We start from the raw sequence: 288358 nt of genomic DNA, 5'->3' as shown, positions 1-288358 counted from the left end.
AGACGTGCCGTGGGATTTTGTGATTGTCAATATTCAACTGGACTGATAGAAAAAGTTATGAATGAATTTTTAATTGAGGCAAACTCTTGCTAAAAATGTAATGTAATGTAATTTAATTTAATTCAAAAAACCTTTACAGGTAACCTATTTGTCGCAGTTCACGCATTTGAATTATAAGTGTGTGACACATCAAAAGCCCTGATTGACAGCCAGTGTGAGGATGATAATTTGTAAAAAGAGAAAGGCATGTGTGGGACAATGGATAATATCTAATCTTAATGAATGTAGTCATCGCTGAAGTTAAATAATCGAGTGCCCTTACTACTAACATTTTAAAGAATATGATAATGGAATTATATGTTTAATATTGTTATTAAAAGTATATAGCAGGAATGTCTGCAGTGCTTTCCTGATGGTCTGACTACGAGCCAAATTGTTGTCAGGCCCTGACACAGTACGGCCTCATATTTCTGAGGATGACAGGGACTGTTCTCTGGCTGGAAGGTCACAGGTTTGTTTCCCTCCACAGACAGCCTTGAACAAGAAATGACTGTCAGTGAGGCAGTGATATGCATAAAGTGCATGTTTTTATGGCTCTGGACAGACATGCTGTTGTACTTTGAAAAATGGATCTTGATAACTTGGTGATAAAGATTTGTCCTAATACACACAGATTATGTTTGACATTCTGTTTTAAATCAATGATTAAAACCAGAAAAAGTATGTATCATTTTGAATCTGGTGGATGAATGATAGACATGAAGATTAGTGTTTCATTGTGGCTGTTGGGTGATTTGCTTCAAGATGACTGATGTGTTGGATTTTCGCAAAGTATCAGTGTAGTCATTTCATACATGTCACTAAAAAGTTTCAAAATTTCTGAGACTGGCATGTAAAAACACTGAGCAGATAAAACCCAAACTATCTTTTGGTGTTCTGGATTTGAACTGATCAACAAACACATAAAATACAAAAAAAAAGAAGTATTTCCCAAGTACGTTACTTTATCTTTACTTCTGCTACTTTGAAGTACATCCTCTTTAAATCATTTGAATTAGACTGCATTTCTATTTTGCTGTTAAGCCTTGTTCAGGCTCTTCAAATTAGTTACTAACCAAGTGTATTTTTAAGGGTTGTCCAAATTATCACAAGTTATAAAGCTTGTTTTTCTTCCAAGTAAGACACGTGGCAGATGACCCTTGTTCCGTCTGTAATCCATGCAAGCAGGTCATGTTTTTTTCTTTTTTCTTTTCAATGAACTGGGGAACAGAAATGGCTCCTAGCCTAACTTTCATCATGCTGTGAAACCAATCCAACTACTGAAGTCTTTCAAAACCCACTGTCTCACCAGAAAGACAGACTTTTCATGCTTTTTCTGTTAAATAACCCATTCCAGATATTATAAATTTAATTGAACTTTTTACTGGGGTATTACTATGAAACTACCATACTGAACTATTTCTGTAAAACACCAAACGCAGACCCTACACAATTTCAACAAAATGCTGAATGAAAGTATCATCCTGTGCAATGAAATTTAATGCAATTACACACAAGCTCTTGGAGAGCTTTGCTTCTTTTGTTTTGTGATTCGATTAAGTTTGCATGTGGAACAAGCCGGCAGAGATGGATTGCTGAGCCTGCGGCAAGTACACAAACAGAAAAATATGTGGAAGACCAGAAATGATAATGCAGTAGGTTTTTCTGTGTTCTCAGGGTCTACTGTTCCCTGGAGTGCTGGTCTTTGGTTTGAAGTCTAACATAAAGGTTCAGTGGACTGTGTGGTAAAGAAAAGCTCTCTTCATGTAACTGAATTTCAAGGTATTTTCAAGTAAGAGAGTTTTCCCATGATATAACTGTTTAAATATTAACTTGCAAATACATGATATGACAAAGTGTAAGACTATAATAAATGCCTTGAAGTGGTTGGGTTCCTGCAGCACCGAGGTGGTCGTAATAGGTACGAGGCAAAGACATATGTAGTGTTTCACTTTTCCACCCTTGTTTGGTGGCAGTTTCCCTGTGGGGTTGGCGTGGTAAGCATGCAGTAACCTCCAATCCTGCCAGCAGTAGTTAAAAAGGTGCGCAGGTGTATCTCTGATGGTTCCAGCGCACAAACGTGCTTTCTCCATGAATAAACAAGGTCAAATGTTTGCATGACTTTTATATCAGATTTTAGCATGCTGAACATAGCTTATATTTAAGACACAGGCAAAGAGATCTCATCCCTTCTCGTCATATTTTGCCGCTTGGGCAGAAGCCCCGGGTGTTACTCACGACAGAGGGCAGACTTTTGCATTGTATCTTGGGGCAGAAGGGGTTAGCAGTTAGGTCAATGTGAAAAACTACTGGGTTATGGTTGGGAGGAGATTGCGGATGTCACTAAGTGGCACAAACTCTGCAGTAAGAAGGGACTGTTGATTAGATTTAGGCAACAAAACTACTTGGTTATGGTTAGGACAAGATTGTGGTTGACCTTAGTCACATGAGGCACCTCGTGTGAGGAGCATACTTGGTTATGGTTAGGAAAACACCAAAACACACAGCTTTGAGGGACACAAACAAGGCCGAAAAGGCAGCAATGTGTTGCCAAAAAACACCCAGCTTTAAGGGCACAAACGCTGCAGCCGTTGTTGGTGTCAAACATCAGTCTTCTGGGTTACAGTTCAGTGTTTGTTGGACCCATTTACCTCCTCTCCGGCCCACCCTGGATTGACGTTTATGCTCTTTAAACTAAGTTCATTGCTCTGAACGTCTAATAATGATATAGATAGGTTTACAGTGGAGTTGTTAAGAGCCTGGTGCCTTTCACATAGACGCTAAACAGTGCTCCTGGCTTTATTCATTTGTTATGATGTAGGGGGCACCGCCCATGCAATGTATTTTAAAGCTTTTTGAGTGAGACCAGGCTGAAACAGGCTTTTCTGATTTTGTCTTAGTGTGAAACTTAGTGAACAGTCCAGAGCGAGCACACGCCAGTCCAAGAAAATTAACACTAGCTGTCAGAGTACTGATAGTATAATCAAATAACGCACACAGTCACAGCAACAGCAACTCAGTCCCCAGAAAAAAATGTTGGGATTGTACGTTATTATGTAGCTGATATGTTGAAACATTATGTCACTTTGTTTTAACAACACTGTGGTTAATGTGTGATTATGTTCAGGCACAAACCACTTTGTTATGGGTAGGAAAAGATAATGTTTGGGTTAAAAGTTCCTGAATTTGGTGGCACAATCCCTGCTGGAAATGCAGCGATGTCTCTGCAAAACAGCAACCACTTTTTGTGTCGCTATCCCTGGTGGGAATAGTGGTCTGCAGTTTGGCAGGTGTCTTGCCAAGGTGATAGGCCATCCACCATCCCCTGCACCTCCAGCTCACTACATCACTTTAGAAACGTTGAATGATGTGTATGAAACGTACACATGTAACATACTCCTGGTTTGCAGAAATGTACAATGCCAACATTTTCTTGGGAGCTGGCAACAGAGTGTCAGTAAAAATGAACAAACTTTATTTTGTGCATTTGTGTAGTCTTTGTGTTTTAGTGGATTGTTTGTTGTCTTTTTTACTGGTGACTGTTTCACAGCGACCATCAAACTCTGAGTAACAGCATCTCCCTCTCCTCCCCTGGTTACAGCACAGTATACTTTCTTAGATTTCTGATGCAAAAGCATATACGCTTGTACATCACAATCACAGGGCTTTTTCTCTGCAGTATTTCATAACTTAGGCTACTTGATGATGCTGACATGCATCTGTCTTTTGTCCATTAAGGCTGCGTTCCTGGAATGCTACTGAATATCACCAATTACTGTTGGTGAGAGACAGGGTGCTAATTGCGCTCTCTGGTGTCATAGCCAGACACTGTGTATACCCAACCAGTCGCCCTGACCTCTTTAACTGTTTGAAGAAATGATGATGTTGTTTTTCTACAATTTCAGTTTTTCCTAACAAAGGAACTGTTTTGTGGTCACAAAGCCTTTTCTTTTCTCCCTAACTAGAAAAACTGAACAGTCAACTGGAAATAAATAACAAAGATGTGTGCTTCACTAAGGAGAGGGAAGACGGCAGTAGATTCCTCAAAAGTTGTGCAGACAGGACTTTTTGAAATGTTTGAAAGTTCTGTCCTTGGCTAAAAACAGCAGTAGCCACCAAATTAGTCACTTTGCTTTTGAAATGTTTGAAAGTTCTGTCCTTGGCTAAAAACAGCAGTAGCCACCAAATTAGTCACTTTGCTTTAACATGAAGTAAATTTTACTTTTCAAAGAGCAATTCTAATCTGTTAATGTTTTGACCCCCTTAAATTTAAATTAAATAATGCCGCTGAATACTTTCCTGTGCTGATTTGTTATGGAAAAGAATTTAAAAAAAGGAAAGGGTAAAACGTGTCCTCGTAACAGACACTGTAGCTGCATATTCCTAATTAGTTTGCTGTTTTGCAGAAAATTCATTCTTTCTTGCACTTTGCTGTTCATTTTAATGTTCATTCTAATGATTGCTTTAGTTTTATATTTTCTTTTTAAAGTTATTTCCATTTTGAAGGTCTTTGATTTATCAGCAATTTGAACCAAGTGATTGGGGAACCACTAAATATAAATTTTTAACCACCAACAAAAGCCTGAAAAAATCATACTGACGCAGGGCTAATATTTGTTCCTTACCTTTACAGCTTGGGTTGGCAGTTTTATTTTGCCGTCTTAGGGCAAAAATCCCATTGTAAACTTTCAGCATATTGTAATTCAAGTAGTCTGAGAGAGAACTAGACTTTTGCACATCTGCTTGACTTTGTTTTCAAACTTTAAAAAATTTAGTCCGTGACCAAAAACTTTGGCCAATCACAGGCCATTTCAGAAAGAGGGCATTTCTACAAATGCAGACGTACGTGCATGTCCCTTCGCTGAAAGCCTGATTCAATGGTGGAGAATCCTGTAGAGAAAGTTCCTATAACAGCACTGGGACCAGCTGTCTACACTGCAAAGCAACCCCAAAAAAGGAAGATGGATTTATCAAAAAGAGTCTAAAGACAGTGTGACAGTAACTGAAAGAAAACATGTGTCAGTATCAATGAAGCATTGCAGAGATGGAGAGAAAACATTGCTAATAGTATTGTCTTCTGCTAACCACTGCTAACATTAATGATAGCCTCAAATCAGGGTTTGTCATCTGCCTCACTCCCCGCCGCCACAGACTACCTTGGTGGAAGGAGAGTGGGCAGCAGCTTCATGGACGTACCTCCAGTCAGCCTCTGCAGCAAGACAGCTCAAACCAGGGGTCCTGGGGACGGGACAGCCTTGACTCCCCATGGGATCAGCAAACTTTCTGTTGCTGCTGTTACAGGTTAAACCCTGCACTGCTGCCATCCACCAGCCTGCTGCGACACCTGGGTTTGCAATGGCAAGATTCAAGCCATGACAGCTGCCAACCAAAGGTTCATCTCTGGAGCTGCTGCCTGCTCTCCTCCTGGGGAAGCAGTCCACAGTGATGGGGAGCGAGGCGGAGGGACCGTGGGGTGGCTAGTAAGCCAATTCTTGTCTCATTTGTGGTCCGATAAACAGAGAGAGAGGTGGGTAAGGAGGGGCTGAGCAAATGTGCTGTTGGCAACTGTACTATGAGATTGAATTAAATAGATTAATGCATAGGAAACGCTGCATTATGTTGTGTTCACACCGTCCGTGATGCAAATTTCCATGTCATGTTACTTGCACGAGTTTGAACACTAGAATATTTTAAGTTGACTCACTTCGTAGGCATGTGAAATTGCTGAATCAATAAATGAACTTCAGTTAGTACATCCTCAACGTCATATGTCCCCATTATTCAACTCATGAATAAGTGTGTGACATGAAATCACTACTCACTTCATTCGCAGTTCTTAATTTATGTATTTTGCATCATTTGCGTCGTGTCCATCGCGACAGCAGCATTACTGTTTAAAGTGCGAGCATATGCTTGTGGTTGTCTGATGGGAACCTAGGACAGAGAGGGGAGAGCTGCAGGAGAAGGGTGTGATTTTAAACTGAAATTTCTGCCTATCCCAGCTTTAAATAAATGTTTTCACACTGAAGGCATTCACTAGAATCACTCTCATTCACTCATTCATTCACTCTCCTCTGAAGAGTTGCATTCCTATTTAGCTGTTTACTTTATTTGCAGAAACATTTCTTGAGGCACTCTCCAGTCTCCAGGAGAGGCTCAAAAAGAGGCTGAAGTTAGCAAATGATGGACTGCACCTTTAAGATCAAGTTTGCATTTCAAGATGGAGCAGTTCTATTCAGATAGTCCTCTTCAGCAAGATACATAAAACGCAGTTATCTTCGGGGGGGATGGAGGGAGCCTTGCGATTCATTTGAGGCAAACCTTTTACTGACACACTTGGTATTTCTCATCTCATTATTGGGGCTGATTATAATTCATAGGCTATATTAAATGTCAGAGAAAGGCCAGGGATTGTTATGCAAATGTTAAGCATAGAATGTGTTCTTTCATTCAGATTTAGTTTTTCTTTTTTTCTGTTTTTTTTCTCCAGTTGGTTAAAAAAAAGAAAGAAAGAAAGAAAATGCCACTAACAATTTAATAGTGTTGAAAACACAAAGATCCACCTCAACATGACAGTCTGTCATTGTTCAGCATAATTATCTTTTAAATAATCAGCTGTAAGAATGGATTAGATAAGAGCAATCAAGTCATAAAATGTGTTTGCTGCTGCACAATCAGCCCTCTGCTGCCAACCCTTACTGCAGACGCTAAAAACGTTTATTGTTTTGTAGCAGTTGGCTTTAAACTAAACAGAATGCAAGATTTATTGTTCCTACTTATGAGCCAAGCGTTGCCCCTAAAGTAGACATTTTAAACACCTTTATCTCAAAGCATCAATGTACAGTAGATCAAAGCAGGACGGGTAGAAGCCTCCAATGGACCAGTGGAGGCGGCGGCAGTAAGGAAAGGGAGGGTGGCTCTTTGCCATCACAATGATGGCTCCACTTCTTCAACTTTACGCCGTGGCTCGCTGTGTGACCATAGCAACCACAGAAACCACAGCAATGGAAATGATACAGGAGGTGATTTTTTTCTGGTGTCTCAGGTCCTTAAATAATGCACCTGTTCACCAGCAGGGAACAGACAGATCAATGACGAGAAATGCTTGGAGCAACATCAGCTTCAAAGTTTGATTATTTGGTAGCTGGAAGCCGCTACCTCCACCTCCGCCTCCACCCTGCTGTGGCAGGGCAACAGCTTGCTGTCAGAAAGCAACTTAATTGTTGGATCATTCTCAGTTACATATAGTGTTGGACAGTTGATCAGAAAACCAACTGTCAAAACAGATTACATAATAAGACGAGAAAAAGAAGAAAGAGGAAATAATGGTTTCTTTCCTTTTTACATTCGGATAAAGAGGGAGGAATATGTGCCACTTGAATGAGTCAAGTTACAATATTTTAAGCTACAACAAGAGAAATAGAGTTATGGACCGTTTCATTGCTATTCTGTTGCTAGGGCAACAACTTTGGTCCCTGTTTACTTACGGTCAGCTTCTGCATTAACATACATTCAAACAGGAAATACAAAGGAGCCCATTTAGAATGTTTATGTTGTCTGGTTTGAAACGGTCTATAGTTAAAGTGCCCTCTCCTTACCATAATTTGTCCAATCTTAGCTTCGTACCCTGAACTGGGCAAAGCAGGTTTGTCGAGCTTTGGATTTTTTCCCACAAGTTGAAGCAATAATTTGCGTTTAAAGAACTGGACATTTCTTTAGCTCTTTCAAATCCCAAAACACTTCAGTAAAAGTTAAAGAATGATAAAAAGGTATATAGATCTGCTCTAACGTAAGGTGCAAGTTTGCATGTTTGAGAATAACTAGCTCACTACTTAAAGTGGTTAGGCTGACCAAACGTCCTCTTTTTCCCGGACATGTCCACTTTTCACGTACCGTCCGGGGCGTCCAGGGTTTTTTTTATAAATTGATGATAATGTACGGTTTTGCGTGTGTGTGTGTGTGTGTGTGTGTGTGTGTGTGTGTTACAGTGTGGCACTAGCCGCAAATTTCTGTCAAACCCCGAACTGAGCCCGACATTATTTAATGACTTAAGCACTGAGTTTGTGTCACACAGTTGTTATGGTTACAGGCTATTTAACAGGCCGGGCGTGCACCGTGGGTGTTCAGCGGAGAGGGAGACCTCCGTGTTTGAGACGGGAGCAAGAAGTCCGACGCTTCTAGCGAGAGGAAAGGGAGAAATAAAACAATAAGATAAAAGAGGAGACACCTGTCTCCCTCTTTTATTTTATTTTCAGCATTTAATCAAGGCAGGCGGCTGGAGGTCCGAGGCTTCCAGAGAGGAGAGAGGTAGAAACAAACAGCCAATGTGTGTCTGTGTGTGTTGTGTTCAGGTGTTGTCACGTAAATAACAGTGCCCAAGCAATAAACAGGACAGACAATAGGATTTGATTTATTTTTACACTACATTTTCACTGAAAGCTGACCGAATCCGACGCGAGTCTATATACAATTCATACATTTTTGACCAAACCCGGAACGACCCGTCGGGACCCGTCGGGCTCGGATTGCCACACTCTAGTGTGTGTATGTGTCCCCTATAGGGGCCCATCTGAATTTCTGTCTTTGAGAGATATTATTTTGTAATATACGTAACTGAATTTTCTATCCATACATCTAAACTTTAAATAGGCTATAGGCTTATTAAAATTATAATGCATCTTTGAGTAAACTGCAAGTATCATTTAAGTAGGCTATGTCATGGCCGGGCCGAGTGTCCTCTTTTTTGGAAATCAAAATATGGTCACCCTAAAAGTGGTAGCCTAACTCAGGATTATTTCAAACGCCAAGGAGCATTTCATTAGTTAGCTGTATTTTATGTGGTTACAAGTTCTGTTAAAAATCCCTGCTGATGATTAGCTAGTCGCCACATGGGAGCTGCTCGTGTATGTTACCATAACAGAGTGTTAGTTAACGTTAGTGGTTCTGTCCTGCCCTTAATTTAATTTGTTAAAGTTCATCAATATATTGCTTAGTACTCGTCTTGTTATGTTAAGAGTAAAATGTGCTGTTTGAAAATTTGAAAGTAAAACAACAATCTCACCTCTGTCTTCAGCTGTTTTTGTCCATGTCTTCTACATGGATCATCAACAAGTGCGGATGCAGCTCTAGCGTAACTCTTTTAGCATGAGCCATTGACTTCATGCTACAGGTGTAAACATTAAAAACGCCATGCCAAAGACAGCATTGTTGGTCATTTTGCAGAGCTAACATTAGTTTAACTATCTGATTTGCTATGTGGGAAAAATCTGCAGTGAAAAAATTTAACGGGTGAGGACTAGAAATGAGGAGCCTCCATTTTCATATGTGTGAAATCAAGGAGTCGTTTTATCACAAGTTAAGAGTTCAGAGGTATGAATTTGCCACTGTTATTTTGCCTGATATCAAACAGATGTGTCAACTCTTTACACCTTGGTCTGACATTGTGTCCACTCTAACTGACTTCTGAGGGGCAGAGGGATTTAATTTCCTCCTAACAAATTGATAAACACCAAGTATCCACCTGAATCTAACATCATTTTAAATCCACACCAATGCCAAGCTATGCCAACGTACATGTTATGCTGGGGTTTTAAGAGTGAAGCATAGGCACTGATTGGCTAATTGTTAGTCTCCCTGTGGCGCTCATCAGACGGTATTATATTTCAACCAAGCAGCCGCTGTTTCGTGCCACAGTAACAATACCAGGGTCTGGACCAGGCAAACTGTTACCACTTTAAACTGCATTATTTGTGCTATTATACAACAAGTAGTTCTGACCGAGCAATCTGATTGGTCAACAAGACACTGAGAATGTGCTCAAATCAGCATCAGCATCAGCAGCAAGGCTACAAAACTTCTACAGAATGGATAGTTTTGTTGTTAGTGTTGATCGACATGGCAGACTCAGTTTGATGAATGGTTTGAAGAAGGTGAGGCTGCTGTTGCTTTGGTTCATACTGGACACACAAATGCCCGATATATGTTCATGTATATATGGGCTAAAATTTAAAGAAAACAAATGATCTAACAAATGCTCACAACAGCCTGTTTCTTGCAACCATTACAGTAACAGTTATAGAATAATTAACTTTAATAAAACAATGTCAAAACTTTAACTTAAGTACTGCATTTGCAGAAATTCTCCAACAAAGTTATAAAGGTGATTCGTCACATTAAATGAGTTAGTCTTATATTTATTAAACCAACTTTATTTAATTCGTATAATTTATGGTGCTGTTTGCTGCTCAACTGCCCCGTCAATGCAGGTGCGTGCCTCCCTGCAGTGCAGCAAGTCTTACCACAGTGAAAAAGTTGTTTTTGAAAGGCTAAATGTCATCAAACTCAACAGTCAAAATGTGCTGAGCTCACATACTCCTGCTTCCTCATTCATTCATGACACTGAGGCTGTATTCAAAGATTGCAAAGATATGGAATATTGTGTTAAGTCTTTGGCCTTGTATCAAATACATCACACAGAAAAAAGTGCAGTTACAATAAAAGAACATATTCAATGATTGACTTAACAGATAAAAAATCTAGGGCTGTACCAAAAGTAATTTTTTTAAACATTTTTAAGCTTGTATTGGGGTTTTTGAGTGCAGCTTCGAATTACCCTATCAAACAAAAAAAATCCTTGAACTAAATGCTCAGTTTGAGTGCTTTATTGACATGAGTTCATCTTTTTAATTAAATTGACTGTTTTCAATGAATTAAATGAAGGCTAATTTGCCTTGCTACGCAGGTGTACGCCTCACTTTGTTTGTGGTCAGCAGAAGAGCGAGACTGCAGTTTTTTGAAAGGCTAAATACCAACAAATATGGATTGAAGCAGAATATTTCATCAGATAAAAACATGATGATAATTTTGACTTTTGGACATCAGAGTGGTCTTGAGTGATTGGAAACGTCTGGCATCCTCTGGCGTCCACCATCAGCTGTGCTAGTGACACCGTGCTACTAGTTTAAAAATACATATGAAGTTTGTGGATGTAGGAGCTAAATCTGTACATGGAAAAAAACCCTTTTTTTTTTCATCTTAGTCGTAACAGGACCGAGCTAGCAAAGAAGTTTTGTGTTTATATGTGGGGTATTTATTTAGATTGGGAAACCCGATGATCTCTAGAAAGTATTAGCTCATGTTGGCTGGCTGACTTAACAGGGACTTGAAAACAGGTCTGTTGCTAGGTTGTTACTGTGGTTCGACCTACTTGCTTGAGTAGCAAACTAGGTTTCATTACATAAAGGAGTCTATTGAAGTGGCTGATTATTTTCCAGTTATTAGTCAGACCATATGTATTTCCATGGAAACAGAAACAACAGTTGCAAAAAACGTTTCACTTTGAGAGCTACTTGCCTCTCAACATAAATCAATTTTGATTATACGTTTTATTTTGTGGTACTCTAGGCTGTGCTTTAAGGTCATTTGTGGCACTTCAGTGATGCGTATGGACCTGACCGCATCATTGTCGTGCCACAATTGCTTAAGTCGAAAACAGAACACTTGGTTGCTGGTGCAGCAACTGCAACTACAAGGGGCGGCACTTAGCGAAAGTTAAGTTGCAATCTATTTAGCTTGTGTTGTATTTCAGTGGATGACTGTTTTGGTGCCTTACAGGTCACTCATAATATACGTCCCTGACTTAAGACACTTAGATCAATTGGTTAAACGAAGGGGATTCCTAGTAAAGCAGGTGTGACGCGACAGTCACAAATGCAGTCTCTTTGTAAATTTGGTATTTCCTTCTCTTTAATTTGTGGCGGTGCAGACTTCATTGGATGAACAAAGTTCTTAATAATTAAGCCTGTAGAAACTGGAGAGGTAGTGATGAGCAATCTGCTGCTGATCTGACGCTTGATTAAAAGCAAGGCCGAGGGCTAATTCATTGGCCTTTAATTTCAATGGCAGGCTCATTACCCTTAAGAAGGCGGAGAGAAGTCACAGAGGTTTACAAGCATTGTTTGGCCTCCTCAGGGAGGCGGCGAAGAATTATAATGCTCTTTTGGTATGTTTCCTTGGTGCTTTCTCTGCATCATTATGCAAGCTTAATAGAGCCCCGATGAGCAATGAGGGCTTTGGTGGATTTCCATTCAGTTTCGCCATGTAAAGGTCTTTCTTTTCGCTGTTATACAACCAGCTGCCTCATATAATGGCTGAGGTGGGGACAAACAGCAAAATAAAGCTCATGGACAAATTTTACGATTTCATCAAAGTGTGATTTAGCTTTGACCGTGGCTGTAAAGGCCTGTTAAATAAATGGGAAGCCTGCAAGTAGCATCTGGCGCATTAAAAGTGACCCCCACATAAGTCTGCCCGGGTCTGGTGCATAAACAGGTATCAGCAAATTGAGCAAACGGATTTAAACATTAATGTTAGGGCTTTTATGAACCTCTATACATGTGGTCATGTAGGTGAGGTGAACTTCTCTTTCCTTTGAATTTATTTCTATCAGACACAATGAGTTGAAGCTGTAAAGTGTATAAACTCTTGCATTTACTGTGAACACGGTGAACTTTACAGACAAAGCACTCTGAAATGTGAAATATTTACATGGTCTTAATGTTGGTAACTGACACAAAAGCCATAGAAAACTATAGCTGATCAGACATCTCATATTTCTGAGATAATTTATCAAACATGCCAAAAAATATCCTCTTATAATTTTTATTCTTTACACCAATGATGCCACATAACACTAATTTTACAGCTGTCTTAGCTTTAAATTACTGTTTGATTTAAGATGATGACGGCAATTAGCAAACAGCACAGATGCTGAAATGTGTACGCAATGCCCAAATTTGAAAGCATTATCCAACTCGTTCTCGACCAGATGTCAGCTCCTCCTAGCTGATGCGTTCATTTAGACCAGAGAGGAGCTTAGTCACCACACTGTGACAAAATATTACATAAATCTACTCAAAAATCTTAATGGATCCAATATGCAATGAGGTGGGTCTTTCAAGGAGACTGTGTACTAATGATATTTTTTAATCAGTAAGTGAATCTGAGAAACAGCTTTCAAGTGCGAGGATCTGTAGCCTCAGGTGAAGACTGTTTAAATGACCTTCTCTCAGTAGATGTGTCTTGTTAGCTCACAGAACGTATTTCTTTGAGCAGTAAATACATATTATGACTAACAAGCTCTTCAGCTTAACTTAAAACTAATCGACTTAATGGCGTTTGACGTCAAAATTGGTAAGTTTTTTAATGAGTTGCTTCAGTATTTAGTCTTGTGCTGGTGCATACTATAAATTGTGCAATAGAAATATCAACTTATAGGCTTGAAATGTGGCTCCTAAAAGTTTCTGTAGCTTAATTCAGCATCAATTGTATGTTTGATATGTTCCATATAGTCATATTTCTAACCATAGTATGGCTTAATGCAGCTTCTTTTTGTCCACTTGCTGCTGGCTTCCTAAGACGTCCTCTTCTGAATTCTCAGAGTAGGCCATCAGGACCAAGTGAAAAAGACAGCACTTGAGTTTATATAATATGGATGATACTACACAACCCGACAGTCAAGGGGTAGGGAAAGAACTGACTTTTTCAGTTCTCTCTGAAAAGATTATGTATAAATGTAGAAAAATCAATAACCTGAAAATTTAAACCCAATTCTCAACATTATGATTGACTCAACAATTTTGTAGGTCCAGGCTGTATGATCCTAATGGATGTAATTTGACTGATCCAAAGCCCCACCCCCTTAAAGGGATAGTGCACCCAAAAATGAAAATTCAGCCATTATCTACTCACCCATATGCCGAGGGAGGCTCAGGTGAAGTTTTAGAGCCATCTTATCATTTGTGGAGATCCCAGGGGAGAGGGGGTAGCAGCACAACTCCACCTAATGGAGGCTGACGGCGCCCCAGATTCAAATGCCCAAAAAACACATAATTGAAAGCACAGAATATCTCCATACTGCTCGTCCTCGTCCTGAAGTGTCCTGAAGCCCTAACATAAAAAGTTGTTTGGAAAAACCTCATTTGAACTCTGTTTTTATGTGTTTTTTGGACGTTTAAATCTGGGGCGTCCAGCCTCCATTAGGTGGAGTTGTGCTGCTACCCCCTCTCCCCTTGGATCTCCGCAAGTGATGTGAGGACTCTAAAACTTCACCTGTGCCTCCCTCGGCATATGGGTGAGTAGATAATGGCTGAATTTTCATTTTTGGGTGCACTATCCCTTTAAGCCTCCTACAGACTGTGAGATTTTAGCAAACTAATATGTTTATTGCAGCTACACTGTGCGGGATGGATCTAATAAGCTTGGGTGTGACATCAGGTTGGATGTATGCAGACTGTACAATGACAGCGCCCACTGAATCGCAGGCTACAACGTACAATGCAATAGCTTACTGTACTGAATGAACAAGGATGCTGCATGGGTATAACATCTCCATCTCCTGTGTGTGTGTGTGTGTGTTGGATAGCTGCTAGGTTGCTCACACGGCAGCTGCAACTCGGTCGCTATTTCCTTTTGTACGTCGTTCTTCTTTAGGTGATCATGGTACGAGCCAGAGGGCACGTCATACAGACAAGGATTCTGCTGCCACAACTCCACAAGGTTTTCCTCTTTGCTGGAATCCCACACATTTCTTTTCGTGCATTTTGCCTCCATGGCGAGCTGCTTTCCGTCTGTTTGTTTGGGTTTAGCGCCAATGCGTCATTTAATGCTGCATTTCTTTTGGTTGGTTAGTAGACGTAGGTTGAAACAGTAGTCACACTGTGAAATGGTTATTCCAAATTTCTGCCATTGTCAGAATTTTATCCCAGACTGTCTTTGATTGCAAGACCATAACAACGGCCATCCTTGAACTTCTCTCACTGTCCAGCATAGGACCAAGATATCACTATGTTTCCTTCGCATTGGTCATCTTTCCACCGGTACAGCCCAAAATTGCTGCATGTTGTCCACCCTCCCTCTTCACACCTTTACTCTCAATCTGTCCTATCTAATAAAGGCAAAATGAAACTGTTTGAAAGTAGCATGTTTGAAATTGAATTGAATTCTCACAATGCTTATTGTTTGCTTTGTTGCAAACAAATAAATGAGGCAGGCTAATTTTAAATACTCCTGCAATTTTTCTGTGCCACAAGTTCATGGTGTGACTTTGACCTAAATTACATTTTGGGCATTACCATCAATGTTAAAACAGACTGTACATAGAACATGTGCTCCTCTTGAGTTAATGTTGCAACCTGGACACCCAGTGGCTATTGTATACGGATGATAAAACCTCAGGGAGCAACAGCCACTATTTCTGATCTAGCTAGCAGACATGTGAGCCAAGACTTCCTCCTCCGTGCGCTGCTCATTGTTTACAATCCAATTAGCAACTTGAGACAGGTCCAGACAATATTGCAGCTAATCTTTATAAACATACATTTGCATATGAATGCAGATAAATTAGGAAAAAAAGCACAAAAAAAAAAGATCCATTTTCATCAGACAACAGCTGATGGGTTCCAAGATTGCATTTCAGCCAATGCATTCCACTTCTTTTGCTCTGTTTACCTTCAGGCAACTAAAGCCCGCTCAAACGTGATTGGTCAATATCACTCAGACTACAAATGGAAACCAGATTGCTTCTGATACCAAAGTCTTGTATCATTGCCTGCAGATTCTGCATAGAGATTAATGTTGTTGTTGTATTGTACTATATGTATATTCAGTATGTGTTCTGCTTTTCCGTGGGACAGAGCGTCACTCCCAAGCTATTTGTTTTTCTATGTTTGGAGAATGTCATGCTTAAATACCACGGTAATGTGGGTCTGTATATATTTCTGTCTCGCAGCTATACCATTAGTGCACGCATTAATGAGTTCCCCCAAGGTCAGTGATGACAATATTAAATGACAGTTTGTTTGTGGATTCTGTATTAACAATCACATACACAGGTACTGGTGGACCCAGGACACCTGCGGCCATTTGTTTTTTTAAGATCGAGAACAAACTGAAAATGGCTAAATATCAAAACACTTGAGTACAGTTTGTGTCGTATGTATTCAGAAATAAAGCTGGAAGTATGGAGTATCAGTATGTTGTTGTGCACCTGTCTACATCCTGAATGAATGAGGTTTTGTAGTATGAATGGAAGACCCCAGAACAGTCTGACATGACATGAGATAAATAAGAGATTACGCAATGTTGTTGCTTAAATCTCATTCTATTACCTATTATCAAAACTTGAATAGAGAGCAGGCACACTGGGTCCTGGCTTGTATCATTGCCATACTCATCATAACCTGGACCCAACTGATTTTAGCAAGTACTCGCTGTATTTTGTACACAGCGGTGGTAATCAGTTGAGCTAACTGGACATGCTGTGCTTTTTACAGGCCGGGGGAAAGAGCGGCAGATGTCATAACTGTGCAGCGGGGAAGCGTATCGCAGCTGGTCAGGGGCCCACAGCCAATGGTGGTCTGTGAAGACCTGGGAGAAAGATCTCCTGACTCTTAAATCTGTCATACTTCAAAATCTTGTCACATTCTGTCTTTGTTTTGACTTTCAAGCCACTCTTCAAAGGGTTAACCCCCCGTTTGCACTTCCCAAGTCTCACTCATACTGTAGTGTATCTATTGAGGGTACTCCACATTAAAGGGGAGGGTGTTAATAAGCAAATAAACTGCAGGATGTTTATAGTAGTCACCACTGTAAACAGGAGACATCTGTCACTGTAGATACTTAATGCAATGCATGCTCAGAGATACAGTATGTGCCTTTTTTTGCTTGTAAATCCAAAACATCCCCAAAGCAATGACAAACAATAGGCGGGATATATGATGGTTTGTGCATGTGGATGACCAAAATATGTTTGATGTAAGGAGCAAGATAGAACTTACATTTTTACGATGTTTTGTCAGTTCTCCACATGTGTTTACATTATGGGCGGTGGAGTATGATAAGTCGCTATTCGTGCAGACACACTGCCGCGGGGTCTTATATTCGATTTACAATCCCCACTATATGGAGAATGGTGAATAGTGTGGTGCTTAATATGGTAAATCCTCGCTGCAAACATGCCAACTAGGCAGAGTGGACAGGGTGAGGGTGTAGTGTCTGGAGTCAGATCCTGTTTTGATCATTTTCATTGTATATTTTAGAGGCAGAGAGAGCGAGAACAAACATGCAATAAAGGTCCCTGAACTAGGGCCACCGCCATTATGTGGACATTTCATGACCAATTTGTGATTTGGGTGAAATAACCCTTTAATACTTTGTTTGCTCACCAGTCCTAGTTCATCATTACACTGTAACACAATGCATTAAAATAACCACTCCATTCACTACTGTCGACGTGTAATGTGTTGAACCCCCACTGAATACTTGACCTCCATCAGTCACTTTCTATACAGCTCATAATTGCAAAGCCATTACTAATTGATTGGGACATGAAGGATTGGGCTATCAGGTGGCACTGTCATTTTTTTTTTCATCTCTTCCTCGTAGCAGCAGGCAAACACCCCGTGGGAGGCTTCACTCATCATGACTGCAGAAATTAGCAGTCTGTTTGCATGTATGCCATGTTTCTCAGCCTCATTCTTTATTTACCCGCAAGCCATGTTGCCTGCATGCAAGAGTCAATACAACATGGGAAAGCAATTTGATGGCAGTTAAAAAACAGCCAATCAAAAAGACGCTGGAGATTGTAACTACTTACTGCTTAAGCCTGTCAACACCTCTCAGATCTCCACATGTTCTGAGACGCAGTAGCTTTTGGGAGCATGGAAGACAGAACAATACATCAGACTGGCAGGACATCATCAAGAGACATCTGACAACAACAGTGTACACATAAGCTGAATCATGTCTTCAGATTTCTACTTTAAATAAATTGGCAACAATAATAACCCCCGTGCTGAAGGGTTGCTGTGTAAAAAAGTAAAAAAAACTAACTCGCCATATTATGAAAAAGATAGGACAGCTTTGACGCCAAGATATAGACCAGACCGGCATTGTGTCTTTGCCAGGAAATGCCAAAAAGCTGTTGCATAGCCAGTGAACCGAGACTTTTCCACTGAGATTTGAGGCTCATAAGTTACGCAAATATTCACTGTCAGCACTGTAAATCACTAAATGATGCTTGTGAGAGTTGCTACTGCTGAGACATCGCTAATGTTGGCTTGAGTGGGAGGTTGCTGAAGTCAAGCAGCATGGCTGCATCTGACTGTTATCTCCAGCCAAATCTCAGCCTAGATCAAACAGCTGGCTGTTAACAGGGTGGTTATTTACAGACAACATTTAGGCCCCATTTTGAAAACGGGTTCCAGAGTGCAATTTTTTGGAAACGGCAGCATCTCTGTTGTCATGTAAACTTGCAATATGCAGTTCCTCTGAAAACGGAGACTTTTCGCACATGCGCATTACGCTTCCAGTCACTAGGCATGCGCAAGAAAGTTGACTGTCACAACAACAACGCCAAGCTCTGTTTGTGCTGCTCACCCTGCTGATTTGAAGTGAAGTGTAGATCTGTTACTGTAGCAACTCCACCTCGTCGTCCATCCACACAAAGTTATCTGTGCATGCTTTCGCCATTGTGTCTTCTTTGTTTTGGGTTGTAATAATGTAGCGTTGTAGAGGATGGCGCTTCAGTGCAGGCGCATGGCATCATGCCGTGGTGTTGCTTTGCAAATTTACACTGCCACCCATTGGCCTGGCGTGCATACTACAGTGTTTCCAGTAGATTTTGTGGCTCCGTGTGAACGGGGATCGTTTCAATAACATCTTCATATAAACGCAGAAGTTTTTTAAAACGCAAAGGACAGACTTTTCCGTTTTTAGAGAAACCGTTGTTGTCTAACCCTGTAAAACCCACTGTTGCAAATTTACAACATCACTTTTAACAATTCTAAAAAAAAGGCCTGCAAATGTTTTTTTTTCTCAAGACCACATTTACATAGTTAATGGGTCCTATTGTTTGTCCTCACAATGCTATTGGATAGAAGAAGTGTTTATAGGTCTGGTCATCTGGCCATGAACTCACTCTACCTGCAAACTTCCCATTGAGCTCATCTCCTTTTTTTGCATGACTGGATTTGTCAGGATTAAAGTAAGTAAAATTCCTTAAATATTTTTTTTGTGTTAATTATGTCTAGAACATGTACATATTTAGTTATTTTGGAAAACATTCATCAAATTTGATTTATAGCTTGTTATGTCTATGTTGTAATTCTACAACGTTGGGTCAGTGTGGTAGTCAAAATAGCCTGTGCTCCTCCTTACACATTACATAAGGTCACTGCACCTCTCACATGGTCACAAATTGAAAGAAAATGTAGTAGAAATTTAAAGTATTAGATGATTCATTGTAACAAAGCTCCAAATGTGCTTTTCTGTTCAAATTTTACTTAGTTTAGCTTAGACCATAAGGTCTTGAATGTGAACCTGTAAGTGCTCTGGGGGAATGCATGTGTTCCTTTAGTGATTCAGTAACATCTAAAGAACTGCTTTGCCCATCGCTACACCAAAGTGTAACAACATCAGCTGGTTCAAACTAACTGATGAACAGAGGCTAATACAAAAGTGGCAAAGTGAGCTCAGCAGTGTGACATCATGTGGTATATAATATATATATATTTAAACAAGAGTTTAAACTGGAGAAGGATCTGTGGCATGAAAACAAAAAAGGCTGTTTGTAACTTTAGAGTAAATAACACCAGAAGTCCTGAAGTCAGTGAAGATGTGACGGGCTGGACAGAAACCAGAGGATCTGTAACCTCTGTGATGATGATGACGATGATGGTGTGGGACATGAGTTTCATATTCAGTTTGAATGTCAGAATGAAGCTTAATGACTTCCAGAGAAAGGTATTAGCCAAAGTATTATTTGAACCGTCCATCTAAAGTCATCTGTTAACTGGGTGTTTTGTCTAAAGAACGTTCTTCCTCTGTTTGAGTAACATTGGTTGTACTTTGGCCACGCCGTGTGCCATCCTTCTGTTATTGTATGTAATGTGATGTGGTCTTGAAAATGAAAATAAGAAACTGAATGTATTTGCCATCATCCAAAGGTTTTTATCACCTTAATTGGGATCAGTGGACCAACAGTATCTCTTTAGCCCTTGAATTTAATGATCCAATGCCTGTTGCATTGTTCAGGGACAGGTGCGAATGGTCTTGAATGTGAACCCGTAAGTGCTCTGGGGGGATGCATGTGTTCCTTTTAGTATGATAAGCAGAGAGCATAATAGGCCAGCCAGACAGTATTGTTTGAATGTAGTAAACCACATTGAAAGTGACGGAGGAAAAAGTTTTGTAAATATATTTTTTTCCAATATTTTTTATTTATAAATGCTTATTCATAAAACTATGATTGTTGTGTGATTATTACTCATGATATACACTGTTATGGGGCTAAGTAAGCAATCAACCCTGCAAATGAATACTTAAATGTTCTGTATATCTGTTCAGACAAAGTGAGTACAAACACAGAAGTTCTGCTCCCAACTATGCCCAACGTTGCAAATTTACAACATTTCCCTAAAACTTACTAAAATGTAAAAAATTTGAAAACCCTTTGATTTCTACATCAGAGGCCTCCTAAAACAATATCTGAGAGGTCAAAACAAAATTTGCTCATTTTTTTCTATATCTGGGTCTTTCAGGGCTAAACAGGGCCTGAGTCTAACAATACCTGGTGATTCAAATATGTATAGATGTCCACATGAGCATCATCTGGCCACTGTGTTTGTTAATGAATCCACTTGGATGGGAGAGACTGAAGGTATGTGACAGTGCTCAATCTTAATGTATTGCTAATTCTCAGGTTCAGGCAAGGTCATAAAACAATTTGACATTTCTATAAAAGAAACATTAGTTTAACAATAAATAAATAAATAAATAAATAAATACATCCAGACATGTTTTAATTATAGTTCAAACACATTTCAAATTGCATCTGTGGGGTCTTTGGCTTTCTGTCCACTCAAATGGGGTGCAGCCTTGACATAGGGATGTAAGACATATATTGGGCTGATAGATTATCGACCGTTAATGGGACAATTTAATTATTATGCATTATTCCGATAATTAAAATTATAGCCGATAAATAGTGCCAATAATACAAGGCCAAACTGCTTTCATTGACTTAACAGAGGCAGCATCTACACACCTGACACAGTGGGTGGTGGTACACGTACCTTTAAACTTGGTTTGCGAGCCGCCGATAAACACAGAGAAGAAGAACAACTGCAGCACGCTGTCTAGAGGGCCAAACATGTCGCAGTGTGGACATCTTTCACAGTTCTAGAGGAAGACATCAGGAATGCACCGAGGGTCTGATCTCCGACTGCCCAACATCCCACCAGACAAACTTTCTGTAGCTATGAAACAGGTTGAACACAGCGCTGAGGGATTGTTTCCAAAGTGTTAGCACAAGGTAATTAGCAGCAGCTGCTTCAGTCTAACAACAAGCTTTTAAAAGGCTCGACTCTTTTGTTAAACTTGTTAAGATCTGCTAGCCATGTGATGCTACGGTTAGCGATTATTTGTACTGTCTGGCAACCCAGCCTGGGGCATGTTTCTCTCTCTGGCTGTGTGTGTGTGAGTCATAGCAACTTGTTTGTCCGAGTTGAGTGTTAATTTGTGAGGTGAACCAATTGCGCATTGCTGTTCTACTTGGTAGTTTTAGGCCATGCTGTTGTGGGAAGGTAAGACGGCACCTGGGTGTGTTCCTAGAAATGCAGCGTAACGATTTGACTTTTCATACACAAGATGTAATGCCGACCTGCCGATGTTCATATGAGTCAGCTGTCAGTTGTCTCTGTTTGTAGAGACTCCACTCCTGCAGTGAAGTTTATACACTTTACTGATACACCACAGAATTACATAGTCACACTGTACTTCATTATCTCCCTCTCTCTTACCATTAACTATACATTTAATACTGATAAAAAAAAGTCACAACAGTTTAGATTTTCTTTCCCTCATGTGTGTATAAAGTACAGGTTATACACTTCTTTTTGAAATACAAAAATATGAAATTATCAGTGCATCCCTAATGTTCATGTGTTTGGTTGTTTCATAATTCCAGTGTAGGGTTGTATGATGAAATGGCATATATAAATTTAACTGCAATATCGCTTTCTAAATTAAAATTTCTTGGCATCAAGATTTCAAACTGTTTGCCAGTGGAAACTTACACTCAACTTAGAATAAGTTTGCACTGGCAATCAGGTTGTGGTGGCCAGTTTGTGTTTTAATGCAGTGATAAAGAATGGACTATTGCGTGCCAGAGCCAGAGGAATAACAAGCAAAAGGAAAATGCTGAAAAATGATTATTTAGACACTCACATTTTCTGCGGCACATTATTTATCTTGACTTTCACTCCCTTTCCATTATGTGTTACTGAGGTGGAGCAAATCCTTAACATAGTGAACTCAGAGCAGTAACTAAAGCCCCGTTCCCTCTGAGAGACCATGGTAAGGATGCACTAACTGCTAACTTGCTTACAATGTCATTGCTGGCATAATGAGCCCTGACATTCAACACTTCTCTCTCAGCTGACATGATTGCTGTGTCACTGTGATTAGCCCTGACCTTCCATCACCGGGACCAGAGTGGTTGTGACCCCTTGTTGCAACTGGTAATGAGTACCAGGACCTCAACTGTGACAGCCTTGTGTAAGGGTCTGATTGGAGACAACCCCAACAGAGCAACAGTGGTGACAGTCAGACACACAAGTTCAGGATAAATGATGGCATGTCTTCACCTGGATGCACTCACAATCAGCTTTATGGAAAAAAAATGATACAAGTCAATTATTAATAAGGGACTTTGTCTCTACTATGGCTTTTTTAAAAATAGGATTAATTAATAACAAGACTTTAAGTAATGATTTAATTAGCCCTGCTCTTGAGTGCACGCTATGTACTGTAAATTACAGTACAGGTGTGGCACAGCTGGAGTGGAACTGATGTCATTAAGTGTTCACATGTCCACATGCATTGAACCAGTTTGGCCTTTATCACACAGAAAGCGTTTTACAGGTTGAGACGCACCGCACTGCCTTTTTTTTTTTTTAATTGAATGTCACCAATAAAAAAAAAAAGAGTAAAAGGCCTACTGCGCTTTACGTTCATTTATTTTCTCACAGTATTTAGTACCTAGTTACTAAAATGTTGAGGCAGAGGGTACTTGCTGTAGCTCTGGTTGAGGCTGAGAGGCTGTCAATAAATAGTTTGTTGGTCACAGGGAAACAGAGATCTGTGTGGGTACATGAGACCCTAAAAAAGAAGGTGGATCACGGGGAGCACCACCAGTTGGTCCAGGAGCTTCTCCTCCATGATGGCTGTTTCCAGACATGTTTAAGGATGACTCAGGGGCAGTTTGACAACCTGCTGTCTATCGTCGGGCTGTATAGCTCTGGGTATCTGCTACCACCAGTTTCTCCTTCATTGTTTACCAGCTGTAAACTTGTTGTGGGGGCGTCGGTGGCTTAGTGGTAGAGCAGGCGCCCCATGTACAAGGCTGCTGCCGCAGCGGCCCGGGTTCGACTCCAGCCTGTGGCCCTTTGCTGCATGTCATCCCCTCTCTCTCTCCCCCTTTCACACTTAACTGTCCTGTCCATTAAAGGCAAAAAATGCCCCCAAAAAATATCTTTAAAAAAAAACTTATTGTTTTGACCACCACAGAAGGCCCGCCTCTCAAATCATCCGATTGGACAGTGGGAAAAGAGATGACATGGGACGTTTTTCTGCTCTGAGTTGAAGTTTTTTCAACTCAAGGAGTTCAGAGCGCTCCAGCAAAAACGCCAGGTGCCTAGAGCACAGAAACGCCAGGCACATAGCAGCACAAAAAGCGCAAGCAATAAGCTTCATTCTTCAGTACATCCAAAACTTCAGCACTTCAGTACATCCAAAACTCTGCCGCCCGCCTCCTCACCCACACCAGCTCCCGTGAACATATAACCCCTGTCCTGCAAAACCTTCACTGGCCCCCTGTCACGTACAGAATCAATTTCAAGATCCTCCTCCTCACCCACAAAGCCCTCCACAGCCAGGCCTCCTCCTACCTCACGGACACGCTCCACCACCACGCTCCCTCCCGCAACCTTCGATCATCCGACAAAACCCTCCTTTCGCCTCCACACAGGACCAAGCACAGAACCTGGGGCGACAGAGCCTTCTCCATAGCCGCCCCCTCCCTCTGGAACACTCTCCCTATACACATCCGTGACTGTCCAAATCCATCCACCTTCAAATCACTCCTCAAAACCCACCTTTTCAAATCCGCCTTTAACCTTTAACATTAGCTTTTCGTTCTCGGTTCCTCATGTGCCCTCCTTTTCTTTGTTTTGCACTATGCTTTTGCACCTTGTTGTTTTATATTGTCCTTGTCTTCTGTTTATGTCTTTGCACTTACATGTATGTACTTCTTTTCTTTGTTTTTAAATGTAAAGCGTCTTTGAGAGCTGTAAAAGCGCTGTATAAATAAAATGTATTACTATTATTATTATTATTATTAAAAACAATTACAAAAAGCTGCTTCCTGCTTCTAAAATGCTTTCTGTGTGATCGGGGCCTTAGATGTGAATCAGTAGTTGTAAATCTGGCTCATCCAATAGATTTAAACCTGGGACTGCACTGGGTGAGCCCTGGATCAGAGGCTATTGGGGGTTTTACGACCACTAATATTTCCTAGTCTCAAAGTTTTGCAAAACAGTTGTCAACAAGTCGCAGTGCATCGCAATGTTATTAACCTAATGCCTTCCTGTTCGACTTTTTTAGTCCATGTAACAGGGATAGTTTCATCATATGGGATTACACATTTTGAGCTGTGGTGTGCAGCTGTGATCAGAGTCCTGCTGCAGGCATGCTGCCCTCTGTATGTCCACAAGACAAGTACATGAGGAGGAGGTTTTGCACATTTTCATTACATTACCTTACCAGCTTGATGTCTGCCCGGACTGTAAAATGTTTCTTCCCTACATCTAATTTATTCATATGTGTGGATCCATCCCTTGCTTCTTTCTGCTCACAGAATGTGCCCAACAACACAGAGACTGAGAGTGTTGTATTTTTTTTCCAGTAATGAGTTCATTCCCGAAAATCAGTTCTACTAAGTGACATGTCAAGTGTTTCCTTAAGTTACAAGCACCACTACCATTAGCCCTACTGCTACGTTACAGGGGATCTTTGCCCACTTTCTTCATGTAGTCGTATAGTCTCAAAAATATTAGTGTAATAGTGTTGTAGCTCAGTCAGCAGGTAGAGCACGGGGATCTGTACTGAACAACGTTAAACAATAAGGCAATCTAGGATTTCTTGCTTATACACAACTCTATAATTCATGCGTGTGTCCTGTGTCTGACTATGCCTCTGGTGTTTGGGGTTTGTAAGAGTATACAAGTTGTAACAGTGCATTATAGAGCGATTCGAACTTTCCTGGCTCTCCAAAATCAGTTTCGGCCATAAGTGGAGATATGGGATGGGAACCTCCAAACATCAGGCATAAATGTCAAATGCTTTGGCTTTGGAATAGATTTGTAAGGATGTCTGATCAGGCACTCACTAAAAAGATACTTCATTGGGACACCTCCCACTGTCACCCCTGGGCTAAGGAGCTGAAATCGTTGATTTATTCGAGCAATTTGTCATTTATTCTCCAGAACAGGTCACTTTGTGATATTCAGGAGATTAGGAGTGAAATGTTTCGAATGTTTAGAGAAAAATGGTCTGTTGACATATGGTACAAAAAAAAATACCGAACTTATTGTCTCACGAACAGCTACAGTGTGGAACCTAAACAAAAGACAGAGATCACGATGTGCACAGCTGCGCTCAGGAACGTTACCATTAGCCTTAGAGACTGGAAGGTTTGACGCCACCCCAGAGGAGGACAGAATTTGTTTGTTGTGTAATTTAGGTGAAGCTGAGAATGAGGTACATTTCTAGTTTTACTGTCTTGGATATGAAGGCATAAGGAATGTACTTCTCAGTGAGATGACCTCTATCAGTGTTGATGTCTTTTGGTTAGATGATCATGAAAAAATTGAGTTTTGTTTTAGAAAAGGAACCTTTTTTATAAATTTCTTTGCCAGGCACAGTATTTTGTTTCTGGACTGAGTAGTTCAATAACATTTACTTTTGATTAATACTGCAACTTCATTGTAATGGTGTCTTGTAAACCCATGACGGTTGGGTACATGTCAGTGTGCATGACACAAATAAAAAATCAATCGATCATCTGTTATAGTAAATATGAACAACTTTCTCCCAAATACAGAAATGAGAATACTAAAACTCAAATCTTGAGCTGCTCCAAAGCCATTGGAATTGGAAAAGATGTTATAGATGACACTGAGAGCACCCAGGGGAATGTTCTGAGTATAGGGCAACATTTTCTGGTTCAGATCTGAGAGCACTACAGTAGAAAAAAGCTTGTTTATGTAAAAAAAAAGAAAGAAAAGAAAACAGTCTGTAGGTCCACAAAATCAGGCTCCCATTAACTGTCTATGGAGCAGCGCCACACTGTATGACATCACAAATTTGAGACCTACTTCTCTGGTTTCAGGTTTTGAGAGAAAGCAGGTCATGTTCACAAATATTGAACTTTCCTCTGTCTTGGAAATAGCATAACGTAATTCTTTATTTCAGTGGTGTTCACCTTTAACATTAAAAGACATTTATTTTGAAACATGTAAAGGAAGTGTCGTGTTTGTAGCTACATCATTAGCTCACTACAGTGAATGAACAGCGCAGAATAAAATAAACGGGGTCCCTGCTGTGACAGTGCGCTGGTAAATCACCATAAATAAGGCAATATTATGCACAGCGGATCGTAGTGGTGCCACACCAGGATGAATGAAGCAGAAAGCATGTAAATATGCACAGGCATGGAAGTTTTACACATTATCATCTGTAAGGAGGCTTTCACATGAGGGACCCAGGCCTGGATCTGAGTAGGCTTGACCCTAAAGTCCATTCCGATTGATTAGTGCGATTATTGTGCACCATACCTGAGCAGGGTACACTGATCTTGCCTGTGTCCACTTGAAAATGTGGTCTTGAGTACCATTCATGTGTACTCTGGTATGGTACATATCAGGTGTGAACACCTACCGAACCAAAACACAAAAGTTGACTGCGACTACAAAGAGTTTTTTTTTTTTACTGGTTATTAAACAGTCTCAGTTTAATACTGATGACTGTATATTAGATGGCAGAGCAGCCTGCCGCGGACAAACTCATATCTGGCTTTGTTGCCACCTTCAACATGCAGTCAGAGTTCATCAGTCGTACCTGGTATGAAAATGCCCTAAATCTGATAGTGTTGGCTGAAATGGGCACAGTAGCTCAGTCCATACAGACTTTGGTTCGGAACTGGATGGTCGCTGGCTCAAGTCCCCAGACCAAATGACGAGTGGGGACTAGTAGCTGGAGCTGCCAGCACATGTTCTGGGCACTGTCAAGGTGTCCTTGAGCATGGCACTGAACCCCCAACTGCTCAGGGTTCCTGTCCATGGGCAGCCCCCTCACTCTGACATTTAATGCATGTTGACTAGTTGGTGAAAGCCCAAGCAGCTACAGAGTCACTTGTAGACCCATGGACTGGGCAGGGATCATCCACACTATGGTGGGTTTGCACACAACACCTTCTAAGCCCACTGCTACTCTGATATCCCCAACAGTTTAGTCTAGAGTTTATGCAATGCACACCTTTGAATAGTGCTGGAGAGGAGCTAGTGGCAGCAGCTGAGGGCAGAAAGTATGAGCACTAAATAGACTCCACTCCTGCACTAAACACATAACAAAGCCGCCAACACAACGACAGAAGGACATCAGGACCTAATGATGCCACCTGATAGTACGTGATCATTTGAAGAATTCAAAATGCAAAAATTTCAATTATCACAGCTCTTAGGACAAGCGCAGCATGGAGATGAGAGCTGTCATAATGTACGTCATATCCCACCTGACAGTGTGTTCCAAAGCTAGTGCCATCAATGACCAGCCATTAGTGCTTGGCAGCCGTGCCTCCAGCATTTCAATGTAAAACTGACATTTAGGAGAGAGCAGAAGACGCTATTGACACTTGGATAGGCAGTAATTAGTTCCCCTTTTAGCATTCATTGTGTGAGGCATTTCATCACTAAATGTCAATTATCATGGCAGCTCCATTGAGCGGGTAACCTTCAGTTATCACTGTAAGCATTAAAGGGAAGGGTGCCTTTAAGAATAAGCTGACTTTATCCCCACTCTGACAGGTCTCTTTGACTGTACTAAGTGATAGGGAATAATGTAACATTCAGATATCCATGGGGAGTGTTACCTGTGAAATGGTCTTTTCATGCTCCTGAAAGCAATATACCTCAAACATGCAAACGTAATAGTTAGTCATTCCTGCCATAATCCATTGATAAGAGTTCCACATGTATTTCTGGCTCTCGGTTTTAATATATTTTGGTACTGTTTATAGTGCCTTCAAAACTATTTACCCCACTTGGTATTTTTGCTATCATTTTAAAAGATTTTTGGTGAAATGAAAAAAAACTTGAACATCCCACTGAGCACCATTAAATCCATTACTACAAAATGGAAAAAAAATACAGCACCACAACAGACCTGCCAAAAGAGTGCCACCCACCAAAACTCAAGGACCAGGCAAGAAGGGCAGTAATGAGAGAGACATCAAAGAGAGCAAAGATAACCCTGAAGGAGCTGGAAAGCTCCAAAGCAGAGATAGAAGGATCTGTCTGTAGGACCACTTTAAGCTGTACACTCTACTGAGCTGGGCTTTATGTAAGAGTGGCCAGAAAAAAGAAGCCATTGCTTAAAGAAAGAAACAAAAGGCGTGTGGAAGACTCCCCAAACATATCGAAGAAGGTATTCTGGTCATATTGAGACGAATATTGAACGTTCTCGTCCATAAAGCCTAGCTCAGTGGAGTGTATGGCTTAGAGAGGTCCTACAGACAGATACTCCAGTCTCCTTCTGGGTTATCTTTGGTCTGTCTGATTAAAGCCCTTCTTGCCTAACCTCGCGTCACCAGGCTCTTCACATACGGGGAAGAGCCTGGTTTCCATTCACTCTGAATTTTGTCTGGATTCTGGTTTCGGTCTAGAGAGCGGATCCAGAATTCACCACATTCACCAGTAAAAGTGTTCACCAAAGTAAAACTTTAAATTCTGGCGCACCATTGATTTACATTAAGGTTAACTTAATGGCTTGGGGCTTTTCTTGTAAATTGTATTCTTTAAATTAAAAAGTTTCACCGCATTTTTATTAGCTTGGTGCTTTTATTTTGACAGAAAGGCGCATCCATCGAATTCCGGATCCTGTCTATCTCGCCCTGGTTCCGGTTCCTTACCAAAACGGCCACTAAACGGCCCCAGACTACTTCGTGCCTGGTCCTTGAGTTTTGGGGGGCGGGCCTTTCTTGGCAGGTTTGTTGTGGTGCCATATTTTTTTGTAATAATGGATTTAATGGTGCTCGGTAGGATGTTCAAAGTTTCAGATATTTTTGCAACACAACTCTGATCTGTACTTCTCCAGGACTTTATTCCTAACCTGTTTGGAGAGCTTGTTCATCATCATGGTGTCGCTTGCTTTGTGTTGTTGCAGACTCTGGGGCTTTTCACAACAGGTATGTAAATTCTAAGATCATGTGACACTTGACTTTTGAAGGCATATGGTAGCACCAGGTATTATTTATGGCAGTGATTCTCAACTGGTGGGTCGAGTGACTTGGGAACATATCAACTTTGTAAAAAAACATACTTTTTTATAGTATAGTTAATTTCTAGCACAGACGTTTTATTTTGAAGTGCCATTTCCTGCTACGGAGTGAGTGAATAATGAGCAACTACTTGACAGAGACAGCAAACTAGCTCAACGACATGGCCAAACGCAAGTATGATGCTGAGTATATTAAACTGTGTGGCCCTTGAACTAATGACTAAGAAGAAATCTGGACCCCACAGCTGGACCAGTTGGGAACCACTGGTTAAGGGGCCTATAGCAAAGGGATCAAATATATATGCACACACCACTTTTCAGTTTTTAATTTTTCAGAATTTTTTAAACAAAGTTGTTTTGTTTGTTTTCTTATTTTAATTTTAGTCTACCAACTTTGTGTAGGTCCATTACAAAACAATCCAGATAAAAATCCATTTAAATTACAGGATGTAACAAAAAATGTCAAGCAGGTAAATACTTTTACAAAGCACTGGAACTATGTAATAATCTTCTGATGTACATTTCTGCGTCAACTCATGGTTATTATTACAAAATTATATCATATAACACTTAATCCCCAAATCCACTTTCTCACAACCTGTTGCTTTGACAGGTAAGGTTTACTATGTAATAACTATGTAATAACTATGGATAAAGTGTGTGTGCTTGTGTATTATACTGCGTGATTATAATGTAATGTAATTTAATTTAGTAATAAGATGCAGAAGTTTTATTTGACCCAACAAATTTCATAACAGACAACAAGAGAGCTTATGAACCCAGAAGAGGATCAGTCAGAACCATTCATTTGGATCCATTCATGTTGGGTGCTGTTGTGTGTCTGTCTGTGGGTGTGTGTTTGCACATGTGCCACACACACACACAGGGGTATTGAAGCTCAGAGAGGGATAATCTGGAATGGCTCCAGGTTGCGGCTCAGTGCATCCCTTTTGAAACACACACACACACACACACACACTCATGTAGTCCCCCAGAGGCTGACATCCTCTGGCTCTAGTGCGGTAGAATGAACACTGGCGCCACATTAACCAGCCCTCTTCAAAAAGCTCTCTGAATAACGCTGCTACTCCAGTAAAAATATCTAATCCAGGTCTCTCAGACTTTCTGCTGTGCTCAATCTGATATTTGTATTCCACTGCAGCCGAGGACTGAAGTCTGATTCCAGCACCTTGTTATGGGAAGTGAACTCCTTATAACTGTGGGAGAATTCAGACTTCAAACTGTGGTGCAAAATTTCAGTACGTAAAAGGGCTGCTGCACCCAAAGTACACAAAACATATTTTCCGCGCCCGGTGTCGAGCCTAGTTTGGGATTTAGTTGCGCAGGTTTAGAAATATCCAATCCATTAGGTGTCTCCCTCTACCCCAGAACACCGGAGGTGATTGGAAGTTTATTTTTGGTTGCTCAAATCATCCAGAAGTGACATTTAAGAGTTCAACAGCAACATCATTTTCCAGAATCAATTTCCCCATTATTGCGGATAACCCACAGGTACTTCCTGCCTAAAAACGGTCCTTATTTCCACAACAACTGACAGCAAGGTCTGACAAAGCAATGAGTCACCAGGAGGACCGAGGAGACTTTTAACTGCTCTGTGGTTTTCATTTGTCTTCACAGTTACCAAAGACAAACAGGAGTGTGTCAGCTTTTTTAGAGTCCCTCTCCAGACAGGTTTTAAAGTACGTAAAAATACAAATTAATTTAAAGGTAATCTGTTTGAAATGGGTTTCCCACATAAAAGGTAAACTTAGACTTGCGGCTGTATGTCTTTCCGAACCTGTCAAGTCGGAAGTTACAGTTTACATCCATGTCTGTAACTCGTATGTAACCATAACAGAAGACAATGCTTCAAATATGGATGTTACTGCAAAGAACCTACACATTCTAAAATGTAGATGCTTCACACACAGTTTCCACCAGGCAGCAATGAAGATCTATACAATCAGAACAGTTTCAAGGTGGACACTGTAGATTAGCATCACCACTTAAGTATTTGACCAAATGTCTCCCTAGGGTTGGGTCGGTTCACGGTAATACCAGTTCGGTCCGGTACTCCGTCTTGGACCGGGTTTTATTTTTTGAGACTGACCGGAACGCATACTCGGGCAGAACGTACGCAGAGCGGATGCCGATACCCGGTAAAAGTGGACGTCCGCAAGCCCTGTGCGCGCAAAGCACGACCGCGCAGACTTCGCTCCGCACACCAGTGTCACACAAAAGACTGATCGGCATGTATTTTTCACATCGCAGGGATTTTTCACGGACATTTTTACACGTAGTCCGCTCCGCTTATAGTACGCCCGAGTCTGTGAGCACCTGTGTCTGCCTCTTCACCAAGTGCACAGCAGGCAGGAGAGAGAGGGGGGTGGGGCGGGGACTGAGGTGCGAGTGCGCGTGCGCCTCTACTGTAGCCTGGAGTTTGTTTAATAGCGACAGGGAGTTGATAATGGCGGACAATTTAGTCTTGACGAAATCAAGGAATGCGCCACTATGGCAACACTTTGGCTTTGAGCCAGACGAAGGAGGCAACCCTTGTTTGCACTGATTGAGTAAGCTGCAAAATTTATTTGTAAGGAATAAAAGAAACAACTTGTTACTGTCACTCTGTTGTCCTAAGGTCGTTTTTTATTTTAAATGAATCAATTGCGCCCCCAAGTGGCGAAAATCCAGTATTACCGACTTAATGCAGTTTTTTACAAAAACCAGACCGTTTTTTTTTTTTCTCATACCGACCCAACCCTATGTCTCCCCTTCTGTTCCGAGTTACAACGTTGAATAATAGCCAGAAAACATTATCGTGTTAAAGTGAAGCTGACATTTGACTTTGTGTAAATAAAATGTCATCACTTCATCATTTTATCCTGTTCGACATTTGTGTGGAATTTTGTCATAATTAGTGAATGAATTCTTAGTTATGGCAAGAAAAATATTTTTTGGAGTTACCTTGGCGTTTGATCACAAAATTCTAACAATTTGTGATAAATTTGAGGAAATTCCTTCAAAGCCTTCTTGAGATATTGCCTTCACAAAAATGGGAAGTATGGATGGCTGAATGTATGGACAACCTGAGAAAAATATTGACCACTGCTATCACCAGCATAAAAACCCTTGTGGGGCTAGGAGCAGACCTACTCTTTCTCTCTCATTGAGAAATTCTGGATCTGGCCTCCACCATAGGTCGGTCTGGCTATGCAAGACTAGTGAAAGAAAAGTGCACATCGAGATGACATGCGTTAGCAACAGAGGAAACATCAAAGAGATTCAGACAGATTCAGAGTCAGACCCAGACTCAGGTGGGTCCATGTCATTGGTTCGACAGCCCATTGGTTTGACATCCCATTAGTCCGACTGTCCGCGGTGCTGAACGGCTCGCGGCGGGCATATGGTGCGCCGCAACCGGCTTGAGGCGGAGCAGGCTCACAGCTTATGTGTTTGTCACTTTCTTTTTCATTTTAACCCACACCATGATCTTTTCCTGACCCTAACCAAGTGGTTTTTGTGCCTAAACCTAACCAGACCTTAACCACAGGGCATCATGATGATTTCGGAACGGACTTTGGAACAATGAGTTTAATATGGTCGGAACAATGGGATGTCGAACCAATGGGCAGTTCCCACTCAGGTGAGGAGTCTCTTGTGCACCAAAATCAGCGAATAGCAGACATATCAGAATAGTAAATGTAGTTAGCATCTTTTATTTGTTTATATAGTTTTTTAGCTTGTTAGTAGTGCTGCACAATCTGATAAAAATGTGCAATTGCGATTACAATATAATACATGAATGGTATCATTAGTCTTCTTGCTTGATTCAGTGTTTCCCCTACATTATATCAGGGGGGCACTGACCTGACCTGACATAGTTATTGTTATGGACAGTGTGTAAATGACCATCAACTGACTGAGGACAGTCAAACATGCTGCTCACACAACACAGTCACGTAAATGACAAATTCCATCACGCCATAGCACAACACAACAGCATGTCAAGCGGGCCGAAACCGAGCAAAATTGCTCAGTTTTTCATTTGTTTTTATATAGTTTGTTAAGGAGTCCGTGATTTCCCCGTGACACTTACAAATGTTTGCGTAACTGTGCTTGATGTTGTTTTATGAGGCTCTGGTGTCTTTCAGTTGTCTCTTTGTCTTTAACGTTACACGGCTCGGCTTTCTCACGCATGCATACCTCGTACTTTTCTCTGTGCTGTCTCAAGTGCTGATATAGATTGGTCCGGTTGCTGCGGGACGTGGCAGCTTTAACTTTTAAACTTTTACACAGCACGTCTTTCTGTTCAATGTCGCCATACCTGAATCCAAAGTATCGCCATGTGATAGACGTTGCGTTTTTTTTGCCACCAACTCAGCCTGTTCATGGTCGTGCTCATGCTCTTCTTCAGTGTCTATAGTATGTTGGTCATTGCTGCACGCCGGCTGGTCACCTGACCGTACGTGCTGCACGCACCAGGATAGCTTGTGGGCGTGGTATCAACAAACTCCACACACTACAGCAGAGCTAGTCACGTTCACAGGCATTTACGGGAAATTCACTGACGTCGCCCCCCTCAGTAGACAAATATGAAAACACCTCTCTAGTGACAAACTTTGCAGTGCGGGGGCTATGACCTTACAGCGAGTTCAATTCAGGCTCGCGGCCCTTTTGCTGTGTGTTACCCCCCCCCCCCTTCATGCTGGAGAGACTGTCCTGTCAATCAAAGGTAAAAAGCCCTAAAAATATCTTAAAAAACAAAACAAAATCTTTGCACTGATACAAGTCCTGATAGTCAAGGTCATTCGTTTTAGGGGACATTATCAGAAAAAAACATGTTTGAGTACATTAGAATACAAGGCAGGAGTAAGAATGTAGAAACATGCATGTTCACATTTACTTTTGTCCAACTTGGAGGCACAATATGAATATTAATAATTAGTAAAACAAGCATCTTTATACAAAGACGTATATATATGGTTAAACGTTTGAGCCAAAGCAGCTGAATCAAACCATGACATAAAGGGCAATGCAAGGCAAAACAGAAAAATGGGCGAGAAAAGTGTAATTGAAAGTGGAAGGGCTGATAAATAATAAACAGTTCAAGAACAAAGTTGGCAAATAATATCTAATAACCATGGCAACACACATGGATGTTGACGTGTCCCAGATACATCTTATTATACTTTATTTACAGTAGATATAAATGTAGAAAGCTACCCAGATGCAGAGGAAGTAAAATCATGTGTGGAAGCATCTGGAAGTCTCATTATTGAAGAACTGCTACTCCCCCCTTGAGAACTGATGGCATTAAAAAAAAAAAAATCAGGGTATTGCCATCGTGCCTACAATCATCATTATGGAAATATTACCACCACTTTCCTATCACAAGCTGATAGCATACAGACAACCGAAAATGAAAGAGGATCAGGGAGTTGCCATGGTGACGGTCACATCATCATCTTGGCCCAGCCAAAATTCCATAGTCATAAAGAGAGGGTGAGTTAAATTAGAGCGAAGGTAAAGGACCCTGTGTTCAGACATTTATAGACAGGGACCAGACAGCCAAGGGCGCATCATGTATCTGCATGGAGCAAAACCTGTTAGTCATCTTTTGAGTGTAATCAAATGATTCCACTACTTCCATGATGATTCACAAAGATGAAATACTTGTCAAGTACCTGCAATGTCCTGAATTCAAATTCAGCCTCAAATTTGAATTTCAGCTTTTGTCACTTGTAGCCTCATCTCTCACCCGCCGTCTGTTTCCACTCTACTGTGAGGCATCAAATGAAGCAGTATGTATACGCATATCCAGATTGCACACATTTATTCTGTCAAACATATTTGGCGTTGCATGTCGATGCTTAGGGTTAGAGTCTAATCTAATTTGGAGTACAGAGACCACAATGCAAAGAATTAATGAGACAAAGAAGCAACAAACTACACATCCTAAATAATGCAGAGGTTGTTCTTCATGCAGATACACAGTTAAACTTTTGAGCCAGTAACAGTGGGATGGTGTCCTAACTTTTTCATAATCTCTTCAACATTTATGCCTTTTCATTTAAAATATTCATGGGAGGGCACGGTAGGTCACATATTGCAACATTCTTGGCAGCAAAATTGAAGAGTTGGAGGAAGTTCCCACTGCAGGTAGCCCAGAGTTATGAGCATCACACTGCCAAACAAATTGCTGGACAATGATAGCTGGCTGACAGGGTGAAAATGACTTCGCAAGCTGTATGACACCTTGATATCTTCTCTTTTTTTTCCTCTCCCTCTGAGGTACAGACTTCTTTGTAACAGATACAAACAGTTGCTTTTTGTCTTTTTGCTGGATTCATGTTCATGGAAATCTAAAGTATAACAGGATTTCTGACATTGTGGTAATGCACCAAAAACAAAAGTTTTACCTACAGTATAACTTTTTGCTTTCAATAGTCCCGCACTTGTTTACCTGTAACTAACCAGTTGAGTTTTAAGAAGAAGAAAAAGCAGGATGACCTGAATTACAAGAGGCCTTTCCTTTGAGTCCGGCACTCCACTGACTCACTGAGATTTAGCGCCACATTTTAAAGCGCTGTCCGTGAAGGGTGGTGAAATGTTAATGCTTTGTGGTGGAAATGTTTTCCTTTTAAGTAATTTTCTGTTAGCTTTGCAGACATACAGCCCACTAGCTGCATTAACGTGCAGAAACACAACGCACATTGCCACCCTCCTGTCTCCAATGGTTAGCTAACATTAGCCTTGGCAGCTCTGCCCTGCTCACCACATAAGTCAGGTGGAAGCTGGCTAATGGCCCTGTTCATTCCCAATATCCGCTGGTACCACCAGCAGGACAGTGTTGTTGCAGAAACGTGGTGACCACCCTTCGGACTCCCCCAGGGGCAGACTGGCCATCTGGAGAATCACAGAATGGCCGGTACTCCAGGATGGCCGGCAGCCGCCACGCAGTCATCACTGTTTTTTTTTTTTTCCTTTTTCTCCCTGATAATCTACTGTTCCATGTCCAGTCCGCTGGGTGGCAGGCTTTAAATTGGATGCCAGCCGGCCCATAGATATCTATGAGCCGGCCGGCCGCCAATCAAATTGAAGAAGAAGGAAGCGCATACGTCACGTAAATCGAGCAGCCGTGTGCAGCAGGTGCAGATGGAGGGGCGTCAGTGGCTTAGTGGTAGAGCAGGCGTCCCATGTACAAGGCCCTCGCCGCAGCGGCCCGGGCTTGAGTCTAGCCTGTGGCCCCCTGCTGCATGTCATCCCCCCTCTCTCCCCCCCCCCCCTCACACCCAACTGTCATGTCCATTAAAGGCAAAAAATGCCCTAAAAATATCTTTAAAAGAAAAAAAAAAATCAGGTGCAGATGGGAGAGATATTACAGCCTCATTGTGATTCATCATAACACATACCATGTCTTGTTGTGTGTTTCAGGCAGTCCCCTGCATTGTATTGTTCAGCAGAGAGACATCTGGACTCTGTCCTTTATTTCTCAGTGAGTATTCTACACTATGCTCTTAACACAACATCTAGTCAACATCGGTGCTATTGCTATAATTTGGAAGGTATAGTATCATGTGTTAAGATTTAAGTATTTTGACACCCGTGTCTGGGGCTGATGAGTTTCTGCGCACTGGTTGTTGTGGGCTGGGCCGAGTCAAAGTCCAGGGCTGTTTTTTAGTCCCAGTCCGCCCCTGGACTCCCCCCAGGTAGACCGGTGAAAAAGCGGCTTTATTTTACCATAATATGCCATAATAACCCTTTAGCATCGTTAACCATTCCCTCCAGGATTTCGCAGGCTGTTTTTGGGATTGTTGCGTCATGAAATGCCTGATTTCACAGCAGCTTTTCTAAAAAATTGTGATGCATATGGCAAGGTTTATAGGCGTTTTTGCAATGGCTAATTGCAAAAATAGTTGTGATGCTGTCTCAAATTAGGAGCATTAACAGCTGATTGCCTGAACAGCTGTTTATGCCATTTGACGCAGCACTGAGTCAACATGCTGCACAGTTGTGTTGATTTGACAAAATAGCAAGGTTGTGTAGAATTCATGGGGATTGACTGAATTGTTGCAGTTGCCACATCGAGAAATCCTAGAGGGACTAGTTATCTAACTTATGGTAGCAACCCTTAGTGCGCTGACACTGCTAACAGTGTTAACAGAGCTAACGGCGGTAACATGGGCCTTGTTAACAGTGGTAAAGGGGGGTTTGCAGCTCAAAAGTTGTTTACTCGCCAGTGTTTCCACAGCTATGCTGTTGGTTAGAATGCCATTACTGTGATGGTTATCCCAGAATAAGTGGCACAACTGGCTAGCTCCTACCAGACCCAGGTGGTGTGCAGTGCAGCTAGTTGAAGGGTAGCAACATTAACCTAAAGACTGACATGTGTAACCTGTCAAAAATATTGCCGACAACCAGTTAATTGCTTAAATGTTAACCGTTTACACCCCTAAGTATAATACATATAGTTGTTTCAAGGATTTACATGCATAGATTCACAGGACCTGCCGAAAATATACAACAAAGCAAAAAGATATTTTCATAGATGTTAAAAAGATATCTCCAGACCATAATTCTCAAGGGACCTGTTTGATGTTTCTGTGTAGTGCGGTGTCTAAAATCTGGCAGCAAAGATGAAACTAATAATCTCTCTGTTTTCTGACTAGAAAATGAGCCCAAAGATAAAAGCAAAACCAAAACACAAAATCATAATCATGGAAAAATAGTTGAGATGTTTGACCACTATTCATCGGAGCGCATTATAATTCAGCCATACTGGCCAGGCTTTGTCCCACTTCACTGTACTAGATGAGCAGTACAACCTTGGTTCTGCAGACTGAAGGTTATATCTCCAAAATAGCCATAATACCTCCGCTGTGTCACTGAATGCACAATGTACTATTGTGTGTGACACTGCCACTTTTCATTTAATCAGCCACTCTATTGTGAAGCAGGTAATACCCTCAAGAGCTTTCCTGACAAAACCTTCATATTTCTGAGTAAATTAATGAAAAATTGAATCCCTACTCAGACGGCACTTGTTTTGGTTTATCAGCCACCTTAGCAGTGCATTTCAGCCGGCAACTGCAAGGAAGTTGTTTTCTATATTTTTTGTTTTTTTCTGAGAAGTATCTGTTAGTGGAGCTGTTATGAGAGGAGGGATTTGCAAAGTAAAGTCAACTGCATCTTACATTTTAACATAGTTAATCCTGTTCTATCCTCTATTGGCAAAAGTGTACCCAGCTGTAGTTACATCTAATCATTATGCATGTAAAACACGACAGGAATGTTGAGAAGGCTGTATGTGCATACCACTAAATGTCATACATATGATATCAAATAATGGCTGTTAGAAATAAGACAGTCACAGTGGCAAATATCTGATGATCTTTTTTATGTGTTCCTTTTACAGTATTTGACTGGTGAGCTAAAATGTGCTGGATTGACATAAGGTCAACCCGGTCTCACAGACATTACCACTCTGAATTTCGCACTTTGTGATGGCGACACATATTGTGTTGAAATTATGAGCTGGCACCACGGAAATAGTGCAGTAGAAAGTCAGTTAGGATCCTTTGTAACTGACTCCTTGGACACACAAATTTTCTTGTTCAAGGACATTGATGGTGTCCCATGTGAACGTAAAAGTCAATGTGAATGTCTTCAAACCTAATGTACTTAGGTCTTTTATATAACTTGACATACTTAACATCACTTTACCATGTACTTATGTCCCATACATAATAGGCATAGTAATTTTAACTGAAAACACAAATTTTTTTGCCTTCGCGCTGGCAGTAGCCATGGCTGGAAGCATTATGGTTTCAGGATGTCTGTCTGTATGTACATTGATCCACCCAAGAGTATACCCTTATGTCCCACTCTCATGAACCCGATATCTCCAGATCCCCTCAAGGGAATTTTCACATTTGAACTCAACAATGAACTGATTAAATTTTGGTGGTCAAAGGTCAAGGTCACTGTGACCTTGTCTGTCTTATTCTTGTGAATAGAATATCTCAAGAACACCTTGAGGGAATTTCTTCAAATTTAGTACAAACATCTGCAGACGCATGGATGAACTGATTCGACTCAACGGTCAACGTCACTGTGACCTTGCATCCATCTCATTCTTGTTAATGTAATATCTTAAGATCACGTTGACGGAATATCTTCAAATTCAGCACAAACGTCCAATGATAAACGGATTAGATTGAGATGCTTAAAGGTCTAGGTCATTGTGACTTCAGAAGACATGTTTTTGGCTGTAACTCAAGAATTCATACACTTATTATAAAAAAAATCCTCACTAATGTCAAATAGAATAAAATAATGAAGTGATGACATTTTATATCCAAAAGGACAAAGGTCACCTTCACTGTGACATCATAATGTTCTGCAAAAACACTTCTCTGGCCGTTATTCAATGCCATAACTCAGGAACGGAAGGAAAAGATGTGATCGGATACTGAATTGGTGATGCCATTCTTGGTTGCCCACCTTGAAACTTTGGCGACTACATAGGTCTTATTACCTGCAGTTTTGAAGATGGGTGGGAAGCATCCACATTTCAGAATTTATAACATCTTGCTGCAACATCCTTACTTGAACTTGAATTTAACTGGTTTGCAGAGGCGCACATTAGCTAACCAAATACTTTTGATGCCTAAACCCAGCTGTGCCGCCATCAAGTAATTTCAACACATTACCACCACATAATGCAGTGCTCAGAGGTCATCGTCATGTCACATATTTCTTTGAGAGCTTGCTGCATGAGGGACATTTTGTCAGAAATCAATCACTTTCTGACCTCGCCCCATCTGATTTGAACACATCTTTTTCCTCTTTGTTAACCTACATAAGAAAGTGTGAGAACTTGGTTTGATTAACAAGAATGACCAACCATTCAGTGGACAGGGGCTCTCATAGTTGACCCATATTGGATGACAACCCTTCATAAAGAAACAGATACCTTCTTCAAAAATAAGAAGATAATTGAAATTTATAATTGGAAAGCTAACAAACAAGGTTATCCAAAATGATAGTACTTTTGGTTGAAAATAAATAAATATGCAAATGAGGTGATTTTTTTGTCCTTAAATCATAACTTTTAAAAGTGCATAGGAATTAGGAAGGGTCGTCCTTCCAGAATGGGTTGACTTTGAGGGTCCCTGTCCCCTGAATGGTCGGTCTGTCATTCTGTCAAACACTCTCTCATCTAGTTTAACATGACAGAAAAAATGTGTTCAAATTGAAAGGGGGTGAGATCAGAAAGCAATGGATTTTCAACAGCAAAGGTAAAAAGACAGAGCCATACACAAAACAGTGAAATGACTCTCATTAACATGAGAAATAGAAATAGAAAGCCCTTATTGTCATAGTGCAAGTACAATGACATTCGGAGTGCTAGTCCTGGTCAGTGCAATTAATGCAAGTAATAATGCAAATGAAAGAAAATGGCAAATTGAAACTAAGATAAATACTACAAAAGAATATGCATAAAAGGGATGGATTAAGTGGTATTATAGTTGAATGACCACAAACATGCTTACATACTTTGTATTTGTACAGTGCCTACTGTAGCAAGGAGTGTGACATTAGCTTTAGAAATAAAATAAATAATGCACGTAATAATAAGAAAAATTGGATTGATTACCTAATATCACATGAATATAATCGTTGTGATGTTGACTATGGTTTCAGTAGGGTGGTTTGGTTATCTTTAAATATCATTGGGGCCTGTTATCATTTTCAAAATTTAACAAAATCTACAACTTTAACACTGCCCTAAAACCCTGCCCTGAACCAAACAAAAAGGAAAAAGCTGTTCCTGTTATTTCTAAATCTTACTGAAATATTTGTTGGGAAAATATTTTGTTCAGTATAAACAGATAAAAAAAGGTTTTATCACTTAAAGTAATTTGACAAGTCACATCAGACATCTGTCACATCTGGTTTGAGCAGCTGATTTGAATGTGGCTTCACCCATTGGAGAAATTACAAATTCTGTAGAGGCAGTTGGGGTGGTCAGGGTTTGAAAGCAAGGGTGAACATCTGGGGCCGTATTCACAAACATTTTGAGAATACTCTCAGACAGCTCCTAGCTTACCCCAACATTTCTTTAGCTTAGGAGTGATTTAGGAAAGTTCTCAGAGCAGCTCTGAGTAAGGAAGGGACAGAAACGTTTACTAGTGAGGAGGTGTGGTTGACCTGCTGCAAGGTATTGTGCATTCTTTTAACAGATGTGATTGGTTGCCACAGACATGTCTTTTTGTAAGCCTTCAAGGTGTGGACGTCAAATTGAAATGAAATGAACTGCATCACAATATAAGACATTGAAAGTGTTGTCATTGTTAGTGTGATCACTCTGCTGATGGAAGGTTGAGACAGACTCAGGTCATCACTGCTGCACTGTTGTGTTTTTCCAGTTTTCAATATATCTTAGTGTTGCGATCATTTTGTTTCTGGGGTTATAGCGTTATTGTGTTGGGTCGGGAATGTGTGCGTATCCCTCATGAGATCGACCACGCACATTTTTCCTGCAGGATCTTATCTGTAGCTTTTCATTTACTCACTGTCATTCATTGTTTGAAGAATGTTTCTCCTACATCTTTGTCTTTCTGCCATTTTCTCCTCTCCTTAAGAAACATTAAGCCTCTTAAAAGTCCTCCTCCCTGCTCCTAACAGTTTTTCCCATTAGGAGCTCTTTTAAGGGCTACGTTGCTTTGAGAATAACTTTTATCTTTACCAGGATCTAGTCTTGAGTTTAAGGGGAAATTATTGGAAAATGTTATAATTATAAGATTTTTCTTAGGATTTTCACTAGGAGCAACTCTTTGTATCAGGAAGCTTTGTGAATACGACCCCTGGATTCAAGAATTGTACAGTAATCAAACACAGGTTTGTTCAAGTCAGCATGTTATGAAACAGGGGTGGTGGGTGTCCCCAAAGTAAAAGATGAAGTAGCACTCAACTTTGAAAGCCAGTACTTTAGAACAAACAAAGAAAACAAGGTACAACCACACGGCAGAGGAGGCAGAGGCAGTAACAGCAGGCCAACAGTAGAACAGCTTCAAGCAGCACAGCAGAACAGATTCAAACGAGGGGCATAATCGGACAGCACACACTGATACAAATACAAACAATATGAGCACCAGGATAGATCTTGGGAACAACAATAGACATTGTATCTCTGACTTACAGACAACAGTAGGAACAGGAGCAATCAATACACAGCTAAAAGCAAATAAAACAAACATAAAAGCAGCGCAGAGAGAGGGGATTGTTAGTGTAGTTATTGAGCTGGAAAGTATGCGAAAGACTCACAGATAAAGTCCTTGAAGGCAGGGAGAGATGAAATTGCTCAGGTTTATAGCCAAGCCTCTCCTTTCTGTTTTGAGTCATTCCGGCAGGCTACATGATTTTATCCCCTTTGCTCTTTTGGCCAGATGATTTCAATATAATGTGTTGCTTGTTTATGTAAAGCAATATATGCAAGGTTTATACTCTGTCACTCTTCAATGCCACCTGTGATCCCCGTGATCCCCCAAGGTGTAAAAGTCTGCCAAGCACACTCGTTTGTGCTGTGTCTATTGAAAAACAGTCCCGCGGTGGATAGTGCCAAAAATCTGCTATAATGGGCCCCAGGATCATGATTACTTTGAGTGATGGCATAATGAGGGCTTTATAAATATGCATGGGTCACATGGGGTAGTAATATTGTGGATTATTAAAACTGCAGGGTAAGAGGTCAAGCTAATTAGAGCAAGCTGAGGGGGGTGGGGGGGGGGGCACAGCCACTGACACAGGAATTAGCCAGGCCAGATGTCTCAAACATGGGTTGTTTTCACACCAGGCTACTGTAAACCAATGCATGTCTAAATGAACTGGGCTGAGGTGAAAACAAAGTATTTGCTCCCAGTATTTCTATAATTGATGAAAATACATTTTCCTCAGCAAATCCCAGTCGAGAAGAGTGTTTGAAATTAAGATGGGATTCAACAGGAACATTTGTGAGCTGTCCACAATATAAACAGCCAGTGAAGATGAGCAGGACTTAAAACATTTAGTAAAGCTAATAGGGGTGATAGGACTTGAGATTCTGTCACTTCCATGCTTACTGTTTCAAAAAGCTGTTGTAACCAGAATGAAAATGTATTTTGACCCATAAGCAAGAGGACAGAACAGCTTCTTATTGCACATTAGCCACTGGTGGAAGTGCTTAATCTAAGTCTTGGAAGTGTTTTCTGACAGTAAGCTGCTACTACTGTGTTCCACACAGCAAAGCTTCTCTTCTGTATTTGACTCTGCTGTCATGGCTACCTGCTACTTCAGATTATAGCGGTACAAGCTGTACCATATGCTATAGGTGACTGTATGACAGCTCTAAAGCTTAAAATAGAGAAAATAGGTGGCAACATGACATGATCCACACTACAAGTTTAATAACTAACATGATTATTGGCCCAGAGTAGATAGCTGAACTAATGTTTGTTTGCTGCTGTTGAAGAGGTGGATAATTTACTGATACTCATTTACCAGTAAACTATGGATGTCAGCAGTTAACCATTGATTGGTTAACCCATGGGGATGTGCTACTCTTCTGTTTATTGCACTGAGTACCGTCTGAGTCTGGTGGGGACTCGCCAGTGGCTCAGCTCATTCAGCAGTTAGCGCCAGTAGCGCAGTCCTGACCCAACAGTGTTGCTGTGGAAACACTTGGTACTAACATAGTTAACAATGCTAGTGGTTTTGCGGCTCAAAATGAGTCCGCTTACTCACAGGGGAGACCTGGGGGGAGACCCGGTGGTGGCCACCATGTTTCCAGAGCAGTTACCAGCTGTAATCGCTGAAAGAGCAGGGCCAGTAGGTAGCTTCCTAGTCTCTATATACAGGCTCTACATTCAGTGAATGTAGAGTGTGTAGGCAAACCCCGGAGATCTTGCCTCCGGAAGAAGAGTGGAAGAGCCCTGGTTTCCGGTTGTAGGCTGTTTGTAGTTCGCGAGATATTGACCAATCACGTTTGAGCCGGCTGCAGTTGTTAACAGGTTAAACGGTCCGTGCGGTGAACTAACGAGGTGGAACATAATTGGCGTCACTGCAAATTCTGAATCCATCGCAATGGTTCAGCATATTTACTTACATATAAACTGAAGTCGGAAACGGAAATTCGCCTCCTCCGCCCAAATCAAACCGGAATGCCAAAAAATCGGGGGTCTGCCCCCAGAGGCTGTATCGCCGTCTGCCGGAAGTCAGACACCGAATACAGCCGATGGGTTTCCCGAGAATGGTAGCTTCCACCCGACCTGGGTGGTGCACAGTGCAAAGTGGCCAAGACTAGCTAACCAGGAGAGACTGGAAAGTGGGCAGTTGGCACTATGCATGTTAATGCACCTAGTTGCTTGTTAATGCAACTAGTTGGCTGTTTCTTAACAAAGCAATATATTTACATCACACCATCAAACAATAACATTTCACCACGTCAAGATAAATAGCACTTTGGAATGTGGCTACAGCTCACTGAATCAGTGGAGCACAGGACTAAGAGAAAAGGCTTTTGTAGGCCTGTTTAATGTATTCTTGTGACATGAAGGTGGTTAGCACAGGGGTCGGCAACCTTTACCATCACAAGAGCCATTTTTGTTCAAAAAAGAAAAGAAAATTCTGTCTGGAGCTGCAAAACATATTTGAGCCTCATAATAAAGGTAACACAGTCTTTTAAGTCTAATTCAGCCTATCAACGTTACTAAAAGATCTGGATGAGCATTCATTAATATGTTTAAGCACAACGTGGCTATACTTCTGTGGACTATTTCTGAGTATTTGGTACTTTAACTCTGCAGCATTGCAGATGAAACCAAACAAATTTGTCCAAGCACTTATAAATTCTCTATTTTCCTCCGAGACTTTCCCCTTTTTGAATTTGGCATTCACAGATAGCTCAGCTAGAAAGACTTAAGACTACTGTGGCCATTGGTAGTGATGTTTTTAGAGGAAAAGGCACCAGGCCACAGACGTACGACCCACAGTTTGGTTGACGAAATGTTAAAACATCTTTTTAAATTGGTGTAAAGGCTACAGATTTTTACAGTTGAAGAATGTAAGAATCACTTTAGGCTTACAACAGGAAATGAAAATTAAAATGATAAAAACAAACAAAAAAAAAAACATATTCATTTCCATATAATTTTCTGTCAAAGGCACAGGGAGCCATTGGAGAGGGGCTAAAGAGGCTCTGGAGCCACAGGTTGCCTACCCCTGGGTTAGCAGTTAGTTACTGATTAATGGGTGTCGGGTTATTAATAGCAAAATTAACCAAGACTGACATCCCTACAGTAAACCAATACATTTGCTTTTGTGGCATGGTTTCTTTGGTTGCTATGCACAAGGCGGGCTGTGGAAGCAAGTTGAAGACAGTCAACCATTGTCAAGTCATTCGGCTGCTGCCAGTCGCCTCAGTGGAAGGGTTGTCATCATGTTTACACTGCAAATAATAGAAGCAGCTGTGTACTGTTGTCTGAGAGTGTGTTTAGTTTTGATGTTAATTAAATAAATAATCCAAATATTGGCAAAACATTACACAGCAGCAGAATTTATTATTATTTATTATTTTTACAAAAAGTCTAGGTTTTGAGTTGCTCCATTGGACCTTGTTTGAGGTGATCAATCTTTGCTCCTCTCTGCAGATGCTCGTCATTCACATGGAGAATGACGTTAATATGTTTTAGACATCGGCTCATTTGTGGCTCAAAAACTGCTGCTCCATTAGTGTTCACTGCAAGTTCATTACCATCAGTCTTGGCGGCTTATTACTGTCTGCCTAATTTCGTGCTGCTAAATTTAGCTGACACCTGAATGACCCACAGTATAATTTTATTATTACAACTCTTGTCACCTTTTAATTGCTTTTTCATAACGTGTATTGAGTGGTTAGATTTTTTTTTTTTCCTACAAGGACTGATTGAACAAGCAGACATTAGTTTTGTATGTATTTATGAGGTGAGAACTGGCATGTTGATGTTGCTCTACCCCTTTAGCGGTGATGCAAAGTAAATAAATCAAGTTCTCCCTAATAAGTTTGACTTGTAATTACAGACAGTGCAACAGCTAGCTGGCCAGTTTGACTGTATAGCACACTGCTAACACCAACTGCCAACTTGAGCATGTAATTAACCACTCAGTTGCTTGGTGGGATTTTTGCTCTTTTGCTGGATTACACACACACAGTTCCTATTGTCTGTGGATCTCATGCTCATTATGGGATAGGAAGGGCTGTTCCTGGCTCTTACTTAAATCTCTTTTTTCTATTTTACCTAGGAAACAATACCATTGCTCATAGCACAAAAACAGTTTACAAAGGTAATAAGGCCAAAGATATGTGCTGGATAATTATATTTCCTGGAGGAGTTGCTGTGTAAGCACGAAGGAATATAACCACTGCAAGTGCATTAGGTAATGGAAAATATTGTCCTTTTATTTTTATTGTACATAAGAGCCTGAAAGAAATATTTTATATTTAAAAAATATTCTGCTGATGCTTCATTTTTTGTGCCTATACTTTAATTAATTGTATCCAGTCTCAAAAGAAACTAAAGAGAAAATAAATGCTTCCATTGGTTTTCCAGTGTGCAGGATTTAGGGGGATGCCTTGGCAGAAATTAAATATAATGTGATAACTATTTTTTTTTTATTAGTCTATAATCGCCCGGGTCATTGGGTTTTTCTTTATCTTAGAATAAGCCATTTATATCTACATAGGGAGCAGGTCCTTGTCTGCAGAGATTGCCATGTTGCACCGCCATGTTTCTACGATAGTTTAGAGCAGACAAACTAAAGACTAACTCTAGATGGGGTCATCTAGGTTTCGCAAAGGCCACCCTAGTCAGCAGCCCATCCTCAACGAGAACATCGAGAAAAAAACCTTCTGTTATAGAAGGTTGCAGGAAAAAGTTGCAGCGATGTGAACAGTCTGTCAAAGCTTCACTCAAGCCGGCTGATGGTGATTAGAACGTCAAGTACATCACCTGTTTCCACAGCCAATCAGCTTGTAGTGAAGTCCGCTGGTCAAGTCAAAATGACTGTGTGTTCACTTGCTGCAGCAGGAGCTCTGTCCTTATGGACCTCTCTCTGTATGGTGTGCTGGTGTCGCCCCAGTGCACATACACATTTGTCACTACTAGAAATACAACTGTTGCCAGTATCTTACTATTACTATCCTTATTTATATTTTAAGAAACTACAAATTATATTCAGCAACAAAATAAGCCTGAAAAGCTGCAAGTCAGAACGGAGCTACAGAGAGTTGTTGCATAGAGATGATGCTCCATCTCATCTAGTTGCATTGGTGTGAACCGGCAGGTTTTTAGAACGTTGCAGAATGGCACATTGCAAATAGTTGCCTGTTTCAACTCATCTCGTAGCGAGTCTTTGGTCTGAACTGGGCTTAAGAGAGTTCTGTGGATAATTCGGCTGCCCTTAAAAACCTCCTGAACAATCATTGGTGAAGGAATTCTAACGAGGAGAAGTTTCAGCTGCTCCTCACTGGTGCCACTAAATCCACCTCAATCTTTCTCACTGCTCCTTTAACTAATGACTACATTTAAAATGTTTAAAATAACAATTATTTGAATTGTTCTGTATTTTGTAATAAATTAAACATACATAAATATTGGAGTCTTTTGATCTACAGAATTTATTTAGGAATAAAACATTAATTTTAAAGGAGCTATATGTAAGAAATCTAAAGCAAATAGTCGTAAAATCCTCCTAATATGTCACAGAGACTAAGGAATAATGTTCATATAACATACTGATCTCACGGACAACAATAGTAGAACCAGAATATTCGCATTTAAAAAACATTTTTACAGTCCGCAAATCATGTTTATGTTTTGAATTTGTGTTTTGGCCTGTTGCGCCACCCACCGCCGTCTACCAGTCAAACAGTCATTAGAGTCTCAGCATCAGTTACAGTTCCTACTGAGCTACAGCAGCATGGCAAGCAGCATTAGCAGTGTCAAGGTACATAGCATTAGCAGCCGGCTCCTCCTCAGCTGTATCCCGGCAGCAGTGCTAGCAGTGTCCCGGTACATAGCATTAGCAGCCGGCTCCTCCTCCGCTGTATCCCGGCAGCAGCGTTAGCAGCAGAGAAGCCGGACTTGCTCGAAGGGTCCGCTGGAAAACCGAAGATCAAGAATGCGGCGACACGGCCCTGCCACGGCAGCCGCTCGTGGGCAAACAAATCAGTCTCCAGCGTGCCGCTGTCCAGCAACCTCAAATCTGTAGGGGGCGGGGGGCGGACACGACTCGCGGCAGTATTTTGAATTTGAGTGCAGTAACCGTTTTGGCCACATTCTTACATACAGCGTCTTTAACTTATTTGATTGATTGTATATTAGTTAATTGTAAATTATTTCAAATCCCCTGCTACAGTACCTGCAAAGACATGAGCGTTTATTAGGAGAAACAGTATAAAATCGTAGCATCCCAGATTCAGTGTGGTTTACGTGTGGATGTGTGCATATTATGGTCATGACCTATAGTTCCAAATGTCATATCGAAGTAAATTTGCTGGAAATTCACAGTAGTAGGCCTCCCTTTATTGTCTGCCGAAGGGTACACAACAGATTGCTTGAGCACAGGCAATTTAGAGCAATGTTGAGGCAATCACACACACACACACACACACACACACACATCAATCTGACCATTTTCCTTGACGCAGGCATGCATATGCTACACTGGCTGGGTGATCCATTGGGAAATTCGGGTGCTGAACACTTCTTGGGGTCACAATGGTGTTGAGAGGGGAGAAATGCTGTCATGCACAAAGCCACGATTTTGCGCCTGCATTACCCCAGGGACCGTACTGCGAATGCTAAACAATGACAAGAGCAAACGCCTGGATTGCAGCAAGAGCTGGGACTGTCTTCTGTGTGGATGGACAAAAAGTCCAGGCTTTGCTGGAGGTACTGTTTAATAATTCATGGTTGTGTATGATTGGCTGTGAACACCAAGCCTTTTCCATAACCCTGCAGAAGCATCTGTTTGCCTTGCACAAAGAAACTGCAGGTGCAACATTTCTGCATTGTGGGTATTTACTGTAACTTCTGGGAAGAAAGGAAAATAGACAGGGGAAAAAACTGCCATAATTCACTGCCACTTGTGTGGGTCTCTGGGTGACATTATGCATGCAGACATTGCCCTGAAACAAGAGCTAACCATCAATCCAATATCCAAGCTTAGGACTATCAGTAAATATTGACTTCACACACAGATAGGCGATCACTGTTTGTTTTGTTTACCATAACAATGATCACAAAATCTAGTGATCTAGTGATAGTACTTCAGATGTGAGCAAAACAAGTATCATCCCCTTGATAATGACTATTCCTGTACGGAATTCAAAGGATTCAGAGTTAAGTAGTATTTGGTTACTTTCCACTTTGAACAACTGTCTCTCAACCGAACATGATGTTTCACACCCCGACTGATATTTATACTTAAGCAACAGCAATAAAGGCAGAGAAGCAATTAAAAGGAGTAAACACATCGGTAACCTTTTCCATTCTGCACTGCATGTTGCTGCCATGTCATAGAAAATTAACTTGTTCTCTTACTAGACATTGTAGTATGAACACAAATCATTATCGTGCATATACAAAATAAAAACAAAACACCTTTCTTTTTATTCCATCAGCCTTATTCAAAGGTTCAGTGTGTGGGATTTAGCTGCATCTAGTGGTGAGATTGCAAATTGCAACCAACTGAAACTTCTCCCATTTGTAGAAAAACGGCCAGTGGCTGACACGATAACGTTGATGGCCTTATCTAAAGCCAGTGTTTGTTATGTGCGTTTTGCACTAATGTAGAAACAACATGGTGAACTCTGGGAAGAGGACCCACTCCGTATGTAGATATAAAACGGTTCATTCTAACATAACAAAAACACAATGATTCTTATTTGTAGGCGCTTATACACTAATAAAAACATAGTGATAAATATTATGTCATACATTCATTCAGGAAGGACCCAAATTCAGAGCAGCAGGCAGGTTGTAGGTTTAACAAAAAGCAAGCTTTAATAAAGCTGATAAAAAAACATCCAGTACAGCCTTGTAACTGAAAGTCTGAAGAACCAGAACCAAACTGAAAATCAATTGGGATAACATGATGAACTCAGGGAGGAAATCCAAACAGAACACAGACACCAGACAGGAAACATAGCAGGGAATGACACTTGGTACACGGGGATGAACACAGATGAAGTGACAAAGAACAAAGGGAAACTCACAGGTACATACATACAGAAAATGTATCACAAGAACGAGACACAGCTGGAGGAGGTGGACATGGGCAAAAGGTAGGAAACAGGGATTGGCTTAAAACAACGCGGGGAACACTAGGGTGGAGCAAACAAGACTAATACAGAACAGGTGTGAAGGAGAGACTCTGTGAACAGGGTAGGACTTACGAGACAGGTGTGACAGAAAACAAACTGGTAAACACAAAGACAGGGATAAAAACCAGACATGACACGTGTGGAGAGAATCTACAAAATAAAACAGGAAACAGATTTAACATGAATGAACATGAAACAAGGAAGAACACAAGGAGAAAACCCCAAAATAAAGTCAACAAGACAACAGAATATAAACAAAAACACGGACAATTATATTCCATTTTTGTCAATATACCCCCTCAATCCTACACACTGGACCTCTTAACACATAAATAAATAAATAGGTCAATAACAGATTGAAATTCGTTTTCTGGCCAAGATTTAGATAAAAAGATTGATGCTACTCTCATGTCTGTGTGCAAGTCTGTAGCTGAAGCCAACTGCCGGCTATTTAAACAGGAAAACAGCTAGCCTGGCTTCTGTATTCCCCAAAGTAAAATCCACAAAACACTATATCTCTACGTATAATCCGTACAAATACTGAAGTGCAAAATTGTCAAGTTGCGGTTTTATTCTAATTATATTTCCATTAGACTATTGCTGGGCCAGGTGCAGTCGGCCAGGCAACAAGTAGAGGCACCTCCGCTCTCATGAACTATATGAACCATTTCAATCCGGATTCTGCCCTCAACACAGTACCGAAACCCCTCTCCTCAAAATCACTAACGACCTCCTCTCTGCCGACTCTGGCCACCTCAGCATCCTCCTTGACCTCACTGCTGCCTTTGACACCATCAACCACACCACTCTGCTATCCCGCCTACAAATTTCCCTCAACATCACTGGCTCTGATCATACCTCACCGACAGACATCAGTTCATCCACGTCAACAACTGCACCTCCTCTACCGTTCCCCTGCTTCAAGGTGTCCCTCAGGGCTTGGTGCTTGGTCCTCTTCTCTTCATCATCTACTTACTCCCCCTTGGTTCTATCATTCGTCGTCATGGTCTCCATTTCCACTGCTACGCTGATGACATCCAAATCTACATCTCCACAAAATCCATCACCCCGGCCCAAACTACCTTCTTTCACCTCAGAAATATTGCCCGTCTCCGTCCATTACTCTCCTTCTCTGCCACTGAAACCCTCATCCATGCTTTCATCACCTCAAAACCTGACTACTGCAACAGCATCCTCTATGGCTCATCATCCAAAGTCCTCAACAAACTTCAGCACATCCAGAACTCCCCCTCCCTCTGGAACACTCTCCCTATACACATCCGTGACTGTCCAAATCCATCCACCTTCAAATCACTCCTCAAAACCCACCTTTTCAAATCCGCTTTTAACCTTTAACATTAGCTTTTCGTTCTCTGTTTCTTATGTGCCCTCCTTTTCTTTGTTTTCTTTGTTTTGCACCTTGTTGTTTTATATTGTCCTTGTCTTTTGTTTATCTCTTTGCACTTAAATGTATTCTTTTCTTTGGTTTTAAATGTAAAGCGCCTTTGAGAGCTGTAAAAGCGCTATATAAATAAAATGTATTACTATTATTATTATTAATAAAGGAAATAACTTACTCGCCCAAGAAATGGTTTGTAACATAACTCTATAAAAAGAAAAACAATGTCTTTATACTTCGGGTTTTACGCCCTGTTGTCATTTTATTAAGCATACCAAGCTAAAACAAAGGCAGTTCAATGCAACAGCTCTGCAAGTAACTGTTGGTACTTCAACACTGTGGTTGTTCTGGAGGCTGTACTTGTTGTGTAATTGTTTCTCATATTTTGTCCACCCTCTTCATATCAGTAGGTAGAGTAGAAGAAATATTCCAAACATCTGTAGCTGAAACACTTCCGTTATAAGTTTGGCACTTATGAAAAGACACTTGAGTAATTTATCTTTAGTTTGACAAAATAATTGGACTCCCTGTGTGTTTGAGGTGCTGAATGGTGACTCTCAGATATTTTTCCCCATTTTGGATGCGTGGTGTTTGGAAATAAACTCATCCTGGCTTTGTCAGTTTTGGCAACTGGCAAACAGGACTCAAATGCAGACACCAAACATGGCAGATTAGGCTGAAAAGCAGTTAACTTAATTGAGCTTCAAAGTCAAGCTAACAGACAACTGGCAGGCGTGCTGGGTGAAGCAAGCTTCTCAGGTAACAGTCAGTCAGGGAGGAAACAAGATTCGGATATGGCTGAAAGCTGTGACAAAAAAAAAAAAAAAAAAGACAAAATCTGGCAAATAAACAGAATAAACCTGTGCTGGGTCTGAAATCTCTCCTTCATGCATTCATTCAGTATTCCTTAGACAATAAAGAATCTATAAAGTGTTTTGTGAGCGGTAAATTCATTAACACCACTGACAGATATTGTGACACTTAACTGTAATTTACATGTTCTTCATGTCAGGAACAAAAAGGAAGCATTGCATTTTGGGATACATTGCAAAAGTAGTGTATATGCAGTGCTATAGTTTTATTTTTTATGATGAAAAGTTTGCTTTCTATAGGAGGGCAGATTTAATATATCAGGACACTCTGTATACTTATGCAAATTATATGACTGCGTGCAGTAGTACTGAACATATATTTTTTTTACTTCAATAGATATAACAAAGCAGGAAAAAAGTCATAATGGAGGGGGAGTGGATTTCTCATAAAGTGCTGGTTGTCGTGACCTTTGAACATCATCTTGACATAAACATCCATCGGAGGCTGCTCTCTGCAGCTATCTATAGGACACAATCATCTGCTGTTCCACCTGGTGACAAAGACAGTACTTTCATAACAAGGTTAGAGGCTAACTGCTTCATCAACCCTTGAAATATTTTCACTCACATTTAGTCAGTTCTGTGATCATCTCTAAAAACAATCTGTATGCAGAATTTGCTGGCAGTGGGACAAGATTTTGATATTGCGCTCTGGTTTCCATTTGTAGTCTTCAGGGGGGCACTGCCACCCTGATACAATCACTGGCCCCTCTCATGAAATAATAAAAAAATGACAGATGGAAGCAGCAATGAACGGGCTCCAATAGACTTTTTCTATGTTTTAAGCTGTTACACATGTCTAACAATTTATGTACATGTAGGTTAAACGTACTGGGAGGGCTGTTTCATTGAAAGTTCGTAGGGGGTGCTGCCGAGCCATTTTTTTTTAAATCAAAGTGGGAGACCTATAAAATATCAAATTTCCCAGCACTTCTGATAAGTGTGCGAACTTTCATGGGTTTTGGAGCATGTTAAGCCCCTCAAAGGAGCAGTTTATTTCAAGGAAGAAGAAGAAGAAGAAGAAGAAGAAGAAGAAGAAGAATTCCTTCAGGTTAAGAAGGTCCTCGCACTGCATGGTGCTCGGGCCCTTATTATATGGGTCTGGGCCGGGCAGAAGAACAATGGCTAATTGTGATCTAGTTGAGCTATCTGTGCTGGGAAATCCCTATGGATAAATAAACTGTGTGTAAAGCCTAAAGCTAAGCTAAACATACCTATGGAGAAGTGTAAAGAAAGGGAGGAAGAAGCACAAAAAGCGAAGCAGAAAAAGGGGAGGATGAGGAAAGGAAGAAGAGGAGGAAGACAACGACATAAATATCATTAATCCCGACAATACCTTTAAAATCATGTGTTTCTGACCCACACAACACAACATCTGAAGAGGCAAAAGCATGTTTAATCTGGACCACCAGGGACTTGAGCTCACAAACGTTACGCACCAGTGGTGGATTGTTATCAAATTGAACTACTGCAGCAGTGTAGAACGTAGAGCTGACTTCACACTATGATACAGCCAACCACCAGGGTGCAGCGTAACAGCTGTACATGTATGTATGAAAAATTCAGTTACCAGGATAAAATTCTGAGAGTTTGCATACTTCATCTAGACAACATAGAAAACATCTGAAATGTCTTTTTACAAAGATTGATTGATCCATTAGTGAGAAAAAAAATGATGTTTAAAGATGCTCTTTTTCCATTGACCACTAAAGGCTGCATGATGGCTGAATTCAAAATACTGAATACTCTGAAGATGCTGTGTAGCAAGTTTGGTGTGAATTGAGCCAACAATGTGGTGGGATAGGCGGATAGGTTTAATTAGTTTTGCAGTTTTTGATAAAAATAGAGTGACAGACTTTGCAATTTGCACTAGGTTGGATTTCACAAAAGTGTCTCCACAGTTGGGCCTACAATTAGATTAAAGTTGCAAAGCCGTAGGCCATACATTTGTTGATTTGTTAGGAATATTTAAAGCTTTGAATGTTAAACAGTTGCACCACCATCAGGACTATTGGCCCCCAATTCTGATTGAGGAAGTTTAGCATGAGACTTGACTTATGTGCCAAGTTTGGTTTATTTTCATGCATGGGAAGTTAGATTTCCTCAGAAGGAGAAGAAGAAAGAGGAGAAGAAGGATACTGGCAAATACAAGGACTGCCAGGAGAGCTGCCTGGCCCCTAATAATTTGAGGCCTCTGTGTGAGCCTTTTAAAGTTGAGTCAGCCTATTTCCCAGTTATTGTGTTGTTCCTTACAATCAACGTACTCCTTCAAATTAAAGCTCTATATTTGTCTTTTTTAGGTAAAGTACAACCAACATATTTGAAGCGCATTAACATGTATACAGGTACATAACACAGTAAAACAGGATCGTTATGGAACTCAATATGTTACCTGGACTGTGCACATCAGATAATCCTTAACTGCAAGATAAGAAGTTAAAATATATCAGTCCACGATTCAATAACTCTCTTATCGACATAGTTTTCAACAGGCACAGGACTTTGACCCAGGAGACGGGTGTTTGAGACCAACAAACAACAACATCAGTAGCAACGTTTGTGTCTTGTAGTGACACACCACTGCCTTTTTTGCCGCATTCGTGCCACACAAAGTCGAGTGTTCTTTTTAGTAACATGCCCAATCTTTTCCCAACCATAACCAAGTAGTTTTGTTGCCAAAACCTAACTGCCGACCCCCTCTGCATCAAGACACAACACAAAAGGCTGCCTCCAGAATTGTCATAGAAACATGGGGCTTCTGACCAAGTGACAAAAAGTGATGGATAGGAATGAGGTCGCGTTAAGAGGAGGAACGCATCAACCAAAGGGCATCTGCAATGTCTGATGACAATTTAGCCTCATGTTGGCGCTTTAAAAAATGTATCTGCATTCATATACAAATATGTGTTTATAGACTATTGTACTCAGCTGGATTGATACCACTGGAGGGTATTTAGAAAATAGTCATCTTCGTCGTGCGTTGGGGGAATGGGCCCTTTAAAAAGCCAGGGAGAGAAGCTGTCGTGTATCTGAGGGGTAAAGAAAGTTAATCTCTGTGAAGCATTAAGTCCCACAACACAGTAAAACTCCAAATAATTAATATGCATCTCCCCAAATACTTTGTTTATATTGTTGACAAAATGCATGTGCACAAAAATGCCACTACAGCAAATGCTGTGAGACTTTGAATCTAAGCAGCCAAACTGAAAAAATAAAAAGCTGTAATAACAAACACATTTTTCCTGCTGCTGTGTGCTGACTACAAATATTTAATAAAGTACAAGAAAAAGAAAGCAGTTGAAAGCAATGAACAAAACTTCATTTTACTGATTAACATTTTGGCAAAACTCATAATCAGTGAAACAAGAAAACATTAGTGAGCCTCATTAATTAAACCTGTCTTAACTGTGTTTGAAGTTGTGGCTTTATTGACAATTCAGTTTATAATAGATGAGACATTGTAGAGCATGAAAAAGGCAAAACTCAACATACGTGAAATGTGTTTTGTAATGTTGAAGGGGTCTGTGTGCACGTCTCTGTTAACACTTTCCTTGTCAGATTATTAATTTCAAGTTGCCAGCCACCGCCAGCATTTTTGATCATAATCTTTCAAGACTCACAGAATAATTTGTTCTATGAATATGTAAACAGTATATTCATCACACTAAAGAAGAGACCTTCTGTATTTAAACACAAAAAATATTTAATTCTATTTTATTAATTTCCTTTTTATCAACACTTTAATTTGTGCATTTTCAAAAAAAAAAAACCAGACAAAAAGCTGAGAAAAATGCACTTTTGTCAAAGACTCATTTTCAAGTACAAAATCTATTTCACATTTACATTTTTTTAGTCATTTCTTTACATCAGTTTGAATTGTGTAAATGAAAATACTAATAACTAGTCCATACCCATTGGCAGCTTTGTCACCTTCTACCTATGCCAATCCTCAATGCCTATGTGCAGTTTCATATAGATTGACCACGTCAGTAAGTAGAAAAACGTGGGACAGACAGAATGACACACTGACAGTTTCCGTCATTATGTACAGCATACCATACCATGACTTAGTCATACCAAAAATTAGAAAAAACCCCCAAAATATTCGGCCACAGGGGGAGCCACAGCGATCGGTCGCATTTTAGCCATTTTTAAGCATTTTTCTGTTGTTATAGCGCCACCCAGTTGCCAATTAGAGTTAAATTTCTCCAGTCACCTTGAGGCGTCCTGTTCTACATATCTACCAAGTTTAGTAAAAATCAATATGGCGGTTAGGCCTAGATAAGAAATTAGCTCTCTAGCGCCCCCATTTTGTTTGATGGGGTCAATAATGGAGGGGTCCCCTCAGATTATGTGTGGCCATATGCCTACAAAGTTGCGCAGTGATCAGTGAAACCCTTGAGATGTTATACACCTTTATGTGATGAGCCACACCCTCCGCAATATTCATTGCCTTATAGAAGCTCAGTTTTAGTAAGTTTTCCAACTTTTGCCAAGAGGGAGCTTTAGATATTGGTCCCTAGATTATGTTCACCCAGTTTCATGCAGATCGGTCAAACTTCCTAGGAAAAGATCGATTTGAAGTGTTTTTCAAAAAATTCAAAATGGCAGAAAATCTATATAACCGGAAGTTATGGGTTCTTGAGGCAAATTTGTTCCTCATGAGGAGAGGCATCTCTGTGCAAAGTGTCATGTCTCTACGACATACGGGGCATGAGATATGCCCATTCAAAGTTTGTGATTTCAGTTGGTTGCTATAGCACCCCCCTTTGGCCAACTGATGTAATACTGGTTCATTTGCATCCTCCCATGACCCTCTACCACTGTGCCAAATTTCACATGGATTGACCAAGTCAGTGAGGAGAAAAATGTGGAACAGACACACAGACAGAGTTTTTGTCATTATGTAGTAAGATAATAATAGTGGAAATAATATTATGTTTCAGCTATAGCAGAATACGTTGTCATGTGGTCGTCTTGTCCGTATGTCACTGCCACCATCATAGAGATTCTATTTCGTCCCACAAAACTTTTGCTTCTTCGTCCAAATTGGATTTTGAATGTTAATCAAAACAGGAAATGTCAGAGTCTGAGTCCATCAATATCTTCACGGCTTGCGCAACCGTAAACTTTTCCGTTGGTGCTGGCATTTTCGTGTGGTTTAGAAGCTGTTATGTCTCCTCTGTAAACAACATCTTCCTGTTTCCAGCAGATCTTCTTCTTCATAAGTTTTTGGACACTGCGGTGCTGTTCTATTTCACAAAATGTGTAACAGCGCCCCCTATCTTATAACAGTGAAAACAGGGATTCCCAGAATATCTCGTCAATGTCAGGGATTGTGTTAATTTGTGCAGTACCTTTTGTTTATAACCAAATACCTGCAATACTAACTCCCATAGACAGCCATAGCCATAGACATTCTCATTAGCCTCCGCTGCATCTTGTATTTAAAACTTATTAGCAAATATTCGCATGATATCATTCTGAAATGGTGAACATTGTTATAATATAATTATACCTGCTAAAAATGAGCCTATTAACTTTGTCATAGTTTAAATGTTGCCATGCTGATGTTGGCAGTGAGCTAAAAGTAGCACTATGCCTAAGTTTAGCCTGACTGTCGATTGTTTTACAGGCTCTAAGAATAAGAGCTTTTATTGATGCAACAGTGAGGCCAACATCAATGAGATCAAACCAGTCGATTTCAAAGTGTTGCATCGTATGTTAAAAGGAAAAAATAACAATATTCTGGAGAAATCTTTGTGCAGTGTATTAATCCATATCTGTCATCTTGCACACTTGAAGTGGTAACAAGCCAGCTGTGTAAAGGACAGTTGTCTTCATCCTCTAAGACCAACCAAGAGCCTCAACCACTGAAGGGCATCCGCTGACAAGCATGGCTCCACTGAGGAGAGAGATATCCTCGGAGTCCTACACACCAGCCTCCCATCCATCCACCACTGATTCTTAATCCTGTCTGTAAACTGAACGCAGTGGGGTGTCCTGACCGCTTATGCCACCCATACTCTTAACCCCTCGCCTCGAAGTGTACGCTGATTTAGAGCATGAATCATCAGTGTAGGATTATATGGAGTGAGTCATGTCAGCCAAGGGATGCCCGCTGTGCTTTTCAAAGGATGTGTTGGCGGAAATATTTTGTAATGTGCGTGGTTGGTTGGACATTTATTGGAGGATACATAGTTGTTAGGGCAGAGACCCAAGGATAAATATAGCAGGTCCAGTTTCACTTCAACAAAAGTTGCTTCAGGAAATGCTAAAATAAGGAAAACTGAACTTGCTTTTTTTGTTTGTTTGATGTTCAAGACAAATTTACAGTTGCCTTTGACTCTGCACATTAAACAAAACACATTTCTGAGCCAGTCATATTGTACATACAGAGAGAGCACAGCAAACTCTCTTGGTGCTTTTGCTGTGATTTTCAAAGATTCCTTGTTCTGTATAGGGTGTATTATGCTTCCTTTGAGTCGAGAGCTCATGGTCACAACACTGAAAGTCGTGTACATGATATTAGAGTCAGGAATGCCTCCGCTTCTGCCTATAATGATGGACTGGGTATCTGCAGGTATGCGTGTCAGTGCACCAATCTGAATACGGGAAATGTATTAATTACCTCTAAAGTTATTTCACAACCGGGTAAAATAGCAGTTAGGGTTAAGATCAGTTCTTCAACACAGCTCTTAAACAGTAGTCTGCACAGCAAGTTCCGCCATTGGTAACTACTGTTTTAAAGCTGTCAAGAATAATTGATTTCCAGCAGCCATCAGCAGAATGTCAAATCAAATATTAAAAGAAAGTCCTATGGTGTTTGTTTTTGTTCATGTTTTACACATGGTTTAACTTGAGCCATGCCATACAACAATGATAGCAATCATTTCATATCCATACAGAGTTAGTGGTATAATTGCATGGGTCAAGACATTTGAATCCGCCCACGCCACTATTCGAGTCGTCTGACGCAGACTGGCCAATCATAAGGTAGCAGTGGGTCGCCTCAGACCAGCGTCCGACAACAACACAGCTGTGCTCCATTGACTCTAATGCAATCATTTCAGTTTTCCTTCATTTTCAGGCTGGTTTTGTGGATTTGGAGCTAAATGTTGTGCCTGGGGCACGTTGTGTATTAATGATACTCGTTACCTGGAGAGGTTGGAAAAAGATAGACGTTTCTTCCCTGTTCCAAAACACAAATTAAACCCTGAAAAGTGTAGGGTTAGCTAGCTAGCTACTGAAGATATAGCCTACTGAATGTATACACATGCTGCTTTTGCTTTTTAATGATTATAACAGTGAAAAAAAGACCGACCCTGCTGTACAGGAACCAGTGAAGGGAAGCAGGGAATCTTTGCTGATATTGAACCAGCTGTGTGTCATCGCAGTGTGTACAGATGAATGATATGCAAGTTTAGGTATCAGAATCGGTATTGGGAAAGAAAAAAGTTAACGGAACATCTTTGAACAATATGCACAGCGTTCAACTGGTTAATTCATAGAAAACCACTGCTAGGCAACGGCAACATGGACACTGCTGCTGGCGTCTAGAAGCCACCAAGATTAACAATTTAGCAGAGATGGGGACTTGTGTCATTGTGACTTGGACTCGAGTCAACTCGAGTCGCTGTTTTGATGACTTGAGACTTGACTCGGACTTGGAAGATAAAGACTCGGGACTTGACTTGACTTGAGACACGATGACTTGAATGACTTGAGTGTCACATCATGTTTTCGGTTAGAATATAAAATTAATAAATCAATTTAAAAAATAATGTCGATTACCCGGTAGGAGCGCAGGCTGAGAATGGCGTTGTCATGATTGGATCACTACCCTGTCAATCAGTCATGCCCTCTCTACGTACCTTACGTGTTTATTGGAGAAACAGGCCCTCTTATATCAGATAGGTATCAACATGTCAGCGGGAGGGGTACCGAGAGTCATTGTCTTCGGCTTTCAGAATTACCATTATTACGGCAAAAGAGGAACAGCACAGTGCAAGACATGCGGCATAAACATCTCGGACAGCCAGGCAACAACTTCAAACTTTGTTCGTCATTTGAAGAGCCATTCTGCCCAGTAAGTGCTTGTCAATTAGCTAATATTATCTGGTTAGTCGGTAGTTAGCTAACGTTAGCTTATACGATACGGGGGTGGGGTGGGCGGGTGGGTCGGTTTGGTGGAACTTGTTTTTAATTTATTTTCTAACATTAACCCCAGAAAACGTGAGCGAACATTCCGACCGGTTCATCACAAGACCGGCTGTACATTTTATGAACGAGCAACACAGGGTTAAATGAGCTAAATGGGTGATTTTGGCCGCTGCCTTGGTTAGTGTGTGCGTGTGTGTGTGTGTGTGTGTGTGTGTGCACACGCATGGGGGTTGTCCCTGCAAAGTAAACATTGCAGCGATGAAGTCAATGTTTACTGACAGTTACTTATATATTGTCTTTTTAATTTATTAAGATCAGATTCTGCAGGTAAAATTACAATAATAAGGTGACTTGACTTAGACTTGACTTGACCTATTACAGGACTTGACTTGACTTGACTTGACTTGACTTGACATAACCTGCGACTTGACTTGACTTGACTTGCCCCAGAAAAAATGACTTGGGACTTACTTGAGACTTGAAGGTTAAGACTTGAGACTTAGTTGAGACTTGCACATGTGTGACTTGGTCCCATCTCTGCAATTTAGCAAGCTACAGTAATGCAGGAAATGAAAAGGCATAATGACAAGGAAAAAGATGAGGGTGTTGGGAATGTCAACATTTTTCTCAGACCTAAAAAAGTTAGGAAGAAAAATCCTTTGTTACTAAAATGAATGAATATATTAACTTATCATACAGCAAAAAATAAACTTCCACGGCCACCGGCATTTCTGAAAACATTAGCAAAATCAACACTTTGTGTGAGCTCGCAGCTTTCAGAAAATTTCCACGTTCATATGAATTCATCTCGTTGACAAAGAAACCACGACCTCATTTAGAGGCAGCATTAGCATATATCAGATTGTGATGATGACTCGCAATTAAGTTTATGTCTGTTTAAATGTGATAACAGGGAGATGCTGATGAGAGCTAGCGGTTGCCACAGTTAGATGAGGTGCTTTGATAGTTGTTTGCAAAGTTAGTTGCTATGCACCAAGTTGATATACTATCCTACCCAGGGTGTGTTTAGATCTTGGCTTTCTGCCCAGCGCATCAACCTCCTCCCTCTCTCATCTTTCTCAGCCATCTTCCCATCTTATTTATCTGTTCGGCTTTGTGCACAATGAAGGGGCATTACTCAGCGTTCAGATACACAAACACATCTGATTGTAACGGCGTTCGTGTTGTTCGCTTTCATCCCCTGCGTTTAGCTGCTCAACATCACCCGCAGTCTTTTCAGATGGAGATATGGTAAAAAATAATTTCATTAACTCCCACTGTTATGTTTGTACCGATCGCACCGCAGTTCAAATTGAGGGAGACGTGGGGAGGGATGGAGAGACTCTCTCCTCCCCTCTTCCTCCTCCCTCCCCTCTCTCAATCTCTCATCACATACTGCGGCTCCTCCCTCCAACTTGCCCTTCTCCGGATCCCCTCCCTTCCGCTGTGCCTCTCTTTCTCCCTGTCTCCATCCCTCCTTCATTCTCCCTCAATCTTTCAGCCTAGCTGAGACTAACAGAAGATACACCCTCCCCATGTGTGTGTGTGTGTATGTGTGTGGCTTGCTGTGTGAACCGCATGTGTCAGTGTGTATACACGTGTGGCTTCGCAGCTGACGGGAAGGACTCATGAAGTGCTCTGGACTTGGATATCAGATCCTTCTCCTTATGCATATTTACCACATTTTCTTCATTCTCAACACCCTCAAATCCTCCTATTAAAGAATCTCATTTTCCTCCTCTCGGGGCAGCATCTCGATGGAATCTTCAATCCTTTCCCCAGTATCTTGGATTTAATGAGCAGCCACCGTGGAATGAAGCAAGCAATTTCTGGATTCCCTTCGTTACAGCTCTGGTAAGGATATCTCTCTCCTGTCTCCTCCTCTCCCTCACACTCTCTTTCTGTATATCTGTCCCCTTTTCTTGCACTTCGTACCTGATTTACTTTTCATAACCTATTGACAGGTGCAAGCAGTACACATTATGGGATAGGGGGGCAGTTAAATGAAGCACAGCAAGCTATTTAGGACATGGAGAGGGGGAGAAATGAGGATGGGCTGGCTGGGGAGTGTGTGAGAGTGAAGGGACAGAAGCAGGGAACAGAAATGTGTGCAGACACCAGCAGTGTTGCTCATGCTCTCAGAGGCTGGAGGGAAAAATGCTCCACTTGCTACTTGCTATTGATCTGCTGTTATTTTCAGCTCCCATCCCTTAGAGACAACTTTGCATGGTCTACCTGACAGTGACAGTATCGGATTTTGAAAGAAGGGTGCTCTGTCATAATAAGGAGATAGATTCTGATTCTGTAAGTGAAATGGCTGCGTTTAACATTGTCATGTGTGTGCTGACTTCTGTTCACAGCATGAGAATGTGTGAATTTGTACAGAGTGTGTGTGTGTGTGTGTGTGTGTGTGTGTGTTCGATGTGCCTATGTAGGTGTGATGCGACAAGGTGCGACTTCCTTCTTTGGATGCTTGTCTGCATACCTACACATATTCTTGTAGAGACCTCCTCCTCAGCTGAAGTGGGGGTGAGAAATTGCAGCTTCCCGCCATGTTGATTTGTCTGATTACCTGATAGGGCCTTTTGACAACAGCTCTGACTTGTAAAGAGATCACCTGACGCTGATTTGAGATGGCTGACTTGCAGATCACAGGCATGTGTGCAGAGGAAGGCATTTAGTTTTACTGTGCTCGTTATCATTCTTATCTTTAGGAATACATAATGCTAATCACATATACCTTCCGTGTTTGCTTCACTTTCTTTTTCACTTTGTCAGTTGGAGGCATGAGGTAAAGTTGATGTTGCTATTTTGGTCCCCTCTGCATGCTGGATGAGCTTCTTTCCTTTAATCTTTACTGCTGTCTTGTTATTAATTCTCTGTTCATCTCTCTCTCTTGTCTCTATGAACTCGAAAGGGGGCGAAAGATGCTGGAACACAAGAAAGAGAAAGGGGAAGCTGGTAGTACCACTGAAAGCAGTGAAGAGAATAGGAGAGAGGTGCTAGTCGAAGGTGAAGTGGGTAGAGAGCAAAGGCGAGAGGATATAGCAATGGAAGATTGACAGGAAGCCCGAGACAAGAGGACGAAAGGGACAGCGAAGGAGAGAGTGTTGCGCTAACAAGCTTCAGAAAGAGCTTTTAGGCAGGCAAACCTCTTCCGAGGGTTCAGGTTTTGGGAAGGGGGGTCATTTTACACACGCTTCCACGGTCTTCAAAGGAAAACATGATAGATAAGCCACGGGCCTGCACCTCACACATGCCTGGCTGCATTTCCTGTAAAGGACATCAATATTTATCACATTTCCTATTTCAGAGAAGAAACCATGATAACACCAAAGGATGGAACAATAATAAAAGATAAATCAAATTACCCCACCTTGGGTAGACCTTCTCCTTCTGTTTCATTTGTAATTCCTTTCCAGCACTTAGGCAAGGTCGGCTGACGCTCTGATGCATATTGAAATACAGGTGCAGCCACAGTGGTTGCATTGCAGGGCTTCTGGCACTTTGGCAATGATAATAGTGAAACATATATTTAAGCAGATTGGACTTAATGCAGAGAGTTGAAAGGTTTTGTATCATTAACGTATCACATATCTGGCCGCTGCTTATTTTGTCTTAATTCTTGATTAATTTCTACAGCCAAGCTGAAAATGAGTAATGCAATATCAGCTTGGATTTAAGGGTTTTGAATAAACAACAAGGATCTGATTTTGCATAGTGAAGCTTTCATGAGGGTTTTAGTGCGGATGAAAGATGGAATCAAGAAGATATCCCAGGATGCATCACTATTAAATTCAGAGCTGATCCCTCGTATTTTTGAACCAGAGGTATTCTGCTAATTGATTGGTTTATTTGGTAATTATTAAGTGATGTCTCCCTCTTTCCCTCTTCCTCTCCCTGAGGCATACACACACATACATACACACAGGATGTGCCTTACTGTGGCTAGCAGGAGTCATTTTTATCCTGCTCGGCTGCAGTAAAAGCTTGCCATGCAGTGGGTGACTTGCATCCGAGAGTGACTCACAGTGCCCATGAATGCTCCTCCACCCACAGCCAGGCACCATTGATACTGCCCATCACCAAATGAGAAGTTAACAACTCATTTTTCCTCAACCTCCGAGGCAATTATTCTCAAGGCCGTTATAGCAAATGATGGTTATTACCGATGTGGTCTCATGATTTACCATGATGCATGAAATGAAGTTGGCAAATTTGTCACAGCAATTCAGGGCTAATGGTGTCCGTAGTGGTGGCTAGCATTGTTAAGTTTTGTGCAGATGAGCTTCTCATACCCATGTCGTCTCTTGCAGACACAATTTAACACATAGCTGATGTAAAAAATGTTTTCAGAGCTGTTTTGATCCTTTTGCTAATACCCAGTCAAAACGCTATATAACCAGGGTTTTATCCCTTAACGTAAAACTCAATAGTGCTCACTATGATGGTTAAAAGTAAATTCAATTAAACAAGCTTTAATGCACCCCTCGATAATGACCATCTGCAACCTAAACAGGATGAAAGATTAGCTAATCGCTGCTAATTAATTCAAAATCCAGATGAAATTTATCACAACTAACAGCTAATAAGCCTTAGATACAGGAAGGAGGACAATTATTTTTTTAATGAATTATACTGAGGTCCTATTAGTATAAAAATGTAAACTGGGTTAACAACTCATTAATAAACACATTTCACTGTAATGTAGTCCACCTAGAACGACTGCCTCACAAAAGGACTATACAGGTGAATCAGCTTCTCTTTTCTAACAGTGTTAACAAAAACTTCACATACAAAGCTTGTCAAAGAGAGGGTCTTTGAATGAGGAATGAGCATGTGGGATCAGGTTAGGGTTGAAGGCAGTGTTGTAGCAAGGACCACCTACACCGAGACCAAGTCATGACCAAGTCCAGAGTGTATCGAGTCCAAGACAAGACTAATACTTTGGGAGGTTGAGATCAGGTCAATATTAAGACCAGATCAGTTTTTATTCCCACACTGCGTGATCAACTTACAATAAAACACGTAAAGCAGAGTATTCAAATTGATTTAAAGATCCACATTCCCAACGCCCACAGAAAGTAACTTGTGTGTATTTACAAGTGTACCATGAGAGATGTCTTGATAAAATTATCAAAAGGCATTTTATGAATGGGAATTTTCCTTTGTTTTCTATGAGCAAACAAATGCAAGCAACATAAAGACACTAAAATCAACTTAACCATAGTTATTCAGCACTCCTTTTTTGCACAGGTAATTTAGTAATATCCTCACAGTTTAGGTCTTGACCGGTCTTGAAATCAAGATTCCAAGACAAGACAGAATAAAAATGTGGTTAAGTTTGACACAAGGCTAAGACTAACCAAAGTGATCTTGACTGGAGATCAAGCACTGGAGTACTAAAACACTGGTTGAAGATGGGGTAGACAGGAGTACAAAATATCCAAACAAAGCCAGTGCAGTGTCTTTTACTGTAATTATCTCAAATATAGATCTTATAGTTTGTGTGTTGGACATGAATTATTAACAGTCGTGGGCTTCTGGTTTTGTGTATTTTATGAACAAGCATCACAATTCCATAACAGTGCATCTGTCATGGGCTTTAATGGATCCCTTTTATTAACAGCATGCAGGGAACAGAATAGTCTCATTTTGACCAACGCAGTTAATATGATGGAGGACCAAGAACAAAACCCTGAGGAACTCCACACAGATTGTTCTCACACAAAATACAAGCAGCCTGAATAACCTGAGTCTTTGCTTGGTTGTTCAAAAATCAACCAGGACAATAAATGAATATATTTTAAAGTTGTTTAAATAAAAATACCATGATCTACTGTATTACAGATTGTAAAACAAATAATTGACTAATGTAAAAGAAAAGACTGGATTATGCGTATTAATTACAGCTGGGACATTGTATGTTGTTTTTTTTTCCCCAAATTGATTGGTAGAAATAAAGGTGTACATTTATATGACTTAATCCAAATGGGATTATAGTTGGATGATACTGATAAGATCCATCTCTAATCATTCTGCAGTGCACTATCTTCTCCTTTTATTAGACATAAAATAAAAGCAGCCATCCAAATCACAGAAGTCTATTTTATCTAATACTAAAAAAGATGAGTCAGAGTTTATTATTACATCTGCCACAAATATTAACATGCGTTATCTTTTCCAGAATCAGCAACTTGCTTCACACTCACACATTCACATGCACTTACATTTGGGATTAGTGAAATGCAGCTGTAGTCTGCAGCAGTTGGGGGTTAAGGACATTACTCAGCAGTTGTTGATGTTGGATGAGAGAGCAACATTTGTTCACTTCCCCTGCCTAGTTTTTTCCGGCCGGCTGAGCGAATCTAAATGGTATAAATTGGAAATTGTATAAATAATTCAGGAACAGCTTTTATCTTCTGTATTTGGAGGCATTACTAGGCCAACACAATAGTGATTCTTGTATGTTACAGTCTCAGGAAAGAATTCAACCCTCCCTGACCTTTTGTGCATTCTGTTGTTCTACAGAATCATATCAAATGCCTCCACTGGTGCCCTAGTTTTCATTTGGGATACACTGCCTCTATGGAAATTCTTTCAAAGAGCAAATCAAATGTTATTCAGACTTTTGTTCTTGTTCATGATGAAATAGGGCAAAGGATTATGAATCTGCATTAATTTACTCATCTATTCATTAATGAAAATAAACCAGTGGCTAAACTTCAGGATGGTTTGTTTGGTTATCCATGTGACATGTGCAAAATCTCTGACGCCACTGATTAGATTAGAGGGAATTTAGGGAAATGAAGGCTTTTGCAACTGCACTGCAGCATTTCAGAATTACAATGAGTGGCCCAGGAGGAGTGCTACAGTTACAAGGGAACATATTAGTTACTGATTGGCCAATATGGGCCCTACATTATTTATGAAGGAAGACATATTTAATGTTATCACTGACTCAGAGAAACAAATTCACTAATTCCACAATCATCAGACTTTTTTTCTGTTTTTTTTATGATGCCTGACATGAGAGACAAAAAGTTGCACACTTTGCCAACTCATCCATCCACTCTAAGTATTAGAGGATATACAATGACTGTTGGCTGTGAAAGCGTATACAGACAAATAAAAAAAAAAAGTAGCTCATCACCATTTGTATTATTTGTTTGCAGTGAATAATCAGAGAGCTAGAACATGGACAAGCCTGTTTACAAATATGGCATGATGACTAGGTCTCGTCTAAAGCAGGATTTATACTTGTGTGTTGACTCTATGCAGAGGCTACGCATGTCTCCTTCGCCATCGTGAACATTTATACTTGTGCGGTTGTGTCCGTGTCACTCTGCAGTTACACCTCCAAACCACTAGTCAGCTTAAGGGTTTCTGTGAAGTGCTGTAAAGTTGAGTTGATTCAAAACACACATTAAACACACATTAAACACACATTAAACATGACTTGATAGCAACAACTTCAAACACAAAGTGGCGTCACTATAATTTGCAACATTTACAGACAACGCAATTGTCTTTATCTGGACACATTTTACCTGCAAATACAGCATGCTAATGTTTTTAGCACAAGTCTATGGCATTTTACATTGTATAAATGGCTGGGGGACTTTTCCTCTACTCATATGAAGCCAGGGACAACAGCAACATTTAACAAAGGTAACGTTACAAAATTTGGCTCCTTTACAACTCACAAGGTTCACTAATAAACAACAGTCTTATACTAAACACATTTTCCAAACAAATACACTATGCTAATGTTATTAGCACAAGCCTATGGCATTTTACATTGTATAAATTAGCCTAGCGACTAGTGCAGATTTCCTCTGCTCATATGAAGCCAGGATAAATCACACACAAGACTTAAAATGCTATTTTTGTGGAGGCTTTATTGTATTCACAAATTATTGTTTCTTATCTGTGAAATTAAAGTAATTAAAAGCTTTGTTTCCACTGAGGGAAATGGTTTTAGCTTACAAAAATAGACAGGAGGTCTGTGTCATCGCGATGTGTAGTTCTGAGAAAGCTGCAGCGTAGGGTATGGCGTCAATTTGACACAGAATAATAAATCCAGCATAAATCTGAATTATCTCATTTAATTTCCCTCTAATAAAGCCTGGCCTTTGATTTATTGATTTTTGTGTAGAGATCATTTCTCTTAAATGCACTTTGATGCACTTGGATAATATCAATGTGATCTCATTCCTACTTGTCAAATTTTGCTGCTTGGGTAGAAGCACAGGGCATTACTGAGATGACATGGGGTTGGCGATAAGAAGGGGTCAGCGGTTAGGTTAAGGCAGCAAACCTACCTGGTCATAGTTAGGAAAAGATTGCGGATGTCACCAAAAAACATCCGGCTTTGAGTGCCACAAACGTGGCTGTGAAGGCAGCGGTGTGTTGCTTAGAAATACTCAGCTGTGGGTGCAACCAGTTTTGCTGTTTGTTGGTCTCTAACACTGATTTCCTGGGTCAAAGTGCAGTGTTCTTTGGACCTGTCCATGTCCCCTCCCGCCCTCCCTGAGCAGACTTTCACGTTTCAAACTACATCAGTTGCTCTTAGTTTCAAATAATGACGCAGATGGGTTTATGTAAGAGTTGGTGGAAAGCCCAGTGCATCTCACACAGATGCTAAACGGCACTTTGCCCAAGTGGCGTATTTTAAGCCCTGGAAGTGAGACCAGGCTGATAATGTATGTCTGTACTTCCTGTACTCTATTTATACCTCCAAAACGGAGTCACATGACCCAATGCTGCTTGTGTTTATTAGAATAGTACAGGCAGAGAAAGCACCAGCTTTTTCACTTCAGTTTTTGACACTAAAACACAGCCAAGTGAAACTGCTTACAGCAGATAGTGTTGCTAAGGAGTGAGTGAAGTACGTACACAGTGAGGAGGGAGACACCTGAAGAGAAGCCCTGAATTTTACTACAGCTCTGCTCAGAATTATATGCATTTCTTTCTGCCTTATCCCGAGGAGTTGGCCTCACGGTGTTAAATCACCCTTCAATCTCAATTGACAAAGTCACTGGCATTTCGTCCCACCTGTTAGTTTTGTCGAAATTGTTTGTGCCAGTCCGTTACTGACAGCCGAATGAAAGGACAAACAATACTGCTGGGTTGAAGCTCAATAGATTCTCTTTGATTGCTGGCACACATAGCGAGCCGCCTACTGAAATTGAGGGGGAGGTCAGATTGGAGGAATCCCAAATGTTCATCCAGATGCTCCTGGGTTGTTTTTTTTTCGACGGATGTGAGTGAAGAGATTGTGTGGGGTTTTTAACTGCTAGCTTCCACATGCAAAGCCATAGCCCAATATTAATAGAAGTGCTGCTTGATATTTATGGTAAATATGTATTTTCCTCTGGGTGTCTGAAAACAACAAACTGCAAACAAACCTTTTACTATGCTGGGGTGAACCTCCCGCTCAGTTGCAAGTATTATAATGAAAGAGCTTTGTCCAACAGTTGACAGTTAACACACATTTTATCTTAATTTAATTCCTCCACTATGGTGCTCAGCTCAGCCCGCCTTGAATTTGAATTAGTCAGAAAGCGTGGGACAAAACAGCAGAGGCAATTTCTTTTTTCGCACAATCTATGAGGTGTGCGTGTGAGTGCCGATGATTTTCACACCTGTTAGACAATTCAGTGTGCCACTTGATTCCGTATCAATATGTGGTTCAGGACATTTTTCACACTCCCCAAAGGTTATCTATTTTAGACAATATGTGGGCCTTAATGTGTGAAGAAAACTGAGACCATCTGTATGCAGGCTTCATGAGTATACAGCCTTTGAAAATGGTAAATGTCAGTGAGTCAGCATGGTGATGACTTACAAACGGGCGTTATTAAAATATTGCATTCTTGGCCAGCTGACATCACTTTTCAATCTTGAAATTGGTCCTACCCCCTCCACCCATGCACAAACAAACACACACTCACAGTTGGAGGTAAATTAAAAATAATAATACATTTAGCGGAGACCTCTCCCTCGGCCCCCAGCGTGTGTGTTACTCTGATGCCCCAGAACACACGCTCCTTACAAATCCCGCTTTGTGACTAATATTTCCAAAGCTGTAACACACAGCTTGCTTGGAAACATGCTAAAACAAGATATAATTAAACCATGAAAATAGTATTTATTTGTTTTAGATTAATTTCAGGCTCAAAAGAGCTAGTCTATTACATAAGCACAGCTGGGTGAGAGGTGCCTCTTCCACGAACATTGCTCCTGGATCATTTCCCAGTCCTGACTGTACTGAAGTCTCCACTATGATCAGCGTCAGTTGAGAGTGAAAACACAGGCTGAAACAGGCTGCCAGTATTTCTAATTATCATGGATGATGCACCCAGAGCTCTATTTTTGGACGAACGCAGCAGGAGAAAGCAAGGGACGTTACTCTCATCTATGAAATATAAAATCAAAGCATGTTTATTTTTTTTCAACTGATATTACATGTCAAGGCCAGGTCATAATCAAAATTAGCAGTAGGTATAAAATGAGATGTCGAAAATTAGAATTGATATCACTCCGGCCAACGAGGGCCCAAGGAAATTACATGGTTAATTGGATGGCTTTTAAAATGACACATAAGAGTGCGATTGTTGTATCTAACAGGAGGATGGTTGTGTGTTTCCATTTTCACGGTCAAATAAGTGTGTGTATTAGCTTGTTAGTAAGCAGCTGAGCTTGTAGAATGAGACATACTGTAAAAACAGAAAGTAAACAAGGTTGCTGACAAGGGAGGCCTGATCATCACCTACAAGCACAAGCCTCTGCAAAAGTTTGATTTTCAAAATAGGCAACAGGGATAGACACTAATCATTTTAAGCACTGGCCCCACGGGCCACCAAGCACCTAAATTTGCTTGCCAGAGTACATCTTTGATGGCCCAGATGTAAACTTAGGCAAATACAATAGCTTACAGAGGAGGAAATTTAACACAAAGGACTGAAAATATCTTTGTGAATATGATAAATTCTCTCACAGTCCTTCCATCCTGAGAGTAGTCAACACATAATGTGTTCAGAAAAAGGAACGAAAAAAATCTGACCTCTGTGGCAGCTGCAGGCCTGTAAAAACTGTGACCAATCCTTGCCATTCAGTGTGAATGGAAAGAACCAATCAGATGCCTTCATGTCTCATACTGCCCGAGCCCCCCTCCGTCCCTCCCTCCCTCCTCCCTGCGTGCACTCATCACGTGTCACCGTTGCCGGAAATATTCAGCACACTCCTCAGCAGAAATACCGAGTTAGCAGGAGTTTGCTGAACAATGGCAGAGAAAATGCAGCCAAAAGTATCACTTCCAGCGTTACTTGTAACGGCTCACCCCACTAAACAGGCTGAGAAAAGAAAGTCGGAGGCAGAAAATGCTGCGACGAAAAAGGCTTTGGATAAAGCGAGAGGACAAACCAGATATCAACATCGGTGCAGCTTTTGAACAGTGGAGACAACTGAGGGAGCTGAAGAGCCTGAAAAGTGATGCAGAGGTTGCTGTCTTTCTGTTGGACAGGTATTTATTTGTTTGCTTCGGGGGGATTTGTTATTTTACTCGGCTCTCCTCTGCCCTGCTGAATCCTACTGCAGGATGCGCATTCAAGTTTGTGTGGGGCCGTGGCTTTGGACGGAGCACTGACAGGAAGGGGAGGAGGGGGTGGAGCTTAGAGGAGATGCTGCTTTCAAATCTTGCTAGCTCTCCAACATTACCAACTATAGCTTTAAATGCTTCATGTTTCTCTGAACAGAAACTCTCAGTCCTGCTGTGTTTAGCTCGGCTAGCTGTTAGCTCTATTAGCTCAGATAACTGTTAGCTCTGTCTGCCACACACTGCAGAACTCTGCAGCCCACCAACTGCTAGCAGCTAACAGCTACTAGGCTCCTCTCCTAGTGATATTAGTACAAAGAGGTGCTCCTAATTCAGTTTGTCATTTGCTGTGTGCCAGTAATACATACATACAAACCCTGATCATCACAAACACATTTTCTGTCGTCACCATGATGACGGGACACAAGTAGTCTCAAGCCCCGGCTACCCGGCGAAGAGTTTTGTGGAATGTTGAACTAAAATGAGCAGATGAATGAGGATGTTTGTAGAAGTGTAACATTGTCTTGGCGAAGGGTGCAGTATGGGGATTTTTATTTATTTAACTTTTGTTTAGACAGGTAATCTTATTGAGATTCATTTTCAAAGAGTGCTGACAAAAAGAGCTGACAAAACTTAGCAGCCATAGGGGGCCAAAAGCCAAAGTTAATGTTGAAACCTGGGTAATATAATTAAGATATGAACACTGAACACTGTTAGTCTTGATGGACATACAACAGATGTAACTCAGACTCAAAAGCTCAGTGGGAAAATCTAGCTGGGGTCATGAAGTGGGGTAGACAAGTCTATAATGGTGCAAACTATAAACTAACACACAAATGACAATAACTAGCAAAAACCATCATGTCCTGAACAGACACACCATCGACACTAACAACAAAAATGACAGTTAGTTGTGGAACAAAAATCAGTGAATTTTACAGCAAACAACAAATTACTCAGTCCAGCATGATGGGAAATGTGAGCATCGCTACATTATCTTTTGTGGTGCCATGAAAATGATCAAAACATCCCTGGGTTCACTGAAACAGAAGATGAAAACGCAGACATGGTTGATCTTGATGGTTTGAAAATTACTCTGCAGTGCTGTAATAAGAGTGAAAATAAAAAGACCTGACCAGCCCTACAGAAACACACTGTAGCTGTAAAACAACTCAAGTTGATATGAAGCAAAAAATGCATATATAGCAGATGTAAAAAGGTGAGCTGGCCTGAATAACTGTCACTGTGTTTGTGCATTTTAGACAGCAGGTTTCAGACAGTCCAGGGTTTTTATGTGATAGAAAAAGCTTCTAGTCTTTTCCTGACCAGGTCTCTGTCATCATTAGTATTCTGGTCAGTGCTGTGCACTCTCATCTTGGTGGCCATTTCCCATCTGAAATTATTTTGTGCCTTTTTGTACATGGCAGTCTCTTTCAGTGAAATACTGTCCAGGTTTAAATAAATAAACAAAAATCCTTTAATGCTAATAAATGCTAATGAGCACATTCTAAGAGGGCACTCTTTAAGAGTCAAGGAAAAAGAACAGGGGCTCTGGGCCTGTGCCTTTCAGTTGGTTCATTTGCTGAATGCTGCTGATTATTCAGCTACATTTATCATCCTTTTGCATATAATTATACTGGAGCAAGCCAGTGGACACCGTGCCTCTTTGAAATATGGTAAAATGTTCTTCAAAAAATTACAGACAAAAGAGATTCAGAGTACATTGTATGTACTGTGCATGTTTGTGTTGCATCTAGGTCCTCAACATTGCATCTGTGAACCCATGTGGGGTCACTTCATATGCAGACAGTGTCCTCAGAGATGCGTGACACTGATGTATGATTGTTCTGCTGGATAAGGCACAGGCAATATATCAGCTTTGTATAATGCCACTTGTGATCTTCCTCATGTTCCTGAACATAGAATACAACAATATGCCATAGTCTAATTGATATGATGACAGGAAAAGTCTCCATTTGCTGACATTATGAGAATGTTGGCACCTAAATGTGGGGACATTGGACTGACCACAAAAGACTGGAAAAACCATCTATGACAGCTCTTGTCTGCTAATTTGGCCTCCTGTGTGTTCAATTCACCTCATATGTTGTACAGTGAAGCATTATGGCCAGCTACTGTAGTGCCGCTGACTAAAGGAGTACATCACACACTCTAGTTTCGCAGACCGGGCAAGGCGGAGGTGCAGCGCACCTGCGCTTCACCAACTGGGTGTGGCCAGGCGGATTTTGCAAGTTTGGCACACCGTGCATGCTGGCGCAGCTACTCCTCTTTCCCACCTCCGTCCCTCCTACCTGCGCAAGTCGGAAAGAGGGAGGAGAGAAGGCGTGGAGTGGGTTTTACACACATCACACCAATCAAATGAGCCCCTCTCCTCGCCCTTAAATGTGCCACGCAAAGGCGTAATGAGAGTTTACTCAATTCGCCATGGCAGAAGAGAGCAGCAGCGTCGGACAGCCAAACTTCTCCCTGGAGGAAACTGATGTTTTGATCCGGGAGGTCCAAGCTCCGAATATACGGAACTGTGAGCAGACCTCCACGGGCTGATGATGCAAAGGTAGCCTGGGAGGAGGTCACCACAATTGTAAATCAAGTTGCGTTTCTCTTGTGCGCGCGTGCGCTCTCTCTTTCTCTCTCGCAGTCTCACTCTGTTTCTTTTCTTTTGACTTTTCTAAGATGACAGATGCTGAATATATACTCCCTATCTGATGCTGTGGCTGTTTGTGGCTGGCTGAGAGGGATGTGAACTCATTTGTGTTAATCAAATCAGGTTGGGTTTCCATTAAGCGTGCCAAATGTGCCAAACGGTGCCAATCCCCTTTGATCTGACATCAGATGTGACGGGACAGTCGATATAGAGATACATTTATGTGCTGATTGCAGATAGTTGCATTGAATAGTGTTTTTTTGGGTATTTATTGCATCGTTAATGTGCCTGATATTCTGGAAACTTGCCTGTGAGGTTTTGGTGACGTGTGCGCACTGTCCGCCGGTCAGCCAAACTTTGACTTACACCGGCTGTGCTCCGCCTGCGCTGACAGTAGACCTGGTTTCAGATGGCGAGCTTTTAGCGCACCTTTGGCGAAGCCTTTTGGCACGAAACTGTCACTTCGCCAAACTGGATCTGTCGACACCTCCCCCTGCTGCGCCGACACACCCATCTCAGCGCACCTTGGTCTGCCAAACTGCCAAATCGAGTGCGCCTCGGGTTGCACTGCTCGAAACTAGCTCTACGCGGGGTTCGCCACCCTGCGCCACCCTGCGCCGCGCCAGTAAACTAGAGGCCTGTGTCTTTTACTGACACAAATCAGGTTCATCTCCCTTTGTAATGTGCATTGCTCTCGTACACTGGGGCCTCATTTATAACTGTTGTGTACACACATAAAAAGGCTTTAAATGTGCATACGCCACTTTCTAAGCATGATTGAGATTTATTTTAAAAATGTGCATACGTTTACAGATAATCTGACCCATGTGCAGGCACATTTTGGAGACAGGGACAACTGGCGATGCAGAGGGTGAGGTGCTGGAATGAAGCAAGACTGTAGAAGAGATGTGAGAGCATTCATTAATGATGCAATCGCACATTTAATTTCACTTAATATCATGCAATACTTATAGATCCGCTTCATCAAAAACATATAAACCAGCAGTGTTATCTGTTCTTGCCTAACTTTTGTAAAAACAAGTAATGGCTTAAAGTGTCTAAGTGGCACTGGTGAGCTTGTAAATTGTAAAAAAAAATAAATAAAAAAAATAAAAAAATAAATATATACAAGCCAACACACATCTCAATTCAAATACCACTCAATATTTCATCAGTGCTGTCTCACCATCATATTGCCCAGCCCTGGAGCGCAGAGGAGGGCCGGACTGTTGAAATGCTAGATGATGCCAGGATGTGGCAGGTGGCAGGATTCAGAGAGGTCTGTCTTGCCTTTCCTTGCTATTAAGCGCGAATACATGGAATCCCTTTTTACGTAAAACCATGTTAAGGAATGAAATTATCGTCATCGGTTGTAGAAAACCAAGATAACATCAGATAGCATTAAAGACTTTCAGAACACAGCATCAGCTGTTTTGATAAATGGTAAATGGACTGGACTTGTATAGTGCTTTTCTCGTCTTCCAACCACTCAAAACGCTTTTACACTACATGTCACATTCACCCATTCACACATGATGGTGGCTGAGGCTACCATAAAAGGTGCCACCTGCTACTCAGTTACAATTTACCCATAGGTGGAAAACAGCAGTGCTTGTTTGCCAGACACTCTAAATTGCCATGATGAGCCCATTCTTTGGCTTCCTCATGAGTATACCCTCAAATGTCCAATTTTGTGTTTTGAGTCTCTTTATTCCACAACAGATCCTCTGCAGAGTTTTATAAATGAGGCTCCAGGTGTTTTAAATTTGAGTCATTTGTACTTGTTTGTCATTCAAACAACTCATGACAAAGTTTTCTACTGTGAGTTGTGTCTCCTTTTCTCTTTCAAATGGTTTCTTTTTCATCCGTGACCAGATACCAAAATGGTTTAGGAAAAGTTTCAGTTGTTTGAAGCTTCTACACGCCAGTGGTCCTCCCACGCAGGTGTTTTCACTCACTGTGCCCGATTAGATCTCTTTACAGGACTGTGTGGGTGTGCAAAGACATGCATCTCCTTTACTCTCCCATTAGTTTTGTTGCACCTGTTGGGTCAGGACAGTGTTCACTTTTCATCAGTGTTGTTATTACACAGACTTTTTGTTGATGTTATTTAATTTCAATCACAGCTCAGCTTTAACCTGAGCAGAAGGCTAATTACCCGTGGTGAAATAAAACACCTGTGTCCATCGTGCAGAGCTTTGAACCTTAACCTTTTTTTTCACTTGGTCAGCCTCCACCTCGTAGCAGTCGTGCTCGTCCGTCTCAGCCTTTTTCAACAATACTGGCTTTCACTGTGTTCAGAGATGTTTCAACAGTATACATCACATTTGCCTTATTCACTTGATAATAATTTCTCATTCCAGATACCCTACGGGAGACTGCAAGAGACATTTCATGACAGACAGTCTAGACTAGTCTGTCATATCCTCCTCTCCTGGCTGAGATTTCACAACTCTGTTTTTTTTTCCTTTGGAGGAGGCTCTGGAGAGATTTGCCTGATAGTTTATGCAGTCTGTAGTTGGTACTAAAATTAGGTTATATGTATGCAGTTTGTAGTTGCTGAGCACCAACTAAAAGTAGGCTATTTCATCTTGTTTACATGCAGTACATATACGTGTGCATGCACTTGACTGCTCTGAATATTTAATATGATTTACTTTGAAATATGTATACATGCAAACAGCTAATTTTATTGGTAACTGCACACAAAGCTGTGTGCTTGCGCATAATGACACATGTTGGTAGCATGTGTTTGCGAATGAATTTCATCCCCACCTGGGACGAGCAATCTACATAGCATTACATTAATACTGTGTCGCTACTCATCACCTGCTCCATCAGGAGAGTAAGCACTGTCAGAGGCTGAGGGAGAAGATTATGATGGAGGAGGTTCAGGTACTGTAGGAGAAGGCTCCCTGTAGCTGCAGTCCTCAGCTATAACGACCTTAAGTGGGCCAGGCTCAGGTGAGCTTTCCACACTTAAGCCAAATTGGAAAAGACCGTCAGAGCAGAGGTCTAAGTGGCACTGGTGAGCTCGTGATCTGTCTGTAAAGGGGTTTGGGAAAGTTTTATACTGAGCTGAGCTGCTTTTAGTTCAGGGAAGCATTATGATTCTCATGAGAATTTAAAAAAAGTACACAGGTGATGGGCTTTAGAACGAAAGGGTGATAACTCTTGTGACATTGTGTTGTTCTCTAAGAAGCAGTGTTTGGCTCATTGCTCACAAATTGTAATTTATGACTCATTTCTTGTTTGTTGTTCTTGACTTTTGAAAAGTCATATTATCTCTTTACATATTACTCCCTTCTAGGGCTGTCCCAATACCAGCTATTGGGCATCGATGCTTCTGGCTATGTGTGTGTATCAGTTTTCTGTCAATGCACCTAAAAAAATGTGACAATTAGCCATTTTGTTTGCATGCAGGTCGCATTAACATCAGCCATAATAGCTCAAAAAAACTGCTGTTTTCAGGTGATTTTCAGAACTCTTTGTAGATTTGTGGTATGCCAGGGTCCTTTTTTAATATCTGGCACTGACTTTTTGGGGATCATTTTAGAAAATTTTGAAATTATTCCAGACGATTGACTTTTAGGACGTCTCGGTAGTGTATCTGTAATCTGGTCATATTTCGTTAAGCTGTCCCGGATTCAGTGGTGCTGCAGCTGAGGAGGGCTCACCCTTGGTGGGATGTTTCAGGAGGTTTTAGTGTATGTTTTCTGCATTGGAAAGAGTCTAAGGCTGCTTTCAGACCTAGAGTTGTCTTGCTTTGGACCACATCAGGGACCAGTTTTGTTGCAGAGCTGCATAATTGCCTAGAGTTGGTTCGTGTTCTCACGGCAGCATTTACAAGCGGACCAGATCAAATGCCTTGTGTGAGAAAGCTGCTCTTGATCGGTCAGAATTTCCATGTGGGAAAAATCCAGGAAGTAAACAAAAGGTTGAAGAAGAGTACACTTGCAAGATAAATGTGACACTTTCTAATGTCACAATGGAGGGACAACTACGCAGGTTGATTTTAGCGCTGCTCATCGTGGACTATATTGCTGTCATTGTTCATTTTAGTCAAACCATACAGTTTGAAAACGGGGCGCGGCTCCAACTAGAAAACAATGTTTTGATGCATTGGATGTGCTGAATGTGCATATTAAGGCAGTACAGGAGGAGGTGCACGTTAATAATCCTCCAGGACTGTAACATGCTCATGTTTAACCCAAACAATGTGTCATGTGACTGCAGTTGGTTCAGATCCAGGTCGGAACACGGTCGGTTTTTTGATGCGCGCCCAAATGCGATTGCTGTGTTCACATCTGCCCAAACAGACAGCACTTAGGAGGCAACAGAACTTGAGATCAATCAAACCGAACCAAACAGGGCAGGTGTGAAAGCACTTTTAGTACCACTACCTGGAACAACACTGGTCTTGCCATCTTGTCGAGGGAATGTTTTCAGCTGCTGCTTAATGTTAGCATTTTCATCTTCCATGCTAGCTTGCTGCTACGTGATGTGCATGCGTGGGGACTATGAAAATCATCCAAGGATGTGACTGATTGTTGTATTTTAAATCAGTAGATGGTTTGACTAAACAGGTTGTAGGTTGTGACAAGTTATTTGTTTTTGGGCTAACTGTAATATTACTGGTGAAAGTTGATGAGTAATTCGTTACACTACTGGCCCATCACTGCCAAGAAGAGTGTGATGCTGTCATAGTTACACTGTCAGGTTTAGGGATTTAATTCACCCAGAAGCTACCTACAGTAGATTAAACATGTATTTACCCACACTCTAATATGCGTTGGAAAGAAGCACCGACCATGTTGCTTAAATGGCGTACAGTATGCTGTGATTACACCGGAGGTCAAGCCACTAATGATGATGATGTAGTGTTAATATGATTGAGGCCACAGTCTAATTGAAGCTGATGAGATGGGAATGTGTCGTCCTGCTGTGAGAATTTAAATTGTTCAGCACTTACAGTTCTTTCTCTTTATGATCACACTGTCTGTTTGATTGAAATGAATATATACTGAAAGTTAAAACTTCCATCGAATTGATTTCATTAAACAACCCTATAGGGTTAGAAAGTTGATGCAGAGGAATGGCCGCAGCATATTGGTATTCTGCGAGGCTACCTGCTCAGCACTCTAAACCAAAGCCGACATTTAATTTGCAACCAAAATGAGGTGAACTTTGTGTGAAGCGGGTCATTTTACTGCTGTAATCGAAGTGCCCCCTCTTTGCTCTTAATCTGGCTCTCACTGTATGGGAGGACACAGCCATGGATTGGTGTGTGTGTGTGTGTGTGTGTGTGCAGGAGAGAGTGTGAGAGAAAGAGTAGGTATAACCTTTTATAATTTCAACAGTATCATAAAATATGCATAACATATTCCATTTTTTTTTGGGTCACTTTTATCCAAAGTGTCTCACAGTAATGTAAGTGAATACTTCAAATAAGGTATCAATGCGAATCCGAGCCTTTAAAGACAGCTTGAAGCCACATTTGGAGAGTGTCTTGCTTCAGTACTATGCTTCCAGTTCAAAGTGAATGTTGTGGCGGGACATAATGTGTGGAAAAATTGTTACAACACGAGCAGACAGTGGACGAAACCCTCAAGGAGTAGACAGAAGAGGAGGTGAAGGAGGAGAAAGGAAGGAGTGAATTTCTGTCCCTTGATGTGACAGCTTGTGTCACTTTGAAAGTGTCAGAGCTGCAGTGTTTATGTGACTGTGGATGTTACCTTTAAGTGATTGGCGTGAAAAAATGTGAAATGTGGAAAAATGCTTTGGTGTGGATAATGGATCTTTCATGCCTGACACACATTGACTTAGCTGCTTCTCGCCTTTGTTTAAAAGGCACTTCTGCAGTTACCTGCAAGAGTCTATAAAAAAGATTATCTGAGATTCCTCAAATTGTGATATCATCGTCTTCAAAAACCAACTATGTACTCCAATACTGTTTTCAGTTTGCAGCCAGGAACTGGTTGGAAATTGATTTCCAGAGATTCCCCCTGGGTATTATTTTTTTTTCTTTGTGGCCAGTTCCTGCCAACTGCTGACTTCTTCCAGGCCAGGCTAATAAATTAATCTTTGTCACACATTTCCACTGAGCATACTGGCTTTAGTTTCATGGCTTTATTAAAAAGGATAGAAAGAATAAACACATAGAAATACATAAGGCATGACGGATATTCCTAAATAATGCCAGAGAATGGCTTTCAGCCCTGTCTCCCAGGGGTTTATATATAACTAATATAGAATAGCAAATCCATTGAGGGAAACATAATGAAGAGAGAAATTCATTTTCTATTAACATCATGAATTCATATTTGTAACTAACATATCCGCCAAGTACGGTCGGGCCGGATGTAAAAATCATCAAACCGGTTTGATATTAAAAGCTGGACTGGATTGGTGTACCAAATTTTACCACTGGGTGTCGAATTTGACTTAGGGGGCGATCACACAGAAATGAGACGCTAGAGACGCAGACGCTTCAAAGACACTTGAAACGCTGGAAGCGCTTATTCAATGCACGCTAGACAAAAAAAAAAACAAAAAAAAAAAACAGAAAGGAGCGCCTGTGGAGTGGGCATGCGTACGCAACACACACACCTCCTGTCATCTCCCTATGTCTCCCCTTGAATATAGTGTTTCCCTCAAAGACAGTAGAGACAGTACTAGCTTACATGAAACTATCACGAGCTATCAAATCAAATCCAACTTTGTTTATATAGCACTTTTCATACATAAAAATGCAGCACAAAAACTGTGAACTACGAAATAAGGTCACCAGCCCTCTCACATATCCCACTTCTGAAAGTTAACTAGCTGCTACGATGATATCATCGTCGTCAATTACATTGTACTCACCAGACAAATTCATTGCGCTGCTCGCACAGCTCCATGCGTGTTTCCTCCTGTGTTTGTTTGAGTACTGAGGTGTGCGTGTGTTGTATAATTCTTAAAAATCAAATATTGTCAGGATAAATTTCTCGTCTTCGGATTGCATTGTTTTGTCTGTCGCTTGTAACTGCCGTAAACTGCTGTAACTGACCAAACTGCCGTAACTGCCACAACAAAACAGGAAGGAGGATTTGATTGGCTGCCTGGGCCAATGACGACAATGACGAATGGTGCTACTGGAGTCTGATGCTGAAAAACTTGAAAATATTTTAACTTTTCAGCGTCTACAAAAACGTGCGTCTAAAAAGACGCCAGAAAAACGCCCGTCTAAAAAGATGCTTGAACGCCGGTCAGACGCGTCGTATCATAGGAAAACAATTGTTTTACTGGCGTTGTGCTTCTAGTGTTTCATCTCTGTGTGATCGCCCCCTTAGAGGTCACCCCCGAGTGGAACATAATGACACTGTGTCCTAATATCAAACATGGATCAGACTATCACGTTGCATTACGTAACTTAAGAACCCTCTGTCCACACTGAATCCATTGAATATGCACTTACGTACACTTTTGTTCGGCTTAGTTTATGTGAACAAACCCCTCCTACCAATTGGCTGTGTGCTTTAGATCAAACTGAAGATGTAACCACTTACAAGATGGTTGAATAGCCTATTTGCTGTCTTCTAATATTTGTAGGCCTACTTTTTATCTGTCCACCTCCATCTTATTTTGCTTCTTGTTGTGAAATAAGGAGATTTGGTACAATCAATTCCTCGCTCCTTGTCCATTGTGGTGCTTTCAAAGCATGCAACAGGGATAATAGAAACAGGGCATCTGATGAAAGTTCCCCTCAGAACGGAGCGTCATGTTGCACTTGGCCAGTTAGGACACCACTTAAGTTGGCTTCATATCCAAAATGTTGCCATATTGGTGCAGTTTTGTTTGCTTGAGAAAATAACTCCTGCCAGGTCACCCCAAAAAACACATGCACTTTCTCGTAAACAAGAGCAATGTGTGCCGCTCTATCCCCCCAAACCTCTACTGAAATTAAATGTACTGTATGTATGTTGCCGTGCTTGGCTTATGGGAGTAAACCAGGAAGCAGTCCAGAGCGGTCTCGTAAGGCAGCAGGTCAGGATGATGGAAGGGTCACAAAAACGCAGACTTTCAGATCTGTGTGAACTTTGAGTCATTTTGAGGTACATCCTCATCATTTTCTTTTCCTAGATCTAACCACAGTAACGGGCGAAAATCCCATTTCATAGTTGGGGGGGACAATAAACAGTAAAATTTTAGAGAATAATTCCAGGGGGAGACAAGGAAAAAAAGTTGTAGCCTGTCTTTTATACGGCATCTTTTACCGCAATTTGATGCTTTAATCTTCTCTCTATCTCTCCAACAGGCAGAGTGAATGTCTATACTAACTAAACTAAAACTAAAACTAAACATTTCCTGCAAGTAAACTGGTAAACTGGTTTATAAACAGTGTGCTGTGAGATCTGCTGCTGCGCACCTCACAACCGTGCGTAATAGTCGCGCGTAATGACCGCTCCTTGTCTGCACGTCTTTCATGTTTGTCTCACTGACAGGAGGAGAGCCTACAGACGCCACTGACTGCTCTTGTCCTGTCCTCTCCCTCTTCTTTCTCTCCTGTCCTCTCTATCACTAAACTCTGAGCTTAATCATTAGCCTTTAGCTTAGCAGCACTCGTAATTGAGTAGGCTTTTGAACAATGCAGGAGGAATGTTGCAGACAGTTTATATTATCAGCCTGGGCCTGGGGCTTGTTGTAACAGTAAATGGGATGTGTTGTAACTTGTATAAGTTAAACTGTGTCTGTGTGAGTGAACATCTTACCCTGCGATGCGCAATGTGGGCAGCGGTTCCAGTCACACGCTGCTACTGCTGCCAAGCAGCCCCGCCCGTTGGAAAGAGTGTGGGATATACCACTACTAGGAATGGGAGGGGGGGACTAAATCTTTTAAGATTTAAATAGCACATTATTGCACGATTATAATGAGCACCGCTTACATTGTGCTTTCAATAAATACTACTGCATTGTTCAAAAATTATTAATTGTGTCTCAAAAGAGTCTAGGGGGGTACAGCTTTACTGAAGGGGGAGTCATGTCCCCCCTGCCCCCCCCCCGGGATTTCCGCCCCTGCACAGTAACTTATCTCGCCTAAATCTAACCTCCATAACTTAACGTTAATTACTTAACTGCACGTTATGGACGTAGCATTATTCATGGGGTGCTGCTTTCTAGGATATCATACGAAGTGTTGAGAATACGTTATGCCATGACACTATCGGTACAAATGGCAGACTTTTGAATTAGCCTGAACATGTCATAATGACAATGCTGGGTCAGACAGTTTGCATTAAATCAAACTGGTTTAAGCTCATACACCTGCAAAACCGGAAATCGCCCCAGGTGTGTGGGCAAGTTGCAAACATGTTGACAATGAAAGTATCAGCAAAATGTTCACTATCAACATTTTTGTTAACATTTGACTGAAATCACTATCTTATCTTAACCTAATCAAAGTGCTTTTGTTGCCTAAACCGAACCACAGACACTAGTCTGGTCACAAACCTTGATTGTACACCATTCACTCCAACCACCTCTCTTTAATTCCAGCGCAGTGCATGAATGTAGTGTTTTATCAACTAAAAGAAACATCTCTGAATATGTTCCAGGCAATGATTATGTTGTCACCACAACATAGTTATGAATACAGTTTAGTGAAATAGACACATAACTAGGAGACAGGGCTGTGACCTTGGGTCCTTTGTTAATTGGTATGATGAAGAACAGTTTTAATGTGATAATAATTATGATTCCTAGAAGCCTAAAAACACACTGCGGGCTGGTGAAGCCAAACAGCCCTGTAACTGAGAGGTGTGGTTATCTGCCTCTGCCAGAAATCAGTAATCACGGCATAATTCACTTACGCAAAACTCTTGGCACATGTTTTGCATCTGAACTCCGCGGCAGTAGCTCATGACCTTTAGGTTAGATCATGTCTTATAAATGTAGCTACAGATGAGTGTACATGCCGACAGCTGTTTTGTTAAAGCAGCGGTGTACAATCTCTCCTGGGCAGCTGCGGCCGTCTTTTCCAAAGACACACATATATATATGCATCAGTTTCATGTGTCTGAAACCTTTGATCTTTTTGTGTAGTACCTACTTGTGTCTATAAATAGAGACTGATTATCGCTGCAGTATGAGGCGCAAAGACAATAATACACATGTGCTTGATACGCTGTCATGTTCCTGTGCATATTGTACTTCCATCTGGAGTTTCTGATAAGATAGAGAGCTAGCAACACACACACACATGAACACACACACTTAAATCAGCCTCTTTGTATAGCCTACTTGAATATGTGTAAAGCCTTGACACATTGTGTGAGCATGTTTTCTAGGCCCAATGCAGGCCTGTAAAAAAAAAATCAATATTCATTCAATGTGTAATTTCTTATATTGTTCTCTCTATGTTTCAAATGCCTTAACCCTTTGAAACCTGGAACAACATCACTATTCTTGTGCTGCTTTCAGATGCCTTTTTTTTTTAAGTATTTAAACATTTGATCGCTGAGCAAATTGGAGCAATTTAAGAAAAAAAAAAAGGGGGGGGGGGGGGGAAGGCAACGAGCAACTTGGTAAGAAATGTCCCAGAAATTGCCAAAAAAAAAAAAAAAGATTTCTCAAATTATTAAAAAAGAAGAAAGCCAGGGACCAAATATATTTATAATGATAAATATTATTATTACATTCAAAAAAATGTTTTGTTTCTTTTTACAAAGTTTTTTTTGGATCATAGCTAATTGCCCTCTTCTCATGTTTTTTTTAAAAAAAAGAAATCAATTCAATTTGCTTCCAAGAGTTAAATTATTCCTAATTGTCTATACTCAGTTATAAACTACAGTTGTGTTTTCTCACTGTCAGCTGAACACATTTTGTTATCTTAATTTTTGAGATTTACACACTTTATCTTCTCCTTCTCTCTACTGCATGCGTCCTTAAAACTATGCATCCTTATAAGTTAGGAATGAATGCTTTCGTGACAAAAGACAAGGCTGTTCATTCTTAGTTGCTGATAAACTGACTTTTCTCGAAGCTCATTTCTCTTAAGCTAAAATGTTGTGTTAAAGTTGTTTATGACCAGATGTCCTCATGGGGCTCAATAAACTGCTATCCTATCTCGTTGTACATTTGTCAGTATAACCCTCTACATCATTATACTCACTGCCTCACCAGGCTGTCTCTAGCCACTGTTTGCAGCTGCAGTGGCCCAATTTCCAGGCACAAATCATAAAAGTTTCATGTCATGCCATTGGTGCTGCAAACAGATGGACTGTCCTCGACCATGGGGAACCAGTTTAGCACATCACCAGTGTTTCCCCTGCTCAGTGTACAGTTTGTTGCTTAAGACAATGGCCTTTTCAGGACCTGTCTCAAACATGTCTCGCTCATCCCGTTCATTTTTTTTGTCAGTTTTTCCTGGTTTCAACATATATTTGACAAAAATAGGTTTCAGTTGTGAGCTGTTCACTACATTTGAAAAATGTTTCCAGCTTAATGTGTTGCTACCACTGGCATTTGGAACATACATCCCATTAAAAAATAGTCTCTAAAAGAGTCTGTCATCTCACAAGTGTCTTCAATAAGAGCCGTTTGCACGAACAAATGTTTAAGCACAATTAAAATATTTCACGATTCAGTCTGAAATTAGTTTGCCTGTCTCTTAGTCACTCTTAATTTAATTAAACACCACAAAATCCCGTTCCTGTGAAGTCTCAGACTTTTAATTAGATATGCCATCAAATGTAACTTATTTATGTAGAATTCTTTTCACAAGGATTTTAATTATATTGACGTTTGCATCTGCTTCTGGATGTAAATCATTACAGTAACAGTTAGGGCTGTCTAATGGCTTTCTGGGGCCTAAAGGAAGCATTTGAGACACAATATGGCAGCCACAAATCATGAAATATCAGTTGTGATGACAATCAGGCGGAGAATTATGAAGTAAAGCTGCTGTATCACAACCATGAGATTTATTCACTGCACATTTGAGTGACATGCATAACAAGTCTGACAAGTGCCACAACTTAACTGTCACATTGTGATAATGATCAATCATGTGCAGGTTTATGCAGTAAGACTCCACCACTGCATTTATTTAAGATTGTTCTCATGGCAACGAGGCTGGTAAACCCACGGGTAACTAAATACATAGGTGTGATTCAAACACAGAGAATAGATATTAATGTGGATGACTAAGATGCTGAGTCATCAAATGCCAGTGGTCATGCATTACATATGCATTGCCAAATCAATGACATGCTCATACAGGGCGAAGTGGGATGCATCAAATTTACTTAAAAGCCTGACATACATTCATATGTAATTGCATACAGCTTCTTGAATGGCTGATTAAGCATATGTTGTTTTAGCTTTAATTGTACTTTATGTCAGGGCTGTCTCCATCTTACTTATTCGTCTTAGTCATTCCTCCACCTGCCATTTAGTGTCAGAATGACTTAGTTAATACTTAGCTTTACATAGCGGTTAAAACTCTGATCTTTAAAACTACTTACACAGCTGTACGTGGGGCTGTCCCATAAATTTGAGGACATTCTGGGTTTAGTCTGAACAGTGACAGACCGAACACATTTGGTGTCTTTTGCTGCAGGTCAACAGTTATTACCAAAATGCAAATAAACAACCAGCTAACAAGACAAAATAATAAAAAATTATGTCCTAGTTTGCTTTCAGTAACATGTTATAATAATTATATAAATCCATTATCATTAAAAAATAATTACAAATTGACTAGTTAAGAAGAATAAATAATAAAATAATATATGACATTGTAAAATATAAATAAAATGTACAAATTAACTTTTTAATTGAACTAGGGATATACCAGAAATTCCGGGTCTAATCTGATACTAATGTTTAAATTCAGTTAACAGTTTTGCCAGTAGACAATACCAATGTGTTTATATTGGAGTTTCTTTTGTTTTTGTTGTGATGTAATCTTTTTTTTTTTGTTTCAGGGAGACACAGAAATCTACATTATAAAAAAATAAATAAATGAACAGTCTTAAAGTCATTCAGTCTGTTACTACACGACCTTAGAATGAGCACAAATCCAACTAGAAAAGCACTCAGAGAGTGCAGACCTCCACCAAGTAGGTGATATTCCCTCCCCCCCTGCATCAGATTTTGCAGCCTGCATCACAGTTGGGTTATTTGCATCACTATCATTATTAGGTTATATATGCCTTCACCATGGAGACACTGTGGTGTATTTATTTTGTTTTTATTTTGTACCATCACAGAATATAATATGTTTTTTTGTATTTTTCACTTTCTTTTTTCCAACACAGAACATTAATTTAAACTTAAGAATTACAACAATATTTAGCAAGTAGAACAAGATGTGCTTTCCGGCCACCGGATGGCGCTGTTTTCAATGTCTTTAGAAATTGGAATTGCTGCTGAGGCTGTCAGACGATAGACTTTATTTATTATTTTATCCACTTTGCTTCAACCGATCACCACCAACATTGTATCATCTGTTCCTTGTCCCATTATCCACCTTTCTTGAAAATTTCATCAAAATCCATTCATAACTTTTTGAGTTATTATGCAGACAAACAAACAGACAAACAAACAAACAGACCAACGCCAGTGAAACATAACCTCCTTGGTGGAGGTAATAATACACATTCATGAAACAACCTTTAACATAACTTTCTTTTAAATTAAAAACATCTTCAAAAAATAAGCAAAAAGCCCTTTTACTATATGTTATACGTCATAACTCCCTCTCTAGTATTTGTTTTATGGTGCTGTGAAAATAAACAAATTTCTTTGTCAAACAGCTGGATTTATTCAGGTATCTTGTTATAAGCTACCTATTAAAAGGTTACGTTGAACACATCATAAGAACATTATAATTTACCTTTGCTCAATACGCATCTTCTGAATAGAGCCTGGACGCTTCACAGTGTAAATCAATGCAACCTTCATGAGCTGTTCATTGTGGCCACCGACTGCTCATAGGTAATGATAACTAGCTCTCCTCCTGCTGATGTCAACACAGATTTTTTGTTGTCGTTTTCATGTTTTTTCTCTACACATCCACTCCTCTCAGTGGTGTAGTGGTAGCTGAGTGGGCACCAGAGACCTTTTGTTGTTTTTGACATAACCATACGCTGCTTCAGAGTTCACGTGATGTCAGACAACTCGCCCATCTCCCCAAGAGAGCAGGTAAAGTGTAAGGAGCTGGGGCGGAGGGCGGAGGCAGTAGGAACTCTATTATTTAGTAGTCTTTGCTGTTGTTGTGGCTTTATGTAATATTTCAAAATAATACTAGTAATAGTATTGGTGAAAAATAGTAAAGGTAATTATTTTCTTCTCTTTTTGTCTTCCTCCATTTTTGGCGCCCCCTACGGATGACGGCACCCTTAGCATTCGCCTATACTGCCTATGCCACAGGCCGGCACTGAGGCTGAGCCTCTGTCAGGGCCTCTGTTTTTGACAAACAACCCCTATTTTGATGCTCTTTTATGCACGTCGGCATCTTATTACATTTAAAGCATAATAAATAAATGAATAGGTACATAAATTCCCAGCGTGACTCCATTTATTTTCATTGTGAATTAGAAAATGGACAGTTGGCCACCCTGCACCACGAGCCACAAGCAGTGGTATATGTAATTTTTTATAGTTTATTTATTTATTTAGTTATTTTCTGTTGAGCTCTTGGCCTTTTTTATGGTGTTAACTTGGAAATTTGTGTATTATATCATTCTAATTTATCATTTAATTGAACTTTTACTATAATTAACCCTAGTGCTAGAGTGTTTTTTTGGTGTTTGAGTACATTGTGAGGTCAGTAACGCAGGTTTGGTTTGGTTTTGATGCTTTGGGTCACATAGCTCTCCAATTCTTGTACTTTATCCTTGATCGACAACCTCAGAGCTGATGTGTAACATCCTGGTCATGCAGTTGTTTTGTCTGTAAGACGATGGGAAAGTAAAAAGTTGAACTGACATTTCTGAAGCCAACAAGAACTAATGCATAACGAGAGCACAGCAGTGTCTCTTGTTCCTCTTGCCCCAGATGTTAGAGTCGAGCACATGCAACATTTAATTGCAAAACAGCTTGTACACAGCTTGTGGTAGCTGGTAAAGTGGCAAAAAGTCACATTTGAACAGTGTAGCAACTGAAATAAAAAAGTTGTACCATGATGTAAACTACTGCAAGAACAATAGTTCTTTGTCACTGGTGCTGTTGTAACATCATCATCATCGTCACATAGTACCGCTCTCCTGTCTGTTGTGGGGAGTCTTATAGTGAAACTCGTTCAGGATCTTTCTCCTAAAAGTTTTGAGAGCAGGATACTCCAGTGTCAAAATACTCACTGATTAAAAGCCTTACTGACAGCTTTAAAACAAAGTTATATTTCGCTCTTTGTGGGACACAGTATGGTGGAGGCTCCTCTGTGTCCCACTGGGATGTTTGCCCTGCTCCCTTCTGACGCTCCTCCTCAGGTTTTGTGTCTGCCTGTGTGCCACAGGGAGTTGTTAAGTCTGTCACTGTAGACACAGCACTGAGCGAGGCTATTTATTTTCAGTACTTATTAATTGTAGCCCTGTTGTTTGTGGGGAATTAGCACAGTATGCCATAATTAAGGAGTAGCAGGTTTAGACATGAGGAGAAAACAATGCGCAGGTCACTGTAAACATCCAGGAGTTTTTTTTCCTTTTGTTTTAGTTTTCTATTCTTTTCTCACATTAAGCCTCAGACACTGTCTACTTATACAATAACCTATTATTTAATGTACATACATTTGCATTTATTTGCCTGTTGTGCTTTGGAAAAATATTTCCTATAAAATCTGACAACACTTTAAAATAAGCATCATTGATAAATGGCAAATAGATAATCAGTTCATAGATTTATTTTACTGTTAAAAAACAATGAAATAATAATATTGTTCACTAATCATTTGTAATGCTTTAATTTGTGGCATTTTAACAATTTATGTTGCACAAATTGTAACAGTTTATATCAAAAATTAAGTATTTGTTAATGTTTAAAAAGGCGTTTTTTAACCCTATTTAAACATTGTTGGATGGCTTTTATAAATTTTGAACTAAAGATCATAAAATGTGGTTAAATGGTGAATAAATACCATAAAACTTAATTTAAATGCCCAGTCTCGTGTATTAGCCCAGTGTGGCTACTCATATTTATGAATAAAGGCTTGTCTCAATTAGAGGCCTGGTGTCGTTGCCAAGAAGTTCTACGGATGTATAAAACTTGATTGGTGGCAACCTCAAATTATGTGTCCACTCCTCAATTACCCTGTAAGTTATTCTTATTGCTTTAGTCCGTAAAGGTCCTCAGATCAAAAGAATCAAAAAGGTTTTATATAAAAAATCAGTTCAAGTTGTGAGTATTGTTTTAACAGGATAAAGTGGTGTCGAGTGCCATAACTCACTCTCATTCTGATGTGCTGTCTCTCGGAGCTAGATCAAATGAATGATTCATAATTGATTTATTATCTGAAGCGTAATTTTTATACAAGTGATTTTCATACTGATTTAATTGAACAGTTGATTGTATTCCCCTATCTTTGTTGCACAACAGTTTTGTGTGAAAGGAATCAAAGGCCTGTCCCAAATATAGACCTGTTGATTTCAGTGATTTAAGCAAATAATAGCCCAGGCTATTAATTGTTCTACAGTACATCTATGAATATTATTTGGGTGTCCAAGACAAAGTTACAATGTTTCTAGAAGCACTACATGGTATTAATTAACCATTTACCAAGGTATTGCAATCATTACTTGCATTTTTTTAATGGCCATCCAAATAATTACAAACTAATTATTAAACATGACAAATATTTAATATAGTACATAACACGTTATAATGTGTGCAACAGCAAAGTGATTCAGAATACCATCAATTAGTGGTTCCCAAACTTTTTCCCTCAGGGACCCCTTTTCTGTCATTGAGTAAAGAGACAAGCCCTGACTAAGTGACATATTTAATTGTTATTTCATATTATATTCAATGATATGTTATATTATATTCAACAGAACGTTTGGATGTATTTTGGGGCAGATTATTTCCTGTGAATGTTACATCACAGATGGATTTTTCTGATATTTTAAGGAACTTTTTTAACACAATTCTGTCTGTATTATGTGTCATTTTTTTAACAATCATACATACTTAATAGTCTTTATTTCTGGACAAATTTAGTGTTTTTTTCTCCCTTTTGTTCGGCCATTGTGTTGTTAAGCTCTTTGGTTGTTGGGTAACTGCCCACTTTTCTACTATTGCACAAGGCTGTTATGCAGAGAGTGAAGACTGTGAGTGTAGCTTGTGTTTGTGTTTTTACCATGCTCTTGTCCTGTGAGATTTTATTTAAACCTATGGTCTACGTTTAGAAAGACGATGAGAACACACACACACAAACACACAGCCCTCCCTCTGTGCTCCATGATCCCACCCTTTCGAGCTCGTGTCCCCTTCCCCTCGGAGCCTTTTCAGAGGCAGACTTATGCTTCCTTTCGGCCTTTGCCAGTGGGGCAAGCAGAGGCCGCTTGTTGCTGTCGCTCTCTTTATTTTCTATATCGAAACTCATGTAGCTGAATTGCTCAGGGCCTTACAAACCGCTCGTACTTTCAAATGCGGAGGGGGGTTGGGACGAGGCGGGACGAGGAGCAGAGGAGTGTCATAATGGAGCGAGGGGATTGGACGGAGGGTAAGAGAGAGAGAGTGCAAATCTGAGCAAGGAGTAACTCCAATGTGATTGGTCAATTTCTTTGCAGGCCTACAGCCGCCAGAGAGAATGGATTTTTTTGGTTCCTTCACATTGTGTAGCTAGCACTATTGGGCCATAACCACCATCTAAATGATGTTAATAATAATGATCAAGCTTTCTAAACGTAGACAATAGCTTTAAAGTTATTGTCTTGAATAACAATCTAAACTTAAGAAATAACAGTTTCATTTAGCTGTCCTCACAAATATGAATGAATATATATATAAGTATTAGGAAGCATTAATTATCATGTCAGTGTTTGTTAGCAATAAAATCACTATTTACTAAAGTCCAAATTACCAGCAATTAAGAATTTATTAATGAAGCTTATTATAAAGTTTTACCTGTTATTTACATTTGTGGCTAAGACATTTGATTACTTCTTCAGGCTGTGTTGTCTGGTATGTTATCTGTAGATACACTGTCTCTGCTTTGGCATTTCCTGGAGTGAACTTCACAGAGTTGGAATTTCTGGTGTTTGTCGATATACGTTCTTCAAAGCTTTGAACTCGTGTGGTTGACATTAAAATTTCATTTACATTAGCCGAGGTTAATAAGGAAGCGTCCAGATAATACAGATGATGCAACTTCTTTCGCCTTAACATCTTCTCTGAAAGCAATTTTGTCTTTGTATTTATTTGCACTTGTTGATGGAACATAAGACCGAAATGGCTGTTGCTGCTCCCGCCTGCAATCCTCACAGCTTGAAGTAGCACTTAACAATCTGTTACCTGAAAATACATGATGGGACTAAAATAGCTGCGAGCGTCGGCTAAACTGGAGATGAGTTTCGGATGTTTTTAGGTGGTGATAGTGCTCTTCACATGTGTAATTAGGTATATGAATCTCCGCTGGTGTGTGGCAGAGAACACTCTCTCTCTGTTAGTATCGCCTGATTTCAAAAATTAAAGTGAGAGAAGTCTATTCTGGCAGGACACACAGATTCACTGAGAGTCTTTTGCAGCTGCGCCTCTCCAATTAGATCACACATTTGTATCCAAAAAATCACTGTTTGTCTGCTCCACATAACAAAAAAAAAAAAAAAAGACAAAAATATCTTCACAGCATGTCAAAGGCAGACATCAGGCCCAATTCAAGTTTGAGTCATCTTGCGCAGCAGAGACTTCATGAATGCACCCATGATCTTACTGCTTCTGCTGTATCCCTAAATGTATCTGTCTTTGGTGCTACTGTCACTTCCGCAGTTTCTCCTTTTGTCTTTGATCTGGAAATGGTTTACAATATCAATTTACCTGCTGTCCCAGTTTTGCAGGAGTTGTTAACAGCTGCTTAAAACACTCACCAAAGCTGTTTTTATTGATGGTGGCACAGGTGCGTGCTAGTCATTGGGTGGAAGGGAGGCGTTTTACAAGCAATAAAAGAGTTGAAAGAATGGGTACCTCTGACAGTCTGACAAAGGCAATATTTTTCTCATCAAAACAGTTGCATTCCGCTCGACCCCGACGTGTTTAATGTTGGAACGGTGACACTGGGGTTTAAATTATCAGTTTACAAATTCAAAATATTTCAGTAAAATGAATTTAAATGTTAAAATCTGAGCCAAAGCTACACCTGAGGACACTGTCATGTACTCAGTAATATTTCTTTGGATTTGGGGTGTTAAGGATGAATAAAGTGGAGTTTACATAATGCAAACACATACTTATTTTTAAAGGCTGATTCTGATATTTTCACTACACTGACAGTCTCGCTTTAGGGATGTCAATGGGCCTCATTCACCAACCATTCATGAGACGAACTTTCCTCTTCAAACCCACTGAGGTGGTTTTCACAAAGATTTTGAAATGTTTTCTTATCTAGGATTTGTTCATGTAAGAGCAGAATCTGCGCACATTCAAAGGCACACTTATGCATATTTGAGTGGGCTCCATGTCATTAGTCCGACGTCCCATTGTTCCGATATGTGATTATACTAGGCTATACTGTATTTGTGTACCATAGAGGATCAGCAAACGCAACAAAAGTAGGCTACTGCTCGAGATACAAGTGTCATAGAGAAGAGAGAATGAAACACCATAACCTCCTGTTATTAACTCTGGGGTCCAGGTTGTGTGGGTAGCTCTCCGCGGTGCTGGACGGCTTCCGGCGGGCGTATTTCTGCCTTGATGGTGCGCCGCGACCGGCTCTGGGTCAGCTGGGAAAGGCTTGAGGTGGAGCAGGCTCACGGCTTATGTGTCTGCCACTTTCTTTTTCATTTTAACTCACACCATGATCTTTTCCTAAAACCAAGTGGTTTTTGTGCCTAAACCTAACCAGACCTTAACCACAGGGCATCATGATGATTTCGGAACAACGGGACTTCAGAACAATGGGTTTAATACGGTCGGAACAATAGGATGTCAGAATAATGGGCTGTCGGACCAATGGGCAGACCCCATTTGAGTGATGACTTGATTGTCCAAAAATAGTCTCTATATACAGATTCTACATTCAGAAAATGTAGAGTCTGTAGGCAAACCCCAGAGATCTTGCCTCTGGAAGAAGAGCAGAAGAGCCCTGGTTTCCGGTTGTAGGCTGTTTGTAGTCCGTGTGATATTGACCAATCACGTTTGAGCCGGCTGCAGTTGTTGCCAGGTTAAACTGTCCATGCGGTGAACTAACGAAGCGGAACATAATTGGCGTCACTGCAAACTCTGAATCCATCGCAATGGTTCAGCATATTTACTTATATATAAACGGAAGTCGGAAACGGAAATTCGCCTCCTCCACCCAAATCAAACCGGAATGCCAAAAAATCGGGGGTCTGCCCCCAGAGGCTGTATCACCGTCTGCCGGAAGTCAGACGCCGAATACAGCCGATGGGTTCCGAGAATGGTCCAAAAATAATTGGTCATTGTGTATTTGTCTAGTCTTGATCAGTGGTTCCCAACTAGTCCAGATTTCACCTTAGTCATTAGTTCAAGGTCCACACAGTTTAATACATTCAGTGTCATACTTGAGTTTGGCTAGTTGTCTGTGCAGGAAATTCACTGTACTCAAAAATAAAGCATGTTTATTACAAACCTGACCATTTGGGGTCCAGTCAGAATGAACCTGCAACCCACCAGTTGGGAACCACTGCTCCAGAGTTGTATTTTATTATAGGACTTCAAATGCAATATTTTTTTTATGATTTTTTTTAATAATTATTTTCAGTCTCTTACAAAGTATTATGTTCTTGAAACTAAACCATACCATCCAATAATTAGTGATTGATCACGTTATTTATAGGCTTAGAGACCTAGACCCCCTAGACCCATTTCTGCATCCCTGGGTCTACTTGCTCATCGACATTTTTACTGCTGTTGCAAGATATTACTGTGCCCTCAGGAGGGAATGTATCTTCCCGAACCATGTAGATCTACTTGAAGAGGTGTTATTAAATACCCATTACTGATGCTACAAAATATGACAGCTTGTTTGGTGTTCAACTCCTGCAGAAGTACCTCCCACTTCACTACTAATGAAGGTGCTAACAATTCTTTGGTCTCAGAACACATCATTAATCTGACGTACACTTTTCTTAGAAGCTTTCTCGAGAACAAATTTAAGAACAAGCTCAGAAAGATCTTGATTTATGAGGCCATTTGGTCCTGACTGAAACATCTCAGCAGTTATGGGATGGGACATTTACCTGTGGTATGGTTGAAAATTGACAAATTCAGTTATCAACTATTCATTTTAATGAAATGAAATTAGGCACGGATATCCACGGTTGTCTTCAAGTTCCATCATTGCACCAAAGGAGTCTGGTTTATGACCAAATCCCTGCAAAACCAACATCATTCCCATCAGCCTCAGATGTACTCTAGCATGCGCACACACAAAATGTTACACCAGCTAAACATTAGCCTTTTAAAATTGTCGTGTGAGCATAAAAACATACTGAGCTTTTACCTTAAAGAACAGCAGCGTCTCAGAGTGTGTACTTTTAGCTTTGTTTAGACTACATATCTTAAAATGATTGCTTTTCATGTATTTATTTTGCCTAAAAAAATACAGGGCTTGACACTAACTTTTTTCCCAAGGAGCACATGTGCTCCTAAGTTGAAATAGTAAGGAGCGCACAAAGAACTTTAGGGGCACAATGTAAATTGATCAAATAATGTGTTTTCTGTAATAAACGTGATGCAAATAGACATTTACAAGCAAAATTATTTAATGAATTTGTATACAAAATGTACAGAAAGGTAAAATCATCAAGTTTTGAAAAAGTATTGCAATTTAATTTTGTCTTTAATGTTATTATCTTATATTATCTTTGCAATATGATTATCTTATATGATGTTATTACTATCCTAAAACATTCTCTCTGCAGGACTTATTTCCACCCTGCCCAGCAGCGGTACCGTGGCGAACGGTCCCTAACTGCGGGGAGAACGGAGCAGGCTTCCCCGGAGGTCCGCCGCTTAACCCGGTCTGTCTCCTCCACACTTTAACTTATTTCCACGCTGCCGACAGTGGGACTTATATTCATTGTGCCGACAGTGGCTTGGAAAACCGCCCATAAATGTGTCACACGGGGAAGAGGGAAGAGGGAAGATCATATTTTTTTATTGACAAAAATATAGGCTGCTTCAGCTGATTTTTTTCATGCGCACATGTGCCCCCAGATATTTTTTACAGTTCGCACACACCTATTTTAAGTCGCAAATGCAAGTGAAACGCTCGCACTGTCGAGCCCTGAAATAGTTTTATTTTTCTATATCAGAATTCCATCCCTGCCATTGAAGAGAATAAAATATTTTGACCACAATGTACAGAGATAAGACCTAGAAAATATGAATTGCAGTTAGTGGAACAGATCAATAATTGAAGGTTAAAGTGGCTCTTGTTTTCATGCATCTGTTATAATAGATAATTACATGATCTACTGTATATTTGTTTAACATTTAAACTACATCTCTTGACTTGTTTGGGTCATTAATACAGTGAGCAATGAGAGAAAACTAGTGTTGGACTGACGGGTTGCAGATTATATTGACTGGAAGAGACGAACCACTACAACTGCAGTGTAATGACGAGCGATGCTGCTTCTCACCACCACTATGACCAACAGTCAGCTTCTGCTTGCTTTGGTTTCACTCACTCTGCACCCGCGGTGGGTTTCATAGTACTTGCTGCTTATTTATTTATGTATTTCTACTACGCTCATCTCCTACAGTGCGCTCGACCATTCAGGAGCAGAGCTACTTTTACCTAGGCTAAATTGATTACTTTCTTATGCAGTAAGTGCTTATCAGTGACCCCTGTCTGATTATTGATTTATTGTGTGTGACCACCACTCTCCAGTATTTCCTCTTGTTATGCTCACAGGTGAGTTCATGGGTGAACGCTAAATTCTTATTAGGTGTGTAGGAGGTGGTGTCGTTGAGAAGATCTCATTGGAATTCATGGCTGTTCTGTTGGTTTGTTTATAGTGAGGTCCACGCCTCAGGCTGTAGCTACTTTGCTGACGGCAAAGCATAAGTGATTACACAGAGCGCAGATATCAGATAGCTTCTGATCTATACCTTGACCAAAGCCCTTGACCTTAGAAAGAAAAGAAAATATGCTGAATAGATGGAGATTAATCAATCAAAACCAAGAGTTCTAGAGGTCTTTCTAATTGACGTTATTGTTTGATAATAATTAAACATGAGGGAAAACAGTCTCGATGCAGACTGCATTTCCTGCAAACTTAAATAAAAACCTTGGTAATATGTACACGTGTGATGGTAATGCAAGATAAAAATATAGACACATAAAGGCAAAGGGAATCTGTAAACACTTTTTATTCATTTATCCATGCATGCATGTCACAATGAATGTATGAATGGAACATCTTTTGCAATCAAACCCCAGTTCCTTTATTCACACGTTGAGTGTTGTGTAACTACCATGGAAATCTGATGAACATGATGCTATGGGATGCATATCAATGTAGAACTTAGCAGCAACTGATGACACTGGTTAGATCAAGTTTATGCACAGTGCTGTTACTTTAACACATATAATTACAACCCAGCCGCCAAAATTAATATTGGCATTGTATGTCTCTGCAAAACACAGGTACATTACATTTGTCAGTATTATGTAGCAGATATGGTGAAACTTGAAGTATCTTTATGTGTGGCTGATGCTATGGTTAACGTGTGGTTATGTTTAGGCACAAAAACCACTGGGTTATATGCAGTGATGACTCGCTAAACACTCCCACGTTCTGTGGCACAATCTCTGCTGTAAACACTATGAAAACTTGCTAAATGACACCCATGTTTGGTGGCAAAATCCCCACTGGAAAAACAATGATGACTTGCTAAAAATCACCCACCGTCTGTTGGCACATATGCTGCTAGAAATACAGTGATGACTCACTAAAAATACCCACATTTTGGCACTACAAAAGCCAGCGATGGCCTGCTAAAAACACCCATGTTCCATGGCATAGTCTCTGCTATAAACACAGCAATGACTCGCTAAATGACACCCATGTTTAGTGGCAAAATCTCCACTGGAAATGCAGTGATGACTTGCTAAAAATCACCCACCCTTTGTGGCACTTCTGCAGGTGGAAATTCAGCGATAACTCACTAAAACATCTGTATTTGGTGGCACAATCACTGCTGTAAATGGGGTGATGACTTGCTAAAAATCACCCACCCTCCAAGGCACAAGTGCCACTGGAAACACAGCAATGGCTCACTTTAAACACCCTCGTTCTGTGACACAATCTCCACTGTAAAGACAATGACGACTCACGAAGTAACACCCATGTTTGGTGGCACAGTTGCCACTGGAAACACAGTGATGACTTGCTAAAAATTACCCACTCTCTGTGGCACAAATGATGCTGGGAATGCAGGGACGACTCACTGAATCAGTGCTGGAAACACACTGGTGATTGCTAAAAAACATCTGTGTTTAGTGGCACAAACACTGCCGGAAGTGAATCAGAATCAGAATGCCTTTTATTGTAACGGAATTAGGAGTGCTTCTCCTGTAAGATGCTGACAGTCAAAACCACATCCTCCATACATTCAACCATCCAATCCTCACACTGATAAATAATAGACATAAGTGTAATAGGTAAAAAAAACTACACATAGCACATCTGTGAATATTGCATATATAGTGTAGTGGATTGATTATAAATATTGCACGTAAAGTGCAGTGATGACTCGCTAAAAAACAACCGTCTTCATTGTTTGTTGGTTTTGAACAGTGGTCTGCAGTGTTCTGCTGCTTGGCAGGTGTCACACCACCCACCATCCCCTCCACTTCCTGATGACAGAGTTAACTCATGCACATGTAATCAGAACTACTTCACTTTAGTTTTGTTGAAGTATGGTGACTAAGCTGATACGTCTGGAGGTTTAGTTTTTCTTCTGTATGGCATGGAATTATTAGTACAAGCTTTACTGTTGCCTGCGGTGGAAGTTGCAGCTGAAAGGCTATCCGTGTGTAATTAGTTTTCGTGGGGCTAAATTAATCAGAATATTCAAATCATAAATGCAAAACCTAAATACTCTCCTGAGGGGAAACACCCCTCAGAGAGCCCTTTGACATGTGGACCAAGAATTCTAATTACACAAAGCTGCACTGTAACAACAACCTCTGGAATTTCATCACTTAAGCTGTGGCAGCATGAATCACTCTCGTAATTGCCTGGCTGTCTGGTTACAGTGCATGTTTATATTATTTGTAATTAGGTAAACATGTTGGCTGCATGCTGTTATAGTGTAGTTATGTCTGTAGTTTTGTTTTATTTACTGTCTAAAAGATCAGCTGCATCAAAACTTTTACCTCCTATATATCACATTGCATTATGGACTGCCAGTATTTTCATGTGATGTTGCATCCAGCCATCATATCAATGGAGACACAGAGGCCTCAGTCAAAACCACCCAACATCACTGTTAAAAGTTCCACATTCACTTTTGATTGAGTATTCCGATGAGACATTTCTAAAGTGTTTGAACAACAACATTTGTAGTCAGTTTCAGAAAGTTACCCATTTTGTAGTCACTTTTTATTTGGGCTTGATATTGATTGGTATCCTTCACTAAACAACCGGTCTAACCCCTCCAATCAGCTAGATACGCAGTAATTGCTTTGTCATTTCTCTCCAGAATGTTTACACTCAGCAGGTTTCCTTCATTTCAATCAGGAGCGGCTGGCATGGTAATGCCTGCAAATCAGCGTCCACCATTTTGATCGTTTCCCTCATTATATCTGATTCAGAAATACTGTTGATAAGGGACATGAAACACATTATTCACCACTTGACATTATTGTAGGAAAAATGGCTTCAGAAAAACTGAATACAAGCATGATATAAGAACAAAATCACACATTCAGTTGGCAGTGTCCTCCTGTTAGCCTCGCTCCTTGTTTGATGTCAGTCCAAATTGATTTTTTCTTCTTCTCTGCTCATGTGTGACACAGTTAGAATAAAATCTGCATTTATTTTATATGTTTCCTTTTGCTTAACTTGTGCTTCTTATACAAACGGATAAGAAGTAGAATAATGTATGACCTCATGTCCTTTTTTTAAATTCTTGAATTACATCTCCCTGCACGGACAAAGATGGTAAAAGTCACCATGGGCTATCGCTCTGCACATGTAATCGTAACTTCATCATAAACTTACTGCTTCAAGTATCTGATGAGGAGTTTTATGGCTCTAAAGTCTGGACGTATTTCTGTGCTCCCAGCATTCCACCGGCCCGGGCTGAAGGTTTGAGCATAAACTGCACAGTTAATTAGTCACACCTCATTCAACTGGCCGACTCAAGGTTATTTGACTAATTATGTGCAGGTAGGAATAGTTATGCAAATACAACTGTGTGAATGGTGTTTTTTTTTTCTTCTCAGAGCTACAGAAAGGTCGTCGTGTCTTGTCCTTGCCTTACGACTTGCCAGGAGAAGACGGTCCAAGGCGAAGGCGGTTGAATTATTGTGGCGTGGTGGCACAAAGTCACGTAGTTGACAGTTCTCATATCTTGCTTCAAATACAGAGGTCAGTGTCAGTTTGTGTGGGAGGATGAAAGCTAATGGACACTTATGCTACAGATTTATGAGCAGTATCTTTTAATAGGATCCAATTAATGATTCTGAGGTGCCAATTCAATGCAGCTTACTTTGTATGATAAATACAAAAACTAACTTAGTCTTCTAATCTTTCTTCATAGTATTTGATATGTGAGACATCTGAAGTGAAAAATGTGTTACTTCCCTCTTATACACTGAATATGAGGTAACAATCAGTTGGCATTCCCTTTCTGTAAATAAAGAGGGACAGCATCAGTATAACATAAGCATAATGAGTCAGTGTTTTAAATGGTATCTCTTCACAGTGGTTTATCCCCAGCCGTAATTTTAGCCTTGACATATAGCACAACCACAACGCACATCAATAGCAATTTCAATTTATGACTAAATCCATACCTTACTTTGCAGACATGATATGGTGGATGCTCAAGGCATTTAAGGGCAGAGTAACCCAAAATGAAATGGACAAGTGAAATATTGTGAGAGAGAGGTGTAATAACACCTCTTGTTTGTCTTGCAGTTTGCTTTAGCAAGGAAGGCAGCTTACTTCACATTTACTGTGGAAAAAATGCCAAAGAAAATCATTTTTGAAAGCAGTGTTTTGGAAACACATAAAATTGTTCTCCTGGCATATAGGTATGAAGTAAGATTCAGTCTTTCTTCCTCACTGGTCAGGACTGTACAACTTTAGACAGTAAACTATAATATGGGAATAGCACATTTACAGCCAGGAATTTTTCTACGACTGTGCTTTATTTTTTTATCTAGTTATATATTTTTTGCCTTCTCTCCATGTAGAAATAATCAAGATTATTTATATGTACATTGTGAATATAGTTGCAATCTACAGGGCCCTCGATGCACTGTCTAACACCTGCCAATAAGGGTGCTTTCGGACCTAGAGTTGTCTTACTTTAGTCTGAATCAGGGACTAATTTTGTTACAAAGTTGCATAATAGCCTAGAGTTGGTTCGTGTTCTCATGGCAGCATTCACAAGCGGACCAGATCAAACGCCTTGTGTGAGAAAGCTGGGGGTATTCCATCAATGTAGCTAAGAATATCCAGACTAAGGTGTAATCTTGAAGTTTGACTAACCAACCCGTTCCATCAAGTGAAATCAGCTGGCTCCAACTGACGCTAATTCAAGCCTCACCTATTAAGCCTCAACTCATGCACGCGCCCAGGGAAAATAAAAAGCCCAAACTAGTCAAGTGCCGAAAATGTTGCAAAATGTCAAAAAGCAAAGGAAAGGAGCGAGAGGAGGCTTTTTCTGCGGCAGAGCAAACGCTCCTTATGGAAGTGTATGAGGACTATAAGGACATAATTACAAAAACAGGCAATACAGCAGTGATTAATAAAGCAAGGGAGGTGGCGTGGCAGAATATTGCTGACAGGCTAAATGCGTAAGTGACAAAGAAAATTAAGCATTTCAGCATAATATCATGTTCTATAAATCCCGCATCAAAGGGACAAAATATATGTAGATAACAACACCTATTAAATCTAACAATTCAAGTATTCCTAATGAAATTCACCAAATGTGTAAATTAATATTAGTGATAGACTATTTATCTACTGATTCCTATTAATGAAACCATTTTATGTGAATCATCGCATTTATCACATAATTGATTGTAGATTATGACATTTCCAAAATGATCAGTTTATAGGAAATCATCACAAGACATTTATCTATTGACTGTAGAAAATGACATTTAGTAAATCCATCAGTTCAGTGGAGATGAGGAAACCTATTTCCTGTTATTTAACCTATTTCCTAATGTACTGTCTCTTGCTCTGTCTCTGCGTCTCTCTGTGTGTGTCCCTCTCCTTCTCTGGCTGTTGTCAGTTGACCTTAACTGGCTGTGAATTTGCAAGCCAATTGGAAACAGAGTGGGTGGGGATGGGAGGGCAATCACATATTCATGTGATGTGGTGTACATATTAAAAAAAAAAAAAAAAAAGCCTCAGTTTCATTTTATTATAGTTTTGTTTTTATTAGTTTGATTTTGGCTTTATTGTTGTAAGTGTTTTTTTTAATTATCCTATTTTTATTACATTTTAATTTGTTTTTTAATAGTTAATGTTTTTTTATTAATTATGTTATATATTTTATGATCTACATATTATTTTATCATCACATGACAGTTGCGAGTGTGTAAAGCACTGGCAGAACTGTCTTTTAGGTGTCTTGTCTATTGAACATTGTTTGATCATAGATGGAGCTAATCCTCACATTAATCCTGCTACAGACCAGGATTACCTGGCAGCATAAGTTACCATGGTTACTAGGCTGGGATTCAGGTTAACCACCTTGATGGTTGAGTTGTGGCTCAGGTTGATGGAATGGAAACCAGAGTTTAGCTCGATGTATCAGGCTTAGCGAGAACTGTGGTTTCCATGGTTACCGATGTGAGGCTAATCTTAGCCACTTTGATGGAACAGAACACAGCTCTCATTAAGTCCGGATTTGCCTTTAGTCTGCTTGAAAAAAAAAGTTTTATTGATAAAAGAATCCAACCACTTAGGTCCAGATCAGACAGAGTGTGTTTTGCATGTTGCTGCACCTTTTTTAATTGTAGCTAGGCAACCATAGAGTCAACCATACTGACCTAAGCCATTATTTTGCTGTTAGTAACCTCACAAATCTGTACCTTAAAATCTGCTTACAAAAATGGCCAGGTGGAGAGCATCTGGTGACTTGACACAGTGACATGAAGATCCACGTGGTTACATGAGGCCTTCAGAAAGAGGACCGACCACAGGGAGTACCAAAGCTGGTTCAGAAGCTTTACCTGGCTGATGGTTGGTTCAGCCTGTATAGGATGAGTCAGTTAGACAATCTGCTGTCAATCGCCTGACCTAATTACAGTTTGTAGAACATTAGAAGGAAGTTGAGGCTACATTTTTGATCAGATATGTTTTGCAGCTTTCCCAGGGCAACACTTGAATCTACACTTGTCAGCATCACACATCATCATCACAGAAGGCCCGCCTCTCAATACATCTGACTGGAAAATGAAAAGAATAAAAAAAATAAACGCCACTGACGTTGTGATTTTCCACTCTGAGTTCAAGTTTTGCAACTTGAGGCGTTCAGGGTGCTCCTGCAAAAACATGAGGGCTGTAGAGTGGAAAAACACAAGGCTTTCAGCAATGCAAAAAAAAAAGCAAGCAAACATTTCACTCTCATTAAAAACTGTTACCAAAAGCCTTGCCAGCCTGCAAAAACACACTCTGTCTGATCAGGGCCTTAGAGGTAGAATTTGATTGACAAGTTGCAATCACAAGACTAACTGGTCAATTGTTGTAACACTGTCTATCAGAAAGCCACTTGCAATAACTCACTAATGCAAGATCCTGATGGGATGGGATGCAGGTTAAAAAAATAGATTTTGTGTAGCACAGAAAGTGACAAAAGTCACAGAGGACAGGAAATGTTTTTTGTGTGTTTGTTTTGTTTTGTTTTGTTTTTGTAGGAAGTGGACTGTGACAGCGCGCCATCATTGGATCTCTCTTTTAATCACTCCACTTCCGTTGAAGTTGCACCTGTTTGTGCTCCTTGATTGCTAAAGTTTGATTGTATCTCACGTTGTCCTGTGTGACTTTGGTCTTCCTGACACAGAGCTTCTGGATTAGCGGGTCCATAACCTCTTAATTAAAGACTAAAGCAGACAGAGGAAAAACTGTGGAACAAGAGCAGCTTTTCAATTATTTATTGACTTGTGACTCTGAAAGTCCACCTCCCCCTCCCAACACACACACACACACACACACACACACACACACACACACAATTCCCCTGTGTATACTGTAGCTTAGTGCTGTAGTTGAGATGAGTGTATTATTTCTTGTCACAAACAATTCAGAATGCAAGGCCTTCTCTCGGTCAGGCTGATTTGTAAAAACTTCATTCACACGCTGTCCAAATCAAACAGTGAGTAGTTATCGTCACGTATTAGTAACAGCACTCCTGAAGGAAAACCTCTGTGGTTCATGTGATGATTTTCATGAACACAGTTCAACCTGTGTTGAATAACAGGACAGAGTTGGCCTGTGGAACTGTGGGCCATCACTCACAGGGAGAGCCTTTTGTAACGCAATCACATATGACCTGGTCCTCTCTCCACTGAGAATGATTCCACTGGGACGCCTTCGGGCACCGTCTTATTATTTTAAGTCAATATATGTCTTGTGTTTCACTCAATTCTGTGTGATATGTTGTGACTAGAGTATACAGGACGGGAGTGCATGCAAACCAAACAAAATGGTGCAAGGACCTGGACTCAGAAACACACCGGCACCGCCGCGGTGCGTCATGTGATGCGCGTCAAGGGTTGCGCTGCAGCTCATCAACAGACAACCACACAAAGTTATTGCTACTTTTACTGAAAGATCTGTGCTTCCTCCACATCTGCATTAGCTTAAAATCACGTGTGGACAGCCCTTACTAGAGCCGATCTCCAGAGCCATGACTTGCCAGGCAATGTCTCTTCGGATGTTGTCTTTATATGTTACGTTACGTTACGTTACGTTACGTTACGTTATGTTTGTGGGTCGTTTAGCTTGGGATATTTCTCGACCTCAACAAGACAGCAACAGCAACAGAGTTCTCTCTATGCATCCATGGTGAGGAGAGGAGTCAAGATGCCATAGGAGCAGAGAGGAAGACCTGCTATGAGAGCTGGTATGTACAAGCAGAGAGCGATGGGGAAATATGCATTTAATTCTGGGGGTGGCGAGGCTGGAAATAGGACATTGGCATGAAGTACCACAGGTTGATGTGTTCAGAAGCGCAGATGCATGTCTAGCCACAGTGGGGATGAATATTGAAAATAATAGGGCCGTATTTATTGATGCGCAGCGTTGGCCCCTGGTGTGTTTTGGCCTTAAGGCTCGAGGTACCCCTCTAACATCAGTTCTGGAATTGTCAGTTTGTGTCAATTTCTGCTCGTTACATGCTACAGACTCTTTCAAAATAAATTTCTGTCTTCACAGGAAACGTAGGTTTCACCACCAGAACTACATCAGGTTTAGGCAACAAAACTACTTGTTTTGGTTTTGGTTAAAATACCTACGTTTGTTACAGTAGCTTAATGAGAGTTACTTGACAACTGTGTTTGTATGCCAGCAACTAAATTACATTGTTAAACTCAAGTTTACTTGTAGTTTTACACAGGAAATGAACTCTGGTCCCCTGGGTGACAGTCCTGTGTGCGTTTGACCCGTTCACCACACCACCTTCCCACCCTACTTGGACTTCCTCGCTCTTTTAACTATGTTAATGCCAAAGACAGATTTCAGAAATTTATAACCACTCCATGATTAGGAAAGCCTCCCTGATCACTGAGGACCCTTCTCACTCCCTCCACCACTTCTATCAGGCAGATGCTACAGAGCCCCACTGGCCTGGAGTAACATCAACAAGAAATCCTTCATAACCACCCTGAACAATCTAAAATAGACACTGCACTTTGACCTGCTTTTATCAGCTGCTGTTTTGACAGTGCTTTTTTATATTTATTTTAAATGTGTTTTGAATGTCAATCATTTGTTTTATTGAGCCTTGTCAAAGGAGAATTTCTGTCACTGTTGGTACAGAAAATGAAGTCTGTCTGTCTGTCTATCTACATACCTATCTATCCATCCAATCATCTATCTATCCATCCATCCATCCATCCATCCATCCACCTACTATCTATCTATCTATCTATCCATCCATCCATCCATTAATCCATCCACCTAGCTATCTAGCTACCTATCTATCTACCTACATACCTGTCGGTCTGTCTGTCTGTCTGCATCCATCCATCCATCCATCCAGCTATCTAGCTACCTATCTATCTACCTACATACCTGTCTGTCTGTCTGTCTGTCTGTCTGCATCCATCCATCCATCCATCCATCCATCCACCTATCTAGCTACCTATCTTTCTACCTACATACCTGTCTGTCTGTCTGTCTATCCATCCATCCATCCATCCATGTGCAGTTGAAACAGCTTTCTCCCTCTGTACACAGTCAGTCAGTGTCATTGACTGGCGTCTTTACTTTAACCTTAACCAGACATTTTTAAACTTTTTTTTCTTTGGCTGTAGTCCAATCATAATTTTGAGTTGGAATAATGTCTCTTCTTTAAGTAATCTAGATTTAATAGTTTTAGTTAGTAGTCATTCTTCTAATTGTAAAATGACATGGACCTGTTAGATGAAATTCTTAGTGGTGATACTGCAGATGACAATGGCATTTAATCTATGCTGCACAATGATTTAAAAATGATCTACAGCTCAGTATTAAGGGAGGCGGATATAACAGTTTTTAATCTGCCTTACTCATGCTCTAATGTTCAGAACTGCTAAAGAAGGTATAATGGGGGGATTTGTTTGTTGTTTTATTACTTGGCTGGCCATCTTGAACTCACATTGCCCATGAAATTATAAGTCTAATAAGGCCTTTATAAGTGTGACTACAGGATAAACACGGACGGCTTTACAGCAGTAACAAGAGAAATATGTAAAGCAATCAGGTGGGAGGTCTGTCTGCATCGGTCCAGGCTGTAACAGGATGTTTTACGAGAAAAGGAAGACGGAGCTGTGTTATAAAAACTTGCAGTCGCTGAGAATTTGTCCTCATCTTGATCTCTTTGCAGATTGTAATCAAACTCCGAAAATATGTGCGATAAGCCATGTGCAGCATCAGCACCCACTCAAAGATAGCAGATGATCCCAGAATGATCCACCATCCCTGATGTCCATATTGTGTTAATATTCAAGAAGCTGCGAGCATCATGTGCCTGCAACATAAATCATCGGATAATGACACCATGATATTATTTTTATCATGGTGTCATGATACATTTCCTCTTGCGCTGAATTTATGCAGTGCTATGAGGTAGATTATATGTACGCACATACAGCCCACCACTAACGCGGTACTGAGAGATACTACACACCAAATGGTAATTGATAATGAATGTCACATTAGATCATACAAGATTCCAGACATCTTTTTGCTGTTTACACAACTGTTTGAATTTACAGTTCATATTTGTGTTATTTATTCATTTCCCTGATTACTTCCTTTTATTGCTTGCGCAGGCTATTTGTTTCTTTTTCTCTCTATAAAATTACAGCACACAATTAGCCAACCTGAGGACTTGACGAGTCCTTGTACTCTGAGAAAATATAAATTTATTTCCTGCGTTCCCTACTTCTCCTCTTGTTTCCATGGCAACATGACAGGGAATGAAGGACAGGCTATTGGCTCTGAAGTTTCTAACTGCACTAATGAAAATGCTCCAGGAAGTACACAGCCCTCTGTGTTGTAAATTATAAGTATAGTTACAGGAATCCTTTGCCCAGAATAGCAGTCATCCAAAGATTATTTGCTGTGTGTGTTTTTCTTTTCTTATGTGGTGCTGGATGGTGTTTACTCTGCAGTATTAATGCAGAGTGGGACTGCTTTTAGGATACTGCTTCATTCGTGCTTTTACATCTGCATGTTATATCCTCCTTTGCCCTGTTGCAGTGTCCTCCATGAAGCATCATCAATCTAAAGTGGTTAGAGAGGTTTACTTGGCCATTTGGAGGCTGATAGGCCTTTCCTCTCTGATGCTCTTTGGGTATTTAGAGTAGCCACTCTATCCTCAGAGCCTCATCACAGATCTTTTGCATAAAATTGTCAAGTATTTTTTCTAAAAATCTTCCTGAACCAAGGTGAGAAAAGAACGATATATATCTTACCTCTACTTTCACACATACTTTAAGTCATAATGACTCCTTAACAAATGACTGCTGATAAGGTTAACTGTCATTGCCAGGATGAAGCCACTACTTAAGCCCCATTTCCACCAAGCAGTACGGTACGGTACACTTTAGTTTGGTACGTTTTTTTCCATTTCCACTGTGAAAAGGTGTGGATGGTACCAATGGAACTGTTCCGTACCGTCCCCAGTTTTGGTCCCCCCTCTGTTGGGGTACCTAGCACACAGATCTGGTACTGAAAGGTGGAGCTGTGAACACTGCAGTCTGATTGGTCAGTAGAGGACGGTCACTCTGCTCAGGGCTGAGTTGTGGCTGGTTTTGAGGCTCATGTAACCACTGTTCATACCGTGCAGAGTTTTATTAGTAAACTGTAACTATGAAATGAAAGGATGTTTTGCTGCCTCTAGTAGTCGGCAACTTTCAAGGTGGAACGTTTATTTGTAATGTTATTCAATGCATGACATGACGATGTGAATCCATCAGCACACCTTAAATTTCAATATGACAACTTTGACCATTCCATTAGTTTCATATGACATACACTTTTAGTGATGAGTGGATCTTCAAGCATTTAAAAATATACATTAATTTCAGCTGGGTTATATGAACTGCCGATATTCTAATCCTCACTTGGAGACAAAAAAGCGTTGCGGAGCTCGTTCCTGTGGGCTATCACTAAACCCCTGAGCTTGCCTGAGAAGGACTAAATGCACAAACCGCTATTTTCAAATATCCCATGGAGAGAGACTCTCACTGCAGTTCTATTTTGTTCTGAATGGTTGGTGTGCAGCCTCGTTCTGTGGACGATAAACAAGGTGCAGACTTACACTTATGTCACTGGTAATGAAAAAATACAGTGAGTACTGGACGGAGCAGTGAGTGACAACAACCCTGCCCACATTTAAGGGTACCGTTTGCGGTGGAAACGCTAGGGTCTAGGTACCATGTCTGAAGGGTAACTCTTGGTTCCAATGGTACCATATTGAAAGTGGTTGTAGACAAGGGGCATTAGAGATGTGCCTTTGCTGGCACCGCTGGGTCAGGTGCAGATGTTTGGGCCACCTGTATCGACATGAAAAACGATCTGTTTTAATGCCCTGCTTTGCCACAGTCAGCACAGGCAGTGGGAGGAAACCACGGAGGAGGATGTGGACCCAGTTTAATGAATAATCAACCAAATTGGTAATTAGGCTTTGTGCTTTAAAAACTGAATTCCCTCACAAAAATTCAAGAGAGGCCCTGCAGTTATATTTCTTAACTCAGTAATTACCAAAGCTGACAGAAATTTCTCTCTCAAGTTGATTTGATGGATTATCTTTTTCTTCATAGTCACAGTCTGTCAAAAGCAACTAGTGTAAACGATGAATACCAGCTGGACCATCATACTTATAAAAGCAAACATCTACCCTCGCGAACAGGTTCTCATAGGTGTGCTGATTCAGTTTCAGATACAAATGTTACAGACCTGCAACTGAAAAAGCCATAGCAGGCATTTTACTCCTCATGTTATGCTGTGCCTTACATTTTTATTGCTGCATCGCTCTTACAGATATCCAACATGAGTTGTATAACTGTGCCTACAAGAACTATAAGAGGGATTCTATGTATATTTAAAGCAGCATCAATTAATGTTGTAAATTGTAAACACAACATTGACATATTATCAGAATATAAAGCTGTCACGACTAACTTGTTGGAGAATAGACATCCAGCAGACACAAAACAACATTAGCAGTCATGTGGAGTCATGTTTCTCACCAGCTGGTGAACCTTAAATCAATATTAAAGGATAGCTTTAGTACTTTTAAACCTGGAGGCTAGATTCTCATGTTTTTGTGTCTAAGTGACTAATGGGAAAAACAATTCCTGAAACTGGTCCAGTACTGAGTGAGACTGCTGCAGCCGGCAGGGTAGAAACTGGCTGCAGTGTAATCTCTGTGGGCAACTGAGCGCTGTCAATTAACATCCACTAAAAGTGCTTGGTTTTACCACCGACAGGCTCAGATTGTTTTTATAAGTGTCTGACAACTTGTGGAAAGGATCACTACGACGGTCAACCTCTTTGATAAAGAGCAAGATCCTTTTTGTTTAACCAGAAAGACATCACCAGACTCCATTTTAATAAACATTCATTTTAGTTTGTATAGTGACAGCATATTTTCCATGCCTAACTGGGTGAATAAGGGTTCATTTCAACTAAAACGGAGTTGCTGACTGTTGGAACAGTGGAAAGACTAACCGTGACGGCTTTTGTGAGTTTTATTTTGCATATGTCGACTTTGAATTATGTGTTTTTACAGTGATAAAATTACTGTTTTTTTGAATGGAGCCCGGTGGGTTTGACGATAGTGATTTCGGGGCTGTTTCTGGTTAAACAAAAAGGATCTTACTCTTTAACAAAGAGCTCCACCTGTGTGGGGATCCTTTCATAATGTTGAAAGACACACACAATACAAATCTGAGCATGTCAAAGACAAAAACAAGCACATTTAGTGGATGGAAATTGATGGTGTAAGCATGCCCCAAGTGGTTACAATGCCTGTTTTGCTACAGCTGACTGCAGCGGTCTCACTGAAAACTGGACAAATTTTAAAAACTGTTGTTCCCATCAGTCACTTTGACACAAAAACATGGGAAAGTGGGTCTAGATTAAAGAATACCAAATTTCCTACTAACTCTGTTTTGGTCTCCACCAACTTCTGAGGCAAAAATACAGCTCTTAAGCTGCTAAATGCTCCACGAGCTAGTCACTGTTTCTGTCTACTGTTTGGCGCTAGGCAGGTAGCTTACAGTGAGTGTTTTTGCCTGCTGTGGGTGGTAACAAGACTGCGGGGTGATGAACCTAAACAAATACCAAAATTGAAACATTGGGGACTGTAAAACTAAAACAACGAGCTGAAATATGCTTTGTAGCTAAGGGGAACTGCAGTGTGGGTGGTAATGCCTTGAGGGTTTGTCACTATGAGTGACTTCTTTCGTATTTGACCCAGTAATTTGAACCATTGTTCATATAAAAATATTGATTAGTGGAGCTTAAAGATTTTGCTTAATAAATGTACGTACCGTTTGATGTATGCCCAGTGTAACAATAAGCACAGTTAAATGAACATCTTATGAAAGCTGTCATGAGGAGGCTGCAATGAATGTGACAAAGAGCCGTAATTAAGTAATTTTTTATGTGTTAATGTGTTAAAATGATTTTTTTAAGTAGTGTACAGACAGAGTGTTGCCCTTATTGCCGGTTAAAGATCAGAAGAGGCTGTCATAAATCAATAGCATTAATGTAAATGACACTAGTGTGCGGTATGGTATTGCTTCCATATGTCTCTACTTGACATTCCCTGTCATTAATTTGAGATAACGACAGCTGTAAACTCCAGTTAATGTTACTAACCTGACCCAAGGACACCGCCGAGTCGTATCAGGTCAGAGAGGAGCGAAAATGTTGATACAGCACTTGTTACTCCCGCGAATCGCAATCACACGCTGACATGCCATGAAATCAATATGAAGCCGAGTAATAAGAGCCAGCAATCAGCAGCCTTATAAAGAGCAGGTTGGGTGCCGTCCTTATACATCACTCTGTTGACGCACAGCAACACCCATAGCTAAAGGCCATGCTAGATTTAGCACAGCAATTTTATGCTGTGAGGAAGGCAATTTGGCATAAGAGATGATTTTGGCGCAGTGTAAAGTTTTCAGCGAGAAGCATAGCAGTATCTGTTGTAATGACTTCGTACACAAGAACCTGCTGAAATGCATTAATTCACACCAGTGTGTGAATATGCAAACACAGACAATAATTCATCTTATTTATGAGACATAGGAGAAAAAGGAGCACACAGGTTAATGTGTGAGGCAATTTGAAATGTGCTGCTGCATTAAAAGAGTGAAACAGAAAAACAAACTATCAAAAAAAAAAGGTGATTCAACCTGAGAGAACTCCCTCATCACACTGAAGCTAATGAATAAATCCAGCTATTAACAAAGAGAAAATCAATAAATTAAAGGATATTAAATGCTTTAAAGCAAACCTGTGTCTTGAGAGATTTAAAAGATTATAATTGTTGGGCCTAATATGGGCTTTAACTAAAGGTTGGGGAGTCAAGCGGGGGCACCACACACACAAAGCTTGTGTTTTGTAATTGAAAATGAGTCATTCACTCCGCCGTGTTTATACCAGCTACTTTAAAAGACTTCCCATCCCCACCTTCACCTCCCTCTCGCTTCTCTGTTTGAGTGCACAGCATTTCATGCTTTCAAAACACATTCATTGTTTTTCAAATTGTTTTCTTCCATCAGTGAAAAAAAGGTGAGATATAATCCGGGATTCAAGGACTGACTTTCAATTGAGTTTTAATGGCTTCTTTGGTTTTCTTCTTTATCAACTTAATTGGAAAGCAGTATGAAGAGACACTGGATTGACTTGATTAGGGCTTACAGTGCTTAAAAAACATCAGTTAATTCACATATTTTTGGGTGAGTAAGTTGTGTAATTATTTATGGATTTACTACTCACAATTGCTGTCAGGAAACGCAGCATGTGGAAACAAAGGTGGTTATTATTGTTTTATGAGATGAGACTTTACCAATTGTTGACACCTTGCTGTTAGACACTGGAGGTAGCAGTTGTCTTTACAGAAACAAATACAAAACTGTCCACTTGTGGATGCATTATTAAATCATCATACTGACATTTAGAGCCAAGCAAAGTGTTGTTCAGTGTTGAAGGTAACTCAGGATTTCATTATCAAGGTCAGAAATCTGTTTGTCAGTCAAATCCATAGACTGTATAAAAATAATGGACATAGTCAATGTGACGATGGCTAATACAGAAGTACAAAAAACTGCAGTTCCTCAAATGGCCACTTGAGGCTGGCTCCAGCATGAGTCAATCCCCATAGACCCCCATGTTAAAATGTCCAACTTTACAGCAGAAATACACATTTACAGCCTAGTACAAAAACGGTTTTGCTCTCCATAGAACATTTGTGACAACTGTCGAGGGGGTGAAGTTAGAATACAAGTTTAGTTTTTATTAGTTACTATAAGTCATTCCTCCTGTCCTCTGTCCTCCTGTCCTCCCGTCCTCTGTCCTGCTCCCCCTCTGCTGATGTGAATCACTGTGTGCAGGTAACATTAGTGCTGGTAGAGGGAGGAGTGGCTGTTTGTCTCAACATGCAGACAGCTGTCATTCAGCTCATTCGTTACAATTTGCTATTAGCTGAACTAGCGTGCTGTCCAAATCAGCATGTAAGACATAACCTTAATGACGGTCGATGAGAGACTGTGGACGGAGCATATTGAATATCGCTGTCTACATATTTACATGTTCATGCTTACTGAACACATGCATTGATAAATTATTGGCTTCTTATTCGCTAAAGTTTTATTGCACTTACAGTAATGAGTGTAGCTCATTTTTGAGTCATCTTCACTTCGCTTCCACCACGTCCGCTCGTCTCATCAACTCCTGAGAAATAATATGTGGCTCCTTAGCTGTTTGTCCGGCTTGCTTCACTATGCAGTTGATAGTTTTGTCTCTCGTTTTGTGCTGGACCAGTGGAGTACAGTGAAGCAGAACTTTTTTTCCCAAAAGGTTTATTTGCTACGGTAGGAATAAGGTTAAAGGGATAGTGCACCCAAAAATGAAAATTCAGCCATTATCTACTCACCCATATGCCGATGGAGGCTCAGGTGAAGTTTTAGAGTCCTCACATCACTTGTGGAGATCCCAGGGGAGAGGGGGTAGCAACACAACTCCACCTAATAGAGGCTGACGGCGCCCCAGATTAAAATGTCCAAAAAACACATAATTGAAACCACAAAATATCTCCATACTGCTCGTCCGTAGTGATCCAAGTGTCCTGAAGCCCCGACATAAAAAGTTGTTTGGAAAAACGTCATTTGAACTCTGTTTTTAGCCTCATTGTAGCCTGTAGCTCTGACTGCCTCTCTGTGTACACTGCGCTGACGTGTGCGCTTGCACGAGACCGTGAGACATGGGCACCGCCTTCATGTGTGTTCACGTGCTTTCGCTGGTCTTGCGTGCAAGCGTGCACACGTGAGCTTGGTGTACACAGAAGCAGTTAGAGCTACAGGCTACAATGAGGCTGAAAACAGAGTTCAAATGACGTTTTTCTAAACAACTTTTTATGTCGGGGCTTCAGGACACTTGGATCACTACGGACGAGCAGTATGGAGATATTTTGTGGTTTCAATTATGTGTTTTTTGGACGTTTTAATCTGGGGCGCCGTCAGCCTCCATTAGGTGGAGTTGTGTTGCTACCCCCTCTCCCCTTGGATCTCCGCAAGTGATGTGAGGACTTTAAAACTTCACCTGAGCCTCCCTCGGCATATGGGTGAGTAGATAATGGCTGAATTTTCATTTCTGGGTGCACTATCCTTTTAAGAGTGTGGGCCAGAAAACCAAAACAATTAGCTAAAAAAGGCTAAATTTGTCAACACATCCGAGAAACACTGCATAATTGGGTGATAATCCCCAACGTGAGCTGCACTATGGTGGCGCCTCACAGCAATTCAATTCAATCCAATTCAAAAACACTTTATTTGTCCCCGGAGGGCAATTTAAAAGGAGCATGAAGGTAGTTTTACAGGCAGCACATGTCACAGACATTCATTCAAACACAGATAAAAACACAAAATTAAAAAAAACAACACACACAAGAGGGTTCCTGATTCAAACCCAGGATGGGGGGTTGGAACCCAAGGTTGGGGAGCCCTTCTTTGCAGAGTTTGCATGTTCTCCCCATGTCATTTTTCTCTCTGTTCTCCGGCTTCCTCGCATAATCCAAAGACATTACTCTAGGTGACTCTAAATTGCCCATTGGTGTGAATGTGAGTGTGAATGGTTGTCCGTCTCTATGTGTCAGCCCTGTGATAGTCTGGTGACCTGTCGCCCAGTGTCAGTTGGGATAGGCTAAACTGTCCCTGTGACCCCCAACAAGATAAGCGGTTACAGAAAATGAATGAATGTGTGGTCACCCCATCAGTTGCATACATTAATTTGACCCATTGTCAACATAATATTGATTATTGCAGCTTTAACTAGAGGGAAGGTGGATCACAATGTGCTCATTAGAAGTGGTGGTGGTGGTGGTGGGGGGTTCCTTGGCTCTCATTTCTCTTGTTTACTGTTCAAACCACCTGGAATCATTAAGTAAACATTGGATATCCACCAAGTTCTCACTAGCTTTGTGCTCATTTTCACTGAAGCGCTACCTTTTCCACCTTCACCGGCAAACTGATTGACAGATGCTTGTTTTCTGCCTGCATGCGACAGGAGTGAAGACACCCACATTCCTCTAACTGTGCCTTACATGCACAAATAATCTCGACAACAAAAACAGCGACATCCTGTCTTGAGCCTGACACTTTGAGAGAAGCTGGCTAGAACACAGTGATAATGAGAGGGAGTGGGAGGGAAGGAGGGACAGTGAGAATTGCTTCTCGTCTTAGATGTTGTGCCATCTCTTTATCATCCTTCCATTTTTTTCCCTCCCTCCCTCATGCACTTCATAACCAGTCTCTCCTGTCTCTCCTACTCCTGTCTCTCTCCTGCTCCTGTCTCTCTCCCTCAGTCTTGTGTTTTTTTTTCAAGGAGTATTCCGTGTTTTTCATTTCCCTTACACTTCTGTATCTCCCACTCGGTCTTTCATCCCGTTCCCTTGCATCCTTCACTAGGCCAATATTCAGCATTCTGTCTCCTTTTCTTCCATTTCCTTTCTCTCTCCGGCTTATATAATTATTAATTTCCCTTTTTTAGATGCTGTCACATGTAGGCACAGTAAAAGTCTGTGGAACTCTGGAGCATTGTCTTCTTGTTTGAGAATTTATCCCTGAATCACCCAGCCTGAAAAGTAAAAGACCTGTGTTCTTGGAAGGACCTTTGTTATTGCCACAGATCTCTCTTTGAGGGTTTAGTGTCAGCAGAATTATACCTGCTGTGGCTTTTTATTTGAAAGGTTTCACTAATAGCTCAGGAGCTGCTGGTGAAAAAACATCTAAGAGAAGCTTGGATGTGTAAAAAGCCACAGCGTGTATGAGACTAAACCCTTGAAGTGATACTCCACCCAAAATCTATCTTTTGTGTATCAAAAGCTCATCCTCTGAAGGCTTGAAAGGTGGCTGCAGAAAAGTTTGTAGTTACTGCTTCAGAGAGCCGCAGCTAACAATACCCAACTCTGTGCTGACAGGTGAAAATAGCACAGGCGTGTTGAATTTTTAAGGTGGTGAAGCAGTTAGTATGATGTGAATCTTAATATCTATTTTTAAACATTTAAAATCTAGCTGATGGTTCCAGGTCTTACATTTAATGTTTTTCATATAGTATGAACAGCAGAGCTCTCACGAGAACTGATACTTCAGTACCAAGTCAATGCCAAAATTCTGAAAATGTGAAGATAATTGTTCCTCTTGCAAACCAATATTGCAGTATACACTGGCCACTTTATTAGGTACACCTTGCTAGTACCAGGTTGGACCCCTTTTGCCTTCAGAACTGCCTTAATTCTTGGTGTCATAGATTCAACAAGGTGCTGGAAACATTATTTGCAGACTCTGGTCCATATTGACATGATAGCATCACACAGTTGCTGCAGATTTGTCGGCTGCACATCAATGATGTGAATCTCTCGTTCCACCACATCCCAAAGGTGCTCTTTTGGACTGAGATCTGGTGACTGTGGAGGCCATTGGAGTACAGTGAACTCATTGCCATGTTCAAGAAACCAGTTTGAGATGATCTGAGCTTTGTGACATGGTGCGTTATCCTGCTGGAAGTAGCCATCAGAAGATGGGTACACTGTGGTCATAAAGGGATGGACACGGTCAGCAACAATACTCAGGTAGGCTGTGGTGTTTAAACCATGCTCAGTTGGTACTAAGGGGCCCAAAGTGTGCCAAGAAAATATCCCCCACACCATTACACCACCAGCACCAGCCTGAACCGTTGATACAAGGCAGGATGGATCCATGCTTTCATGTTGTTTACACCAAATTCTGACCCTACCATCTGAATGTGGCAGCAGAAATCCAGACTCATCAGACCAGGCAACGTTTTTCCAATCTTCTATTGTCCAGTTTTGGTGAGCCTGTGTGAAGTGTAGCCTCAGTTTCCTGTTGTTAGCTGACAGGAGTGGCACCTGGTGTGGTCTTCTGCTGCTGTAGCCCATCTGCTTCAAGGTTGGACGTGTTGTTGGTTCAGAGATGGTCTTCTGCAGACCTTGGTTGTAACCAGTGGTTATTTGAGTTACTGTTGCCTTTCTATCATCTTGAACCAGTCTGGCCATTCTCCTCTGACCTCTGGCATCAACAAGGCATTTTGGCTCACTGGATATTTTCTCTTTCTGGGACCATCCTCTGTAAACTCTAGAGACGGTTGTGTGTTAAAATCCCAGTAGATCAGCCCGTCTGGCACCAACAACCATGCCATGTTCAAAGTCACTTAAATCACCTTTCCTCCTCATTCTGATGCTCAGTTTGAACTTCAGCAGGTTGCTTTGACCATGTCTACATCCCTAAATGCATTGAGTTGCTGCCACGTGATTGGCTGATTAACTATTGCATCAACAAGCAGTTGAACAGGTGTACCTAATAAAGTGGCTGTTAAGTGTATATAAATATGTTTCTTTGCCCACAACATGTCATGACCCCACACAGACTAGTTCTTTGCATTTCACGTAGATCATCAGGGATAGATAATGAATTAAATTAAACTTAAATGTTTGCTTTTAATATAATATTAGTCAATTTGAAAAAAAAGTAAATTTGTATTTAAGTGCAGGTCAGTGATGTCCCTGTGCTGTTAGGTGTTTGAGTGAGTGACGCACATTCAAAACAAAGTAAGCATTGCTTTTATTTACTCCCGTCAATGGACTTTGATCAAGTTTTTCAAGGTTTGCCAAACACAAAGTAGCTAAAGGTAAATGAATACAGACTATGAAGATATGATATATAATTTCTCTCTCTGTCTTTAAAACTGAACAGTGTGATTCAGTGACAAATAGCACTGAAGAAGGTGCTTTTGTTTTAGGTTTAACTCAGTCTTGCTGTAGACGTCAGGGGCTTGAATCTAAAGGCCTTCACTGAGAAACTTGTTGGAAAATCATATGTCATTACTGTCCATTTAAAAAAGAAAAACAGACTTCAGTTTCTTTCACCCTAGCACAAATGTACCGTATTAAAGTCAGGCTGGAATTCAGTTTTGATTGTGGTGTTCACAGCAAAAGGTGTGATATTACAATAAATCTAATAAAATCATATCATAGCTTTTTTCCTAACAGTCGTTTTGTTTGGCACAGACATTATTGATCCTCAGAAGTCCTAAACTACTTTGGTGCGATCCTTTAATGTTGACTTTACTGACTGAATCCCAGGTGATAAAGATATTGCTGTATATCAAAGGCAGTGACAGACAATCCATATTGTGCGACATGAAAAGAGGGGAAACACATTTTGTGATGACTAACTAAGACTCGGGATTTTGTGAACATCATTACAGCAAAATTGTTTATGTTGTGAGTAATAATGCACTGCTTGTTTTGATTCATCTCTGACTCTAAAGTCCCAAAGAGGCGTATGTGTTGTACATCATCACAGTGTGCGCCAGAGACATCAATAGCTTAACAGAGTCATTAAATTACAGCTTTGTAATATGAATATAATGAACACTGTATCAGTATGTATACAAGCACCTGGGTTTGGAATAAATGAGGTGGTGCGTATATTTGGCGTGTGGGAGTTGTGTCGGTTTAAAAGACTTTATCTTATAGTAAGTAGAGATGAGGCAGCGCTGTCGACAAGTATTATTGGTTGTTTAGACTGCACACAGAGACCTCACATATTGTGCTCTTCATAGATCACTTTGTAGTGGTGAACTAAAACTAGAGAAACACATGTTCATTCATGCAAATATTCTCAATTGACCTTTTGCTAAGCCCCGCCCCTTTGTGATGGTGCAACAAGCTGTCACAGTAAGCATGGAGCCCACACTGTAACTAACTGCACTCCCTGAAGACATATTATCATATTTTTGGAAAAATGAAAGAGTGATTCCAGAGAGAAGCAGACAGAGGGGTCTACAGTCTGTGTTTGAAGGATATATCCAGGATGTCAAACTGACTCAGCAGCAACAACAGGTTAAAAAGACAAAGATAGTTAGAAGCTAAAGCCTAACTATAGGCTACAGATCACAGTGTAAAAGTGAACCACCACATCACTGCTGATCTCCACACAAGACAATGAATATAAAGGGAAACTTTGCTGATATTGAACCAGCTGTGTGGCATCGCAGTGTGTGCAGATGAATGGTGTTTGGCTTCACCCCTATGCTGCTGCCAACACCCCTACCTCATCTGCTGGATGGGCAGGGATCTCTGGAGGAAGTCAAACAAATTCATCTGCGCACACTGTGATGACACACAGCTGGTTGAATATCAGCAAAGTTTCCCTGCTTCCCTTCACTGGTTCCTGTACAGCAGGGTCGGTCTTTGTTTCACTGCTATAATCATTAAAAATAAAAAGCAGCATGTGTATACATTCAGTAGGCTATATCTTCAGTAGCTAGCTAGCTAACCCTACACTTTTCAGGGTTTGATTTTGGTTTTGGAACAGGGAAGAAACGTATATCTTTTTCCAACCTCTCCAGGTAACGAGTATCATTAATACACGACGTGCCCCAGGCACAACATTTAGCTCCTAGTCTGAGTGGGCGGAAGTTCGCTGCAGAGATCAGCCTCTCATTGGGCGGAACGAGCTACCCGCTGAAGTCCCGCCCTACCACCTCCGGTTGTGTAGCAGTTTTCAACACGTCCTTTACTAACTTTTGCGATGTTTGATCTTGCGGGGATGTAGCCATTTTTCTGCCATGGTTCGCATCCTGTAGGCGATATTTTTGTGGCCGTGTTACACCAAAACCTGTTTCCCCCCGGCAATATTTTTGCAAGCGCACCGTTGCTGTGGCACCGCCAAGAACGATTGTGATTGGTTGAAAGAAATATAAAAAGCCAGGGCGTTTTTTTCTCCAATCTTAAAGTGAGAGTCGGCGCAGCCAGACCTTTCTTTTCTTGAGAAAGGTCTGGTGAGCGAGACAGTTTAGCTCCAAATCCATGTTTAACATAAACATAAAGCATTATATCGTTATATGACAGAAGGGTGGTTGGTTGAACGGTGTATACTGTATACTGTTATCATGTGACCAACACTGATATGATGGCCTCTTAGCCGACTCCTTTCACTGATGAAGACCATGAGATGCAGATGAAAGCCCTGTTAAAAGCTAACAAGTTAACCTTTGGATTTGTAGTATAGTCAAACTCCAAGATTCTTTGTTCCCCCTCTAATCCATACTAAAAGTCACTCAAGTCAGTTATTGTGCACAGTGTTGTTTGCTGAGCACATCAGTTACCTGTTACATGAACTACGTATTGTTGACATTTTTTTTTTCTTTTACAAAACACCTCCATATCTCAGCATCTTTATAAGACACATACTCTGTGAAAATGGCCAAGACAGATCTTCAGCACACACTGTTCACTCACTGCAGAACAACACTCACACACAAGACATCCAACAGAGGTATCTATATTGTTCCACTGCATCTTCAGGTCGTCCCAGCAGGCTCGCCATTTGCAAGTCAAAAAACGCCCTATCTCACTTTCTATTCTGCTCCTGTACAACAAGCCCCAAAAAGGGGGGAAAGTATTGAAGTTTTGTAAAGGACCTTCTGCCGAGAGCTGTGAGTGCTATTTGTTAAGGTGAATTTGTTGTTTGGCAGAAGCACAAAGGCTCACACCAGCGCCTCAGAGGACCCTATCAGCCAGGAGGCAAGAGGGCAGCCAATCAGCATGATGCATGTGGAGTTCTTTTAGAGCAATAATGCCCTTTCATTTACTTATAATGCACTGGGAATGGTGCTCACCTGAACATCATATGGTTATCACAAACAAGGTTTCACAGGCTTGGGAAAGACTAAATATTGCACAAGGTCAAAACCACTGTGTGTAAAAGGTAACAAAGGCATATGTCTACTTTAGGTGCTGTAAGTGTGTTGATGGCTATGAGCATTCCATTCGCTCATTTATTATTAAGATGAACCATCACTTGAAGAATATACAGTATTCCCAAGATGAAAATACTGTGGAATAACATTTCATGCTTTATATTTTATCATCATATCTATCGTCTTGTGCAGATTGATTTTGATGATTCATGGAGTGGGATTTCATACTTACGGTTGTTTTTGTTTTCCAGCAACAAGACAGTTATCCCCAAGAAACTCCCTTGAGACAAACAGTCACATTCTGTCATGTAGCTATAGAAATGTCTCGTTTAGAAAGAGCAGACCTCCACTGTGATACAAAAAAACTGTTCAACAGTCCAAAATGCACAACGAGAAGACTAAAAATGTCCACTGCGACATTCCACAGGAGGAGGTGTGACAAAAACAAAGCTAATAAGAGAAATAGTTTAGCATGGGCTCATAAAGTAGGTGACCTTTTGTGTATCTGTGTTAGTCCTCTAATCCCTAACTCACTTTACGTTATGCTTGACTGTCCTCCTAAACTGTGTGATTTCAAGTGCTTTAATTTAATTAAATGTCCACATTAACCTTCAACCTGCAAGCCAAACTTCATCAAAGTGAAATCCGCTCAGGAAGTTGAGAGTAAACGAGGGCAAAGTGCATATTTTATTTCTTTCTTTATAGTCTAACACTTTGAGAGACTAGCTGTGGGGGTGTGTGCCTGGCACTGAGTAGTGCTACTTTCTATTTTATGCTCCGTTTGTTTCAATCTAGCTCCTAAAATGTACCACAGGAAAAAGTCTCTCTATTCTGAAAATGGACAAAAACAAAAGCAAATAACAAAATTATGAACAGCAACATGCTGCATATATCATCTCAATCACTGTACTGCAACTGATGATGGCATGAAGTGGCCATGATTTAGTTCTTTAAACATTTAAAGGTTAAGTGTGTAGGATTTAGTGGCATCTAGTGGTGAGGTTAAAGATTGCAATCATCTGAAACCAACCAGTGGCTGATACAAAAACGCAAATGGCCCTCTGTAGAGCCAGTGTTTGGTTTGTCTGTTCTGGGTTACCGTAGAAACAACATAACAGACTTTGAGGAGGAGCACCCACTGTGTAAATGGCTCATTCAAACTAATGAAACACAATGATTATTAATTTCAGATGATGGTATACTAATACAATTATGATTATTATATTTCTGTTTCTATTTCTGCCAATATACAGTCCCTCCAGGATTTTAAAGGCTTTTCTGGGGGATAGTTGCGGCCTAAAATGCCTGAATTTGCAGCAGCTTTCAGAAAATATTGCGATGCAAGTTGCAGTATTTTAAGCATATTTGTTGTGATGAAATTGTGGGAAACAGTAAGAATTGCAAAAAAAGTTGCAGTTTTTTTTTTTTTTTTTTGTTCCCCGCAATATTGCACAGGGTGCAAAACAGTTTACTTCCGCTTTACATCAGGGAATTGTTTTGCACGGTCTTTAGCAGTAATTTTTGTTGGTAAATGTAAATGTGAGACATTTGCACAGGGGACTGCTATGATTGGTGGAACTCATGGGAGGCTGGTCAAAATTGCGGAGCAGTTGAGTTGATTGGACAAAATTGTACTGAATATAGTCCTCTATATCCTACACACTGGACCTTTAAAAGGATACTTTGCCAATTTTCAACCAGCTCCGCATCATAACAATGTGGGCAGTAGGTGTAAATTAACTATGTTAAACTTCCCTCCATCTTAACAGTGCCCAGATCTCCTTTCTCATTTTCCTTGTGCTGTTGTTCGAAACACAGATTAAACGCATTTTCATATACCCGCCTCCATAGACACAGAGAGTATAGAAGTTGATCGAGAAACTCAGACCAAACTGTTAAACTAGACAGTGCTGTTTAAATATAAACCAAAATTCTGTTACTGTATCACCTATTTCTTGCCAAAAATGTCTCCAGAAACTTATTTTAGTGCACAGTTTGGCTGTAATACAAGAGTTTGTGAACTGTTCTGAAAACTAAGGCTTAAAAAAAATCACCAGCTTACTGTTTAATTGCAATACAAGATTGTTTTTTACCAGCCAGCCGCCAAATTGCTTTCTGACAAGCTTGCATGAGGTCACCCACCACTGGGAGCATTTATTGGTCTGGTGCAGCGCAGTGCATTCTGGTAGTTGTAGGTTTTCTACCTCTTGAGCTAAAGCAAACACCACAGCCCTTTTCCTCTTTTTTCCTTGGTCATATAGCATTACTTTAAAAAAATCCTTGCGTTGTTTTCCTGCATAGCCAGCATAGTTATATAACTTTCCACCAGTGACATTCTTTTTTAATCTTGTTTCATCCCAGTATTCAGTCCCACATTTGAAGAACTCAGTAGGGCTTTAAACAGAACACAGTTTGGTTAATGCAATTAACAGACAAATGATCCAGAAACCATTTGCAGCCATAAACTTAATTCCAAGTGTGATGACACTACCATGCAAAGCTTTTCTGTGCTTCATTAGGATATATGAAAATTGAAAGAGGTGAAAAAGGGGTGAGTTGTTGTTGATAATAATGTGAGCTGGTGCTTGTATCACCCTTTTTCAATCCATAAATAATGCGTTCATACAAATATGAATATGTTATTAAGAGGCAACATAATTTTTGTTTCATGATGTCTATCCAGTCTTAAAAGTTAATAACTGCACTGGAATCAGAACAAATTTTAGATTACATCTATCTGTCAATAGACCCTCCCAGATCACACATTCACTCCACTCGGTGCTCTGCTACTCTGAGTGCCCAGAGTCCGCTCTGCCATTTTAAGAGTGCTATGCTCTGGATAACCGAACATTACATTCAAACAGCTCTCCGAATTTACGAACGGTCCAGTTTGTGCCAGTGCTCTGGCATTCAGAATTAGTATTTCTGAATACACCACTTGCATAATCTTCTCCCATTGTCTCAAACAAGCCAACAGAAGTTGCGAGCTAGTGCTAGCTCATGTCTCTGGAAATTGTTTTGCCTTCAGCTAAGCCCCCCGTAAACATCACACCGTTTACTAACAGTAAAAGGGTCTATACAGTGTATTGTGTTGTGTGAGTTTGCTGGAGTTGTATGAATCTTTACTAAGCAATACAAACCAATAGAAAATGGACATTATCCTAAACTGACTGAAGCAAAAAGCTTACACCATCACCTCATTTTAAAGATATGGGATATGTTTTGTTTAAAGTGTAAATTTTAGTCACACCTTGCACTGATATCACACAGTAGATGTTTCATGTTAATAACTGTATCTTAAATGTTGGTGATTTACTCAAATACGATGTACAGTCAGATTATGAGATGCAATGTTTGTCTCCAAGGAATTCCTTGCAGTTACCTCACAGAAATACCACAAGAATGTTTCTTTGTGCGCAGCAAAAATGGATTGTGTCAAGGCTTATAGAGTAAGGCTTTGATTTGGGAAGGTTTAGACAGACAGCTGAGAAAATTCTCTCGGACATGTATTTGGCAGCTGGTATTGAAAGTCAATGACTGATGTTACTCCTCTCATAATTGATCTGATCTAGCAGGTTCACGGTTGGTACATGTCACTGGAGGATTTGACATTGTTTGGCCAAATTAGGTTTCTTTTATGCAGACCCAGAGGATATGTAAAAAACCAACGCACTGCCTTCCACACAAAGACATCAGGCAGGCTCCAGATAGAAAGAAATGAGGCAGCTATGCAGCAGTTACTGCTAAGGCAGTAAAGCCGAAAAAAGATGAAAGCCAGATAGTTAACATCAGTGACATCACAGCAGAGGGGGAATTGCGTCAGCGTCTTCAAACAGTCCTAATAAATTACCAAAGGAGGGCTGACTGCCTATTCTCCTCAGAAAAGAGTGGGCCCCTGAGAATCTGTTGACAGTGCGTTTGTAATCACAGTCCATCACTTTTTGGCCCCGAAAAGCCTTTCAGTTCAAGTCTGAGCAGCTATAAAGCTTATCAGGGAGAAGCAGTGCTTCGTCAAAGAATATTTTTTCTTCAGATTCATAATCAGAAACTGTCCATTGCACTTTACCACAATTTGTCTTTGATACGGATCAGTAGATCAATATATTCTTAGACAAGAGAGTTAGATGAGAAGATTGATACTCCTCTCATGTCTGTCTGTTAAATATAAGGCAGCAGCCAGCAGCAGCTTGCTTTGTTAGCTTAACTTAATTTAGCACAAAGACTGCAAACAGAGAGAAACAGCTAGCCTGTCTCTGTTGGTAGGTAACAAAATCCACCGACCTGCAACCCTAAAGCTGACTAATGAACATGTAATATATGGTTGGTTTATTCATACAGAGGCTGAAGTGTTAAAACAGGGCTGGTCTTAGACTTTTGGGGGCCCTAAGTGGATTTGGTTTGGGGGGCCCCCTCATTTTAAAGTGTTGCCACTTCACATGGCACTGAACCGACTTGGTTTCCTATATATTAGTTTAAACACACATAATATAAATAATAATAAAAACAGATAAGCATGTAAAGACTAAAGTGGGACCTATTTGCAGCCTTACTATCTTTAAAGGGACAACAGTGCAGACAGTATTTTTCTATTGCCCCCTGAGGGAAGCTTATACACAAGGACAACTCAAAGTACTTTACAGAGCATTAAAATATAAAACATAATAAATGATGCAGAAAAGACTGAAGAAAAAAAAATATAAAAGGTGAAATTAAATATTAAATGATTTAAATTGAATTAAACAAAATATGAATGGTCCCTCTCAGGGCCTTTTGCTTGATCAAAATAAAATGTGATACTGTTTAGTGTCTAATTGGAAAGGGCTGGATCTCACCTGTCATCATGTGCAGAAGGCAACCATATGGTGACACACATCTTTAGAGGTAACTAATGATATTATGTAAAGTCTGGTCGTGATCAAATGAGAACAAAAGACAAAAGGAGCACTGTTTAAATTAAATATTACGTACATTTGCAAATATTTGTTTAGAGCACTAGTTTACTATTTATTTTTTCTTAATGAATAAATAAAACAGTGACCCTTTATATACCAGGGTTTAAAGAAGTCTATGGGCTTTCCCTTATGATTTGTTATGATGAACTACGAAATATATACATTTGTAGTGACACAGTAAATTCATGCAGGCAGGTAAGGACATAACATATGACTGTCCCAACACGAAAATAATTTCACCAGTTTCTTAAACCTACCTTCAAATGTAATTTCTTTTTAACTTAAAGGAGAACTCCGCCCATTTTCAAAATTCATACATGTTATTCCTATGGTCTAACTAAGTCCAAATATATTAGTTCATGAACAACTCTACCTAATCCAAAAACTAGTGCTTAACCTCAAATTTGTGATGTCATAGGGTATAAAGCCTGAAACTGCTCCATAGAGAATAAATTGGGAAAGATGTTATAGATGAGCCTGAGAGCACCCAGGGGAATGTTCTGAATAATATGGGTACATTTGCACTACAATAGAAAACAAGCTAATTTAGGTACAGAAAAGAAAACAAACCTTCGATGGGTCCAAAAATTCAGGCTCCTATTCGCTGTCAATAGAGCAGCGCCATTCTTTATACCCTATGACATCACCAGTTTGAGACTTACTTCTCTGGTTTCTTGGTTTGGTAGAGAGTAGCTCATGTTCACAAATATTGATTGAACTTTCCCGGGCCATGGACATAACATATTGGAATTCTTGATTTAGGTGGTGCTCCCCTTTAAATTGGGCTGCAGTGCTTGCAAACTGTTGAAGGTTAGCTTGTAAAGATTGTAACAGTCGAATATATGAAATGTGCCTTTAACATGATGTATACTGTGTCGCTTAACAGCAACGTCATCAAGCAGCGCTTGTTAAGTTTTCTGTCTGTTGAGAGCGCACCCAAACGCTGGTCGGACTACACCTATGTGCTCCCGCTTTCCTTTATGTCTCTCAACACAACAGTAATGGTTGTAAGTATGTGTGGCAACTATTGTGTTCATGTGTGGAATTGTAGTAGCCGTACAACCGGGCTTGGTAAGGTTGGAGTGTTTTAAGTGGACGTAAAAATAAACGACAAGCATTTGTGAAATCCCACACGTGTGTGAAAGTGAGTTTCTGCCTGTCCTCTAACTCCAGAGAGTTACACGGACCCAAAACCATTACAAGATACTGATCTGAATTTGTGTTGACTCTCGTTCTTGTCTTGTGCATTAATTTTGTTTAATTTCTCATATCTAACACAACCCCAAAATGTTATTTTTTTTAAACCACAGAATCCTGGAAGTACTCATTTTTTAGGAGACAGTAAATGACCTACTTAGCATACCTACTTTGTCCATTTCACCCATTTCTCTTCATTAAGAAAAATATTATGGGGCCCCCAAAGACCGGACCGGTATGTTGAAATGAAAGTTCACCAGATTAAGGGCAGCTATGTGCTAGACATTTTTCACTCATGTCTGCCACATGTCTACATTAAAAATAGTTAATTTAAAGGGGTGCAAAATATGCAGAATGTGTACAGACCCTTATACTTGAGAGTGCCATTGATCTTGGTGTAACTGTTAACCCAAAAACAAAAAAGTGGGTGAGCCGTTGAACAGCTTGCGTAGTGGCTCTGTTTGAACTCTGAGGAAACCAGTAGTTTTACAGCAGAACATGCAGTACTAACACTAAAGGACACCACTGTCCCTACCTAAATTGACCCAGCGTTATCATTATTAATGCTTAGCATTGTATGTGTGTCCCAGTGAAGCAGACAAGACGAGAAAACAGCAAACTTTAGTTGACCTTCTTGTTGGAGTTTCTTCTCTTTCATCCTTATTTAACCAGGCAAACTTGGCTAAGAGCATATTCTTGTTTACAGCAATGGCCTAGGGGAGTAGTTGCAAGAATAGGGAGGGCTACACAGATAAACACTCACATTTGGGAACTACCCGGTACAACTGCAGTCGACTGTTGGCCACCAGGCAGTTCCATTACAGCAGTTGGGGGTGTTAAAATATCAATTTAATGCAATGGGTTATCTCGCGCTTTATGTTCATCTTTACACATTTACCTCTAGTCAACAGCTCCCTAAGCAGATTGGTGCAGTAGCTGAACTTCCCATTCCCATATTTCATCCCCTTTCTTCTTACCCATTGCATTTAAAATGTGCTGGCTCACGTCCCCCCCCCCCCCATTCCATCCCTCCAGTGTTCCCATTACACTCTGGCGTGAGGCGAGTATCCTTGGTCCCTCATCACCAAGAGGCCTGTAGATGTGATGTCCCCAACCCAGTTTGCTTTATTTTGACGTTTGACGCTGCGCGCTCATCCAATCCGATGAGCTGGCAGCTTCAACGGCAACGAGGGTAATTATTTACAGGAGGGATTGTGGAACCTGCTAAAAATATCCCTTTTCCCTCCCTACAAGAGCTCCCTCGAGCTTTGAGAACAAGACAGGAGGAAAAAGTAGGGAAGTATGGCTGTGAAGGGGTTTAACTCATTCCATTATTTTACATCCTGTTCTTCTCCTTTAAACGCCCAGAATTAACAAAGATTAACTGACATGAGACTGTGTGAAAATTTGTAAGGTCTATTCAGAAGCAAGATAATGCTTATCATCTGAAATTCTTAAATGATAGCTTAGCTGCATTATTTAAAAGAAGCTACAGATACTCTCTTACTCATTGTAGATAAGCTTTGTCTTTGTTTACCCTCCTGCACAGGAAGGTCAGAGTATCAGGTCAGCCGCACAACAGCATCCTGCTGCTGATAGCAACTGGGTGTTTTGTTTAAAGACACTCGAGCAAGGTTTATATATCCACTAAAAACCATTCACAAAGCCACCCCACTGCCATACAGTTGCGAAATGGGTGGATTTATTTTGGGCAGGCAGGGTTCCAGAAGTTAGAGTCCCATCCATTTTCTCTTGCGATTGACAGTTCTATAGCTGAATGAACATGAAACTCTTATAATGTAAACAAGTCCTCCAGCTCACACGGCACTGAGTCATATAGGGCTGGGCAAGATACGGACATTATATTGATATCGTGATATGATAGTAGATATCAGATTTTGTATGTCGTAATATTGTTGTCTTTTCCTGGTTTTAAAGGCTGCATTACAGTAAAGTGATGTTATTTTCTGAACTTACACAACTACTCTGGCTGTTCTTTTTTTTGCCTTTACCCACTTTGACTTTGATTTTGAGATATTTGGTCAAAAATATTGTGATATTTGATTTTTTCCATATCCCCCAGCCTAAGGTTGTATGTTCCTACCTCAGGAGCGTCCCCCCAGTGGTGGACAACATAATAGCTGGTGTTTGGTATGCATTTTCAATTTCTCCAAGCTATCTGGGATCAGCAGGACCTGATAAGTATAAAAAAATAAGAGTCCCAGTGTCCTCAAACGAGACGACAATAAAGTCCCAGTGTCCTCAAACGAGACGATAATAAAGCCCCAGTGTCCTCAAACGAGACAACAATAAAGTCCCAGTGTCCTCAAACGAGACGACGATAAAGTCCCAGTGTCCTCAAACGAGACGATAATAAAGCCCCAGTGTCCTCAAACAAAACGAGACGATAATAAAGTCCCAGTGTCCTCAAACGAGACGATAATAAAGCCCCAGTGTGCTCAAACAAGACAACAATAAAGTCCCAGTGTCCTCAAACGAGACGATAATAAAGCCCCAGTGTGCTCAAACAAGACAACAATAAAGTCCCAGTGTCCTCAAACGAGACGACAATAAAGTCCTAGTGTCCTCAAACGAGACGACAATCAAGTCCCAGTGTCCTCAAACGAGACGATAATAAAGCCCCAGTGTCCTCAAACGAGACGACAATCAAGTCCCAGTGTCCTCAAATGAGACGATAATAAAGTCCCAGTGTCCTCAAACGAGACGACAATCAAGTCCCTGTGTCCTCAAACGAGACGACAATAAAGTCCCAGTGTCCTCAAACGAGACGACAATAAAGTCCCAGTGTCCTCAAACGAGACGATAATAAAGTCCCTGTGTCCTCAAACGAGACGCTAATAAAGTCCCAGTGTCCTCAAACGAGACGCTAATAAAGTCCCAGTGTCCTCAAACGAGACGATAATAAAGTCCCAGTGTCCTCAAACGATACGATAATAAAGTCCCTGTGTCCTCAAACGAGACGATAATAAAGTCCCTGTGTCCTCAAACAAGACGATAATAAAGCCCGTGTCCTCAAACGATACGATAATAAAGTTCCAGTGTCCTCAAACGAGATGACAATAAAGTCCCAGTGTCCTCAAACGAGACGATAATAAAGCCCGTGTCCTCAAACGATACGATAATAAAGTCCCAGTGTCCTCAAACGAGACGCTAATAAAGTCCCAGTGTCCTCAAACGAGACGATAATAAAGTCCCAGTGTCCTCAAACGAGATGACAATAAAGTCCCAGTGTCCTCAAACGAGACGATAATAAAGTCCCAGTGTCCTCAAACGAGATGACAATAAAGTCCCTGTGTCCTCAAACGAGACGATAATAAAGTCCCAGTGTCCTCAAACGAGACGATAATAAAGTCCCAGTGTCCTCAAACGAGATGACAATAAAGTCCCTGTGTCCTCAAACGAGACGCTAATAAAGTCCCAGTGTCCTCAAACGAGACGATAATAAAGTCCCAGTGTCCTCAAACGAGACGACAATAAAGTCCCTGTGTCCTCAAACGAGACGATAATAAAGTCCCTGTGTCCTCAAACAAGACGATAATAAAGTCCCAGTGTCCTCAAACGATACGATAATAAAGTCCCTGTGTCCTCAAACGAGACGATAATAAAGTCCCTGTGTCCTCAAACAAGACGATAATAAAGCCCGTGTCCTCAAACGATACGATAATAAAGTTCCAGTGTCCTCAAACGAGATGACAATAAAGTCCCAGTGTCCTCAAATGATACGATAATAAAGTCCCAGTGTCCTCAAACGAGACGCTAATAAAGTCCCAGTGTCCTCAAACGAGACGCTAATAAAGTCCCTGTGTCCTCAAACGAGACGATAATAAAGTCCCAGTGTCCTCAAACGAGACGCTAATAAAGTCCCAGTGTCCTCAAACGATAATAAAGTCCCTGTGTCCTCAAACGAGACGATAATAAAGTCCCTGTGTCCTCAAACGAGACGATAATAAAGTCCCAGTGTCCTCAAACGATACGATAATAAAGTCCCTGTGTCCTCAAACGAGACGACAATAAAGTCCCAGTGTCCTCAAACGATACGATAATAAAGTCCCTGTGTCCTCAAACAAGACGATAATAAAGTCCCAGTGTCCTCAAACGATACGATAATAAAGTCCCAGTGTCCTCAAACGATACGATAATAAAGTCCCAGTGTCCTCAAACGAGACGACAATAAAGTCCCAGTGTCCTCAAACGATACGATAATAAAGTTCCAGTGTTCTCAAACGAGACGACAATAAAGTCCCAGTGTCCTCAAATTAAATGATAATAAAGTCCCAGCGTCCACAAACGAGACAACAATAAAGTCCCAGTGTCCTCAAACAAGACGATAATAAAGTCCCAGTGTCCTCAAACGGGGCGATAATAAAGTCCCATTGTCCTCAAACGAGACGACAATAAAGTCCCAGTGTCCTCAAATGAGACGATAATAAAATCCCAGTGTCCTCAAACGAGACGACAATAAAGTCCCAGTGTCCACAAACAAGACGACAATAAAGTCCCAGTGTCCTCAAACGAGACGATAATAAAGTCCAGTGTCCACAAACAAGACGAAAATAAAGCCCCAGTGTCCATAAACGAGACGATAATAAAGTCCCAGTGTCCTCAAACAAGACGACAGTAAAGTCCCAGTGTCCACAAACAAGACGATAATAAAGTCCCAGTGTCCTCAAACGAGACAATAATAAAGCCCCAGTGTCCTCAAATGAGACGACAATAAAGTCCCAGTGTCCACAAACAAGACGATAATAAAGTCCCAGTGTCCTCAAACGAGACGACAATAAAGTCCCAGTGTCCTCAAACGAGACGACAATAAACCAGGGAGCAAGAGCCGCTGCGCAGCTGTAGTCTCTCTTTCAGCAGCTAACAGCAGCTAGCGTTAGGAAAGGCCAGCAGGCCAAGTAGCTGAAAGACTAAAAAGTACGTAAGTGATGGCTATTTTGGTTGTGTTTATGAGATTGTGGTGTGTAACAAAGTTGTTTATTCATGTATTTATTAAACTGAAAGAGCTAAGACAGCCCATGGGACGTAGCACTGATCACACATAGCGGGCACTAGGAACAACACTATGCGCTCTAATGTCAGTCGTGACATCATTTTTTTATAGAAGGGAAGTTGTTACGTCAAGGATGGCTCCAGTACGTTTAACAGTCTGGCTCCACAGTTCAGTACTACACAGTTCCCAGTCTTTTTACAACAAGTACCTCAACAAGTATTTTAGCCCGTGCACTCATTACTTTGGCTGTGAAACAGAACAGTGTGAAGAGCTTGATGAGTGTACCATCATACCTTTTGTAGAACAACGAGACTCTTGCTATTGTAAGTGTGTTTCCTGTCTGTGTTTCAGAACATCAAAATAACATGTTAGGAGAAGACTATCTGGAACAGAATGAAAAACACTACATGCACTCTTTGCAAGGGAATAGCTTATCTACAGATTCATCTAAATGACATTTTGGTTGGGAGACATGTTTATCACTGCAGCTTGTTGAGGTGCACGACGTATAGCTGCCATCATATCTGTTACACAATAATGACATTAAAACTATGGGTCTCATAAATTTAGTAAGCGAGAATGATTACTCGCAACATTTGAATAAATTAAGTGGCCCTTGACTCTATCACAGGAATTTATTTAAGGTACATTCTGATTTGCACAGCTCCTTCCATTTAGTCTTTTTTAGACTCTGCAGATTTACATAATCCAGAATGATCTTGACTGAGGGGATTGGGGAAAGAAGTGTTCTCATATCTTCCTTGCTACTTAGACCTACTTCATTTTATGCTGCTGGTATGGGATTCTTCAGTCGCCTCAAAAACTAGTGACCCATAGGATATCGTGCATATTGTCCAAAAAAGAAATTCCGAAATTGTTAAATTATAAGCCGTAATTTGCAAATGCAGGTTTTGCCTTGTGCGAGTCTCCCCCTGACAGGCCCCAATAATAGCTTTTACAGATATAACATCTTTTCAAAATTGTGGAAAACTAACTGCTAATTAAAACTGCAGAATGTTAGATTATTTCATCTCGGGAAAATTAACATTTTGATGCAGTGCTGTGAAAAGTCTGCTGCCATTAGTATGCATGATAATCTAACATAAGCATCTGGTGCAGTCTTTTGGCTAAACGACTTGAGTGACAACTGTGTTTATGTTCTTGAAAGTGAAGCTGAATGTAAAGTGAAGATTAGGTTGATTGAGAGGGTTTTGCATTCAGGGGAAGAGTGAGATAATTAGGTATTTTCTTAAATGTTGAGTAGTCTACACACTTGATTTTGTTTGGGGCCATACACTCAGTTTCACGGCCTGAGGAATTCACATTTCTGTTTAACGAGTTGTTCAGACACACTGCACAGTGACGACTGAGCAACATACTATAATTACCAATTAAATGATATCACTTATTCAGCTTCATGGCTGATGTCTTCATATGTCATGTGCACAGTACAGTTAAATTAAACTACTTGGCTTTACATCTATACTACCACAATTAGAACGTATTACATGAACTCAAAGAAATAATGTCTGAGGCTTATTATAAGCTGTACATGTGCTGTTAATGGTCTGCTATAACCATATCACACTGTAGCACTAGATAGCATGACACAATTTGTGGCAATCACACTAATGTGTTCATTTGAACTTCTATTTTAAATATATTTGAAATTTTGCGGTTTAAAAAATACCAGCAAAACGCAAAGTGGATAGAGAATGACGATCTGACAACAGTGTTCCATATTTCCACAATTTAAAACATATATGCACCACCGCATGAGAGCCATCTGAGTCATTTTTTGAGGTAGCATCAGATCAGGGATTTCTGTGGCTCACCATGCTCACCATGATAAAATGAAAACAAGTAATGGAGGGAACACTGATTTTTATAATGACACACAAATGTATAATGTGGATTGGTTAGGTCATGGCCGGTACTTGATCAGTTTAATAGGGTCACTGTCAGTGCTGATCTGACTCATTGGTACATGATGAATAAAAACACAAAAACCATGCTTTTCAATATCAAATCCTCAAATCCATACAACCACATGGGTCGTATTTTCCTGCCCTCTAGTACGACCCTCAGGAGTGTTTCCTAAATATGCACCCCTACTAGTGGATGACAGCATAGCTCATATACGAATGGCTGCAGTTTTAAACATGTGGTTAACATTGTGAACTGGTCACAGTTACACCCATGTGTGGTTTGGTTTAGGCAATAAAACTTGGTATAGAAAAAGATCACTGCTGCTTGGTCAGTGATTTCAGTGTCAGACTCCATCAAAAAAGGCATCCTTTTCAGACAGTAGCTATGTTTCCTTCCAAAAGTGATTTGAATCATTGGGAAATGCGCATTAAAAGAAATACGAATCCTGTGTGTTTTCATTAAATGTACGGACTTTGGTGAAAACTACGAACTCGCGCGAGTTTTCTGCAGAACTGGAAACAAAACAAGTCTCGCATTCTTCTTCTTCTTCTACGTTTTCTGGCAGTTGGCAACCAGCTTGTAAATGCATTACAGCCTTTCTGACCTGGAGTGTGGATATCACCATGGAGAGAGGTGCACTACATCAGACTTAATTCAAACATAACTGTTTCCAGAGTTGGGTACTTTGATTAGTTTTTTGCAGTAACGAGTAACCTAACGCGTCAGTTTGCTGTTTGAGTAATCAAATACTGAAGTACCTTTTCAAACAAGACATCAGTTACTTTTAGAACGCTGGTTCTTCAGCTCCGAAACAGCAACGGCTGTCGTTTGGTTCTATTAACGGAGACAACGTTAAACCTATCAGTCTGAAAGAAGCCACGGAGCTTGTGGCTCGCTACGTGGTCGGAGAAATGCTGCCGTTGTCTGTGGTGGAGTCTAAATAAGTGGAGTAGGACTCGCTGACAGACATATTTCAGACTCAGGACTTGCATTATGACTGGGACATGCTACACGCTGGTACTCACCAATTATCCCCAGTCGTCTTTCACGGCGTGTGTGATGTCATCGGGTTATTCTTGTCCTATTTTTATTACTTTGACTATTATTTGAGTCACTGCCAGAACTGTGTCTGTCCATGTGCCAGCCGACATGTTGTTGTAGTCACCTAAAAGCGTCAGCAGATGGCAGGAGCTACATTTGAAGCGCCACACGTAAACTGTCAAGCTACTCTATCTTCCACAGGAAGTTCTGACAAATGTTTCAGAATAAAAGCCTATTTAGAAAATAGAGGGATTCTCTCAGCTGAAGTTATAAGGGGCTTTTAATTTGAAACAAGTTGTTGAGTTTGAAATGACGGTGCGATATGTTAACTTTACAAAGACAACAGAGCGGATAAAAAGTAAATATATAAACACACAGAGGGATTAATGAATAACGGACCGTCTATAAAGTAGTTTGTTTCAAATGAAGCTGGGAGCCTCTGCAGTTGTGGTGAGTAAAAGCCTCGCCGCTATTTGTTAATGTTATTACTTTATGTCCGACCGTGAGGATGTACCATTGTTTGCTAGCTTGATGACAGTAACTTTAACTCAGCGGGTTGACAAAGTGCCTCTGCTGTTTCACACCATCATTTCCCCCTTTTACTCTGTGTGGTAACATCCCTAGAGGAAATATTAAAAATGCTGGGGTGTTGTTGTCATACAGTTGTCTACGGCAGCAGATCATGAAGGGCAAGTGGTCCATAACTTTAATCTTGGAGACAAAAAAATGTAGGCTTAGTGCCCTGTGGTCCATTGCCCAATAGGAAATGTAGAATACTCAAAAGTACTTTAAAAGTGCTTGAGTTACTTTTCTCAGGGAGTAACGTTGGAAGTACTTACTAACTGGTTACTTCTTTAGAAAGTAACGCAGTAACATACTTTGATTACCCAACACTGACCATTTCCATCCCCCGTTTTGCGAATCAACATTTTTTCGAATCAACCAAAACCCGGCTAAAGCAAGTGTATTTTAGTTTGTGCGATTTTAATTTGAATTTTGGCATTTCCATCATAATTTTTCGATGCGATACTTCTAGATGCGCATCTAAACAGGCTGATGGAAACATGGCTAGTGTCAGTATAAAACAGCATCAGATATTAACATAATTTAAGCAGCTGGAAGTTCCTACAGGGTGGGGGGGAGTGGCGGTAGATCGGTCCAACAAACCCAGATCTTCACCCAGGAGCAAGGTGTTTGCCTACTGTATGAATGTTCTGCCAAACCATGATGTTTTTTTTCTAAACCTAACCATGTTCTTTTGAACAAGGAAACAAATGTAAAGACGAGGTGTTTTACAAATGTAAGTTTATTTTGAAAAAGTGGATCTTGAAAAGACAATACATTTAGTAGGCATAAATTGACATGATGTCCAAGATCATCATCAACAAACGCACCCAGGATACCTAGCACATCATAGGTCGATGTGACAGTTCACTGACCAAATGGCAATATTTGACTAGTTGGGAGTGAAAATATGTTAGTTCTGAACACCTACCCATCCACCACCCCAACCTGCCTCCTTATGGGGACTACTTCCTTCTTTACTCTTCCTGATTATGTGAATCATATACAAATTACTGGCTCTTGACTATGTTGGATGCACAAAATTCGGTACATGACTTTCCTTAGGTATATGTACAAACAGTGCATGAGAACAGCCTGAAAAACTTACAGTTGACTTTTGGTTTTAATCAAAACACCTGTCTCGTGTGTGAAAGTCCTGTTTGTTTGACCAATCTACGTCCTCTAAGCGAACTTTTTTGCTCTTGCTGCCTGATGTCCTATTTGCTCACAAAATTATTACTACGTCCACTAGAGGTCTCCACTAAACAATAAATGTATATATAGACTGTATTGCTGCCTGTGAAAACAACATACGTGGCTGTATTTTGGGGGAGGACAGTCTCATTTTTTTGTTTCTGTGTTTTTTTTCCCATCACAGGAAAAACATAGAGCAACATTCTTGCTTAATCAGGTAGGTCCTTTTTATGAGGGGGGATTTTATTGTAAGAGGTTTTTAAATCTGGCACCAGAAGAAATATGGTATGTGCATTAAACCATCAAAAGATGACGTCTACAAAAAACGTCTGTGTCAAGATACAATATCCCAGTAACTCGGGATAGTCCCCAGACCTTGCTGTCCTCAGTTTCATGAAGAAAAATGGTGGTGGTACTTTGGTGGAAAATAGTTTTCAATAGTTCTTGGTTATAGTGACCTTTCCATGTGGTGCCACTGCGGGTATTATATGACTTTTGTGAAATATCAGTGTCTTTCTGTGGAGATCTGCAGTCAGTAATCAGACAATACTGTACACTGTTGTTGAAAGAACATTTCATTGTGCAGTTCATTGTTATGTACATCATACTCTCATACTACAGTGACTGCAGTGTGCTACTGTTTAGGATTTTAAGTGTTTCTGCTCTCCATCTGTCCCACTACCAAGCCTGCATGTTGAGTGTTCACAAGTTGCACATCATGTGAAAACTAGCCCCTTATGTTCAGTTACTTTGGCAATAATAAACATGACTCCCAAGGTAATCATAATGTTTGGCAGTTAGCATATGAAGTAATTACCAGCTGCACTTGATTTATTACATAATGCTCTCACAGAAAAGACAAATAAATATCCGTCTTAGTCACTTGGAACGGTATTGATCCAGGTGGTTTGACTCAGCTGCGTGTGTTATTGGACTCTATTGGATTTGAGTGCGATCAATCAAATTTTCGACACCTCTCCTGTCACCTTGAAATCTGTCTTGACAATAAAAAAGTGTCTCCTCTGTTTTCACTCAATCATGCCTCTCCCTGCATGCCAGCGGGGTGTCAGTCTGTGGATTTTAATGGTAATGGCTCACAGATGGCATATGCTCTATCAGTAAACAGGAAATAAGGGTAGACTTTAGACAGGAAGTAAAGGAGACAGAAAATTTAGGTCAGCGTTTCTATTTGGTAAACAAACTAGGAAAAAAACACTTTCTTTTTCAGTTCTGGCAAAACAAACTTGTTTTAACAGTTTTTGAGGTGAAGTGAAATAACTTATACTCATGTGTCCTGTAAAAGACTATTTTAAACTAACCTAATTAGGCGCAGAGACACATGAAAGAACTGTATCATGTAATTTTTAGAAGCTGTTTACTTTTATAGAGACCTCAAGGCTACTTTACCGTTATTCACTGCTTTAAAGGACCAATGTGTAGGATTTAGTGGCATCTAGTGGTGAGATTGCAGATTGCAGCCAAGTGAATACCCCTTCTATCACCACTGTCTTTCCAAGCTTGTAGAGAATCCATGGTGGCCTTTCGATAACATGGAAATGCAAAGGGCTCCTTTAGAGGCACTGTTTGATTTGTCCATACTGTAGAAACATGGCGATACAACATGGTGGCCTCCTTGAAGAAAGGACCCCTCCCAATGTGGATATGAAGGGCTTATTCTAAGCCAACAAAACAAGATTATTGGTTTCTGATAGAGATAGCATTAACGGAATATTTTCTGTTATTGGCTGATTTTTCTTTCATTTTTAACAATGACAGAAAAATCTGAATGTCGTCCGTCATTTTGACAGATCAAAACAGTGATGGATCTACTAAAACTCAAAATAATTCACGCCCATGTCCAGTTGGTGTGGTGTGCATTTTAATTAGCTATTGTCTGGTCTTGTTTTTGATCTCACGTACATGACATGCTTTCTAGGTCAGAGCTGGCTTCAGCCTATACCTCTTTGCCTTAGCCATCACATTGGTAAGTTATACTGCTACATAAAATGTCACGGCAGCTGAGTGTAGAAGTTTCTTTAAAAAAAAACAGTAATAGTGATGGCGCTGATTAGATTCACAAGTCAGCCTTTAGACGCTTTGCTTAACTAAAGACTGATGTCTTTCTCCCTGATTTTGTGTTTAGATGGGCAGATCCAATTTCAGAGTTTAAAAAAGCTCCCTACATTGCAGAACCAATAGTAAATCCGCAGGGCGGTCCTTCGGTGGCTCGCTGAACTCTTGTGCTCATAAACATAGTCCGACTGCGTTAAAAGTTTTAAACAAAGTCGCTGTAAGTCCTCCATTTCCACAATCTTGTGGACTGAGCACACGTTCGATAAAACGGAGTTAAATCTCTCGGCATCCATTTTCAAGCTCTCTGTGTGTTTGTTTCCTTGCGGACGAGAAAAGGGGGAGTGCACATTTCCGGGAGGGCGTGTCTTCTCCGGTGTGTTAAACACACTTTAGAAAGGAGTGTCCAGACTATCAGAAGGCGGAGATCTCTGATTGTCTGGTGGCGAGACTGGGCGCTGATAAATTAGGTAAAAAAAGTAGGGCTGGTCAACACCAAAAAGGCTTGACTCTGTCATAAAAACCCATTCATAACTATTAAGTTCCATTAGCCTTGTGTTGCTAACAGAAAATGTTAGCCTTGTGTTGCTAACTTGCATGCGGGCCGACTCTCACAAACTGTCGCAGGCGTGGAGCTCACACTCCTGTAGCGAGAGCAGGTGAATGACGGGCCAACTGTACATAGTTCTATAGAGCGGTCACATTCAGAAAAACCTCCACGCCGAAATTGTTCAACACTTGCTGTGATTGCTGACGTTATCAAAGCTCAAGAGCCCAAAAAAAGAGGGATTGATGAGGTAGAGTGTGAACAACAAATGGGTAATACTCGTCAAATTAATCAGCCAACAGCAATTACATTACGACCCTGTTCGTCAAAGTGATGGAAAACGGGAAAAGTCTAACACAACCTCTAGTTTCAGGCTGACAAAAACATAGTTATGAATATTATATTCCATTTCACTTAATAGATCCACTCAATCCTCCACACTGTTCCTTTAAAATCAAACAAGGAATTAAATAAAAATCAAATTTTTGATAACAATGACAAGCATTAGTCAACCTTTAAAGGGTAACAGTGCTGTAATTAAGAACAGTGGCATAGCTCTTAATTTAGCAGGCAATTATTGCAATGTGCAGATCATATGTAATTAGATTTTTTAGATGAGATTCGTTCACACCAGTTTTTTTTTTTTCATACATAATGTCAGACAAAAAAGAACTAAATTGCCGGCGCTGCGAACAAAGACTCCCTTATAATAAGACATGGATCTAAGAATGAAGCTTGGAAGGTGACAAACAGCATTTTAGAGGAATATTTATAAAAGAAGGCAAAAGGTAACATAATACAAAACGGTCAGGGGAGAGAAGATCATTTTATCTGACAAAACCAAAATGGGGTTTCACGTTTATTGTCATGAATTGTTACTCTGTCAAGTTTTTCGTACTGCACCGTACTGTAATCAGAGCTGGATGCATAAGTCAGTAAATCGATAGGCAAATTAGAGCTGATATCTCAAACTATACTGCATGTGTCTAACAATTTGAATACCTCAACCTCAAAAAGTGGCGAGAACAAACAAACAAAAGATGACTAACATACGTCTTGTTGGAGCCTGAATGGGCCCAAAATTGTCCTAAGCATCCACAATGTACAATAAAGTGTAGAGGAGTACTGATTTGGGAGGGAACCAGGGTGAAGCCCTGAGCAGGCTGTCACTCCATCACAGGGTTAATACAGACACTCACATCCATAACTTCAGGCAATTTGAAGTCTCCAAACCTCCTGACCTGGCTGCCTGGTGACAAACTCTGACATAGATGAAGAGAGTAAGTACGTGCACACAGAAGGAGCTGTGGCAGTCGTTAAAGCGTACTCGCTCTGCAGTGACAGCACTTCCTACTCTCTGCTTTCATTCTTTTTTTTTAATTGGTGAGTTTCAGTTTATTTATGGAAGATAATGACTCAATTACACACCTAAACACACTAACTAAATACATAAAACGGTAGTGTGCATACTTAGCGTTTTGCCTAGATTGTTTATTATTGTTTACTGTCTATTTATAATTTTAATTCAATGCACTTTGTACTTTATTTTAATTGTATCTATACACTCAGCAGCCACCTTATTAGGTACATCTTGCTAGTACCAGGTTGGACCCCTTTTGCCTTCAGAACTGCCTTAATTCTTCCTTGCATTGATTCAACAAGGTGCTGGAAACAGTCCTCAGAGATTTTGGTCCATATTGACATGACATCCATGATGAGAATCTCTCGTTCCACCACATCGCAAAGGTGCTCTATTGGATTGAGATCTGGTGACTGTGGAGGCCATTGGAGTACAGTGAACTCATTGTCATGTTCAAGAAACCAGTTTGTGATGATTTGAGCTTTGTGACATGGTGCGTTATCCTGCTGGAAGTAGCCATCAGAAGATGGGTACACTGTGGTCATAAAGGGATGGACACGGTCAGCAACAATACTCAGGTAGGCTGTGGTGTTTAAACCATGCTCAGTTGGTACTAAGGGGCCCAAAGTGTGCCAAGAAAATCTTCCCCACACCATTACACCACCACCACCAGCAGCCTGAACCGTTGATACGAGGCAGGATGGATCCATGCTTTCATGTTGTTTACACCAAATTCTGACCCTACCATCTGAATGTGGCAGCAGAAATCCAGACTCATCAGACCAGTCAACGTTTTTCCAATCTTCTATTGTCCAGTTTTGGTGAGCCTGTGTGAACTGTAGCCTCAGTTTCCTGTTGTTAGCTGACAGGAGTGGCACCTGGTGTGGTCTTCTGCTGCTGTAGCCCATCTGCTTCAAGGTTGGACGTGTTGTTGGTTCAGAGATGGTCTTCTGCAGACCTTGGTTGTAACCAGTGGTTATTTGAGTTACTGTTGCCTTTCTATCATCTTGAACCAGTCTGGCCACTCTCCTCTGACCTCTGGTATCAACAAGGCATTTTGGCTCACTGGATATTTTCTCTTTTTGGGACCATCCTCTGTAAACTCTAGAGATGGTTGTGTGTGAAAATCCCAGTAGATCAGCCCGTCTGGCACCAACAACCATGCCATGTTCAAAGTCACTTAAATCACCTTTCCTCCCCATTCTGATGCTTGTTTTGAACTTCAGCAGGTCATTTTGACCATGTCTAAATGCACTTAGTTGCTGCCATGTAATTGGCTGATTAGCTGTTTGCGTTAATGAGCAGTTAAACAAATAGAACAGGAGTTTTGGGGGTCCTGTGCAAGAAGATTTTGAGCATCAGTCACTTCATTTCCTGACAAATTTTAATGCACCAATTTGTGAGTATTTGCAATTTTATTGGGGGAACAAGTTCATATGTCCTAAATACTGAAGCAAAATATCCCTTGCACAGACACCCCCCCAGAAATCATCTAAATTAAATGTAGACCTTTGGACTTGTGCATGAGTGGAGCCGCAGAAATAAATTTGCCAGTGCTGTTGCTATTCTGCTTCAAGCAATCAGATAATACTCACCATAGCACCAGCTGAATAAAAGCAATGACTGCCCAAACATGAAAATGCTTTGTCTGCCCGGCTGCATCACAAGACTCATCTATAACAAACCACCTGAGAAAAAACTATCAAAAGTAGTTGGGTAAAATGCTACTGTACCTATCACTGCCTGATGAATGGTGGCTCCTTGTGTGGGGCTGAATTTCCAATTACTTTTCTGTGGCTTCTCCAGTCGGGCTGCTAACTGTACAGCTTTTGAAGGACGGAGAGGTGAATGCAAAACAGCCTCTGTGATTTTCGGCAGCCTGTTCCTCCCAGCCTTTGATGTATGAAGCCCCTGTGTGAGCCCACGGCTGCAATATGTATGGGTTGTTTTCCCCACACCTTTTTGTTGTGCTTGTTGTAATGTTATGTATTGTCAAACAGGAACAGACCAGGAAGTCAATGCAGGTTTGAAACACTTATTGTCAAACTTCAGTCGGGCACACCTCCTTGGCAAGAGGTGTGATGTGAATGTGCTTTAATGCGACGACCTGCTGCAGAATTCAAATATTTGGAAATCCATCAGGTGTTTAGAAGTCCATGGAAAAGTCAGAGAAATGTATCACAGAGTCCTGTTAGGACTAAAATGTGCACAAGGTCTTCTTATGATTTCTCGCTGGTCTCTGGCTAAATAATTGAAGCCTCATTTGAGCAGTGGTGAACTGAGGATAAGGGTGTTTTGGCGAACTGCCTGCTGCTGTATCAAAGGAGAAAGCAGCTCTTGGTCTTTCATTGTGAAACTCTCCCGCTCTGCCTCACTGTGTGACAGTTAGCCTCTCGGTCAGTATTTACAGTCTTTTATTTACTTGCGATGCCTTGAAGTCAACAAGCCTCTGCAGATAAACATCTCTCCCAAATGATGCCTTAGATTAATACTGATAACTCAAGAGCTCCTCAAAGCTTTATACTCGACTTATTTGTTCAGCTGGTTAAGCAGCAGTTAGTGGCTGCTGCATCTCTCAGTGTCACTTTTTTTATTCACTTTGAGCGTGACACAAAGCAAATGATGCCAGTGAGTTATAGAATAAAAGGCCTATAACAAAGATTACTGAAATTGTTGAGGCTTTTTTTTTTTCCTCTGAAAACCCATACACTGCATATGCCTGCACTCCAATCAGTAATTCCAGACATGTAACCTGGATCCTGAATTCACTGTTGTCCATTCTCAAGCCTCACTGTCCCCTCCTGCTTTTGCTGAAGTCTGCTATTCAATTCTCAGGTCTTATTGTACTAAAAATCCTGCAGCATCATAATACCTCTTTATGGCCGCAAACAAAGCAGCCGTGTCCGTCTGGCTGGCTTGTTTATATTAGAAACTAGTCCGGCGAATGGCTGAGAAAGCCTATCTAGAAGTCAAGTCGCCCCACAATGGCAGAGGCTGCCCTTCTTTGATACGTCAATCAAGCTGACAGACAGCGCTTATCTCGCAGGGAGAGCGAAATGGACCGAGCCCCCCGTCCCTCTGTCAGTTGATCCATGCGGGCGAGACCAAGGGAGTCTTTCAGGAGTTCATCAGTTGCACATCACAGATAAGGCCACTGAGATGGGGGAGGGGGTTCTCAGGGGGGCTTCACATGCAGTCCACAGTGCTCAGATTTATCTTAGATGTGACTACATTTTGTTTATTATTGATTTGGAAATGCAAATGCAATTTTTTGATATGGTTTAATGGCACTTTTGAGACTGTGATTGACCGATGAACTGTACTGTTGCCAAGAGCAAACTGATTTGTAGCATGACAGAAAAAAACTAAATAAAATTGGAGATCAGAGGCATCTGGAGACGTACCGATAGTCTAAAGCAGTGGTGCCTAATTGGTCCAGCCATAGGCTCCAGATTTGTCTTTAGTCATTAGTTCAAGGCCCACACAGTTTAAAATATTTAGCGTCATACTTGCGTTTGGCAATGTCGTCGAGCTAGATTGCTGTCTTTGTTAAGTAGCTGTCTGCTGTTCACTCACTCTATAGCAGGAAACCACCTCAAAATTAAAGCTCTGTGCCGAAAATTCAGTGTACTTCAAAATAAAGTGTGTTTTTACGAACTTGACACATTCACGAGTCACTTGCGGTCCATCCTGAATGGACCTGTGACCAGCTTTTGGACTGTGACCCACCAGTTGGGAACCACTGGTCTAAAGCAAGTGTTGAAAGTAACAATTTACTGAGGTACTGTACTTTATAGGCCCGTTTCCACTGAAGAAGTTCCTGGTACTATTTGGGGGGCAGGAACTACTACAGGAACGTCCTCTCGCTCGGCCCTCTCAACCGCTGTGTCTCCACTGAGAGAGCGGAGTACGAGGAAGGTTCCTGTAAAGTTACGGGCTCTGGATGTTACGTAATCGTTGCGCAACCATTTACCAGGGCAACGTAGGGACGCCGTTAGCTGTTAGCCGATAGCGGTGTCTGTAATAACTCACTAATAGGCCCGTGAAAAAAAAAAAAATTTCCAGCAGATGTCTTAATTACAACATGATTGAGCTAACTGGAGTAGTTTCATGTCGTATCCGACAACGGGAGGCTTTTAACAGATGACGTCCTGATGTTAGCTTTGCTGCTGCTGTTAGCTGATGCTTTCTAGACATCGTGACTTCCCATAACTGAATAAATACCACACATATCAACACAAAACTGCTTTGCTAGCTCAATCATGTTGTAACTAAGATATCCGCTGGAAAAAATATTTTTTCACGGGCCATTTAGTGAGTATTTTTTTAGATGGCGGCAGAAGCTATATGAACGAGCTAACCCCCGTCTGCTGAGTTTTAAAAATGCCGGCTATTTTGTTGCTTTCTGTTGTTGTCACATCCCTCCTTGAGTATATCCAATCAGCACCAAGTAATCCCCAAGCCCCAGCCAGGAGTCTTTCGGGGCCGTTCTGAGTACCTACCCCGAGGCAGGGACTTGTTTAGCCCCTGTAAAAGTTCCAGAACTCTGTCCTTCGGGGGTGGTTCCTGCGGTGGAGACACGCACCAACGGCCCCGGCCCCGTAAAATTACCCTGAAGTTCCTGCTGTGGAAACGGGCCTTATTCTACTAATTTCGAGGAACTTATATTTCACAAGAGTATTTCCATTTTATATTTCTACTTGGGGTGGGATGACTGCCAAGCAGCCAAGTAGCAAACTGCTGTTCAAGACCAACAGTGTTTAACGACATGCTGATACATTTCCAGCAGTGTTTGTGGCAATTACAGCCAGGTATTTTTAAGGCGATGTTGGCACATTTCCAGTGGTTGTTGTGGCAACAGTAACATGTACTTAAAGCCAAAACATGATCTTTTACCAGCCTTAAAACCAAGTGTTTTTGTGCCTGAACCTCACCACATGTTAAAGCTACCATGGTAACTTTTATAGAAATTAACTAATACTCCCCTGCCTACTCTGTTGCTGTGTAATGGCCTTACTGCATGTGAATGAAAGCAACCAGTCAGAGCTGAGGAGTCTCTAACGCAGCTGTCAGTCATGTCAAACTAGGCGGCGCTGATCAAATATGAAGATTCTGAAACTACATCGCCTTATTTTTGCCTCAAATGTTCTCAAAAACATATTTTGGTGTACTGTTTGACTGTAAATTGGGAAACTTTGTCACCCGCCTGCCATGTTTGAGACAGTTAAATGGGGTACTAAGCACCAACCACCAGCCGGACCAACTTTCTTATTTTACACCTAAACAGTGCACTACAATATGTCTAGTTGGACAGTTGGACCACAGTTCACAGAGCAGTTGACATAACTGACAGCTGCCAAATGCCATTAGAGGCAGTTGGAGGAAAGGAGGGACATGATAATTTATTTTCACAGACCATCTGTCTCATATACCTCTTTCAGAATATAGTGACAGTTTCAGCAAATATGACACAGTTGTTTTCAGAAAAGCTACCAACTGTAGCTTTTACCAAAGCGCTGTCACAACAGAAAATTGAAAGACAAAGAAATGTAACATGAAGACATATTCGCTACATATGAAAAATGTACAAACAAATCCGTGGTTTACAGAAACATATAATATAATATAAACATTTATTTTGGCGATCAGGTCAGGGGTCCCTGGGGTTATGAATCTGTTCTATCAAAGACAAATTTCCCCTCTGAACTTCTCATGTGGTTTCATTTAAATTAAGCCTAGTTCACACTACATGATTTTCACCGCGATTTTGACGTCGCAGAGGATCTTGAGAGCCACCTTGGGTCGGAGGTGAGTCGGCAGGTAGTCTGCCACGACGAGTCCTCATGTATGAACAAGCCTACGAGCAAGTCGCCCCCTCGTCTGTGACTGGGACTGGATATCTGGTAGAAAACTGGAGAAGTCTGACACGACTGACAAAGAGCATCATTACAAATATTGGTCGTTGCGGCTTGCGTTTTTTTGGGCTTGTTTCTAAAGCAGAGTTGCTTATTTGGGCTTGCTCTCTAAACGTCGCCTTTCTCTATATATATCCGTTGCTTCTTTTGGGCTTGTTTCCATAGCCCTGGTTGCTTGTTTCTCTCCCAAGATCCGGCAACACTGACAAGCTGGCAAGCAACAACAACAAAGGCTGCGTCCACAGGATCACGGGGAGCACGTTGTGTTTGGACCCAGGCCCTGGAGGCAGATCTGATTCAACACTGGGAAGAATATCCATGCCTTTACGATGTGTCGTCTCCAAGTTAAAAACCTTTATTTGGTGACATCACCGTGTTATCTGGGGCTCTGGTGGCGAGGGCTCGGTGCAGAAATCTTGTGGTGTGCACACACAGGTCGTTACGCAGTTGGCAAGACTCCCAATGACAGAAACACACGTCGCCAGGTGTGAACACTGAAAAGATTACGATAGCCGTGAAATCAGGGTGAAAATCGTGTAATGTGAACTAGCCTTTCGTCTTTTAGGTCCAAATAGACAGAACTGTCCAATATTTAACAAAATAAGCAAAGGTTAGAAAAAAATACATAAACAAATATATAGAAGAGCTGTTTTAGCTCTTTTCCCTGCAGCATTAATCATGTCAGCAGCCTACAGATTTATCTTGTGAACATTTGGAGAGGACTGGACCCCAGGTTGGAAACACAGCAATACTAACCAACTGTATATGAAGAAGGTTAAACCAGCTCCACCTCCACCAGCTACAACACTAAAATTGTGCTTACACATTGAAGCATGCTATAAAAGCCATACATATTGACTGAAGTGCTCTCTTTACAGTCTGCAGCATTTAGCCCAGGAAGGCACCAGTACTTTTGGCCAAACATAAGGTTTTCCTCACTCAACTCAAACTGAAAACACAAAACTAAATCCATAATCAAGATTCCAGCCACTGTGAGACGCTGACTGTATGAAAATGTGTCAGCATCTTATTATCTCACTATCCAAATTATTCAGACTGTTTGTACTTCTGAGCCCCAGCCAGTCAGGAGTTGGACATCTTACAGAATCACAAATTTACATTCGCCATTAATCTCAAGACCCTAAAATGCCACTCCATTGCACTTTATCTCATTTATGCTTATGAAATAACCTCAAGTGCTTTTGGCAGCATTTTTTTGTTAGTCATGCACTAAATCTCAAGTTGTTTCACACCAAAATCTCAAGTCATTTCACACCATCTGCTGCTCTAGAATTTGCCTCTTTTTTCCTTTCTTTTCTTTGGACCACTCCTCAATCCATTTGTGAATTAAGTGTCTCTGAGTATAAATTTGACTGTTTTGCCTGTAGCGCCATGTGGTGAATATGGTATCAGGTTTCAGCGCTGATATAAATCATTTCCTAAGCATCAGTGAGGGAATACTAACAGTGAGTGTGTCTCGGGACTTGGTGTCACCATAAAATCATTATTAAAGGAGAAGGGAGGGCTTAATGTGCCACTGCATTATTAGTGATTGTTTACACAGTAGAGGAAGATTGTGCTGCTGATTTCTTTTACGACATAATGGACTGGTAATCAGTCTGGCGGGAGGGGAAGCAGAAGCTAAGACGACAGTGGCATTGGTGATGGAGTGATGGCAGTAGTGATACTGAGTCAGCACATAGAGGTGTATGCTGCTGACCTGTTTGATGAGGATGGTTCAAGGTGAGGACCTGTGTATATTCTGAGACTATAACGTCACAGCAACATCTGGCCATCAGATACGGTGCGGCAGCGCTTATGGTGATATTTTTTGCTGCAGTCAGGGCATGTGCTGTACATAGAAGCAGCTGTTGAGATGCTGCAAATGAATCATGATACAGTCACATGTATGCAGAGAAACGCGCCCAAGGTGAAGTGCATTTGTTAATCGTGAATGCTGTTTTGTGTGCTATTTAATTTAAATCTCTGCCTGCAACTAAATCAAGTCTAATACAGCGTTTTTGTCCGTTTGGTTTGTTAGCTGCCACGTGAAAAGCTTTTTTACATGTTCAAGGTTGTAAATGTATGCTCATTGTTATCATGACATTAATGCCATAGAAATCCAATTCTACTTACTCCTACTTTGGTTGTTGTATGTGGATCTTTATGCAATATCAAGATGGTGTCGCACTATAGTGGCATCAGCTCCTGAGCTTGACCTTTTTCTCTTATAGTGTTCTTAATCTAATATTTTAATTAAATACTTTTCGTGTAAATAGTTTCTTTTAATTGTCTGTGCACTATAGACACCAAACTTTGGAGTTTGTGTTCACTTGTTTACTGTTTATTTACTTTGCATGTTGATATATTGCTTTGTATTTTATTTTTTTCTACTGATGCTTCCTGTTTGGACTATGCCTTTGCTGCTGGACAAATAAAGTATTATCTAATCTTACTTGGAGCGGGGGCAATCATGGCAGGAAACGCAGTGATATCTTAGTAAAAAACAACTGATTTTTGGCCACTATCCCAGCAGGAAAAGCAGGGATATCTGGGTAAGAACAACTGCTTTTCAGGCCACTATTGTGGCAGAAAGAGCAGCTTTGTCTTAGTAAAAAACGACTGCTGTTAGTGCCCAAAAAGCCGCTGGACAAACAGCAAAAGGTCGCTTAAAAACCCACTGGCAAAAAAGTGATTGGTCACCACAAAACACTCACATTTTGTGTCCTGAAAGCTGCTGGAAACATAGATGTCTTGCCAAGAACCACCCACATTCTGTGGCACTCTGCTGTAAATGCAGCGATGACTCGCTAAGTCACAGCTGGTTTTGTTCCCTGTTGGTCTTAAACATCAGTGGTCTGTAGCTTGGTAGGCGTTTTGCCTATGTAACACACCATCTACCATTCCCTTCATCTCTAGATGATGAAGTCACTGTAGAAATGTTTATATGATACATACAGTATGAAATGTACAAATGTAAGTCATTCGTGTTTGCAAATGTACAATGCCAACATATTCTTTTGGCGACTGGGTTAGCAATGAAAGATGAAGCGCATATTTTCTTCGTGATTGCTGTTTTGTTTGCTATTGAAATTATATCTCTGTTTGAAACATAAATCTAATACATTTTTGTTTGTACATTAGGTTTGTCATGTTGTCGTGTGAATCAGTCTTTAGATGTTCAAGATTAAAATGCTCAATATTATCATGAAATTAATACCGTGAAAATCTACTTCTGCTCCTCTTTGGGTGTTGAATGTTGGCCTGTCTGTAATGTAAAGTGGCCAAATTCAGTATTAAGTAGATGATTTTTTTTATCTCAAGGTTGCAAACCAGCTTTTAAAGTTGGGGAAACTAAGAGTTACAGCCCTAACTTCTGTAGGTCTGCAATTATGGCCCAGTGTAATAATGGGTCTCCTTGGTCTCATGGTATTGTCTATAATATTCATGTCTGGGCTGCAGGCCCACAGGTTGACATGAACTATGCATTGGTCTTCTGTCAAGACAGTCATCAGAGTGTGCATCTAGTGGATATGCATTAATTTAATGACTAGATATATCATGTACTTTAAAGTGTGCAGTCATGTTCCTCTAAGTTGTACATTTTCCCAGTGCTATTCCTCTTAGCTCATTTCCTCTGCCTCCCTGTTGATTAATCAAATGGGTAACTGCCAGAGTCAATCAGGGAGAATATAGTCGGCTGCATGGGGTATGTTTATCTGCTGTGTCTCCTCTGGAGAAGTTAGAATCCTCTGATTTTTGGTTCATCTCATTCATTTTGATGTGAGAGCAGAGACTGACCCCATGTCAGTTCTTTCCCAAAATGTACGATGAATACAAAACTTTGCCCCAGTTGTTGTCATTCAGGTGTTGACTCGACCCTAACGCGAGCGCTGAGTCTGTAAACTGCTTACCTTATTAAAGTTAAGTCACTGTCCTAATAGCCCCTTGCTACTTTATCAGACATTTGCTTCCCTCATGTAGTAAAATGATTCGGTCTTCAAAGAGATGCTGGTGCTTTTATATTGCCACTGAAAGGATGATATGCCCTTAGAAATTTGCTTCGGAGGGAAAAAAGTTCAGCAACTTGATCCCGTCAGTAAACTTTCTTAATATTGTAATTGCGCCTCTACAGAAATAAGCCACCCAAGACTGCAATTACAGTAAGTGAGAGCAGTATTTCAGAATTTTATTATGAGACAGACGCCCATTAGGAGAATTAAAAATTAAAAAAGAAAAAGTTGCATCTGCTTACTGAACTTTCTACTGATATGTCTCACTGAAGTTCTGCACTTATGAGACCGTCTGCAGTACTCAGTCATTGTATGTACATTAAATATGAATTTACAGAAGGGATTATTTGACAAATTTGTCATATTTGGAGAGTCGTTGAATTCCTACTCATGTTTGATGTGACTGTTTTATTGGCCTTGACAATTTAAGTAATTCATTAGGCATTGAACAAAGGCAAATCATGCTCAAGGATGTCTCTTCTTCACTGCTAAAAGGAGAATAAAATAAGAATAAACTATATGTGCCAATTATAACATTCACAGAAACATGACGTGTATAATAAAGTATCTGATTAAATTTTAAGGTGAATTTGTTGTTCATTATCAAAACCCGTTGGGTATAAATTAAAAGTCGTTACTGCTGATGGGTATAAGATACCGTGAGACATTGTGTCTAATATGATCACATTTATTTTCTGCTTAATCATATGGAAAAAAAGATCTTGAGTTAATTCAGTATGATGGCTCATGACCCCAAAAAATGTGTGTGCTAATGTGTTATGTGACAAAACTAACAACGCAGAACTTCTCTTTAGTGAGAAACGCAGTGGATTCTGTATTCTAGCTAATTTTTCTTTTTTTGTAACACCTTGGACGGAATGATTCATGAAATCATTTAGGCATCATTTTCAGGGATACACAGCCTCTTAATGATATTATAATTATACATTGAAGATTAATTTGCTCATGAGAAGCAAATTATTTGATGGATTACTTAGAAATTGGCATGGAGCGGTGCAAATGGTGAATCATGACAGTGCTCAGATTCCTCATGCGGCACTGAAATGACCCAAACGCATGGTGATATATTTAAGCACCGCTGGACCTTCCACAGCGGCTGCAGGGTGAAACCTGCAAAGGCACGGTGCGTACTTAAAGCAAATAACAACACAATTAAGATCAGACTTACAATTTTTTTTGTTAATTGCCCCTCACAAATGAGTAATTGATTAATTGCTTATCTGTTAATTAAAGTGGACCTGCGGAGCTCTCCGGACACCTCGTTCGTCTGCCCCAGTTAAACTGCTGCCCTAGCTCCAATTAGAGCTGTGATGGCGGACGCTGGCAGCATCTTTCCCCTCGTTGACACAGACTTAAAACCTGACAGTCACCTAAACTTTGCTAGGTTCACCTAATTACCTTGATTGTGTTGTACTTTTAAATTAAGTCATTAAAATGAATTCAGATTCCTTTCGGAGGCGAAGGGTGGAGGGCGGGGGGGACAGGAGTCATGAACCATGAAAACAAGGGCGCAGGAGCATGATTACTTTTGCATGTCAAGGCGTTTTTTTGTTGCCTCTTGGGAGTTTGATTGTGGTTATTTGGATTTTGTTTTTGAGCTTGACTAGTGCTACATAAATAGCCAATCTCCTCAAGTTGTTATGCCGAGAATAAATTGGGGATTGTTAGGGAGTGAAATGTGAAGGTAAAAGAAAAGAAGACTTCTTGGTCACAGTTTTATAATATACTTGGAAGACCATAAGTATATTTCTCTTAGAGTAGATGTCAGTTTTAATTAATTTTGCTTTTGATAGCCCAACACCCATTAAACTGTATCTGACCATTTAATTTTTGAAGGGAAAAAAAATGCAAAAAGACGTGAAATACAAGAGGCTTTTCATTTTAGTCTGGCGCTCCACCGACTCAGTGAGCTTTAGCGCTGCATTTTAAAGCACAATCCGTATAGAGGTGGTGATTGTCATGTTTTGTGTTGTCAGTTTCTTCCTTTTCATTTTATTTTCTGTCGGTTTAGCTGACAGGCAGCCTCCGAGCTGCATTAACATGTAGAAGCAGCTAATGTAGCTAATGTTAGCCTTGGCTGCTCTGCACTACGCTAGCTAGCTTTGCTCTTGCTTTTGGAATATGTTACTGCCGGTATTAACTGCTGCAGAAACATGGTAGTCTTCCTCTGGTCACCCCCTATGTAGCTCGTGTCAGTAAGCGGCTTAATTTTGAGCCGTAAACCCCCTATGTTAGCACCACTAGCTGTGCTGAACTGCTAACAGTGCTAGCAGAGCTAACAACATGCTAATGGGGGCTTTGTGGCTCAAAATTGAGCCGCTTACTTATCAGAGCAACCTGGGGGGAGAATGGAGGGTGGGCACAATGTTTCCACAGGTCAGGATCAAGGCCGGTTCTTCGCAGGGGCAAGAGGGGCCAATGCCCCTTTAAACAAATGTCTTGCCCCCTCAAATCAAATCCGCCAAAAAAGGCACAAAACTGAAAAGTTTTCTCATCTGTCTCCACTCCGTGCTGTGTGCCGGCTGTGTGTGATCTAACGTTACTGTCTGCAGTCGGCAGAGACCCTCCCCCCAGTAAACACCCAATCACTATTTAGTATGCAAATGAGCCAAGATGCATCGGCGTCAGGTTTCTCAGTCTCAGTGAGGCAGAATGCAACAGTGAAGTGAAGCTCCGTTAAACTCGTCGTAGCGTCTCGTGTCGTGAGATACTTAATATATAGTTAACAACAAAGTGTGAGCATAGAGAGTGAGCCTGTCAGTGCGAACGTTTCTTCAATCACACAAGCACAGCGAGAGATGAGTGCCTGCTGCATGTCGCATACTGAGGACAAAGGCCCTGTGTGTGCCAGACCCCTACATAAAGCCCCGCCCAGCCTCTAGTTCTGCACGCTGTTTTTTGATAATCACAGCTTTTTTTTAAAAAAAGCTTTTATTAACTTTTCACTCCTGCAGCTTTCAGCAGCTCAAAGGAGAGTGGAGTGAAGAGAAATCTGTTAAATTGCTAGCAAAATAAACAAAAAATGACAAAAAACAAAACAAAACAAAAAAGCCTTCTCTAGCCTATATCTGTTGTGTTTGTTAGTTCTGTTAGTTTGATAAGTTTTTCTTTATAAGACTAGCTTTGGTAAATACTGGCTATAGTGGCCAGGGGGGTTGTGTGCCTCAGTGACCCTAAGAGCTATACCAGCAGGAGCTTAGTCTTCAGGTGGGACACCCAAGTTGGACAGGTCTTAGGGTAGAGGCCTGACAAAGTGCAATCTATTTCTTTAGGTTGGGGGTTGGACACACAGCTAACAACAACCCAATTCCATGTAGAAAACACTGTTATCAACAACAAAACAAGCGGCGAGCACATTTGAGACCACCGTGCTTTGACACCCTCTACAGGGCACTCACACAGCGTCCCCACATCCTGCGAGTGAGTGAGTGAGCGAGTGACCTTTATTTGTCAGCTCTACCTATGGCAAAAATATGCTGGAGCATGATGCCCCCTTCACATTTATGACTGCCCCCTCATATGTACCTGCCTAGAACCGGGCTTGGTCAGGATAATTAGCTCCCACTAGACCCAGTTGGGGGGCAGTGCAGCAAACTGGAGAGTAGCGAAATAACCTATGGACGGTCAACGGTTAACAGTTAACTGCCCTACCTTACCTGTTTCCTTTATACCTGTAGTTCATGCCATTTGCTGTTTCTGCTTAGTTTTGTGTTTTTATATTCTGGCCTGAAGCTGTAAACATGACATCATGTGGACTGAGAAGTAACTCATTGACTGGACAGTGGTGACTGTCACTCTGCATCAACAGCACCACACAAACCCTCTTGCCAAAATCAGATTCTATGACTGACAGCAGATCATGAAGCATTTTACTTATTCTTTGTTAATTTATCTTCTGGGGTGTCACAAAGGCTCCCTAACAGAAATGATTTATTATGAGCATTATAAATCGAGACTGCAGCTGGACCTCGTGTTATGAATAATGACAGACAGGTAGAAACAGGATAAACAAGTGCTTCTGTTTATCATATTACCTACTGCTTAAGTCCAGGGAGTAGGACACAAAACAACACACCTGCACTCACATGACGACATGCTACCATGGTTACCAAATGATGTTGCATTAATATATACCTTGCTCATCCAGATTGCCTTTAAGCTTGCTTCCTTTACACTTCACCATCAGCAGATGGATTAAATCGTAGTTTAGCTTTTGAGTTCTTGCTAATGTGACGTAACTACTACCATATATCATGCACTTCGTCCGCTTTGCTTTCACACCATAAATGATCGATGCTAACCGGCAAACGTACCAGATTTTGTTTAAAGCGGTGGTGTGAGCAACCTTAGCTTCATCCTTTTTTAAATGTTACATTTCATACTTTTAATGTTTTAACTTTTCACCTTCCCGCCTGTCACCTTAACTGTACATCCAAGAATAAACTCTCTAGGATTGTAACTATGGCAAGTAAAATAGTTGGCAAACCACAAAAGCCGTTGACCTAACTCTTTACAGAAAGGACGAGGAAAAAGTATCTTGGTGCACAGCTCCCACCTTCTCTTTAGCTAGTTTGAGCTCTTGAGCTCCGGGAGGCACGATAGAGTCCCTCTGGCACCTTAAAATGTATTTGAGAAGTCCTTCATCTTAACTGCCATCAGATCTGCTTTTTATAATGTTTGTCTTTTATGTTTGGTGAGCTGAAAATTTCTACCCATGATGGACAATAAAGATAAAATCTGCTCTCTTGTGTAGTTTCAAGTTCACTGACAGGGACCTTTTGACAGTTTGTGCCAAATAATATGCCTGTACCTCGTGAGCAAATGTTTGGGGCCCCAAAATAAATTTGGGAAAAGGGGCCCTTGTTGGCAACTCATAGTGAAACATTTTGCAATGACAACTATAAGCCACCTTAAACCTCCCATAAAGGCACTATACAGCACACCAAAAAACTCCTTCTATCTACCATATGACAGCTGGATACCATTAGTTAGCTCAGGGCCTCAATGGGGTTCTTTGCTTCTTTGCTTTGCAGCCGGCTTCATTTCTTGCTTCTTTTCATTTTAAATCTAATGTGCTGGAGTGAAGAGCCAAAACAATAAACTTCCTGCTGTCCTCACACTCTTAACTTCACTATTAAAAAACAGGCATACATGGGGAAAATGGGTTATACTGAATTTGTCACCACTAACTGCTCTGAAGTCATGTCGGTTCCCATCATCCTATCCGGTTCTGAACACTATATCATGTGGGTTAGGGTGCTCGAATTATCTGTGGGTTTCAAAAATGATTGCTAACGATGCTAAAATGCTATTTTCAGCTCACAGTAATGGCACTCTAGAAACTTTTCACTGCATCGTGACAGAGCTGGCTGAATAACAGGCCAAAATACAGAATGTCAAGGTTGAAGACATTCCTTTAATGATCTGAGCTGCTGGCCCTGTCTGAGAGGTTCACGTGACCCTGCAGCCTTCAGCTTTTTTCTCCCTCCTTTCATGCTTTTAAGAAAAATTTGGACACGCAAGGCCATTAAGATGGCAGAAATTGGAAGTGAGATTATTTGAAATCACATCAAATTACAGGTATTTCCTCTGAGTAATGTTATTGGAGTATAAATTGAAACAAAGAATTGTCCTGCTTTCATAGAAGTGCAGTGGGGATTTGCTTTATTTGCTGTCGTGACCTCCAGGACACAAAGCTTGCTTGGGATTTGAGATTTTCTTTCTTTGAGGAGGAGTAGGAGGAGGAAGTAAGCAGAGCATGTAATATTCATTGGTTTAAGAGACACTCTGCTTCCTCCTAGTCATTGTGGCACAGAGGAGAGGCAGTTGGCTTTAAAATTATAGCACACTGAAAAAGATCTGTCATTCTCATTTGCCCTGATGCCATGACCATAAATGTGCTATATTTAATGCTGCGTTGTTTAGTACAGACAATTAACTAACCACACTGGAAGAAGATGAGACAATAAGTTCCTCTCTCATATTCGTTTCAGGCTGCAGCCAAGGGAAGTTAGCTTAGCTTAGCAAAGAAATCTTGTCATCACCTCGATGTTGCCAAGCAACCAGCAGAGACTCTTGCAGCAGCACGTGTACTAACAGGAACTAAGAAACGAGATCATATTTCTCCTGTTTTAGCTTCTCTGCACTGGCTCCCTGTAAAATCCAGAATTGAATTTAAAATCCTACTGTTAACTTATAAAGCTCTAAATGGTCAAGCTCTGTCATATCTTAGTGAGCTCATAGTGCCATATTATCCCACCAGAACTCTGCGCTCTGAGAACGCAGGGTTACTCGTGGTCCCTAAAGTCTCCAAAAGTAGATCAGGAGCCAGAGCCTTCAGCTATCAGGCTCCTCTCCTGTGGAATCATCTTCCTGTTACGGTCCAGGAGGCAGACACCGTCTCCACATTTAAGACTAGACTTAAGACTTTCCTCTTTGATAAAGCTTATAGTTAGGGCTGGCTCAGGCTTGCCCTGTACCAGCCCCTAGTTAGGCTGACTTAGGCCTAGTCTGCCGGAGGACCCCCTATAATACACCGGGCTCCCTCTCTCTCCCTCTCTCTCTCTCTCTCTCTCTCTCTCTCTCTCTCTCTCTCGTATTCTATTACTGCATCTTGCTAACTCGGCCATTCTGGATGTCACTAACTCGGCTTCTTCTCCGGAGCCTTTGTGCTCCACTGTCTCTCAGATTAACTCATATCACAGCGGTGCCTGGACAGCGTGACGTGTGTGGTTGTGCTGCTGCCGTGGTCCTGCCAGATGCCTCCTGCTGCTGCTGCCATCATTAGTCATTAGTCATACTTCTACTGTTATTATACACATATGACTATTGTCACACATGTATACTGTCAGATATTAATACATACTTTCAACATATTGTACCACAGTAGCCAGAACTATAACTATAATATTATTACTTTCAATAATGTTGTTGTAAGCTACTGTCATTACCTGCATCTCTCTCTCTCTCTCTCTCTCTCTCTCTCTCTCTCTCTCTCTGTCTGTCTCTCTGTCTCATTGTGTCATACGGATTACTGTTAATTTATTATGCTGGTCTGTTCTGTACGACATCTATTGCACGTCTGTCCGTCCTGGAAGAGGGATCCCTCCTCAGTTGCTCTTCCTGAGGTTTCTACCGTTTTTTTCCCCGTTAAAGGTTTTTTTTGGGGGAGTTTTTCCTTATCCGCTGCGAGGGTCATAAGGACAGAGGGATGTCGTATGCTGTAAAGCCCTGTGAGGCAAATTGTGATTTGTGATATTGGGCTTTATAAATAAAATTGATTGATTGATTGATTGACTCCAGGAAGTCGCTGCCCCTATAACTTATTAATCGACTATTTCCTAAGTCCTGCCCCTTGAACGCAGACTGGCCAATCACAGCGTATCATTGGCTAGCTCCAACAAGTGTCCAACAACAACATGAATGTGCTCTGTAGACTTTCATGCGAACCATTTAGAATCCCTTGATTTTCAGGCTGGTTTTGTGGTTTGGAGCTACATGTTGTGCTTTGGGCATGTGTAATAACAATAGCCGTTACGTCAGTATGTCTTCCCCGTTCCAAAACTAAACTCAAACCCTGAAAAACGTAGGGTCAGCTCGCTAGCTAGCTACTTAAGATGTAGCCTACAGAATGTAAACACATGCTGCATTTGCTTTTTAAGGAACATAACAGTGAATAAACACCCACCCCTCTCTACAGGAGCTGATGAGGGGAAACAGGGACATTTCGCCAATATTCAATCAGGTGTGTGTCATCACAGTGTGTGCAGATGAAAGTTTTTTGGCTTCCTCGGAGCTCCCCGCCTGTCTGCCAGGGTTTACACTGGACTTTTATTTTGATAGCCAGTATGGCCATTAATATTCCAGAATTCCAGCTATATAGAACATCTATGGACATACGTTTTAGTTATAGTTATATAGTTATATAACAGCCTACATTTAAACAACAATACAACACCACAAATGAAATAACTTGAAAATAAGCTTGACTAACTGAAGAAGCGGTCCATTGAACAGAGTGACTAATCAGAGGTGCTGAGGCAAAGGAGGAAAAGAACTCGGGGGTCACCATAACCATCAAGCCCGCTATCCACCGTCTGACCTGCCATGGTAAATGGTGAAGTGAAACGTATTTCTGGTCTAATCTAAGAGACCCGCAGTGTGCTGGAAGTCTTCCTGGAGAACACGATCCTGCACTGTGTACGGCTTTGGTGGATAAATATGTTCATCTGGAATTAAAATCCTAAAGTCTGGTCTGCATTATATATGTTTATCTTTAAGGAAGCAACAGACAGCATTTTTGCCTAAATATATCATTATGAAAATAATGTGGGTTGCACAGGGTATTATACACAGTAAAATCAGACTATCAGCGTTTACATAGGTTACTTAGTGGCTTTGCAGTATTTGCAATAAGCTTCTGCCACCGGGGGCGAATTTTCGCGGAAAAAATCTGCTTTACGACAGGAAACGCGTCATGTATTGCCAAACTGGGCGGTCAGCCAATCAGGGACTGGAGCTGGTCCTTATGAGGAACTGGCCAGGGCATGAGATAATTGAATCAGGAGCACAATGGCAGACGGACAAAGTCTGGAGATAAGTGAAAAACGGCCTCCAAAAAGAAAACAAGCTCCTTTTGTCTGAGGAGGTGAGGATGCACAAAAAGGAGAGTGATAACAGAAGAGGAAAAACATTCAAGAGATGGAGGGAGCTCCGTGACCAAAGAGGCTTCAAAACCGGTGTCCAGCTAGCTTTCTTTCTAATGGATCAGTAAGTGACACGGCTAAATGTTAGCTAGATGAGAGAGGACTGTACTGTACTGGCTGCTAGTTCATTCCTAGCTGGCCAGCATCGCAAATCGCCGCAACCAGGGACCGGGTAGCGAGTGTTGGTCGGCTGACATCCTCGTTGCCATTCTACTGCAGCCCTCGGACAGTGATTACTGATACTGTACATATTGGTATAATTTACTGTGAACTGTTTGTACTGGTACTGTGCATTCTGCTATAATTATTTGCATTACTATTTGTTTTTTCTTCAGATAAATCTGATAATTGTTGCTCGGTCTCTTTACTCATTTATTTAGTAGAGTGTCCACACACCTTCTCATTCTACATATACATAGAGGTATACTGGTGGCTTTACAGCCTACATTTTATTGATTATCTCTGATCCCCACGGTCAATTTGGTCTTTGCAACAGTGCGAGCAATACTGCTGACGCTAGGTGGTGCCAAGCTAAAAAAACCTGAATCCTATTTGTTGCCTCTTTAAGTTGTGTTGCAACATATCTTAAAGGCCTTTGATATTTTTACGGGCTGGACAGCTCCTCCTGATACCAGCAAAAAGCCAGCATATCCAGGCTAATGTTAGTCTCTATATACAGACTCTACATTCAGTGAATGTAGAGTCTGTAGGCAAACCCAGGAGATCTTGCCTCCGGAAGAAGAGTGGAAGAGCCCTGGTTTCCGGTTGTAGGCTGTTTGTAGTCCACGTGATATTGACCAATCACGTCTGCAGTTGTTGCCAGGTTAATTGGTCCGTGCGGTGAACTAACGAGGCGGAACATAATTGGCGTCTCTGCAAACTCTGAATCCATCGCAATGGTTCAGCATATTTACTTATATATAAACGGAAGTCGGAAACGGAAATTCGCCTCCTCCGCCCAAATCAACCCGGAATGCCAAAAAATCGGGGGTCTGCCCCCAGAGGCTGTATCGCCATCTGCCGGAAGTCAGACGCCGAACACAGCCGATGGGTTCCGAGAATGGACTAATGTAAACCCTGACTGCTATAACACACACCTGATTAAAACCCTTGGACAGAACCAGGCTAGCTGTTTCCCCTTGCCTCCAGTCTTTATGCTAAGCTAGGCTAAGCTATCTCTCTTTATATTTTATGGACAGATGAGTGAGTGGTGTCAATTTTCTTATCTAACTGTCGTCAAGAAACCAAGCGAGTATATTTTCCAAAGTACCTCGCTATTTATCTACAAATCCATTATAAACTCATATTCACAGGATGGTTTTACATGGATTTATTGGAGTTGTGACGCTGTTTCTAGCTCTTGTACGGTGATAGCAAACACAGATAATTGGAATCTGTGTACCCACTGAACACTGGAACACTTTTTTGAATTGGAAAATAATCAGAGAAATGTGTCTCCTGAACAAAATGACTAAATATGGAGCAGCACCCTTTCTTCATGTACAATTCACATACTTATAATATTAAGATTTAGCAGATTATCCTGGTACTGCTGATCTTCCTCTTGCCTCCATTGGTGTTAGTGAAGGTTTATCATTCACACACCAACTTTCTCATCAATGACACCGCTTCCTGCCTCGAAGCCCGTGAGTGTAATAGCAGTTTTCTGCTCCACGTCAGTGAACACTCCCAACAATGCAGTTTGGGGTTAGGTGTCTTGCTCAGAGGCACCTCGAAGCTGTTGTTAAATCTGTTAATTGTTGCGAGAGAGGTGAATCACACTTTTCAAACTGGCACAGACAATCTGATACTTGCTGCATTGTTAATCAGGCTATATTTCAAAAATATAAAAATACATCTTTAAGTCTTCTTTTTTTTGTATCATCCCTTGTTTGAGGAATTTTTGGTGAAGGATTACAGAGGCCAGATTAGGGAAAAGTATTGGTTTAATACAGAGCACACTGACAGAAAGTTTATCCCCAAATGACGATAAGAGGAACTGGAACAGGGATTACTACTGAAATCATGAGCAACACAATGACAGTGTTTTTCTTGCAACGTGATGCACCAAATACCTTGGCAAGCACTAATAGCTGTCATCTTAACTACTTTTTTAAAATATGTTTGTGTATTTTTTTTTTATTTTGCTGCCGGAGGATGAGTCTGCAATTTTATAACACGGGATATTGAACCAATCCATCCTTTTAAGTTAATGATAAGTGTGTTTATTAACTCCACCGAGGGACTGTGTGCTCTCTTCTCTTCCAGCCACAGATTATTTACTGCTTGAAAGACAGGTCTCGGAACTCTTGTGTTGTTAATGTGCGAGACAGGGGCAGTTAATAGATGTCTTACAGAGGCTGGACTGTGTAACCCACTGTGCATGCCACTGTAACGTAAACTCCCCAGGATCCCTGTTAGTCACTGAGGCCATGATATGTTCTGCTGGGTGCCTTGGGGGCGTGTGCCGTGCGGGTGATGCTTTTGCCTGTCAGGTGGCTTGTGGTGAGAGCTAATCCTGTTTAAAATAGAAATGTTTTCTGCCTTGGGATGGAGGGACGGGGGTGCAAGAGAGATGCGGCCGGCCCCAAGGAGTCAGTCATCCATGTGCACAAGGAAAGATAGTCTAATCTTGTCACAGACACGGAGGGGAAGGGAAAAAAAAGAGAAATCCCAAGCTATCAGTGCAAAGACTTCTGCTCACGGAGATGATTTGTAAAATCATGCTAGCACATGATAGAAACTGAGAAAAGTTTTTTTTTTTTTTTTTTTTTTTATCCCCAGAGGCTTTGCTGCTGTAGATCCGTAATTTATTTATGCATACATTTATGTTATTTATTATATACTCTTACCCTTGAAATTATTTTCCTGCCGAGCTTACTGGTAGGTCTTTTACACAAGGTGCCCATCGTCTATCACGCTCTTGTTTCCATTTTGTTTGAATCCCTGTTCTCCATTTTAAATGTTTGAATGTAACATGCCGTGCAGATGGTGTTTATCAATGACTCATCTTCTCTCTCCCCCACTCCCCTTGTTTTCTATATGGTGCTCAGTTTCTATTTAGACTCGGTATGTGTGCTTTTGTCTTTTAGCTGCCATTATCCCAAGGTTGTCGAAAGAGAAGTTGCTTGTGTTCAGGTTATCGTCTGAATCCTGTTATCCCGTCTGACTCTGTCTTCATAATATGTCAGTGAAGCATCCTCGCTGCCTTTGAGTATCAGCTATACTTCACACAGGAACATGAAGTAGCTACTCACTGCTCTGCATGCTGTGGTAGTTGTAGGGCGCAGAAGAGGCAGCGGCAGTAAGAGTGATATCCTCGGAGGTCCCGTCAATGTGACGGAGTGGCAGGAATAATTTTTGCATGCCCAAGCTGACGGCTTTCAAGTGGGGAAACAATGGGCCAATTCCCTTATCAGGCTTCGCTTCACTCTTAGAATACCCAGCAGCAGTTTTGATGGCAAGCTGACTTCCAGGTTTCCCTCAAGCAGCTCCTTGTGCATTATCAGAGGGAAGCCAAGCATAATATGTTTGCTGCTTCAGCAAGTAATGCCATTAATACCTAAATTCAGCTGCGTGGACTCTATAGGGATAATAACACAGTACATCACATACCATCACATAGTCTGTAATCACACATGGTCTGTTAGAAAAGGGAATTATGGTTCTGACGGCATCAGTACACAGTCCATGACTTGATTTTCCCTGACCTCAGGATTTGACCTCAAAAACTGGCCTCTATTGTCAATTCAGTCCACTTCTGCACAATACGGGTACGGGTTATAAATAAAGCAGGACCTCTTTTAAAGGTTTGGATCTTTTTATTCATGTATTCACAGCTTTTGGAAGGCTAACAGACAGAAATCAAACTAATGTTTTTCTGTGAGTTTTTCTTCTCCCATCATTCTGTAGCTGGTTTATGTCCTAAAAGTATTAACCCTGCCGACCAACCACACAAGCCACTAAAAGGCTATTTAGCTATGATAGCGTCCCCTACATGGAGAGCAGTTGACACAGAGGAATTGATGTGATGGCACTTCCTATATGCTCATCCCTTGAAAAGCAGAGGTGTCTGGTTGTCAAGGTGCATTCTTAGAGCAAGTTATACTATAGCTACACTATTGAGGGGCCTCATTACAGAAAATTATCCTAACTACTTGTCCTATCTTAACTTAAATTTCAAGGACAGGAAAAGTCCTATCTTTCTGTAATAGAAGTAATTCCTCAACTCATGGCTGCGACCTATCCTACCTCAGACCTCCAATTTGATACTTCAATTGGCATTCATCTTGCCATACCTATATCTATGTTTAGACTGTACACAAGACTGTCTCTGCTTTTTTATAGGTAACTGGAGATGGACAGGCCATAATATCGACGGCTTACACTTGTCACTGGCTAGCTAGCTCTCAATCATGGACAAATAAAAGACATGCATTCAATTTTAGCTTCAAGGAGGAATAAGCACTTCTTATGTCAGTGGAGGACCTTCACATTCAACATTAATTATCATTGATTAATTATTATTATTTTGATTATTGATTATTATTAAAAAAAAAAAAGATAAGTTGTTGTTGCCTATCTTTACTGTCATTGCCATATAGACTTTGGTAGTTATTTTAAATTTAGGACAGGGTCTATGCCACCCTAACTCAGGATTCTTAACTTTGGAAATCCCCAAGTTAGGATGGTTTTGTAATAGCTGAATAGCTAAATCCATAAATGCAGTTAGGAAACATATTTCTTTAATACCAGCAATCCTAAATGTCACCTTAAACTGACATAAGATAGGATTTTCAGGCAAGTTCCTGTGATGAGGCTCCAGATCACACCTTAAATTTTGCCAGTAGAGAATGTCTGGGTAAATTAATAATTCAATGCACTACATTAGAAAATGACGGTCTCAGGCTTTATAAATCTGCAACCTGGACCCAGTGAGTCAATATTCAATTAATGACTGTTGCAAATGCCAAATGTTTAGTTTGTAAATATGCCACCACTAAAGTTCAAGTGCTGACATGACATGGCATTAACATGTAAGTTCAGAATTTGCATGTGTATCTTTACAGCTGCTCCCAAACTACAGTATGTCACTAATAATGTGACATGAAAACTGTACAACAGATGCTAGTAAATAATCTGGAACCAAAAACCATGCATTGAAATTAATTGTTTTGCCAGTAATGAGGCAGATGAGATGTAGAACATCTTGCCGAGGAAGAACAAGGTGTCTCTATTACTGCCAACAACTCTGCAGACACGTTACACCAGCACAGATGCTCCAACACTTTACTTTGGATCCAATGTCTTATTTCCCCCAGCCAGGAAATCAAAGGGAGGTTCATCCCTTCTGATTTAAATGCATCAGCTAGTTCTGTGTGTACCAATCAAAATGTGGAAGATCAAATGTTTGCGAAGCCATTTGATGGTCGTTGCCTTTTGCACTGTTTGCTGATAAATGTAGCTCAGCTAGTGTAATGATATTACAGGAATGTGTGGTTGTAAAAGTCATTAGCAATGGCTGCTGAATTTTGGGTCTAAGTGTCAGATGCTTTCATTACCGTCGGCAAAACCTGTCATTGGGTGGTCCTAGCAGCCCCTAGAGTGAGATACTGTAGCACGAAATCAATTATTGGAATGTGAATATTAATAATTTTATCAGAAGCTCTTTGTTATTTATTTTCTGTAATGAAGGAGCAAATTAACTGTGGCATCCACAACCTCTGCACACTGAAGATCTCTTTGGCATTTCCAAAGTCTGATCGTATCTCACCCACAGTGAGGGAAATGGAGCATGTGGTTATTACTGGCAGCGAGTAGAGATGTGAAATCCAAAAGCTGAAATACTGTTGTGCTCTTTTGCAAAAAGCTTCTTCAGTAGGAAGTTTCTGAGTGTCTAAATATATTCTTATTGTGACTGGTGGGCGACATCTATAATAGTGTCGGATGTTTTTTTTTTTTGTAATGCTTAATTAATTTAGTTATTTAATTGTGCCTGACGTATCCAAACCTCACTCTGTTAGAATGCATTGCAGTGCAGGAGGTTTTAAAGCTGTGAATTTGAATTGATGTTGATTGTTTAAATCAGAAATGACTTAGCCCATAATATTTTAGGTTGACTGAAGTCAGGCTTTTCATGATATATTGTCCTCCTTTCTGGAATATCACCGAGATTTTTGTAAAGATGCTTTTATCGGCACTTTTTGAGCAATGAATCAAAAAGGTGAATGTGGTTACTTGTAGTGAGGCAAATGCTCTGAAATTTCACATTTCTGTGCAGCATTTTAGGATCTTCCAGCTCATTGTTTTGGTTCACTTCCACTGCTCTCATCAGCATCAGTTTCGGCCACAGCAGGCAGCTGTATTCAGTGAAGAGCAGCGGAAAGACACAAAGTGACTAGCAGGGGGATACAGTGAATGACTGAGCAGCTAATGTTCCAAATATTTCACTTAGGAAGTGGTGGGGACCAAAACAGAGTTAAACACAGTTTGGCTGGACGTGTATAAGCAACTGTTTGCTACCAAGTCAAAGGTTCAGGAGTTAATTTATGTATTTGAGTAAATGGTTAGTTATGTTTACACAGTTAATTATTGACATATTAACATGTTTAAATATTTCAAACAGTTACAACGATCTGCTGAATCGAGCTCTTTGGGTTTCCTCAAGGCCTCCTAGCTTCTGATTGGTTAGTTTACTGACATTAGTGATGGCTTTAAGCTTGAGAGCTACAGTGATGCTATCTTGGTTTTTTGGAGCCAGAAGTGACCCTATTTGGGCAAGAGGCTGATGCTGTGAAGGAGTGAGGGCTGACTGAGAAGCCAAGGACGCTATCATCAGACAGCCTGTCACTCAAAACGGCCCGCCCTTAATTATGTGCAACTATAGGCCTTCGTAAAATGTCAACCAGTTAGTTATATAAATATTCACACTCCGTAATGTTGTCATGAAGGTGGAAATTAGCTTTAGAGACTAAAACCATTTTTTGTACAAGGCTGTAAACATGTTTGTTTCTACTGTGAAGTTTTGCATTTTAACATGGGCGTCTATTACCCTGGAAATCCAGAGTTCTCGCGAGAGCACAATTTGAATTTGCTCAGCGAGTCACTCTGACAATCAGTAATGATGCTCATTACCCATGCCCTTGTAGCCGAGCTGCACCAATCACATCGGTGTATCTGATATAGGCGGGCCAGAGGCGAGCTAAACAGAAGACGACAGTGCTGCGACAACGAAGTCCAGAATCAGTCAGTAAACACTGCAAGATGGCTACGGATGAACACCAGTTGTTTGAAACGGCTTTGGCCGCTACAATGAACGAGTTAGACTTGGCTTTTTCTCTAAAAGAGGAACAGAAGACGGCGCTCGAGTCTTTCCTTTGCAAGAAGGACGTTTTTGCTGTTTAGCCGACCGGATACGGCAAGAGTCTAATCTACCAGTTAGCTCTGCTGGTAGCTAAGCGCTAAGTATTGTTCTGATTGGTCGTAGTGTTATCCAATTGCGTGCAGTGGTATTTTCAAATGCATGCTTGGTGCCGCCCCTCGAGTTGGGCCATTTGCGTTACTCATAGCCAGACCCTAAATCTTTCTAGATTGCATGACTCATATTCACCCTGGGTCTGGGTCCAATGCTGCCTGTACCGAAGAGCAGTGTGAAAATGAAGATAGTTCACTCTGCAGCTAAACATGGGGAGCCAAATGTCCCCAGAATTACTCTTCACACTGACCAAAAAAAAGGCTGCTCAACTTGAAGGAATCTCAATCGACTGAGGGGTCTCCGATTCAAATCTCCGACTTTCAGGGGGCAGCCCTATTAAATACCAATTTACTCAAGCAAATAAGTTCTATTTTAAATCAACAGAAGCCACATGCACCACATGCACGTACAATGTAATGACAAAGTGATTAAAATGTGTTTCTTTAATAGAGCAAAATAGATAGTAACTGCTGTCTGAACAACAAGATTCTCTACATGCTGTTATACTTCCTCAAATGTTTCACTCTCAGAACTGAAGCTCATTTATACATGTTGAGAAAAGTATTACGAAAATTACCTGACTGTCTGATTTATGAGTTTGAGAGTAAGGTTTTCACTGTTGCTTGGTTCTTGCAGGTGGCTGATCAAGTGAAGAGGGAATGCTGCGAGGGTATGTGGATTAAGGGGAGACTTTGCCCACCTCGCACGTCCAGCCTCCCGCCTTTTGCACAGTAAGCAGCTCCAGCAGTCTTTGGAATCAGCAGGACAGCAATTACTGCCTGTGAGTATTATTGCACTGCCCGAATTATGAGACGTTCCCGCTGATCCGCACGCAGCGCACAGAATTTGAGTTTAGTTGGAGAATCTTACTTCGTCTCTAACTTCAGTGCACTGTTATGCTCTGGATTTTCCAGCACATCTTAAAACCAGCCAACAATTAGCACAGTAAAGAGGAGTAATGAGAAAACAACATGACACCACTTGGCATGCGATAATGTGAAGGTGCTATCAACAGAGTCTTAACAACACCGACTGAACAAGGTTGAAACATCTGGTCTACTCATCTCATCTGAGTTAATTAGTGACAATCAACATCACTGCACCGTACATGTCATCCTCCAGAATGCATGAACTCTCAGATGGACTTTAGGGGCTTCTCAAACAGGTGGTTTCAAAACAGTACTTCATGAGGGTTTTACAGGGTTTGCATTCTGAGCTCTGCGTGTGGTTAGGTGTAGGCAACAGAAGCACTTAGGGTAAAGTCAGTGGAAAAACTTAAGTGCATTGCAGCTGGATTCGCACTAGAATCATGGGATCATGAGATGACACAAATATCAATCAGCTACTGGCAGTTACAGGCATGGTTTCAGTGTGTGTAACAAGGAGAGGCGACTGTTAGTTCAAAATAACAATGGTGGCTCCTGAGGACATTAGCGTAGACGCTGCAATAGCATCAGTTATATCAGAACTGAAAAATATTTCCTGATTGAAAGAAGCAAAGAACAGAACAAGAAGGCTTTTCTTGAGGGAAAGAAGCTTTCACTCTTCTCCCAGCTGGCTTCAACAAGTGTCTTATTTACCAACTGGCTCTGCTGGTAGGTTCGTTGACCTTATTGGTTGAAATTAGCCTGTGACAGACAGACGGTTCATCCAATCAACTGCCTCGTGTTTTTTGCCCTTTTCCAAACAGTTTCAAATGAGGGCTTCTCAGATGTCTCTGTTTAACAGACCATCTGGAGCATAAGGTTATGGGAAAAAATTGGTTTTGGTTGAATGTCAGTACAGTTAACTGAGACTACGATCTTTCCTGAAACTTAAAGGGACACTTTACCAATTGAAAATATTTGATTTTCCTTTTACCTGAAGTGCTATGTATCAGTCTGGACTGTTTTAGTGTGAGTTGCAGAGTGTTGGAGATACTGGCCATAGAGATGTCTGCCTTCTCTTGAATATAATGGAACTAGATGGAACTCAGCTTGAGGTGCTAAAAGCACCACAGAATACATCTGAAAAACTCAACAGCAATGTCTCTTTCCAGAAATCACAACCCAGCCTCCCAAGGTAATCCATGGACCTTGTGGTGAGCAGTTTCATGTAGGAACATCACCTACCAACCATATCACAGCTAGAAGAAAACGTGCATCTACTCAAGGACGAGAGGCTTGTGCTCATGTAGCGAGATGTAAACATTAATGGTGTCCTTTTTGGCTGAGCTTTAACGTTAGCTAGCTCAGAGGTGCTAGGTAAGCTAGCAGTAGATGCACGCTTACTTCTGCGCGGTGACACGGTTGGTGGGTGTAGTTGGAGAGAAAATAGTTCCTACATGAAACTGCTCACAACAAGGTCTGTGGATTATCTTGAGTAACCTGGTCATGATTTCTGGAAAGAGACATTGATGTTGAGTTTTTCAAATGTATTTATTTGGGCCCTTTGAGCACCACAAGTCGAGTGCTATCTAGTTACATGATACTGGAGAGATATCCGATATCTCCAACACTCGGCAATGCATTTTTGATTTTGGGGTGAACTGTCCCTTTTAATGCTGTGAGTGCCCAGACCAAACCATAACTACATTTTTTCTTCTTTTAATAATAGTTTAATAATAATAGTTTAATAATGCTTTAGTTGCTATAAGCCGATATTGTATTGCACAAGTGGAAATTGTTGTTTGTGAATATTTTACTGAGATGTTCAGAATTGACACTTTTACAACGGCCAGATGCATTAATTTAAGTTTCGTCATTACAGTTCCTTTAAAACTTATTTACTCTTGTAGGTAACTCGTATATAAATGTAATTTCTGGGACAAGAGGTTGATTTGACCGCAATTCTCCACCACTGTAGTCATTGTGTTGTGGCAAAAGAGTGTTTTAATTTATCTCTGTGGGCCCCCGCATTTAAAGTGCACCTTTCATTTGGCTTTATTTGATTTATTAAATGTGCTAAACATGACACGAATTAACTTGTTTTTCCTGTGATTGCTGCAGCACCACAAATTCTCCTCCATTTGTGCCTTTTAAGTTGCTTTGCTTAATCAACAGCAGAAAATTGTATTTATGGCTGGTCAATAAGAAAATCATCCCCTGCAATGCGATCCTCTGGTCTCAGAGGTAATGCAATTTGATAAGCATTAGACGAGTAACACTTTCTGACAACACACAGATGAATTATTAATCAGCACTGAAGTGATTTTCACACCCACATGTATACAAACTGCTGGCTTTAACTAGGAGTGATTGAAATGTTACTATGTGATCAAGGTTTTTTTCAGTGATAACTAATATTGGTTGGAGATCCATTTCACACACTTCTGCACTGATAAATAGTCTTTTTGAGTTCAAGGTATGATTGCCAATATTCATATCGGATTATATAGAGATGCTACGTAACTCCTTGATTGCACTCCATAAGAAATGTTAAACTGCTGACCTAGATAATGTGCTTACAACCCTGGAAGAGCAGCTGTAGTATCATCACCATTATCATCAATCACTTCAATTCACTGTTTTGCATGTGGTGCATAGAAGAAGAAGATAAAGGATGAAAAGACAAGATATGAGGTTGAGAATAAAAACAGATATTTGCAGATTCAGATATCATCATTTTCTCCGATAATGACCAACACTGTGAAGTACAGCTGAGTCGCATCATAATTTCATACGGCTGCCTGCCTCTTTCGATATTCCACTCTCCATTAAGCCCCAGCGATCCATTTTCATAGGTATTCACTTTTCCTCATTGCCCTAGTTTTACCAGGCCATTGTTTAATTCCTCCTCTGATGGCTCTACCTCACATGACCTCTAACTTGTTTCAATTGATTTTTTTGTGCCGCAGATGACCAGGATATTGACTGAAACTTTTTTTCATGACACCTGATCTTAGCTTTGACTCTATGATGGCTGAAACACATGGAAAAAAAAAAAAAAACTAAAGGGCCCCAAAAAAAATTAATTGAGATCTCTCGGGTTAGTGCACCTCAGTAATATGTCCACTGGACTGTAGCTATCTTCCAGCGGACACCCAGACATCTCCGCTTTTCAAGGGATGAGCATTACAGGAAGTGCCATCACTTCAGCCCCTCTGTGTCAATTGCTCCAAAATGGCCAATTTCCTGTCTAGGATGTGTGTTTTCACATTTTTATCATCCCCTGCCGTAGTTATCTAGTTGCACTTAGGGCCATCAGTCATCGATGCTGCGTTGAGAGGAAGCCGATGTGCAGTAAAACTGACGGACGGCCTTCCGCATGACTGAAGATGTATGAGACACGCAGGCGAGCTAGTGGGGCTTTTCTTTATTGTATTTTCAGCGCCGCCATAAGGTGCCAACAGGGGAAATAGTGACGCTTACCATACCTCTCACTGAACAGATTTTGGATGTGGTGTCTCAATCTTTGGAGGATACAGTGAGCTAAAAGCTTCCTGGCCTTTTTATTTTTCTTTTGTTTGTTTGTCTCCATGAGGCTTGCTGATACTGAAACACACTGTGATTTTACAGCTAAAAAACAATCAAATAAGTGGAAGTTATTTAAACAGCAGTCTAAAATGGTAACAGACAGTTACATGTATTCATCGGCAGACTGTTTTGTCTAAAGTGGCACACGAATGAGATGCAACAGGAGGTTTCTGATGGAGGAGATTCACCAGAGCAACGCCTCTGAGATCCAGATGTATAGCTGCATGTGTAAGGCAGGCTACTATCTAGTCAGCTCATTATATGTGAGAGAGACTCTGAGACACATTTCTGCAGTCTCACTGTCGACTCTGTCCTTTTTGTAGTGTATCTTTAGGGTGTCTTGTGTTCAGATTCTACTTCCATACAGTACACTTATACTACTTATACCATAGTATACTTAAGTGCCACTATAGAATCAACCTCAGAATGAACACAACATTCATGTCAAGAGGAAAAGTGGTGGTTTTCACATGCTGTGAAGAAAAAGTCTCTTATATAGTCATCAGTCTCTCTTAGTATCTTTCTGTCTGCATGTTTCACCCTTCTATGTTTAGCCAGTTCTTCGTCATTCTAGGGCGTAGTCAGACATGCCTGAAATTACCATTTGCAAATACTTGCCTCCCGTTTACTTCCATTCAATGCAAGTGAATGGGTGAGTAAAACATTCTTTTCTGGGGGTTTGACTTTGGTGAGCTTTGACCAGCGAAGCTACTGCCTCAAATAGCAAAAAAAAAAACGTGTGGAGGAGACTATTATATGATATTCCATCCATCCATTTTGATCACTTTATCCGAGGCTACGTAACAGGGCTGCACGCTTAGCAAAGGACTCCAGATGTCCGTCTCCCCAGCAATGCTTTCCAACTCCTCCTGAGGGATCCAAAGGCGTTCCCAGACCAGATGAGATATGTAATCCCTTCACTGTGCTCTGGGTCTACCCAAGGCCTCCTACCAGTGGGACGTGTCCGGAACACCTCTAAACGGAGGCACACATGACGCATCCTGATCAGACGCCCAAACCATCTCAACTGGCCTCTTTTCGATGTGAAGGTGCAGCGGCTCTACTCCGAGCTCCTTCCAAATGTCTGAGCTCCTCACCCTCTCTAAGGCTGAGCCCTGCCACCCTAAAACTCATTTCAGCTACTTGTATCTGTGATCTTACTCTTTCTGTCTCTACCCAAAGCTCATGACCATAGGTGAGGGTTGGGACGTAGATGGACCAGTAAATCAAAAGTTTCATCTTCCAGCTCCATTGAAGAGGGAGGTGAAAAACATTATATTTTGTAGTATTTAATCTTAATGACCTTTTTACCTTTACTGGATTATGGAGATCTTTTTATGAATGCACCTGACCAGTCTCTAAAGAAATTGGACATAGTTTATCACTCCGCTTTGCGGTTCATGACTGGTAGTAATCACCGTGTTCATCATTGTTCTTTGTATGCTGCCGCAAGGTGCCCCTCTTTATCTGTTTGCAGGTTCTCCCACTGGTTGACTTTTATATATAAATATATCTATACTTGGGCTTCTCCCCCCATATTTGTGCCTGTACATATGCAGAATCTCCAGCCATTACAGCCTGCGATCCCAGAACATCATACAGATGCAGGTCCCAAGAGTCAGGACTGAGTTGGGGAAAAAAGCGTTTAAATTTTGTGCCCCCTCAAGCTGGAACGACTTGCAAAAGGATTTAGGACTGACTGAACTTATTGGCCTGGGGGAATTCAGATCAGTTTTGAAGGATCGAGAAAGGAGATCTTTCGGCTCTTGTGTTTGCCTAATGTAATCTGTAATTTGTACACTTTTATGCTATTTGTATAATTCTATGTGGTGTTGTTTGTGCACTGCTTTCTTAGCCAGGTCGCTCTTGTAAAAGAGGTTTTTAAATCTCAATTTCTCAATTTTCTCAACTCAGTTTTACCTGGTTAAATAAAGGATGAAAAAAAAAATATATATATATGTATATATATATATATATATATATATATATATAGATGTTAGCAAGCTAGCAGACATTAGCTGGCATGCTAGCTTTCTGTGTACATTGCATCCATCACTGCCCACAATCAGTACAAGTACAAGCTCAGCAGCCTATTGTCACTCGTCTGCACTTGCTCATGTGCGACCCTGCCCATATAGTTCGTTTAGTACCATAGTTCGTACCAAAGGTATTCCTCAAAAGGGATAAAATTCTGGTATCATCACTCATGTACACACCCTTCTGCATCTAAAATGCAATTAAACAATGAAATAGAGTGATAAAATAAATATGTATACATGGGAAAAAAGTGCATAGAACCACTCAACATGCTCACTCATTTTAATATTTGAGGCTGAGCTCCTCTTCTCTTATGTCCCCCAACTGTTCTGTTCTGTATCTGTGACAATAACTTGGAAGATATAATTGGCTTTGAATTATTACGGCCAATTAGAATTCAGTGTTTTTAAAATCACCACAAACATCTTGGAGCACCAGAAACTCTTCTCAAACCCTCACTCAAATCAACATAATCCTCTTAATTTCTACACGGACACACTCACCACTCAACAGTCCACCACACTATCTGGTTTAAATAACAATGGATGCATAATTAATTACCAAAAATGCCAATTATTCATCTCCTAATGTTTAATAGGAACTCACAGAGGCCTCAGCTCAGCTGTTGTCAGCTCTATTCTTCTACATCTGGATAAAACTTATTAAAAAGCCCTTGTACTCTGCCTTTAAAGTGGAGATTATACATTCTGCTGCACAGGATAACTGCCATGTACAGCATCAGGAAATGATTCATCATTTGCATAAGAACAATGAAGGGACACCTCTCAGTGAGCTCTAATGAGAAACGTTCTTGCTCGATGACTTGCACTCCACCTTGCATACAAAACCCCCACGACTTGACCTTTGAATTATGAACATTCTCCACTGCATGAAACTGCATCCATGTCGACACGACAGGAGAAATGGAAAGTAAAACAATCTGAGATGCACTGAAATGCCATTACTGGCTGTGAGTCATGGTGCTCTTAATTTTTCTCTGTTATAAGCTGAGAAAGTATCCCTGGCTTCACTTTACTTTATTAAATCTGTGCGGCAGATTCTTAAAGGAATGCTAACACTTCCAAGCTGTGCTGGGAAAGTTAGCTTCAGCCTCTTCTTATATTCATCTTAGTGACTGCATTTCAAACATGTTGCCCTGTCAATTCTCTAATGCAAGATTTATCTGTACACATCATTAGACATCTTGACTGTATGTGATTGATCTGGAATTCATGAATTTCTCCTCAAAGAACGGTTGACTGAAGCTGCCTGTTTATTTTCAGTACCTGCAGCATAATTGGTTTCTCGTGCTTTAGGGCAGCGCATGGTTCTTTATCCAATTAGGGACAATTTCCCTTCAGTTGGACCCTTTAGTTTTCAATGCGTGTTGTCAAAAGTAGATAATTATATTCTGATTTCACCAAAGGATGTCTTCACGCCAATCGTTTAGAATCAAAAAAGCTACACTGGAATCTGGGTTGGTATTTTTTGAGAATCCATGTAAGCTCTGTCTGAGCTCTGAGAACAAAATACCTTACAAGATATTCCTGCCTGGACTGACATTCAAAGCTGTTTTGACAAATAGCAATTTTGACAGCAATACTCTCAAAATGTTCTCGCACAGTCGATGCTGAAGCACTTTGATGAGGAAACAAAGACAGAGGCGGAAGTGTTGTACCTTTTTATCCAACATTGTTTCCTAATCTGATCAGATATGTGCTCTGGTTAAAACTAAAGATTAAAGCAAATTGCCAATACGAAACATTTATCACTGTTAAAAACAGCTTTGGGTGATCTACCTTGAATCCCACTGGCCTATTTTGTTGTGTGGGGGTGTATCTTTAGACTAGTCTTTTTGACATCACATTGAGGTACTGCATTTCCTGTGGCATTTTATGAGAAACTTTTTTTTGTTTTTTCCCCAGTGCTGAGTCAACATCAGTCCCAGCTTTCTATGTTTCTTCCTAGCCTCACTATTTTTCACATACATTGCAAGCAGGAAAAACAGAATAGGCCAGTATGTCAGTGACTTCATTGACTTTGTTGAGCCTCGATTAGACCCCAGTGCAATGAAGACATGAGACACAGCTCTTAGTCTTACAATGTAAGACTTATTTTAGCATGAGTTGTCCTCTTTTGTATCTTGTTTTTGGGGCAGCAACCTCTTTAAATATTAGTGTGACACCTGTGTCAATGATAAATGAATTCCTTTTTGTATTTTAATTCATTTATAAACCCATGGACTTCAATAGCTCAGATGTGTTTGAGCAAGATTTGTGCTCATATTCAAAATATTGAGATTTTGAGTTGTAATATTTTGGGGAAAAAAGTTGTAATATTCCAAGAAAAAAGTAGTAATATAATAAGTACTCGTACTCGTCGTCCGCTTAACCGGGTCTGGGTCGCGGGGGCAGCAACCTCAGCAAAGAAGCCCAGACAGGACTGCCTGAAAAGCTGCAAATAAGAACACAAGTACAGAGAGTTGTTGCATTGAGATAATGCGCCATCTCATCTAGTTGCATTGGTGTGAACTGACAGGTTTGTAGAATGTTGCAGAATGGCACATTGCAAGTAATTGCATGGTTCAACTCATCTCGTCGTGAATCTTTGGTCTGAATTTGGTCTGAGCCACAGCCTCTCACATGTTAAGGCCCTGACACACCAAGCCGATGGTTGGCAGTCGGTTAATGTTGGGCCGTTGCCCTAGTCTTTGCGGTGTGTCCCGCACCATTGTGGGAACTCTTCAGCCTTTGTTGGCTTTTTTTTTTTTCCCAATTCAGCGTGTTTAATTGCCGAAGCCAATCCTTTGAATGAAGTCTCTCTGATTGGTAGTTTAGTGCAGAAGAAGAACAAAGGAAGTGAGCAAAGTAATGAACGGCTAAGGTCAAGAGGGAGTGGGATCAAAACAAACTTTTAGCTATTGAGTCCTTTAGCAGAGATGGTTTGTAATTGTTTTTGTTATTGTTCAGAACGTACTTTGTTCTTTTAACATCTAAATGTGTTGCTAACTGGCTGACTAGCATCATAACAGTTTTCCAGTTTCCCTTTTTGAATGACGAATACGGATTACCGTCACTTGCTGATATGGAGAGTTATTTCCTCTCACGCAAGCACAGAGCATACGTGCTGGTTGGCAATCAGCTTTAGTCTTTGTGGTGTGTTCAAGTGCAACTTTTTGACTAAAACACAGGCAGCATGAGGCAACATGATGATTGCCTTATGTCAGTGCTAGTTTTTTTTATGTTGGTTTGCTGTGTCTTAAGCAAGAAACTGCGAAGCCAATCCTTTTAACAACATCCAGTTAGGGAGGTGGAACTTGTGGGAGAGAACGTAATGTACCAAAAACATTGACGAGACACTGACAGACAACTGTGTTAATATTATATGTTTTGATAATCAAAGTTATTGCTTTGACTTAGTAGTCGCTGAATATTGGTAGGGAAATATACCAGTCTGTACCAAGTCCTACACCCTTGCATGGGGGCTTGGATTTTAAAAAAGCCAACAAAGACACCAGTGAACATATCAGAACACATGCTTCTAATTTTCGTGGCAGTGAACTGGCAGTGGCAGCCGATAACTGCCAGTGACACTACAAGCTGTGTGCTCTACCATTTGCATTAACCAGCACTGCCAAGCTGGGTGTGTTGATCCTGATGTGGGTGCACTATGAATGTTTTGCCTTCTCTTCCCCCAGCTGGAGAACTTCCAAACAGTGCACAGACTATAGTATTATACCATATATTATATGATGTCAACACATATCATGTCAGAAAAGTGTGATAAATTCCCTGTGAAGTAGCTACAACAGAATAAACAGGTAAATTAGGAAAAGGAGAAGGTGAGGACAAATATTTGTTTGTCGGCGGATTGATGAATCTCAGTGGTACATTTAAATTTCAGAGATAAAGTTTCGTGAAACCTTGATGAGATTTATGGTATCAGTTGCTGAGGTGGTGAAAAGACAATCCTCGCAGTTCACTGTTTTTAATTAGCATCACCTTTTCAGTCCTGTTGCTGCAGGCTTTGTAGATACCACAACTGTTTTTTCCCCTCATAGCCTTTACCTGCGAAACCGCTTAGTATTTAGTGGCAGAGCATTTCCTGTTTGTTTACTAGAAGCAGTACTTTATTAAACTGCAACAAAAACAGATTTAATAAAAAGCCTCAGCAGTTTTCTTTTCGTAGCAACAGGTTGATGTGTCTGTATTTGTTTCAACACCCAAATCAGTATTTTATGTACAGTCACTTCCATTTATTTTCCTTCACAAAAATATTGATATACTTTTTTAGCTTTACAAAGTCATGACATCCACAACAGCAAAGTAGAATAAGACTGCATCCATACTAATGCTTTTATTTTAAACTATCTCCGTACACACAAGCATTTACGCATCGTTTCAGAAATAATCTCTGTCCATACTAACAAGTCTGAAAACGCACATCACATGACCATTCACATACGCTGGAAATACATGTGCTGGTGTAAACAGGAAGCAGATTGTCAACTTTGTGATTGGTTGCTTTAAGCCCCATTTCCACCAAAGACTTTCAGTATGGTACCCTTGGAACCAAAAGTAACTCTTTAGACATGGTACCTTGGGGCGTCGGTGGCTTAGTGGTAGAACGGGCACCCCATGTACAAGGCTGTTGCCGCAGCGGCCCGGGTTCGACTCCAGCCTGTGGCCCTTTGCTGCATGTCACTCCCTCTCTCTCTCTCCCCTTCACACTCATCTGTCCTATCAATTAAAGGCTTAAAAATGCTCGAAAAAATATCTTAAAAAAAGATGGTACCTAGACTCTGGGTCCATTTAGCTTTTTCACCACAAACAGGACTCTTAAATGTGTGCGTTCCATCCGGCACTCGCTGTATTTCGTCACCACTAGTGACATACGTGGAACAACTGCACCTCGTTTTTCATCCACAGAACGAGGCTGCACACCAGCATTTTAAAACAAAATAGAGCAGGCTCCAGGGAGACTCTCTCGGGATGGGGTATTTAAAAATAGTGGGTTTGTGCATTTAGTGCAACTTCGTTTTTTGAAATGAAAACGTATTCGTATGGATGTAGTACACCGTCAGCACATCTTCATTCTTGCAGAATACTATTATGATCCAGACCATGCAATGTTTTTTCTCTAACTGCACTTAAAGAGCAGGAAATAGTACACATTTAATAATAATTTTAAGACAGTATGTAATTAGCCTATGGCTGCAGTTAACTCTGTACCTCCACTACTACTACTACTGTTTTTATGGTATAATAACTTCAGCCATTAACATAAACTGGATGTTATGACTTAGCAAAGCTTTACAAGTCTGTATTTTATTGCAGGAAACTGTAACCGTCTTCACTTTTTCAAGTAATAACTTTATTCCCAGTGGTGGAGAGTTTGGGCAGTTATCTAAGAAAGCAGCTGCCTCATTGCAGCAGGGTTTTTGTCTACTGCTACATTACCGCTTTCAAAGAAAGCTCCCTGTTATGTCATGTGCTTCTCCACATATGTCGCTCCCTCCTCCCACTCACCACTTGAGCTGCCCACTGGTGTATTCAGTTTACTTGACAGATGGAGGAGGCATGTTTGTTTGTCATAAAGCACCGCTCTCAAGTGTTTGGGTTATATCAAAGGTTGTCAACACACGATATGCAACCTTGTTACCAAAGGCCCCGTGTCCCTGCCCTTCAACACACAAAAGAAAACTTAAAATCCCACCTCAGTAACAAATGAAAATTTTTCATTCATGACCTTGCCTAAGGCACTAAATATGCCAGGGCCACCAGTGTTTACTCCTCTTCCTGTATTCAAGCTGCAGAGCTTTAGCATCATGCAAGCTGTCATTGAATGCATATTGTCTCTTATCAAGGGCTTCAACTGTCCGTATCTTCCTGCTGGGGTTGTTGCGGGGAATAATAACATCTTAAAAGCAAAACAGGCACCAACTGTTGTTGTGAAATTCACAAACTATGAAATATGTAAAACTCAACTGTTCCTCAAGGAATTCATTAGTTTTTCAAGTGTGATGTTTTAAATAACTCCCATTATGTTTAGTTAAACTGTTCAACCAGCTCACCAATGTGTGAAAAGGTAATCAAAGCAGTTCTGCGTTCGTGCTCAGTGTAAAGTGTGTTCAATGATTATGAGACGTTCCAAAGCTTATTCATGCAGTGCACTAATGGTCTAACAAGGAAGTGCCATAACACTTTTCCCACTAGACTGAGGTGCTATCTTTTGGCCGAGGTAGAGGTTTGGTGTTAACATCTGTCTTCAACTCCAATTACCCAAGTTCACATCCCACTTTGTGGTTTCTACTGTGAGTAGAGTTTACATTTCTAGCAAAGAAAAAAGTTTTGTTGATGTCTTTTTATATCACTTAATAAATAATCCTCAATTTACCAGATGGTTTAATTTCCCAAAGTAATCATTTGCCAAAGGTAACATCTCCTTAACAGAATAAGCGGTTACAGAAAATGAATCAATCAGTCAAATAGGGTATTGCAAGATTGCCAAGACAAATGAAAAAAGATAAGTAAACATTTTGCTGATACGTTAGGTATCAACATTTTTGTGTCATCCCAAGTATGTTAGTTCAACCCATTCTCACTCCCAGGTCAAATAGTGATGCCCTGTCACAACCCTTGGCGTCTGATAGCTGATAGCGACGCACCCTTTGGCGAATCTATGTGACACATAAATACGTCATGTGATATCAACGCCATCAACCATAGGAACATTTTAACAATTGTAACTGTTGGTTTTCATGCAGGTGTGTAACTTAGCGTTATGTTAAAATAGCTTTGACTTGTGGTTTCATATTGGACACCAAGAGCGGCGTCACAGGTGAAAGTACAGTTTGTTTGACCCAACGACCTCTCCTTCCTCCCGATGCAGACTTTGTTGCTCTTTATACTCGGTCAGTTGCTCTCAGCTTCAAGTATTGCAACAGATTGGAGTAAACTGAGAGCCCAGTGCATCTTACAAAGACACCAAAGGTTGCCTTTGGCATTGATGTCACACTAGGGTGCCTGTCAACATGTCAGTATTTGACGACCTTGGAGTGAAAACGGACTTGCTAATAGCAACATTTCTTCGTTATGTTAAAAGAAAATGTAATTCTCTTCTGCATTATGTTTCCCTTAAAAACATATTTGCTGTTTTTCTTTTAGTTCGGTAGAAACAGAATTTCTAGAACAAAGGGCTGAGTTCAGACAGCAGATGTCCATCATACAGAATCTGCTTTACAAGGAAATCTGGACTGCCCTTAATTATGCTGTTAATGATAAATTGATAGGAGATGTTTACCCTGTTCCAACCCAAATGTCATCCAGCTAACCAGAGCACATCTGGAGTTCAGTAATTCTTGGCATAAATAGGCAGCTATGGCAGCATCAGAGAGCTTCATTAATTTATGGGGAGGTCACGTTGCCCAAGAGTTTAGCTTGACTTTTGAAAAGTCCATTCTTCTCACAGAACTGAATATCAGTAAGTTTCTTTGCCTTTCAGCTCGACCTACTTTTGACACGAAAAGAAAACGATAAGAGAAAAATCAGCCCCTCGCACAGTATTTTCCCTTTTCTGTCAATAGCCACAGATTGCAGTTCAAAAGTAGCCTTGTTTTGCATTTTTGAAATAAAGCTGAGGCAAAATAGGCCCAGATCTCTCGGAGCAAAATGTGTGTTTGTTGAAGATTTCCTCTAATCCTTGCTGCTAAGCGCAAAACAAGAATCCAAGGTCAGCTTTCCAAAGGATGCAAGGGCCATATTTCTATCATGTAAAGGGATTTACGGGGTGCAGCCTTGTGGTACATAAGTACTCTACTACCATTGTCTCACTGAATACACACCAAGTGTTCATATTTACGTGAGCGCACAGACACAACTTGCATAACACTGAAAGCAAAGGCACAAGCTTGAAAAGGTGCCACCCAGGGAACCCTTTGAAATGTCTTTGTGTGGCTGACACACACACTTTAGATTAAAGAAAAAACATACACTTTTTGATATTGTAATGTGTGTTAGGGAAAAGTAAGAGTTATATCAGTGTATCACAGACAATCGAGGCTTCTGGGGCTGAAATCTGGCAGAAAAGCTCTAATGCAGATAAAGAGAAAGCTGACAAAGTTTCCTGGAATGCACCTTCAGCACTGACGCCCGTCCTGTAATTCACGTGTATAAACACTATGTTTGCTGTTGGTTTTGCCGGAAGCTGTTGCCACGGCAACAGGCTGTGTATTCAAGTATACAGGAGTGTTTGCGAATGGAATATGAAGATACACAAAAGCTCGTCTCTAATAAGAGCAGAACTGGAATTTGGAGTATTATCTGTGTGAATGTCAGCACACTCGTTGACACTCAGCGGGACAAGAAAATCAAATTCATCATGTTTTCCTTCAATTTGTAGCTGTTTTTTCTAAGCATTTATGTGTTTCACTTAAATAATGGGATTGATATTAAAATGTCCCTTGGAATTAATCTCTATTGCTTATGATGTATGTTTTAATGGTCCTCTAAATGGATATTCAATTGTCATTAATCTTAAATATGAAATGGCTTTGGTAATTATTTCTACGAGGATCTTGCTCAGAGGAACTGACAGTAGGATGTCAGTGTGTTTGCGAAATTAATGAAAAATCACAGCAGGATGCCGTAGTTTTTTCCTTTTTATGGTTATGTCACAAGTTCAGAGTTTGCAGATCAAAAAAGTGCAGCTGGGTTAAAATTAAGTAGATCCACTACAAATGTTTGAGTTGTCGCAGTTTGTTGGATTTATGTCCAGAGTTTGCAAACAGATTCGGGGCTCAAAGGTGAGCACCATCTGCCTCTTGTTAAGGTTTAGAGTTATCTCATGAACGTTGTTGCGGCGAGATTCTGCTTTTAAAATGATTGCAAAGCATCAACTCATGAAGGTCATCGCCTCTCATATTGGTGGGTGTACTACACTACCCAAGATTATACTACTGAGCTTCATCCAAGGTTGGCCGTAATGGTTTAGAGCTGATTGTACATCAAATATTGATGCGTTTAACTGACGAGAAATGGCTTTCCGTGGATAGAGTACAGCAGAGAGAGCAGATGCAGTTTACCAAGAGGCCAGAGTTACAGAGCCGTGGGGGAGATTCTGATGCGCAGTTATGGATTACAGTTAAAGTGAGATAAATTGCAAAAATACAGCGAAAATGGAACAGAATTAAATCTGCTTCGTGGTGAAACCAATTCAGAAACTGATTTTATATCCTGCGTGTTGTGAACACACATGGCTTTGTACAGTTAGCTTGATAAGAGTCTTTTTTTACTCCATTGAGATTTGTTGATAAGGCCTTCTTGCCACATGGTTTTCATTATGTTCATTTTGTTTCTGACATCTGGCTGATGTTCTTATCAGGTGTGATTTACGATAATTGAGCCAGGTGGATTTAAGTGTCTTGTTCAAGGTCAAGGACACTTACACTGGGCATAGCTGTCAATGGACACACGGGCTGTTGTCAATTTGATCTAGCTCATCCTTTGGTTATAGGTTGCTGTGTTTGTTTTCTAGGTCACCATGCTGTCCATGCTTGTGAGGTTAGTCATGATGATTGTACCCAATGCCTTTAAGATTTTTGTTTTAAATCTTTGATTAGACCACTCCATTCAAAATACAGTACCCATAGGCTCAGGACACCTTATTTTTTTATGTCAGAAAAAAAATGCCTGTGACTTGTCTTCAGTGTTTCCTTGTTTTATCGTCATCATTTTACTGGTTTGCTTGTGATTTCACTCTGTAACACATGAAGGAACCTCACCTCTCAGTAATGGATGTAGCTCTATCAACACCAAGCAGCAACCTCCAAGGCTAACACATAAAGCCAACATGGAAGTGCCCGAAAACTGCAGTTTCGTGAATGGCCACTTGAGGCTGGCTCCAAAAGCTAGTCCAGTTGTCTTAGTCTGGGGCCGTTTAGTGGCCGTTTTGGTTGGATGGATGCGCCTTTCCATCAAAATAAAAGCACCAAGCTAATAAAAATGCGGTGAAACTTTTTAATTTAAAGAATATAATTTACAAGAAAAGCCCCAAGCCATTAAGTTAACCTTTGTCTTTTATTGTAAATCGATGGTGCACCAGAATTTAAAGTTTTACTTTGGTGAACACTTTTACTTTGGTGAATTTGGTGAATTCCGGATCCACTCTCTAGACCGGAACCAGAATCCAGACAAAATTCAGAGTGAATGGAAACCAGGCTCTTCACCGTACGTGAAGAGCCTGGTGACGCAAGGCTACAGTTGTCTAGACATGGTGGTGGCTGAGCCAGTGGCTTGTAGCTAAAGGTGCTAACTCAATAAACAGTGCAAAACAATGACAACAATGCTTCTAACGGTGTTAACCAGGGGAAACCAGAGGGTGGGTGCTAGGCTCAAACTGCAGCCTCTGTGGCTGAAAGATGAAGCTAACGTGGAAGTGCCAAAATCTGCAGTTCCTTTAACGGCCACTTGAGGCTGGCTCCAAGAGCGAGTCAGTCCCCAAAGACACCATTGCTAAAATGCCCAACTTTAAAGTGAAAATAAACACATTTACAGTCTGGTACAAAAAACTGTTTTGGTCTCTTTAACTGTATTGTTGGTGAACCTTGCGAGATGAAGTGGAACTGAATTTTGTAACGTTACCTTTGTTAAATGTTGCTGCTGTTCCTGGCTTCATATGAGTAGGGGAAAAGTCTGCTAGCCACTAGGCTAATTTAAACAATGTAAAATGCCATAGGCTTATGCGAAAATCATTAGCATGTTGTATTTGTGGGAAAATGTGTCCAGCAATCCTGCAAGTTATAATGAAGCTGATTTGTGTATTTGTGGTTGAAATTGTCTCTATTAAGCCATGTTTAATGTGTGTTTAATGTGTGTTTTAAATCAACTCAACTTTACAGCACTTCACAGAAACCCCGCCACCGACTAGTGTTTTGGAGGTGTAACTGCAGAGTGACACAGACACACCAGAGCAAGTATAAATGCTCACAAAGGTGTAAACTACGTGCGTAAGCTACGGCGTAGGCTCTGCATAGAGCTGACACAGTATAAGTCCCGCTTAAATGGCCAGAAAAAGACGTGGGTATACCCAGAATACCTGCATATACTCTTCACTACTACACTGGTGCAAATATGGTCACTTCCGGCAAGATGACTATAGCCAAAATGCCGAACTCAAGGCTTCAAAACAGGGGTCGACAAACCAATGGGTGACGTCACAGTGGCTCAATCTATTATTTCATACAGTCCACGTGCATCACAGGAAGCTGCTGTGCACTCGTGATTTGTTTTTCAATCTGCTTTGAGGGGGAGATGAAGAAAGAGAAGATCAAACTTATTTCCATCAATACCGACCTTGCCTCCACTAACTGCCTGATTCTCTAATACACAGGAGCCAACTATTCTATTTCCGTAACCTGATTAATGCACCCTCACACCTCACTACCACCTCTGCACACACACAAAAACGTAATCATTCCTGTCTTGTCTCTGCTATGACCTCACAGCATTCTTCAAAATGTGTGGTTTGGCTCTTCTGCCTGCCCAGAAAAGACACCTCGGAACCTATGACGCACTTCATGTGGCATTTTTATCAGTGTTTGGTATGATGTACTGTCCTTTTCTGTTGGGCCCATTCAACTAAATTGCTCTATTCCCCTGAGTCCACAGCTACTGGCCTACACTGCTTGCCATGTTACAAATGAAAATGGCAGTTTTATATTGTCTTCCTGTGTGGCCTTTATTTGTCTTAATAATATTCCTACTTTTCCCTGTTTCTTTTTCATCATCTGTGAGGCACATTTTGTTGCGTCCATTGTAGGAAATATGCCGTATGAAGAGTTTCACCTACCTGACCTCCCTCTTAACATTGTACTTACTTTTTCTGTACTTCAGCCAAGCAGATACTATATCTTGCCTTTCCATTTCATATGTTGAAACAAATTTTACCCTTTTGACCTCCTGAAGTGAAAAGGGAACTTGCAGAAATGTAGCTTATGGATGACCATCATCTGCTCTCTCACAACCATTCACATAAAGGAGAGGTTTATCTAAATGGCATGTGCCATAAATCTTTAAAACCGTTATTTGCCAGTCACTGCCGCGTTGCAAAGGGCAATGCATCAAGCACCACTCCAGCCTGCCCTCGTATGCTACTTATCAGGTGACCCTATAACATGCTAGATACAGCATATGTGTGTTAGACCATGTGCTGTATGTGTCAGCGTAATGAGTTATCTTGTGCCTTGATCTCCATATTACCTCATGAGGGAGCTGTAGCTGTTTGTGTTTGGCCCTTCTGATTGGGCAGGAAAGTGGCATGCCAAGGTCATTAATATTTGATATCGTAGTGAGCTATGTGGAGAATGATGAAATATCATTAGTGCTTTATGGCAATCCAGATGCGATGTTAAATCAATAAGTGCACTTCCATGGAAATAAGCAATGACACGTTTTTTCCCCACTTAAAATGTGTTACTGCTGAAAATAGCATTACTTGACCAGTAATTTCCTGCCTGGAAATAACCTAGAAACGTCAACTGTTATGCACATTTCCTGTTAAAGTAGCCTTTCCATACAAAGTGTTATTTACTCGGACAGGACACAAGCACTGTCACATTTGTGAGGGAGCTGAGAATTGGCCTGTTTTGCTAGGTTACCCTTAGAAAAGGAAGGTGAACATAATTGCTTTGAAGCGAATAAACAATGCAGAAAATGCAATCAGCTGGGCATCTGTGTATAGTCTGATTTCCTGGGACTTCTTTTGGTTGCTCCAGATGAACGATCCATTAAACTTTACCTGGGATTAACATGGTTGATATGTACATACAACAGTTTGTCTTTATTTATTTAACCTTTATTTAACCAGGAAGTCCCATTATGATTGAAAGTCTCTTTCACAAGGGGGACCTGACCAAGGTGGCAGCCGATCAGAACACATTTAAAATGCAACAAATACAAGATATAATACAAAAATCCACAATAAAACAACAACTATTCAAACAAAGTGGCCTCTCAAGAAAAACAAGCACATCTCTGTCACCACATTCTTTATGATGCCCTTAAATACATTAATGGATATTAGCTTTTCTACTTTTAGAAGAGATTTTTGGAGATTGTTCCATGTCCAAGGTGCAGAGTAGGAGAAAGCAGTTTAACCTGGATCTGTTAAAACCCAGGGTACATTAAAAAACAACCACTTAGAGGAGCGTAGCTGGTAACTACCAGAGCTGACACACAGAAGGGTGCAGAAGTAGGCTGGAAGTTTGCCCAGTATTGCTTTATAGATAAAAATATACCAGTGCTGTTGTCTGCGAGTGATCAGTGATCCAACCCACCAAATCATAAAGAATGCAGTGAGGAGTAAGGGACTTTGCATTTGTAATCAAATGTAGAGATGCATGGTACACTGAATCAAGACTACATAAAATGGAGGAGGCTGCATGCATATACAATTTGTCACTGTAATCAATCACGGACAAAAAATTAACTTCCATAAGTTTTTTCTGAGCACTGAAAGTAGACTTACTTAAAATTTTCCCTTTTAGCTTCCGAACTAGAGTATCAATATGTACATTAAATGAAAGCTTGTCATCTATCCATACACCCAAATACTCTTATGAGGACTCTCTTTCAATGGATTTACCTTCAGAAGTGAGAGCGAGCTTTTGAGGAGACCATGAACTTCATTTTATTTGCATTTAAATCAGTTTTAAAGTCAGCAGAGCTGTTTGTAAACACTGTAATGCGATGTGTGTAGTACTAGATTCACAAAATGACATAATTTCAGGATTTTTCAGGCCGACCTTGGTTTGAAGAAGAATTCCACTTATTGTCACTGTGCTAACATGTTATTCAGATACTTTCAAGTGTGTGTTTTTCACAGCAGGTATAGATTTATCATTTACTATCAAACTCTTTATTGGCACAGGCGCACATTTGGGAAAACAAGAGTTTTGCCTAATTGGTTTACCAGTACACATGTTCTGTATGTCAAAATCTGATATATCATGAATAAATATAGTGTGCTCATCCTCTGAAAATAATTTCAGAGTGTTGATGTCATGACGTATTTGTGCAGGGCCTGATGATCAAAGCCGATGACTAAAAATCACATGTGATACACCGAGCGGAAACCAAACCTTCTTTTTCTTTCGGTGTGTCTCACTCACTTACTCACATACACAGAGAAAAGACAAACAAAGCCAATATTCAGCTCCAGCAAGCTTTGCTTATTGCCTTGTTGAGCAGTAGCCTATTTTCTCAAGCCAGGGTAGATGGAAGGGAATAAAAGAGACAATGATCACGGAGGTATTCCTCTTCAAGGTCAAGAGTAGACGTGTAAGAGAGAGACGGAGAAGTCAAGAAATTGCTTTTTTATCCCCAGTGGCAAACGTAAATCTCCTATGTAAAGTAAAAAAAAATAAAAATGAAAGTTGATGTTTTTATTTCTCAAATATTTCTTTACTAACCTGTTTTACTTTCTGTACACAAATCGAAAAAGACTGACAGTTTTAAAAAGGTGGATCTTTGAATAAGTGCAATGGGTTAATTCTGGAGGCTGCAGATTCACAGGAAACACAATACTGCAATAATAAAAACTTAAACAGGAACTAAAATCAAATAGTGAATGTCTTTTTTGTTTTTTTTTAGGGTTTTTCAGAGTAAGAACAAACTCCTAATGAACACATAATTTGTCCTAAAATTACTGGTAGTAGCTTGACTCAGGTTGAGTTGGCCGTCCTTTATTCTTTTCCACCCTGGAGAGCAGCGGAGTGTGCCAGTGTGATGCAAAGACAGTAAGCAGACCTTAATTGATACAGCCAATTATTCTGTCTGCTGGCAACTAAGCGTGGCAAGTTACAGCGAGCAGCACATCGGTTTAATGAGACTAGGTGTCCCAGTACTGGTTTCAGTGAGTTTGATGAGGGCAACCAACGGGGAGAATACTGCAGTTGCCTGCGATGATAAAAGACACAGATCACAGGAGGAATCCATTAGACCCGTAACTTGCAGTCTGGGAACACTTGTGTGGTCTTCCAGCACCCTTATCAAGTTGACATCATCTGAGGCACCTGCACGCAGAAGATTTATATGTTCCCTGTGAGGTTTAAGAGTGTTAAATAGCACATGTAATGTTAGATTCTTCATCATGCCCGCTTTAATGTTGAAATGAGCTCTCGGTCTCTTTGCTCCTTTTCACTGGGAAACCAATCCAGGAATACAGCCTCGCTGAAAGCATACATGAACCAGCTGTTTGACAAATAACCTGCCGTGGCACCAAGTGGCAGTAACTAATGTGTCGCATCTGAGGAAAATAGCATTGATTGTGAAAGAGTCATTTACTCCCTATGGAGAAGCGATTTGTTGGCTGTTGTTTTTGTAGAAGGTGAAGGATGGCTTCTCGATACTGGAGGTGTGGGTCAGTGGGCGGGGGTGTGCTGTGGATGATGGGTGCCACGCCAAAGTTCAAGCCAAAGGTGCTTTAATGATCTGGAAAGAGGATCATTGAAAAAGAGTGAAGGGCAATGAATCTTTCGCGAAAGAGATGCAGCAAGGTGATCGCAGAGCCGAACCCTCAGAGCGCGGCTTCTAATCTTCTCCTCTGCCCATGATTACTTGCAGCTCTGAGCATATCACGGTAGGAAGGTGAAAGCAATGTTAGATAATGGCACTATCATGGGAATTACATTAGAACCCTTGAGACTTCAGAAAGGGTTCCTTACAAAAGCAATTATGCAGCTTGTTTGTCTCAAAGCCCTTTTATGCCACAACATTGTGTCAATAGCCTTAAAAGTAAAGCACTAAGTCGGACTAAAGGGGCTGTGCTAAATGTCATTGCAAGGTCACGTTAGACCTTCCTGAAGTGCAAAGGCTAGTTTACAAAGGTGGTAGGAGAACTGAATGTGTTCCGCTCTATCTGGGAGGCAGGGATTAATTACAGGGTCACATTTAAGATTGGCACACCTGTTAAAAGCTTCAGCAGACGCACAGTTTGAAGCCAAAGTACTCTGGAATAAACATCTGCATTACACAGTGACAGAGTTTCAGGAGAAATGACATGTTCTGCCTCTTAAAAGCCACCAATTTCAAACTCACATTTCACTGGCATGAAGGGCAGACAGTTTATTATATCACTAATTCAATTTAGCATAACTGTTATTGAAGCCTACATATCACGATCACAGTTTCCACTGTTAGTATTAATAATTCTACTTCTGCTTGAGTCTATGTATAAACACTTTGTCCCAGCTCTCCTGCATGAAATGTGTACACTGTTCAAACACACTACTTAAAACTGAAAAGGGCACGCTCCCTCACTCGCATGCCCTATTTTAGTACCATTGAGGCATGTCACGACAACTGAAGCAAGGCACTGACAATTAATGATTATACAGTAACAAATAAAGACACAAGGTCTTCTTTTGATTCTGGTGCAGCAGTGCTCTCAAGCTCATTCATGCCAAAATGTATTCAGTGGTGAAAAAATAAAATAGATGGCATGAACCACTATGATTCACACAACAATGTTTAGAGCCAAGAAAACTTTAAAAGTTTATGATACACTGACGGCGCAGGAGAGACAAATACTCACACTCACAATCTGGAACCATTTTTGAAAGCAATTTGATTCATAAACAATATTGATTCTGCTGATTTTGCATACTGATGATCCATACATTAAAGTAAGGGCCCCCAATACTGGCTGTGTCTGAAGCCATTTTGCTACATAAATAAACTGTAGGCCTTCAACGTGTACAGTAACAACAAAAGGCATACCACTTCGTCAGTGGATTGGGAAGGGACAAAAGGAATTTACAAAACTTGTGTGTGAGCTTACTGCCGTTAAACAATGACATGAACATTGAGAATGAAATAATAGTTAAGAGATTTCATGAACAGTTGGCATTAAGCTTGTCCTGGACTCCCACTTAATGCAGAATCATGCATAGATACACTCCTAAATTTGGATTCTGTCCAAAACAAATACAGGTTTTTCGGCCACAAACGAAAACAAAGTTTGTATTTTCTCAGTCTGCCAAAGTGCCTGCATGCTTATTTACAGAAACTGTCACTACGTCCACACAGTCATATATAAGACAGATGGTCTGTGAAATAGAAATCATGTTATCCTCCTTCTTATAGTGCTTCTAGTGCTAGAATTGACAAAAACAACCAATCGGAGCTGAGGAGTCTCGAAGACATAGCTGTCGATCATGTCAATCACTGCTTGTGAGCTTCGGTCAAACTGTCAAACTGTCAAACTGATCATTTATGAATCAAGATACTGTTGCTGCATAGTCTATAGACCCTTTTAGCGCCGGCGTCACAATGACAACAGTTTGTTAGCTGGAGGCAAAACACGCCTCTCCCCCACAGGGCTGTAGGCTACATAAGAGTCTTAGAATGTTGTCATGTTGTGTTATTGGGAGCCACAAAAGAAGGACTCAAAACTTGCCCGTCACTGCCCGTCAACAAAAACAAAGACAACTATGGTTAAATGTGATAAGACGAAAGGACTGGACGGAGGCCCTGCCACTCCGAGAGTGTGTTGCTCTGGATAATCACCACTCGTATCTAGGGATGCACCGAAATGAAAATTTGAGGCTGAAGCTGAATAAAATTAAACGCTTGGCCGAATACCGAGTACCGAATACCGTTGTTTAGTTTTTCATTAGTTTTTGCAGATGAACCCCCCCATCATGGTTCTGAGTAGTATCACGATACCACAGCGAAAATGAGGCAGATTTGCCTTGAAACATTTATTTTGCTCGCACAAAACTATTTTTTTTTTTAGTTGCAAATGCGAGTGCGGTGATGGATGGAGTAAAATATCGCCACACTGCCGACATTTTACTCTGTCTGTCACCGCACGCTGTTTGATTGTGTTATCAAAACACAACACTATTATTCGGCCTTGCTTTTCACTTATTCCACCGAATACCAAATGTATGTTTTTTGCAGTATTCGGCCGAATATATTCGGTCACCGAATATTCAGTGCCTATCTACTCATATCATCTTCCTCCATTGTCAAAACAAGTCAACAGAACTCGCTAGCCAGCGCCACCTAATATCACTGGAGAACTGTTTTGCCTCCAGCTAAGCCCCGCCCACTAAAAAACATCTACTGTTTCTGAACAGTAAAAGGGTCTATTTCTCCCCTTAGATGTTTTCAGAATCATGTTTTAATATACTGTTTAGCCCTTAACATGAGAACATTTGCTCTAGCTGGTGGGCTCAGTATGTTTCTGATCATGTTTGAGGCACGACAGAGGCAATGAGGTATCAGAATCTTGATTTATATTTGATTAGTGTTGCTTAGTTTGGCAATTTGACCACAACTCAAGATTCAAGATGCAAGGTTACCTTATTTGTCCTGAAGGACATTTGTCTTGGACATAAAGGCTGCCACATAAAAATACATACATAGTGCAAAACCAGATGTAAGATCCATGGCACAGACCAGTGCAGACATAGTTCATGAGCAGTGACTGACAGCTGTATGAGACACTGTTGGCTCTGATTTATTGTTCATGTGCAGTGGATTCTACTTCATGCCATTAGAAGTACTAAGAGATTTTCTTTTCCACTGGTTTTGCAATCTCATGTATTTCTGTGTGGATATTGACACTTTCAGCAAAAATGACAAACATTTATTTTTTGTAGAACTTATCAACTACAGCTTTAAATCCAGCTTGACACTAAAAAGTAGTGCTACCACCAGCACTTCCAGTTTTTAAGGGAATTAGGGTAAAGGATTAATGCCTTTATTAGACAGCTAACAGTAGAGTGAGGGGAGAAAGAGATGGGAATGACATACAATCAAGGTCCCGACACAAACCAGGGTGAGGTGTTTGCTACTTTCTCCCCATGCCACTAAGACACCCCATTCCCATTTTTATACATGGAGTGACACTAAATTTTATTTCATTAATGTATACTGATCCTTTCAAAGGTCTGTTGAAAGTAAAACAGTACCATCTGTTAGGTAAACTCTTACTTGTAACGTTTATAGTCTCAAACCTACTGGTTTGGCCTTTAATGCAAAGTAACAGCATATAGTGAAGCTGCCTTTGTCCTGCACACAGTCAGGTGGCCTGGTTGACTAGTAGCAACAATGATATGTTTCGTCTTAGGGGATTGAAACTCGATAAAAAACTTGTTTTCCCCTGCATTTTGTTGAAGGAATAGAATCACACAGCTACAATAATAGTGTTTTCACCTGAAAAACATTACAAACCACTGTTAATACAGGGCGACACAGCATGTGTCATTGTACACACTTTGCTGAGCCCACCTTGCCCTATCAATCGTTTAGGAGACCTTTTAATCCTGCTGCTTCCCTGTGGCATTGGCTGGTCTCCAGCTGGGAGCAGCAAGTGTTTATTGGCTTTAGTATCAGTAGGACACTTGTGGTGGCCTGCCTCACCTTTAATTCTGAGAATCCTGCCAAGGCTGCGTCAAGTCTCTCTTTGACTTCAGCCATCAACTAGAAACTGTGGTCCAGTGTGAGGCGCCTCAATAGAAGCAGAGTCATATCTGCAGAATTGTCGCAGAGAGCCACAGTATTTGTCCCCTGTGAAATAGAAGTGGAGACAATCGATCGACCTGTGTCCCTTCATCTCTTTTCGTCCCCTTTTGACAAAACATAGAGGGATGAAACATCTTCACATCATACCTTTTAAAGAGTGTAAAATACAGCGACTGAGCAAACTGCAGTGTTAACATCAACAACTAAAGTTTTTAACCAACACACAAAGTCAGAGAAACTGCCCTTATTTGACGACTCATGGTAGGCTGAAAAATATTGGCACACTGTTTTGGTATTTACACTAATTGGTCTGATGAGGTGGTGTAATTAAAGGTCAAGACTTCTGAAACTGAAAGGCCCTAACCGCCTTAGTCAATCATGTTTCCCAGATTGGCCAAATGAGGTTGAGTTATGGCACGTCTGCATCAGTTTGGGCGATGACAGTTGTAAATATTTGTTTCCTCCCTGTGAGAGAAAGAAAGGGAATTTGTTGGCAGCAGATTAGTGCTGAGTCAAGACTCCGGAGAAAGTCTGAGGCGAGGGAGTACTGTGAGAAAACCCATTAAGGAGAAGTGATTATCGTATTTTGTTTGTTGGGTGACCTGGTTCTACACTGTATATACAGGACATGGAGGATTTGAATATAAATTGACAGATAGGAGAGCTCGACGTGATTTTCTGCCCAGCAAGTGCTGCAGTAAGGTACGTTATCTTACAAAAGGTGGGTCAGGGCTCGGCATGAATATTGTCTTCTTTTTTTTTTTTTTTGGTACTGTCACATGCTCTTCTGAGTCATGTGCCTTCCATTGGTTCTGCCTATCACTGTTAGTAACTGCTGACCAGCTCTGGAGTGATTAGACTAATTGAACCAGACACAGACTCAGTAATACCACCCTGTCATTTCTGTCTGGTTGATCACATTATCCTTCTCAGTGAACTTTAGTACCGAACACTGATGCACTCACATGTCCTGCTGGTCCAATATGTCATAGTTTCAACATTTCATTGAAGATAAAATGCTAATATTTAGTGAGATCTTAAAGCCCAAATTATATGTAGTACATTTTTTTGTTGTTGCACCATCACTACATCAAATGGAAATATTATAGACATCATGTGACAGTAATTCTGACATATTTTAGCATCATTTAAAGCTTAATGATTATGGTTAGAATTTAAAGTAAAGTTACGTGAGATAAACAGACAGACAGAGAGGTTATGATCTTAAGTGCTGTGTATACTTTCATGTCTGTTTACTAAAGAATAAAAAGAATTCACAAGGTCTTATTTTTCCTAAGGTCCTATGTTCCCAGGGTTCTGTGTTTCCAAGGTGTTATGTTCCCAAGTTCACATTAAGGGCTAATTCACAGTGTCCGCATCCACATGGGTCCGCTTTTGTCCACGTGACATGTATCATCATCCTCCCATCTCTGTGAGGGTCGGCACGGACTCCTATGCAGTCGTCTGCCTTTTGTGACCATGCAGACTGCACATCTAGCAAGCACAGTTCAATGGTGTTCATTATGTCTTTAGTTTATGATAATGACTTTAGGTTCTTTTATCTCAGACATGTTAGTATATTACGTATCTTGACATGTTTTGGCGGAAACACGCCTTCCTCAGAAGTGTCACTTGGTGGTGGTTGTGACGCGTCTTCAACAGCTGATCTGTCAATCAGCCGACACTAGGGAGGCGTGACCGTCCTGTCAAAAACTGACAGGATGGTCACGCCACGGCGGACGTAAGTAACGGAAGTTTCTGCTGAAACATGTCAAGGTATGTAATATATTAACATGTCTAAGATAAAAGAACCTTAAGTCATTACCTAGCAAGCACACCAACTGCACATGTTTCAAACACTTCCAGACTCCGGTCCAACACTGCAGTCAAGGCAGCCTCAGTTGTACCATGTACCATTAAGGCTGAGTCTAGTGCAATTTCAGGACTCTCACCCTGGGAAAATAGGATCTTGTTAGAAGTCATATGTAGAACTGGAAACGTAGGACTCTGGGAACATATGAGCCTTTGTCATGTTCTCATTATGTGCCATGTAATTCTGGGAAACACAGAACCCTGAAAACACAGGAGCTCTTCTCTAAACTACTGTAGACTGCTAAAATACAAATGATTAAATAAACTGCAGTTACCATAAAGTTAAATAAAGTCGCTTCTGTCATATAATAGTTAAATATAGTGCTATCATTATAAAGTTAAATAAAGTACTGTTATAATAAAGTTAATAAAGATGTCTTATCATTAAATAAATCAAAGTAAAGCCACTGGCGCTTTTAATTTGAGGCACCTGGCTCATCTTGGGCTGAAGTGTTGAAGTTTCTGCTCTGGAGTTAAAGTTTTCGGTCAACAGTTGTTTGCAGTTGGCAGAAAGTTAAACTGTTACCGTGCTACCTTTAAAGCTGAGGATTAATAACTGTGAGCTGGAAACAACCCTTACAGCTCTCCAGTTTATATATTAATAATATTTGGAAGTAGCACTGGTGCTCCATGGTCGCAAAATGAAACTAAACAGTAGCGGGCTGGAGGGTGGGCAACGTCCATTCTGACATCCCTCCACTCCAACATGGGCCTCTAATTGTCTAAATGGCAACACTTAATTTTCCATCAAATGTCCCATCATTCCGACAACTTTTTTCTCCTATGGTCGGAATGACGGAATTTCTTTTTTTTTTTTAAACATCCTGCCTTTCCGACAATTCCTTTAATGCGTAAAACACCAATTTTGACCACTTATGCTGTTTAGTTGCTTTTTTAGTTAACTTTCGTTTCTTTTGGATTTTTGTGCGTATTATAGAGCAGTTTTGGTCCATGTTTGTAAGCCTTTTTTTCCTGGATAAAATTTTCTAAAGTTGCAACACGTGGCGTCGGAGTGTGTGATTGAAAACCACCATGTCCTGCTTCCCGTTCAAGGCATCTCCTCCTTCGGATGCCGAGACTTTGTGTTTATTAATTAAGCTTTCACTGACTGTATCACATCTGTACACATGTCTTAAAACATGAAAAATGCATGAACAGAAAGAAGGGAGTCACCTGTTGAGTAACGCACATTTCCTTATATGGATAGCCTTGTCGGAATGGTGAGACGTTTGCATGTTGGAATAGGGGTATGTCGGAATGGCATTATGTCAGAACAGTGTTATGTCAGAACAGTGTTATGTCGGAATGGTGGGATGTCGGAATGACAGCATGTAACTGGCTGGAGCCGTGCAGATGGATAAACCCACGTCGCACTTGCTTTCACTCTTGCTCAGGAAAATGTCATCTGTTTGGGGTAGAGGAGTGTGTGTGTGTGTGAGACGCATCATGTTTGTGAATCTTCTGCATGTGTCTGTATGCCAGTCTCATTATTTTATACATCCCATGTGGAACAAGCCACGATACCTTGAGTATATTCTATATATCTCTCAACCCAATATTTGATTGTGATACAGTATTTATTTCAGTTGTTAATTTAACTCTGGTGGAATCATACATGCCATTGCATCTTTCTCCTGCTGTCAAATGTAGACGTACATGCCACTACCAAGTCCCCAAAGCGAGTGAGACTAAGCCTCAAGTATCTCAGGCACCACTGTTGGAGCAGAAATGGTTGACTAGTTACATGCCCCCCCTCAGTCTTGGCATGTAATTAACCTTCAATCATTGTTTCACTCATCAGTGTCATTTATAATTCTATAAATGAAATGTAGCGCCGCAGGGGTCTCCTTGTGCTGGAGAGGTCACCTGCTATTTTATTAATAGCTCTTGTGAGGCAGGAAACAGTTAATATGTGCACGGTCCTCCCACGATGAAAGGCTTTAATATTTGACAGCATGTACTGCTTGAGCTATTACTTTAGAATACTTCAACTCACAGAACAGAACAGTGAATCTCTCATGATACAACCTATACTCACAGGAAAATCATGCACTTAGCGTCAGAGTCACTAAGCCATGCATCAACAGCCATGTAAAAAAGTAGCAAGTGCTTGTCCAGTCAAGCCAAATGTTCAAAATGTATCTCATGTTCTTAAACTTCTACCAAATGCACTTTGCAGCCTGTTTCTCTGAGGGCTGCAAAACGTTTGTGGCCCATGTTATCATCCAAACGCAATGATATATGCATAGATTTGTTATGTTGCTGCAAAACGACTCCAAAAAACAAGCTCACCTGATTCAACTCAGACAACAATAAAGCCACAAAAGTAATGTAATACAGAGAGGACACGGGATCTAACCAAGAAAACCAAATGCAAGACAGAGACAACCGCTCCATCTTTCTTGCTCTTCTCCTCTGTCTCCACACCTTCCTCTCCTGCAGCTCCCTGCTTAGCTTTGCATTAGTCCCTGTGTGTTTTGCTGATAATTTCCTGTTGTATTAGACCCAATCATCCCTGCATTCTCATTAGCTTTTCCCAAGGGCGTAGGTTTCATTTCAACATTGGTAGGGACACAAATAAAGGGGGGCGGGAGTGTTAAACACTTTATTTCCTGCATTCTGGTGGAGTTTTATGCACCAATAGACCTTATGCTAAGCCCCGTCCCTTTGTGATGGCCCACACTGTAACTAACTGCACTCCCTGAAGAAATATTATCATATTTTTGGAACAATGAAAGAGTGATTCCAGAGAGAAGCAGACCAAGGGGTCTACAGTCTGTGTTTGAAGGATATATCCAGGATGTCAAACTGACTCAGCAGCAACAACAGGTTAAAAAGACAAAGATAGTTAGAAGCTAAAGCCGAACTATAGGCTACAGATCACAGTGTAAAAGTGAACCACCACATCACTGCTGATCGCCACACAAGACAATGAATATAAAGGGAAACTTTGCTGATATTGAACCAGCTGTGTGGCATCGCAGTGTGTGCACATGAACAGTGTTTGGCTTCGACCCTGTGCTGCTGCCAGCACCCAATCCTCCGCTGCCAGATGGTCAGGGATCTCCAGGGGAAGTCAGACAACGTTCGTCTGCACACACTGCGATGACACACAGCTGGTTCAATATCAGCAAAGTTTCCCTGCTTCCCTTCACTGGTTCCTGTACAGCAGGGTCGGTCTTTGTTTCACTGTTATAATCATTAAAAAGCAAAAGCAGCATGTGTATACATTCAGTAGGTTATATCTTCAGTAGCTAGCTAGCTAACCCTACACTTTTCAGGGTTTGATTTTGGTTTTGGAACAGGGAAGAAACGTATATCTTTTTCCAACCTCTCCAGGTAACGAGTGTCATTAATACACAACGTGCCCCAGGCACAACATTTAGCTCACAATCCGGGGTCCGCTCATAATTCTGACATCCTATTATTCCGAAAATGACCCGTTGTTCCGAAATCTCAATGTTTCGACATCTCATTGTTCTGACCATATTAAACACATTGTTATGAAGTCGAGTTGTTCCGAAATCTCATTTTTCATTGTTACAAAATAACTGTTTCATGGTTAAGATCTGGTTAGGTTTAGGCACAAGAACTACTTGGTTAAGGGTTAGGAAACGATCATGGTTTGGGTTAAAATTATAACTTTCAACATCGATTCTACTTCCTCAAAACAGGGTGACCGTTGTCGTCATGGCAATAGTAAACAACAAGACAACACGGTCTCTTGCTGCTTTCCCTTGCTGCTTGCTTTTTCAACTTTCTGCATTGCAACATTGAGATTTCGGAACAACGGGACTTTGGAACAATGGGTTTAATATGGTCGGACCAATGGGATGTCGACACATTGAGATTTTGGAACAGTGGGTAATTTTCAGAAAAATGGGATGTCAGAATTATGACATGGCACCCCAAATCCACAAAACCAGCCTGAAAATGAAAGAAATCTGAAACGATTGCATTAGAGTCAATGGAGCACAGCTATGTTATGATTGGCCTGTCTGCGTCCAGGGGAGGGGCTTAGCTTAGGGTCAATTTATGGTGGAAATATCTTAATTTATGTAAAGAAAAACACAAAACTCAGACAAAGGTGACAATTCAAAACATAAAAATAAACAATAGCATATACTGCAGTGAGGCTCTCAGGCATTCTGTCTCAACCTTTTCTCATTTAATGTTATCGCTGCTGAGTCAACACACGTGTAGGCACAGTTTACTACACTAACCTACTTTTGTCTGTGGAATAACCTCTTTAAATGTGCAAATGGAATCTATTCACATCAGTGATGATGTGAATCACTTGAACTTGGATAGTGTTTCAGCAATATTTCTGCTCATGTTCAAAACTTTCTGCACATTCAAAACATATCCCACATATCACTGCCAGCTGTATACTGGTACTTACAAGGACAACACTGTAGCACTACAATTACCCAACAGAGACATGTTGCTGGTTATGAAGCCGATTCAGATTTCTCACAAAATATAACAACAGAATTAGATATAATATAATTTACATAAGAATGAAAAGCTCCACCTTGAACAGAGTTAAATACACTGTGCTAATATTACCTCTGCCAAGTGCAGGAATTTGACTTTAACTTTTGCTGTGTGCGCTATGCATAATTTTACTTAAGCAAAAAGCTTCTACAGCTGCCAAGGGACTTGACTTGGGACTTGGTTGAAAAGACTTGAGACTTACTTGTGACTTGCAAAGCTATGACTATCTGAATAAATGCGTCATTAGTGAAAAAAGGAAAATCCACTATTCACTGTCATGCCCATGTCACACGCTGCTCATTTTACCACTCTGTGTTTGTACTTGTTTTTTTTCTTTATTTTTCACCACTGAGAACGAGCTCTTGATCCCAATTACACTACATGAATAAACAAAAGCATCAATCAGTCAATTCATACGGGGATAATTTATAAAGACAGCTAACAGTACAATGGGTGGCTGGTACAAAAGGTTCAAATGGACAACACCAGTGACAGCTCAATATTTCCCTTGCTTTCTGGTTTTGTTGTGTTGTATTTTTTTCATACCATAACTGCTTATCTGCAGCCACCACATCCCTGCTGGCAGCTACACTCATACTTTTTCCCGTACTTCATTTTTTAAGACTTCCTGGGCTCATTTTCTGAAGTCTCGGGTCAGGGACCCCTAGAAGTGCATTTCTCTCCTCATGTGTTGGAATGAACGTAAACACACAACACACATGATGTGTGCAGCTTCCTTCTGGATGTGTACTGCTTCAGGTCTCCCTACCCTTCAATAAAGTCTTGACCTCACCTGCTCACTGTGCTCAGGAACATCTTAAACACAGCAAAATAAGATGGAAATATACAAGTAAAGGCAGAGGGCAGGGTCCCTGCAGATAAATACACCTCCTCACACTTCTAGGGGTTAAGTGATATTTTAGGGAAGTTATTTTGTACCAGTCTTTACATTGTTTTTTGAAAAATCCCGCATAGTATCCCCTTACCATACATCAAGCAGTTACCACATCTCAGTAGGACCCACTCAGGACTCAATTAAATCAGCTTTCACTTACTTTACTGTTAATGTTGCTGCATTTAGCTCCATATTAGTGAGCTTGAGATGGTGTTCGGTTAACAGCCATCATTTGAAGTCCAGAATTAAGTCATTTGTGGTACTCTCATCCCCACTTGTGAGCCCTGCAAGACAAATTTCTCTTCTTACACTGGACTGTGTTGGGCCCTGTGAGTGGCAAGGAAATGATTACATCAGAAAAAGACAGGGGTCAGCGTGAAGCTCCCCGTATTGTTTCTGGCTTATCTCTGCTCAGCGTGGTTTAGTTTAGCTTCTTCTAATTACCAGATGAAAGAAAAGCAAAAGTCCTCTTTGACATTTGACCTCTAAGTCACTTACTGAAACTCCCAGCAGCCTTTTCAGCATCAGTATTTCGTCACTGAAATGGCCGATAATGATCCCAACTGGCTCCCTAACATCCAAACAGGCGCACACACAAACACCAAACACACACCACAAGGGGAACTGGCATGTTGCTCAGAGCCACACATTGAGAAATGGCCATAACCCTGGAACAAACAGAGCCAACCAATACAGAGCTAGCATTTCCCCACCCAATAATTGCCTCAGAAACTGCATGAAAATAATGAGACTCTGCTGACACAATGCAGTGGCCAGAGTGAATGCAATATATGTTGTATCCAACCTCTCCACAGTTTGCTTGCTTGGCTGTGCGTGTGTGTGAGCAGTCGTGTGTACATGCCCAAACATTTATGTATTTGCCATTTGGCTCTACAGGGTAGACAGGTTGAAGAGGTTAAATGGTTTTATTTGCTATTGCCTGTTTGCGCTGCGGAAACTCCTATCTCCATGCTTCTGTGAAATTGCTGTTGTATCATAGCTCTATCTGTCCTCTAACCTGAAAAAAAAACTAGGAAAAATGATACTGTTACGATAACAGATTTCATCCTATTGCTTTCTATGGAGCATTTTGATAGAAGCAAGCTGCTATGATTGAGTAGTGCTTCTGACAGGAGAGGGAACTCTGCAAGATTCTGCTAAAAGTTGCATCTGTGTCCTTTCTCTGTTATTTAAATTCTCTATTCTTGTCTACTGTTGGCCTGGGAACCTAATGAATCTGCGAGCTCATGTTCCATTTGCTCTGGCAGATGTATCTGGTCCTTTTCCTGTTCAAACAGATTTCTAGCCGACCTGGCCCACTTCAGGCCAGTCACAATCACATATCTAATGTGGGGTGTGTTTCAGACAGTAGCCCTTTTTAAATAGGAATTGTGCAAATTTGCAGGAAAGCCCAATCAGTCTTTTTTTCAGCATTGACAGTATAAAAACAAAATCAGGGAGTGCAGCAAAATGGTGCCTACCTACTTTTGTTCATACAGAATGTGCCTTTTTCAGGGCAATGGGGGGCGTGTGACGTAAACAGTGACGTACTCCAAGGGAAGCTGTGGCTGGTCAGTCCTTCAGCGATTCTCTCATAAGTCGGCCTGTCCTTCACCGTCCCCGTCATCTGATGGTTAATGGCCTCTTCGTTTGCGGGGGCAAGGAGGGCGCGCAATTCCTTGTATCCCCAGTTGCTCATCTTTACAGTGTCTTTCAGGTTTGCGTTTCCCTCTTGCTACTAGCTGCTCATTCCTGCTATCAGCTGTTTCCTGCTTATCTGCCAGTGGCTCGCACATGCAGCGTCATCAACAGCTCCTCCCACATGTCTTCAACAGCCCCTCCCTTGGCAGAAGTCCGCCTCGGTCTTTTCAAACCAAAAAGGTTCCGTCAATATGTCTACCCTATGAGGCGGAAAATTGGGCACTTTGGATCAACTCGCCAATCCGGCTCTGTGTTTAAATGCTCGCAGCTTGCCAGCAAAACGGCCCAACATTCACCGAAAATCTGGCCGTGTAAAAGGGTCTAATGACTGACAACCTATGGAGCCTTCGCTCTTTACACAAAATACATGACATCATTTCTGGCTTGTGTACCACTGGGGTGAGGACACTACAGCAAGTCAAGTCAGTGTTATTTATATGGTGCCAAATCACAGCAAAAGTTATCTCAGGACACTTTTCATAAAGAGCAGGTCTAGCACCATACAAAAAAAGGTAACAACAGCGACTTGCATGACCTGTTTGTGGACATGACTCATAAGAAGAGCAATGTTATATGGAGATCAGTAAAGTACCAAACTCATTATTTATTTGGTGAGGAGGCAGTTCAACATCACAGTTCATAAAACTGTACCTTTTAGTACTGATGACACGTCTGTTGACCCCAAATTGTAAACCAAAAACCCTCAAGGTGATAAAAGAAAAACCCCTGTTCTCCGTTGAGTAAAGCCTCGTGGTTTGTGTTCTGAACATCTCCAGCAAATGTTGACAGATGCAGCTCTGTTTGACTGCGTTCCTGACAGACTTTGGATCTCAGTGGGTTGTCCATGCTGGAACGGGTACTGTTGTAAATCAAACAAGACACAACTGTGGATTTTGTTTTCATTTGATTCATTGTGATTAATAAGCCATACACCATGTGGTTTGGTGCTGAACTCAGATAGCAGCTGGTAGACTTCTAGCAAGGTCAGAGAAAAATACTCAGGGACTTTAAATAATTTCCCAGAATAAAGATGAAGATGCGACCCAAATGAGTAAACCCTAATTTAATTGCACAATCTAAATTGGGCGCATTGCACTAATCACCAATATAGTCAAATGCCCATAACAGCACCCTGAGGGGTCCAGTATACTCCAAATAATATTGAATTTGGCTGGTTCTTAAGAGCTGCTGAATATGGCGCAGTCACTGAGACTGGACCTCTGTAGACAAAAGACAGAAGGTGGAGTTTGTGAATCACGGTAAAGAAGATGATCCTAGAAATAAATTCACACAATGAGATCTAAAAGAAGATTACATGAGCTGTGGCTCTCGGCTAATAATACAGGAGAGAGGGATGATTTAGAGCACAGCACAGATTCTGTGAACACAGACGAAATGTGTCACCACCCCCACAGTGCTTTAAAGGGGAAATCCGCCGATTTTACATGTGACAGTCTGTGTTGTCTTGGGGAGCACTGCTGCATGTGTGAAACAAAGTTCTATGAAGTCTTTTGTGGCTCCTGAGGGAGCTGTGTGAAATATGATAACTGCCTCGAGTGATATCACTTCTGATGGGGATGAAGACTTCAAGTTCCATTAGAATGAATAGGCGCCATCTTGGGGTCTGGTATCTAGTTGATATTATTAATAACAATAATACATAATAATTATAACAATAGTAATAGTAATGAAACACTGGATTTATATAGCGCTTTTCACGATACTCAAAGACGCTTTACAGAGAACAGCAACAGCCATCACAATAAAGGCAGTTGGCAGTTTTGAAAAGGTTTGTTTGCTTCTAGCATTATACATCTAAAGTTATTACATATCTATGGTACATAGCCACTGTCCATTGGTTTGTGGACTCCCATTTTAAATCCTTAAGTTTGGCATTTTGGTCGTCGTCATCTTGGATATTTGGAGCCAGAAGTGACCAGATTTGAACAAGAGGGTGGAGCTTGGAGAAGCAAGGGGTCGATCTGACTCATATATTGTAGTCAATCAATCAATCAATTTTATTTATAAAGCCCAATATCACAAATCACAATTTGCCTCACAGGGCTTTACAGCATACGACATCCCTCTGTCCTTATGACCCTCGCAGCGGATAAGGAAAAACTCCCCAAAAAAACCCCTTTAACGGGGAAAAAAAAACGAGTAGTGATGCCTGCCACTCAATGTGGCCATGCCCTTAATAATCATTTTAGGTTTCAATAGAATTTAAATAGGTGTGTTACATGAAAATTCACCCCCTACAGTTGTCATGAACAGGGGAAATAATTATAGAGATCAAAAATGTTTTTTCTAGCATTGGGCATTCTAACATGGGGGTCTATGGGGACTGACTCATTGTTGGAGCCAGCCTCAAGGGCCCTTTTGAGCATTCTCGGAACCCATCGGCTGTATTCGGCATCTGACTTCCGGCAGACAGCGATACAGCCACTGAGGGCAGACCCCCGATTTTTTGGCATTCCGGTTTGATTTGGGCGGAGGAGGCGAATTTCCATTTCCGACTTCCGTTTATATATAAGTAAATATGCTGAACTATTGCGATGGATTCAGAGTTTGCAGTGATGCCAATTATGTTCCGCCTCGTTAGTTCACCGAACAGTCCGTTTAACCTGGCAACATCTGCAGCCAGCTCACACGTGATTGGTCAATATCACGCGGACTACAAACAGCCTACAACCGGAAACCAGGGCTCTTCCGCTCTTCTTCCGGAGGCAAGATCTCCGGGGTTTGCCTACAGACTCTACATTCACTGAATGTAGAGTCTGTATATAGAGACTACCTTTTGAGAAACTATTATATTTTAGCACTTCCATGTTGGCTTCATTTTTTTAGCCCCAGAGGTTTTCTGGCTGCATTTATGTTTATCCCTTTGTCCTTGAGAGTACTCCTTTCAGTGAATATACTCTGTCAAAAATGACTTTGTAACCCTGAAACAAGGTAAGGATCGTCCTTTGTGGTCACAGTCAGTGTGCAGTTAGCTTATACAGATGCTTTAAGTAAGCGGCGGAAGATGACGGTTGTTGATATGACAACATTTTTTCTTAGCACTAATGCACATTGAATCAATTTAAGTAAAATGTAGCCATCTTTGTAGTAACCAGCCCACCATATTTTCTGTTCCTGAAAAGTCTTTTAGGGGGGAAAAACAGAGATTGCTGCATTAAACGCCTGTGACATTGACATTTTGTCAGTGCATTAGGGTTAATGGAGCTAGCCTTCAGGGACGAAGTGACAGAGTGGGAATATTCTTGGTCCAAGCCGCCACCTTGTTCAAATGAGGCATCAGATGCAAGCTATTAGCTTTGTGCAAGCTCAGACATTTTCACTGTGAAATGTGTGAGGGGTTAAAAAGTGAGCTGTCTGTCATTTGCTTAGTGTGAATATGTTCTGCTAAGAAAACAAATGATGTTTAAAAAGTAATGGATTTTTGATGCCCCAGTGGAGCTCTAATGTACGGCAGATGACAAACAATTCCAGTGTGTTGAAGACAGTTTTTTAAATTGGAAAGCAATGCTCAAGAGGGGAGGGTGAACCTTTGATTTGGCATGATAACAACATGATATTGCTTTCCACTCCAGTTGTAATGTGGATAAAATGATCATATTCTTACATCAGTACGTCCATATGTCTTTTCAGTATACTGTGTATTTGGATAGTATGGATGAGTTGATGAATACTGGGTGAATAGGTTGAGTGAATTTCACACAAAACAGAACAAAGAAGTAGACACTGACGAGGTCTTCCTGGGATGGTTGTAGACGTGGCTGAATAGGCAGTTATTGCACACATTTACTAAAGGATCTTTGGTGTATTCATTCCTCACATTATTCATCAAACGCTATCCTAAAATAGATTCTGTTTTCACGTCTCCCATTTTTTCGCCAAAGCTGCTCGTGCTCTAATTCGATTCAAAGGACACAATAATCAGGAGTGTTTGAGGCAGGTGTCACTGTAATCAGTAATATTTAATAATTATCTTTGAACGTGTTTCTTGGAGTTCAACACTTTGGTTTTTGTGTGGAATAGCCCTTTATGATTCTGTTTTAAAGGAAGCAGATAATTTTTCCATGACTCATGCCTTTTAGTGACAATATTAGATGCATGAAAAGCATTAAGAGTGCAGGCTTTGAAAATAAGCCCGAGGCACTGGGCTTCTATAAGCATTTTTATGTGTGTGACATCAGCAAAATTGATGAACGGTGACCATCCACGGCTTTGTGAGGCCTTTGTGAAGTGTAAAGTGATTTAATTATATCGTTTTCATATTGTAAGGCCACTCTTACATGCATCAGTTCAAGGATGTGACACTTTTCATGGACTGCACTTGACTCTGTCAAAGGTCCCTCACTCTTTTGAGGCTTTAATGATGATCCCTGACTTTCTGCACTGCTCTTCATTATATTTCAATTCATAAAATGCCCTCACTGTATGATGCTACGTTGGATTGTATAGAGGGAAACACACTGAAAACCTAAACTTAATGTTTGTTCATTTACAGGCAGTCAGAAGCTGAAGAGAAAATGAGATTAGACCTTTCGCAGCATGCAATCACTCAACGGATCGACATGGATTTGGCTGTCAACAATTTACTAAAGCCACGGTGGCAGCTATAAAGTGATTGAAATCTCTCAACCCTTCAGAATGGTGCAGTGTTGGTGAGGAGCGGGGGGTGACCCCAAAACCGCTTGAGATAGTGATTACTTTACCAGCGTACACTACTCCAAACACCACTCCCTCACCCTCCTTTACTGTCTGAAAAACAAAAGGACGGGATTTGATTCAGAGCCAGATTAGATTTGTGTGTGTGCGTGTGTTGTTTGTGGCGACTGTGTGTTGGTCTGTGCACATACTTTTTATGTGTGTGCCTGTATTGCACAGAGATCGAGGGGTGGCAACATCTTTTACAAGGAGCTCTCATGTCAGGAAGCCATTGTCTGTGCGCCGAGTTGACAGGCGAGTAGCCCTGGCAATGAATGGTGCCCTGCAGATGAAAAAAATAAATAAAAATGGAGCCATTGTTTCTGAGGCCATGAGCGGAATATCTGCAGGGGTCTAGGGCCAAAGTGCTGCTCGTAATAGCTTGTCTATAGTGAAACACATTTGTCACATTTGTCTCGCTGGCAAAATGAAAACCCAAATAGCTAGATAAAACAAAAAAGATAAAACAGCGTCTACAGTTATTGACCGCTGAATGTATAGTCATAGTTTCATATGACCAACGTCAAGTGGTGGGTAGGAATTTGACAGTGAGTGTGTGGTTCCTCCCGGTGAAAGGTTAACGCATAAAGGATGCATTTCCCTAAATTTTGAATGGATTTTTAAGGAATCCTGAAACCTGTGTTACATGTGGTTGAATTTCCAAACAGACAAAAAGAGCTTACATGTTTAAGTATGATGGCAAAACCCCAATTAACATGTAGTTTATAATAGTAAAGAAAAGAACTCGGCTGGCTGTTGGCAATGAGTCTTAAAAAGGTCTACATTTTTTACCTTAAGACCCTGTCAGAAATGAACATGCTGAGTTATTCACGGTATGCGACAGGTAAATAATGCTTCCACAAGTCTTTATTCCAAATTATACTCCTCTCACTCTCAAGGTGATAGCACAAAAATAATGCCATTCCTCAACTCCCTTTACCGTCCATCATTGTCTGCCATCCAGACTAATAGTTTTGATGCTCTTTCTACTCTACAAGAGCTTAAACACCCTTAGTACTCAATGCCAACAGCAAAAGACCCTGATTTAGACGGCATCCCCCAGGAACTGTCAGCCCTCATAGATATAATTGGACCTATTTTCCCAAATTGCTCTGCCAAGGCTGACACCTCTTATAGGAATTGAAAAGTTGTTTTGAACTTTGTTTCTAAAGAATGGAAAGGATCCTTTTGAAATATCTTGTTCTCATCCAATTTCTGAATTAAACTCTGTTATTTGCAAAGGTCCCATCATCAAGGTTTGCATAGCGTGTAATTCCCCAGGTAAAATCAATCTTGTCAGGTTTCACCCTGGTGATACAGGCTCAGAGTAACCCAGTTGCAACTTTTGTCTCTAAAGAAAGACAAAGTTGTCTATGACTGAATACCGGAATATTGATGAACACTTTTAATGGAGAAGTCTGAGCAAAACACCTGTCTAACTGCATAAGAAAGCCATCATCCTGTCAAGTAATGCCCTTAAATCATTAATAAAATCCATCTTAATCTCCTAAGTGGTTTTCAAAGGAACAAAACACCACAAATATTTCTATGCAGATGATATTTTTCTTTATATAATCAAAGATTTGAAACATTAGCATATGTTTTCTCCACAATTGACGAGTTTCATACTTCTCAGAGTCTAAAGTCCATTGTTATCCTTCTGCATGTTATAGTTGAGCAGGTGGCCTTTTTAATCTAGACAAAACTGTGTAATACTCACAGAAAAGTTGACATAACTGATTTTTTTGGGGACAAAGAAGTATCCTGAATGACATATTTATGTAGAGAGTAAATAACACCCTTCTACCGGGCAATTCAAGGGAGCTTCAAACTTGGTTTAGTTACACCATACAGGAAAGAGGGAGAGACTGAGAAATAAGAAAAATGAACTGCCATCTCCTATCTGATATAAAGACTTGTTGTTTTCAGGGACAGAACAGTTATCTTTGTTGGTTTGTTACTAAATGACCACATGGCTTCAGAGAAAAGGGTAATTGGTAATAGCTAAATTTCCATTTTCCTTTGGGTAACCCCTTAATGAGGGACAATGGGTTATACTTTCATTTTTCAGTAGATGCACCAAAAATATAATAACTATATTTTGTTACTTTGTTATCATGCAGCTCCTCGTAACATTGGTCATAATTGCTACAGAATAGACTACTTTGCAGGACAGATAAGCTGTTACTTACAGGTTTCAGTTGATTTCAGGTGGCATGTCTTGCACTTGGCTTTTGGGGGCCCATCTTTGTAAATTTTCAAGGTGCAGACAGTTTAATATATTCACAGTCATATTTGCGTTTCACGTCAGCAAGCTAGTTTGCTGTCTCTGGTAAGTAGCTGTTTGTTAGTCACTCACTCTGCAGCAGGAAACAACACTTCAACATAAAAGCTTAGTGCCAGAAATTCACTGTACTTCAAAATAAAGTGTGGTTTCTTACAAAAATTCTGACTGCGAATAATGTTATGAATACTGACTTGGACGTTGATTACCATGTCAACAATCAAAGCTTTAAAGCATTTGGGTCAGCCCTAATAGTTACACTACAATCTTAAACTGCAATGTTTACTTAACATTTTAATTTAAGTCTAGCGGAGGAACAAACACACATTTGTAAATGTGGTGCATACAGAGCTGAGAGGAGACACTTGTCGTGAGAAGGCTCTCATCTTGTATTAGGTTCTAAATGTAATGGCTTTTGTTGTTTGAGCAGAAAGATAAAAAAAATAAATAAAATACAAACATTTAAATTTGGCCGACTCATGAAGTTGAAGGACGGCATCATTGTCCCCAAAAAGAGAAATTTGTGTACTAAAAAAATGCAGTAGGAATCGGTGATAATGTAGAATACAAGAAGGCAAATTGCAGAGGATTATGCAGTCTCATTTGGGCCTCAGTGATAGATTAAGCCCCGGCATTCAAAGACATTGTGTTTTGTTCAAGGGTGGAAGTGACTTTGCCAAGACATTGTGAGATAAGAAGCTAACTGTTATTAGTTTAATGGGAATGATAGTGTGCCCAAAGCAGTGTGTGCAAGTAGCATGGGAGCATCATTTTTCTTTGCAGTACTTCTTGCACTGAGGCTGAGTAGCAAAGAGAGAGCACAGCAGCCTGCCAATTGTTTAGTGGGAAATCTAAACCACTGAAGACAAAGTGTGGCACATATGACCACTAGCCGAACAGAGCTGGGTCTAATTGGTGTGAATAATCCCCTTCTTATCCCCCTGAAATTGAGAATAGATTTGTTAATGTCACTTGGCAAGAAAGTCTTGTGAAGTAGTTTTTATTGTACAATAGGCAGTGTACACCAAACAATCTGAAATTAGTTGAATATTTCAGCCTTGGAGATTGTAAACAAGGAGTTAGGTAGCCTTCTTTTCTCAGGTGTTTCCAATCATGTGTGGGAACTATTGTTTAAAAGCTACTGTACCTCGAAGAAGTTCTTTTGCCATGATTATGGGTACTTATATGCTGTGTAGTTAGCTGATCATTGTTCTTATTTCTCCATCTTCAATCAATCAAAGATTGTTCTCTGGTGTGCTGCCTCGTACAGATTTGCATGATCTTGATGACTGTCATTATCGAGTCAGTGCGACACCTTTGCAACATTATGGCTCTGAACTGCCTGTCATTAAAATAGCTTTCATCCAAGGATGTCATACTGCAAAGCCAAAATGACCACCCCACAACCCCATGCAGTCCCTCAGTAATATCCTTTACAGTATGACAGCATGTTATTAGTGCAGGATTTCGAATCTGTATTGTAGGTTATGCATTCGCAGGGATAAAACCAGATGTCAGTAATGCCAAATCCAATTCCTTGCACATTTGGTTGCTGCCTGCAAGCCCATATTACAATGCTTATTCAGGATCTTGGCAATTCAAAGCCCATTGAGTGTAGTTTTCCTCTCCAACCTCGCCAAATACGCTGCTTTCCATTTTCACTGCACCAGGCGTTTCACATAGCAGCACAATAATACAAGTCAGGGCAAATGAGTGACTGTGAGGGTGAGGGTGAGTGACAATGAGTGAGGCAATGTGTGTGTGTGTGTGTGTGTGTGTGTGTGTGTGTGTGTGTGTGAGAGTGAGAGAGAAAGTGTGGGTTCACTATAGCTACCAGACGTGTTGGTATAAGACTTCAGTAAGTGTATACATGTTACTGTCCTGTACAGTGCTACAAACAGAAATGCTATCTACTCATCCATTCACCTTAGTTCACAAATAGAGAGACATATAGGGTGGGGGCGAAATTGATACAGCATGGTATTGCGATACTTTTGTGTGGCAATATCGTATCGTCACTCAGTGCCGAGTAACGTTTTTTTAAAATTATATAAATTATTCATATCACAAATACAAATCAGACTTTATCAATTGCCTTTTCAGTCCACAAGTTACATGTTACTGCTGCAGAAAAATGGCTAAGGTGAGATGAACAGACCTATAATGACGAAAACTCTGTCTGTGGGTGTGTCTGTGTGTCTGTTTCACGTTTTTCTCCTCACTAACTTGGTCAATCCATGTGAAATTTGGCACAGTGGTAGAGGGTCATGGGAGGATGCGAATGATGAAGCAATATTACATCAATTGGCCAAAGGGGGGCGCTATAGCAACCGATTGAAATTGCAAACTTTGAATGAATCATGCCCCGTATGTCGTAGAGACATGAAACTTTGCACAGAGATGTCTCTCCTCATGAGGAACAAATTTGCCTCAAGAACCCATAACTTCCGGTTGTATAGATTTTCCACCATTTTGAATTTTTTGAAAAACACTTAAAATTGTTCTCTTGCTAGGAAGTTTGACCGATCTACATGAAACTGGGTGAACATAATCTAGGGACCAATATCTAAAGTTCCCTCTTGGCAAAAGTTGGAAAACTTACTAAAACTGAGCTTCTATAAGGCAATGAATATTGCGGAGGGCGTGGCTCATCACATAAAGGTGTATAACATCTCAAGGTTTTCACCCATCACCACACAACTTTGTAGGCATATGGCCACACATAATCTGAGGGGACCCCTCCATTATTGACCCCATCAAACAAAATGGGGGCGCTTGAGAGCTAATTTCTTATCTAGGCCCAACTGCTATATCGATTTTTACTAAACTTGGTAGATATGTAGAACAGGACGCCTCAAGGTGACTGGAGAAATTTAACTCTAATTGGCAACTGGGTGGCGCTGTAACAACAGAAAAATGCTTAAAAATGGCTAAAACTAATTGCTGTGGCCGAATGTTTTTTGTTTGGTTTTTTTCTAATTTTTGGTATGACTAAGTCATGTTATGGTATGCTGTACTCAATGGGTATGGACTAGTCTTATTAGATAAAACAGATGTTGATTAAGTTTTCCGTTGGGGACATAATTTACAGTTGTAAAAAAAGTAATAAATATCACTATATAGCAATATATTTTATCGCAATTCTCAGCATTTCGCAACATATTTAAAATTGCATCATGTATCATGACTTAGGTATCTTGATAATATCGTATCGTGGATCCTCTGGTGATTGCCACCCCTAATATTAGCTTCATGATGCATGATGACAGAGCATGTTGCCCCGAATGTTGCTCTAAAATATATATGTAAAAGTCAAGTTGCTCTGCAGTGCTGTATTAAATTTATTTTAAACTTGTCACAAAGAAATCAAATGCAGAGATTGATTTCTCCTGCTAACAGGGACTGTATGTGTAATATAGATATCCCATGATGTAATTATGAGAATGATTGTCTTTTAATAACTAAAACACAGCCACAATTTTTTTATCCATGTTGTTCATTACTGGACTTTTAACACCATTACCGTAAAACTTCACTAATAGCCTGGGCTATTATTTGCTGAAATCGCTGAAATCAACAGGCCTGTATTTGGGACAGGTGTCTATATGGGACTGGTCTTTAATTCCATTCACTCAAAACCGTTGCTCAGCAAAGATCAGGAAATACAATCAAATTGTTCATTTAAACCAGTATGAATATATCTTTTTTAAAAATTAGGCTTCAGATAACATGTCAATAATGAATCATTCATTTAATCTTGGTCCGGCAGACACCGTATCAAAAAGAAAGTGAGTTACCGCACCTGAGGATTACAGCACCCGGCATATGGACACAACACCAGTTTATCCTTTTAAAGCAATACTCACAACTTGGATTTATTTCTATTAAAAAAAGCCTTTTGATTCTTTTGATCTGAGGACCCTTACGGACTAAAGGAATGTGAATAACTCACACGGTAATCGAGGTACGGACACATAATTTCAGGTAGCAAATAACTGGGTTTTATACATCTGAAGAACTTCCATAAAAAAAACATAAACTGCTTGGCAACCAGACCAGACGTCTAATTGAGACAGGCCTTTGTCAAAATGTGTAGCTACACCAGGCTAGTAAAAAGGACCGGGCTTTGTCTGTCGGCTACAGCACAGCAAAGTAGGAAACAACAACAATAAACACACACACACACACTTGAGACAGACAAAAGAGAAACCATTTAACTACATATCCTGCTTACTTACTCATGATTAGAAGCACAAATATCACAGGAAAACACATCCAAATCAACACCCACGTTTGTAGGTCATAACATATTGGTTATGTAATTAATCTGCAGATGGTCTGGTTCAAAATGAAACCAAACTTTTCTATGGATGTCAGTTTTTGAGCCGCAACAAAAGCCAAAATGTGGCCTGTGACAGATTAGGTCATGTTTGTTGTTTTTAGTCGAGCCCACTTCCAGGAAATTTGCACTCCTGGAGTGAGCGGTCAGCAGTCAATGACAGAATAAAACAATCATTAAAACAAGTTTTTCTACAAGTCTGAATACTGTAACCACGAGAGGTCCTTGAGCATACAGTCATATATCTGCACACAAAATATGAGGCTGATCGGTCCAGTAGTTTGCAATATTGGCTGCGGACAGACAGATATACACACTAACAAACACATGATCCCCTCCAAGCTTATACCAGACAGTGACTGAATGACATTATTAATGTTGCAAGTTGAAATTTTAGGAAATGAAAAAGGTCAAAAATGAAATGTGATAAATGAAGTGGTAAACCATCGTTAGCATGTCACAAGGAGATAACTGCGCAGCCAGTTTAAACTGTGAACAAAACAATGTTTTCGCAAAGCGACATTGGTGGAGGAAGCTCCACTCTGCAAGCCGTGATCCAATTAATTAGTATTACTTTGCCTGTCTGTATGCACACTGATAATGTGAAGTGGATTTGACATAAGAAAATTACTAAGAATGTGTCATAGAGGAAATCTTCATGTGTCTATGTGCCTGTATTCATACAGTGGGAGTGGAGCGAGGCAGAAAGAGTCTGGGTGCTGCTTTTGCCAGGAAACCCACAAGGAAGCACACAAGTAGTTCAGAATAGTAATAAGCGCCTGTGCCACTAAAGTATATTCAATTTAAAGGTCAGAAGGATAGGCATGTTGCAGGGTGGTGGTAAATCAGAAGCTTTTAGGGAGCCACTGCTAAAAAGGTCACAAGAGGTACAGCACAAAGAGATTGATTGGTGTTGCTGTGGCAGTGTTTGGGATGTTTGTGCAAACTGCTGGTGAACGGTATTGATTTAGGTATTAATCCAACCCACCAACACATGGACACAGATAAAAGCTTGCACATCCTATAATATGATACTTACAGTGATGGAAAGTACCTAAGTACATTCAATTAGGTAGAGAAAGACGGCCTAAATTAAGAATTCCAAAATGTTATTTTCATGGCGGAGGAATGTTCAATGATTATTTGTGAACATGAGCCACTCTCTCAAAAACAAATATATTTATTATTATTATTAGTAGTAGTATTATTTTACAGCTCAAAGGTTATTGTAATTGTAATACTACTAAAAACACCATATACAGTGACTGAGAGTATGAAAGGACCAGGAAAGTTTCACATTAGGCTTCGCACAGTCAGGTATAACTAACCCTATTTGCTATGGGCTGGTGTTCTGTTCCTAAAAACAGTTGCCGTTGTTACATGTGTAGTGTCCGATGGCAAACCAATCCATAATTTCATCCCTCTGAACATTCCACATTACATTACTATACTTTTTGGATTTAGGAGAGACTTGTTCTTCTTAACTAACATTTTTGGACTATCTTAAACCATAGGCATGACATGTATGGATTTTCAAAATAGGTGTGGTTCCCCTTTTGGTACAATTCTGAGTAAACTGTACTTTAATATTATGCTACCTCATGTATATTCACTCGTTTCAGAACAAGCTTTTCCCACCTAGTGTTTTTGTCCTCACTATATTTGCATTTTTTTCAATGGTGTGTCTACGTTTTTTGTTGCTTCCTCTTAGATGCGTGCTGCTTACGTTCTGACACCTGCATGCTACTTTTCATAAAGTCCAGATCTCAAGGCCAGACACAGGGTTGGACATTTGAGAGTCTACTCGAGAAAAGCTTAAGAATTGGTACATTCTGACAATTTATAGTGTCTGACAAACATGCAGTATCAGTTGACACAACCACAAGCTTTCCAATACACATTAAAAGGTGTTTCCTGTTATTCCGATAACAAGTTCTGGGAACAATTGTTTCTCTTCACATAACCAAATTTGTTTAGGGTCATGTCAGGTCATCTGCACTTTAAAAGTTTATGTCAGGCCATCTACATTAGGCTAGGGCCCGGCCGATATGGATTTTTTGGGGCCGATGCCGATTCCGATATTATGGAATATAAAAATCCGATATATCGGCCGATTAAATTTTTACGTTTTTCAATTTAAAAAAAAAAACAAAATACCTGATTTTGATGGCTTAAATATAGTTCAAACACTCCTTACAAAGATATAAATTGAAGGAAGAACATTTTACTATTTTCAAATACTTTTGTTATCAGAAACTGAAAAAGAAAAGAAAGATATGATGTGCAAAAAGGCAGTAAACCACTGGGAAATAAAATAATCATGCAAAGTCTATATGAATTAAGACATTCACATGTATGTTCACAGTGCCAGAGTTCTTCTTATTATTGCCAATTTAACAGAGGTAGGTTTAACACCATATTCCCTGCATTTTATTAGTGATGAAAATATGTGTTAACATCGGCGTCAGTCAGCCAAAGTTATTCTCTAATGGCTACAATCCGACAATTAAATCGCCAGCCGATAAATCGGTCGGGCCCTAATCTACACTATAAAATATCCCACACAAACAAAATGAGAAAATAGAGGGCAGAGTCTCTGCAGAAAAATACACTGCCACACACTTCTAGTGGGTTATAAGTGATAATCAGGGGGAATTACTTTTGTATTAATCTACACATTTTTTAAAAATCCTTCATAGTAGGATTTTTTTAAGGATTTCTATTTGTAATAAAGATTTTTTTAAATTGCGTTATTGCTACCTTTACATAAGTAAAAGTTCTCTGTATGTCTTCAACCACTGGATATTTGCAATGTTTTAGCTGTTGGGTAATCAGGAAACATGAAGCATGACTGTAGTAGCTGTCAGCAGTGGGACTGTTTATGGTCATGTTCACATACTGAATACCTATCAGTTTCCAAACAAATAATCAGAAATGTATATTTCCAATATAAATCCCAGAGTAGGTGTTTGTGCCAGAGCTGATTACCTGATTGTGACTTTAACACACACCCGCCATGCATGAATATTTTTGAACCTTGCAGACCCTGGAAAAACATAATATTGACATGACCTAGCAGGCCAAGTTTAGCATGAGCCTCTCACACCTAGGAGCAGGACGACTGTCTGAGTTCCTGCTGTAGGAAGTGGGGCTGTCCTTGTCTTTGACAGGAATAAATAAAGAAGAGGGCGGGAAATATTTGGCTCTACTGTATCTGAGGTTCCTCTCTGTGCTGGTGTTAAGAGAGAACATGACACTCCTGTTGACATTCCTGTAGCTGTGGACCAGTTTGCCTCCGTCTGGTTTTGTCCATGGTGTCCATTGAATAAAAAGCAGGTCTGTACTTTTCTTAATCAATAGTTACATGATGTTGAGGAATAAAGTGATGCTTTACAACACATTGCATATATATATTGCATTGTATTTGTCATCATGACTGAAAATATCCTTAATTTCTGAAGTATCTTTAGAAAACAGTTTGTCAAAAAATATTCTGTGAACATAATCAGTAGGATACATTATAAACTGTTTCATCAGAAAATCATATCAGATCAGTATTTCCCCTACAGACCCTTTTACTGTCAGTCAACAGTGTGATGTTTTTTGGTGGGCGGGGCTTAGCTGGAGGCAAAACAGTTCTCCACAGACATTAGCCAGCGCTACCTAGCAAATTCTGTTGGCTTGTTTTAGACAGTGGAGGAAGATAAAACGAGTCTGTCTGAGTAGGGTGTGTTTGGAAATATTCATTCTGAGTGTCGGAGTGCACTCTGTACGTACATTTGTCTAAATGTACCATTCAATTGTCCAGAGCACCGCACTCTCAGAGTGGCAGAGCGCACTCTCGGCACTCTGTCTGGGGAGACGGAGCAGCAGAGCACGCGAGTGAATGTGTGACTAACTTAACTGTTCAGTAATTCATATAGAAATAACGCTTTTATAACGTTTCTTCGACCAACAGGGCTCTCATTTTAGTGTAGAGCGTCAGACTGAATTTACAAACGCACCATGTCAGGTCACTCATGTGGCCTACAGCCCTGTGGTCGAGAGTCGTGTTTTGCTTCCAGCTAACAAACTGAGGTCATCATGATGTCGGCCCTAGGGTCTAATCATTTTCCAGTGACAGTAAGATCCATTATCCATTCCAATAAATTGATGTTTTTGACAAAATCCTGAGCTATAAATCTTGTGCTTTCTTCTTGGCCTCATGGTCGGCCATGCGTGTTAGAAAAAGGGGGCGTGGCCATACTGCAGTCCACTTTAGATGATGTGGAACACTGTGATTGACACCCCATCCTGTCCTTCCAATCAAATAAGTCTGTGCATTTAGGTGGAGTCAGACAACAGTAATCATAGATCTAGACATCCTAGAAAAGTTACGTCCACTAGAAGACGGGGGATCTGAACGGGTTAAACACTCCTCAAGACAAAATGGTGATGTGTGATATTGGGATATATAAATGAAATGGACTAATTACTACCATAATAGTCAATTATGAGTAGAGAGGTTGAGGCTGACTGGTGTTTGCACGCTACTGAAAATAACAAACTTAAAAACAAACTATTTCATTGTAATATTCATGTCATTAAAGGAGGGTCTGCTGTATGTGGAACAGATTTTGCATTTATTTGTTTCCAGCAGGAGGGTTTGGCGAACTTCCTCTCTAACCAAGAGCTGTCCAAATCCTGTGCTGAGAGAAAAACTGTACAATGCTGCGGCTGGGCTGCTGTCACAGCATGGCGCAAACTGTTGTTTGGACCTAAAAAAAGACCTTAACACAAAAGTCAAAAACTTTAGTGATAAGGGGACTGGCGCAGCTCCAAAAGAACAGAAAGAAAGAAACTCCCTCACTCACAAAATACTGTGAGAATGTTTAACTAGAAACCCTCCTTCATCACATCTGACTTTGCTGTTGAAATATGTCAGCCGCCCTCCAGAGTGTCTTTAACATCCTCAGCCCTTTATGACATAGATACATAATAAACAACTGTGCTGTGAAGTGGTCAAATGCAGCCATGGGCTGGAGCCAGTTGAACTCTAAACAAAAACGACTTGTTATTTAAGAAGAATAAGACATACTTTATTAATCTCTGAGGGGGAACTCAATGTTCTCACTCTGTTGTCACATACACACAGGCCTGAAATACACACACATGCACAAACAGGACCTATACATGCATTAAATGGAGAGATGTCAGAGCGAGGGGGCTGCCCACGGACAGGTGCCCTGAGCAGTTGGGGATTCAGTGCTTTGCTCAAGGGCACCTCAGCAGTGCCCAAAAGGCAGACTGGCATCTCTCCAGCTACCAGTCCAAACTCCATTTTTGGTCCAGACGGGGACTTCAGCCTGCAACCCTCAGGTTCCCAACACAAGTCCCTATGGACTGAGCTACTTTTTAGTCAAAATATACGTATAGTCGAAAAAGTACCACCAGGCTATCTGTAATTTTTGAGCGACCAACACCAGAATTCCTAAAGTCACAGATGATAGGGCTGAATAGAGACGAGAGGATTTGCAACCTCTGGTATAACAATTGGAGCTGCACGGTGGTGTGGTGGTTAGCACTGTCGCTTCACAGCAAGAGGGTGCCTGGGTTCCTTTCTGTGTGGAGTGTGTATGTTCTCCTTGTGTCAGCGTAGGTTTTCTCCAGGTACTCCGGCTTCCTCCCACAGTCCACGTGCAGGTTAACTGGTGCAGGGTATATGCAGGAATCCTGAGGTTAATTTCAATACCTTTTTAAGACTTTTTTAAGACCTTCCAAAAAAAACCTTAAGACCTCATCACCACTTCAAGCTGTCGTTAGAAGCAACACTTCTTTAACTTACTAAACAGCTGTAGTTTGCAATTAAATCTATGGAGCACAAACATACAACAGAACTCAGATAAGATGAGAAGGATTTTTTTTTTGTCTTTTGCTCCTCTGTTTGGCGCCTGGATGTGCGCCGTCGCGTGATGTCGCACAGGTACGCCCACGGCCCCGAGTGGCAGTCTGAGTGTGCCTACCTACACATCGTTGTTTGTAATAGTCGCAAGGAGGAAAATAAATTATACATTCAAGGATACTTTTTGTCAAAGCTTGAATGCCAAGAAAATTTAATAATTCATAAAATCGCGATTAAGACTTTTTAATACTTTTTAAGGGCCTTAATTTTCCGACATTTGATTTGTCAACTTTTAATACTTTTTAAGACTCCGCGGACACCCTGTGGTGACTCTAAATTGTCCGTAGGTGTGAATGGTTGTCTGTCTCTATGTGTCAGCCCTGTGATAGTCTGGTGACCACGACTGTGACATAAGAATCCCGATTTCATGTGGCAACAGAAGTACTTTGGTTAAGATTTAGGAAAGATCATGATTTTGGTTAAATATCAATACGAAGAGGCGGCACGGTGGTGCAGTGGTACAGCAAGAGGGTTCCTGGTTCGAACCTGGGGTGAGGGGGTTTGAACCCCAGGGTGGGGGATCCCTTCTGTGTGGAGTTTTCATATTCTCCCTGTGTCAGCGTGGGTTTTCTCTGGGTACTCCAGCTTCCTCCCACAGAGACATGCAGGTTGGGTGGTGACTCTAAATTGTCCGTAGGTGTGAATGTGAGTGTGAATGATTGTCTGTCTCTATGTGTCAGCCCTGTGATAGTCCGGTGACCTGTCCAGGGTGTACCCTGCCTCTCACCCAATGTCAGCTGGGATAAGCTCCAGGCCCCCCGCGACCCTCAGGGATAAGCGGTTACGAAAATGGATGGATGGAATAACAGTTGTCTGGGAAATGAGTGTCATGTTTTGTTTAAAAGTTAAATGTAAGCTTTGTGAACTGTGTAGAGTTCTATTTGCCAAAGTATTATCTAAAACACCCATCTATATTTTAATGAATTTCATTATTATAATCACATAATCAGAATGTCCCTCCTTTGTTTACATAACATTTGTTGTACTTTAGCCGTGCCACCATTTTGATATTACTGTATATCATGTTTGTTTTCCATATCCACGTGATCATGGTTTTGAGTCACAAAATGAAATTAATTAACTGAAAGAAGTGAATTGAATTGAAATGAAAGAAAATAGCTAGGGATGCACCATATTGATTATTTGTTTCCAATATCTGATATGCCAGTATGTTAAGTCTTTCGGCCAATAACTGATACCAGTATCGATTTTAGTGATCATCAAGTCTCCTCTGTAGTGGAATTAACATCATATTATGCATGCATACTCTTATCGTGATGGCCCACCAGCAGATGCAAACATGAAATACAATACTTTTCAACATATATATGCATGTTGGCCGATTCCCATAGTCCATTTTAAAGCCAATATTGGCCGAAATCGACGTGCCGATATTGTTGCACATCCCTGAAAACAGCACTAACATCTGTACAATCTAATGCAATAAGATATAGTTTTGGTAGCTGTCATGTTTTGTTTCAAAGGATACTAAAGGGACAAAAGATGGAAACAAAACCTGGTGTGCCACAGGTGAATCTTGCTTTCACCTCATGTATAAGACTGTTTGCATGTCACTCTTTAGTTTCTATTAGTCACAAATTGCAGGAAAAAAAATACTCATTCCAAAACAGCAGAATTTAATTCAGTCTTCTGTTGCTGACACATTTAAGATTTAGTTTTTAAAAAAGCCATTTTTCTACACAAGAGCCATGCAACTCTATTGTGGTTCTATTATAATGCTGTGATGTGTATTAATATAAGAATAGGACTGGTGCTCATTAAAAGGTGGAGCTTATCAGCCAAGTTAAATTGCGAGAATGACAGCCTGGCAGGTTAGTATGCAAAACCACTTACCTGCTGAATAACAGGGAAAATGACTCCGTCAAAACAAGCAAATGATTATTTTATCATCTCATCACAGACCCATTTATCTTTAGAGTCGAGAGTGACAGACATCTCACACCCAGTATAGGGAAAGATTAAGGACAAGCATGCGTGCCGTGTTGAGGAACACAGCAGAGCAAATTAATTATTGATGGGATGCTTTCAAAGCCCATGGCATCACTAGGTATCCATTGTTACCTCTGTTGTTGTTTGCAGCTCTTAGTGGGGCAGAGAGGATGGAGATGAGGCAGGCGGGGATAAAGACCACGAACTTAGCCTCTCTCCTCCCTGCCGTGAAGTGCATCCTGCCAAGGCTAATTTTCTCCTGTTTTGACCTCATTCTTAACCTCATTCTTTCTGGGTTTTATTCGTCTAGCAACAGTCCTGATACATTTGACCACTGCTGCTAAAATGCAGATGATTATTGGTGTATTTGTTTTACACATAAAGCATTTTGGACCGGCGGATGAATGTCTCACATAGCTCAAATAAAAATGTCATCCACTTTTATTTATTCTTTAATGTCATATCCATAGGGAAATATAATGTCAAGTGACTTTTAGACTGAAGTAGCTGCTGAGCTACCTCTGCAGCTGAGTTTATATGTGGTCAGGTCAAGTGTAGACTACTGATCTGGAAAAGGAAGAAGCCTGTGCCCCCCCTTAAGGAATGGTTTCACAGCCAGGCACTGGGAAACAGCTCTAAAATACAGAGAAAATACCCTGTATTCATAGCAAGGGTGCCTTGGCCATGCGTGAACTGATGCTGATGACATTCACATGTAACTGTGATGCCTGAGTGGCTTAAGTTGCTCTGAGGGTCTGTGCGGAGAAGCTTGAGGATGCAAGAAGGACAGAGACACATTTTAACCAGACAAATACTTTAGTGCTTTCTCTGTTTTGAGCTACGAGTGGAAAAACTTGACTGCAATATACACGTGATGGGTGCGTCGGATGATGTCGGGAGGGTGAGACACAGGAGATGTTATTTGGGTTTCATAATGCCTGAGTTGTGTTACTCCTCTCTCCACCTAACACTGGAATCGCATTAAGTTTCAGATCATTTTAAATGTGAATGTGAGGTTGTTTAAAACCTTTTAAAAGGCAAAACTCTTTTCACACTGAATATTAAAAAGGGGCAACAATCAATGGCTCATTTTAGTTACTAATAAAGTACATTGCATACAGTAATTACAGGTGACCGATCCCAGAGACTCAAAGCATGCAAGCTGCTTTCAGGTGTCAACACTGGTAAACACAGCAATACTTGAATGCCTTTTTTATGACAGCAGTGGATTTGAATAGTTGTCACACATGAATTTATTTTTTTATTATTTTTTAACACAGTCTCACTCTGACCTTGTCACATATCAACGTTTGGTCATGGTTCGGATACGATGTGCAAGGTACCATGGGCGCATTGGTTGTTGACGTTCTGGGACGCCATGTCAAGTTCTGCCTGTTACATGCATCGTCTTCTTTCAAAATACACTTCAAATTTTACAGGAAATTTACCGTTTACACATAGTATCTTTCAAAATATACAGGAAGTATAGAACAACTAACACACGTGGTTGGGTTTAGGAAAAAAGAATAGGGTTTGGCTGTGTAATCTTACGGGACACAAACACCACTTTCCCGGGTGAAAGTCTGTGTTTGTTGGACCCATCCACAACCCCTTCCGGTCACCCTGCTCAGACTTTCGCCGCCTTAACATTCGTTCTTGTCCCGCCCCATTTCCCCGACGCCACTGAGCGCCATTAAACTCCAACGGCGACCGGAAGCTTATCATGCCGACGTTAAAGGACGGCTTTTTTCGTCAGCGACTAACGCTGCAAGTCACTGCCCAAGCGCCGGATTTCGACAACTTCGGAGTGAAACCAGGTTGTATTTTTATAATCCTCTGCACACTTTATCAGTTAAAATAAAATGCCAGGCACCTCAGGGCCAAGATTTTGAATAAGCATTGCAAAACATCTATAAACTACAATGAACATTTGCTTCCGATAGATATAGACATTCACTGATCTATAATAAAATATAAAATAAAAATACTTTATGACCCTATATCATGTTGAAGTAATCAAAAATAACTCCCAGAGACAAACATAGGTTAAAAGTTGCAATATTTGGCTGATATAAAAAGCAAAGAAAACCATATGAGCTGATAACAGAGTTTGGTAATTGCTGATGTGCAATCCATTAAATAAGTGTTGTCAATAGGTACAACTTATTCTAATGTAGTTTTTCTGGCTGGACTCAGTGCAGGGAGCCATTCGGTGGTAATTAAAGGCTGTGTCCAAAACCACTCCCTATTTACTGTGTAATGCACCATATTCACTGTCCCAAGAAAGGAGTGCCTGGACACTAGTCTTGCTTACAATCTCACAATGCCATGTCATGCATATTGTAGATGAAATGATAGCGATTATGCAAAATTACTCCCATCTGCAATGACAGGAAAATAATGATGATGATTAGGAAGGGTCAGACATCTCAATTTACTGCTCACTATTGAATAGATTGCATGTCTTTTTATTATCTCGGCAACAGTGAGTGAGTGAACCAGAGAAAAGTTTCAGACAGCCGAATGCCCCTGTTGATACAGCGCTGGCTCTTTGTTAAGTTCTGTTGTCTCTGCCGATGTACCTCACCAGCCCAGTCACCCAGAGAAAATGTTGGCATTGTACATTTCTGCAAATAACTGATATGTAACATGTTTACATTTCATATGTATCACATCAACATTTCTTTTCTTTTTTTAAAGATATTTTTTGGGGCATTTTGCCTTTATTGGACAGGACAGGTAAGCGTGAAGGGGGGAGAGAGAGAGGGGGGATGACATGCAGCAAAGGGCCACAGGCTGAATTCGAACCCGGGCCGCTGCGGCAACAGCCTTGTACATGGGGCGCCTGCTCTACCACTAAGCCACCGATGCCCCTGTATCACATCAACATTTCTGAAGTGTCAGCACATGGGAAGAAAAAATAAACTTCAGGCACTGCGTCTTTTTCTTGAGTATCGTATGATAAAGACGGTCCTCGAGCACACTACTATCTCGCTCTTCAAAGTTTCATTTCTGAAGTGGCGTAGTTCAGATCACATGTGTATGTTCTCATCCCAGAATGTCAAATACCAACATTTTCTCATGCCCCCCTCTAGTGATACCAACGTTGAGGTCACCCTTTCGTTTCTGTTAGTGACGCACAGCTGTCTCCTCGGTCAAACTAGCTGTAATCGGTGGTTGAAGTTGTCAAACAGTCGTGGTTAGACAACAAAACTACTTGGTTAAGTTTAGAAGTACGTAATGTCTCATATGTATGTCATGTTATTGACTTAGTTACATCACAGATGGACGTAAGTTATGTAACATTGCATTAAAACAGCACTGACTTGAAGTGCCACATTGGACATGAACGATCACATGTCCTGGCTGAAAGTCTTTGTTTGTTTGCCCCAGCCACCATCTGCATCACCTCTCTAAGTGGCCTTTCCCACTCTTTATACTATATTAGTTGTTCTGAACTTCAGATATTGCTGTGGATGAATTTACATTGGAATTAGTTGGAAGGCCAGTGCATCTTAAAGAGACGCAGAGAGGTACCTTCAACATGGTGTGACATGCCAAGGGGAGTGACAACTTACTTATTTACTCCTCTTCATTCCCTGTGGAACATAAGGCTTCAATGAACTCTTTTGATCCTTGGCAGCATGTTGAGCCTCTCCCCGTGATAGGTTCATCTTTTCCAACTCCAGTGTCGCAGTTCTTCACCAGGTGGTTTTGGGCCCTCAGGTTTTCTTTTGCCAGGTGGTGTCCATCTTAAAGCAACTCTCGTGATCCAGCCCTGCTCCATTCTTAGCACACGGCCTAGCCATCTCAAACGTCTGTGTGTGATTTCCTTGTCGATGCTCCGGCTACCTGTTTCCTCGTTGGAGATTTTATTTGGCCAGAAGGTCTGCCATATTCACCTGAGGCATCCATCGTGAAAGGGGCGTGACAAAGTGTTGTGATGACCTGGGAATGAGAACTGGCTGTATTCGAACATGTGGTGTCACTGGCCCAAGATCTACATCTGAATTCAGATTTTTCTCTTGTTGTCTTCCTTGTATTTTCCCAGATGCCTAAATAAATGAATAATATGCAAACAAGATCAAACCCTTCAAACTGTAACAAGCAGTGAGTGGAATCTTGTTCCACAAATGAGAGAACCCTCGCCCCCCTGCAACGTGCGGCAGACTAATGACTAACCAAGGCCTCTCATGGGTGAGCAGAGGCTAGTGTTAAGGAATCCATCCGATTTGCTGTCCTCCCACAAACCTTAGCTAATCAATGTACACCGTGGGCACTGATTACAAATGAGTCCTACAACTCAGCCACTAAAACTGAGTTAAGATGCGTTTAAAATTGACCTAATTGATCATGAAATGATCCCAGAATAATTGAGATCCGGTGAAGCTGAATTCAACTCACTATGTTAAAGAACAATTTGATTTTCTCTCACTTTGGCATCACATGAAAGACAGAGAAATGGGAGCGCTGGATTGGAGATGGAAGATAAAGGTTTGCTGCTATGAAATATTTACTCCTCCTGCTTTTAAGGCCCCCTGTGAAGTCTGTCTGACTGCGCCCGAGACCCCCTTTAAAATCACAAGGAGAGACAAAGGATCAGATCTGTATTAGACAACATGCAGGGCCTGCCTCCTGCAAAAGGCTGTGTGTTATCAATGTGTGTTTGTCTGCAGTATCTGAAGCCCACAGTGCCACCAGGCTCTCAAAAGAGGAACTGCTGCTTTCCTATAGACCCCCTCCCTCCCTCCCTCCCTCCTTCCTCTCTCCATGTCTCCACTCCGCTCCCAGAGACTTAAATCTGATTGTATTTCTTTATTTGCCAGCAGCTTGTCACTGGAAACATCTGCATGTTGCAGGGGTAATGTGAGCCATTTCGTTTCAATCCCCCCCTCAGAAGACATCCTCTGTTTTGAAATGTGTCCTCCGCGCGTGCGCCTGCGTGCGCGTAAACGTTTGTGTGTGCGCGCTAAGGCTGAAATCTGGACAGACAAATCTGGACAGATAAGGCTGGTTAGGAAAGGGGGCAGAGTCGAAATAAATAAACCAGCAAATGAACAGACTGCAGTGATCAAACACATATAGGCAAACACAGCACACACACACCCACACATAGTTCTACCACACATACACACACACTTGAGTAGGACACCGGGCAGAGTGCGTTCCGCCGATCATCTCCGTCCCTCCCCTCAGCAAGCAGATTGCCTGTGCCGCTGACGACAGCCAGTCACACAGAGCTGTGAGTGTGAGGCTGTGGGGAGACTGCATCAAGGAGCGAGAACTGTGCGCTTGCATCGGGAACGGGTGCGTGGGAGTTGTTCTCTCTCTACCTGCCATTTGCATTCCTTCTTTATTCTCTACACTCATCCTCGGACGAGTTCGGGCGCAAAGGGAGTCCCATTATTACCCAGGGAGGATCGCGCCGTGTGTGTGTGCGTGTGTGTGCGTGTGGGTTGCCTGTTTTAACTACAGCTGTCATCTTTTAGATCCGCGGCACCGCCGTTGTGGAGAAACTCATTGGGAATCTGCAAGAAAACGGCAGCTTGTTGTGTTTTCTTCTTCTTCTTCTGGCCTCTGCACCTTCCTTTTTTTTTTTTTTTTTGAAAGCTGTCTTTCAAGGCGATGGACTTGAGATAGTGCGTCTCAATTTGAGTGTTGGTGGCTGGGAGTTGCCGTCGGGGAGAAATGCGAAAGGATGCTTGGCAGCAGTGAAGGCTACAGCAGGTGAGTATCCGATTAGGAGAGCAGATTACTGGGCTCAATCTCATGTCGATGCAGTTTAATAATGTGTGGAGGGGCTGAGGCCAGGTTGGCTATCCAGAATGCTGCGATCTCTCTTGGGCTATACTTTGAGGAAAACATCCCTCAGATATGTGAATTGTGCCGTGCCACTGGCGACGTCAGATCACACCAGAGGCTTTCCTAAAACTCCTCGGATCTCATCCCGATGTCACATCGGCTAAAATATCCCTGCAAGCCCAGGGATCAGGGCAGAATCGGTTGACAGGACAGAAACGGGGACTTGAGTGTGGTTAGGCGCGTCCTCTGCAGGTAAAAATGCATCGCAGATTCCTAAATTAATTTATAGATACGTTATCCGTGCGCATTTTTACAGTGTAATCTCCTTTTCTGGTCAGTTCTCTGTCTATGTGGTGCTTGTCTGAGAGGAGGAAGGCTTAAACCATTAATCAAATGTAATTGTCCCGTGAATGAGAGTGTATGTGTGTGTGTGTGAGAGAGGAGAGAGAAATGGGGAGTGTGTGTGTGTGTGTGTGCGTGCGTGCGTGCGTGCGTGCGTGTGCAGGGGAGAAGGGGGGGTGAATTGCAAAAATGTTATCTTAATCTAGCCTTTATTTGGTCACGTATAGGCTCTGATGAGATAACATTTCTCATTGTGTGGAAGTGTGAGGCAGTCGTGATCCTCCCCATATGCCATTTTATTCATCTGCAAAGATGGCTATCTGTTCAAATGGGCAGCGTATAAAAGCAAAGCAGGCTTCATGCTGCAACAGAGTCGTGCATTTTTATTGACCCCCAGAAACGACCTTTGGATTTTCAACAAAACAACACTGATGGGATCTATATATAGCTTCCACTGCAGCTACACATGCAGGACACAAGATGAAAACTTGGTGTGTGTCTGTGGTGCCACACGCCGTCTGTTGTTTGTTATTCAAGGCAGCATTTGCAGAGAATATATGACAATGCCCCCCCCCCCCGAAAATGTTCCCCTTCCTTTATTGTCCAGCGCTGCCTCTTATAATGACACACCAAAAACAGTTGCGGCAGAGTATCAGAAGACTGTGTGATACTGTGCCTGCGGACATTCATAAAGTGCTGTAGCTCTATTGGTTATAAATAGCCGGAGGGAGCGGACAGCCAGATAGAACAGGAGCAGCCTCCCGTAGCTCGAGTAGCAACAGCAGCAGCAGCAGAGCAGCCTCTCCCGGCTTTATCTGGGCGCACAATCCAAGATGATAGATAGCTGATACACTTTGAGATATCACACAGATGCACGGGCAAGGGTGTGGCACAGGACGGCTTGATGAGTGCATTATAGCCTGTCCCTGTGGGTGCATTGGAGCCCATCCTGAGTTCTTTGATCTCCACCAGTGTCATTTGCTCCCCTTATTAAAAATGCCTTTGGCATTGTCCCTTTGTGTCTTGGTGGTACTCAACTGTAAGTTCAGAGTGACCTTATCACACGTTCTTCTTTAAGTATCACTACATTCCTATGGGATTTTTCTTTTCAAACTTCACTTACATGCTTAAAATCCTGTTCCTGTTAGATTTTACTGTTGTTCCATTTGATGATTGAGATGCTGCTGACTGAATCATGGCTGCCGTACAACAGCCAACAAGAGGCTGCTGAGGTGTGTGATCCGCTTTGTCCAGACACCCTGGTCGCCTTCATTAAACAAATGTGCGGCCGCTGACCTTGGCTATCTACAATTTGTCAATAGGATTCACCTCTCTGCCCTGCCATGGGATATACGACACAGTAACAGAGACCCCTCCTCCCTCCTCTCCTACAACATTATGCTGCTGTTGACATACTATATTGAATTACAACACGTTGATCAATGTTTGCAATAAGCTAAACCCTCTACATAGTTGCTGAGATAATACAGAGTATCAGATGTCACTGGAAAGTCACGCACCCCATAACAGCATTATATTCCTGTGAAGTATGGTAACATGTTGGCATGTTTGTAATTTAATCACATGCAGAAAGAATGGAACAGCAAGCCAATAAGATAAGAGCGTGTGCAGCATTTTCATAACTCGTGAAAGATCAGCTTCCACATAGATTTGTCAGCAGACTGGGGCAGAGGAGCAGTCGAGACAGAGTGGGTGGTGATGGTGTGGACCATGATGTTAGTGCATGCTGACTGATCACAGGCCTGCCTTCTCACAACACACTAAATGACCAATAGTGTTAGCGACACGCTAATGCTGGCTTATGACGCGTTATCATGTCTCTTGGAGACACTCACCCTGGGTGTAAAGCTGACACCTACCGCACTGACAAGGTGTTTATTAGCTCCCAGTTGTGAGGTCATGATGCCTACATAATTCTACAGTGACACAGTGCTGGGAGTTTTTGCCCATGATGGCAATTATGTTGTTTTTATAAGACTCCGGCTGCCATTCCACTTGATGCCACTGCCTTGATGCGTAGATGCCCGGGGCTGGATGGCATGTTTATAAAAGGCCTGCGGTGGGATCATAGTAGCTGTTTGATGGGAGGGGGAGGGAGCTCCTTGTTCACAAGTCACTGTTGTCCTTGGTGGTTGCTGTCTGAACTACATAAGCAGGAAGAGCAGCTGCAAGTGCTGTCTAAAAGTCATCAGTATTTTTTTGTCTACCTTTCAAAGGTTCAGCAGGGCAATCTCTTTGAGCAGAAGATGGTTCACCTATTGTGAAAGTGTCAGTGTGGCACAACTCCATAACAGTAGCAACACATTTATTTTGCGTGTTCCCTCAAATAGAGTGGAACTAACGCAACACCACGTGTCTGTTTCTTGTGTTGCAGCACCTGGTTGTCACGCTCAGGACATGTCTCTGCACTGATGAAAGAAAAGAAATGGGGTTTTGTTCTTTGCAACAGTGTCCACTCCTTTACTGTTCTCACATAGGTGATAGTTTTCAGGCCTCTTGATGACCAATAATTATAAAAAAGCACATGTCCTCTGCTCCAAACAAACATGCTGCTTTAACAAAGCTCTGTTGAATAACTACTCATTTATCCTGGGGTCCTACAGTAAATGCTGCATTGGATAAACACACATTTGGGCATGCAACCAATGCTTTGCCCTCCATTTTACCTTCATCAGAGTGATCAGGCTTTCACTGTGTTGTTCCCGGAATCAAATTTGTCCAACTGTGCTTGCATTGCCCTTAATCTTGTAATGTTGGATGCATTAACATAATTATTGTATACACTAATCCAGAATTTACACAGAATTGCTAACCTTGTATTTATGGCACCAATGATACTGGCCACAAAGCTGCAGATACCACATTTATAATATACAAAAACAGAATGTTCCCTGCGGTCAAAGCCGCGTGATGTTATGAATTGTTGTAGAAAATGTTCACAATCTACTGTGACTTGGCTTTTATTTAAAGTGGATGTTTGACAGGTACTCCAGGGCTCTTAATAACGCAAAGAAAAGAACGAGAATATCTGAAATTACGACTAGTTATGGAATATGAAGGGGTCTTGCTAAAGGCATGTTAGAGGCATGTCTAAATGCCATACATTTACATGAGCCTGTAGGGTCCATTCACCTTTAAAGGATTCATATAAGAAAAGCTGGTACAAGTGCACCTAATTGTGATCTGAGTCACAGTGTTGTGGAAAAAATGTCTTTAGAGGGTTTCTGCAAAGGTGCCTTGAGAGAGCCATTTCACCTTTTATGCTTGTGTGGAAAATCAAAGTGTCCACAAAGAAAAGCTGGATTACCACATGTTTTCAAATGGCAACAGCCAGCAGAAATGGATTCTTGCCTACAGTGTGCTCAGAGTACTGTACCTCCGCAAGCCCTGACCCTATTGAGTCTACATGTAAATACAGCATCCATATAGATTTTATTCTAATAATGCTTGACCATTGCCAGCATTTTAATGATCCCATGAATTCGCCTACCTCCAGCTTTCAATGAAATTATATTCTATACCATGTACATTAAATAGATGCAAACTCCTGACCATTGCCAGGAATAACATTACTGGAATATCATCCTGTCATAAACCACTTGGAATCCCTTGGAGGATGCATCATTAAAGAAAAAAAAAGGCATTGATGGTGGACAAGGTTTGGGTCAAGGGTTGGGGAGGTGTTATTGTGCTTACTAAAGCTCCTCTCCAACCCTCTGGAGAGGACATTTGTATTCACAGCATAGGGACTAATCAGTACCAATGCTGGCGCCCCTGTTGCCAGGCAGACTTAAACAAGACACCTGTCTTTTAGATGACTGTGTGAATGGCACGTATGTCATTCTGGTAAGCTGCTAGTGGGCTGTAAATCACAGCAGCGGAGGCAGTGGATGGCCTCAGACTGACAGCTTTGGATTGGAAGCTAGAGCTAACACACCTAAATAGAAGTTGCCGAAGTAAGTGGTAAAAAGCGCCCTCTAATTTCACGTTTAGTGAATTGTGATAATTTTCTAGTGTGAATTCTTTATCCGTTGTTATTACAATGCCCCCCTTTCCATGTGTAGACAATGAATAGCATTGTCACATTTGATATTCACACATACATTTATAACTGGAGTCTGAATAAATTGTTTTGCAGCGGTAATGATTAGCATTGTGCGGCAAAATTACAATTACATTGCATCTGTTCTTCTGAAAGCATCTATTCAAACTGTGCTATTCAGTGGCGACTGGAGACCCAACAGTGGGACAACAGCAGCTCCACTTATGCAGCCACACTTGAATGGAGCGTATGTTATTTTCCATAAGTGGGGACAAGATTTGTGTTTCTGCCCCACCTCCCTGATGTAATAGCTGTTAGAATACCCTGTTGAGATCCAGAGTTCACCCAGTTCGGTGTTTAGGTACTGTACTAGCACTCTCGACTCTCAATTCCTTTGTCTAGTAGGCTGACCGAGGATCTACTTAGAAGTGAAGTTGTCATTTACACCAGATCTGCTACAGGTTTCTGTGATTTCAAAAGCTAAAGATGACTAGAGCTGCAACAATCAAGGTTGTCAACTACTAAATGAATCACCAACTAATATGATAATCAATCAGTTTGAGTAAATTTTTAAGGAAAGAAAATCTAAATTTTCTGATTCCAGCCTATTAAATGTGAAAATTTACTGGTTTCTTTACTCCTCTATGACAGTAAACTGAAGATCTTTGGGTTGTGGACAAAACGACATTTGAGAGCGTCATCTTGGGGGATCAACATTTTTCACCATTTTGTGACATTTTATAGAACAAAAAATGTAATCCATTAATTGGGAAAATAATTGTCAGATTAATTTTCAATGAAAATAATCATTAGTTGAAGCCCTAAAGATGAATAAATCTAAATCATATAAACAAATACATTTTCCATTTCTTGTGGATATTCATTCACTCATTCATTTCCGTAACCGCTTATCCTCTTGAGGGTCATGGGGGGCTGGAGCCTATCCCAGCTGACATTGGGCGTGAGGCGGGGTACACCCTAGACAGGTCAGCAGACTATCACAGGGCTGACACATAAGCCCTTTTAAAATAGGAATTGTGCAAATTTGCAGGAAAGCCCAATCAGTCTTCTTTCAGCACTGGCAGTATAAAAACAAAATCGGGGAGTGCGGCAAAATGCTGCCTGCCTACTTTTGTTCATACTGAATGCGCCTTTTCGGGGCAATGGGGGGCGTGAGCAAGTAAGAAAACGTGTAGCTCTCTCGTCCTTCACCGTCCTTTGACGGTTAAAGGCCTCTTCGTTTGCGAGGGCAAGGAGGGCGCGCAATTCCTTTTCTCCCCAGTTTGTCAGGTTTGCGTTTCCCTCTTGCTACTAGCTGCTCATTCCTGCTATCAGCCGTTTCCTGTTTATCCACCGCCAGTGGGTCACACGTGTGGCGTCATCAACAGCTCCTCCCACAAGTCTTCAACAGCCCCTCCCGTGGCGGAAGGGCGCCTCGTTCCTTTAAACCAAAAAGGTTCCGCCAATATGTCTACCCTATGAGGCGGAAAATTGGGCACCTTAAATCAACTCACCAATCCGGCTCTGTGCATTTAAACGCTCGCAGCTTGCTGGCAAAACGGCCCAACATTCGCCGAAAATCTGGCAGTGTAAAAGGGGCTTATAGAGACAGACAACCATTCATGCTCACCTATGGACAATTTAGAGTCACCAATTAACCTGCATGTCTTTTGGTTGTTGGAGGAAGCCGGAGTACCCAGAGAAACCCCACACTGATACAGGAGGAACATGCAATTTCCCCATCCCGGGTTTCGAGCCCCCCACCCTGAGTTTGAATCAGGAACCCCCTTGCTGTGAGGGGACAATGCTATCCACTGTACCACCGTGCCGCCTCCTCTCTCATACAGAGTATTTCTGAAATGGACTTGCTTGGGGGTTTAGCTCAACAATATGCAGGCCAGTTCCTTGCCATTTAGCTAATTCATTCTGAGTAAGGTCTGAACATGTCTCAGTACTTGTTTTTGCTGCTGCTATTTCATGGCACTCAAAAAGTGCCATTAACAGCCACATTAGAATTTATGAAGAACATGGAGACCTCTGTTCAAATGCTCACCATGATATAGAAAGGCTACCCTCTGTGACACATTGATTAAAGTGTTCTCTGATCATTCAAATATTTTAATGTGCTTCAAGCCCATTATACCCTCCTTGCGTCAGATAAGTGTAGTTGGTTTTTATCCATTGACAGTCTACTCCCATTCATCATGTGATTCGAGACAACGGGGGCCTTACTTTGAGGTATGAAAGGGGCAGAAGCTTTTAGTTCCCTAAAAGCTCACTTTCTCCATCTCTTTGGTGCTCTCCCTTGATTGCGCTTTTTCTATTTAACTTTCCTAAAAGCTCTCTCTGTCTGTGTGTTTGTCTGTCTCTCTTTCTCCCTTCCCTCACACTGGGTTTCTTTCACCCACTCGCTGTCAACGCGGAGAGAAAGGAATGACGGAATATTGTAACAAAGAACTGCTAATACTGTCGATGGAGGAGAGCAAAAGTGCAGGGGAGGAAACAAGGGGTCAGATTTCAGGTTATTGACCAGACTGGGTGGCATAGGAGATGTTAGTTTTCAAGACATGAAGCAGCAGCAATAATCTCACCTGCAGATAGGCGTGAAAAGGAGCTATTTCAGTTTTTGTAGAATTAACAGGAAGTAAAGCGGTGTCACTGAATGTGTTTGCATTAAAAATCAGTACAAACTACTGTGTCTACCAAATGTAGGTGCCATATGCTGCTAAGTCTATATCATGGTAAATAAATACCTGATGATGTCAGCTGGGATATGCCTATTGTTCAGTATATTCTGACATGTAAACATAATGTTCTGTCTATTTCTGAATCTGACCACCAGTTCTGGAGCTCTTGCCACTTGGCCACCTGCATTGCTGCTATGTCTAAAAGATGTTGACAATATATAAACACTGCAAACATTAAAAAATCCAGAATGAATGCGACTAATAATTATTTTAATTAGTTATTTTTCCCCAAGCATTCAGATTTGCTCTACAGCATTTTCAAAAATAATGACAAATCCCCATCACAAGTTCCCACAGCCAAACTAATGTGTCAAAATTGCTTATTTAGTCTGAGCAGCAGCCAAAAAACCCAAAGTGTTCAATTTATAATGTTATGATAACAAGCAAGAAAAGCAAGCAACTCTTCAGACTCCATATCCAGAGATATATCATTTTTCTGCCATTAAATAGCTAAAGATAAACCATTGAGAAACATCTTGAATCATTTAACATGATTTAAAATGAACAATTTTTTAACTGAAGGAATTATTTGAAGTACGTGACCATATGGAAAAAGTCAGGGTGTTTGAAATGCGTTCTTTTTCATGTTTTATTATTTATTCGTTTTTTTCCATAACTGCTTACTGCTGGAGCCTATCTCAGCTGACATTATGGCAAGAGGTGGGGTACAGTGAAACAAATATAAAGAATGCACATCCTCTGAATAAACTTTTTCCAATGGGTGCTGACATCAAAGGAAAAACTTAAGAAAATCAAGATTTGTCGCGCACGATGTATTGCTGCTCCCGTGCTTTATTCCCACACCAAACAAATAAGCAACGTTTCGCCTCACGTAGGAGGCTTCATCAGGCTTGTGAGGTGGGGTACACCCTGGACAGGTCACCAGACTATCACAGGGCTGACACATAGAGACAGACAATCATTCTTGATCACATTCACACCTATGGACAATTTAGTCGCCAATTAACCTGCATGTCTTTGGACTGTGGGAGGAAGCCGGAGTACCCGGAGAAAACCCACGCTGACACAGGGAGAACATGCAAACTCTGCACAGAAGGGATCCCCCACCCCGGGGTTTGAACCCCCCATCCTGGGTTCAAACCAGGAACCCTCTTGCTTTGAGGCAACAATGCTAAAGGGCCGTCCACAACAAGAACTATAACGACAACGATAGCGACGATAAATATAACTATAAATATACAGTTTTAAAAATCGTTCTAAACTCAAGTGGAAGGCAGCGTCCACACTACAACTATAACGACAACGATAGCGACGATATCGTTCGGATCACTTTCAGAGCGATTTGATGAACGATAGAAACACTGACAGCCAATCAAAATCCATCCAAAATGACAGGTCGAGACATTCATCACGTCACTCACAGACTCATTCAACATGGCGGACGACGTAGGAGAGAGGCTAATCACCGAGGTACAAAAAAATCCACCCCTCTATGATAAGAGTGAGTGACTTTATAAAGATGCGACCAAGAAGAGGGACATCTGGGACGCAATCGGGCGCACCCTTGGCATAAGTGGTGAGTGTTTTTGTTCACGGAGGTAAGACGTTTATGAATAGCCAACGCTAGCTGTTATGCTAACAAGCATTACCTCACGTTGCTAAACATGAATGACAACAACTGTCTCGCCTCCTTATGATTATTATCACCACCGTTCACGGACCAAAATTAGCACCATTTAACATTACCAGCTGAATGCTGGTGAAATATGCAAGTGGCTGGTAGATTTGCTGCACTCATCCCTCCCCTGCCGACCGCAACGAGCAGTGTGTGTTTGCGTAACCTAGCAACACAACGATATCGTTCATTGGTGTGGATGCTGCCATTGTTGTCGTTATAGTTAACGTTACAGTTATCTTTCTTGGTGTGGACGGCCCTTAACCACTGCATTCATAATTCAATATGTTGAAATGTTTGGTACATCCATAATCAGCCATCTTGTACCCATTTTATTTCAAAATCCTTTACATGGGAATAAAATATTCAGCTGGGGGGTATAATACACTGGATCTAACAGATACACAATGATGAGTGATAATGGTAGGGCAATGTCAATTTTATAAGTATTTGGGGGGGGGGGGGGGGGCAGTTTGCCTTTATTAGACAGAAAACAAAGAAGTGGTAGTTTATAAGAGGAGAGAGTGAAAGGTTGATATGTAACTAAAGGTAGCCGGGCTCAAACCAGGGATGTGCAGATTACATTGCCAACATCTTAAACCCCTACAGCACTAGGACAGTGGTTCTCAGTGTTTTTGGTGCCCCTAAATTGATGCACATTAGATCACAGACCCCGATTTGATGAGATAAGAGGTTCGTTCGAGATGAACTGCGCCTCGCCTGAAAAGTAGACGAGAGCAGGCGGCCGCAGCGGGGGGCGGTGACAAAAAGCTGCGGTGAAGTCGGACAGTTTCCCGACAGTTTCCAGCAGCTTTCAGTCCGTGCAGGAAGTCACAGACACACTTACATCCTGTCTGGAATGATGTCAGTTCACAGAATAAACCTTCAGATCAGACAAATACAATCTTAATCTCTAGAATTCAACAAAAATGAGTAGTTTATCTAAAACGTCATCTTGTTGAGTTGACGTCTAAACCAATCAGCTGTTAGATCAGGTGAGAGCCAGGCGGTGCAGTCGGTGGAGAGCAACTGCAGCGCCTGGCTCTAAAAACTGCGTCCGCCTCGCTCTCGCAGCTTTATTGCCGTCCACTTTTGTAATACGTCAGAGCAAGTCGGGATGAAGTCGGACACAAAACTAACCGGCATGCATTGTGCGCCGATCGCCGGTGATCGAATCTGTGCAGGACTGGCTCATCTCGAACGAACCTATTGGTTTAGGGACCTCCATCGGAACAGATTTTGGTTGTTAGATAAGATTAAGACATGAATTCTATAGTTGTCAATGACAGCTGAGAAGATGAAACCAGAACAGTCTCTCTTATGACTCTGACTCACGATGGGCTCACCTCTATAATGAATTAATTAGTGAAGATAAAGTATCCCCCAATTTTTGGAGACCCCCTGGAACTCCCTCAAGGAGCCCCATTTGGGGATCACTACACCACGATACCCACATAATGTCCATTTTACAGCTAATATAATACTAAAGCTCTGTGGTCGTGGCATATTTGGTTTGATTTGGACCTTTGCAGGACAGCATGCAGTAAAACACAGCCTCCTCTCTAAGCTGAGCTGCACAGTATGGGTGGGGTTCATTAAACAGAGAGGTGAGATGGATATTCTCATTCAATCAATGTGCTTCTGCTTTCATTCAGTAAAAGAAAATTCAGGGAGCTCCATTCAAGGACAAGAGAAGCAGAATTACTGCCAAAGGGCTTTGAGATTTATGCGTGTGCCACACCTTAAATGCATGGTGTGGTCTACTTGGATTGTTTTTTTAATCCTCTCTAAAGTAAAAGTATAGCTCTGACTTTACAAGTTTGACGAGTTCAAGTTGATTGATTGCTTATTTATTACCTCTGGATGGGCAGATTTGAACTCCGGCTACTGCCAGTCACATTCTGTAAATCTGGGTAGGATGAGTGAGGGCAGTTTAAGCGGTGAAATGGTAGTGGTGGCGGCATGTGGGTGGATGGGGAGGGTGAGACTGATGAAAGAGCCAGGCAGCGATCAAAGGCGAGAAAATGAAATGGCATTTGACCTTGTTGGACGCCGGCAAGTGACGTGCTGCCACAGAAGTGCAAAGTAGTTTGGGAACCTGTGGGAATCAAGAGGCGAGAGAGATCAGGTCTGTGGAGCGCTGATTCTGGGCGAGAGGATGGTCCAGGCAATTTAACCCTTCCCGGTCAGAACTGATTTAGCAAGGGACTCTGGGCAAAGGTGTAAAGGTGCGCAAAAGTTATTATGATGACAGAATGAGTCAATTTAAGGTGGAGGGGGAAAAAAAACTCTTGTGTGCTTTCTATCAAACTATGGGTTAACTCTCACTACACATGAAAATCAGGCTTATAATGAGAAGTAATGAGATCTGTAAATTGGTCTTATGCCCTAAAAAGAAACCTCGGGAGTAATCTTCCCGTCCTTAATACAATCTATCATTACCCTATTCCTGAACCAAATGCCAAATAAATAATTCAGCTCTTGTGCATTTTCTTGTGCTTGCTTTTACCATGTTTAAATAATGATGAATATAGCAATAGTGAAAATATGACCAGGCTTTAGGGCAGACATAGCCAAGCATTTTCATCATGTGCATTATGCCGACACTGTTGTATGTCGTATTTTTTAAATTTGAAATAAGCAAAGCAATTTTTAATCTAGTCATTTTTGATTAGTTGATTAATTATTAATGTTCAAAACACTAGAAGATAGCATCACAATTTCCCAGAGCCCATTGTGTTGACAGACACAGAGAATGTTTGGCATTTTACTCAATAACTGACTGAGCTCAAGGCAAACTTCTCAAAGTGGTTACCAGGCTGCAAACCAGGCATCAGCTTTTGTTGCCAGAACTGAAAACTTGTCTGCCAGTTACCTTACATTTTCAGTAATTAAGATAATATGCAGTCATACATCAGCGTTATAATGAAAATGTGACATTGTAGAATGTGTACAAGTTTTATTACATCAACCAAACAGAATTATTTGTAGTTTGTGTTTTATCTGTTTATATTAATTATTTGATCCTATCTAATCATGGGTCAAGGTTCATCTGGTTCTTTGCTCGTGAGTAAACACATGCTGCATTGTTATGCGCAGTGTTCTGTAACATTTAAACATCACTAATGTCACAAATTTAAAAAATGTACAGGATTGGAAAGGCTTCAACAAACACCGACTTTCCCTCGAAGGAGTGTAAGATTAAAAAGCCAAACCCTGTTCGTTTTTCCTAAACCCAAAGACGTGTGTTAGTTGTTGAAGGAAATAAAAGGTCAATTGCGGTGTTGTACAAATGTAGTACGTTTATTTTGAAAGAGACTATTTAGACAGTAAATGTCCTGTGAGAACGGAAGAGTATTTATCTCAGAACGTCAACAACCAATGCATCCAGGGTGCCTTGCATGTCATATCTAGATGTGGAAAGTCCAGGATTAATGGGCAATGGTATCAACTGAGCAATAAAGCTAGAATTGTCCAAAAGGAGACAATGCAAAAAGAAGGCATCCATGCTCGAGGAAAAGATGCAAAGTAACTGAATGAAACTCATATTCTACATATTTTAACCTTTTACTGAAAAAAATATCTTAATAATCACCAACATTTTGATCAATACCTGTCATTTATTTACGTTATTTTTTCCCAGTAACTGTAACTGATTACAACTGCAGCTACTTTGTAATTAAATACCATTTCACTACGTAGTAACATGTAACTAGCCACTCTCCAACACTGAAAATGTATTTTATTTGTGGTGCACGTTTTGGTGTTTGCAGTCCCTATTTTTGTGTTAAAAAGTATTTGTCACTGATGGCAACCAAAGACCAAGAATTGGTTGCCAATTTCTCAAAATGGTTGCCATTAGTAACCTGGCGACCATGACTGTCGAGCCCTGACTGACTGAAAAGATTTTTTTTTTTTTTTTTGACTAATTGCTTCAGTTTTGAATGCAATATTTCAATGTCATTAAGATTTAAAGTTCTGCAGCACAACTGTTTTTTTGCCCTGAAGCAAAATCTTTGTTTTGTTTCATGATGTCGCTCTCAGGTGGGATGGTTTTCCTTCCTTGATCTACCATTTCTGTTATTTCATCCCCATGCCAGCGCTATAAATAACAATGTGTTTAAAAAAATGTGTGCAGTCTGGATGATTAAACTGAGAGAAAGCTGCAAAGATGTTTGCAGCACAGTTAGCAGTGTTCCAGCGCTGTTGTCTCCTCTGTAAGTGTCCTACAAGTTACATCACAACAAGGCTAACATGACAAGACTACAGAGATGAAATTCTAATATGTGTGTCCACAAGCATATCATCTGCCTGTCAGCATGCTTCAACAAAGGCACTGCTCTTTGCAGGGACAGAAAGGAAAAAGACAGTCATTCTCATTAATTAAAGCATGAGTGGCAGAACAGATCTCACTTCCTAGCTCTGCAGATCGAGGCTGGATGGGACTTTGATGAGTTGCAATCAGAATCTAATGAGGTTTTTCTAAGAGACAGTTACACACACATAGTCTGTGTGAGCTTACCGAAAAGCACCATTTTTAATCTGTTTTAGAAGAATTACTTTGAGGATCCAGCGCTGAGAAGAAATGCAGTCTAATTCATTTTTCTGCAGCTTCTTTTAAGGGGTGCACAAGTGTTGACAAGGGATTTGCAGTGTCTTTGCCAACCCTAAAGCCATCTGGTATTACTATACAGGGTCACCTTGTCATTGATCCATGTGTAGCATGTGAAATACCTAGATTGTCTTTCCAAAAGTAAGATTCCGCTCCCTCTAGTACCCCTAGGATTAGCGGAGCTGGTGAGATGTGATTCTCTTCATTTCACTATCTTTATGACCTCCTCTCATACTACAGGGAACCAAAGATAGGGAACAGGAGGATACAAGGACAGCTTAGATAAGTAATTTTGCCTTTAATTGCTCAAACCTCCCATGAGTGCTATTGCTTAAGTACTCCGAAAAAGTGTTGTTGTTTTCCTCCTCATAATCTTTGATTATATGAAGGTCAGCATTTTTCTCTAAGCTTCTTATGAGAGAATTTGGAGCAGGTGGATTGCTCAGAGAGATGAGACAATGCTCCCTTGCTGGAGTTGAGAGTGAGAGGGAACTGCCCCCTTTTTTCCATCCACTGCAGCTACTTTCTAACCGTCTCCCAAGCCCATCTCGGCCATCTTATATACAGTAGTCTTTGTTTTTTTTTTGTTCTGCTTAGTCCTCATTTCCCAGTCTATATCAATAGCGCCATTATGTGGGGTTTTATCTGGCTAATTAAGGCTTCATCTTTCTGGGCAATCTCTCAGAGGACATGGATTAAGCTCCCCTATCTCTGCACTGGAGCCACGGTGGGGTCGGCTAGGGCTGCTCCGCTCTCTGTAGATTGCGGAGGAGGAAAAAAAAAAGCACTGACATAAGGTTGTTTTAGTGAAATGATACCCAGGAAAGGAGAAAATATAAATACTGAATGCTGATAGTGGGAATCAAAGGATTTATTGATGAGCTGCGGTATAGGTTTGGGAAAAATCGATAGTACAGTACACTCAGTTTGGCCAAACATCTCAGTCCTGCAGGCTCAAAGAGCCTAGGATTGTTTTTGTTTTTGATTGATTCATGCCTTCAGTGCAAGCCTTGCAAAAAGCTTATATATCAGCTGTAACAAATCCAGCTATAATCTAAATACTGTAAATTATTTCCACTGTGTCAGTTGTCCAGCAGAAAGCCATTTGAATCGATAACCTAACAGACCGAAGCCTCTGGACAATTCATTTACAATCAGTTTGCATGCCTCAACAGGCGCCATTTCGTTTGCATATACAATCAGGTGATTCATTTTGGTTGAAGTAGGTATCCTGAGTCACTGCTTGGCACTGCAGGAACAGCACTGTATGAATTTCAAATGCCTTGTTGTTCTGGGTCCACTCTCATTTTATTTAATGTTGAAAGTCAACAGATGAAAGTCTGGGTCAAAACATTAAAACAACAGCTCGCATACCCTCGCTATTTATATAAAGGGTGAACCGGAAGACCTCAGTTAATACACCGCAGACTTGTCATTAATTGTTCTGGAGGTTAAATCTACCTTTTGACTTTCCTCACATCGCAGTAATGGAGGATAAAAGAACACGTTTTGTTTTGTTGTGGTGCAGAAACACAATCTGTGTCGGAGCTTTGGCTGGCTCTTGTGCAGTTCTTATAATGCAACTCTGATTTTTGATAAAGCACTTACGAGGCAGTGTTTTTGTCTGAGCCCAAACTAGTGAGGGAGATAAATCCTAAATGAGTAAGCTGAAGTGACTTTGCTCAGGCAGTTTTATACAAGAATCTGTACATTTCAGAGCCATAAATCCAAAACAATGTGAGGGAAAGACCTCATTTTTTTGTATTTTAATGTATTGTTTCAAAATGAAACTGTGTCTTGAATCTACTCTGTCACCTTGCTACAGATTTGGTAACACCGGCATCCATTTTAAAGCCATGAAATACACTCCTTTCTGCCTCTGATTTACGTTCACCTTCATGGATGTCCTACAAAAACAACTTTTTGAAAGAACTATGCCATTTCAGAAAAAAAATGAGAAAATGACCCAAGGTTGAGGGTAGGAAGATGCTGTTTTGCTTTTTTTGTTCCTTTGGTTTGTGGTGAAAACGGCCTATGGTGAGATGTAAAATGGTACACAGAGTGCTGGGAGGAAGGCCTTGGGAGACACATGGCGTGATTGTTGCTTTAATCTGTTCAATGCCACAGAAGTCTTGCAGTTCAGGGCTGCATTACGAGATGCTCTTGCATGTCATATGGAACATTTACGCTCTTAAAGGGTCTATACATGAGATTTTGAGCACTAACGCAGCAGCAAACAAGCACCCTGAGCAGAGAGGTCACACTCACTCTGTGTGTGCGTTGTAATCCCAGCTTCTGTGTTCTTTATATTGTAAGCCCCTTAAACCTGCCATAAAAGCACAACACAGTGCCCCAGCTAGCTACCTATAACTGTCTTACACACACATTAGGTGTGATTGTCAGCATAATAAAATGATCATACCTTTTTAGTCAACACAAACGAAAGAAAGAAGAAGAGGAGGAAGAAAAACACCAGCTGTGTTGGGGGCCTCAATGGGCTTCTTTGCCTGGGGCCGTCCCATAGTCTGGGATCACCACTGCTGTGATGTCAGAGGTGAGAGCCGTCCGCAGGCAATCCCAGCCCAGACTCTGAATGTCATGTATAGCACATTTAAATATAAAAGGAAATCTAAAGAAAATCTTGAAAATGCCAATGTAATTATAAAAATTAGTAGCTGAATTAAAGTGATCCTAAAATAGATGCATACAGAAGAAAGCCTGAATGATACTGGATTTGTAAAGCTAATAATGATATGAGTGTTTAAATTGACTACACTTGTTAAGCGCCTTTCTAGTCTTCCGGCCTCCCTTTCACCGCATTCACACACACATTCACACATTGGTGGCCAAGGATACCATACAAGGTGCCACCTGCTACTCAGTAAAACGCTGTCACACACCGATGGAACGGCCATCAGCAGCAATTTGGGGTTCAGTATCTTGCCCAAGGATACTTCGCCACGCGGACTAGAGGAGCCAGGGATCAAACTGCCAATCTTTGGACTGGTCGACGACCCACTCTACCTCTGAGCCACAGCCGCAAAGCAGTTTAAAAATGATGATGATTTGTCAATATTCATTACGTAAAAGAACAATATAAACAAGTCAACCAAACATTAGTCGGCCAGAAAGGTCATTAGTCAGCAAGATTTCATTGGTCGCTTAGTCGCAGAAAAAATAACAAACAACAAAAACGTGAAACTCTATTAAGAGCTGTGCCTTGTCAAAATAAATCAAAACCTATATGACTGGATCATGTGGGGATTTAATTTGAAAGGACAGACACAGGAAGTGTCCACGCTCAGCAGTCAGACATGAGTCAGGTTAATTTCCAGGGCTGGTACCTGCGGTTATTCCACAGGCTAGTTAATAACATGTCGGGCAGGAAATCCAAAGTGTGGGATCATTTTGAGAAGGTGAAGGACCAACCCAAGGTGATATGTAAACTCATCTTGACTGGTCGACTACAAACATGACGTATCATCTGAAACATGGAAGTAGCTACATGCCCATTAGCCCACAGCGTCATTAACAGGCGGCTCGCTCAGTGTGTGACGTGCACTTGTAGATAAAATATAGGCCTATATTAATGAAGGTTCATTAGTACAGTTTTGTATTTCTCTGTAATGTAGCACAGTGTTAACAATGTTACTGATACTATTCTTTCTCACACCTTCAACTCAAACCATTGTGTTGCCCCGCCCAAAATATATCATTTAATAATTACATTAATATCATAAACATGCGGCGACTAGTTGGCTAATGGCTCTAAATGAAGACTATTGGTCAAACAGCAAAATTCCTAGTCAGGGGCAGCTCTACATTTTTTATAAGGACACCCTAAATAATTGTGACAAAGACATGTACTGACCCTGACATGGACCATTTCTGTTTTGTTTGTATTCTTTCCAAGATGTTTCCTGTCCTCTGCCTGATGTTCAGTAAGCATATATATGTGATCTGTACATCAAGTGGCAAGATCTTTTTTCTCCAACAATGCAAACCTTTTCAGCCCGAGAACTAATTCTTCCATTACATAGATGCTGACATACAATAATGACATATAATAATGCATAGTTGGCGCTCCCCTTTACCAATGGTTTTAGCTGCGATCTACGCTGTTCTTCACCACAGCCGCCACAGCAGTATCCTCCAGTGTCTGCTCCCAGTGCATTAGTGTGGCATTTTCTGCATCGGGGTCACCTCTCTATCAACTAATTACAGCTCATTTCCCTTTAAAGGCGTCGTTGCGAGCTGCAGGGCCAGCTAAGCAGAGGGGACATTTTCTTCGCCACACTGGGAGGAAAGCCCTCAGATGCCAGTCACAATTAAAGTCAATATGGCCCTAAGCCGCTCCACACTGTGCCCATCACACTTCCTAGCAGCCGATAAGATATAGCCTAAATTATTCATTATAAAAATGAAGTCATGTATCCATGTTGACTTCCTTAATTGAGGAACTAGTGTAGCTTGCGGTGTAGTCGCATCTATTAAAGCTACATCCTACAGACGTATATGGAGCTGATACAGTGGATGGTCCATAAGCAAGCATACAAGCTCGCCCATTTACAAACACCACCCCACCCCACACACACACACTTGGGGCAACTGTCAAATTCACTCACTTCATCTGTGGGAAAAATTTATTCACTCACAAATTGAGTGAGAACAGTAATATGTTCAGTACCCCCTCTCAAAACGTTGATTTATATCCTCCCTCCACCCTTGAATTCATTTTTGGGAGATATTCAGTAGGGTTCTCATGTAGAATTTTACAATTTTAACATCTTCACCTTTCAAAAAAAATGATCCCTCCCCAGTAGCACTACTTGAGGACTGCTTTGATTTCCATAAGTACTGTCACTATTAAATTAAATCTGACACAATGTCTCGCCAAATGCTTATGCGCAATAGAGGAGGTGAGGGCTTGATTTAGCTGCATAATATTAACTCATCACTCATGAATGATTATTCTGAACAAAAAATGTGGATTATTTAAATAAGTTTGGATGCTGTGGCTGGATATGGGAGCGAGTTGACGAGGACTTTGTCTGAATTTTTTATGTCCTTCAGTCTGGGGTTGTGAACTTCCCTTGCTGAATTTCCATATTGACTTACACACTTAACAACATATAGAAGGTAATCATATTCAAATAAAACTTTTAGTGCGAGAATTATAAGAAAACAACTTTTCTCTTGCTGTTGCCCTTTAATGAAAATTGGATTTAAGATTGTGCCTCACCTAGGTGAAGGGAAAATGGATGATTACGTAAGTAAATGTTTTCGTGGCTGCTCATCAAAGCAGCGATGGGGGAACCTGTTTATTTGCCTAAGCTCCTTTGCTTTTTGCACAATAGCCTGTGAATTCATTACAATAATAATGGTGAGGCGTCAGTGTTTCTTCCTAATCAGAAGCTTGTGGGTACATTATGCAAGAGAAGGAAAAGGGTTCTTAATTTTGGATCCAAAGGAATTGAATAACACTGTTTTGGTTCACAAAAGACAAATGTGCATCTTAACTACAAGTTATTCTAGTTATTATGTGGGGCCCTTTATATCATGTCATGCATACAGTCACATCATTTTTTTTCTTTTAGCATGAGCAAAGCAGCTTTGAAGAATAGTCATATTGCCTTGGGGACTATTTCATGTACTGAAGATCTACAGCCAAGCTCAAGTACCATGACCATAAATTTGAAATAACCTTTAATAAGCTCATGTTTGCTGCACAGTTGATTCAAATAAATTAATGATGTCTGTAAAAATCTGCAAACTTTGACCACATTTGACTGCATTTGAGTATTTTTTCTATTAACTTGTTAATTATTTAGTCTATTGAATAAAGACCAAACCCAAAGATATTTTATTTTAATGATAGAAAAGCAGCAAATCTTCACATTTAAGACTCTAGAACAAGCTAACATTTGACCTGTTTGATTAATAAATCCGTTTATAGAACTTGTTGTCTGTGTTATGGGGACATATATCATATAACCATTGCAGCTGTAGATGTAGATGTGATCTTTAGAGGAGCTCTATATGATATTCAGATCATTAATGTAGCAGCAAACCACAACTTGTTATGTAAAGATTTAGTGGAGTAATGGCGTCCTGAGGAGTGGATGAAGTCTCACTACCTCTGTGCGTGTAATCCCTGTTTCTCTGTAGTGTCGGCCGCATGTATATATTAATGCATGTGAGTCCCATATGTGTATCCGATGCCGATGCACTGTGTTCATGCGGCGATTACCGGATATATCAGTGGTGGCACAAAAGCGTAGCACCCACCCTTAGGGTTGGGTACCGAAACTCGGTACTTTTTGTACTTGGTACCGATTCATGTCGGTACTACCGAGTACCGATTCACTTAAAATGAATCGGTGCCAAATTTCGGTACCTGAGGTGGAGGTGGAGCGAGAACACATGACTCGCACCTCAGACTCAGCAACAATGGCGACAAAAATAATGTGCAGACAAAGGTTAACGTGCAGCACTGTTCCTAAATGTTCTCAATAAAATGTTGAAACTGAGAAGTTTAGACTTTAAAAAGTACCGAAATAAGGTACCGTTTGGTACCAGTACCGAATTCCAGATACCGGTACCTGTACCGTATCGGTTCAATTATGAACGGTACCCAACCCTACCCACCCTCCAGTTCCCCTCCAGTTAACATTGTTAGCTCTGTCCAAGCACAGCTGTTTGCCACCTCCATGTTGAGAGCTGAGTGCAGACAACCACTGAATCAGATACACTGTGAATTTCATATGGAGCTCCTTTAAGTATCTCAGACCTTATGACCTTTTACCCTTTTATGTACATTTTTTAGTCATCAGTGAAACAAGGTTTGTGATCTTTAAGTATGACCAGAACTGCTGAGTAAAAAAGAAACATATCGTCTTTGGCCGAGTACTCCAAACAGACTTTCTTAAAGCACCTCATGGGGCCTTGTTAGTGCTGGCCTCTAAATCTTCCAAACTAAACAAAAAACAACAAGCCAGGTTGTGCCCACATGCTGAAACACTCATCCAAGATCTGCATCCAGTATGAAATATGAAAAGCCCTGTGACCTTCATCGGTTATTGTTTCTCCTACATTTATTGCCATGGCTGCAGTGCTTTCAGTTTTGCCAGTGTAGCAGCAAGTGGTGCTCCGGAGCACTTAAGGTTGGCATCTCCTGCAGTGTTTGGAGAACAGTCCATGTGTAACCGTGTGCCCCCGTGACATAATCGCCTCAAGCCTTGAAGGCTCTGTCAGCAAGTTGTCCCAAACCCAAAAGATCAGGCCTCGGAGTGGGGGGGCAAAGCATTATGGGACAAAGCAATACACAGACAAACAGAAATTTTATAACTCTGTGTGTGTGTGTGTGTGTGTGTGTGTGTGTGTGTGTGTGTGTGTGTGTGTGTGAGTGAAGCAGCCCTCCCGCCTGTAAAGCATTTCCTCTCAGCCTTAGGGGGAAAAAAGGAAACAGCCATTCCAGCAGCTCTCTCTAGGGGAGCTCAATTGTTCACAATCTAGCTGTTCTGCTTAGTTACTTTCTGCTCCCAAACACTGGAAATGTGCTGCAGCTGCTTTAATAAATACATCAGATTTTTACCCACTCAGAAGGTGAACAGTTGCAGTATGTTTGGACCAAACAGCCTCAAGTCTTGTATTCTATCAGACTGTAAAGTTACCACGTGTAGTGTACTTTGTGTTTTGTGATAATTAGCAAGTGTTAGCGGGCTAAACCAACAAGACTGTATAGATAATGAATGTAGCTACTGTGATGTCACCCATTGGTTTGTAAACCCCCATTTTTGGCATTTTGGCTGTCGCCATCTTGGAGTTTTGGAGCCAGAAGTGGCCATATTTGGACAAGAGGGTGGAGCTGGGGAAGATGAGGGTGGTTGAGTGACTTGAATTAGCTGAGGGGACACCTAGCAGACAGCCTGCCATTCAAACCACGCCCATATTTAAGCATAACTTTAAGCTTCAATAAAATGTAATTGTGTGAGTTATGTAAAAGTTAATCTCTCATACAGTTGTCATGAATAAGAAAAATAGCTAAAGAGCACAAACATATTTTTGTACCAGGCTGTAAACATGTTTATTTATGCTGTAAAGTTGGACAGTTTTAACATGGTGGTCAGTGGGGATTGACTCACTATTGGAGCCAGCCTCATGTGGCCATCAGAGGAACTGCAGTTTTTAGTAACTCCATGTTGGCTCCATTTTTCAGCCCGGGGGTTTGTCGCTTGTGTACACGTAATACCTGTTAACCATCAGGATTTAGCATTGCTGTTCTGAGCATGTTAGCATTCTGATGATAGCAATTAGCTCAAGCACTGCTGTGCCAAAGTAAAGCCCCACAGAGATTCTCAGCCTTGTTCAGTTCAAATCAACAAAACTTGCAGCAGCACACAGAAAAAACAATGGATAGAACAGATAGAGAAAAATAAAATGATGCAAAGCTCATGCTGTTTTAGAATTAGCAACTTGTTTAACATAATTGGTTTGCAAATGAGCCATTTTATCATATTTCCAAAGCATCAGTATTTGATGAATACTTTTTAGTTTCGTGAACCACAACTTCACTTTTGATGCAAAAATGCTTGACAGGCTTCAAAGAAACAGAAATGCGCAGTGAAAACTCAACATGAATAAAATCAAATATTTTTGCACTTCAGAGGCACTTCAAAGAAATCTGATCAAGGTTATATCAGTGTAGAGATTGAATTGGTTGCTTTTAGAGCTATGGGAACTGATACTGTGATACTGGTTAATAATGGTTTGATACAGCTTACATTTTGCCTTTCTGTGGCCATAGAATGCATTACTGATATTACTATGAAAAAGGACTGGGGAATATACCAATATTATATCAGTATCATGATATGAGACTAGATATCGTCTTAGATTTTGGATATGTATACAATAAGAGTTGTCTTTAAAGGCTGCATTACAGTTAAGTGAGGTAATTTTCTTAATTTACCAGATTGTTCTAGCTCTTTTTTTTACCCACTTTGTGTTATATCCACATTACTGATGATTATTTATCAGAAACCTCATTGTGTAAATATTTTGTTAAAGCACTTACAGTCAACCCTACGTTATTATTGCAATATCGATAGAGGTATGGGGTCAAAAATATCAAGATATTCAATTTTCTCCATATTGCCCAGCTCTAATATGAGATTACTATTGTAGCTGAGTAAAATGAATAGTGAAGGTGTACCTGTGCCATATCCAAAATGCCAATAATGCCGGGTTCACACTACACGATATCAGCCGATCATAGCCCAACACAGCTTCGTACGGTGTAGGCTTGGATCGTGAATGACGATGAGTGCCGTAAGCGATAATCCATCGTTTCATCTTGTGTAGTGTGACATAGTAGACGACAACCAACGCCACGTCTGGGACACCTCACAACGTTCCAACAGAAAGTTTAGCATGATTGATTGTCTTTCTGTCATTCACAACTTCTCCCGTCACAGCCGTCACTTTGGAGCATGGAAATCCAGACCCAAATCTAGAAAGATTTAGGGTCTGGCTATGAGTAATGCAAATGGCCCAACTCGAGGGGTGGCACCAAGCATGCATTTGTAAATATCACTGCACGCAATTGGATAACACTACGACCAATCAGAACAATACACGGGGTGACGTATCCAGAGCGCTACCAGCGGAGCTAACTGGTAGATTAGACTCTTGCCGTATCGTCGGCAAAACAGCAAAAACGTCCTTCTTGCAAAGGAAAGACTCAAGCGCCGTCTTCTGTTCCTCTTTTAGAGAAAAAGCCAAGTCTAACTCGTTCATTGTAGCGGCCAAAGCCGTTTCAAACAACTGGTGTTCATCCGTAGCCATCTTGCAATGTTTACTGACTGATTCCGGACTTCGTCGTCGCAGCGCTGTCATCATCTGTTTAGCTCGCCTCTGGCCCGCCTATAAGATACACTGATGTGATTGGTGCAGCTCGGCTCCAACGGCATGGGTAATGAGCATCATTACTGATTGCCAGAGTGACTCGCTGAGCAAATTCAAATTGAGCTCTCGCGAGAACTCACGATTTCCAGGGTAGTCACTTTGACCAATAGAAACAAAGAGTGATCTGCTGCTGTAGAGAACTGTACGACAGCAGCAGGGTTTTTGATATTTCCTCTAGGGACGTTACACTTAGTAAAGGGGGGAAATGATGGTGCGAAACAGCAGTGGGACTTTAGCAACCCAGTGAGTACTGCCATTAGCATCAAGCTAGCAAACAATGTTACCTCTTCATAACTGAGACGGACATAAAGCAAGGAAATAAAAAAATATACTAGTGGGGCTTTTACTTACCACAACTGCAGAGGGTAGCAGCGTCATTTGAAACAGACTACATTAGAAACGGGCCATTATTTATTATTCCCTCTGTACTTTTATATTTATACTTTTTAATCCCGTTTGCCTTGATAAAATTAATGCATTGCGCCATCATTTCAAACTCAGCACTTCCTGTTCCTGTTTAAGATTAAAGCCCCTTATAACTTTGGTTGAGAGAATCGCTTTATTTTCTAAACAGGCTTTTATTGTGAAACATTTGCAGGAACTTGTTGTGGAGGATTCAGTGACTTGCAGAGTATAGCTCCTGCCATCTGGTGGCGCTTTTTACATTACTACAATAACATTTCAGCTGGGACATGAACAGCCATAGTGACTGAGATAATAGTAATAAAAACAGGACAAGAACACAGTGACATCACGCACCTCATGAAAGACGATCAGCAACAATTGGTCATGGACGAACGTGTAGTCTGTTGGACAAGTCACGGCATGATTTTATGTCCCCACAATCGCCTAATCTGACATTGCGTCTGTCGGAACGGACAAAAATGTTGTGTAGTGTGAACCTAGCATAAGTTTTTCTTAGAGATCATACTGCCCACATTTAGACTGTAATGGTTGTATCTTTTAGATACCAGACATACTATTCACAAGAACATTGTGTGTCAGAAATACTGTCTTCTTTGATTTTGTTAGCGTCACTTAACTTCCTGTAGCTTCCTTTAAATAAAGGTAACATAGTTAAAAGGTGTTAAAATATGCAACTGTTAGTGGTCAAATCATACACATCATTAACATTGTTTTGAACTCAAATGGCTTTGATCAGAAAACGATATTGGATTTTTTGTTATTCCTCCAAACAACACTATTTGGCAGGCTTCTATTTTTACTTTCTGGATGTAGTGAAAGGACTGTGGGTTCTCATTAGTGAGTGCTGATCTGAGTGCTTCCAAAATCCTGCATCCACTTTTTTAAAGTCTGACATTCTGGAGGCTGTTCATCTTTGAAAACACATCTCCTTAAGAAGCAAAAATTAATGGTGATTCTCTGAACAGAGCTGGGGAGACGGGGCTAATGAGCTTAATAATGATGGAACACCACACAAGGACACACACTCCCTCTCGCAGACGTAATACCCCACCACATCTGTAAAAAGCTTGCCCAAATTAGGAGCCTGGGTGATCTTGGGTGCAATGAAACATGACTTTCAGAGTTTTAACAGCCGCAATCATTAGAGTAGTGATCTCTGCACACAGTGTCACCCATTTAGAAATTATGGAGTTTTGCCATTATCATTAGCAATTTGTTTGTTTTATTTTAAAAAATAACACACAGTGAGTAAACAGATCCTCTTGAGGGGAAGTCCCACTTAATTTTACATTTCCATCCAATTTGTTTAATTATTATTTGCAATCATGAAAATAATAAAAAATACAGCAAAACCATGGAACCTGTGATCATAACAACAATAATAATGTATTTGATCGACCACTTCGCCTACCACCCAGACCACTCAATAAGGTCAGAGCAAAGGTCAGCAGGCTGTGTGGCTTTTGGGATTAAATGTCTGAAGGCTTGAGGACCCTTAAAAAAATGATGGATAACAGTGTGTTTGGATGGGAAAAAAACACCAGAGTTCTTTCAGCTCTACTCTTGTAAACCAATTCTCACACAAAGGTCTTATTCAGATAGAAAAACTAATACATATTTGTGCTTATATACAGTACAGGCACCTAGTGACCAGTTTATTAGGTACACCTCGCTATAAGTAATGCAGACTAGTAGAAAAGTCCTGCAATGCATCCTGCTGTCATGAAGGTTATAACATTCAGTTTTTATTGCTTCAAAGCAGGCATACTCAACTTGCTTTGCTCAGGGGCCTCTTTTGCAAAATGACAGGAGGCCAGGGGCCACTTAAAATACAAACATTGATTATATTTAGCAGCATATGTAATAATAAGTAAATTCCTGTTTTCAGGTTTTCGAAATTTACTGACCTCACTCATCTCACCCTAATGGCAAATACAGTTACAGCACTCCACACGGATCAGGCTTACGCAGGTATGTTTCTTGGATTTGAGGACATTCAAGGGTTAGACCAGACCTCTGCCAAATCTGGCCCATTGGCTGTAAGTTGTATATCACTGTATTAGATTAGTTATTTCAGTTGCTCCAATTTGGTCACTTTGGAGGCCATAGTTTGTGATGCTGTGAAATAGTGTTACAGAATCATCATCAATAAGGTTGCCGCCTAATGGTTGAACAAAGTTAGTCGACCAGAAAGGTCATTTGTCGGCAAAATTTTATTGGTCGCTTAGTTGCAGAAAAACTAAGCAAATGTGAAACTCTATTAAAAGCTGAGCCCTGTCAAAATAAATCAAAACCTACATGATTGGACCGTGTGGGAATTTAATTTATTCGGTTATTCCACAGGAAATTTTTAGTTGGGGGCAGCCCTAATCGGTAAGATCTTTTGCGGTATTTGAGGTTGTGTGGACGCAGCCTGTGTTTGCAGGGTCCATTTCATTGTTGGTTGCCGAGGAGTCTCTTTGGGTGCTGCTGGAAACGATACTCAAGATTATCCCAATAATGGAAATTCATCGTGATCAGCTTATTTTATTATCACAATCCATGATATGTCGCCCCTCCTGTTGATGCTTTCCTAGTTTAAAATATATACTTTCTAATAAAATGTATTCGTAGCCATGAGATGGAATTCTACATCAGTAAGCAGAGCACCTGCAGAGGAAAGCATATGACCCTTTTTGGAGGTGAAGTTCGGGAGGGACGTGTCGACAGGTTTCATGGCAGAGTTTCATCAGGACAACAGCTGGCCACCGTTGGAATTCTGCACCTTGTTGCACCAACCAGCTTCTTCGCCTGGATTAGGGCTTTGCTGTCCATCTGTCGGGCGTCGGCTTACATTTAAGCCCTGCCATTTCACAGGCCCGGCTCCAGCCAGCAATCCCACCAGGCAGCTTAGCTTCTCAATGACATAAGGGTAACCTTTCTCTCGAAATTCAGCTCGGCGACATTATAGCAGTGTGAAAGTGATCTTACTTGGGGAGCTAAAGGTCAGACATTCCTGGTTAAGATGGATTTAGCCAAAGTGTGGCTGTCAATATACATGTTCTGTGTTATAATAACTGCTACTTACTGCAAAGAAGTGAACCAATAAGCATCTTACCAATCAGTTTAATTCATAATCTCAGCAACTGGATCAGCATACACAATTGATATGATGACAAATGACAGTAATAGTATGGTAAAACAGGCATACTGCAACATATGCATTTGTTACATCTACATAAGGAGGAGATTGGGTATAGTGGCATCTGCTTACCACAAATTATCCCAGGATAGACTATCAGAGTCATGCAAATATTAACAGTAAATAAAATTCTGCAGCTGGGTCTGTCCATTCAGGATTAGCCTGCCAGCTGACTAAGCACTTTGCAGGGGAATGGGCTTTAAAGGCTTTTAACACTTTGTGCTCCAGATAACGTCAGCATCATCTGAGGGATTTCCCAGAAGCTTACAGGTATTTAACTATGGTATTAACAAAGCTCAGGAGTGATGTCTTGTGACAGGTAAACTAAAGCTCTGGGCGATGCTTAAGTCGTAACAATACCCCTCCCCACTTCTGTTTGATTGTGCTTATTGTGGAGAACTTAATGATGACAGACAGCCTCATTCAGACGTGTGGAGCAAGATTTAGTGGCATGATAGTTAAAGCTACGTGAGGACAGGGAGCAATTAAAACAGCTTACAACAAGTGGGTGCATAAAACCTGTTAAACATGTGGCACCACAAGGTTTAAATACAGTGACTGAAAAAAGATCTTCATCCCTCTAAAAGAAGACTCACAATTATATGAGAATGGTGGCTTGATCTTTTTGATTTGGGCTGTGCTCATTGTAGCACTGTTGTCTCTGTATACAAGAAAACAAAACATCTTAAGCACCAAAGATGAATTGTGGAAAAATATGCTCTTTTCTGACAAATAACTGTTTCATTATTAGATGAGATTTTAATTTGATTTTGATTTGAAACATGAAAATTTGTGGAGAAAACCAATTTAAAGAGGGTTAAATGAAACCCTCATGTGGCCAATGTTCCTCGATAAGACAGCTCAAAATTTATTAAAACTTTTCAATAAACTTGACTTAAAGGGTAACTTCAATATTTTTCATACTGGATCCTGTTCTCCCATGTTATTGTGTCTAAGTGACTAATGGAGACAACAGTTGTTGAAATTGCTCCAGTATTGAGCTAAAGCATTTCAGCCTGCAGGGGCACAACAAGCCGCAAAATAACCAATTGGGGCATTTGTGCAGCGTCAATTTACGTCTATTAAAAGTGTGTGTTTCTGCCACTGGCCGATTCAGATTAATATTCTAAAAGTCAGAGAACAATATGGAAGGGATCCCTACTGAGACAGACCTTTTCTATAAAGAGTAAAACACTTTTTGTTTAACCAGAAACAGCCCGAAAATCATCATTGCTGAACCAACCAGACTCCATTTGAATAATAAGTAATTTTAGCATGTGTAGAGTCAGCATGTTTTTACATACAGCTGGGTAAGTTAAAGGTTCTTCTCAACCAAACAAGAGTTATTGATTGTTGGAACAGTTGAAATATGAACAAAGATGATTTTTGTGAGTTTAATTTCATTTCTGTTGACTTTGAATGTCGCTTGTATTACAATGATAAAACTACTGTATATTCTAATGGAGTCTGGTTGGTCTTGTGATTGCGATTTTGAGGCTGTTTCTGCTTAAACGTAACAGATCTTACCGTTTAACAAAGAGGTCTATCTCTGGAGGGGTCCTTTCATGGGAACTGCCCATTGGTCCGACAGCCCATTGGTCCGACAGCCCATTGGTCCGACATCCCATTGTTCCGACCATATTAAACCCATTGTTCCAAAGTCCGTTCCGAAATCATCATGATGCCCTGTGGTTAAGGTCTGGTTAGGTTTAGGCACAAAAACCACTTGGTTAGGGTCAGGAAAAGATCATGGTGTGGGTTAAAATGAAAAAGAAAGTGGCAAACACATAAGCCATGAGCCTGCTCCGCCTCAAGCCTTTCCCAGCTGACCCAGAGCTGGTCGCGGCGCACCATCAAGGCAGAAATACGCCCGCCGGGAGCCATTCAGCACCGCGGACCAATGGGCTGTTGGACCAATGACATGGACCCCCTTTCATAACCTCCTCTGACCCTGCGTCATATGAGGACATTACAGTTTGCTGCACCTTATACTTCATTCTGCTTATCTTTGACCTGTTGTCATCGTTCATGGACATTTTTTATGTGTCTGGTGGTAGCAAAAGCACAACACAGTAATCCATGTATTAAAAAAAAAACTGGTAGCCATCTCTGCGAAGTCAGTCTGCAGCCTATCCTGACACAAAAGTGGACAGGGTACAAAACCTGATCAAATTTTATAGTTGCAACTTCAAAGGGAATTCTCAGTTCTGTATACTTATCAGGTCCTTCTCATCCCAAATAGCTAGGAAAAAATACAAAAATGCATCCCAGAAAAGCTCGGGTAGGAGGAGGATAATGTTGTCAGACACTTATAACAAGAATCTAAACCTGTCAGTGGCAAAAACAAGCACTTTTAGTGGATGTACATTGACACATTCCCCATTAATATTTCATTGCAGCTTGTTTAGCCGTTGCCGGCTGCAGCTGTCTTGCTCAATACTGAATGAGTTTCAAAAACTGCAGGTCCATTAGTCACTCAGACACAAAAAAATGGGAAAATGTACCCTTTAATGACTTTAATTATGATTGTAATGATTGTACATCCACTGATGAGATGGCCACATATTGTAGGGCACCATCTACCTTCTAATTCCAGGCAACATCTTCAGGATCCCAGAGGATTCTGTCATAAAGGCATTAATCTCACTATTCATTGATCTAGTTATTACTGGTCTTGGACCAGTGGGCCCTCATTTATTCAGCACCGCTGTCTTACTTCCCGTCGACCACATTCTTTTCTTTAAGAAGCACGCCCCCTCTCACTTCACCTCAATTAATGTAATTCTCTGGGAGCTCACTTGAGTGCTGATTGGAATGAAGAACTGCATTCAGACTACATGCCTGCGAGGGAATGATAACACTAGATCATTAACAAAACAGAGCTGCAAATGTTTACCCGCGGATGGCATTCTTCATCTTAATGTGTCCCCGTCTTTACTTGTTTCTCTGCGTATTTGCTGCTGAAGCCATGTGCAGTGAAGCTGCTCCGTCATAAAATACATGGGCAAACATTCTGAAGGAATGACTCTGAAAACTTGAGTAACATCTCTTTCGAATAGAACTTCAAAAAGGATCCAGTGAATTATGTTTGAGTCATCAGGTGCAGTGTTACTTTGTGGGGACTTTGACCCTGGGTAGAGGAGTGCCAGGACTCATTAAAATGCCTGACTGGGGTCCATAACCTGCTGAAGTTGCAGTCATGCAGCTTTACCAACAAGGGATTATGATTTGATCATTTTCCTGATTGGGTTTCAGTGTCAGTGGTAATAGAGTTGGACATAATAGCATCTCATTGACTGATATCCAATATGCGAAAGCCACATGATAGAGGATGACAGATGGAATTGAGCTCGGCAATAAGGCCACTCCTTCTTCTAAGGTGTCTTAGCATGCCATACAAAGCCCCACGACACTCCATCTCGCAGCGCTCAGCACTGACTTGATCAATGTGGGTTAACGTATAAGAATGATTAAGGATGGCTGGACGCAGCGAGGAGCACAGCGGGCTACGTTGCACGTCTTTGGTCTCGGGGCGCACCATCATCTCTGCCTGTTTTGAAATGTCTTGGTTTCACTTGATTACAGATGGTATCATCAAATCCCCAATTTGAACTTTGACCTCAGAGGGAATAAAAAGAAATTGAAGTAAATCGAAACCATAAACCCCCCTTTTTTTGATGAGTCTGATGTCCAGTTGTCGATTGGTTTAGCAGCAAAAAAAAGTTATTAGTGTTGACCACAATGGTGGCAACATGTCACCCCATAATTAACTGTCAACCATAATATTACAGATTTTTCCTCCCTGTTTCTCTACAGTCTCAATCTGTCACATGTAATATGGTCCATGAAATCTGCTGAGGCACAAACATTTGCACTATCCTTCTCTCCACAAACATTGTGTGGATCAGGACAAAAGCACCATGTGACCGGCTGGCAATCGACTTTAAAGGCAAATTTAGAGCAGGAGATGAAACTGCATACCACTGGCAAAATTCTACATATTGTGACAACAGCCATCACACACAGACAGGCGTCCCCCAGAGACATGTCTTGATGAGTGTGAACTAGATGTGAAGGATTTTTTTTCGTCTGGGTTTTTTTTCTTGCACATTTCATCACATCACTGAATAACAATCCAAATACATGTGTTTAAATGTTGGAATCCAACACAATTTAAGTGATTAAATGATTCATTTAAATCCTAAATCATTACTCTTTAAGTCCATTTGCCTTTTTACTGCTGGACCCTTCATACAACTAATGTTTCAGAATCACTGTCTGCAGATCATAGCATAAATAAATGATGCTCCAGATTCACGCTATAATATGAATAATTTTGTGCATATTCTAGCTTGATCAAATAAATACTTAATTCAATTGTTAGTGGAAGGAGTTGAGGCATGCTAACAGATGACATTGATATTAAATATGGTTTGTTTTTTTACTCTTAAATCCTGTATTTATCTCTCAGTATCCAATTCCCTGGTGGTGTATGCTCTATATTTTATCGTAAAGGATTGCACAAGCCGTGTGTCAGCCACAGCACATACATCACACTTGCCACCATCCGTCTTTGATTGCATCCTCCTGTTACTGCCACCCCATCCCCCCTACTGTGTTTTTTTTTTTCAACCCTGACAGCGAATTCAGAGTAGAGGTAGGATGAAAAGAGAGTAGGGGTGGAAAAAAGAATTTATGCAACCAGAACAAACCACAGATGTGCTCAGCACGTGTCTGTGACACAGCATGAATTGGATAACCGTCTTGAAAAATGCTGTTAATTCCACTTGAAGCTGCGCCCCTTCACTTCATATCAGGCTGAGAGCATTGACTGATTGATCGTCTGCAAGGTGTGCGGGGGAAATAGTGTTCAGCATACAGCAGGCACAGTGACTGTGCAGTGCAAGATGTATGTAGATTACTAGAATTACTTGGCCTTTGATTTTCTTGCTAGGATCAGTACTTCCTCTTCTATATAGCAAATAGGTCTGATAGAATTCTGTGCATTCACAGCAGCTGCTTGCATTTGAAATACCTTTTGAAGCTCTGTGCGGAAAAATGGAACGATGCAGAATTCAAAACTGTCAGCACTCTCAATTATGCAAGCACATACCTTATTCCTCGTAACCGCCCACCTCTATTCATCTTGAGTGTGTGGCATGAATATTGCACCCGGATTCATACTCTGTTCTGTTGGGAATTGTGTCACACAAGAATGGCATCCTTTTAGCACTTGTGATTCTTTAACTAACTGTGTGGCAGAAAACGGACACAGTGGCCGAAGGAAAGTGTTTTAATAGAAGTTCATACTGCTGTCAGTTTACACTGCTGGACACTACTTCCATCTCATATGATGTGACATTGCTGAATTTAGCAGAGCTGCATATTTGAATATCAGCTCAGTGATATTAAACCATGTCATACAACCTCATTTGAATGTTCTCTTAAAATCCCTGTTTGAGCTGATATATTTTAATGTTACACAACCTCCATTTAATGTCAACATCTTTTACAGTGTTTGGCAGTAAAAATCATCAGTGTGTCAGTTGTTTGAGATTCATTTCAGGACTAAATGTTTTTCCTCTTCTCTGTGTCTCCCCAGGTAACCGATAAGATGGCGGCCGGGGAAGCGACTGGGCACAGCTACCTGGTGGCTTGCTGGCAGCCCATTCTGATCCTGATGCTGGGCACCGTGCTGTCTGGCTCCACTACAGGCTGTCCATCCCGCTGTGAGTGCAATGTTCAAGAGCGCTCTGTGATGTGCCACCGCAAGAAGCTCATGACAGTTCCTGAGGGCATTCCTGCAGAAACGAGACTGCTGGACCTCAGCAAGAACCGCATCAGAACCATCAACCCAGACGAGTTTGCCACCTTTCCCAACCTGGAACACCTGGAGCTCAGCGAAAACACGATCTCCACTATAGAACCCGGAGCGTTCAACAACCTTTACGGCTTGCGGACATTGGGGTTGCGTAGCAACAAGCTCAAGTTGATCCAGCTCGGCGTTTTCACAGGCCTGAGCAATCTCACGCAGCTGGACATAAGTGAGAACAAGATCGTCATCCTGTTGGACTACATGTTCCAGGATTTGTACAACCTGCGGTCTTTAGAGGTGGGTGATAACGACCTGGTTTTTATCTCCCACCGGGCTTTTCATGGCCTGAGTAGCCTTGAGCACCTGAGTCTGGAGAAGTGCAACTTGTCCTCTGTGCCAACAGAGGCTTTCACCCACCTTCACAGTCTGATCACACTCAGGCTGCGCCTCCTCAATATCAATGTCATACGGGATTACTCCTTCAAACGGCTGTATCGGCTCAAAGTGTTGGAAATAGCCAATTGGCCATATCTGGATACGATGACCCCAAATTGCTTGTATGGATTAAATCTCACCTCCCTGACCATCGCAAATGCCAACCTGACCACAATTCCCTATGTAGCCCTGCGGCACTTGGTTTATTTGCGCTTTCTTAATCTTTCATATAACCCAATCCACACCATCGAGGGGAATAAGCTCCATGATCTTCTGCGTCTGCAGGAATTTCACCTGGTAGGAGGCAGACTGGCAATGATTGAGCCCTACTCTTTCCGTGGTCTGAACTACCTGAAGATTCTAAACGTGTCTGGAAACTCTCTTAGCACTTTAGAGGAGTCGGCTTTCCATTCAGTTGGCAACCTGGAAACCCTTGCCTTGTATGATAATCCCCTGGCCTGTGACTGCCGACTGTTATGGGTTTTCCGCCGACGCTGGAGACTGAACTTCAACAGGCAGCAGCCCACCTGTGCCTCCCCTGAGTTTGTCCAAGGCAAAGAATTCAAAGACTTCCCGGATGTTCTGCAGCCCAACTACTTCACGTGTCGCAAGTCGAGGATTAGGGATCGCAAGCCCCAGCAGAAATTTGTTGATGAGGGAGCCATTGTTCATTTTGCTTGCCAAGCAGATGGAGATCCTGCTCCAGTGATAATGTGGCTCTCCCCGCAGAAAAAGTTTATCACCACCAAGACAATTGGAAGGCTCTCTGTGTTGCCAGACGGCACCCTCGAGGTTCGCTATGCCCAGATTCAAGACAATGGTACATATGTGTGTATAGCAAGCAACGCGGGCGGAAATGACACCTCTCTTGCTCACCTGCACATTCATAGCTACTCGCCTGACTGGCCACACCAGCCCAACAAGACTTTTGCCTTCATCTCCAACCAGCCCACAGAAACTGGTGCTAACGGTACAAGAGCCAACGCCCCTTTCCCCTTTGATATAAAGACGTTGATCATCGCCACCACAATGGGCTTCATCTCTTTTCTTGGTGTCGTCTTGTTTTGCTTGGTACTGCTCTTCCTTTGGAGCAGAGGTAAAGGCAACACCAAGCACAACATCGAGATCGAGTACGTGCCACGGAAATCGGACGCTGGCATGAGCAGCAGCACGGTGGATGCTCCTCGCAAGTTTAACATGAAAATGATTTAACGGAGCTGTGGGATTTACTCATTTTTGAACTCGAAAAATAAGACAAATGGAAAAGAAGACATTTTCTTTCCTCCCTTACAAACCTGTGGATCCTGGTCTGTTAACATAGAGTAATGTTTTTTTCCTGACTGAAGTTACTAGAGAGGAGGGCAATTCCTGACTTTCACAAGTGAGAGGGAAATGAAAGCACATCCAGTGCTACGGGGCACTGGTGGTTTCTACGAGGCCTGCGGGGGCATTAATTGAAAGTCAGATTTGTCATAAGCAGTTCATATTCCTGTGGATTTATACTGGGAAAAATATATCAGAAAAGAAAAAACACTTCAAACAGCCAGAATGCGAGGGGCAGATCATATTTTGTCCATCGCTGTTTTTTGTCTGTATTTTTTTAATTTAGTGTTTGTTTTTTTAATTCCGAGGTTAGATGTCAAGTTATGAATGGGATTTGTATGGGTTGATGAGCACATTTATACGACGTTGATGCATTTCATGTACATCATCATTATACTATGTGCTACATACGGTATGGTCTGTTTCCTTTCCTACAGTGATGATTGTTCTGTAATCCATTAAATGTATATCTGTGTCACAACACCTGATGAAAACAAGTTTGTCCCAGCAATTAGCAGAAACACATAACACAGTATGGCACAATTCAAATGCAAAACTGTATGTGAGGAACTACATAGAACCTAATGTGAATGTCACAGCAGCTAAACCCAAGAAAGTACAATGACGATTGCTGTAAAACAGTTTACATCGGTCATTATGTGACCCAAAAAACAGAATGATACACTAATATAAGTGCTCTGAAAACACATAGGTTCAGTGGTACAGGGGTGACCAATTGTCAGTACTGCACCATAAAAATCTGCCAAAAGCTAAGTCCAAATATTCTATTTTTAGAAATACAAATGACATAAATTAGTACTGACAAGTAGCAGCAAATCCTGTTGTTCAGCAAGGCTCTTTATAGGATCTTAGCATTGGGGAAATGCTTTAACAAAGCTGTTTGAGCCCAGTATCTGATATCAGTATCCCTCATCCCTAATTTTCAGATGTAACCAGACTGTGCACACACACACACGCATGGATTGAGGGCATGATAAAGAAAGCAAATGTGTGATGTTGCTGATATGATGGGGCTTTGTACCAACAATAGATGCAGCATCTAGCCCAGGGTTTTGCCATCAAACAAAATGGTACCTTGATACCATAAGCGCTTATCCCTGCCTTTTTAAAATTGCATTTCAGAAACTGTTACGTAACGGTATTATTTTGTGCTCAACATGATTGTGAGGAATAAAAGTTGTGGTGCTCACGTTTTTGGATACAATGTGCTCCTCAAGCTGTAGAATATTTCTTTCATTGTTGGTTATTTTTCTTGATCGTTTTATGAAATCAATGATTTATTTATGCCGATGCTCCCCCCCCCACCCCACCCCCATCAAAGCCATGGAAATATTACCTTCCAGGATCATTAACAGGTTTGCTATTCCCCAGAAATGTGCAATGTTTGTCAGGGGGAAAGGAACTGCGCATATTATGCTCCCAGTTGGTCCTGCATATAAAATCTGAGGTTACAGCCTTTCCTTTTCAAGTACACACTGTGGACAGCTGGGCTTTGCAAACGTGTGTGAGGATAAAGGCCAAGTTATTTATGATGGATGACATTACAGACAACGACACAGTAATGGGCTGGAAGTATGGACAGAATATGCAGATGGTTCGAGTGACACAGATGGTTTCACCCATGGAGCAATCTGAAGCAGCTTTGGTGTAATCCGTTTTGCATAAAGGAAAAAAAAATCATTGGATATGGCTCATGGTTCTCCCTCTTGCTGATTATGAATGCTCTCTTCGTTCAAAGTGTGGCTACTGTACCTAGCCTTTTTTTGGTCCCGAGTGATCCCGGGATCCTGTTTTTTGTTTCTGTTATTCCTTCTTTTTTATTTTGACCCTGGACTATATTGACCATGTAGTCCAAGCCAACTTTTTACAAAAAAAAGAAGAAAAAAAGATCTGAAAAAAGAAATCTATGGAAAATACATTCAAATTGTTCTGTGCAATAAAGGTAATATGCAGATTTTTTTTTTAATTAACAAAATTTCGTTGATGTTGAATTGTTGAGAATATGGTATGTTGTATTAAACAATCTATGGACTTTTTTAAACACATGATGGTCCTATCTTGATTCTGAAGGTGCTGTTAGTCAGGACTTCAGCTGGGTATGTGTGGGGTTTGGATAACGTTGGTTCATACTAAGGATTGACGAATTATTGGCCATGATATTCACCTTTTTTACAATTCAAGGGAATCAATATTTTTTTCATCCGATAGCCGACAAAATTAATTTATTGAAAAATGCAGTACTTCAGCTCTGATGCTGCCACCTGCCTCTGTCTGCAGTCTCCACTCTGTTGCCTCCCTCAGTGTCAATGTCCCTCAGTGTTGCACGTCAAGAGTAATAAGTCAGGCAACGAACCCCGACTGGAGCTGCTCTGATCAGTGAGTGGAACTATGTCAAACGGAAGGCAGCAGATATTACTGAAGTTGTTAAACATCAAAATCCAATAACATGAAGTTGCAAAAACACCCAGTGTTTCTGATGGCACCGTTCCACAAGTAGTAACAGTAGTCATTGGATGAAACTTCAGTTGTATGAGTACAAGAACCTCAAGGAACAAAAGACGGAGTAAGACATCACTTGAATGTGGGCGATAAATGTGTCGAGTTTATTATAGGTCATTAACTATAAACATTTGATCACTGACAAAACATACATGTCATACACCAGAGGTATGTAGCGTGGACTTGCCAATACGCATTGAACTCAGGATGGAAACCTTCATTTGGGACAGCAGCACGTTTGTGACTGTCAGGAAAACTCCACCAAGCTAGGTTAATTTACACAATGTAAAATTTCATTGGCTTGTGCTAATAACGTTAGCATGTTGTATATGTGGGTCTGGCAAAAAACAATCATTTTAGTCTTCGAACCTAAGGGCCCAGACACACTAATCCGACCTCAGAGAATTAGCGGCACCAAAAGCCCCCTGCTGCATTGCCTGATATCGCCGTGTCTCAGCCAAAAAAGTTGCACATGAGCACACCACATAGACTACAGCTGACCGTCAACCTGCATGTGCATTCTGCGCTTGCGTGAGAAGAAATAACTCTCCACACCAGCAGACTACAGTCGTCTGTAATCCACTTTCAAAAAGGGAAACCGGGAGACTGTCTCAATGCTAGTTAGGCCGTTAGCACATCAACAACACAATTCAATGTTGAAAGAACAAAGCATATTTACTGTGCGCCAGTGAACAGCAACACAAACCATCAAATGTTTCTGCTAAAAAGCTCAATGACTAAAGAAAAATAATCTGACCTAATATAACAAGTTTGTTTTGGTCTCTTGACTTTAGCTTTTTGTTCATTTTTCTCACTCCTGTTTCTCCTCTCATGCGCTGGGCTGAAATGCCAGTCAGAGTGATTTCAATCACCAGGTTCCACTGTCGCTGACGCAAAAGCCGATGGGGGCCGACGAGGCAGCAGACACTCACCAACAGTCCAACTTTGACAGATGGCCGACCGTCGGCTTGGTGCATCAGTTCCTTTTAAGTTATAACAGAGCCGAATTTGTACTTTATTTAATGGTGTTGCTATGAGGCCATGTTCCATGTGTGTTTTAGGTGTTTTAGTTGAATCAAACTTAACTGCATTTAACAGGAACACAGAGGCATAAAAACTACACCGCCAACTAGTGTTTTGGAGGTGTAATTGCAGAGGTTATAAAACAGATCAACACCAGGAAGGGCAGGCTGCAATACATCCAAAGAAGGGAACGGCTGTTTGTGAAGTTCATCTCATTCTAAGTTGTACACTAGGATTTTCATTTGACTGCAAATGTATACTGTTGATCAGTCGCCTTGATTACTATGAAGTGGTATTGGAATCACCCTGAAACAATTGGTTGATCCCTAGATCGTACCAATGACAACCACTTCTCCAGGTGCTGAGATCTCTGGCTGTGAAACTCTTTCATTCGTCACTACTGTAACTTTATGACCTCATTGATCATTTCACTTACAGGCCACTGTAAGCTGAGTCCCATTGACCTTGATACAGTTTCTTCGTCATCATTACAGATCAATGAAAGAGAAACAGTTTCTAGTGAGAGTTTCCTAATGAGCAGAAGCTGAAGTCTAGCTGAGCATTTGAGTGTATTTTTTGTCTATCAGTGACCAAATAAGCAACTTAATGTTGGATTTCTTTGATTGAATACCTCATTAAATGATGATGCAGACCGCAAGGTAATTTCACGTCATATGTTTCGGCGCTAATTACTTGTTTACAGGGGCACTGCTAGTTCACTTCTTCACTTGGCTGGCCTCTAAACATTAATTACCCACCATTAGTAAAGGATCACAAACATTAAGATATGTATAGGGTATATTATTAATTCACACTGTACATTTGTTTAAAAGAGAGAATGATAATAGTAATTAGTGAGTGAACTTCAAATTGAAACAAAGAATAATAGCACTGAATAACGGTTTTATTTTGGAGTGTCTCTTAGTGAAACAAGAGGAAATTAGGTTAGCCTTTGAAGGTTATGGGAAATGACCAGGGATCTGAGTAGGACAGCCTAGTTTCATAAAGCACGGTGCTGCTCTGCATTAAGTTTGGATCTCTGTCCCATTCCTTTTCATTCCACATCCTTGCTTCCTTGCTTAGGGCTCCATGGGGACTTTTGACGTTCTTTTTTTCCTCAAGCTGTATCAAAGCATGCTCATTTATCTTCTGACTTGAAAACAGACAGGCAGAATAGAGGAGGAGAGAAGCTATTCTTGAGGCCTCGGAGCCCTGGGGAGTAATGGAGACATCCATTGTTTTCATTCCTCAGATATTAGATCTGTGCTTAAATTTCTAGGTCAGGAACAGGCTGATGGATTCTGACACCGTGCTACAAGTCGCCTCTCCTCAACTGAGCATGAAAATACAGACACACCTCTGGGTGTTCCTTGCACTCATCCAAATCCAAGTGCTTAATGACATCTGGGAAACACGTAAGCAAACAAAAGTGTGAATTTGCAGTCACCCGCGCCGCTGTCACACAATAGAAGCATCAGATGCCTAAAATAAAAAGCAAGTTATTTGAGATTTATGCTTGGATGTAAAATATAAACTCGTGGCAGGGAGGCTGTGTCTCATGTCTATATTACAGTATCTCCATATCAAAGGGTCAGATTAAAGCCCCTGTTTACGTCTGACTCCACACTAAACCTGCTGTATCTTAATTTATCTCTCTCAGTCACTGTCAGTCAAACTTTACATATAATAAAATGAACAAAGGTGTTAAATCACAGGCTAATCCCAATGGCATGCTAATGGAACAGACATAAGTGGACTGATAATCAAGAGTACTCTTCATTTTATTTGAAATGCCATACATCATACTGGAAGTGCTCACATCTTAATCACTTTAATTACGCAACTGCATCAAGGGTATTTATTTTTATATTGTATATTTGTGTTGCAGTTAATGCTAGCACTTTCTATATAAGCATATAAACCTTAAAACACATTATAATGTCATTGTCAGTAGACATACAGTAACAACTCTTTCCATACTGTCTCACAGTACAGCTCTAAGACAGTGTAACAGTCATAATCATACATAAATACAAAATAAGGTGTTTTTTAAATAGCTATCAAATAGTTTCTTCTCATATCTAATATCTAACTAATATATAATAACTAATATCTCCTGTTGCTAGGTCGTATCTAAGATTCGTCCTATTTACTGGAGTAGCAAATAATGTTTTCATTGCATAAGAACCTTTTGGGGTGGCAATGATTGTTCCAAGTTTCAGGTAACCTCTCAGGTGTTACCAAGGAAATCAAGTTTTGGCATGGGAAAAACAATTTTTTGGACAGTCACGCCTCGACGTCGGTCATTAAAAACTGTCAATGAACACCTTGTCTGGCATTAGCCCTTAGATAATCATATAAATACACAATAAGGTGTATTATAAACGATTGTTTAATTGCTTGTTTACTTATGGGTGATTCTTCAGCTATCGTGATTGCTGTGTCCCTGACAGAAATACGAAAAACAAAAACATATTTCATATTTTTCACTAAATAATTTAGTCATTAACATATATTTATACCATGGTCTGGGGGAATACTCGATTTCTGATTGGCCTCAGGGTGCCCATTAAAAAATGATAATGTACACCTAAAAAGCAGTTCTGGTACAACTGTCTGCTACTGTTTTAAATTAATGGGCCGGCTACATAACAGTATCAGTATCTGTAATCCGTTTACAATGAATTCCCAACACCGGGAGTAAATGCCTCATTTTCTGAACACCACAGGAGGAAGACTGCAACACACCCTTCAGGTACTACACCGCTCCTCTTAATTTAAGCACTCATCTCACATCCCATCCGCTACTTAACTGGTTACCTCAGGCTGTGACCAACAGTAACGTTACACATGACGTATCGTTTGTTCGTGAAAATCTTGATACTGATTTGGGGACAGTGACATGGCTAAATAGCGAGCCAGCCTTGTTGTTAAACTTACTTTCAAATTATATTTCTGTTTGTCAACTGTATGCAAAGTTATTGACTTTGAATCTTACTAGCATGACGTTAGCATTCTGGCTAATAGCCGGTCCAAAGGGGTCCATAGAATATCTTCGGTTGCTAGGTCGTATCTAAGGTATGTCCTGTTTACTGTAGTAGTGAAAAACATTTCCATTACATAAGAACCTTCCGTTCCAGGTATGAGGTAAACCCCAGGGATACACAATATTGGATTTATTGCCAATATCTGATGCTGATATGTAACTCATCTGACGATACCAATATTGATATATGCAATTTTTTCCCTGCCTAATTTTAATGATCATCAAGTCTCTTCTCTCATGGAATTAACAACATATTATGGATGCATACTCTCATCATGATGACCCACCAGCAGATGGAGACATGAAATACAATACTTTTTGATGTATGTAATATTAATTCATGTGCAAAATTAAAAAAAAACATGTTGGCCGATTGGGATAGTTCGTTTTAAAGCCAATATCGGCCGATACCAATGACATGCTAATGTTATTGTGTATCCCTAGTAATCCCTCAGGTGTTACCATGGAAACCAAGTTATAGCTTGTGAAAAGAGTTAGATTTTGACTGCGAAAAGCCACGCTGGCCATTAAACAGTGATAATGGACACCTCGTCGGGCACTACTTAGATATATGTATGTATATATACACCGTATAAAGATGTAAAGTGGCCTTTTGTTTGGTTTTTGCTATATTTCTTTTGTCCCTAAGCCAGATTTTGGACATTTAACCTTGCTTAATTTTGAATTTGAACATTAAACTCATATTAACTTCAAATACACATAACACATAAATACCCATTTTAATGAAATGCATCATTTGATATGTTTTTTTTTTGGTTTTTTTTTTTTCATAAAACAAAAACCTGTCCCTTGTGATTAGTGATATTTCCATCATATTGTTTAAAACAGAAATTCAGGCAGGGTTTCATAACTATCATATCTTTTTCCTATCATGATTTATTTGATAACTGCACAGTGTCCCACTTGAGATAAATATTCACGATCATATTCAATGAGAAGCTCTCACATCCTAATGGGGCTTTTTGAGGCACATACAAGTCAAAATTAATCTGAAATTTGGTTCTAAAGTAGGCTGCAGTAATGTAAGTACACACAGTCTGCAGTTAATGGGCTAAAACATACAGAATATAATAATCCGTTAATAGGTGCAGGTGCATTGGAAAGAGCAACCAGCATATTAACGTGTCATAAGCATGTAAACATGACAGGACGAGCATCAATTATCAGACAAATGTACTGTACTCTGTCTGCCACAGGTGCTTCAGGAGAGTGAAGGTGATCTAAAACATTTCCAATTAAAAACCCTACACACAATTTAAGTCATATATAACAGGTGAAATATGATGTACCAGCTTAATATCTATTTAGAGCATCAAAATGCTTGTTATGTTAACATAAAAAATAACAGTAAGAAGATGAGATGTGATGAATTCAGCTTAGGGGGACAGAACTTTTCATGCTCAACAGAGTGGTTTGGTATTTTACAGTTTATAGCTCCAACTTCATCTGCTACAAATTGTCATTTTCACGCATTATTAAGGAAAAATGGGGTGTAGCAGCAGACAACAATTTTCATAAAACACAAAATATTAAGTCCGACATCCCCTGAAAGCAGCAGTTTTTTTGTTTTTTGTTCTTTATTGTAATTTTGTACAATCACGGCCTGTATTATTTCTTCCTGGATAGCACAGTATGTATCGCTGGACTGTGGCACATTAAGTGTGACCCTGTTTGAATTCTGTCTTTTACATTTAGAGGCATTGAAAAATAATGACCTTTTTTTTTTTGTAAGGTGCCATTTAGTTGAACATTACATCATTTGCTTTTTCAGTCACTTCACTTTCAGTCGCTGAGTACTTCATGTACTGTACGTGGTGGGAAAGAGGAAGGAGAGGAGGATTAAATGAATAGATTTAAAATGCCAGATGATCTCAGTGCGACTGCAGAGGGGCTGTTATTACTTAACACACAGGGTACACAGGCTTACGTGCAAAAATGTTCTATAACTATAACCCTAAAAAAATAATTTCAGGAAACAGTGATGATGTAAGTTACTGTGATGTTTCAATACAAAACAGTTGCTAAAGTACTAACATCATTTTAAAGCCAAAGTTATCTTTGTATTTTGTCAAAGCTATGTTGCTAAAAACACATAGTATGCATCTAAGAAAGTATTTCACTGTTGGAAAGATTGTCTTTTCATAAAACTGGGCTGTCTATGCAGTAAAAAGGTACAGATACCTTTGACTCTGGTGCTACATGTGCATCGAAAACAGAGGGAAAGGGCTGTGGCATTGGCTTTTGCTGAAGAGGTAGAAAAGCTACAACCATCAGAACGCACTTTGCCACACCGGACCAATAAACGCCATGGATGTATAAAGACAACTGGATACAGTGTTGGAGGCAGGACCCTGTTCATACCTGTGAAAGTTGCTCAGTGGTGCTTGAAGCCAAAAATGTTCAATTGCCACATATGAAATTACCCGGATTGTTGGTGCTGCCTTCCATCATTGGGCCCATAGAGCAGTCACACTGGAGACTTCCACCAGCGGACTCGGCTACTTCTGGTTTAGCCCATGGGGATAAAATGATTTAATTGGGTAGTTCTCCTAGACGTTCAAATGTTACAGAACCAAATGGATCAAATTCATATCGTGAAATGAGTCATTATGCGGGGATTGTGAGGCTCCAAAACAATTATCCACTGATTTACGGACATCTCGTTCACAATGTAAGTCTATGGGGATGTGTCCTTTTGGGCTTCAAAGCATCACATGACAGGCACAGAAGATGTAACTCCACCGTCTGGCCACTATGAAAATTGGACTCAAAGCCAGGTGCACCTTCTGGGGGCCTGATAAACGCTTGCTGGTGTAATGCAAGCTTGGCTGTTGTGACAAGGGAAACAATATGGCTAACAAACTGAAATTATAGTTAAACAGTAAGCTAAAATATGTTTCTGAAAACATTTAAGTTGAGAAATAGGCAACACAGTTACAGAATCATGGTTCATATTTGATTAGCACAGCTTACTTTTTTAAGCCTCCGTTTTTACAGTACAGGAAACAGTATGGCGTCCATTTCTTGTTCATGAGTTCTCATACTGCAGCCCGACAGTGCACTAAATCATTTTTCTAAAGAGACATTTTAGGTGAGAAACAGTTGATACGGGAACAACACTTGGTTTTTATTTGATCAGCCCTGCCTAGTTTTACAGTTTGATCTGAGTTTGAGAGAAAAAAGAAAAGGTGGGTCTCTCTTGATTCACTTCTATACTCTGTCTCTGTGCTGGCAGGTGTAAGAAAATGCAGATGCACAATATGAGCCCAGTCTCACTCCAAAGTCGTTTAAAACTGGCGACTTGTGGCGTCAGAAACCAGCGAAAAAAGGTGTCCTTTAACATCTGCATACACAGTCGTTTGTCTTTAGGACGAGGACAAAAGTTAGGGCGGCGAAAGTTCCACTTTGGCTGGCAGGGGGTAGGAAGGATGGGTCCGACCGACTTTCACCAGAGAGAGCGTTGTTTGCATCCCGCAAGATTCTAAAGCCAAACCCTGTTCTTTTTTCCGAAACCTAACCATGTGTGTTAGTTGTTGGAGGAAAAAAAAAACAGCAATTTGCGGTGTTGTACCGACGTAGTGCATTTATTTCTAAAGAGACTGCATGTAAACGTTAAATTTCCTGCGAAAACAGAAGAAGACAATGCATGTAACAGGCAGAACTTGACGTGCTGTCCAAGAAAGTCAACAACCAACGCACACAGGGGACCTTGCATGTCATACGTGGATGCAGAAAGTCCATGACAAAATGTCGATATGTGACAAGGTGGGAGTGAGAATATGTTGAGTATGTTGTTCGAACAACAGCCTGAGAGTGTGCAAGATACTACCCACACTGTTATGATACAGCGCTGGTTGACAATTGGCAAAGTATCCATTTGAGGCCACACCCGGTGGATAGTAAAGCCATAGAGTTTAGTGGTATTTGTTATTGTCGTGGCATGATATGTCATGGAGTAGAACATCTCCAAAGCAAAGCCCTGTTTTCAGTGTTCCCCACACTCATCCATACATAAGGGTATGATTAAAAAACAAACATCACATTCAGTATATCAGCTCTAATGTGAACAGACCATGACTACTTCCTACTTTCAACAAATCCCCAAGGCTGAGCAGTTTGCAGCTCTGCTGAGGAGACCGGACACACAAAACAAAGTAGGAGTGTCTTGTCTTGTTTCAGTGAAAGTCAAAATCAAAGCAGCAGCATCCTTTGTTCAGGAGTGAGTAGCAATGTGTCTGTTTCTGGAGGCTGTTGACTGAACTTCTCTCTTCAGGATTGTTGGGAAACTGGACATGACAGTTTATTTTGTTACCGGCTTCCTCTGACTGAATGATAAAGTTTAGAGGCTGCCATACCAGCCAGACAGCAGTGAGCCTGCTTTATATCATTGTTAGCTGGGACATTGCTCCACCGATAAAGGCCCAAATCCCATATTAACCTGCCCTGTGCGTCCTCGAGTACATTTATTGGATGGTTCTGAGGTGAAAATGACCTTGTGTTTACTACAGGGTGCCTCACTAACACAGCAGACACTGTGATTGTACAGTAAAGACGGAAATAGATGTAAACATGACCTTAATGAAGTGCAAAAAGTTTGATCTCAAGTTTATTTTTGAGACACGCTCATACTTGTTTCTGGATAATTAACTATAAGATGTGCCAACTATAGTGTAGCATATGATGTTATTTAAAATACATGCAAATATATGAACACACACTACTGTAGTGGATCGGTAAATATGCATAAATTCACTTCCCAGGAAAAAAAGTGATGTTTTCAACTCCCAATACATTTTCTGAAAATACCCATAGTAATTACCATATGATATGCACACAAGATAGTTTCCTGATGGTGGGTTGTCTATTTATATGTGTGACATAATATTCAGAATATTCATATGTATTTAATGTGCTTTAAGTTGAAAAGTGGGTGAGACTTTGATCCTTCTGGGTTCAGGGGTTTATGTCTGGCGTGGTTCCCATGAGGGGACTTAGGGGTTGCTTTGATGTTGAGCAGACAGTTCTGCATAGTCAATAAACACTTCCCCGAGCCCTGCTGCTGCTAAAAAAAAAAAGCCACCTGACTCCCCTCTGTTACTCGCTTTTGACTGCTTTGCTATTGTTTTACGGTCTTGGCTGACTCGTGGCTATCGAGCATGCACCAGGATGGCGTCCAAAAAGGCGATCTGTTGAGGCCCATTTTTGCCTGGGCCATATGCCACAGCCCACGTCTCTTTAGGCAACTCAATCTACCCTCCTTATTTATTTAACAACCCCATGAAAGAGTCATGAGTTCCCAATTCGAAAAATGTGACAGCCAAAAGACTGCATCTGTCTGCTATTAAAACCATCTTTTTGGCAGCCTGCTAAAACGGACCCACTGCTAGCGACTGTCAATACTGAACCTATCATTTGTGCTCACTTTAGGGGACAGCAGAGTGTTTGCAGGCAGATGTATTACCAAGGTGATCTGAGCAATAATTATCAAGGTAACTAGGTGAGGAGGTAAGGGGCCAATCCATCCTATAATTCTGTTCCATTTCCAATTCCCCTGCGTATAAGGCCTGAATATGCCAGTGTGAAATAATTGAGAGCTCAGTTGTTGTTTCACCTTGAAGTGGCTAACCAATGTGCAAATAATTTGGCTTCTGCCTACTTGCCTCAAGGACAGCCGGACTGCTGAAATTCGATGGGGCAGCTGAGGCAGGTGCCGTTGCGAGATAGATGACGTGATCTGATGAAAACAGCACAGCCGGGCTGCTGCTCCCATTTGTCAGCATTGTTCCAAGATATCTGCAGGTGAGTATGGGTTTCATTTTTCATTATTTTCCCCATCTTCCTCCTGATATTGTGTTTTGTCGGTCTGAGTAGTTTTCCAGAGGCCCTACCATCATGTTATCTCAGTGATGTTAAAGGTTCATCGCATTGGACGAGAATAACACAACAAAAGATAGTGGACTCGTGGAGGCAGAATCAGAAATGTTGAGACATCTGGTGTTATTGATCATAGTTTTACTATAAATTACATCCTGACAAATATAATAATTTGATCTCAACAGTTGGTGTTGATATGATTTATGTTTAATTTTTTTTTTCTTTTTTTTTAAAAAAAGTCTTGTTTCACCATTCTTGAATTATGGAAAAAATAATGACCGTGTGATGCTTTTAGTCAATTAGATTATTTTTCTATATTTAAGGGCCAGTCTTGCAATTTACTATTGTACTTCTATAAAGAGACAAAAGAGACAAAATAAAATTAAAGCTGCAAGCAGAGTTGGGCGGTACCTCAGACTCACGCTGTTTTGCCCTCCAGCTCACGTAGACAGTGAAAGACAAAAGTTTTAGATGATTTTAGACCCCTGTCCACGCTAACTCACAGCTGACAATTTCTCCACATTTGCTCATGTTACTTTCAGAGGCACTAGCTCACTTCCTGTTGGATTTAGGTCAGGGGTGTCAGTGTGTGATTTGTAGGTCTCGATGAGACGAACTAGCCAGTTTTGGTTTGATCTTTCTACTACATTCCTACGGGCTGCAGTGGCCATTTTAAAGTGTCTCGGTGGCACTAGAGAGCCCATTTTGGCACTTTTGGGGTTAATTTTTTCATTGCATCAAATGTTTCGCCAGTCCTGACATGCGTGCCAATTCTTGTGAGTTTTTGAGCATGTTTAGGCGGTCAAATTTAGTTTTTTTGCGCACCAATGGGGCCCCATGTCAGCCGAGGTCCCTAACAAGAATAATCAGAATCTGTGCAGTGCAGAAAGAGATACTCTGCCTTTTAGCTCCAAAAAATCCCTTACTTGTCACAATGCAGCTTCACAGAATTTTTTTGCAACATCCTCCCGGTCTGGTAAAAATCCTACTTTAAGTATGTGCCCCAGTTTGCAATGCAGGTTGCAAGTGTAGTCTCCACACCAAAGCCAAGACACCTGGGTGATGCCATGAAAGTACCCCTTTAAATATTAATTTCCTTTTTAGAATTGTTATGGCACAGACAACAAACGTTCAAAGGATATACATATATTTGGATAGTATATCCATAGTCCATACTTTGATAAACCCAGTATGTGCAGACAATCAAACACTGTACAAGGATCTGAGGATACAGGATACCATATGTTTTTCAGATTGTAAAACCCCAAAAGGCAAATTTGTGATTTATGATATTGGGCTATATGAATAAAATTAACCAGTAAAGAAATCTGTTGCAGATTTCCATCATGACAAGCCGTTTTTATCTTTAGGCAGCACCCCAAAGCTGTTGAATTCCCAGGCATCAACAACAGTCTCTTTAGCAGCTAATTGATCATTTAGAACATATTGACTGATTCTGTTGTTCCAAAAGTGACGGTCCCAGGTGTATATACCCCACAGGAGTATAGAAGAGTATCTCAGCATTTGCTCACTGCTAAATGAAGACCCATTGGTCCTGAAGGGACCAGGGTCAAAAGTCAAGCACAGAGCTCTCACTCAGGTGTGTCCCTTCAACCTATTAGTCAGAATAAAGGCTGGTTATTGAAGGTTTCTGGAAACCAGGTGTTACATTGGTACATTATGCACAGATATGTTGAAACTTTACATTCCAACAACACTGCAGTTAATGTGTGGTTAGGCTCAGAAACAAAAGCAACATGGTTATGGTTAGGAAAAGATCATGACTTGGCTTAAATCACCCAGTCTTGGTGGCACAATCCTGGAAATGCAGGAATGTCTTGGTAAAAAAAAAAAAAAAAAAATTGTGGCACTATCCCCAGTGATTTACTTGTTCAAAGCTCTGTCATTGACAATCATGTCTGATACGCGAACTGACACTGATACGAACCATCTATGGGTTCCCCTCCTCTGTGTGAACAGCCACCACTGTAAGAAAAAAAATCACTATGTTGGGGATTTACTTGTTCAATCTTTGAGGATCATTTTTTAACCACTAATAGGGCCTGGGACCATCTTGGGGTTCCTCTTCTGTGTGTGCAGAGCCACCACATTAAAAACAATCACTGTGTCTGGAATGGACATGATCAAGGCCCTGTCACTGACAATCATTCCTGAACCTCCAAAAGGGATTTGGACCATCTGTGGGTTCCTCTCCTCTGTGTGTAGAGCCACCATCATAAAAAAAATTGCTGTGTTGGGAATGGACTTGTTCAACGCTCTGTCATTGACAATCATGTCTGATACGCCAATTGGACTTTGGACCATCTGTTGCGTTCCTCTCCTCTGTGTGTAGAGCCACCATCATAACAAAAATCTCTCGGTTTGGGATGGACTTGTTCAGAACTCTGTCTTTGACAATCATTCCTGAACCACCAACAGGGCTTGGGACCATCTTGGGTTCCTCTCCTGTGTGTAGAGCCACCACATTGAAAACAATCACTGTGTTTGGAATGGACATGATCAAGGCCCTGTCACTAACAGTCATTCCTAAACCTCCAAAAGGGATTTGGGCCATCTATGGGTTCCTCTCCTCTGTGTGTAGAGCCATCATCGTAAAAAATTGCTGTTTGGAATGGGCTTGTTCAAAGCTATGCCATCTACAATTATTGCTGAACCTCCAACAGGGCTTGGGACCATCTGTGGGTTCCTCTCCTCTGTATGTAGAACCCAGAGTTGCTAAAAAGTACCCACGTTTGGTGCCTAGAAAGCCACTCATAACACAGTGATGACTGTTTGTTGGTCTTCTAAAGTCTGCAGTGGCCCACAGCCTTGAAGACTTCTGACTGAGGTGTCACACCATCCACCATCCCCTTTACCTCCAGATGACAAAGTCAGCTCATATACTTACAGTACAGGCCAAAAGTTTGGACACACCTTCTCATTCAATGCGTTTTCTTTATTTTCATGACTATTTACATTGTAGATTCTCACTGAAGGCATCAAGACTATGAATGAACACATTTGGAGTTATGTACTTAACAAAAAAAGGTGAAATAACTGAAAACATGTTTTATATTCTAGTTTCTTCAAAATAGCCACCCTTTGCTCTGATTACTGCTTTGCACACTCTTGGCATTCTCTCGATGAGCTTCAAGAGGTAGTCACCTGAAATGGTTTTCCAACAGTCTTGAAGGAGTTCCCAGAGGTGTTTAGCACTTGTTGGCCCCTTTGCCTTCACTCTGCGGTCCAGCTCACCCCAAACCATCTCGATTGGGTTCAGGTCCGGTGACTGTGGAGGCCAGGTCATCTGCCGCAGCACTCCATCACTCTCCTTCTTGGTCAAATAGCCCTTACACAGCCTGGAGGTGTGTTTGGGGTCATTGTCCTGTTGAAAAATAAATGATCGTCCAACTAAACGCAAACCGGATGGGATGGCATGTCACTGCAGGATGCTGTGGTAGCCATGCTGGTTCAGTGTGCCTTCAATTTTGAATAAATCCCCAACAGTGTCACCAGCAAAACACCCCCACACCATCACACCTCCTCCTCCATGCTTCACAGTGGGAACCAGGCATGTGGAATCCATCCGTTCACCTTTTCTGCGTCTCACAAAGACACGGCGGTTGGAACCAAAGATCTCAAATTTGGACTCATCAGACCAAAGCACAGATTTCCACTGGTCTAATGTCCATTCCTTGTGTTTCTTGGCCCAAACAAATCTCTTCTGCTTGTTGCCTCTCCTTAGCAGTGGTTTCCTAGCAGCTATTTGACCATGAAGGCCTGATTGGCGCAGTCTCCTCTTAACAGTTGTTCTAGAGATGGGTCTGCTGCTAGAACTCTGTGTGGCATTCATCTGGTCTCTGATCTGAGCTGCTGTTAACTTGCGATTTCTGAGGCTGGTGACTCGGATGAACTTATCCTCAGAAGCAGAGGTGACTCTTGGTCTTCCTTTCCTGGGTCGGTCCTCATGTGTGCCAGTTTCGTTGTAGCGCTTGATGGTTTTTGCGACTCCACTTGGGGACACATTTCAAGTTTTTGCAATTTTCCGGACTGACTGACCTTCATTTCTTAAAGTAATGATGGCCCCTCGTTTTTCTTTAGTTAGCTGATTGGTTCTTGCCATAATATGAATTTTAACAGTTGTCCAATAGGGCTGTCGGCTGTGTATTAACCTGACTTCTGCACAACACAACTGATGGTCCCAACCCCATTGATAAAGCAAGAAATTCCACTAATTAACCCTGATAAGGCACACCTGTGAAGTGGAAACCATTTCAGGTGACTACCTCTTGAAGCTCATGGAGAGAATGCCAAGAGTGTGCAAAGCAGTAATCAGAGCAAAGGGTGGCTATTTTGAAGAAACTAGAATATAAAACATGTTTTCAGTTATTTCATCTTTTTTTGTTAAGTACATAACTCCACATGTGTTCATTCATAGTTTTGATGCCTTCAGTGAGAATCTACAATGTAAATAGTCATGAAAATAACGAAAACGCATTGAATGAGAACGTGTGTCCAAACTTTTGGCCTGTACTGTACGTACATTACATTTCTTTAGAAACGCTGATATGATTTGTAAAAAAAAAAACAAAAAACCAAAACATACAAATGCAACCTATGCAGGGTTTGCTTGGAGCTTGTTTGTTTGTTTCCCCAACCATGAAAAACAACGGTCAATGAGCACCAAACACATTGGAATCACTGAACATAGCTGAGATGAGGCCGGTGTTATAAAGGTTTAGAAGCAGGCTAGAGCTAAAGCACATCTATGATAGAACCTGTCACATCTGTTTAGGGGAAAAAATGGTAGTAAATTTGCATTTGTGAAAGTTCGTCATGTTTGATTACATGAAAGAAAAAATGTAATGGAGTGAATTTTCCAGCAGAAGGTGTGCATGAGAACGCTGTACTTCAAAGTCTTTTTACTGTAACTGTCAACATATATGGATTTTCATGCAAAAAAAACCCTTTAAATTAGTCATTCAACCATGAACATCTACTATATGTCATAAACATCAGTATGTGGTCGCCTAAACAACCGCCCGAGCAGTTAATGGAAGCGCTTGAATCCCTGAGTGCTCGTATTCCAGAAACCAATAATTCCCAAAACACAGCTGTGTCTACTCAAAGGCATGTTGTCAAAACTGAGCATATTCACATCTATTCATTTAAACCTCTGTCATCATCCTGATCAACTGTGCTCTCTACGCTTGATGTGCATATCAAAGTATAAGTCCTCCATACTGACTGATGTTAATTACAGGCTGTTTTCAAAAAGTACAGACATGTTGAAAATCACTTACATTTGACATCACCGTAATTATTGTATGGAGCGTGCTTTATCGTGTACAGCAATTTCAAGAGGCAGTCACTCATTTTCTACAGAGGTAATAACTGCATGACAGAGTACCTTCAGCAGAGCAATTGATATCCTAAAGTTCCAACGGAGACACGACAGAGACTGCGATCAACACAGCTGTTCTCTGAGACCCAAATCCCTCAGAGTGAAATAGTGCAGATGTCACAAACCAGTTGAATGTCTCAGCAATGACTTTCTCTTTGGAAAGCCCTGGGGATGAGCAGTACAACAATGGCTGGAGACCCCATAGCTGTAGAGATATTACAAATCTAAGCTGTTTTGGCTTTTTCAACAGTCTCACTGCAGGAGCCCACAGAAGAATTTTCTCTCATTCAGTGGGACAGAATTGCCCGGCTTTGCTCAGCTTTCAATTATTTAAAAGGAGTCACAAGGAGAAAGATGAGGGTGAGAAAATCCTGTTTCTCTCAAATTACACCACAGAGGGAGAGCCCTTGAGATCAGTTGTCTTATAAAATAATACAGAGTGCTCCGAAATACTTTTATTTTCCTTTTTTCCCCTCCTGACTTTCAATCATCGCGTGACTGTGGAATTACTTTGTTATTGTATCTAAACCACATCAATACCACCGCACATGAATCTCGCTCAAGGTGTGTTCCTTATCAAAAGCCAGACGGTCTGCTGAGTGTTAGTATTTAACAAATGAACCAGAGGACATCAGACGATTTTACAGTTATTGCTTCAGCATAAGCTTTAAAGGGAAGAATTACTATCCTGTAGCCATTACTATGAGATGGCCAGCATGCAGCCAGCAACTCCATATTTTACCCACAGATATAAATGACTGCTGAGAACATGCTGAGGGGTATTCAAAACCATTTACTACAATATCAGGGCAGCCAGGAGGAAAGTTGGCTCAACTAATTAGGGCAAAATAAGTAAACTCTCTAGGCGGTTAAATTACTTGCCTTTATGGGTTAGCACTTTGTCATTTTTAGCAGAAATGGGATAGAAAACAAGCTTAAAAAAACATCTACAATATTTTCATCTGTGTGGAAATTTAAAGCTCGCAAGTTGTTGTTTTTTTGCTTTTTTTTTTTTACACATATCTCAACTGCTAAACTGTTAAAAATATCAAGAAAACAAATCAGCAATTAGCGCCTGGCGTTAACAAAGCAACAAACAAAATAACTACATGAGAAAATTGCCTGCTTAGAATAAAATACAAATGCAATACTCTCTATTAAGCCCATAGAATCACCGTGATGCTGCACTAAAACTGATTTGAAATGCGGAGATAGGTGAATCGGCAAACGTGTTTCGTAGGGGTGTGCCATATCATCTTGTTCACAATAATACCGCTTTAGTTTTTATTATCATATGAGAAATTCATGTCGTGATACTCGCGATATTTGGACTTGTTGACATATTGACGTCATACTGTTACCCACGGCAACAACAAGCATGGCTGAAAGAAAATTAGCACCAACTTTGCGGTGGTTCCAAAAAGAGGAGCAGCTTCAGTAGTGTGGAACAGCCCTGGACGTCTATGGAGTGGAGTGGGTGTGTTATGCTAGAAGAGTCAGAGTTTGGGACTTGTTTGGAGTTTGGTCTTTTACCCCCTGGAGTGTTACCGGAGTTTTTGGAGTGCTCAAATAAACGGGCCTTTTTCCCAAACGCTCCTCTGGTCTCCTGCTCGTGAGGGATTCATTACAATATCGTAACATGGTTTAGATTTCTAAATAAACATTCACCTCGTCACAAGATAGACCTACTCCTGAAAAACTCGTGTGCAAGGCTTTTTGTCCCTACGAGGCCACCGTCATTTACCCGACGGGAGGGGTGAGCGAGTGAGCCCTGCAATCTAGAATTTGACCACTGATGTCACTGCTTTCAACTCATTTTACACACTGGCCCTTTAATGTAGCGCACACTTACACTGATATATATATATTTTTTTAGGTAGACCTTTTCATATTGTTTCAACTGCCATTGTTTTATGTAGTTATGAAGTAAGAAAGGCAAATAGTGGAGGCTCATATTGACTTAATTTCTTTTAAGTCAAAAAACCAAGACAGAAATATTGATGTTATTATTGATTCTGATCGCAATTTTAAGAGCCATATCAAGTCAGTAACATTGTTAGCCAATTATCACCTTAAAAATATGGAGAGACTTTCAGGATACATATCAAAAGCCCAAATCAGACCAAAGATTCGGGACGAGACAAAACTGTTTTAGAACATTGCAGAGAAAAGTTGCAGCGGTGTGAACTAGCCGGTCTGAGCTTGACTCAAGCCGGCTGATGGTGTCACCTGCAACTCAGCTCGTCAAATCACCAGCAACTGGTTTTAGAACATAAAGCAAGTCACCAGTTTCTTCAGCCAATCAGCTTGTAGTGAAGTCCGCTGGTCAAGTCATGGCGTGTTCACTTGTTGCAGCAGGTGCTCTGTCTCTGTCCAGCCCTCGGTTTCCATCCTCATGGTCATATTTCAAGAAGCTACAAATTACATTGAGCCATTAAATAAGCTGGAAATCAAAACAGAAGTACAGAGAGTTGTTGCATAGAGATGATATGCCATTGCATTAATGTGGGTTTTTAGAACGCTGCAGAACGGCGCGTTGCAAGTAGTTGCATGTTTCAACTCTTCAAGTCTTGTCGTGAATCTTTGGTCTGAACTGGACTTAAAGAGCAAGGTTGGGCACAAATACATCAAACACTATCTTGTTACAAATATCAAATACTTGCTCTTTAAATTTATTGAAATAAGACACAAAATACTGGTAAAAGAAAATGTATTTCATTAAAGCACAAGTAATTTGTTATTTGAAAATAGAAAAATACATTCTCTACAACTAATATTATCACATTTTAGGCATTTCATAGCCTCAGTATGGGTCCGTTCTCAACCCCCCTAGAGTGAAAACATGAGCTCTGCCAATTTCCCACATCATAGATCTGAGGTGGCCAATCTTGGAGGTGGAGATGGCTGTGAATTCAGTATTGCATGCTGTGTGGTTTCTGTCAGTCAAAGCGACCATCTATTGACTGAGTGAACAGCCAACTGAAATGCAGCTGAGGAGACTGAACACTTCAGCCTTAGTGATGCACTAGTTCTTACAGAAGTCAATAAAACTGGACATTCAGCAGATGCCTTTTTCATAAGTGCTGTGGAGTAAGTAAATTTAAAAGCTCTCCAACTTTACAGGCAACCAACTGAATGAGTGCTAAAGACACAAAAGGCCATTACAGCAGCAGAGTATGATAGAGTCCAAAATAGTAGAAGAGAAAGACAAGTACCATCCCCCAGGACATGTCACATGATTAGTTGGCATTTAGCCAAAGACTCTAGGTAACTAATTGTTGAGCAGTTTTTCTCTACAGTTTACACCTGGGGATAAAAATGTGCCTTATTAGAGAATAAACTGACGTATAACATTTTGTATTTTTAGTATTTCAAAAACACAGATACAAGCTCCTTTTTCCCATCTAGCAAAAACACAAATTACAAAACACTCAATTAAATACATATTCTGTATAGATTTACCTGAAATACTTTCCATCTCTGCAAAGGAGGATCTATAAAAACTAATTTATGCCTTTGTCTTTAGACCACTACTATACTGGTCTTTCCTCAGGTCTCTCCAAGAAAACATGAAGGCTGTTGCAGCTCATTCAGAATGCTGCTGCTTGAGTTGTCACAAAGATTAAGAAAGCTAAACACCAGTTCTCAGGTCTCTGCACTGGCTATAGAACAGACTTTAAGTTACTGCTGGTTACGTATAAATTATTTAATGGCTCAGGTCTTAAATACGTTTCTGACCTACTTCTTCCCTTTGAACCCTAAGGCTCCTAATGCCCGGGTCACACTGCCTGTGTGAGCAGTGCATGACGGTAACCTTGCTGAACTGCTGCGGCTCACAAGCGTGTAGTATTCACTCAGACAGCGTTGTTTCCGTGGCACTACTTCAGAGCTACCTGCTGGTATGAATACTGTATTTCCATAAAAGCTGGTATGCCACTAGTTTATGGAGCTGTGCAAGCCATTGCATTGTCATTAATAATTAACTCCACATCTGTTGGTGTTCCACAGCTGAGCAGCACTGCTTACACGGGCAGTGTGGCTGCTCTAATCCGTTAACATGGGTGCAAAAAATTAATAAATGAAAAAAGGAAAATACAGGCGGTTCCATTATGCACACGCTGTGCTCACGCAGGCACTGTGGTCTGTGGTGGGTCATAAGGAACAGGTTAGCCCAGGGGTAGGCAACCTGGGTCCTTGTCATTGGTCCAACAGCCCATTGGTCCGACATCCCATTAGTCCGACGGTCCACGGTGCTGAACGGCTCCCAGCGGGCATATTTCTACCTTGTTGGTGCGCCGCGACCGGCTCTGGGTCAGCTGGGAAAGGCTTGAGGCGAAGCAGGCTCACGGCTTATGTGTTTATCACTTTCTTTTTCATTTTAACCCATACCATGATCTTTTCCTAACCCTAACCAAGTGGTTTTTGTGCCTAAACCTAACCAGACCTTAACCACAGGGCATCATGATGATTTCGGAACAACAGCACTTCGGAACAATGGGTTTAATATGGTTGGACCAATGGGCAGTTCCCAGGCAACCTGCAGCTCCCTCTAAATTTTGCCAAACATCAACAGCAGTGGTTCATCTTGAGCCTCCCTAGCTCGGCTAACAATGAACTCTAAATCCATAGAAGTCTCAGAGGAAAATACAGAATTTAATGATGGCTGGACAAATTCGGAAGCTTTCACCACCAACACTGCAAACTTAAGCTACCAAATAACCATAAATAGCCCACTGCAGAGGAGCCATGTTGTGGTAAAACATATTCTTGAATGCTTATTTAGACCAATTGTTAATGTCAATAGGCTAATTTAGACTTAATATGTAGTCTTACTACAAGGCTCCAATATGTTTTTAGACTCCAGGCAGATTTTTTTAAAAATATCTTTTGGTCAAAAATTGTTCTTTTGATAGTTAAGGTTACTGACCCAATTTAAGGGGGGATGAGGGGGACACCATAGTCTTTGTTAATTTACCATCCCTCTACATTACCCACGTCCAGACCCGACACTGTCCTATCCGGATCCAGACCTGTAACCGATAAATTCTAATTCTAATGTGAATGATCACATTTTGACAGAGCATTTCTCCTTTAAACTGCACAGCATCTGTAGCACTGGTAAAGTGGCCAGGAAACTCACAGACTATCTTACATGATGCTACTCAGTCGATCATACCTGTGCATTCCAATTAGCACTGCGACTCAAGTGAGTGTGAGACACTCACACAGGGAGAGACGAGATGAGAGATAAATGTCAGAGAAATAAGTGAGTCAGAGAAAAGTAATTTCACATGCTGTGTTCCAAAGAGGGAACTGCAGAGTGCAGACACGAAAAACCAAGCTTTTAATGAAGAATTCACAGACACATACATGTTCATTCTCCCCACAGGCTGTTCCAAACCACTACATCTCATCATATGTTTCATGACTGTAGTGATAATTAAAAACAGCAGTGTGAAGCGCGGGTACGAGTCAAAGCACAGAGCATCTTTTGAGCAAACATACCCACTCAGATCTGAACTGAGGGCACAGACATTAAAATATTTTTCACATCAATAAATGTATTCGTCGCATAAATACAAGGTACAACTTCAGAGAAATGGCACTGAATCACTGAATCATAATGCAGGGTCGGCTTCAAGGTGGGTCTGTCCCCCTGTTAAAAATTGACAAATCGCCCGCTGAGGCCAGCTAACTGTTCCCAGAGTGAAAACGAAATATGCTGCTTTTAGTTATCATGTCATCCTGTTGGAACAAACTGCCAGAAGATTTGCACCGACTGAACTACTTTTAACAAGTGGTTTTAAGAGTTTTTGTTCATGAATGCCTTATAACAACTGATGATTTTGCTCAAATAGATGGAAATCACCTGCTGATTTTTATATATATAGATCCCAGGGTAAATCTTACTATATCTTACCATATCTTACTGACAAAAACTTTGTCTGTGTGTGTCTGTTCCACGTTTTTCTCCTCACTGACTTGGTCAATCCATGTGAAATTTGGCACAGTGGTAGAGGGTCATGGGAGGATGCCAATGAAGCAATATTATATCAATTGACCAAAGGGGGCGCTATAGCAACCGATTGAAATTGCAAACTTTGAATGGGCATATCTCATGCTCCGTATGTTGTAGAGACATGAAACTTTGCACAGAGATGCCTCTCCTCATGAGGAACAAATTTGCCTCAAGAACCCATAACTCCTGGTTATATAGTTTTTCCGCCATTTTGAATGTTTTTTTAAAAACACCTCAAATCGATCTCTTCCTAGGAAGTTTGACCAATCTGCATGAAACTGGGTGAACATAATCTACGGACCAATATCTAAAGTTCCCTCTTGGCAAAAGTTGGAAAACTTACTAAAACTGAGCTTCTATAAGGCAATGAATATTGCAGAGAGCGTGGCTCATCACATAAAGGTGTATAACATCTCAAGGGTTTCACCGATCACCACGCAACTTTGTAGGCATATGACCACACATAATCTGAGGGGACCCCTCCATTATTGACCCGATCAAACAAA

At 40.9% G+C, this 288358-nt stretch overlaps 1 protein-coding gene across 5 annotated transcripts; it reads left to right on the top strand.

Annotated features, from left to right (window-relative positions):
- Window positions 1-63009: 63009 nt before the first annotated feature.
- Window positions 63010-266007, top strand: lingo1a (leucine rich repeat and Ig domain containing 1a). Of its 5 annotated transcripts, XM_078167713.1 has the most exons (4): window positions 63010-63400; window positions 102428-102572; window positions 170022-170166; window positions 261975-266007. In XM_078167713.1, exon 4 carries the CDS (start codon window positions 261987-261989, stop codon window positions 263832-263834), a length of 1848 nt encoding a protein of 615 aa, XP_078023839.1. In that variant the 5' UTR covers window positions 63010-63400; window positions 102428-102572; window positions 170022-170166; window positions 261975-261986; the 3' UTR covers window positions 263835-266007. The 5 variants fall into 5 exon arrangements, with proteins under 5 accessions (XP_078023839.1, XP_033491554.2, XP_078023840.1 ...); XM_033635663.2 differs by lacking the exon at window positions 102428-102572; XM_078167714.1 differs by lacking the exons at window positions 63010-63400; window positions 102428-102572; window positions 170022-170166 and adding an exon at window positions 228640-228904.
- The last annotated feature ends 22351 nt before the right edge of the window (window positions 266008-288358 follow it).

This window comes from Epinephelus lanceolatus, chromosome 5 (genome assembly GCF_041903045.1).
Source record: "Epinephelus lanceolatus isolate andai-2023 chromosome 5, ASM4190304v1, whole genome shotgun sequence".
Taxonomy (NCBI): Eukaryota; Metazoa; Chordata; class Actinopteri; order Perciformes; family Serranidae; genus Epinephelus; species Epinephelus lanceolatus.
The sequence above is the reverse complement of the archived record's forward strand: the minus strand, read 5'-3'. Positions and strand labels throughout refer to the sequence as shown.

Coding starts and splice junctions, on each gene's coding strand:
- lingo1a (XM_033635663.2), top strand. CDS start 261,987: ATGGCGGCCGGGGAAGCGACTGGGCACAGCTACCTGGTGGCTTGCTGG.